The 288,358-nt window shown below is 28.8% G+C and overlaps 16 protein-coding genes and 1 non-coding gene across 23 annotated transcripts; 8 read left to right on the top strand and 9 right to left on the bottom strand.

Moving 5' to 3' along the window:
* Positions 1-4,081: 4,081 nt before the first annotated feature.
* On the top strand, positions 4,082-7,190 carry LOC134828119 (phosphoenolpyruvate carboxykinase [GTP]). Its single transcript, XM_063841089.1, has 2 exons — positions 4,082-4,426; positions 4,555-7,190. Exons 1-2 carry the CDS (start codon positions 4,392-4,394, stop codon positions 6,464-6,466), a joined length of 1,947 nt encoding a protein of 648 aa, XP_063697159.1. The 5' UTR covers positions 4,082-4,391; the 3' UTR covers positions 6,467-7,190.
* Positions 7,191-9,238: 2,048 nt separating this feature from the next.
* Positions 9,239-50,056, bottom strand: LOC134838112 (uncharacterized). Of its 2 annotated transcripts, XM_063853573.1 has the most exons (11): positions 50,011-50,056; positions 40,795-41,090; positions 40,084-40,732; positions 39,098-39,247; positions 38,874-39,036; positions 31,358-31,541; positions 18,106-18,213; positions 15,060-15,160; positions 11,143-11,234; positions 9,542-9,835; positions 9,239-9,482 (listed from the first exon to the last, which is right to left on the bottom strand). In XM_063853573.1, the coding sequence occupies exons 2-11, from the start codon at positions 40,968-40,970 to the stop codon at positions 9,324-9,326; spliced, it is 2,076 nt and encodes a 691-aa protein (XP_063709643.1). In that variant the 5' UTR covers positions 40,971-41,090; positions 50,011-50,056; the 3' UTR covers positions 9,239-9,323. The 2 variants fall into 2 exon arrangements, with proteins under 2 accessions (XP_063709643.1, XP_063709642.1); XM_063853572.1 differs by lacking the exons at positions 9,239-9,482; positions 9,542-9,835; positions 11,143-11,234 and adding an exon at positions 14,744-14,804.
* Positions 50,057-62,563: 12,507 nt separating this feature from the next.
* LOC134827303 (A-kinase anchor protein 9) lies at positions 62,564-90,086 on the top strand. Of its 3 annotated transcripts, XM_063839891.1 has the most exons (13): positions 62,564-63,362; positions 69,690-71,522; positions 72,242-72,439; positions 72,503-73,306; positions 73,503-73,706; positions 79,254-80,552; positions 80,650-80,766; positions 80,986-81,153; positions 81,668-81,715; positions 81,874-82,539; positions 84,082-84,771; positions 85,650-88,180; positions 88,810-90,086. In XM_063839891.1, the coding sequence occupies exons 2-13, from the start codon at positions 69,930-69,932 to the stop codon at positions 89,054-89,056; spliced, it is 8,565 nt and encodes a 2,854-aa protein (XP_063695961.1). In that variant the 5' UTR covers positions 62,564-63,362; positions 69,690-69,929; the 3' UTR covers positions 89,057-90,086. The 3 variants fall into 3 exon arrangements, with proteins under 3 accessions (XP_063695961.1, XP_063695963.1, XP_063695962.1); XM_063839893.1 differs by lacking the exon at positions 73,503-73,706; XM_063839892.1 differs by lacking the exon at positions 80,650-80,766.
* A 1,769-nt stretch (positions 90,087-91,855) lies between these two features.
* Positions 91,856-132,574, top strand: LOC134826893 (synaptotagmin-6). 2 transcript variants are annotated; one of them, XM_063839396.1, is made up of 9 exons: positions 91,856-91,980; positions 103,516-103,760; positions 103,836-103,966; positions 125,422-125,643; positions 130,441-130,533; positions 131,144-131,531; positions 131,590-132,020; positions 132,085-132,225; positions 132,350-132,574. In XM_063839396.1, the coding sequence occupies exons 2-9, from the start codon at positions 103,715-103,717 to the stop codon at positions 132,494-132,496; spliced, it is 1,599 nt and encodes a 532-aa protein (XP_063695466.1). In that variant the 5' UTR covers positions 91,856-91,980; positions 103,516-103,714; the 3' UTR covers positions 132,497-132,574. The 2 variants fall into 2 exon arrangements, with proteins under 2 accessions (XP_063695466.1, XP_063695465.1); XM_063839395.1 differs by lacking the exon at positions 91,856-91,980 and adding an exon at positions 92,186-92,344.
* A 1,081-nt stretch (positions 132,575-133,655) lies between these two features.
* LOC134837382 (adapter molecule Crk-like) lies at positions 133,656-134,285 on the bottom strand. The gene is made up of 2 exons (XM_063852753.1): positions 133,929-134,285; positions 133,656-133,865 (listed from the first exon to the last, which is right to left on the bottom strand). The coding sequence occupies exons 1-2, from the start codon at positions 134,283-134,285 to the stop codon at positions 133,656-133,658; spliced, it is 567 nt and encodes a 188-aa protein (XP_063708823.1).
* A 1,968-nt stretch (positions 134,286-136,253) lies between these two features.
* LOC134837161 (uncharacterized) lies at positions 136,254-138,822 on the top strand. The gene is made up of 6 exons (XM_063852505.1): positions 136,254-136,406; positions 136,471-136,561; positions 136,618-137,069; positions 137,125-137,271; positions 137,323-137,962; positions 138,024-138,822. Exons 3-5 carry the CDS (start codon positions 136,689-136,691, stop codon positions 137,581-137,583), a joined length of 789 nt encoding a protein of 262 aa, XP_063708575.1. The 5' UTR covers positions 136,254-136,406; positions 136,471-136,561; positions 136,618-136,688; the 3' UTR covers positions 137,584-137,962; positions 138,024-138,822.
* On the bottom strand, positions 138,734-140,890 carry LOC134837160 (uncharacterized). Its single transcript, XM_063852504.1, has 3 exons — positions 140,697-140,890; positions 140,395-140,637; positions 138,734-139,361 (listed from the first exon to the last, which is right to left on the bottom strand). Exons 1-3 carry the CDS (start codon positions 140,858-140,860, stop codon positions 138,809-138,811), a joined length of 960 nt encoding a protein of 319 aa, XP_063708574.1. The 5' UTR covers positions 140,861-140,890; the 3' UTR covers positions 138,734-138,808.
* A 1,568-nt stretch (positions 140,891-142,458) lies between these two features.
* On the bottom strand, positions 142,459-145,410 carry LOC134829302 (ADP-ribosylation factor 1). Its single transcript, XM_063842370.1, has 4 exons — positions 145,337-145,410; positions 144,331-144,531; positions 144,010-144,119; positions 142,459-143,950 (listed from the first exon to the last, which is right to left on the bottom strand). Exons 2-4 carry the CDS (start codon positions 144,476-144,478, stop codon positions 143,660-143,662), a joined length of 549 nt encoding a protein of 182 aa, XP_063698440.1. The 5' UTR covers positions 144,479-144,531; positions 145,337-145,410; the 3' UTR covers positions 142,459-143,659.
* Positions 145,411-146,657: 1,247 nt separating this feature from the next.
* LOC134826959 (uncharacterized) lies at positions 146,658-151,025 on the top strand. The gene is made up of 6 exons (XM_063839476.1): positions 146,658-146,731; positions 147,143-147,221; positions 147,299-148,405; positions 149,368-150,230; positions 150,285-150,405; positions 150,467-151,025. Exons 2-6 carry the CDS (start codon positions 147,170-147,172, stop codon positions 150,562-150,564), a joined length of 2,241 nt encoding a protein of 746 aa, XP_063695546.1. The 5' UTR covers positions 146,658-146,731; positions 147,143-147,169; the 3' UTR covers positions 150,565-151,025.
* A 2,524-nt stretch (positions 151,026-153,549) lies between these two features.
* Positions 153,550-162,110, top strand: LOC134838035 (putative ATP-dependent RNA helicase TDRD12). Its single transcript, XM_063853479.1, has 6 exons — positions 153,550-153,697; positions 153,784-153,968; positions 154,023-155,170; positions 156,989-157,247; positions 157,324-159,283; positions 160,295-162,110. Exons 2-6 carry the CDS (start codon positions 153,798-153,800, stop codon positions 161,878-161,880), a joined length of 5,124 nt encoding a protein of 1,707 aa, XP_063709549.1. The 5' UTR covers positions 153,550-153,697; positions 153,784-153,797; the 3' UTR covers positions 161,881-162,110.
* A 1,286-nt stretch (positions 162,111-163,396) lies between these two features.
* Positions 163,397-238,699, bottom strand: LOC134838116 (protein folded gastrulation). 2 transcript variants are annotated; one of them, XM_063853577.1, is made up of 3 exons: positions 238,215-238,699; positions 222,279-224,012; positions 163,397-166,138 (listed from the first exon to the last, which is right to left on the bottom strand). In XM_063853577.1, exon 3 carries the CDS (start codon positions 166,095-166,097, stop codon positions 163,947-163,949), a length of 2,151 nt encoding a protein of 716 aa, XP_063709647.1. In that variant the 5' UTR covers positions 166,098-166,138; positions 222,279-224,012; positions 238,215-238,699; the 3' UTR covers positions 163,397-163,946. The 2 variants fall into 2 exon arrangements, with proteins under 2 accessions (XP_063709647.1, XP_063709648.1); XM_063853578.1 differs by lacking the exons at positions 222,279-224,012; positions 238,215-238,699 and adding an exon at positions 176,473-176,642.
* A 2,999-nt stretch (positions 238,700-241,698) lies between these two features.
* On the bottom strand, positions 241,699-243,185 carry LOC134836910 (actin, indirect flight muscle-like). Its single transcript, XM_063852193.1, has 2 exons — positions 242,246-243,185; positions 241,699-242,190 (listed from the first exon to the last, which is right to left on the bottom strand). Exons 1-2 carry the CDS (start codon positions 243,168-243,170, stop codon positions 241,985-241,987), a joined length of 1,131 nt encoding a protein of 376 aa, XP_063708263.1. The 5' UTR covers positions 243,171-243,185; the 3' UTR covers positions 241,699-241,984.
* Positions 243,186-247,181: 3,996 nt separating this feature from the next.
* LOC134828256 (U1 spliceosomal RNA) lies at positions 247,182-247,346 on the bottom strand. The gene has a single exon (XR_010161886.1). It is a non-coding gene; the product is annotated as a U1 spliceosomal RNA (small nuclear RNA).
* Positions 247,347-248,460: 1,114 nt separating this feature from the next.
* On the top strand, positions 248,461-250,857 carry LOC134834819 (uncharacterized). Its single transcript, XM_063849608.1, has one exon. The coding sequence runs from the start codon at positions 248,815-248,817 to the stop codon at positions 250,528-250,530; it is 1,716 nt and encodes a 571-aa protein (XP_063705678.1). The 5' UTR covers positions 248,461-248,814; the 3' UTR covers positions 250,531-250,857.
* A 5,704-nt stretch (positions 250,858-256,561) lies between these two features.
* Positions 256,562-269,369, top strand: LOC134838118 (phospholipase B1, membrane-associated-like). Of its 2 annotated transcripts, none has more exons than XM_063853580.1 (4): positions 256,562-256,592; positions 267,316-267,552; positions 267,607-268,221; positions 268,898-269,369. In XM_063853580.1, the coding sequence occupies exons 2-4, from the start codon at positions 267,338-267,340 to the stop codon at positions 269,367-269,369; spliced, it is 1,302 nt and encodes a 433-aa protein (XP_063709650.1). In that variant the 5' UTR covers positions 256,562-256,592; positions 267,316-267,337. The 2 variants fall into 2 exon arrangements, with proteins under 2 accessions (XP_063709650.1, XP_063709649.1); XM_063853579.1 differs by lacking the exon at positions 256,562-256,592 and adding an exon at positions 263,553-263,595.
* Positions 260,072-261,744, bottom strand: LOC134837695 (actin, indirect flight muscle-like). The gene is made up of 2 exons (XM_063853085.1): positions 260,805-261,744; positions 260,072-260,747 (listed from the first exon to the last, which is right to left on the bottom strand). The coding sequence occupies exons 1-2, from the start codon at positions 261,727-261,729 to the stop codon at positions 260,542-260,544; spliced, it is 1,131 nt and encodes a 376-aa protein (XP_063709155.1). The 5' UTR covers positions 261,730-261,744; the 3' UTR covers positions 260,072-260,541.
* Positions 269,370-269,465: 96 nt separating the features above from the next.
* LOC134826989 (pro-resilin-like) lies at positions 269,466-273,024 on the bottom strand. The gene is made up of 3 exons (XM_063839509.1): positions 272,910-273,024; positions 270,161-270,551; positions 269,466-270,051 (listed from the first exon to the last, which is right to left on the bottom strand). The coding sequence occupies exons 1-3, from the start codon at positions 272,925-272,927 to the stop codon at positions 269,720-269,722; spliced, it is 741 nt and encodes a 246-aa protein (XP_063695579.1). The 5' UTR covers positions 272,928-273,024; the 3' UTR covers positions 269,466-269,719.
* Positions 273,025-288,358: the final 15,334 nt, after the last annotated feature.

Raw genomic sequence — 288,358 nt, 5'->3', positions numbered from 1 at the left:
CAAGACGTGGACACTCAATTTCAAATATATATGCAAAAATCAACATCATGCAAGTGAATAGAGTATTAGACTGACTTCCACACATGTATGCAAAAAAAAAAAAAATAAAAACAACGAACAAGTCTGATAAAAATTTAGGTGTAACTCGTATTCAGCATTGATTTTTCGAATGAAAAAAAAAATCAAATAAAATGCAAACACGTTGGTCAGTCACACAAACTCTCATATTTCAACGTTGCAGCAATTTTTTTGTAGTTTTGTTTGTTTTTGTTATGGTCAAGTACAGAGTGAGACACCAAAGCATTTCAGCTTGTAAATGAAAATTGCGTGAAATAAGCGCGATTTCTGATTTAGCGTCAGCTAAAATTTGGCAGCTACTCGACATGCTTTGTCGCAAAAAAAAAAGAAAGAAATATTTTTTTTACCTGTCACACTGTAAGTTTGTAAAGTCGAAAATTAAGGTAATGAACAATGCATAAGAGTTGTTTGAATGACTTTTGATTGAATAGATACTTCACCATGAGATGGAGCTCTTCGGTTTCTATGGGATAATGTCAGACAATGGACAACTTGTTGGGTAATTTATAGATCCTTTAAACAAAAGGAGGTAACAGGTAACAAGAGAAATTTTATCGAAACCGAGTCTCGAGTGGACTTGAGTGTATTTCACGAGTTTTTTGGTATCTCGAAACTATGAGAGGTTTAATGACACTTCAATTGCCTAAAATGTGTATGAAAAATTCATATGAGGCTAAAATGATAACCAAAAATGATTTAGATTACCTCTTACCTTTTTTCACAAATTTGGAGGGTTTTTTAACCAGAATAGGATCAAAGAGGTCCTCGGTGATGTCGTGTCATATCTATCTATTTTCGGGTATCTATAATTTAAGAAAATATTCGTGTGTTTTTTATCAAATTTTGACGTAACTTTTGTTTCCTTAAGGTGCAAACCAAATACTTTTTCATATCAATTTCATATCAATTTTATATGAATAAAAATTTTAAAATTTTGATTTTTCATATCAAAATAAAAATGTCAAAACTCACAAGTTTGAAAATTGTCACGAAATCATCAACATGGCTCCACATAAGAAAAAAAATAGAAAAAACGAAGATAAAGAAAACAATGTGGAGCTCTCAATTGATGAGCAAATCGAATTTATCAATGAAATTCGCTCGCATCAGGTTTTGTGGGATAAAAACGAGAAGGACTTCAAAAACACAAATAAAAAATCCAAAATTTGTGACGCTATTTATGCTTTTCTAATATTTTTTCGATGTTTTTGTCTGAAAATCTGAAAAATATTTTTTTAACAATATTTTCATAGAAGAAAATGCGTGTTAAATTTTGTTTTTCAATAAAAAAAATTCTTAAAAATTTGAAAATATTATAAAAATATTTTAAATTCCATTTTCTTCATATTTTTTTTTATTTTTTAATGAAAAGTAATCAATTTGATTTAATTTTTTGATTTCTCTAAATTTTTAAAACTCTAAATTAAAAATTTTTTATAAAAAATGATAGAAAATGATGCTTTTTCATATTTTTCCTTACTTGATAATATTCCGAAGGTCTAAAGAACAGTAAATATTTTTAATTTTTGTATCGACCTTCTCTGAACTTTGTTCATAATCTTCTCGGACGAACTTTATACCGGTATGGAGCAAAATGATTCATCAAAAGATGAAAGTTCTAGAAATGAATTTTGTTCTTATACGATAATTGATGGACCTTTTTTGTTGCTTTTAATTCCATTATATTCTTTCAATTCTTTAATCTCTTTCCTCTTCCCTCATTTTTTTTAAAGATACAATTACCAAAAAATCATCAATTACCAAAAAAATATTTTCAATTTATTTCATTGGCTTTTTTGAAAAATTTTGATTACCTTCGAGATTTGACTCGAACATAAATATTCTAGATTAAAACTAGAAAACTCCTGTAAAAAAGTAAAGATGACCTATATGAATCGACAGAGTAGACATTGATAAGACGCAACGCATGTCGTTTTCAAAAAGAGTCTCTCTGTCTCTGGAAAGTTCATTGAAACTTCTAAAACGTTAAATATCATAAAACTTTGATAATTTGGTGTCCTTGTCTTACACACAAATAAAAATAAAAGCGAGTACAGTTTTACCTGAAAAACATCTGTAGAATGAAATGTCGAAATGGAAAAGTACCGAGAAAAAAACCTACAAATACAAAGAAGGCCATTGTTTAAGATTTCTAAATGACTTGTAGGGTAGGTTTTTGTGCAACCAACGACCCTGTATACCTGAAACGTACTGTACGCCAATATTTTTTTGCTCGTTATCGCAGTTGTTCCATTAAGAGTATTAAATTTTTTTTTTGGTAATTTTTCTGGTAGTGCAGTCACTGGACCAGATACGATGAGATTATGTACCTTTTTTGTGTCGTTGTACGGTCTAGTAAATTTAATTAACTAAAATTTGGAAAAAAATCAAAATTAATGTTGTGATAAATGTTGAAGAGAAAAATAAAGTTGTGGGCCGAAAAGTTTACCTTTTATGCCATAATTAGACGGATGACTGACAAAAACAAACGAAAAGAATTAAACTTAACTCTACTCGTGATGATTTTTCGACATTGTATATTGCATCGAGAGGAACGGAAAACTTGTCAACTTCTTATCAGCCAGACAATTTTAAATCCCCTTGTTCGTCTTGATACCCTAGTCGTGAACTTTTCTTGACTTACTGTGTTTATTAAGAAAAAAAACCAGAGATTTATTAAGCATTACTTCTCTCAGTGTAAAATTCCTTTGTTTTGATGATTTTTTAACCTCTTTAGTGGTTTGAGTTTTTTTTTTTGTTTATTTAGGATGCGAAACTCATTTCTTGGCCATATATTGTGAATTGTTGTAAAAAGCATTAAGAGCAGGTGCGTATCGTCTTTGGTGGTCAAGTTTTTGCGCTTTCAGAGAAATTTTGATTTTTTTCCGAAAAAATCTTCTATAATGAGGTGTTGTCGAGGAAACATTAATTATCGCGGAATGTCGTTCTAATTAGATCATTGGAGGCTTGGCATCAAAACAAACTTATTGACAAATATTTTCGTCTGAAGTGCAGTAAATAAGTGGCAACTGACATACTTTTGATTAATGATTAAAAATTCCTGCACAAATCCTTCTTATCAAAATTCACAATAACAACAAATAGCTGCAATAATATTGTTATTATTCTCATTAAAATAAGTTTTTAATACGAAGAAACATAAAAAAGACGCGTGGCCGGCATAAAAATCGAGCGTATGTGACGCAGATAAAAACCTACGTGCAACATAATTGAATCAATGTACTCTCATACGACATCAATTTAAATTTGACGTATATTCATATATACGCATAATAGAAATTAACGACGTTGAATAGTCTAGATTATGCTAGGCGATCGTAAAATACGAGTGACGTCGTGCCATTTGAAACGCACACATGATAAATATTTTCATCTTTTGAATTGCGTCTTTTTGCGGAAAGAGATGTTTACTTTTTTGCGTGAATTTATTTTATGGCAGATTAGAGGCTTGACCCACACTTTTTAATTATTTTGTTGACGAAATATTTTTATAGACATTTTATTGCTATTTTTTTTGCTATCAGTGAGGCACGTCTCCAATAAAATGTTCTAAAGTCTAAAACAACGGTCAGCTTCAGTGGAAAGGTTGTTGAATTTTATTTTGGCCGCGTTATCAACAACGAAAAAAATATTTTATAGACATAAAAAACGAGATCCGCAATAAAAAATCAAAATAATAACAAAACGCCACCAAAACATTTTGTGTATGAGAAGCAAAGTTTATATTTTTTTAATACTTTTTGAAATGAACGTGCATCGATAGACGATCGTATAGCGAGTTACATTGAACCTCGTACGAGATCAGTTGATCATACACGTCGATCGTCGATACAGCTTATCATTGTTTGTGTTTGCCAAGCCCCCAGTATTCTCGTATGCAGCCAATCATCTGTCGTAGTGTGACATCGCATACAGCGTGCGATCCGGTTTTCGAATATAAAGCGAAGCACACCACAAAATAATTCATCAGTTCTTATTCAGCTCTTGGAAACAGAGAATGAAAAGTGACAAAGGAAGACAAATTTTAAAAACAGAAAACGATTATTATCACAATACATTTGATTTTAACGAAGAATTTAGTGAAAAGTGTTCAATTCAATTTTTTTAATTAATTTGTTTAAATGAGTTATTGTTTTTTCGAAAAATTAATTCGTTAAAATTTTGTGATTATCGTACCTGACTAAATAAAAGTAAAAAATTTGTCTAGTTTAATTCCTTTGAAACTTATTACGCTTATAAAAAAAATAAATATTAAATTTTTGTGAAGAAGAGACATACTTCAAACAATAAAAATGCCTGAAATCATCGAACAATCATACAATGCACCGTAAGTGTTTTCAATGCAATTTGATGATGCAACTTTCGTCGTTTGTTTGAACATGCATTTTTTAACGTTCGCTTTGTTATTATTCCATTTAGTAACGATTTTTTTTTGCATTTTTTGTTTCATTACAGAACATTGTCTAACGTTGGACATTTCGCTAAGACGAACCTCCTTAACCACATCCGTGGCTATTCCATCAGCCAAGGGGATATTAGCAAGTTGTCGCCCAAGGTCCGCGCATTTGTCGAGGAATCTGCTCTTTTGTGCCAACCCGAGAAAATCCAAATTTGCGATGGAAGCGATCGCGAAAATTCCTTGCTCACGAAAATCATGCTCGAGCAAAAGACCGTCATCCCATTGCCCAAGTACGAAAACTGCTGGTTAGCTCGCACCGATCCACGCGATGTTGCTCGTGTCGAGTCGCGTACCTTCATTTGCACTGACAAGCGCGAAGATACAATTCCATTGCCTAAAAATGGTGCTACTGGTGCTCTTGGTAACTGGATTTCTCCAAGTGACTACAACAAGGAGATCAAGGCTCGTTTCCCTGGCTGCATGAAAGGTCGCACAATGTACGTTGTTCCCTTCTCCATGGGTCCCGTTGGATCTCCCTTGGCCAAATACGGTATTGAAATCACCGATTCGCCATACGTGGTTTGCAGCATGAGAATTATGACGCGCATGGGACAACACGTGATGGACAAAATTGCCGAAACTGATGACTTTATCAAGTGTTTGCATTCCGTTGGTATGCCAGCTGATGGTAAAATTGTTGTTCCTTCATGGCCTTGCGATCCTGAACGTGTCATCATTTTGCACAAACCAGAACTCAATGAAATTGTGTCTTATGGCTCTGGTTATGGTGGCAACTCAATTTTGGGTAAAAAATGCTTCGCTTTGCGTATTGGCAGCGTTATTGGTCAACGCGAAGGCTGGTTGGCAGAACATATGTTAATCTTGGGTATCACCAATCCCGATGGCGTTAAAAAATACTTGACTGCTGCATTCCCATCTGCTTGCGGAAAGACAAATCTTGCCATGTTGACACCATCGTTGCCCGGTTACAAAGTCGAATGTGTCGGAGATGATATTGCTTGGATGCGTTTTGACGAGAAAGGTCAACTTCGTGCGATCAACCCAGAAAATGGCTTCTTCGGTGTCGCTCCCGGAACTTCGATGGCAACAAATCCAAATGCCATGAAAACTGTCTACAAAAACACAATTTTCACAAATGTTGCTTACACATCCGATGGCGGCGTTTTCTGGGAAGGTTTGGAAAAGGAAATTCCCAAGGATGTCAAAATCACCGATTGGCTTGGCAACCCATGGGAATTGGGAAAATCAAAAACTCCAGCTGCTCATCCCAACTCGCGTTTCTGCACACCAGCTTCTCAATGCCCCATCATCGATTCCGCATGGGAAGATCCAAAAGGTGTTCCAATCAGCGCCATCTTGTTCGGAGGTCGTCGTCCCCAAGGCGTGCCACTCATTTATGAGGCAAACAACTGGACTCACGGTGTATTTATTGGTGCTGCTCTCCGTTCGGAAGCAACTGCTGCTGCCGAACACAAAGCAAAGGTTATCATGCACGATCCGTTTGCTATGCGTCCCTTCTTCGGTTACAACTTTGGTCATTATCTCTCCCACTGGCTTAGCATGGAAAAACGCGCTAAAGAATTGGGAGCTGAGCCACCAAAGGTCTTCCATGTCAACTGGTTCCGCAAGGATAAGAACGGTAACTTTATGTGGCCCGGATATGGCGATAATTTGCGTGTTCTTGACTGGATTATGGCTCGTGTAACGGGTCACGATGAAGCTTTCAAAGAATGCGCAATTGGCCGAATTCCCACAGACGGGTCTTTGCGTCTCGATGGTCTGGAAACACAAGTCAATATGGAGGAGTTGTTCTCCTTGCCAAAGGACTTCTGGATCGAAGAGACAAAAGCTATTGAGAAATACTTTGAAGATCAAATTAACACAGATTTACCCACAGAAATCGCCGAAGAGTTGAAAAAGTTGAAGACTCGCGTACAAAAGCTTTAATTAGTTCATAAATCACACGCAATAGACTATAAAGTATTTCCCTCATGTGTACACACTCCTAATATTATTGATGTCAAAAAGTTTTAATTTTTGTTCATAAAGCTCTATTAACTCTCATTACCTATATTCTCACAAACAAGTTTAAAGTTCACTGGCCATGTACTCCAGACTTGTTTATTACTTTTGCAACTAATCCCCCTCTATATCATCAAGTAGTATACAATAATTAGTAGATTGTAGATTAGTATTTCCTTTAGTGAATAGTTAGAAACTATGTTAAGTCCCCTTTTTATACCGATAGATATTCTTTAAGAGAAAATAAAAACAATGCTATAATAATTTTTATAAATCAAATCTTTTATTATTATTACAATTGTTGCAAAGCACTCGAAAACAATTACCAAATCAGCAAACAACAACTGAGAAAACAACTTGTTGTCAAGTTTACATTGTCCCATACAACTGACGACATCTATGTACTGAGATTGCAATGAAAGAAATTTACAAACGCAATACACAAGTCGATGACGATCATTGAGGTTATCAACGATCGACTTGCACACGACATTTGGAGAAACGAAGGACAGAAAGTAGACTTTACACCTCATAATATTTATTTTCAAGGTGTGTGCATTCATTCAATTACCTAACGTCTTACCGTATTGCCGTCATCATGAACTGATTATGAAATGAAACTCGAATCTTGTAGCTTTTGAAAAAAAGTATTTTTTAAGTTCATTTTATTAATATAATCATAATATTATAACATTCCTCTTCTTTTTTCCAATATCCTATTTTTTTTAAGTAACCAACTCACTTCCGTAAAAGGTTTCCGCTATTCTGATTTTCTTCTTTCACGCAATTTCTCCCATTTTAATTGGATTTTTTTTCTTGATCCATATCAGGTTAATTTATTGTTATTAGAAAAATCAAGTATGAATGAGCAAGCAAAGTCTATCTATTATCTTTTTGTATTATATTAATTACAATTTTGCTTTATTAAAAATTTTAAAAAGCATTGTGCGGGAATTTCGAAAGAGAATCAATAATTTCGTATAACTTTTTGATTATTATTTATTATTATTTTTTCATAGGAGGCGAAAGAAGTATCAGTTCCATTCAAAATATTCCATATAATATAATTTTACAATTGTAAATAGTACAAGTAGAAAAATAGACTAGACTTATATTTTTTTTCTTAACACGATTTAAATTCCTTAAAATGTATAATATTTTTAATACCTCTTTTTTTTAAATATTTCCATCGATTAACTACACAAGTCTTATATATCTCATTTAGATTTTTCTTTTAATATTTTATAATTAATACTTTGTCAACAGATGACAATTATTATTATTACATCAATTTTATTTTTTTTAAATCGTAATATTAGCTTTTATTTTTTTATTTAATACTACTTAATTACCTTAATTTCTTTTTTTTTGTTTCTGTAGTTTGAAATTAAATTGAAAAACAGAAAGGAAATAAATTAACTAAAAAAATATTTCTCCGTAAGCAAAAGATAACGTACACGAGCTTAATTTTTCACCGTCAAATAATTACATTTTAATTTTCCTGCACATGATAAATTTCTGTTTCAATTTAATTTTCACCACAACAAATTTTTAAATGAATTTTCTGATGTGTTGTTGTTATACTTTTGTTCATTTTCTGAGCGCGTGGTTTGTTTTATGACATCCGAGTTTTTTTTCCTACAAAGTAATTGCTTTTGAATGTTAATAAAACTCAATGAAAAAAAAAATTATTTTACGCTACATATTTTTACGGTTTTGTCAGAACGCCCTGTAATTTTCTCATATATAGGAAACTTTTCATGCAGAGATTTATTTTATTGTATATCCATATATTTATGTATTTTAAGTACTTTAACAACAAATAATAACACAAAATTTAATTAAACTACATTTGCAGTGGTTTAACAGTATAAATGTTGTTTGTTAGTTTTGAGGAATTTGTTTTAATGGAAAACCGGGTGGTTTTATAAAAAAATCTACATCATTACCATATTTTTCATTATATTTAACGTCAGCTCAAATTTTTCAGGAATGTAATCAGTTTGAGTATGTGGAAAAGAATGTTCGGAAAAATTTTATATAGCGTAATCAAGTGTGAGACTTACCTGTTAACATCACTTAAAAATAACAAATTCTTTACTCCTGAGAGCAAATAAATGCCATATATATATTGAGTGTGGATTTGGCTGTCTGATGCCAGCATCGGACCAAAAAATGTCAAAAAATCATTGGATTTGCGTTTTCTGTGAACTGTAAATGGGGATATATTTGTTCATCCACACCGATCAACATCTGTGTTAAATATTAGGCCGGTAGTCTACTTTATATTATTATATAGTTTGGTTTTTCATTTTTTTTTTATGTAAGGACAGAACGGCTGTCACTATTATTTGACGTCTACTACACACGATTTATTTTTTTTTACATCTAGGTGAACTCTACGAGGACAAGAGTTACGACTTATTATTTAATTTTAATGACATTGATAACGAACGAGGGAAGATGATAAATTCTTCAAGAAATTTTTTTTTTATAAAAAGTGATGCTTTAAAGATTCTTACCAAGTAAAGTAAGTAATTGACAATTGATCAATTTTCGCAAAGCAATTTTAAAATTGCGTTGTTTGAATTGTGGGACATGTTTGGAGTCGCACGACCTTGTTTTGTTTCTTTTTGTCTTTTGGATTTTTGATTTTAACGGAGGACGATTTTTGTTGGCGGCCCTTTTCATTGAGATTTGACGGCGTCGAGCCATGGTCTTTGTTCTTGTTTTTGTTTTTATTTTGCTTCATTAGGAAAAATGAGCAAAATTTCCCCTTATCTTATAAAACATGCAGATTCTCACAGGATTTCGACTTGGAGATGTCGGTAAGTCCAATTTTTTGCAAAATTTCCTTTGCCAGATGCAACGAGAGATGTGTTTTTGAGCTTCTCATTTTACTGGCACTCGCTTTTTTCTCACGTGTTTCTTTCAAACGTATCTGAAATGAGGAAAACAAATGTAAGAAATTGAAATTTTTTTCAATTCTCATTTTTTTACCTGTTTAAGTACGCCCACAAGCAATTCATCCACATTGTGTTGGATGCCGGATGATGTTTCAATGAATTTTGCGTCACGTGACTGTGCCAAGTTCTTGCCTTCGGATGTCGATATGACACGAGACCGTGCGAGATCTGCCTTATTTCCTACCAAAATCACAGCTTTTTCTTTAGAAATGTTCTCGCGCCAGAGATAATTCAATATTTCTTCGGCAACGTGAAACGAGCTCCGTTGTACGACACTGTAAACAATTACGCACGCATGTGGCTCGTACGTGGAAAGGGAGTTTTCCACCTGTAAAAGATACAAATTTATTAGTATGTTGCTCTAGCATGTGCCGTTTTATTTATTCTCTCTCGTATTTTTTTTTTGTAGTGCCAAGAACACAATTCAGAAGAGGCTGCTTTGACTGACATGTGAATAAATTGCTTTTTGCCTGTTGAGTTCCAGTTTTGTGGAAAACGGTAAATTATACTTTTTCCTGACACAACACGCATTTTGCTGCCCAAGAGGACCAGACGTCTCCATTTATCATTTAAAAAAAATCAAAGGTAAGGTGAACAGGTGACCGTAAAAACTTGATTAATATTCCATGCGAACATCGGGAAAACGAACAAAAAAAAAAATTCTGAGGAACGAAAGACATGCAATCACTTTTTTTCCTGTACTGTCAACAAATTTGCCAGACTCATGTCGTCAATAGGAGGTATATGACATACTATTAGCGACACACAGAAGTGATTGATTAATCTTTCTCTCTTGTCTTCCGTTTTTAGATTTTTCTTCGCCCTTTTTTTTTACTTGGAGGCAGACTGCCGTAATCTAACGGAATTTAAATTTAACATTTGATTGAAGCAGATATTCTGCGCGACGACGTTATCAATATTTCAACGACGGAACGTCTCGTTGCGTTTGGAGTTGAATGAACGATATTAGACGACCTCTTTAATAAATAATGAGAAGTAGCGCGATAATGCACAAAGTTCTTTCCATTATTTATTAACTATGAATTTATTTTATTGAAGATTTTTTTTTGTCACAAGTCGAATTTTTTGTTTGAAAGATCATGAAAAAAAATCGAAACCATTGAGAAGATATGGATCTTCAAATATTGTAGATTTTAGGGCATTTTCAAGGTTATAGAGTTTCGTATTGTTTAAAAAAAATGCAAATTTTTATTTTTTTTTTTATAAAAAGGACACAATTTTCGATAAAATAAGATAATTTTCATCAAATATGAGTACTTATTGAGTCCTAAAAATTCAAAGTCTTGACCAAAATATGTTGAAAGTGATCTTATTTTATCAAAAATTAAATCCTTTTTCCATCCATATACAATATTTTGCATTTAAATTGAGTTTTTTTATACAATTTAAAATAAAAATATCTCAAAAATGTCGTAAAATCTCCAAATTTTTGTTCTCAAATCTTTAAATCTCTAAACTTTTATATCTACTCAACGGTTTCGATTTTTCCATAATCATAAAAAAAACCATTTCCAAAAAAATATTTTTGTGACAGAAAAAAAATCTTAAAAAAATTGGAAAATCGAGCTGAAAACGTAATGCGCTTTATATTTGATGTTATGAAGTGATACTTACACTCATTTCGACAGTTGGATGATCAATAAAAATCATTTCAGATTCCTCTCCATCCAATAATATACTGACAGTCTTTTCGCCGAATTCGTCATCTGTGTGTGTTGATAAAAAAAATAGAAGAAAAAACGAAAGGTGTGTGATTTTTCCATGTTTTTTCCCAAAAGAAATTTATTTTATTAGACATATACATCTACGAAAAATAAAATGAAATAATATCGAACAAAAAAATCTACAGAACGAGACACAAAAAGACACAAAAAAAGAAATAAAAGGCAACAACTTATTTCCTACGATTTGTGACAACAACGAAACGAAAAAAAAAATCAATCTATAAAATGAAAATAAATAAAATATTTGGTAACAAAAAAAAAATTATATGAAATATAAAGGAAAAAATGAAATAAAGCTCATACTTGTCTTCTTTGGACGTCGAGAAGTTTCCTCTTCATCCAGCTTTTTATTAAAATCATCATCTGAATCTATGCAACAACATGCGACAACATATTGTGTGATTGTGTTTTATTTTTGTTTTACAACAGTCATGCAAAGTAGAAGACAATTTTTTGTTTGGTTTGTTTGAAAATATTGAAGAGTAGTTACGAGGCACGGACCAACAACCAAGTTTTATTTTTTATTTGACATTATGGAAAAAAAGAAGAGAAAAAAGATAAATAAAGTTGGTATCGATAGATGGTGAAAGAAACTTATAAATCTTAAAGTATAGTTTTTTTTACTTAAATTTTAATAAAATAATGACTAAAAGAGAGAAAATGCGCTTATTTATTTTTGATAGTATGAGAGACTCGACTCATCATTTTAAATCATTTTTGAATTTTTGGCGCCAAAATTTAAAATCATTGTAGATGTCGAAGAACCTTTGAAGTTTGTATAATTGAGGGCATTTTTGAAGTATACTATGGTCAATTATCATCATATATTTGAGTTTGCTTCAAAAATCCAAACTTTGAAGGTACATATCTCTCAATTATTTTTTTTTTCAAATTTTGGCGCCAAAAGTAGAAAAGATGATCAAACAATACGAAAAATATGCTTTCAGCAAAATAAATAAAAAAATATGGGGTATTCAATCGAGTTTCTCGTACTTTAAGAGAAAAAAGCAAATTTTTTGTGTCACAAATCCATCAGCTCAATCCTTTAACGAGAATATTCACGTCGCCCACAGCAATTTCACATAATGCAACGAGCTTGTGCGGGAAAAAAATTTCTGTGAAAAAGGATATTCATCAAAACCGTTATTACCGCTTAATTTCACGCACATGAACATGCGGGCGAAACGCGTGATATCCGCCTTCCAAACACACGCACGCACACGAGCTAAAATCGGAAATTCATTCATAAAACTCACATTTTCCGATATGAATTATTTTATTTTATTTTATTTATAAAACAATGCTCATACAGATGAACACCCACAGAAATATTGTGGCAAAAAACAGCTGCCGGGTGACTTTTGATACGCGAGTGTAAAAAAAGTGTGGGAAGAGATTGCACAGCTCTTGGCTAATTATTTTCGTGCTTCTATATCGGAAAATAAAATTGAACCCAAATAAATTCCGCTTTTTTTGTTGGAGTACCTCAGACTTACACAGCCACTCACCTTTCACTAATTCAATTGAAATAAAATTTAAGCTAGCGATAAATTGGCTGTGATGATCAATTTTACTTCTTTATAAATTTTTTTCTCCTTTTTATTTATTTTTTTCGTTTTGTTTCTCTTACAAAGTACGACAAAAACACACAAAACTACTCGGGAGAAAAATAAAAGTAAATAAACGTCTAAGTAAGTAATCATCCACAATAAAATAATATAAAAACATAAATTTTTATTATAATATTGCAGATTTAGCGGGATTCACTCTCGTTACTGTTTTAGCTAGCAATTTTTTTTTTGATATTGAAATTTGTATGCGAGAGAGCTCCCGTATGAAAAATCCTGTTTATTTTTGAATTTTTCTTTGGAGTTGAAAGCAGGAGACAAAATTTTGTTGTTTTTTTTTTCTCAGAAACATCTCAAAGGTAAAATTTATTTTCTTGCGTATAGTTAGAATGTCTAGGACCTGCTGCTGTGACAACAAGAACGAAAGATCAGAAAAAAAGATAAATGAGGATTTATTTTTAGAAGCAATTTGAGACGATGTAAAATTGAATGTGAACTTACAAGAAAAGCATAATAATAAAAAAAGAGACGTTAAAAGGTGCAATTTATGGAGAAAATAAAGCATTTTTTTATAAAATTTTTATTTGATGTCCTTAGAAGAAACCACTCAAGTGGCGTTTTATTTATTTTTATAAATAGAATTTAATGCAACTTCTATGTGCTAAACTGGACTTTAAATGATGGCAATTTATCTGAACATTCTGATGGATAATAGGTACTTATGGAAAATTTTCTGAGGTAAATTTATTTTTTTTAACGATAGAATAAAATTTTAAAAATTTATTTAAAAAAATTTAAAAATTTATTTAAAAAAATTGAAAATTTATTTAAAAAATATTAATTTATTTAAATTTTTTTACAAATTTATTTTTAAAATTAAAAAAAATAATTAAATTTATTTTTTTTTAAGTTTTGACAAGAACGTTTTTTTTTTTATTATTTTTAATATTAATTATTTTTAGTAAAAATATTTAATAAAAATTATTATTTCTAGGAAAACATTTCAAAAATATTTTATGAACCTACCCGACAAAAGGCATGTTAACTCGCTTCCACGAATTCAAAAATATTTCAATAACGAAAAAAAGGGAAAAAATTCCCATCATGAAAAACAACATATTTGAATATTCAGACGAGAAACGCAAAAAATCAATCAAAATCGTATTATAAATATTTAAGGACGTTAAGCTTTTATGCAAAAAAAAAAAAAGTGAAAGGAAAAACTTTTTTAATTTAATACGCTTATATACAACTTATGTATTAAATTTTTTTACATCAGGCACGATGCTTATCTTTTCCAAACAAAAGCACGGAGGAACAAAAACTTATATACTGACAATTAAATTGTAATGCAACTCCTCCGTTAGTAGGGATATCAATTAAATCGGTCATGGTTTTTCCATTTTTTTTTTATAAACTTTTTTCTTTACTCGAAGCAAACTCGAAGTAAGAATAAAACAACAGCAAAAAAAAAGGAAAAACTCGTTCATTCATTTAATGATAAAATCTTTTGAACAAACATTTTTTTGTGTTCTTCGTTTTCATTCACTTTTATGTGATTTTTTACGCCTATTCATTCTGGCGATGGATGCCGCTATTGAGGTGTCCTTTGTTTGTTTTTGTAATTTTTTTTTGTGTGAATTCGCACTTTTTTTTTCGCAAAAAAGCCGTGACTTAATTAACTGATTGCATAAATAAACAAGGCACTAATATAATGAAAGTCACGTAAATTTGTGGATGCGTTGGTTGGAAAAAATCGAGAATCGATCGAAGCTTAACAAAAAATTGGGTGAAAAATATCAAAGTTCATTAGTGGAATTTTTTTGACATCTTTTTTTTGTGATGAAAAGTTTTTTCTCGTCCATCAATTATAATTTTTTTTCATAAAATCGGATGGTGACCCCCAACAAGGATTCAAATTTCATGGCAAAAATATAAAATTAAATTAAACGCTGCTCCAAACTGAATTTACAGTAACAATAATCTATATTGAAAAAGAAAAAAAAATTAATAAAATTTCCGGTGTTTTGTTTCTATTTTTTTTTCATCGTTGTGTAAAGAAAAATTGAAAATAACGAACAAAACATAATAAACGATGAGATAACATTAAAAAATAGTTCAAGTATAATAAATTCCAATCAAGTGCTTCCTATTATTAGATATTCATTAAGAGCATATAAAAGGTGCAAACATTTACATCGCATGTAAACATTGTTAAAAGTGACTGGCGCGGACTTACCTAAGCTAGCGTCATACGTGTGCATGTACTCGGAGGTCATAAATTGCGATACGAGGGCAGTCTTTCCACAACCTGAATCGCCGAGCATTACGACGCGGTATCTGTTGAACGAAAAAAAAATATTATTAAAAAAAGAGAGAAAAAATGGTCCACAATGACAGATTTGTGTGTCCATTGAATGCTTAGTCAATTGGAAAAATGGATTCCCAAATCACATTCACATTATAAATTATTTATTTGAACGTGAAACAGATTGAACTGATAAACAAAGTTTAATTTCTGCAAATATGTCTCTATTGGGTGTTGCCACATGTGTAATGGGTTTAATTTAGTGAAATGATTAGATTAACACACAAATGTGACACACTTGATAATTAAAATCTGATCGAGGTGTAATTGAACAGAAAAGGCAATGGAAGTGTTGTGCTTTGTCATTGAATCTTGGTAAAAATTTCAATGTCATCTCTTTAAAAAGTTTATTTTTAAAAATATGAAAAATTAATAATTTAAAGAAAAAACATTTTTAGAAAAAAAAAATGTTTAGAAAAATGAAAAATAAAATTTATTAAAATAAAATTTAATTTTTTTTAAAATGAAAATATTTTTTTAAAAATTTAAAATAATTAATTTGTTTCAAACTTTTTTTAATTCAAAAAAAAATAAATTAAGAAAAAAAAAAAAATATGTTATATAAGAAGTTTTCAACTTCAAAAATAGATCATTTATATTCGTCAAGTTAAAAATAGTAAAAAAAAAGCAAAAAAAAAAAATATAGCAAAAAAGCGAACTAAAAAGGAATAAACAAGAGCCTTGTGGTAACAAAGTCGAAGAAATTGCCAAGTAAATAAAGTTATATTTGAATATAAAGGATTTATTTCAGTGTACGTCAGTATTAATAATTATTCTGAAATAAATCCTTTATATTAAAATTTTTGTTGTCAAAAATTTTGTATTTTTATTTAAAAATAAATTTGTTTAAAAATTAAAAAAATTTTTTACTATTTTTAACTTAACTAAAATATAACATATTTTTTATATATATTTTCTAATATATTTTTTTAATATATTTTTTTTAATAATTTTTTTAAAAATTAATTATTTTTAAGATAAATATTTTTTTTAAAAATATTTTTTTAATAAAATATTTAATTTTTAATTTTCCAAAAGGACAAAAGTGATGTATGGCAATGTTGTGCGTCTCGAAAAAACATTTCTGCATCATTTTTTTGAAATTTGCAAAAATTTGAATTTTCCGTTTATTTTTCGTTATAATTTCGAACTCTTATATGGGGAAAATTTTTTCTGCATTGGGATCATGCCTCGATTCCACAAATGGGACCTAAATGAAGCAAAATAAGCACGACCTGTAGAAGGAATGAACCTTCTATCTATTAAGGGAAAGGCGTGAGAGAGGTAGACTAAATTAATTATAATAAAAGGTGTCATTTGTATGGGAGGTCCATTTTGGAGAGCCCCAGGACAAAAGTGATGTATGGAAATGTTGTGCGTCTCGACGAGACAAACATTTCTGCATCATTAGATTTTTGAAATTTGCACTGGGATTCGGTTTGAATTTTCCGTTTATTTTTCGTTATAATTTCGAACCCTTATATGGGGAAAATTTTTTTGCATTTTTAATATTTTGGGACCTTAAGCAAAATAAAAATTTTTGAACCTTCGCGTGAGAGAGGTACGAAACGACTGACAAACCCCTCATTGACTAAATATAAAGGATCTATAATAAGAGGTGTCATTTGTATGGGAGGTCCATTTTAGAGAACCCCAGGACAAAAGTGATGTATGGCAATGTTGTGCGTCTCGACGAGACAAACATTTCTGCATCATTAGATTTTTGAAATTTGCACTGGGATTCGGTTTAAATTTGAATTTTCCGTTTATTTTTCGTTATAATTTCGAACTCTTATATGGGGAAAATTTTTTTGCATTGGGATCATGCCTCGATTCCACAAATGGGACCTAAATGAAGCAAAATAAGCACGACCTGTAGAAGGAATGAACCTTCTATCTATTAAGGGAAAGGCGTGAGAGAGGTACGAAAATGACAAACCCCTCATTGAAAAAATAAAATCTATAATAAGAGGTGTCATTTGTATGGGAGGTCCATTTTGGAGAGCCCCAGGACAAAAGTGATGTATGGCAATGTTGTGCGTCTCGACGAGACAAACATTTCTGCATCATTAGATTTTTGAAATTTGCACTGGGATTCGGTTTAAATTTGAATTTTCCGTTTATTTTTCGTTATAATTTCGAACTCTTATATGGGGAAAATTTTTTTTGCATTGGGATCATGCCTCGATTCCACAAATGGGACCTAAATGAAGCAAAATAAGACCTGTAGAAAATGAACCTTCTAAAAGGGAAAGGCGTGAGAGAGGTACTGACAAACCCCTCATTGACTAAAATCTATAATAAGATGTCATTTGTAAGGTCCATTTTGGAAGCCCCAGGACAAAAGTGATGTATGGCAATGTTGTGCGTCTCGACGAGACAAACATTTCTGCATCATTAGATTTTTGAAATTTGCACTGGGATTCGGTTTAAATTTGAATTTTCCGTTTATTTTTCGTTATAATTTCGAACTCTTATATGGGGAAATTTTTTTTGCATTGGGATCATGCCTCGATTTCACAAATGGGACCTAAATGAAGCAAAATATCTATTAAGAAAGGCGTGAGAGAGGTACGAAAAGGAATGACTGAAAACCCCTCAAAAATAAAGGATTATTAAAAAATTTTGGAGAGCCCCAGGACAAAAGTGATGTATGGCAATGTTGTGCGTCTCGACGAGATTAATTAGATTTTTGAAATTTGCACTGGGATTCGGTTTAAATTTGAATTTTCCGTTTAAAAAATTATAAAAAAAATAATCATTGAAAAAAGCACGACCTTCAAAGGAATAAAAAAAAAAAGGATCTATAAAAAATATGTAAATATAAATTTTGAGAAAATAAAATCAAAAATTTATAACTGTAAAAATTATAAAAAGTAAAAAGTTTTCTTAAAATTGAACAAATTAATCATCTTACCTCGGCGGTGGTGGCGGATCACTGTCAGTCGGCGAATTTGGCATACTGTCAACTGTTGCATAACCGCCTCCGCAACACGAGCCATCAAAGGGAGATCTTTCACTCGCGCTAAAACGAGAAAAAAAGGAGAAAATGTAATTAAATTACCTGCTGATGTATGTAAAAAAAAATGCCAAACACTTTGAATGACAAATTTCTGCGACTTCATTTCTTCATTGCGACACACAAACAACTTCAACATCTCCGCCACACTTTTTGACATTTATTAACCTTTATTTATGACTTGGCAATATTTATTTATCAATATGCGAAGAAAAACTTCTGAAAAGGGAATTCAATGAACATCTTGCCTGTCGTGTGATCTTCGGGGAAAATGTTCTCGGCATCGTAAAGTACAAAATATTATTGAAAGTAAGCAAAAATGGTTCTGCATGTATGAAAATAGACAGAAGAAAGATGTTTAATGAATTTATGCAAACTATTCCCAATTGTGAAGTAAATTTATTTCGAAGCAAAGCACAAAACTTGTTGTCGTTGTTTTGAACATTGAATCTAATGAAAAAAAAGGGAGCAATGAAGATAAATGTTTCTCCGAAAATCACAGACAAATTTTAATATCAATTCACAAGTAAGTCGTAGATTATATTTCTTCCGTTTCTACAGGAAATTGGGTGTCTCTGAGTTTCCTTTCGACTTTTTTTTTCGCGTTGTCGTCAAATTCATTTGAATTTTTCATTCAATCATCATTATGAAAATTCTTGTAAAACGCCTTAAAAATACATTTTTAATACTTTGAAAGTGCAACCACAATGAAATTCGCTCGAAAATATTTTTTTCTCGTTTCCGCCTTTCTTTTTCTTACAACGATTGCATTAAATTCCCATGCATATTTGATGCGTCTTTCTTCTGTTCATATTCAATTCATTCATTTTTTTTCTTTACCTTGCATGAAGATTACATTTTACACAAACTAAAACATTGTTAACAGCCGATCCATTCAGTTCAATACACCTGAGTCGGGGCGTTTTATGAATAGACAGAAACCACACCATTGAATAAAATTTATCTGAGAAAACCTTTTAATCAACTTTGAATACAAAATAAACTGGGGAGTTGAGGCTTACAATGCACAACCGCACAAAAGCAAGCAAGTCAGGGAAAATCAAAAGAGAACGAAAGAAAAGGTATCATGAATCATGTGCTTTGATTGAATCATATCTCCGCATATATTATCATACACTTTTCACATCGTCTCTCGGATTAAATTGTGGCGAATGCGGTATTTTATTACTTTATAGTTTATGAATAATATGAAAAGGAAACTATTGTAAAAGTTGAAAAGGTAAAAATTTTTTTTCATATGATTTTATTTCTTACTTTTTTTTTATTATTTAGAAATTTGATCCCACACACTTTTTATTGTACCGAGAAGATTCTGGAACGGACAATCCCAAAAGGGAATTCAAATTACAACAAATGAGAAGACAGGAAAAGGTCGTTCGTGGTTGAGTGAGGTCAAAAATTTTATTTCGTTTTTATTGAAAACGATTGGCATTGAATCTGAAAGCTGAAACAGGGATCTCGATAAAAAAATATGACGGCAATAATTTATTTTGATGTTAAAGGAGGAAAAATCCAATTGAAAAAAATGGGGTTACTATCAAATTTATGGAGGTTCCCATTCAAAAATAATAAATTTAAGTCGGATTTTATGTTGAAACAAATTGAAATTTAAATATTTGACTGCCCTTTTTACTCTAATTTTATCATGTCAGTCATATGCTATAAAAAATTGGTACCTCGCTTATTGATATAAAAAAATTTTTAAAAGTTAAGTGAAAATTTAAAATCTCATGAAATTTATCAGAACGAAAGCTGCTTTTTCGATATTTGACATCAAACTGACTTTCAAATAATAAAATTTTTTGAACAAAATTAAATTAAATGAAATTTTATGGTTCCGTTTGAACATAAAAGGCTTGAAAAATGAAAATATTTTGATTAAAAATAATGATTTTTCTTAATAATTTGATCTAAATGTTCTTTAAAAGTTAACTAAGTTACTGGGTTAAAATTAGTAAAAAAATAAAAATTAATAAAAAAATTTTAATAATTTCGTTTCATTAAAACTGTTTTTTTTATTTGAAAAATTTTCCCGATTTTTCAATATTTTTTACTGAACATTGGAAAAATTTTAAAAAATTATAAATTTAATCAAGTTTTATTTTTTTTTATAATTTCGTTTTTTCAAGAATATATTTAAACGTTTTTTTAAAAAACATTGGAAAAATTTTCAAAAATTTTAAATTTTGATCAATTTTTTAATTAGGTAGTTTTATTTTTTTTAAATTTATTTATTTATTTTTTCAATTTATTAAATTTAATTATTTTATTTTTTTTTAATTAAATTTATTTTTAAAAAATTATTTAAGCATAATTTTTTTTATTTAAAAATTAGGTATAAAATTATTTAAATTTTATTTTTTAAAGAAAAATCTAATAATTTAGAGAGTTATATATTTTTAAAAAAATATTTTATGAGTTTTTTTTTTAGCAATTTGTAATAAATAATCAAAAATACGTGATAAAAATTTTTAAACTTGAAAATTGTTTTTAAATTTAAATAGTATTGAAAACAAAAAATTATTTGAAAAATATTGCACGAGACACCAATTTTTTATACTACTGAGTAAAACATTCAAAAAACTCAACATGAACCATCGATTTTGTTTACCCATAATTTCCACATCGTAAATAGTAAGTAGTCTGCAAATGGATTAGCATCAGTAAATAAAAGCATGTTTCAACGTCCGAAAATGGATATTAAGTGACAAGACAGCTCGTCACTTCTTGGTAAATAGAAAACATTTTTTTTCGCGAATAAACACGAACATCAAATGCCTGAAAGAAGAAGCAGCTACTTGCACGCACATTGCCGATTATCCTCATTAAATATAATATCTTCAACCTATCTTCTAATTTCGTATGAAATTATTATTATCCGTCTCACACCCGCAGCATTGCTCTTTAACGCGCTATGTGTGTTTGTGTGTGCTTTCATCATGAAAGTTTAGACGCGTACACAATCATTCATGCATAAAATATTACTTTTCATGGTTACCAAGTTGATTTGTTTCATACAAAATTCATGGCGTATTTATACAGAAAGAGGATTACATTCGAACAAGTGCCTTCTGCCGAAATAAATTTTCTTGCTACGCGCCGCCTACGAACGGAAATGAGATAAAAACAAGATTTTTACGTTTCTTTGAAGAAATGTCATCCGAGACAAGACTTCCAGGAGCGATTTTTTTCCTTTTCCCCAGTAATGCGATATCGATCAGCGGTCCAAAAAAAAAATAATCTCATTATTTTCGTTCGACTCGAGAAAAATTTAATAGACGCAAACTCATTTATCTCATTAAATCCCGAAGCGAAAAAAAAACGAACATGAAAGGTCTTTATTAATATAATTAAATGTACTAACGACGAGTGTTAATAGACGTCTTAATGAGGCATCGTCTCGCTTTTCTCGGAAGCATGAACTCGTGAACTCGTAGGGCACGTAGGAGGAGGAGGTGGGGCAACATTAAAGATCGTTTCTGATAAAGTGGCGTCCTGTGACTTTTAACTTTTGCGAATAAATTTTGATCAAAAGTGATATTTATAATTAATTAGCGTCGTAAATTTATGGTCATTGTCCGTTCTACTTTCAAGTTTCTACGAAGCAACAGGTGCTACTGCATGACATCGTATCATAATAATTATTAACTGCCCTTAAAACGGAAATTGTTCCCCGAAGCATCGTTTTTAGCATGTTGCTAGCAATATTTTGTCTTTTTTTGTGTGTCACTGGTATTCCAAGGTTTTCTTTTTTTTTTTTTTTAATCCGAGCGCGTGGGTTTCACAACTTTTTTCCTCATTTAAACATTTTATTTTACAAAAAATTACTACAAAGCACATAGAAACCTCCCAAAAATTTTATGAAATTATTTTAAACGTAAAAAACTCATATCATGAATATTTAAGCATGCTACTGATGATGATGATAGGACAAAAGATGGGATATGTTGCTTCGCACCTGTTGCATGCACAATAAAATCTCTACTTTCAGTGCTTGAAACGAGAGTAAATAATGAAGTTTTAAATTAATTTTATTATTTGAGTGAAATAAGGTTTTCCCTTTTAAAAAGGACTCACATTTGTCATGAAGATAGAGATAAAGTTGAGTTCTGGTAATTAAAAGGCATCAATTGTTTTAACTTGGGTTGGAAAAAAAAAGTTTTCCTATTTGCAGTTTATTATTAAATTCCTTTCAGATAAATTTACCGGGAAACGTAATTTTGCGCCATTAGTCATTGGTTGAGTGTTTTTGAATGCTTTACCTTTCATGGACTTTTGTTTTGGAATTTTCAATGAAAAATCTTCGTATATGGTGAGTTGAATTACCGGTAAACCACTGCTCATTTGTCTCTCTTTATCGTTTTCTATTTTTTATACAATTTTTTCTCTCTAATGAAAACATTCATTTTGTTTATTTTTTCTTTTTCTTGTCCCTAAATGAAAAAAAAAATTAAACCTGCTTTTTGTTTTTATTTTCATTAGAGCTTTAATTAAAAAAAATAAAATGAATTAAATGTTATTCATGCCATTCTTGGGAAATCTGGGGAATTATCTAGAGATACTTTTGATGATTTGTTCAAATAATAAAGTTTTGGTTTAACTTCGTTTGCCGAACTTTTTTTTCTGAAACGAGGCTAAATTATTGTCGCCTTAAAAAAATCACAAAAAATATAAAATTCTAAATATTTTATTCACTCATAGCGAGAGAGAGCATGAATTCGAATAAGTGTGCAGTAGGTGTAAATTTTATTTCATACATAATTTATTTAAACGGAGCACATGTAAAATTTTGTAAATGTACATAACAAAAAGGACCTGATTGCGATGCTTTTTGTACGAATTTTTTTTATTTGTATTTCTGTGAATTTAAAGGGAGATTTTTTAGGAAAATTTAATAAAAATCGCTTTAGGTTGTTGTTTTCTGTCTTTTTACTGATTTATCAAAATTTAGAAAATTTTTAATTTATTATTTTAAAAATTTAAAATTTTTTTATTGAATAAAAAACTTATTTATTTTCAAAAAAAAATTTAGATTTATTTTAAAAATGAGTAAAAATATATTTATTTTTTTTTAAATTTAAATAATTTAATTTAAATTTATTTTTAATTTAATTTTAAAATAATTTAAGTTTTAATTTCAAAAGAAAAAACGAATTTAATTTTTTCGAAACTAAATAAATTTATGTTTTGTGAAATATTTTTTTTTCTTAAAAAATAAAAAAAAAACTTTAAAAAATAAATAAATTTAAAAATGAAAAAAAAAATATAAATTAATTAATTAATTACAACAAATACCGTAATCTACATAATGCTAAGAGAAAAAAAAACCGTTAAAATTCAAATGAAACAAAAAAATGTAGATAAATTAAGAGAAGGCTAATTTTGAAGTTAAGAGAAAACAATTTCTCTTAAATTTTTAACATTTTTAAATATTTTTTTAAACAAATTTTAGTTGTATTTTTAAATGTTTTTGACACAAAAATGATAATTTTAAAATAAATAAAAGTACAAAATTAGTTGAAAATTCAAATATTTTAGTTAAAAATTTTCAAAAATTAGAATTTGAAACAAAAAAATGTTAAGAGAACGAATTTTGACTTCCATTTTCGTTAAGAGAACAGATTTTTAAATTCTCTTAGCATTATGTAGATTACGGTAATAATTAAAAATAAAATGATTTTTGTAAAATTAAATAAATTAAATTTTCTTTTAAAATCCAGCCAAAAATACGCTTTTACTTCAAAACTTGTAATTTTTTTTTTAAATTTTAATATTTTATAACATTCACATGAGTGACGGTAAACCACAAAACCGTGAAGCGGAATCCTTCTGACTGAATGATATTTCAAATATTATTTCCATTTAAAATGGAGACGCCTTGTCACTTAATATTCCGTCAAAAAAAATCTAGAACGCGTTCAAAAAACGCTGACTCAAAGGAAATTTAATACCATAAGTGGGTTCTTTGTTCAGAATTTTATTCTGACATTTTTTTCTATTGTTTACTTGCGATGCGCACGAATACTGTCTAGACAAACATTAATCATCCAACGCAAATAGCACTAATTGTGTCATGCTGGCCGAAAATTTCCTTCGTGATTTATTTTTAAGAGTATTTTAATCGTCCCACATTCGAAATTTTTCACTTCATAAAATAAAATATTAATTAACATTATTCAATTATTTGTGATTCGTTCGCCGATATAATTTCATTATTTCATGAATTTCGTAATTACATGCAACGCTCCCACAATAATTTGTGAATTGGTGATAAATGCAAAATTTTTGTTTGCTATTCAAGCGTTTACTGTATATTTGTTTCACTCATTTATTGCAATAAATTACGATTATTGTTGGGTAAATTGCTGTTTATTATTGAGTGCGCAAATATAAATAAACTTGTGTAAACAATCATTTTTATAACGTCGTCGATTGACGAGAAATTGTTTTTCTTGCGAGAAAAGTCGTAAAGCTTTCACAAACAATAACACGGAAAAAACAATAAAAAAATTTTTGTGCCCTTAAGTTGAACCCTTAGGAACGCCTTTTTACTTAATAAAGTATAACACCTTATCCGAACTGTGACCAAATTGAAAAAAAAAGTATTTTAAAAGCACTTTGCTCCAAGTTGTTAACGAAAATAATTTACCTTGACTTTTTTCCAGTTTGTTGTTGTTTCGAAATATTTCGCGCACATAAATTATGAGAACACATTTTACAACAACGAAAGAAGCTTAAAAAGATATAAAAATAATATAAAAACAAACTACCTGTTCAACGCACAGGAGCGACAACACAAGGCACGGGCAACCTCATAAAAGTTTGTCATTGTTTTGAAATGAACTTTCGCCAAAAAAAAAAGCGGCACGAATTAAATTTTTATCGAGAAGTTTGCTCGCATGCCTTCAAGCGTTTTTTTTTCGGGGACCCACATAACTTTTTACTTTTTCACTCATTTTATACACAAAAAATGTGTGTCAATTTTTTTTTTCTTGGTTCGGGTCTAAATAAATACATAATTCACTTTTAACACAAAAACTCTACTTTTCAAAAATTATTCCATTAATGTAAGAAGTCCCGATTTTTTGCTGTTGCTTTTTCTCCGCTGAATGGCAAGATTTGCGGATTTAAGAGATTATGTTTTTATTTTTTTGCTGAGGCTTTCTTGCTGAATTTAACATGACAGGCAACACCGTTGTCTTACTTTTTGATATTTGAACAAAAGCTAAAAAATACCGAAAACAGCCAAATAAATCATTTTGCAGGGAAAAGGGAACAAATTCTATTTTTGAAGTAAAATACCAGGCGTCTTCACATCCAAAATTAGAGGGATTTGCTGCGATATCGAAAAAAACGAAAAAAACAATGTTCGATCGATACAGGATACAAGGCGAAATAAGGAGCATCGTAATCTGTATCTAAATGGATATTTTATCCGGAATGACACTTTTATACGTTATCATAATGTACCTTATTGCAGTACATAAAATAATATGATGATGACGATGATAAGTAATCAAAATATATATTTTTATAGATTTTGCCGTAGCTTGGGAATTTTCTTGTTCGTCCTTGATTTTTATCCCGTGTTGTTCCTGTTTTTTCTCGATTTTTTTTTAAATTTCTGTTTTGTCTCAACTTTAAGGTGAAGGAAGAGAAAAGTAAATTGCGTTACAAATTTTTAGATTATTTTTTTTTTGCTTTCAGGCTTAGAAACGAAATTTTATTTTATTTTTTTATTTGTTCAAGATTCATTTTTCTAGAAAAACCAAAGCATTTTTATGTACAAATTACGTTTCATCCAATATTTTACGATATCTCTTTATTTATCTTTTTTATTTAATATCATTCAAGATTTGTGTCTTCTTGACCAATATTACGTTAAAAAAATGAAAGAAATAAAAAAAAAAGATTAAAGGAAAAAATTTCAATGACTCTTGAACGTGAATCTTGATTTATTTTTTGTTTGTGAAAAAAATTATAAACAATTTTATTTCATTCTGACAATTTGGGATCAAATATTTTCGCAAGAGATTAATTTTAGTTTACCCTCGTACGAAATATTTCATAAAATTAACCACGAAGTAACATCTGTCGATCCTTGTCATTACGTAAAAATGCCAAAAAATATGAGAGCAATATTCTTTCACATCGAAATTTGGGGCTTGTCGATTCCTTCAAATGATATAATCGCATAAAAAATCGTTTTTTATCTCCATATTTATCCAAAAGGCAAAAAGAAAGAAAAAAAAATTGGGTGATGATGGAATGAAGACAAGCCGCTAATATTGATGTTTTATTTATTTTTTTTTTAAAGTTGCACGAGCGAGTTTAACTTCACTTCGTGGAAAAAAGGTTTTTTTTCTAAGAAAGAAAAAAAAATCACAAAGTAAAAATAAGTTTCCATAGTAATTTTTTATCAAAGAGTTTGCATCTGTGTTCAAAAAGAGTCATTACGCGTTCATCAAACCCGCTCTAGAAATGACAACTTTTCTTATCTCAATGAGCTATTCGTCACCAAAAATTACTTTTTAATGAGCAATTTTTTTTTCGAATGTTAATCTTCGTGTTCGTCTGCCTTTTCCTTTATTCTAGATTATGATATTCTAAATCATCTCTTATGTAATTTTTCCTCCTTGCTTCGCAAGAGAGTGAATATTTCATGGCAAGCCAGATTGCCAGTAAGAGCATGCAAACATTCCTTTTTTTGTGATTAAAGTAGGACAAGTAACGAGTGTTTCATACCTGACAGTGTAAAATGTTGTACCGTGTTGAAAAAATAAATCGCTTAATTTAAAGTTTTTCCTTTTGTATATTACCTCATTTTATCACGAGATTTTTTTTTCGTTGGATAAAAATTTAAATAGGGGAGGCAAAAAACGTGCGATAAGGAATGATTGCATGTAGCAATTCTAACTTTTTTTTTTATTTTAAAAGTACCTAAGTTGTTTGCTGTAATTATTGCTTATCAGTGTCTTTTGATGCGTTTTTAACGGCCATTAAAAGTGCAATTATGAGAAAAGTGTGATTTAAAGTGTAAGAAGATATTTGCTGACTTAATTCTTGAAGTTTTCATAATAATTTTTATTATTTAAAAATAAAACATTTTAAAAAATATTTTTTTAATTAAATTAAAAAAAATAAAATATTATTTTATATAAGATTTTAATCGATTTTTTATGATGATGATTTAAAAAAAATAAAAAAATTATAAATTCATCAGAAAATACAAAATTTAATAAATTAAAATTCAATTAAACCAGAATTATTTTTTTTTAATTTTTCATGATTTGATTAAAGTTCCTTTTTCAAAGGATTAAAAAATTATTTAATTAATCTAATTAAATATTATTTTATAAAAAATTTTAATGATAGTTGAAAAATATTTGAAAAAAAAACTTTGTAACTTTAATTAGAATAAAAAAGAAAAAAAGAGTAAAGTAAGGAGGAAGACAAGGATTAAGTAAAGAGGTGCTAGATTTCTTGGTTTTCGTGTTCCCGTGCTCTGTCGGTTTATTATAATCGTATGTATTAATCATTAAAATTATAACGCAATATCGAGATTTTCTAGCCAATTTACTGCTTGATCGTCGGCTTCATGGAGGCCCTTCAAAACACCGGAAACTTTCTTTGGGGGCAATCATCAAGAATGTGAGCCGTTGTTTGTTCGTTATTTCCGCAAGAGCACGAGGGGTCGTCAAAGAATCGCCATTTGTTCATAAGATAATTACAACGTCCATGGCTGGTACGGAACCAATTCCAGGTCGTCCAGAGGCTCCGAGGGAGATCTAAACCAGGAACGCGTCCCGTTGGGTCTTCTATTAAGTCATCATTGCATGGAAGGTTGTCCAGCCGCCATTTTCACCATTATTACTCTGTCAGTAAAATATTCGTAGAGTTTTTTTTATGTGTTCGTGCCACGGCTTATTGAGTATCATTTTCAAAAACTTGTTCTGTGTTAGTTGAAAAATATGGTTTCTCAAAGATAATCCTTTAAAAAAAATTAAACTGCGAAATAAAAAAAAATTATAAATTTAAATAAAGTGACTTTAAAATTTATACAAAAAAATAAAAGCTTTTAATAATAAAAACAGAATATCAGATCAAAGAAAGAAATTTAATAAAATCAAAGAAACATTAAAACAGCGAATAATAAATTATGCAAAGTTGTATTGGACTTCAGCAGTTGCTTATCAATTTTCTTGTACTTTCATTGATATAAAATGACAGAGAAAAAAAAATATAATGGAAAAATCCAATATTCACTTAAAAATTCTCTCTATTTTCCTATTTCCATTTAAATCCACTACTGCAATAAATGCATAGAAAAAAAAAGATTTTACACTCACTTGCCTACGTCTCTAAGGGAACAAAGGAAAAAATCAGAAGAATCATCGTAAATGCAATTAATTTGCATAAGTGCCGTTTTCCCTCCTGTTTTTTGTTAAATTCAGCTGCCTTTAAAACAAGAAGTTTTCGAGATCACTCTGGGAAAATTCAAGAGATCGCTTTTTTGTGTTGATGTGATAATGAGATGTGCATGCCAAGTCAAATGCAAATATTTTAATTATTTTCCATGATAAGGACTTCATCGACATTACAAAATGGCAGTGAAAATTTCATTTTAATTCTGTGTTAACTGCATATTTTTGCTAATTGATGAACTTTAGCGCGAAACATTTAATTTAAAATGGATTTTCTTCGTGTTTCATCGTGTCTGTTTTAACCTCATTTATCATCATTAATTATTCACGCCCCGAAAAAGGCTCGATGAAAACGGCAAAAGTCATTGGAACCGTTAATCAACGTACGCTGCCAATTTTTCTCATTCGCTTTAACCCTTGCAACGGACAAATTACCGTTCGTAATTTACAACTTTTTCATTGTTGTACGTCGTGAACTCGATCCGGACACATTGTAACAGATATAAAATGTATTAAATTTCATTTATATTCCGTATCGACCATATAACGGCGGTGGTAATGAAACAGTAGCTAAGTGCGGAGGAGAGAAAATCAACCAGATGATATAGAACGGACATTAAATTTTCCTTCAATGCGCTTGCATTACCGCAACCAGCAGCTAGCAGAATAAAAAATAACAATAAAAAGATACACGTGTTATTGAAAGATTTGTGTGTGGTCGATGTACAACGATGACTGCAGACTTGATTAATGTAAGGATCGTCATGTGAGAGGTACAGCGAACGTTACCGGAAGGAAACTACTTAGACATGACATGTGAGTATGTGGCACGTATATGCGCATCTGATTGCAAATGGGTTTTATTTATGACATAGTTTTAACATGAATACGTACGAGAATGCCAGAAGATGTGAAACAATGTGTTGTTTCTGCATCACGACGAAGACTATCCACTTTATTGATTAGATGAGGGTGATATAAATGAGATGCTGTCCAATGTTGGAGAAATTGAATTTTTTTAAAGCAAAATTTTACGATATTATTTATTTTAGAATTTGATTATATACAATGAAATGGTAATGAAAAGTTTAATGATAGTTCTATTTTCTCTAAATTTTAAAATATACTAAATGGAATGGAAATATATAAAATTTGGTGATAAATAATTTTATTTTTTTGTTTTTAAATAAAATTGACTCATGTGAAATAAATATCCCTTTCCGGGGCCAAAATTTTTTCGATTTTTTCCGCGTTTTGAAATTTCTCTTAAATTTCAAAGACAAAAATTCAAAAATATTTTTTTGTTGAAAAGCTTGAACCCTTGGCTTTCAAGTACAACTTGAATTATTTTAATAGCTGAACTTAAAGTTATTGAAAAATTAGTTTTTCCAAATTTTGAAATGTCCTCCTCTGTGGACAAAACCGGGAAAGGGATAAAGTTTTAAAAATTTCATCTTTCAACAATTTTTTTAAAATATTTACAATTTGTCAAAAAAAAATATTGATTTTCATTAATTTTTCTAAATTTTTTAAAAATACAATTAAATTATTTAAAGTTGACGAGAAAAATAAAATTATTATGTGATAAAAATATTCCTCGAAAGATCTAAAAATTTTAATTTATTAAAATAAAAAAATGTGATATTTAAATGAAATTTTGAAATATTACCGTAATAAAGATAATGCTCTTATCTCTTAAAGAAAATTAAATTAAAATAATTTAATAAAATAAATAACTTAATAATAATTTTAATAATAAATAAAATAAATAATTTGATTAAATTAATTAATTAAATTAAATATTTATTTAATAATTAAATTAAATTAAATTAAAATATTTTTTGTTTCAAATTCTTATTTTTAAAAAATTTTGACTGAAAATTAATTTTGTATTTTTATTTTAAAATACCTAATAATTTTGGGGTCAAAAAATTAAAAATTGTTAAAAAAATCATCAAAAATTGTAAAAAAAATTTTAACTTAAAATTTAGCCTTCTTTTAATTTATCTACATTTTTCTACATTGCTATATTTAGTAACAATTTTTTTTATTCGAACAAAGTTTTCGGTGAGAAATATAAAATGATTTTAATGGCTTTTTAAAAATTTTAATCCTTATAGCTATTCATGTAAACATGCAGCAATCAAACCAAAAAAATTCCATTTAGTAATGCATCCATTTTAATATTTCCCACAATATTGCGTCTAAATTTCTTATCGGAAATGTTTGAAAATCACAAAGTTTGCAAAAGCAATCAGAATAACCATAAAATGCATGCCTTTTATAAAGCACGTACTTAAAATATTAATAAAGAGGATTATCTCGCTCTTAAATGGTTTCAAACATGAGGATTAAAATGAAATTATAGTAAAACGTTATAACAATTGGCTATCCGAGCATAGAACGCTTTTAAAACTTTATAACTTTGTGCATGTGTTGACGCAAATTTTTCCGGCTACTGCTGCCCTTGTAAAGCAAACAATAAAAGAGGATCGAAAATGTTCAATAAAAAATATTTCTTTGTTTCAAAATTTTGCGGATAATGTTATGCAGAGGATATTGAGTTTACTAAAACACCCACTCATTCACTCGCGTTTTTGAGTTATTTTCATCACATGCAGATTTATTGTTCAGTCTGCTCGTGGAATGCGATTAATTAAACCACGAACAGTTTATAGAAGCCGAAAATATGTGTAGGTACTTACCGACTCGTGGTCGAGTTGACGCTCGTGTTGCTCCGCGAACGACGCGAAATAATGCTGTCGCCACAATTCACAACGGTGCCTTTGCTGATGCTGAACGTTCGGAGTCTGTACAAGTCGTCACTTTGGCGCGGATTGTAGGGACGTTCGGGCAACGAACAAACCCGAGGACGAGCATGGTCTGGAACTGAAAAAGGGGAAAAAATATTAATAAAACAATATTTTTTGATAAGATTATTTTTTTTTCGGGAGGTTATTAACTGCCTTTGACAAGCCACACTCGTGCTCATTATTATTAAAAATGGCAGATAAGTAGATAAAAAAAGCGTAATTTATGATATTTATGAGAATTTTTTCATGACCCTTTTTTAATAAAACGTGAGTGGATGTAATTTTGACATATTTTAGCCCATCATGTTCCCATTTATTAGACAAATAAACCGTTGATGACGCACATTAATTCGCTACGATGAATATGACAAATCAATATGTCATGAGCAGGAAATATCTTTTGTCGAAGCGGAATAGGTGACGAAGTAGAAAAGCAAAAAAAAAAAAAAATGAAAAATTGTTCTTTGTGCCGTGATTAGTGTGTCAAAGTTCAAATGAAGTCAGGGGCTTCCTACACAAACACGAAAAAAAAATGTAACATTATCCAATTAGTTAAAACAGAGAGCAATTATAAATGAGCTCGTTTGCAGAAACAAACTACAGAAATCACTTGCTCATGTACATAATTACGACTAACAGACATTTTCTAAAGATTTTAATTAGTTTTCCTCGAGTTAGTTAGAGCCCCATGGATTGAAAAGTGAGGAAATTAACCCATTAAAAAGTTTTTAGTTTGGTATTGTAGTTGACTTGGGCCTAAAAATTTTAATCTTTTTCGAATCTTTTTGAAGGTTTGATTTTTGGAGCCTAAATTTTGGAACATCTTTATTGGAAAACTTACAGAATTTAGTGACTTTCCTAATTTATAACGATTTTGAACAAAAATCAAAAGGAAAACTTGTAGATTTTTTTCTTATTTCAATTACTATTTTTTTATTATTCCGCTTCAAATGAAAATCAAAAATAAAGTCCGATGCCCCATTTTAAAAGTCGAAAATCCAATAAGGCAAAAAAAAAGTTAAAAATTTCATCAAAAAAGGCCGTATTTTCATAATTTTTCAAGATGTTTTTAGAAATTATTTTAAAAAGTTTAAAATTTTTAATAATTTTTGTTTAAAAAATCGTAATTTAACATAAATTTTCTATTTAAAATTTTTTTTTGCAAAATTACTGAATTTATTTTTCAAATTTTTTTGACAGTTAGGTATTTTTTATGAATTTTTTTCTTTAATTTTTTTTTTAATATGTAGGTAATATTCTGAAATCTATTTTAAATTAAATAAATCTCAAAAAGATAATTAAAAAAAATAAATAAAAAATATTTAACACTCAAAAATAGTTAAAAAATTTTTCATTTTGTATGAAAATATTATTTCAAATTTTTTTTTTATTTTGCCCCCTTTCATTTTATTTTTAAAAATTTTGAACTTTATTTTTGATTTTCATTTGGAGCGGCCTTAATTTAATTTAATTAATAAATATCAAAAAAATATTTTAGGGCAAAAATTAAAAATACTTAAAAGTTTATTAAAAAACTGTTCAAAATTAATTTAAAAAAAATGTTTAATGAAAAATTTCTAATCACACGAAATCACGAAATAGGATGATATGAAGGACCTCTAAATTTTCGTAGTTATTTTTTTCCAAAGTTTTATATTTTTTAAATTTTTTCTTGATATAAATTTTGAAAAATTTAATAAATAAAAATTTTGAGATCCTTCTTTTTATACCTCCAGAACCTTAAAAAAGGTCACATCATCCCACTGAGTAGGAAATTGTATAGTTTTTGTATGTACGTTTCAACATATATATGATGACTATTGTTCATTCCATAAATTGAAAGCGATATTCTAATTAAAGTTATGCCAAAGTAATGCTTGAATGCTTTCGTTTTAGATACAATTTTATTTTGTTAACCGGAATTTCACAAGTTTTTCTTCAACTCAAATTACAAGAACCCATCACCAGCCACTTGTGTGGCCAAGTAACTTTTCTCGAGCATTGCCAGCAAAAAAAGCAAAAACAAATCATGAATTAATGATATTGAAATTTATTCATGCGAAAAGGGGTTTCTTTTTGTCAGAAAAGACCGTTCTCTTTCTCTTGTTGTTTGCGCGTTTTTTCTGTAGATACCTCATGACTAACAAAGCAAATAGTACTCAAGAGCCTGGAAAACAATTATCATTAATAATGAAGACAGAAAAGAAACAAGAACTTGTACTTAAAGAAAAAAAAATTATAAAAAAAAGAGCGGATAAAAAGTTTGTTGTGACATTATACGGCTCATTGTCGTAAATCGCAACAAGTGCGACGCTGTGAAAATGACCGATAAAATCACCCACCGGGACTTGAGATTGAATTCAAGGATGTTTCTCGTATTTATTCGCCTACAGCTTGAAACAATTTAATTTTCGCCGCAAAATCATTCAACTGGCAAAAACCGAACGAAAACGGACTTTGTTGGCATTTGTGTGGCGAAACATGATTTATGCATCAATTTACTACATTTAATTGCATGTATTCCCTTTTCATTGATGGAATTCGGTTTTTGTTCCATTCTGCTGCAAAATACTTCAGAAGCAATTAAAATACAAGCCGATTATGTTTGACGAGTCAATATTGGGCTTTTGTTCGTTTCATGACTTTTACATTTTGCTAATGGGGACGCCTGGCAACATGACTGGCAGAATTAAAGAAAAGTGCTACAAGAATGAACAAAGAGGTTAAAAGCTCGCCTGCAGGCACGACACATAAACATTACATGCATTAAGCACTTCATTCATCATTTAAACGACATGACTACACGACGAGGCAGCGCAGGTAGTAATCGCCGCCAGCTACAACAATATAACGTCATTATCTATATTTATTATTGTTTTATGTGCTTTATATGTTTGTTCTTGCTCCTTGCTGCCGACTCGCAACTCGCATGTTGATACAGAAAACAGATTAAGGCACAGGTAGAAGATGTTACTGACATGTCAAATGTACGGCGAGAAACGTGGCCTACTTTGACTTTACGTTACGTACTTGGTGCATTGTGAAAAATTTATGTTTTTTAAAAAGTTTGAAAAAAATCATATTTACTTTTACAAACTTTTCTAGAAGTTCAGAGCTCAGGTTAAAGTAGTGTTATGACAAAAAAAAAGTTGTTGAAAAAATTGTTTTTAATGATTTTTAGTTGATTGTTATTTGAAGCTCAGAATAGCTTTTTTAAAAATGAAAACTTTAACGAACTAAATTTTAATGAGATTTTAATATGTGAATTTTTTCGTGTATAATTTAAATATTTTGAGTTTTTTAGAAATAGTTATTTTAATAAAATTTTTTTGAAAATTAAAAATTGTTGTTCTTAATTTCGAACTAAGAATTTATTAAAAATTTAAAAAAATATAAAATATTTTTTCTATTATTAGGCACTATTCAAAAAAAATATTTTTTTTACAAAAAGAAAAAAAAATACAAAATTAAATATTTTAAACAAATTTTGAAGAAAAATATTTAGGACTGTAGGTAAAATTTAAATTTGCTTTTTTAAATATTAAACAAAAATATTGAAAGATAAAAAAAGTATTAGGTATCCTTAAAAAGAGTTACAAAAACTAAATTTTATTTAAATTTTATAACTTTGAAATTTTAATATAAATTTGTTAAAGAGATTTTTTTAATAAGGCAAGTTCAATTTCAAAAAATGTTTCACATTATTTTGGACCTCAAAAAGTAAGGCGGTGGGAGTAATGAATAATGATAATGGAAAACAATGATTTTAATGATTTTTCTATCTTTTCACTAGTTTTAAAGAGTTATAATATTCAATTGTGTGCTTTATAGACATTTTAGATCTTTTATTTTAACAATTGATTCATTTTCGAAACAAAAAAAAAATTAAATTTTTAAATTTTAATTTTAATTTTTTTCCGTGAAAATTAGTCTAATCCTTTGAAAAATTGCAAAATATAACAAAATTTGTAGATTTCAACCAATTTTTGATGATTTTTAGTCATTTTTCGTATGTTTTGAAGGTTAAAATATTTCAAAACCATTATCATTATTCTATTATTCCCTCCTTGGATTTTCGGAAAAAGTTAGGTGGGAGGACATGTGAAACATTTTTTGAAATTGCACTTGCCTAAAATAAAATTTATGTTAAAATAAAAAAAAATATTTTCTCTCATTTCATGAAAAAATAATTTTAAAAAAGTTTAAATTCTTTTATAATTTCGAAGAATTTTATACATTTTTGATCATCAATTTTAAAAATTAAAAGAGAAAATGTTATTCCTTACAAACTTGATTTTTTTTAATATATTGCTAAAAATGTTAAAATTAAAAAATAATAATTTCGGAACTTTTTTAACCGAGAAAAAAAATTAAATTAATTATTTTTTTTTTGTTTAATTATAACTTTATAATTTTAATTAAATTTATTTAAATTAGCTTAATTAAAATTAAAATTTATTTCAATATATTTTTTCTAAACATTTTCTCAATTTTTTCAGAAAATATTTCAAATATTTGGTTGAGGTTGGGCCAAATCAGAAATAATTTTTGACTATGGTTTAATAATAAAATCATTATTAATAACCGACGGGAACATTTTTTGAATTATTCATCATTTTTACGTTTGCCATCCTCTCCTCTTTTTTCTCATTTTCTTTCGCTGTCTTCTACTCACTACTTGAATCTATAAATTCATCTTATGAATGAAATTTCCTTTATCGTAATCTTTTTGTTATAACTTCCAATCTGGCAAAATACAACAAAAAACTTTCAATAGAGGCGGAATATTAATAAAGCGTTGATGAAAGTGAAATGGAGCGGGTATCAATAGACTTGCAAAAAAGGAGTCTCAGTTTGTATTGAAATTAATCTTTTTTCCTTTCATAAATTATAACCCCTATCATCATAGTTGATATGATGTATTGTGAAGAAAAAAATGCAAAAAAAAACCTGATTCAAGCTGTTTTTGTGATACCCATCGACGAAAAGAAAAAAAATAACGATAATGAAGCAAACTTTATGTGCAAGTCCCACGCAAAAAAGCATAAAATTTTCCACGACATGATACGATCACTAAAATTTGAAACGATATAATCTCATTTTAATATTTATCAATCAAGAGTGTGTGCACGGTTTCTCATTAAATTATTATTACATCCATTGTCTGTGCGATAAATCATCGTGTGCGAGATAATAATGTTATCATTATAATAATAAATAATGAAATAATCCACGTTAAATCCACGGTATCAATCAATTTTCCATCAGCGAAGTAAGGCGAGTTGTAAATTGTGAGTAACTGCTCTTGCTGCTGCCGTGTAACGCGATACAATTAACGAATTCACTTGGGAAAAGGTGCACTAATTATTTTCTAGTTGGGATCGAAAAATGTTTTATTTGTATGTTGAAAGCGAGTTTTTACCTTGGCCTGAATATCATCAAACTATCATCATTCGTGTTTGAAAATATTTTCGAAATAAATACTTTTTCATTTATTTAAAATGAGAATTTATTGCAGTAAACACAAAAACTCTATTTTTCAAAAAAGTATTTTACCAATGAATATTTTTGCACAGTAAATAAAATATGTGTAAGTATCAATATTTTAAATAAACATTTATTGATGAATAGTTTGATATTTGAAATTGAATGGGAGCAAAAGGTTACATTTGATGTTACGTGTTAAATGAACCAAATTTGAAATGTTTCTTGTATTACATGAGCGGATTTCATGTAAATTCTCAGTTTAAAATTTAATATTTTAAAAATAAATATTTTAACTGGATTTATGTTCAAATCGAGCTTTTTTTATTTTAGGCTGAAATGTATCGAGTTTTTAATTTATCGAAATTTTTAATTTAAAACGAAAAACTTTATTGCTATGCAAATTTCTTTAACGAATTTAAGATTTTATATATTTTTCAGTAGTAAATAAATATTTTTTATTATTAATTTTTAAATATTGGAATTCAATTTCTTAACGATCTAAATTAATATATTTTTGGAAAATTTTTTTTTTAAAAAAATGTCTCAAAATTCGGATGAAAATTCAAAAATTAATTTTAAAAATTAAAAATTTATTTATTTAAATTTATTTTATTATTTAAAATTTATTTAAAAGTTTCTATAAAAATTTTAATTTTTTTAAATTTAAGCTTATGTCAAAATTTTTCGACTTTTTTAATAAGAAGTTTTTAAGTCACAATTTTTAAGTGACTTAAAAATAAACACTTTAAATAAACAATTAATTTTTTTTTAAAAAAAAATAAAATAAAAAAGAGTCACTTAGCTTTATACCTTTTTAAGACCTTCAGGGTTCTAAAATATGGTCCTCAAAATTTTTCTTGTAGTTTTTGAATTTTTTATTTCTTTTTTCAAAAAAAAAATATTTTTAAATATATTTATTTATTTAGTGGACAATATTATTTTGAACGAACTGAAAAATCTTAAGTTAAAAATAAAATTTGTTCACAATTTACTACTCCTCACTGTAGATTTTACAGACAGACGTCATAAGGAGCAAAAAATCATGTTGAAAAATATATTTTTTTTATGAAAAACTGTAAAATCAAACTAAAACCATTTCAATGAATGGTTTTGAATTTATCCAACAGCGTGAACTTCAATTGAAAACATTTTTTTTTCACAAAATTTATAGAAGAAATTTCTAGTCCATTTCACCACGTTTAAATTGAAATTTTGATTGAGTGTCAACTTTTCATCATTTTCAAACATTTTCAACAAACAAGTATTTTGCCATGCAAATTTATCTCTATTGCAGCATTTTCGGCAGAATGGCACAATGTTCTATTCAACAATAAAGTGGAACAAAAACGTGCCAAACATTTCCTAAGAAAATAATCATCATATAATGATTCTTTGATTACGAAGATTATGAGGAGATTAACTTCTTTTTGTGTGCGTTTGTAATGTGTGCGTTTCAGCAAACAAAAGAAAAAGAAAAGAAGAACAAAAAAAAAAAACAGAAATGAGGAAATAGACCGGAACTGACCTGAAGGCATTTCATTTTTATGCTCTATCCCATTATATCGCAAGTATTGTCGACAAAAGTTTTTTTGTACGGAATCGTAGAGAGTTTTTGACAGAATTTGTTTGTTTTTGAAATTATATGGGTTTCGTAGCATGGCATTGGCTTTGTTTGCCACGCAACGTATCATTTTGATGAAGATTCGAAGCACGAGAGAGAGAACGAGCAAAAGAGGAAAATTCAATCACAAATATTGGTTTATGTGTCGGGTTAAAAACTTTTGTAAACAAGCAAATGGAATGAATGAAAGCAATCGTGTGTCGTAATGTATCTGACTTTGATGGCAGTTGCCTTGGGTGCCAACACACGTAAAATTATCGAAAAATAGACATTTTTACAAAGAAAAAAATTTTTTCTTACTTGGTAGCTCGAGGAAATTTGAAGTGCGCCGTTGTTGGCCACGAGCTGATGCCTGGAATGCCAGCGGCCCGATGTCATCATTGGAGAAAATCGAAGCGTTTGATGCCGCACTTTTGATGGATTCACGCGAATTACGACGACTAGCCAGATAGGCGAGACCACCCTATTTAATGAAATTTGCGCGGAAATTAGATTTGTTCGTATCAGTTCTTTGCTAAAATTACCTTGGAGCTTCCCCTTCTTCGGTGCGGCGGTTGAATGGGTGATTGAACGTCGGACGCTTGTGTTAGGTCACTTGTTGATTTGCGGATTCGCGACGAGACAACGCTGTCGGAACACGTACGGTCCAATGTTGAATGCGAGTTGTGAATGGCCTAAAAGTTGAAAAAAATATTCATAAAGTTGTTGTTAGAGAACATTTTTTTAATTGATAAAAACTTGTATAAAAAAAAATATTTTTATCAAACCACATGACTTAAATTTTTTTTTAAACCACGTGACTTAAGAATAGACTCGAGAAATTATCGAACCACGTGACTTGAGAAATTTTTCAAACCATCTGTCTTTAAAATATTTCAAACCACGTGACTAAATTTTTTTTTCAAACCACGTGACATGAAGAATTTTCAAAACAAGTGACTTTCAAAATTTTTAAACCACGTGACTTTAAAAACTTTTCAAGCCATGCTTGAAAAATATTTAAAACACGTGATCTAAATTATTTTCAAAACCACGTGTCTTGAAATTGTTTCTAACCACGTGACATGAACAACTTTATAAACCACGTAACTTGAGAAATTTTTCAAACCACGTGACTTAAGAAAGTTTTTAAACCACGTGACATAAGAAATTTTTCAAACCACGTGACTTAAGAAATTTTTCAAACCACAAGCCTTTAAAAATTTTTTAAACCACGTGACTTTAAAAATTTTTCAAATCAAGTGACAAGAGAAATTTTCGAACCACGTGACTTTAAAAACTTTTTAAACCACGTTGCTTGAAAAATTTTTAAAACACGTGATCTAAATTATTTTTAAAACCACGTGCATTGAAATTGTTTCAAACAACGTGAATTGAACATTTTTCAAACCACTAGACTTGAGTAATTATCAAACCACGTGCCTTGAGAATTTTTTAAACCACGTGACTTAAAGAAATATTTTTATCCACGTGACTTTAAAAAATATATTTCAAATGTAAGATTTCTTACTTGATATCCCGGATTAGTCGTGATATTGATAGCATGTCGTCTCCGATGCTGCTGCTGCGATTGCGTTTTTTGTTGCGTCTGTTGTTGCTGTTGCTGCTGCAATTGTTGCTGTTCCGGGTCTGTTCCGCTGCTACAACGTGCCGTCGTCGCTGTACTGAAATCCGACGCACCTGATCCCGTACTTTCCGTCACTAATGAGCCTCGTTTATCACAATTTGAGTGGTATTCATCAAGGGAGAACACGCCATTCGGTGATTTATTGTAATGCTTCTTCTTCTTTTTCTTGTACTGAATCGAGGAATGACGGTACTCGATAAATGAATTGTCATCCTCGTCATCGTGGTGCTCCTCATCCGGCGAACACGGCTCATAATACTCGAATTTCTTGTGTTTATGTTCGTATTTCGGACTAATTGCGCCATATTCGAGGCTTTGCGAACCCCGTGGACTCGTAACAATGGACTGCGGATTCTTTTTACGGTCGTAATAGCTTCCCGTGGGCGACTTTTGGTACGTTATTGTGGGCGGTGCCTTTGGAGGCGTTCCGTATTGCTGCTGCTGCTCATTTCGCATTTCGGGAAAATCGAAACGCCTCGGCGAACTGGGTGACTTGCAAATTTGTTGCTTATCACGTGGCTTTTCGTATTTCCTAAAGAAAAAAAATAAATTGAGTTGGAAATGATAATTAATCACCGAAAAAAAATATTTTACCTCGTATTTGGACTATTCAAAGGATGATCGTAGTATGAGACCCGTCCAGGGGATCTCGGAGGACTGTGATTATTTGGGTCGTACAAGTCAATTGGCGGCGTGTCAGAATCGTCCCACGATTGTTGCTGAATTTTCGGAGCACGGGGACTCGCTGGAGGACTTCGTGAGCATGCCATGTCAGTTTTTTGTTCAGAAAAAGTTTTTTTTTGTTTCAATCTTTATTGATTGTAGCAACCTTTTGTGACATTTGTTTTTTACGGTCTGCTGCCTTTTTGTGTTTGTTTGTTTGACTAGTCCTGCGAAATGACATACGAGAAACAAATTGTTAGAAATTTGTCATAATCAACGTTTGTCCCATTATACACATGTGAGTTTTTCTACCTTTTTACCCAACTTTTGAGTAAAATAAACGAAACAGAATAAAAAATTCCCATTCAGATTTATGAGTTTTCACTCGACTCCTACCATTTTTCATACATGACAAAAAAAAACTGTAGGTTGAGAAAATCGTTATCTTGTATGCTATTTGTTATATTTTGTCCTTTCTGACATGTTTTAAATTTTTTTTGTTGCTGCAAGAATTTTGATGTAAAAAATCATAAAAATCCGCTTTTGTCAATGAATAATTTTTAAAGGACTTTTAAAGGGTTTTCGTCTTATTTTTCAACCAAATCTAACAATATGTCTTTGTTAAAGAAAAAAAATTACTTAAGCCTCAATTCACTTCATAAAACCCATTCGAAGGAGTAGACAAAAGGAGAGAGAAATATTGAAAGTCTTCGTCAAACCAAACGCCTGCAAGCGGCAGACGCATTTCTCTCACTTTTTTGTTTACAAAATATTTCTGTACACTCTTTTTATATTTATTTTTTTATGCTTTTCACTTTTCTTTCGCTCAATTCTTTTCAAAAAAAAAAGAGAGAAAAGTAAGGCTACGGTAATTGTGTGGAAGTTATTATAACGATCTGCATACTGGTGAAATTATTATTTATTTATCTTCATTGAGTGTCGAGCGCATAATAGAGCTGGCAGTAAAATTGGCACATAAAAAGGAGAAAAGGGATAATAATGATGCTGGTTGCTACTTAGCTACAAAGGGTTATTGACACGGTGTGCTATATTTTGTAAAATGAGAAGAAGCGATGATTGAGTAGCAAAAGATGACGAAGAAAGTTGCGGCGTTTCGAGGACCGCAAATTCATTTTATAATTTATAAAATATTCATCGTGATTTGGAATTTTCTTTTATATTTTAATGAATTCTTCTTTCAATTTTAAATTTAATGATGAAATTGAATGAAGGTGAAGCGATTTACTTTCCATTAATTTTTTCTTCACAGAATATTTGCGTTACCCACGGACTTCGATCTACCCGTCGATTCTTTTCTTTGAAAAATAAACGTTTTTTTATAAATAAAAAAAATATTTTTTAAAGTTTAAAAATAAATTTTATTTTTTATAAAAAACTTTAAACTTTAAAACAATTTTTTAATAAAAAATAAAATTTATTAAAATAAAAAAAATTTAAATAAATATTTTTTTTAATAATTATAATAATTTATTAAATAAATTTTATTTTTTATAAAAAACATTAAACTTTAAAAAAAGTTTTTTATAAAAAATAAAATTTATTTTTTAAAACTTAACAAAAAGATTTTTGTAAAAAAAATATTTTAGAATTTTTACCCATATGTGAATGCAAAAAATCTGTAACAAAAAAAATTTGTAAAAAATCGTTCTAATGTTTCTGATCTAAAACCTTGGCATAACTAAGCCTAACCCATAACAGAAAACCCCAAAGATATTCACAAAGTAGAATTTGAGTTATAGCATTTCAAAGTCACAGAATAATTTTAATCTAAACTTTGTAACGCCATCAATTAAAATCTGCTTCTTGAATCTACATGAGATTTTTTGTTCTGTATCAGGCTTAAATGCGAGAAGGTTTTGCAGCCAAAATCTTTGATAGTATATGAAAAATCTTTGAAAATGTTACAAAATTAAAGAAATAGGAGTTAATATTTTTGTCGAATAGAACAAATTGGAAAAAGTGTGGAAAAATAGAAAAAAAATTTAGAGAAAAAATAAATATTAAAATCGAATTTGCAATATCGATTTAAAAACGAGACAAATTTTTGAAATTTTTCCAATATTTCAAGATAAAAAAATTGAAAGTTCGACTTTGATGGGAAATTATTTTAATCCCTGAAAACCTACTTTTTTAATCCTCGGGTAGAACGAAATCTACAGGTCCACTAATCTCCCCATAAAATCAAACCTTGAAGAAAAATGCATCAAACAAGCTATCTAGATAAACACCCACGTTAAAAGCAACATCAGACATTTTCAGTGAAAACCAGATTAAAACATGATATTGCCATCCCACACAGAAAAATCAACGCCACTTTAATTCCACACGTGATCACGCTTTAAATCTTTTGTTATATGTATCGAGATGATACTTTTTCATTTTATTACACGTCAAATAAAGCATGAAAGTAACCTAATATGTCACTGTCGTAACGAATTTATTTACTCGAAGATGCAACAAGTGTCACAGCCATATATATCAACATCATTGTCATGTTTTTGCCATTCTTACCTACATAAATCGCATGCATGCACACGGAAAGAAATGAATCATTTTTGGGACAGGTGAGAAATTTTCCCGTACTTGTCGAGCCGGATCGTGTTTGTGACAGCTGGATTGATTCCATGTTGTGCTTTGATTGAATGGAATTGGACAATGATCAATTTTTTGGTAGACATATGATCAGATTTTTCACTTTGCCACGTGTCGAAGGAATTTGACTTCCGAGAAGTCTACACTTTCACCTGTAAATAATTTTCTCAACTTTTTAAAAGTTCATTGCAAAAACTTTTTGCTACTTTTTAACCCTTGTGAAGCACACAGAGAATTCAACAGTTTGGTATTTAGGTCAACGAGGTACTACACAGACATCCCTTTGCTGCGTACGGGAAAATACATGAAATGAATTCCAAGTAAGTGAGTATTATTAATATATATTATTACATTACAGCCACTTTAATTACGTTAGGCTCGTGGCAATATTTTTTTTCTTTGCCTCTTGTAACAGAAACTTGTAATATTGGAAAATTTTCCGATAAATGATGAAGTTGCTCGCTTTCGCTTTCTGCTTTGATAAATCATAATTTTTCGTGCCGCATACCAAAAGTTTGTCTTTAACGAAGCGAATAATGGGTCGCCACTAACTACCACTGTTTGTCGCAGTGCGAGACATAATATAAAGTATGCATTTAATGGGTTCTCTAACAACGTTACCATGTAACTGTGTGATGATAAAAATGTAGTTTAAAAGTGAGTGTTTTATATACGTTTTTCCTCCTACACACTCTTCGATATTTTTTTTTTCCTTTTTTTAATGGGTTCTCTAACAACGTTACCATGTAACTGTGTGATGATAAAAATGTAGTTTAAAAGTGAGTGTTTTATATACGTCATGACATTCGTATTATTTGCTCATTTCAGAGAGCCATATGGTCTTCTTCGTTGTCTTTATTGGTTGCTAGCATGCGTTATCAATGACAACGACACATTGACTGATAAACAAAATGATGGAATAAAAATGAAAATTATTGCTATTACATCTTTGTTCTGGTAGTGTAACGATTACCTTGGATAGGCTTCGTTTTGTATTTGTGGCGAAAGAGAGGAGAAGGAACTAATGCGCAATTTGTAACAGATGGCAATTTTATTTTGCTATTTGAAATGTTTGTATGACCATTGTCGTCGGTGATGATTAAATTAAAAGCGAGCTGGAAATTGTCACGCTGGATAATTTAACGAGATTTAATTTAATTGATTTTTGGTTGTGGATTTTTCTCGGAATGCTGGAAAAAAAATATAATTTAATTTTTTTCATCTGATCCGCTCATAATAAAATTAACTGCAGAAGGGAAAAAGTAACAGACGAAGGGATAAAATTGTGTGTCGTGGGACATGCAATGAAAAATTATGTTAATAAAAATGTATTTTGAGTTGTGTTTGTGGGTTGTCGACACATTTGTCAGAGAAAGTTGCTCATTTTTCTTCGGGATTAAATTAAATTATACAAGTCGAGAAGAAATTAAAATAAAGTACCAGGCGATTCCATCATCTTTAAATGGGGATTTTTGAATTTAAGCTTTTGTTTAAAATGGATTAGTTTGTGTTTCCTCATTATCTTACACTTTAGTGTGTTAATGCAGAATTAGGGTAAGTTTTTAATTTTGATGAATTAATAATTTTTGTATTTTTTATTTTAGATGAATTAGATGGATTTGCAAAAATTATTTTACTGTCAAAATCATTACCAAAGTGATAAAACTATCGAGATTAATTGATTCTTGTTACTTGATCTTATAGTGACAACCTGATACCTAACGAGCAAGTCATTAATGAAACAAATAATTTTACATGGATAATATGTATTAATAGGACCAAATAGCTGTATTCAATTAAATCTATTGAACTGTGAAATTGTATCCAATTAAATGCAGAACATTTCATCGAAATATTTTGCTGGAATCATCATGATCTGCAATAATTTTCATGTTTGTTTGAAACAAAAACAAATGTACTCTAGTGAGCAATTATTACAAGGAAAATGCTCTGCCCAAGTATTTTTTAAATTCTCGTAAATTCAATTATCGGATATTGACAATTTTATTGAAAAGTTTTCTAGGAAATGAAGGCGTATTAAAATTGATTCAAACAATAACAAAATGAAAGTAAAATTTCGACCAAAAATATCAGATTTTATTGCATTTTATTAAAAAAAAAATTTTACAAACCCTCAAGTAAAATTTTTGTTTTACATATTCTGTAAAGATTTTTGTAAAAAAAAAGTAAAGTTTGGACTAATTTTGACTTTTCAGTAATTCGAGTGAGATATTTTTCTTTTTTTTTTCGAAAAAATTTTAAAAAACGTAAAAATTTCTAAACTCAAAATGAACAAAACCCCGAATAAGAATTAATTATGATTCTTATTCCAGCTCTATTTATGTATCTCTAATGGCAATGTTCAAAATTTCTTCAATTGTAAAGAAAATATTTAATTTCAACCATAATTGGTGAATTACCCTATATTATTTTGATGTTAAATTTCTAAGCTTTCTATTGTTCAAAATTATTGCTAATTAAATTCTACACTGATGATTATAATAACAATAAATTACGCGACATAGTGATCTATGTTATGTACAACCCCAAATACCACCCCATTCAAGCAAGTTAATGTTATTTTTTGTCTAAAAATAAACGTTGTAGAAAGAATAAGATTAAAAAACATCCGCTCTATAGTCCCATCCTTTTTCTTTATCCTGTTAAATAAATACTCTGACATCTAACAAGAACGAAAATGAAAACAAAAAAAACCAAACAAAGGTATTTTAAGCTTATATTGAATGACACAAAAAAATAACAACACACAAGAGGGAAAGAGGCAGTATTTTTCTTTCGTTGCTTTTAAAATTAATATAATTTTTCAGTGCAAATATTTCACGTCCTTGATGACCATTTTGTTTATTATTATTATTATGGTTGTAGCTGCTTTTAATGTATTTTTTCTCTTCTTTTCTCATATTGTGAATATCTTCTTAAGCATAAGATACTTTCAAGAAGGAGTTAGCCTTTTTGTCCCTTTTTCTACTGTTTATTTCTAAGAAAGGATGCTCCAGTCAAGTAGAGAAAAAATGTGCGATGAAAATAAATAATAAGTCGACACTACCAAGAAACACTCGGTCAAAAGTTCTTTCCAGTCCAGCTCGTAGTTTATTTTTGATAGATTTTTTTGTGTATTTTTTTATGAGAAACAATTTGTCATGTCAGTAGTCAAGAGGGAATCACAAATAAAGTTCATTGACCGTTCACTATATTTTCATTGTAGAGATATGAGATATACGGATGATTAGTTTTAGTTTATTGTGCACCAAAAACGATCGATAGCGAGATAAAAAAATAACCCCAATTCAATTGTCATGACAAAAGTAGTTCAATTGCTTTTATTTTATGCATAGGGACTTTTTTTTATCCTTTTTTCGTAATGAAAAATTGCTCCTAGAATTTATGAGAAACAAAAAAAAAACAATTTTTGGCACGAATTCAAGTTCTGCCTGTCTAGTTTAAAGTTCTTCTTTTTGTTGCAATTTTTTTCTGTTTGCAAAGTGACTCAATTCTCAGCAGTGTTTACGATAAAATGTTCTGCAAGGATATTTACTTTTGTTGTACTTTTTTTCTTCATTTAAAAAAAATTTAAAAAAATATATTTAAAAAAATATATTAAAAAAATATACATATTTAAAAAAATATATAAAAAAAAAAAATATTAAAAATTAATTATTAAAAAAATACTCAAGGTTATACAAGCTTGTTATTAGATGAAGAGATGTCTAGCAAGTTTCGACACAAAGAAACAAAAAAAAAAAAGAATTGCGGTAGATGGGTTTTCCTCATTTAACTTTTGACCTTAAATGACAAACTTTTTAGTGAATTAACCTTAAGCTGTGCGAAAAGATGAAAGGTAGCCGTTTGTTTCGTTAAGACGACAACAAATATTTAGATTATTAATTTATTATGTCTTATAGGAGAGTAGAAGAGATGTCATTTAGAAGCTAATTTGTAACCATCTCCATAGCTACTACCTTAAGGATATAAAACGGGTCAGATTGGTCCCTTAAGAGATCAGATTAATACATCAAGTGATTTTTCTAATCCGAAGGAAAGATAAGGAATCAATCTGATCCCTTAAGATGTCAATTTGATTTCTTCAAGAGGTTACTAGACTTAGTCAACTAACCTCTTGAAATGATCAAATTGACATCTTAAAGGATCAGATTGATTCCTTAAGATTTAGAAATTGAATTAAGGGATCAGAAAATTCACTTGAAGGATCAATTTCATTCCTTCAAGAGGTTAATTTGATCCTTTAAGACTTAAGGGTACGACTTATGACTTAAGGGATCAAATTAACCTCTTGAAGGAATGAAATTGATATCTTAAGGGATACCTTTGACTTTTTAAGGGATCGCTTAGATTGAGTGATGAAAGATTCTCTTAAGGGATCAATCTAACCCGTTTTTCGTCCGTAAGATGTGCTGTTGCCAGTAGCGCGCTACCTTTGTTTAGAAACGGGTTTTCCCGGAAATTTTCTGTCGTTGTTGCGGATTAAGTCCATCGTGCTGTTCATCAGTTGGAAAATTTCCTAAGCAAATATTGATAATGGAATTATATGTTTCCGTCATCATTTTTGTATCTGTCTCGTTCTCTATACATTGTCTGCTTGTGCAAACACAATTTCGCTAGACGAAGGTATCACTGGTAGGTAAATAAAGAGCAAAAAACGAGAGATACGTGATCGTCACTCGCATATCAACTCGATGTTCATTTATCATCTTCACGAACGCTCCAACACTTAATACCACAATGTTTATTTACTTTTTACTCAAGTCGCTCGAGCAACAACCATAAACAAGCAAACTGGCATGCCAAATAAATAAACATCTAGTAGTTTTGCCACTTTAATAAAGATCTCACATGTTGGTACTACTGCGCGCCGCAAATCACACAATGCCGCAAATCTTATTTACTAATACATTTTGAAATTTGTCTCTGTCGTTGTGATAAATGTTCAACGGCATATTTTCTCGTCATCTTTTTGCCATCATCATCATTATCAACATCATATTTTCTCCATATCATTCCTGGTGGATGTGCACATTCCACATTCAGATACGAATTCCCCGCAATCTCTTAAAACATCGGTATAAGTAGTATGTTTAGCATTATTACTTCTATCATTATTATTATTATTTTTGTCGTGCAGGAATGAATACATTACAAAAACTGAACTCCGTCATGCGATACGTTTCATTATTTCCGAGCCTTTTTACATGGGAAAATTACAAATTCTTATCATTTAATGTGTTATGTTTGTGGTTTCACTTGTATGCACGAATGTTTGTAAAATTTAAATTTTTGCATTTTCACATGAATAATTCAGTTTTTTCGGTACTTTCGTGTTTGCAATTGAAATGTAAGGTCCCGTGATAATGGGTTCGGGTCGAATGAAAATAAAAGTTTGGTTCATCAATCACCGCACGAATCATAAACTTTTATTTATAAATATAAATTTAAATGGGTCTGGAAATTCATAGAAGAAAATATAAGAAAATCGAACAAAAGATTCTTTTCGGTATTTCGGAGAAAGGCATTATCGGGAGTTGAATGTTCAATCAACCAAGGAAATTTTTTTCTTAACAATTTTTTGTACTTGAAAACATTATTGTTCATTTAATGACCTTTGCGTTTTATTATTATTTTGGTGATGTACAAAAAAGGAAAAAACTACAATGTAATTTTTTTTTGCGATAAAAAAAATATTTTTAAATTTAAAAAATGTTATTCAAAATTTATTTTTTTTTTAAATTTATTGTTTTTAATTTTCATGAATTATTCTTAAATTTTTTGAATAAAATTTTGTTTTATTAAATTGAAAAAAAAATGTATACGAAATTTTTATTGGTCAAAATAATTTTAATTAAATTTAAAAAGTTTAAATAAAATTAAATTAAGTTCATGAATTTCAATAATTTTTTTTTCTCTCCAAATGCATTAAAAATAAAAAAAGGCAAGGAGAGAAAAAGATTTATTTAAATTCATGAACTTAATTTGACTTTATTTAATTTAATTAAATTTATTTTGATTAATATGATTTTTGGTCAATTTAATAAAAAAAAATATTATAAAAATTATTATATATTTTTTTTTATTTTAATATTTTTTTTTTAAATGAATGTGCGTTTTAATTAATTTTAAAAAAAATTTATCCTACTTAAAATTTTTAATTTTTTAATTAATTAAATTAATTTAAAATTTTTAATTTTAAGTAATTAAAATTTATTTCAGTTAAAAAATTTTAACTTCTTTTTAATTATTTGTTTAATTCATATTTTTTTTTTAAATTTGTCAATATCTTAATTTTACTTCTTTTGCTAAAACATCAAAACTACTTGCAATAAATCTCCTCATTATAAATTAATACACGGAAAGAAAATCAAATTTCTTCACACTTGCTGACACATGTGTTTAATGGGCACGTCGTCACTACTGCACTTTTATGTCCTCTTCAAATCTTTGACACATTTTCTTCTTCTACTTTCTGTGCAATTTTTGCTACATAGACATAAAATAAATTACCTTAGCAGCAAATTAGCATTTAAATCCTCGTTCGCAGTGATTTCTTTTTCTTTTATCGATTTGTTTATTTTATTTTTTTTTTGTGTTTCAATTTCTTGTCAATGATTTGAAACGTGACAGACTCATTAATTATTTATTTATGCAAGACACATGCGTCTGTTTTGCTTTTATTTTAGTGTTGCATTTCTTGAATATTCACAATAAATTTTTATCTTTTGGTGTAAACATGAATTTTTATTATTTATTAATTTATTTTTCTTCGACACTTTTATTTTTCAATCGTTCAGCAAAAATTTTTAATATTTTTTATTGCATCTTGTAAATATTATTTTATTTATTTGAACATCACAAGAGGAACATTTAAACATTTTTTTCCATTATTTATTTTTTCTTATTTAATATTTTATCTGCACTTGACCTAGAAATGGAATTTCATCTCATTTGATTTTCTTTTTTTTTTTCAATAATAATAATTTTTATTATTTTGCTGATTGAAACACCAACAGCACCAACTTTTCACATTATTTTATAATATAAACAATTTTTTGATATATTTATTAATTTCTTTTATTTTTATCATGTACACACAGTTTGAACATTGCGAGAGCAGACGGGAGATGCGATAAGATAAACAACAATTTTTGATCGTCTCACACAAAATATCATCTATGGGGGATAAAATATTGGAAAAATAGTGACAGCACCACAAAATGTATCTAATCAATAACTTTTGCACAACAATTTTTATCGGTCTTTATTTTTTTTTTTTTGACAACCCGTCCCTCGAGGGAGTTGCTTTCGGTAGTTTTTTTTTCGGGTTATTTTTTTTTTGTATATTGAACTTTTTTTTATTTCCTCTTTTAAATTTTATTTTTATTATATTTTAGGTTTTTTTTTGTTTTCGAAAGCACGTTTAACTTCTTTCAAGGCCCGAACGAGACTGAATCTTTTTTGCACAACACAACGATTGATAAGTGGATAAGTGGTGTGAGAGAGAAAACTGCGAGAGAGAGAAAATTCTAGTGAGAGCGACTTTTCCCTATGAAAATGTAAGCTAATGGAAAACATTCAACATGTGATTGCATATTCCACTATACTGGATTTCATGGAAAATCGCGCGGAACTGAACAATTGCAGGTAGGAGGACAGCTGAAACCAAAGACATAAATCATGTTGATGGAGAAAAAAGCAGAAAAAAATAGTGGAAAAAGCATTAACCTCATTATTATTTTTATCATAAAATATTTGTAGTGCGCCTCTTAATGACTGCAAACGTGTGGAGCGAGAGGAAACAGTTGGCATGCACCTGCATTTAACAGCCCGCATGTCATTCTGCAATGCAAAAGTTGCTCTTGATGTGGAATTGTGTGATGCATGCATGTTGGAAAAGTGCACTGACATATCATTAATCTGCATATTGTGCGCTTTCGTGCATCTACGTGCCTGCGTATGTGGCAGAGAGATGGTAAACATTATCTGTGTCAATATGCACACTCGAAATTACTAATAACTGAAGTGTGAATTTAATGCGAATACCACAAAAATTGACATGAAATATCATGAACGCGCGGGATGTGGCTAACTTTCGATAGGTGAGAAAAACACGCGTGAAACCTACATTTTAATGCACGAGAGTCCCTAATAATTCAATAAATGGCAAATTTTATTGATTTAGTCGAATAAATGCCGCAAGATACATTTCTGCGTTGGAAATTCAAACATGTTACAGTTTCGGAAATTTCTTGTATTTATTTGGCATTTTGGTCACGTTTTTAAGCGCAATTGTTTTAAATTTAGAAGTATTTTTCATTGTTTTCTCTTCTTAACAAGAAAAAAATGTATAAAAATAAATATAATGAAAAACTTGTCTCTATTTCGTTTATTTTTAGGTGAATCATGTTAGCAGCACATGCACAATATTTAATGATGTCTGGAAGGAAAATGGGAAATCAATAGAATGATGATGCTGATTATGGCCTGAAGGAGTGGAAAATTTCTCAATGTGTTTGAATAAAATGATGTGATGAATTAAATTTATGCAATTTTGACATATTTTGCATATATTTTATGCGTGCCTGAGGTTTTCTGAGAAAATGTAAAATGTTGTTTCCATTCATTATTTATATGTTTTTGACTTTTCTGAGAATATTTTGGGTTTATTAAGTAAAGTTCGACTTTAATATTTTTTAATTTTTAATATTAAAAAAAATAATAATTAAATAAATATAAATTATTTTTTTTATTTTTTAACAATTTAAAATTAAATAAAAAATAAATTAAAAAAAATAAATATTATTAAATAAAAATAATATTTTTTTATAATTTAATTAATTTTCTGAAAAATATAAAAAGCCTTCGAAAATTATTTTAAATAAAAATTAATTAATTTTTTATTTTTTTTGTAATTTTTAAGTTAAATTTAATTCTCAAGGTTTGATTTCGAAGAATATTAATAAAAAAAAAAATATTGTGAAAATTTTAAAACTTCTGAAAATTTTTGTAAATAAAGAAAATCCAAAGAAAATAAAGTTTTAATTTCGAATTTGTTCATGAAAACTTCAAGTATTTTGGTTACAAAATACACTTAATTATTGTAAAAAGTTTTAATTTTGTGTTATCAATTTACTTGTAACAAAATATTTTGTTATCGAATATTTTTTTCGCGCACTTCCTTCATTTTCATTCATTGATTATTTCATTTTGATAATCTTTTAAAAGGCGAAGGAAAGAATTTTCTAAAAATAGAAAAATCTATATTTAGATAAAAAGCGTAAATTCATCAAAGAAAATAATTTGTTGTTTTAACGACTCGTTATATCAATCATTAAATTGTCCTTTGTTTCGTTTTTTTTTGCTAAAATAATAAAAAAAAAAATCTCTTTCAAATCTTGAATAAATGTGATTAATTATTTCGTGCCCATAATCTTGTTAGTTCATCATTTATGGCTAGCTTTTTACGAAATGTTTTTTTTTTCGCATTAATTAATGAGATTTTTAAATTCAATTTAGCAGCTGCTCGTTCATCGCGCAAGAGCTTTTAATGAATATTTAAGCAAAAATTTTTCCTTTTTTCGTGGGGCGTGACGTATTTATTTATTTTACATCAAAAGAAAATGTTTCTTTCCCTTTTAGTATTTTTTTTTAGCAAGCTACACACGCATCGCGATCAATATCGTGGTGTTATTTACTCAATTTTTCACAACGACACTTGAGGTAATTTAATCAAAAAATATTCAAAGCGTTTTGTCTTCATCACGAAATATTTAATAATAATAAGCCTCTTGTGAAAATCTTCTCTGCATGGGAAACGAGATGTGTGTGTAAATAAATACAATTAATTTGAATGTCGTTCGAGTGTCTTGACTCACGTGAGAGGAAATTTAGTCGTGAGATTTTAAGGAAGAATTTTAAGCAAACGGAAGTTTTATTGAGTTTTCTTCCTGTTGTGGATAAAAAAGTACCTTGTAACACATCTTTTGTAATTTTTGCGAAGATAACATGTTGTTGCGACAGTATGTCGAGTGAAATAAGGAGATTGAGTGTACTTTGGTGCGCATATGTATCCTACGGATAAAAAGTGGATGAAATTTACTCCTTTGGAGTTATACTGACCCTTTATGGGTCAAATTAAATTCTCAGGAGTCACATTGATCACCTTGGAATCAAAATGACCCCTTTGGAGTCAAAATGACCCCTTTGGAGTCAAAATGACCCCTTTGGAGTCAAAATGACCCCTTGAACTATAAAGGGACTAAATTGACCTCTTAAAGACATAAATTTGTTGGGTCTCCGATTGACTAACTTCAAAGGGGGCTAAGTTGACCTCTAAGGGGTCATATTAATTCCTTAACTCCAATAAGAGATGAAAAATTCCCTCATGAAATTAATTTGACTCCAAATAAATCAACTTAACCCGTTTTTTGTCTGCAGGACATGAGAGTTGACACACTTTCCTCGTCTTCTTTTCAAAAGAGGAAAATAAATATAAATATCCTTTGTTCGTTTTCTTGTATCCGAAAATCAATTGGCTGTATGCAAAGAAATATCGTCGTGAGAGAGCGAAAGATTTTCTCGAAAATCTAGATCAAAGCAATCTGTTGCTTTTGAAATTCTTGTGTCAAGTACAAAAATTATTCAATAAAAAATATCAAAATTGACATGGAAGCTAAGAATGTTCGTGGTGCTCGTCCTCCTCTCCGAAATGGTCCTCCAATAAAACCCGTGACTCCTCGTGTCAAGAACCAATTTATCCGAACGCATTGCGGGACAGCTCCCATCCGGAAGGTTCACGACTGCATCGGACCTACTTTGAGTCGCGGCGACACTTGGCACACGAGCAAATTGCCCAAAAGCGCCGAAGCTGCACGCGAAGACGTTCATTATTCGGAGCAAAGTAGTCTCGTGTCGCTCTCGACCATGACAACGACAAATTACGGCACTCGACTTAACATGATGGCAACGTGCGATCCCATCCACGGCATCAAGTTCGTCGTCAAGGAGTTCAAGTTACGCCTGAAAGCCTTTTATCCGGATGACGACATTTTCTACCAATTAATTTCTGAAGTGGGTCATTTGGTGAAACGGATCGAGTACGGCGATGCCCCTCCGCTTCCCGAAGAAACGCGCATCAAGCGATATGTCGAGAAAATTGTGGAAAAATGCGGCGAATGCGAAACTTCCATGGCACTCGTTAAGCAACTCGAGGCAAGTCTCACGTGCGAAAAGGAACAAAATAAAATTCTAACCGCGAGAATCGCGGATTTGGAAACGCAAATCAGCGTGAAGCAATGCGATAATGAGCGACTGCAGGAAAATTTGCGTGACCAAAGCGATCAGGTGAAACAATTGCAGGCAGCGGTAACGGACAAAAAGTTGTATGACGAAGCAATGTTGCATAAATTTGAGGAATACAGCAAAAAATTGCACGAAATAACACAAGAACTGTTTTTCAGCAAGCTGGAAGTGGAAAAACTTGCGTCGCAGTTGAAAAAGAAGACAGAAGTCGTAGAAAATATGCGACGTGATCTGTTAGAGATTCAAGAAATAAATGACGAACTTTTGGAATTAGAAGCACCATCGACAGATTTACAACGTAAAAGTTCTACGGATTTAAGTTACAGATCTGACGAGAGTTTTATGAAATTTTTAACGATTGGAATTAGTAATGGAATTGTTGTCGATGCACCGCAGGAACAACCATTAAAAGAAAAATAAAAAATAATTTTAAATGATTTATTACTAAAAAAAAAAATTAAAACCGATCAAACAAAAACCGGTTATTTTTCCGAATAAGACTAAATCAAAAGACTAAAATTTGCAGGAAGATTTCTATTTTTTTTGTTGATTTTGGACAAAACAAAAAAAAATATTTATTTTTCATTATTTTATAATTTTTTTTTCATTTTTTTGCAAAATTAATTAATTTTCTCTAAAAATTTAAGAAATTATTAATTTTTAAATTCACCAAAAATTATTAATTATTTTATTTTTTAGATATTTGACATTCTTTTTTTTTCCTGAAAATTTCTCAAAAAATAGGAAGGAGGAAATCCATAACATTTTCGACTATTTTATAAGCCCTATTAAATCAAATTGAAGAAAATTTTGTTAAAAAAATCTTTCAACTGAATTTAACTATTTTCATTGTTTTACGGCTTTTTCTAGTATTTTTCTTTAATCAGAAAGCTTTTGATTTTAGTTGCAAATTTTTGAATAATAATTTTATTTAAATAGAATTAAAATAAAAAAATGAATTAAAATAATTCAATTTAAATAAAATTAAAATTAAAAAATAATTTTTGGATTAAATTATTTTTTTAAATTAAGTAAATTTATTTTTTTTATTTAAAAATTTTTTTTTTATTTTTTTTCAATTAAATCCAAGAACCGGATAGCAGGTATCCTCAAATTTTTCTTTATTATTCACTGCAATTTCTGTAATTATTGCATTTTTTCATGAAAAACTTCAATCGACTGCAATCCGAGTTCATCACGCACCCAAGTTGGCATGAATATCGGCCACAAGAAGCAGCAACAACAACAAACGCCGTATAATTTAATATTTTTCCACGCACATTTTTGTGTATATTTCTATATTTAGAAGCAAAGTTTCCCTTGCTGCTTGCACGCTTAACATCGAACCTTACGTTTGAAATTTTGCCGCATGCGAAACGACCGCTCAATACCTCTTTCTACACGACTTTTAGTTCTACTAAAGGTGAAATAATGTTAAACTTGTTGCTCGTTCGTTTAATAACAAATTTTAAAACACTTCACAACTGGTTCCGATTTTTTTTTGTCAAAAACACGAGTTACTCGAAAAGCAGTCAAGCTATCACTGCCGTTTCACAATCGGGCGATATTTCTGTCCTGAAGCAATTTTCTCCCAACTTCCCTTGTTCGGCTCGACGTGTACGCGAGATGAAGATGTTTCCATCATCTGCTTAAAAACTCACGATATAAAAAAAAAGTTGTACGACACACAGAATCTGAATAAAAAAAAACAACAACAGCAAAAAAATGTCTCTCACTCTCCGTGAATCTTCTCACTTTTTTCCGAACCAGCAAAATTTTGTGTGCTTACCTGTGTACGCAGGTGAGAGTTGATGGCAAACAAGGAGCAAAACTACGACAACCTGTAGATTCATTTGTGTGAAAATAATCGAAAATGACATTGATAATGAAAGCTTTTTCGTTTTCCATCAAACGTATTGTTGCGCTATATATTGATTTTGTATTACTATCATTCTGTGCTATTTTCGTGTCATCCCACATAAATAATGAGGACTCAGCTGTGGAAGACGACGACATTACACAACTTGCCTTGTTGTTAAAATATAATGATGTTTTTTTTTAGAATTTTCACCTGAAATCTGGGTGCGGATGCTTTTATTACAATAATCAAATTTTAGCATGTCCTGTAAAATGAGCGACAGCGGTCTAGACATGTCCCTCTTACGACAATGCGTCGCATCGTCAAACATCATATATTAAATTAAGGCGAATTAAATTCATAATTTTATTTTTTGTCTTCGTCCTTTTGATTTTTTCTGAAAAAAATAAGGGAAAAAGTTAAAAATAATTAATAAATATAAAAAATATTCTTATGAAAAAAATAAATAAATTTTATTTTAAATGTTGAAATTAACGAATTTCAAAAATTATTTACTAAATTAAAATTTTTAAAAAAATATTTTTATTTTTTTTTCTTTATTTTTAAACTTAAATAAATAATTTAAAATTTATTATTATTTTAATTAAAAAGAAATAATTAAATTATTATTAATTGAATAATTAATTGGATTAATTTAATTAATAATAATATTAAATATATTAAATAATTAAATTATTTTATTTTTTATTTAATTCAATTTATTCAATCAAATTATTTCAATTTATAAATTTTTATTAATTTTAATTATTCAAATCAATTCAAAATTTATTCATTAATTTTTTTTTTCTGTATCGTACCTATGTGATTTTGTTTAATTAATTATTTTATTATTTAAATAAAAAAATTATTTATTTTAATTTAAAAAAATTATTAATTTAATTCTAATTTAATTTTATTTTATTTTTTATGTAAAAAAAATATCGTTAATGCTCAAAAATTTAAAAAAAAGCTTAAAGTCAAATATTATTTATTTTTTGCCCCCCATTAGCGAAATCCTAATGCGACAAAAGGTAAAATAATTAGATTTAGTCGCCTAATGGACGTTCGGGCATCAGTTGCAACGTTGTCAAGCATTAAATTTTCCTTTGTTGTCGTTTTTGCGATGAACATGTTATTATTAGTGCATTCAAGCACTAAGGTACAAAAAACAAAAAAAAAAAACTTTTTCTCTTGAACATAACATTTAATAAAGATATTTTTAATTGAGTTAGTTTGTGTATGAAACCTCTTATATTTTATAACAAAACAGCAATTAAGGCTTCAACTGATATGATATTGTTGATGGAGAAAAGTGCAGACATTTTTTTTTAAATTTTAATAAAAAAATATCATAAAATAATAAACTTTCGAGAAAATATTTTAATGTTTTTCTTTGTTTGAGCTTGGCAAAATGGTGATGATGATGGATAGAAGATGGACGTAAAGCACATAGAAATATTAGACGAAGCCCCCAAGGAGATGCTTCTTTGTGTCAAAGTATTACTTTGTGTCAGTCAATGTCAGTGTGAGTGAAGAAAAAATAACAATTAACTCTCAAGACAGAAAAAAATTAATGTGAACGTCGCACTGTCTGAACAAAAAAAAAATAAAAATCTTTAATTTTGTGAACTTGACAACTCCTCAAGGACACTAATCTAGTTTAATCGGAAATTGAACGAATTTATCACGTACACACCTGATCCACTCTATTATTTATTTTTTTACCGCGTTTCCGAGAATTTTTTTTAAGAAAATAAGTAGGATGAGATATGTCGTTCGTCTGTTGTTTTTGGGGATTTTTTTTTGAAAACAACAAGACAGGAAAAATTAAATTAGGTAATTAAAATTAATTATTTTAATTAATTACTTATTATTTTTCCATCCAATTTTGTCAACAAAAAAATCAGAGGAAAAATTTTAAAAAAATTGAAATTTTTTTACGTTTAAAATTAAACAAAAAAAAAATAACGAAAAATGCATTCTCTATTGAAATTTAGATAAAAAAAAATTCAAAAATCAGGATTTATTTTTGTTCCAATTTTTGTCAAATTTAAAAAATGTACAAGATTTTTTTTTAAATAAAATAAGGCCGCTCCAAATTTTTTTTTGAACTTTTTGTCCCAAAAAAGTCGAAAATCCAATGGGGCAAAATAAAAAAGTTAAAAATTTCATCAAAATTGATAAAATTTTTTCAAAATTTCCCAAAATAAAAATAAATTTTTAAACAAAATATAAAAATATTTTAACATTTTTCTTCTTTAAAATTTAAAATTTTTTCAAAATTTTTTGAAGTTATTTTTAAAATTTTTTTGTTTAAATTTTTAAATTGAAATAAATTTTAAATTATCAACTCTCGATGGAGATACCATACAATCAACTCAAATATTGATTAATGACAAAAAACTTTTAAAATTTTGTCATTTTGTATTAAAAAGTATTTCAAAAATTTTTTTTTTTTATTTTTATTTTGAAAAAAAAAAAATAAATTTGGATTGAAATTTTGAAAATAAATTAATAAATTTTTTTTTTAAATTTTAAATAAATGTAAGTAATTGTCGTACTCAAAAAATTATTTAATAAGTAATTAAAATAAAAAAAAAAAAAAAAAAAATTTTATTAAAAAAACGGTAGTTAAGAAATTTCAAAAAAGCGCGCAAATTGTTCTCACTATTTCTCTATTTTAGTTTTTTTTTGTATTTTGCTTTCACCTGAAGAGATACTGAAAAAAATTGTTGAAACAACAAAAAAATATTCACTGAATTTTACGTGATTTTCATGATTTTTCATCGGCAAGCGAGTACGTTGACAGAAAAATAACAGTAATTGAACTTCTCTATAGAAACACATGGAGACGTCTGGTACTTGATTTCCTCCTATTTGTTTGACTGTCAATTTCGTTCCGACAAGAAAACGGAAGGAAATTGTAAAGAACAAATCATTCACAAAATTTCTAAATTTTCACGATAAGCATTTTATTTATAAGAGAGAGGAAGTAATCAATCGATATTCAATTTTCATTTATGACTTCTGGCTGTTTGTTCCGTGAATGGTGGCTAATTAAACTTTTGCAATGTGACATCTGGTAGTTTTTTTTTTATTTTGTCTCATATTCACGAAGAATGGGAAATAGATTTCGTTTTCGTGGAACATGTGGCGCTTTTAATTAGTTTCTAGCTCGTGTCACGTACAGTCTCCTAGAGAAAAAACGCAAATTAATGAGCAAAAAAAAATGAATTCCTTGGCGACTAAAAATATAATTTGCTAAAAAATTAGATTTAAAAATTAAAAGAACATCAAAGAGCGTCAAATTTAAATAAACCTTTGTGGAAATTTTGGTTAAATGGATTTCCTTTGTCATTAAAATGCTAAGATGATGACAAAATGTTACCAAGATAAAAGGAGTAATTAAGCTTATTTTTGAAGGTAAAACGAGGAAAACCAGCGTAAATGCAGGAAACAAAGGAAATTTTTAGACAAAAGTTTACTGAACGTTGGAAATTTTAATGATGTCTGTAAGAAGCATTTTTCGTTTCATTATTTTTGGATGTTGCAAAGAAACAATAATATTTCATTTTTAAGTTAAAAATGATGATGTGCAGTAGAAAATGTCAAAAGTTACATGTTAAAAAATTTTCCGCTCATAAAAGTCTGACTTAACTTCAACTTTTATTTTTTCCGGGTAAACAATTAAGCTACAGATGTTCATTTTTATAAGAAAAAGTTGTTTTTGGAGTAAAAACCATATAAAATTGCAAGTAAAAAATTTTAAACTCGTTAAACTGATAAGACTTTTTACTTAAAAAAAAAGTTTTTAACTAGAAGCAAACATAAAACTTTCGAAAAGTAAATCAAAAACTGTAATAATTGCGAGTGTTACACAATAAATGTCCAAGCAACGTGATTTTACACATGACATCGATTGCATCACACAAAAGAGACGTTTTTCGCTCCAATTGATCGATTCGAGCATCAATGCAGAAGAAAATGCAAGTCACAACAAAAAGATATCAGGGTTTGTTATTTATTTGCTTTTCAATAAATTTTCTTTTTTTTCTCTTCAATGAAAGAAATGCAAGAGATTTTGTCTTAAATAGTTGTGCATTACTCACAGTTTGACATACAGACACAGAAAAACTCAGTGAAAGACGAAGAAATATTTGAAATAATTTAAAAAATAAAGGGAGGTGGAGGTTCTTTTCAATAAAAGAAAACAATTTTTCAATCAATTGAACAATAGTTGCACAATCCGTAAGATGAATGACCATTGAAGCGAACTTTGAACCGTTCATTCACGTTTTTTTTATTTCAGTTATTTAATTTTATCTTTTTTTTTTGTTCGGTGAATGATGTTCGTGAGAAATTGGAAAAAAAAATTGACAAGTGTTGATGCACTTTTAAATTTATAAAAGAAAAGCAAAATAAGTAAAGAAAAGTAAAAGAAATTGTTTCACATCACCTGACTTAAAATAAATTATTAAAAAAAATAAAGGAATTTATTTATTTAAAAAAAAAATAATAATTTTTAATGCTATTTTATTACGTTTTTAAATGAATTTTAAAATAATTTTATAAAAAAAAATTAAATTTATTAAATTAAAAAAAAAAGTTTTAATTAAATTTTCAAGAATCGTTTTTTTTTACAAAATTAAAATCATTTAAAATTTATTTTAAATTTTTTATCTAATTTTTTTAGTAGATGTGTCAAAAAATAAATAAATTTTTTTTAATTATTTAATTTAAGTGAACTTTTTTAAAAAAAATTATAAATTTTTGAAATTAAAATTTATTTTGAATTTTTTTAAAATTAATTAATTTCTTTTTAAATTTTAGGTACTATTTAAAACTATTTTTTTATTAATTAATTATTATTATTTTTTAAATTAAATTAAATTAATAAAATATATTTTTTTTTATAATTTATTAAATTATTATTTAAATTTAATTTAATTAATACGCATAAATACATTTTTTCATTAAATATATTTTTTTTCTTACTTTTTCTTCAAAAATTTCTTGTTGCGTTTTATTTAAAATAATTAATCTTGTTTATTAATTTTTTGGAAAATTTAATTTTTATGAAAATTTTGTACGATAAATAGAGGATTTATCAAAAAAATTAAAACTTAAATGTGAACGAAATAAAAAAAACAAAAAATTATAAAAAAAAAGAAATTCAAACGTAATAGGTGCAAAATATGGTGCAATTGTCTCTACAATTGACCCCTTCAAATTCCCTACGCCTTTGATTCAAAATTACATGAGGAGTACAAAATTGTAAATAACCGCCAAAATCAAAAACTCCGACCTACCGTCTTCCACTGAAAACATTCGAGGCGTACAAAAATGTGAAAAACAACCAGGCACCTCCATCACGAACTGTCAGTTGCCTCGTAATTGCGTACCGGGCGAAAACAGTACCAATAACAGTCAAAACAGGACGCTCAGACTCCACGAAAAATGCAAAAAATCAACAAAAATTGTTAGTTTTAATTTAAATTAAACATCGTGGAACACATTAGACAGTAGAAGCAACATTAATTATGGATAAATTGCCGCCAATCCTGAAGGTAAGCACCACAAATCGCCAAAAATAACAAACGCGTCATTCGTGCCACAGAAGAAGGAACAGCTGTCGTAAATTTCGCTTTAGTCGCGGTTGTTATGGGTTTCCATTTGTTGTGAACGGCAAACATCAAGGGCACGGAAGCGACTTTCGCTGTTATTACAACTCCTTGTAAATCCTTTGTTTTGACGCTGTGACGTGAAGTTTTTTTTTGTGGGTCTCATCGAAATGTCCCATAAAAGACGAATTCTGTGTGATTTTTGCGCAAACTCGCTCTCGTTAGACAGACGTACGTTGTTCGAGATAAACACATGGCCCGTGCATACAAAATATTTTCGGTGCACACTTTATTATTTTTTTTTTGCCACAACTATTCTGGTACCACTACTGCTTAGATGGTGTGCATACACATAGACACGGAACGCAGTAGCATAATAATAATAGTTCGCTCGCAAGTCGCTCAGTATTCAAGAGATATTCGGATGTTCAAGACGTTCACCGGGACATTTTGCGTGAAAAGCGATTAAATAATCCAAATTTTTGATCGTATTTCGTCGAAAGTGATTAAAAAAAATAAAAATCGGTACGTTTTGACCAAGGTCTTCCCAACTGGATTACCTTTGAGTGTCTCTTAAACGCCAAACGTGCCTCTTTTCGTGATCGCGTTTCGGGAAAAGATCAAATCGACCCTTTTCAATGTCTCTTTTTTTGTCGTTCGTCGTGGTGTCGAGATAAAAATAATACAAAACAGCACATTTTATGTGACAAAGTGTGTGTTTGTGTGTCCGTGTCTAACGCACACTTGCAGTTAATTGTTGTAAAAGTGAATATTCGTACATTTAATTGATCAAATTGATCGGGAAAAAAGTAATTCTCGTTTAAGCCAATAAAAAAGTTGTGTACAAAGAAAGTACTAAAAAGAAATTGTGGCGCCTTGTGTTGACATCATCATCTCGAGTCTCGTTGGCAGTAGATCTGCCGTAATTCTGCAGTAAATTGCGATAAATTTGGACCTTGGACGTTGCAAACAAGAAATAATTTGTCATTTTATTTGACGCGAGAATGCCTAAGCCGAAAATATTCAAAGGAAGTCTCAAAATAGAACATTCGATACGAATTATTGTCGAGTGCAGTTGAGTAAGTATCGATGTTCGCCGAATTTTTGAACGATTTTAGGAAAAAAAAACTTCAATTAAGCTATAATTCCGTCATCGGCTCGTGAGTTGCCCGATAAGAATTTTAAAGAAGACATAATGATCGGTAAATCAATCAACAGTTCCCAACATGGATCGTCATAAAAAAATTAAATGCGCGCGTTAACGACAATTTAAGGAAACGTTTAACCAGTCGGGGTTTGGAAACACGAGATTTTCCGGGAAAACTTTCGAAAAATTTTAAAAAATTATAAAAAAAATTGATTTTTGGTGAAAAAAATGAGAATTTTTTTTTTTTAATTTTTCATAAAATAAAAAATTAAAAAATCTTTAAAAATTTAATTTTGGTAAAAAATAAAATTAAAAATAAAATTTATTTTGTGAAATAAAAAAATTTTCTTATGAAAAGGTAAATAAAACATTTCTAAAAAAAATTTAATTTTTAATTTTTTTTTTTAAATATTTTTTTAGAGAAAAAAATTTAAAAAAAATCATTTTTTTTTACTAAAACCTTAATTATTTCTTTAAATTTTCAAAATTTGTGAACATTTTCTAGAAAATTCTTAATTTTTTTTTAAATTTTTCTCGAAAAAAAAGTTTAAAACCTTTAAAAATTTAATTTTTGATAAAAATATTCTTAATTTTGTCAAATAACAGTTTTTTTTCTCATGAAAAGCAAAACATTTTTCAAGAAAAAATTTTATTTCTAAAAACATGGTAAAAATTTAATTTTAAAAAATTTTTGACAATTTTTTTAGAGAAAAAATTATAAAAAATCCCAAATTTTGAAATGTTTCACCTTAAAATCAATTTATTTTTTTAAATTTTATAAAATTTTGGAAATTTCCCGGAAATTCAAATCCCGTGTGTTTTCCAAGGCCGTTTAATGAGCCTCCCTACCGTTTCCACTTCACTTCACAAATGAAACGATAACACCGCTTGCAGTGCGCCAATGTCTTTATTTTTTTAAAATGCATAGAAAAAAGAGAAGAAGAGTCTCCCAGTGAAAAAAAGAAAAACAAAAAATAATTAATTAAATAAGTTTTATTACGCCGCGTCGTCGTCGTCGACAGTGTCGTGGTTGTACGGATCTCGCGTAAAAAAAGGTACACTCACATGTGTTTTTAATGAGTTATTTATGTTTATGTCATGAGATTTGTATATAAATATTACAAAGTGACGGCTGGCTGGTGCGGTGCAGCGGCGTGTCTGGCAAAACGATCAACGGAACGCATTAAATGTAATAATTTGGAAGTGCATTGACGATTGATTTACCTGTGACGGCTTCTTTTTTTGTTTATTTTTCATTTAAAACACTGACGAAGGCAGGAAATTTTTTTTTAAAAAATATCATTAAGTGTGCCGAACGTCAAAAAATGACGAAAATGTTTTTTTTTTGTTTAAAAAAATTCTGTTTTTTGACATTTTTGTTCTTAAAAGCCGAACATATGGATCATGTTTGCCCGTTTTTCAGTGGAAAAATATCGAAGAGGCAGTAAATTGAATCTAGAATTGGCAAAAATTGATGACGAACTGTGAGACGAGATGCAGGTGGCAAAGAAATTTGATATTTTTCTTTGAATTCTATTCTTGTGAACGAAATTTAAAATGACAAATGGGGGCGGAAATGATCAAAAACAGTGAATAACAGCAAAAAAGGAGCAAAACAAGTTCATTAATCGCAAAACACTTCCGTATAATGATAACTCATCCCAAAAAATAACATCAAAGACGAAATTTTATTACAATTTATGAGTTTCATTTTATGAAGCCACGAGATATTAAAAGTGAAAAATAATAATTAAACCATGAACCTACACAATTAAAAATTCGTTTGATGCTTTATTGCCTAATTTCACATAAAATCTCTTCGCTCTTTCAAAACTACTAAAGATAACCGCAAAATCTTCTTCTTTTTTTCCTCTCAAAAGTCTTACATGCAAGATGAAGTGTGAAAATTGGCAGTATTATAATTGAAAATCTGATCTACTTACAATTCGAGTGAAAAAAAGAAGAAAAAACAGACACACACTAATAAAAATTATATAATTCCCCATGAATTTCATCACATACACACAGACATTCCATGAGCAGAGCAACATGTTGTTTTGGCGAATATATATTTGGATATCAATTTTTTGCTCAGTTAAAACAATAATAAACAGACCATACAGCAGATATATTTGTGAGATAGACCGACAATGTGTTTTTTGTTTTGTGTAGCATTGCGATAAATTGGCGTTCAAGTATGATTGGATGAGTGTATGGGAAATGCGAAGAAAGAGGAAAATGAGACGAAAAAGTTGTGATAGTGAGTCATGTTTATAATAAAATCACAGCAATAAAGATGATTGTAGTAATGTTTCGCACGAGTCATTGGAATTATTGAAGATTGTTGCGGAATGTCGGTCAAGTATGACAAAAATGTTTGAAAGAATTTTTCTTAATAAAAATATTGAGCAGACGGCGAACGATTTTTGGTTAAGAAAAAATATTTAAAAATTGTGGGAATTGTTTAAGATTGAAAAATTTATTTTAATCATAACATTGATTTTTAACTTTTTTGAATTTTAAAGGAATTAGATTTTAAAATTTTAATTTTGATAAAAATGTGTTAAAAATCGAAAAATTATCAGAAAAAAAATTTTTTTCAATAGTAATAAAATGTGTTCAGAATGGATAAATTATGAAAAAAATTATTTTTTTTAAATATTAAAAAAAAAAATCACTTGTTGTCCGTTCAGGATTTAAATTTAAATAAAGATTTACAAAATAATTTTTAATTAATAAAATTTAATATTTTATAAAAATATTTTAATTAATAAATTAAATTAATTATCATTAAATTAAATAAATATTAAATTAAATAACAATTATTAATTAAATAATTTAAGTTTACGTTTTTTTCAAATTTTAACTTTAATTTAAAGAAAATAATTTAAAATTATTAAATAAAAAATTTATTATTATTTTCTTTAAAAAAATAATTTAATATAACTCAATTATGAAATTTTTGAAGCAATTTTTTCAATTTAATTGTAAATTTAAATATATTTTTCGTAGTTAAAAAATCATTTTTCCTTTAAAATTTTTCAACAAAATCAAAACATTAAAACAAAAAAAAAACTGAAAAAAAAAGTTTTTTTCACTTAAAAAAAATATAAAAAAAATACTTTGAATATATTTAATTCTTTAATAAATATATCATTCCCCATATAGTTTGTTTATTCAACTGCTCCATCCATAAAATTAGCAAGAAACTCTGTTTATTTGCTTTTAACTAAAGTTTTATTAAAATTCATATTTTTGCATAAATCGTCTGTAACGAAACCCACCCAGACATTGTGGACTTGTGAGTACCAAACACACGCATCGTCCAACGGAAGACATTTGACAGAATTTGATTTATTTGTGTGCACAAGCAATGCACTAGAATCGGATTGGTGCAGCTGTAATGAAGCTTTAAATGCTAAAATAAACATAGACATCAGTCAACCGCCTTTGTTAAAGTTGAGAAATGGATGATAATTGCCCACTAATTGATCGTCAGTGTCCGTTATTGTTTGCGGATTCGTTAATTCATTAACACTAATTTATAAATTGAGCTTCATGGAAGACAAAAATTTAAATAAAAATTAATTTTAGATGAAAATTCGACATAAAATGGGTTGACAACTGGTTGAGATCTAAAAAAATATGAAATCTGGGTTACGCAATCAAAAATTTCTTATCAGTATATAATTTTTTGTGAAAAAATGTTCACTTACCTAACTGACTGCCTCTTTATTATTTACTCATACACTCCGCTCCAGTTGTGTTAATTGTTTTTAAAGATAATTTTGCCCGCTAAACATACTCCCATGTTAATTGTTGTTATTACGATATATTTATTACGCTTTTTTATGGCAGTTTGTAATAATTGCTTTACTTTGTGTAACGCGATAGATCGTTGAAAGCGATATTTTCAACAACAACATATCGTTAGCATCTCATAAAGTCACAAAGTTATGCATAATTTGTCCCCGTTTCATCCCAGATCGGAACAAAAGGCCGTAAAATCGTTAACCATATGTTCGAGTCGCCTCTTAGAAATCTTTTGTTTTTCTTCGCATAAATAAAATCTAATTGAAATTTTTGTTTGCTTGATGAACTGTCATCGTTGCACAACGGCATATTCATTCCAGATGTGATTCGAGCTGTGATTTGTTCGCAAGTCAATCTGGGAACACGCGACATTTTATCGTCGAAAGATATTTGCTTGTGATGTGAAGCGAGAACCGTTCTGATTCATTTAACATTATCGTTGTCATATTTCGCTCAATATTTGATCTAGAACGTAAATCATCGGCGACGACAACGACAATTTCTTATGAATATTTAATGTTCTCATGTAGCGAAATTTCTAGGAAACCATAAAACACTTGGAACAAAAGCAAAAGAAAAAATTTGACATGACCTGACCCAACAATGGGCCGATTTAGAGTTAACACATGTGTGTGACAAACCGATTGTTTTGAAGAAAAAGACAAAAAGGAAGACAAAATTTTTCAATTTTTATTTATTTTTATTATTTTTTTTGTAACGGAACTACAAGGCGACTCATTAATGAATGGCTGGCATGCAAATTCAGTGAGAAAAGAAACAATTCCATCAATTTTTATTTGGAATGTTTTTTAGTAGCACGCCATTAACTTTGTTTAGCAAGGCCGTTCCAAATGAAGCTCAAAAATTTTTTTCTTAAATTTTTAAAAACAAAAAAAAATTTTGCAAAAAAATAGTTTTTAAATATGAAAAAAATGACTAATTTTCTAAAGATTAACTCAATTTTTTTTAATTGTTTTTTTTTAAAATTAAATATTATGAAAAATTTTTTTTTTTAATAAAATAAAAATTTATGATTTTTTAAAAAAGTTTAAATCCAACAAAAATGGTTTAATTTTTTTTGAAAATAAATAATAATTCGTGAGGAAAAAAATAGATCAGAAAATAATTAACTTTTTAATTTTTTTTCCCAAAAATTTAAAAAACAAAATTTAATAAAAAAAATAATAAAATTTTTTTAACAGCGAGAAAATTATTAACTTTAATTTTGGAGTTGCCTTACCCTCCCAAAATAGTTCAAACAACAAAAGTTTCGTTTTTACTGGTTACTGGATGGTACCGTGACCTTCGCTGAATTTTCTTTCAACATTATTGCTGAAAGTAATTTTTGCCTGTTTCCTGCCAGGATGAAAAATTTTGTATAAAATTTCAATAAATTGTTGCAATTTTCAGCGACAAAGTTTCAAATCAGGTCAAAAATCCGCATCTCTCTCACTTTCATTTGAACGCGCAACCTTTTTGCTTTAAAAATATCGATTAAACTTTGCCTTTACCTCTATTTACGAACAACTAATAAATTTCCATTTCATTTTGACGCGCGCGTGAATTATTTTTATCATGCCTGATATTTTCGATGAAAACTGTGGCATTAAATTATTAACAAATAACAGACATTTTTGGCATTTTCTTGTGATTTTACGATTTTCTTTGTTTTCGTGCCTGTTTGTGTGTGTGGGAAAAATATGCGCGGAACGATGACTCATGGTGGAAATGTGTTGAAAGGAGCACGTGTGTTTGTGTTGTTGCAAGAAACTTCAAGAATGACCTTGACGAAATGGTGCGTTACGGATTTAGTAAGAAAGTAGTTGCATTCGCGATTTTTTTTGTTGCATTGAAGATATTAATCTGTCGTAAAGTTTAATGTTATTGCTTTTGTATTGATTTTCTGTCGTTTTGTTATATTTTGATGGTTCCTTCTTTCTTGTTGTTTGTTACACAAAATATTAGTTTAGGCAGTTCCAATTTTTTAAAATTTTTTTTGTCCTTTGTAAAAGTAAAAAAATTATTTTGGTAAAAAAAATTAAAAGTTTTCATGAAAAATTATTTTAATTTTAATTTTTTTTAATTTTTAAAAAAAATTATTTTGTATTTTGACAAGAATTTTTTGTCGAAAATATTTTTTCAAAAATATTCTGAATACTTTTTTTTATAAATTTTTGCAATTTTACTTTCTTTGAATTTTTTTAATAAAAATTTTTTTTTGAAATGTTTAAAATTCAACCAAAATTTATGAATTTACAAGGTTTATAGTTAAACAAAATTAATTTTTAGTAAAAAATTGCATAAATTTCGTCATTTTTAATGAAAAACGAATTTAAAAACTTTTTTTATTCTGAAAAACATTTTGAGACAAAAAATTTAAAATAAATTTGTATCATCCTTATTCAAAAATATCTAATTTTTCCGTTATTTCTTCTTTTTCTTTTAGTTACATGACCACAGTCGTACCACGAAGGACGACAAGTCAGCCACTGACACAACAGGAGGCGCCGCTGGTCCCAGCAGAAAGAACGAATCTGAAGCCGAGGAGAATAAATTTTCCCTAGGGTCCGTATCGTCCGACAGTCTCTCGATATCGCACAACAAACCCGACGAGGACGACGACGACGAAGACAGCGAGGTGCTAAGCAACTCCCTGCAGTCAGACCACAAAAAAAGCTCAAGTACCATGTCACGCGAAGATAGTCTCGAAGCTCGCGGCAATTTACATCAGTCCATCGAAGAGGATATCGTCGAGGAAATTATCGAAGATCTCGTCGAAGGATCCACGACGGAAAATAATGCAGCGACAAAAGATCGCAAACGGACCCTCTTCAACCTGGACGACGACGAAGCGAGTCTCGCACGTGGTCTCGCTCAGCGATTCGGCATCGACGAAAACGCCGACATCAGTATTGGAAATATTGCTCAAGAAAAACGCGCGGCAGTATTAAAAACGCAAAGCTCAAAGGAAGACAATAAGCGAAGTAGCATTGATTCGCTCGAGGAGGCACCAAATAGTCTCGAATCCTCGAGCAGTTCGAAGGAAAATGTCGAACCGGGACACAAAAGTAACAACAAATCCAAGACAGAAGACAAAAAAGACGTCAAAGAACTTTCGCCGTTGCAAGAGGACGTCATTTTAATCAACAACAACAAAGTTAGTCTGAATATTCTGAAGCAGCGACAAGAAGCGAGTCAGGATAACAGTCTGAACAACACGACAAATGACATAAGTGACCTCGCGAAAGACACATTTACGCAATACTCGGCTGCCGAGACGTCAAAATCGCAACAAATGCCGAAAGAGACGCAGAGTTTGCGAGAAGATGCCACTACGCCCGATGCGTCGGTGCGTGGATTCAATAGTCTCGGAACAGCAGTGCCATATAAACTCCCAGCCAAGGCAAGATCCGACGATGAGGCATCCGGAAGTCCCTCGCTGAGCTGCGGCGAGGAAGATAAATCGATAGAAGAAATGATAATCGAGAACAGTATCGAAATTTCGAGTAAATCCTGCGTTTTGGATGATGACGTCGTTGAACACACAGACATCGTCAAGCAAAATATCGATTTCGAGTTCAAAGAAGACGACGAAAAGTCAGAAAGTCCCGCAAATTTAAAGGAAAAAATTCTGCAAAATAGCGCCACGTTCGCGGAACTTCAACTCCAGCGACAAGCCGATGGCAGTTCAAACGTGATCGACGAAAATTCGCCCGCAAAAGCGAAAGATGACGAATCTGCACCGGTTATCAAGAAGATGCAACGAGCGGATACCTTCACAAAAGAAATTCTCGATGACATTTCCGAAGAATCGGATCGACATGCACATTCGTTGCCGGAAGACCCGTCAAAACTCATCGAGAAAGGCTCCGTTATGCGACGCATTCTCGAACAAAATATCACGAAACGCGGCGAAATCACAAATGAAACGCTCAATTCGGACATTTTGGATATCACGACAACCACAATTAATGATTCATCCGTCCAGCGAACGCCGATGAATAGCAGAGTCGGATCCATTGACCAACAACAAGAGGCTGTGAACTCAGAAACTGTAATGCGTGCCATGGAAGCGCGCATCAAAGACTTGCAAAGTATTGTGAGCAGCAAAGATATTTGCATATCAGCATTAAATTCAAGACTGGAAAATTTATCGAGACGCGGTTCGTGGAAGGAAGGACGTGATTCGCTGCAAAATACGAATTTGAATTCGGGGAAGGAGTCCAGCAGCTTCACGTCTACCATTTATAAGGATCTGAATGAGGATGCCATGGTTGATGTAAGTGATTTTATGCTACTTTATAAAAAAAATAAAAATTAGATTAAAAATTAAAAAAAAAAATAATTGAAATCGAAAAAAAAATAAATTTCTTTTAAAATAATTTTTTTTTAAAAATTAATGTATTTTTGTCATTATAAAAATTATTAAATATTTTCAAAAAAATAATTTCAATGAAATTTTTTAAAAATTATTTGGCTAAAAAATCCAAAAATCGAGTTGGTCAATTAAAGAAAAATTTCAAAATTCGTCCAAATTATGCCAAAAAATTATGTATTTTTATTTTAAAAAAATAAGTCAAGCTTAAATGAAAAAAAAAATTAAAAATTAAATTATTTTTTTTAAATTTCATATTTTGTTATTTTACTTTGATTTTTAAAATGAAAATTAGGTTAAAAAAATATTTTTTTTTTTAATTTAATTTTTTATTTAATTTTTAATTTAATTTAGTTTTTTAACTGTCATTAAAAATAATTAACTAATGAATAATCTTTTATATTGACAAAAGTATATTAATTTTTTATTTAAATCTAGGTACCTAATTTTTATCGATTTAATTTTTTCTTAATAATTAAAAAACGATGATTTTGGTCATAATTTGCCATTTTATTGAAATTTTTTGTCCTACTAGTTTTTGGATTCTTTAATAAAAATTCAAATTTTGAACGAAAAAACTTTCTACACTCTTATCTTACTAAAATTATTTTTTTTTCGAACAGATCATGGACGTCCAAGCAGAACTTATGGAACGCGACACACTCATCGACCAACTTACCGAACGACTTCAACAATCAATCGTTGATCGTGAGGAATTACAAAAACAAGGCGAGTTACTTACGCACGAAGTGGAGATGCTAAAACGTCAATTAGCCGACACTTTGGAATTAATGAAGAAACCGCAGCAGTTCAGAGAAAACGTGAGTTTTAATTTTTTTCATAAATCTTCTATATTTATTTTTAACTTTTTTTTGTATTTTTAGCGTTTATCTCAAGTTTCCATCGATCTCGTGAGCGATTTCGACGAAGACGAGGCCGACACAGGCATAAATCCCTTCAGCGGACTCGATCTCGAGCTAGACATGTACAACCAAAGCACGACAGAATTCTCTCAGGAAATCGAAAACTTCAGACAGATCCTCAAACCAGAAGAACTAAAAATTTTCTCCCTCATCCAGAAGAAATTTGACGAATTTTTACGTCAAGAAATCGAAAAAGTTCACATATCACACGATTCCGAGATGAAAATCCTCCGCGATGAACTTGAATCGGAAAAATCGCGAGGCGAAAAGGTCCTTGCTGACTTGCGATCGGAACTCGAGGCCAAACACACGCAAGAAATGGAGAAACTTCGAACGTATTTCGAGCAAAAGTGCTCGGACATGGAGAAGCAGTATTCCGAAGATGTGTTTTCGCAACAAAGTCGCCGACATTCGACGGCAGATACGGGTTCCGACATCTCGGACCAGGAAAATTTGCCGGAAGAGAAAGCGGCGTCGAAACCAAGTACACCGAGCAAGCACAAGGCATCGCTTTACATGAGTCCAACGCACCGGAAACTGACTCCGACTACTTTGGAAGCAAAAAGCCCCGTGAAAAAATTAAAAGCGACGAAATTGGATTTATCGAAGGACGACGCAGTGGATTTGGCAGAAATTGAGGACTTAAAAGCGCATTATCTCAACAAAATTGACGAGATGCGAGAATTCTACGAAGATAAAATCGAAAAATTAGAAAATCAACTAAAGACTTTTGAAGCACGACCAGATGAGGAAGACGAATTTAGGGTAAGTTGACGTCAAAATATTAAAATTTCCTGTTTTTATGGCAGGAATGTGTTTTGTAACATAGATTTTTGTTCTCTAACATAACTGACAACGCATGTTTTCTCGTTTTTTTCTTTTTTTCCTTCATCAAACACTTCCATTCCTAACAAAAATCCTCGAAACACTGTCCACTAACACCCCACAAACACACAAACAGACATCAAAAGTGGTCGAAATCCCACCAAAGACACAAAAACAGGACGAAACACCTGAAAACAAGCCTAGCACAAGTACTAACATTGCTCAAATGCATCAAGAAGAGGAATTCCACACAATTGTCGCCGACTTTGAACGTCGTTTGCAAGAACAAGTACGCTTGGCAAAGGAAGATGTCATCTCGGACATGGAAAAAATGATTCAGGTACCATTTTTTTGCTAACAACAATCAATTAATTTAACTGTTAGACACGCTTCTCAATCATGTCACTCACGAATTTCATCGTTTTTTGTGTGTTTGATGTCTCAATTAACGACTAATCGATTTTAATTGACTTGAAAATTGCTTCAAGACTTGAATTAACACAAAAAATCTCGCATCCAGAACAATTTTATAGCAAATTAATTTAAAATATTATGCTGAGGACCCCATCACTACACCGTTGGGTTGCGTTATTCCAACGACAACTAACAATGCGACATTTAATTTTAGAAATTAAAAATTATTTTTAGATTGGAGTTGCATCCAAATGCATATGCACACCAAACACTTGCATTCCTGCGCTGCCTACTCGCGTCTCGAGCTGAAAAATTCGGTTTTTCAAGCGGGAACATGCGACTTTTGTCCCTTTAAATCCATGCAGATTGTTTCCAAAACAAATTTTCGGAGTGTTTCCTGATAGTGATAACAATTTTGCGTCCAAAGTATCGAAACGAGAGTGAATGAGAGAGAGAAAGGTGACTCAACCTTGTGTTAGAATCCAACTTTATCAATAATTGACGTTGATTTATTCCAATTGTGAGCACAAAAGTAAACAATTGATAAGAAATTTGTGTTCTGGATGAATGAAAATGGAATTCATGAGACGAAAAGAGATCGTCGTTCATTATTTTTTATGTAAATTTAATGGATCATTGCTCTGAATGAGTTCTCGTGGAGGGGAAATACTCTTTTTTTGAGTTCTAAATTTAGAACGTCACGATTTCTCTGTTTTGGTTCGTCTCGTTTTTGATGATCAATGATTTTTTTATAAGAGAAATCAAGATTTTTAATGATTTTTTATAAAATTTTTCATTAAAAATCTCGAAAAAATATTAAATCTAAATTAAAAATTAATTTTTTAGGATTTTGGTCCCTTATGTTCAATTCCCGCATCAAAACAACTCACAACACATGTGATGCATTCATTTTTTCATCATCTCCCTCATAATCTCTCTTCTTCCTCACGTTCTTTTATGTGAAACATTTCATCTGTTGCGCTCACGTATTTCCCGAGAAATGAATCAGTTGATTCTTGAGTTTCATTAAAGCCGGCAGCATTTGTTTTCGGTCGGATTATAAAAAAAAATACAAGAGAACGCATGTAAAAAGAACAAAAATACAAGAAAAAAACTAAAAAAAATCAAGAAGACATTGTTGTGACGGAAATTTAAAAACTACAAACAGATTGGAAAAACGTGTTTTTACTGTTTAGAAAAGTAATGTTTATAGTTTTCCCTTCATAATAACATAAATAAATGATTAATTCCGCACAAGCCCTTTGTGAAAAGCGAAAAATTTTCCATTAAAAAAATAAAAATAATAATCTTGTGTGATGAAAAAAGTAATAAAGCATCAAAAATATCCGAAACGTGGGTGGCAGAGGAATAATTGGCGAGAAAAATAACCATTCGCACCTTGAAATACACGCAATATTTGTATTTTTTTAAGGTTTAAACAATACAAAAATAGTTTTTTTTGTTTGGTGAGTGTGCGAAAGACGAGTCTGTAAGTCTCTGAAATGTTGTAAAGTCGCATAAAAAATTATTTTTATTTATTTTTGTTTTGCGCACAGACACGTTTTTCGCAGAAACGCATAGTATTTTGACATATATTGGACGCGAAAATTTATGCTTTTTTAAAAGATTATTGCAAAAGTGATTTGTTTGCCAAAACAAAAAATGTAAGTCGTTGAAAAGTACAAGTCATTACGGGTAATGAGGAAGTGAAATTTGCGAGTTTGTTGACTTAGAAAATCTTTTTAAGTGGCTTAAGATGTTATTTTTGCCGAAGTTGTTTAAGATTTTTTGTCTCTTTTTGTGGAAATTTTTTAATAAGGCGACTAAGTTTTAATTATTTGAAGTTTTTGCATCAGAATTTTGATGAACAATAAATATGATTTGATTTTTTATACTACTTTTTAATGTTTTCGAAAATAAAAAATCGATTAATTTTCGATTAATCGATTTATTTTAATTCACTCTTCTTATTAAAAATTTTAAATTAAAGTTGGAGAAAATGTGAGATTTTTTAAAAATTTCAAATTAATTTAATTATTTTTTTTAAATTGAATTTTAATAGAAGTTTTGATGACAAGAAATTTATCCATCAAAATCTGCAAAAAAATTTCAAAAATTGTATATTTGTAAAGTCATACTAAAATAATACAAAAAAATAAAGTTTGAGTTTTTGTTCCAAAATATTTTTTTTTAAATTGATCTAAAATCGAATTTAAAATAAATTTTAAAAATTTTTAAAATAATTTAATAAATATTTAAAAAAATTAAAAAAATTTAAATTTTTAATTTAAATTTAAATTTTAAACAAATTTAAAAAAAAAAATAAATTTTTAAATAATTAATTTTTTTAAAAAATATAAATTTATTTAAAATTAAATTAAATTAACTATTTTTTTTTTGAATTTATATTTAATTATATTAAAAAAGTAAACCGAATTAAACATAATGTATTTATTTTTTAAATTTAACTTTTTGACTTTTAAAAGTTAATAAAAGCGATATTAAAGATTTTTTGTTCTCAATCTATTTGAGAGATCTATTTTTTTTTTACAAAAAAATCGTATTTTTTAAATTTAACGATATTGGCTTATTAAATAATAAAAAAAAAACTTGTAGCAGTCTTAAGTACTTCCTCTACTCCAACATCTCTCTCAAGAATTAAAATTAATTTCTATGTCAAAAATGACAACAACTAAACCTCTTGAACACATGAAGGCCACCGCAGTTCAAGTAACTCTCCAACGGACTCTCATTGAAAGAAATTTCACTTAATTTTTATTAAAGTCGATTAAAAACACTTATTTTCCTGCCAAAAAAAAAATCTGGAAGTTCATAAATCAGTAACGGACAATTTTTGACCGTTGAAATTAAATTGAATCGTTTATCGTATCAACCGAAATTGAATTGCTGAATTTTTCAACAAAACACAAAGAAAGACGTTAAATCAATTTCATGTTCCATTTCTAGTTTATTGGGTTTGACGCAATCCAATGTAACATGCACAAACAAAAAAATGAACATTTCCCGCATAAATTTCAATTTTTGTTTTGGATACGAAATAGTAAATTTTTTTTAATCTGATGGAATGAGAAAGATGTAGTAATCGAGGGTCATGTAAATGATCTCTCGTGCATTTCTCACTCAAAAATTGTTGATTTTTTAAGAGATTTTTGTAGTTTTTATGTTTTTTTTTAATGGCACATTGAAGGAATTTAGCCGGATTACGAAGAAATTCACGTTGTGTCAGAGTGGCGTCGTAAAAAATATTAGAAAAAAATCATTTGCGACCCCCGACATTGAGTAATTCGCTCGTTTTCATAAATTAATCGAATGAATTATTCACTCTTTTGTGTTGCAAGTTGACTACGGAACCGCACATGACACACGAAATGCCGGAAGTTGATAATTTCTGTAGAGGCGATTGTGTTTTCGAGTCCAGTTTTTAGTTCTCCAGACATTTTACAGACGCATCCACCCTCGAATAAACATAAATTGCACTCAAAAATGAACTTTTCAGACATCAACATGTCATGGCGAACGTTTTTTTTATGTTATTTTTGTGCCGAGAACGCAACATCGAGTGTTCAACACATGCCATTTTTTTAATGGGATCAAATTCAGAACAACGCTGATAACATTTGGATATAATTTTTAATGATGACGGCGCGTTCCCATAAAAAATGAGGCAATCTGGTTTTAATTTTATCAAATTTTGACCGAAAACAAAAAGATTTCTTTCAGCGAGTGAAATTTTCCTCTTGAACAACAGGTCGGGCATTAAGTGAGGTAATGGCAGAATCACGTCTGGTCTGGATTTCCGGAGTTTCTTCAATGTTTACGTTAAATAATGCAGAAAAACAAGACGAAAAAGTGAATTTCTTTGTTGCGACGATTGATCAAAGAGCGAAAACTGTCTTTGTTATTGAAAGATGGAGTAAAAATGTCATAACAACTCACGTTATTTCACGATGGAACAAGGATTCCGTGAAGTTTTCTTTGTCTGTAATTTATTATGTCACGTGGCATGCGTATGATGATTGAAAAAACGATCCAATGGATGAAAGACAATAAAATGTCAGCAGGAATCGCTCGTCAATTTCATTAGAAAACAACAAAAAATGACGGGAAATAATTTTTTTTCGTTATGAGAAAATTAATTTTCTATTTTTGTGGTTTGTTATTGTTAGTTTATGATTCCAGAGGGACTCAGAGAATGATTAAATGCCTTTTAAAGGAAATAATTAGTCATTTTAACATCCGTTGATCAAGTTCAACAAACAAATAAGCAACTTGAGACTCCAAAAAAGTAACGTAAGCTTCAAATTTCTCAAACAAATTCATTTTTACCGAAGAATTTTCGGATAGAATCCATAAAACAATCACCAACTCCCTCTTTTTCGATGTTTTTAATGTTAAAAGTTAAATAAATCACCGAAAAATCATCAAATTGATGGGCGGCAACACGAAATATAATGATTTTCTTTCAACACGTTGCCGATAATGCATTCAAATCAACATTTCATGGATGTTTATCTAACATCAATTCTTTCTTACAATAACAAAAACAAATGAATTCCCCCAAAAATGTTGATTAGAATGAATTTTTCAACAATTCTCAGTAATTTTTTGTTTAAAAAAAATTAATTAGTCCCGAATTTTGTCAAATTTCTTTAAAAAATGTGTTAATTTGACAAATTTATTTAAAAAATTCTTTAATTTGTCAAATTTCTATATAAAAAATTCATTAATTTGGAGAATTTCTTTAAAAAAATGCGTTAATTTAGCAAATTTCGGTAAAATAAAATTCCAGACCACGAAAAAATTTCTTTTTGAGTCATAATTCAACAATTCTTAAGCAAAGTCTACCATTTTTCTATATTTAAATCTAATCCAAAGTCTATTTTTAACCACTCAAAATAATAACATTAAATCTTATTTCCTTTTAAAGTATCTCTTTTCATTCATTTGTGCCGTCGACATTCATATTTTAACGAAAAATTTATTTTTCCAACAAAAAATTTTCATCTTGAACGGAAAATCTGTAATTCTAGAAATAATAAATTTTGCTTCTTTCACAAATCATTAAGTTACAACGAATGTTGCGTCACTAATTAGACGTGACTTGAGACACACACGTCTTTAATTCTTTGTTTTTGTTGATTTTTTCGACTTTTTGGATGAAAAGTAACAATTTTTATTGCAAATGTTGCGATAAAACAGCTGGAAATGCATTTTTTTCGTTAATTAATATTTCCAAAGTTGTCTAAAGTGAAATTTTCCATGCAAAGTTCTGCAAGTAATCGCATTATTTATTGGTTTTGTGCGAGTTTATTATCTTTTGCGGTCGATTATTACTTTAAAAATGTTGTAAACAAATAATTCTACTTTATTTTATTATTTGCTTATTTACTCTTTTTCTGATAATCGTTCAAATAAATAATAAATTAATCTTAATTTCCTTATTTCCAAACAGGCATTCGCCTCAGATAACGCACCAGACGAGAGTACGTGGCCACGTGAGTTCCTTTTGCTGCGCGAAAAGTTCACCGCGAAGAGTCAACTTGAAATTACGCAACTCAAGATCCAACATGCCGAGGAAATGGCTCGCATAAAGCAGGATTACGAGTACAAGTTGCAGCAAAAATTGAAGCGCCAGACAAAATTCGATTCGGCACGTGACTTGGACAAAATTATCAATGAACGGGACACGTTACGGGAGTTGTCGTCGACTCTACGATGGGTCTTGGGAGAGTTGGCCAAGTATTTCAGCGTGTATGAAAATGACTTGAACGCCACTTTGTTCGAGGAATTGCAAAAATACGCCGATCAAGCGTTGCTGGAGACTTCAAATGCGTTACGGGGTGACGATGAGCCGCAAGAAGTCGCCGCCATGGAATTAAATGAGACTGATAACGACATTGATAAGGGCACGATGAACGAATCTGTGATAGTGACGGCCTCGAATACGTCGAAAAAGTTCGTGAAATATGCCGCCGACATGTCAGGCATCCTGGCGCTGATCGAGGAACCGTCCATCATTGGTTTGCTGTCGAAAAAGGGGCAGGATCAGGAATATGACGTCAATGTCGAGGACTGCGTTGAACGATTGAAGAAGGAAGCATGTCGTTTACTCGGTCTCAGTCAACAGCTGTGCAAATATAAAGACGACGAGAAAATGTCCGACAAAAGTGACAGTTGCGAGGAAGAAGATGGACTCCGGAGCAGCAAACGTCGTTCTGTAGCAGCAACCAAATCACTCGACGACAACGCCATTAACGCCAACCAACAGCGATATGCCAAAATTGACGTGCCCCCAACGAACAGTTTGCCGATTTTCACGTCGGAAGACATCGCCAGCATCAGTTTCGAGCCCAAAAGTGAACTAAATGTCAAATTACACGAACTCAAAAATCGTCTTTTAAAGTCAGAGGACGAAAAACGCAGTCTCGAAACGGAATTAGCTGAAACAATTTCACGTCACGACAGTTTAGCGCAAGAACTGAAGGACGTAAAACAACAATTAGTCAGTTTGGAGTCCGCGAAGGAGATGATAAGTGAGGGATATGGCGTCAATCCAATGGGACAACCCATCAAATCGCATGCCACAAGTCTCCTGGAGCTGCAGGAACGAGCAAAAACGTTGCTGGGACCCGCAGAGAACAACAGTACAAAAGACCAAAGTCAATTATTGCAATTAATCGAAGACTTTTGCCGCGAAAGTGATCGTTATTTCGACGAAGGCAAACAAGGAGAAGATGATTTGAAGCAACAGGTGAGATTTTTCATCAATTTTTTGCATGAAATTGCTTTTTTTACTAGACATTGAACTTAAATTTACAAATTTTCAATGAAAAAAATCCACAATACAGACAAAAACTAACACAAAAACACAATCAGACGTAGTAGTTACCTCTAGTTGTAGTAAAAAATGTAAAATTCACAAGTCGCACACCATTTGTTGCGCCTGTATTGAAAGTTGCGATCAGGTAAAGTTCACAAATTTTTATTTTTTTTACCGAAAATGGTGGCTGGCAATACTTGTGATGTCCTAGAATCTCTTTAGTTGCTTAAAAATTTGTAAATATTTGTGCATAACCGGCGAATTTTCCCTTATTAATCATTAATTTTGCTTTTTTTCGTGCCCCCTGCGCTGCGTTGTCATCATTTTCCGAAATCATTGCATCCAAAAAATAATCAAAAAATAGATCGAAGCCGCCGACAAACAGCTTAGAGCAACCCGCAAGTTCCTAGAAGAACAGGCGGCGGAACGCGAGCATGAACGTGACGAGTTCACGAAAGAAATTGAACGCTTAAAGACAGTCATCCAGAATCGGGACAAGGAACGCGGAGTGCATGAACGAACCGAAAAGGAGGTAAGAAGTTTTTTTTTTTATTAAAAAATGCTTTTATCACGAAACATTTCACATGCAAATCACTCGTAACACACTTTTTTTTAGTTTTGCACAAAAAAATATTGATTTAATAATTTTTTTTATTTGAAAAAAAATTAAAAATTGAGGAAAAACGGTACTAAACTAACAATTTTTAGCGTAATTTATCAAAATTATTTAATAATTTGGGTTAATTTGGAGTAATTTTGGTAAAAAAGTTGGTAATGGTAATTTTTCCTCTACTATTAGAAGACAAAAAATTATTTTTCACTCACACAACTAACACTTTCGCTTGAAAGCCACTCAAAACAAAATAACAAACATGCATCAAAATTCATTTCACCTCATTTTTCACCGATAATTGCCATTAAAATGCATTTTTGTTTATTGTTTGATTCTATTTCATGTACTTTTCCTTCTATACCTACACATTTCATCACATCACACGCTTTTATAATGCCACAAAATAACTCACTTGAAATATCCTCAAACCTAGGAGTTGTATGGAGAGTTGTGCATTAGTCATGAGCAAGTATTAGCACAAGTAAGTGTTGATCCACGAAGCTTTTTTTTTAGAAATCTTCTTTTTTTCTGTAGAAATTTAGTTTAGAGTAGAGTAAAATAGTTTTTTTTAGATTTTTTTGTGAATTTTCTTTTAAATTTTTCAATTTTTAACACTTTTCTCTTTCATTTTCGTGTCAGGTGGAGCAAATGAAACAGCAGATCGATGCATTGCAGCAAGAAATCAAGGACCAAGAGTCTCGTAAATCCAAAATGGAAAGCGATCTCAAAGACTCTCTCAACAAAATTTACGATCTCCGTGAAATTATCGCCGAACTCGAGACCCAAATCGACGCCAAGACCAAACAAGAAGCCATTTACACGGATCGCATCAAGGAACTCGAATCGTATCTCGAGGATCAAGCCAACGCTAATGACACTTTAACCCAAGAAGTGGAAAACTTGAAACTTAACATGGACGAACAAGCGTTCCTCGATCGCATCACGTACTTGGAGGGAGAACTCAAGAAATTACGTCCGACTGGGGAGCAAAGTATCGTTCTCGAGACAATTTCGGATAATTTGCGACAAATTGAGACAACGTTAGATCGAAAAACGAAATTCCTCGAGTCGTTACATGCTGATGTTTGTTCCGCTTCGTGCAGTAGCCCGTCGGAGGATGTGTCGCATCAGGATTCGCCGATACGGAAATTGGAATCGTTGCCGCAGGAACCAGCTTCGTTGCCAGTGGATGAGGTACAACGCATAATGGAGAAACTGGCGAAACACTCGAGAGCTGAAGAAGCTGCCGTGAAACGGATTAAAGACTTGGAAATGCAGATCGTTAGTTCGAGAGTTAATATTGCGGTGAGTTTTTTTTTCTATTTTTCGTTTTTTCAGTATGAAAGTGATACAAGTATAATGGAAATGAATTTTATTAAAAAAAAAAAGTGAAAATGATCGATTAACGGTATTTTGAACACTTTTTTCCTCTAAATTTTCAAAAAAAAAAAAAAAATAATCAAGGCAAAAATTTTTACCCAACCAATTATTATGATAATAAATTTTCAAAAAACTATTAATTTCAAAAGATTAGAAAAAAAAATTAATTTAAATTCATTATTTTACGAAAAAAATCTAAAGTTTTTATAAAATTATTGGAAAATCAAAAAATAATTCTAATACAAATAATCAACAAATTTGAATCAAAAATAAATTTTCGAAATCGAAAACAAATTTTCGAAAATTCGAAAATAATGAAATTTTCTACAAACTTTTCAATTTTCGAAAAATTAATTTGGATCCTGAAAAAAATAATTTTTAAGGCTACTTGTTCAAAAATTTTAAATTTAAAAGTTTAACTTTTGTATTTTTGTAATTTTTTGCTACTTAGCTTTAATTTTATAAAACCAAAAAAAAAAAAATTTAATGAAAATTTTAGTAATTTTTTGCAAAAAAAAATTTTTGAACGATATTTTAATAATTTTTACCAAAGTTTCAAAATTTTAAGACAAATCTATTGAGTTTTTATATAAATGACCTTATTGAATGCCAAAAAGCCGTGTTCACATCCGGTGCGTAGTGGCCTCTCTCGATCACATCTCTCATCAATGAAGATCCAAATTCATCATTGAACGCTTGCCAACAAAGATTTTTTTTCTCATTTATGACCCAAAACAACCTTTAAATCAATTCAACTTCCAAAACTTAGAAAAAATTCTTTTAAAAAAATCCACGCTTTACCGAATTTTGTAATATTTATTTACATTTCTATCATAATTTTGTTTACTCACGCACATAATTTATTCTGATAAATGTGACAAAGTGCAACGACACCGAAAATTTATTAGAATTCTTAGTCGGAAGAGACATTTTGTTTATCTTATAAAATGCGACATAAATATAATTTTAATTGGCAACGCAATAATTGGTTTTGGTGTAAAATTAAGCCAGAAATGAAATTTAAATGTCTCAAAGTGAGAGTCTATGACACAATCTCACGAGTAACTCACATGTGTTAATTTTTTCGTTGTTTTATTCACGAAATCTTATCGGCGTTGATGTGTATTGGTGAATCGTCATTCATTGATTCTCATGTTAATTTTAAATTCGTGGTAGTATTGAGAGAGATCCACACGGTTCGGTACTGTTTGTAACTTTTTTTTGTAAAAAAATTTGAAAGACAGCTGTTTACAATATAAAACATTAAAAGAAATCGTAGTAAAATACAAAAGGGAAACATTTGTTTATGTTTCGAGTGATTTCTAATTAAAAGCGACTACAATGTTTGTAAATATTTAGAATGGAATCGAGTTTGAGTGTGAGTTTTCTACTTTAGTGTGAACGTGAATGGCAGCGAAATCATTAAATTATTATCAGAAATAATTATTTTCTATTTTTTTCTCGTAGGAACTGCAAAACGAGCGTGATATTTTGCAAGAACGCATGTCCGAACAACTCGCTCGCATCTCGTCACTCCAATCCCGCTTAGATGAGCAACGATTACGTGCCGAGGAACTGCATCGTCAAGGCACATCTGACCTCAACATTCGCGTGCACGATCTCCAAAACGAAGTTTCAAATCTCAAGGAAACTCTTCTTGCTCGCGACAACCAAATCAAGACATTAAACACCGCACTCGAGAACAGCAAAAATGCCATCGATCGTCTCGAAGTGGAACTCGCCATTCGTCCCCTGAACGAGACAGCAGAACAAATCGTCAAGCTCGAGACAAATTTACGACAACAAAAGGAGGAAAATCAAGCCTTGCAGAATAAAATCAAAAACGAAATGATCAACAAACTCGCGATACCGGATCTCATTGAAACCATGTTGTCGGACAAGAACGAGGAAATTGATCATTTGAAGGAAAAATTAGCGGCAAAGGAGCGAGAACTTCAAACGTACGTGCAACTTTTCGATAAACAACATTCGAAACAGGGACACGATACGGGACTGGATGAGAAAAATAGTGCGAGAACGTTGAGTGATATAATTTCGTTGTCGGATTACGATGAGCCGGATGTCATGCGGAAACAAGCGCAAAAAACGCAGAATGAATTTGTCATTCCAGGTGCTAGTTTGCATGGATTCCCAATGGTAAGTAACGTGTTTTGATGTAAAAATGCTCTTTGAGACGTCAAATGTCCTGGTTTCTTGTCAATTTTATAGCCGTTCATGGGAGACATTATCTTTGTGACTTTCAAGGTTAATGAAGAAATGTTTTATGTACTTTGTAATTTTGTACTTAGACACTTGACTTGAGGCTTTTCAGTATAAAAAGCACAAAAATATGAATTTTTCGTCAGTTGGGCGATTTAATTTAATTTTTTTAAATTAATTTTTTCGATTTTCTTGAAATAAAATTTAAAAAAAAAATAATAAAAAAATTTTTTTAGCGATTTTATTCAATTTTTTCTATTTTTATTGAAGATTTTTTCGAGTTTCTTGAATAAAAATTAATAAAATTTTTTTTTTTAGCCATTTTAGCGATTCAATTTAATTTTTCAATTTTTTTTTTAAATTTATTTTTTGAAATTTTTGAAAAAAGTTAGAAGAAAAAATTAAAAAATAATAGTAAAAAATTTTTTTATTAAAAAAAAAAGCATGAAAATTGCAATTTTGTCTTGAAAAGATACAAAAAATTAATAAAATTAAGTTTTAAAAAAATAATTATTTGACCAAAATTGAAATTTTGAAAAAATTTAAACTCGTTTTATTTTAATTTTGATTTGAAATTAAAGCACACTAAAATTTATTTAATTAAAAATAATCTCAAAAACAATAAAAAACATAAAAAATTAAAAAAGATATTTTTTTTCTCCTCATGAAAATATTTTTGCAATAAAAAAATTGAAAAAAAAAATAAATTTAATCACCTATGTAGTTAAAATTTGATCTCACATCGCAGTAGTCGAGCACTTTTTACATTTCCCTTATTTTTGACACCTTTCTAACACTTTTTATCTATTTTTTAGGATTCCTCATCGAAACACTTCAATTCCACACAAAAGCCGGGCATATCCACAGACACCTTATTCGGCGCCCGTCCTTCAACTTCCACATCTCGCAAGGACCAATCCACCTTTAATCGTCCGGAATTCTTCCCCAACCTTTCCGACTTCACAAAAGACCCGAATTCCGTGACACCTGAAATCCAACCGCGCCAAATCAACTTCAGCAACTTCGAGGAAACAGCATCCAGTGGTCGTATCACGCGCGAAAACCTCCTTGGCACCCCCGCAATTGTCGAAGAAATCACCGATGACGAACATTTGTCCAACATCATGGAAGAAAATGAAGACATCGAAGAATTACGCAAACAGGCATCTCGTGTGCCCGCCTTGGAACAAGAAGTCGAAAGTCTAAAACTGGAATTGGACAAACACGGCATCGAATCCAAGGGAAAAGTTGGCGAAATTGTGAATGAACGCAAAGATTTGCAAGCCGAAGTCAACGAATTACGCGTCAAAATATCAGAAATGCAAAAACTTGAAGTCGAACTGAAATACAAGACACGCGAAATTGAGGAAGTAAATGCCAAACTGCATAAAATCCAACAAGAAATGGACCTAAGAAACGAGGAAATCGGAATTTTACAAGACAAGAGTGACGCCAAAGCAGCCGAATGCGAAACTTTACAACTGGAAATCGAACGCATGCGAAAATCTGACATGACGAAGAGACTTTTATTCCAAATTGACACGCTCACGCAACAAGTGGAGTCGTTAAACAAAATTATCGCCCACAAAGACGAGTTGCTGACGAAACTCGAAAAGGAAGCAACGAATCACGCAAAAGCTGAACGTGACACCAGCAGCTTAGAATTGGAACTGCAACGCATGCGAGACGAATCGAACGAAGTCAAAAAGACGCTCGCCATGAAATTGTACGAATATGAAAAAATGAAGATTGATGTCGCCGAAGCGACGCGAGAAATTGAAATTCTCAAAGCTACGCTCCTGCAAAAGGATGAACTCATCAAAAACACGTCGGGCGGCGAAATGCTCGAAATTACGGCGCAACTGCAAGACGCCCAAAACGAAAACTTGGAGCTAAAGACTGAATTGGAGCGATTACGGTCGGAATCGGATTCGCAAGACTTGGAAAAGCAAAGTGCGAGTTTAGATGCGAGACTTACGGAACTGAAATCGCTGCTGGAAAAGGAGGTTCAAAAATACAACAATCTCATGAAAGTCCGCGATGAATTGCAAGCCGACTTTGACGAGTTGAAACGGATGTACGACAAAGAAAAAGACAATGGCATGAAGTTGCAGATGATTCTCGACTCGGAACGGAAACAAACGAATTCCATGGCGAACCAAGATGCGAATCTAATTCAAGCTTTGCGAATTCGACTTGAGGCTGCCTTGGATAATGAGGTGGCGCTGCAAGAAGCTCTTGAAAAGGAGCGTGTCAAGAACGACAATTTGGCCGGAGTGCAACGTACAAAATCCTTCGATAACTACATCATGATGCGATCACCCCTGGAGTCACCAAAGAAATTCCATCGTTCAAGCGATTTTGACGCGGATGCCATTGCCCGTCTTGAAACGGAGATCAAAATGTTGACGGCGCAACGTGAACGAGAACGCGAACGTGTCTTCGACATGCAAAATATCCTGGAACGCGAACGGAAACGCTTCGAATCAGACATCGCTGAACGCAACGATTACATTGAAAACATCAAACGTGAAGTAAATCGTCTTAGCAAGGACAAGGAATCGCTTGAAGACGAACTGGAACACACCCAAGAGAAACTGATGATGTCACAGCGCGAAATTGAAGCACTCGAAATGCGTTTGGCGCAAATGACGGAGATTGACAGTCGTCGATCCGTTCGTCGGGGCAAAGAAATTGTCGAATCCAGTCGAACGGCGAACGATTTGCAAGGTGTCAAGGAAAAATTGAAAGAAGTTGAGAAGGAACGCGACTCCCTGTGTGACACAATTGCTCGTTTGAAGCAAGATATCGAACGTGGGGCCCAGAGAGAAGCCAAATACGCGGAGGCCTTGTCACAGGCGAACCTCGAGACAGTTGTTCCCGAACAATTTATGGAAAAATTGCGTGAAATGACGCGTTTGTTAACGGAAAATGCCAAAGAAAACCGCCAACTGGTCGATACGATGCAAATTTTGTCGGAAGAAAGGCGCGAATTACAAAAACGTATTATGGAGCTTGAAAGTGACGGAAACTTTTATCCACGAACGGATTTGGAGGAACGTGCTAATCATTTATTCGGAAAATATTTACGTACTGAGAGTTATCGCAAAGCTCTCGTTCATCAGAAACGCTATTTGCTCACGATACTCGCTGTCTACGAAGAAAATGAGGCAAAGGCGATGATGTTGCTTGGTAATGAGAAGAAACAAGCGGCGAAAAAGCCATCTTTCAGAGGTGCTGTCTACGTTGTGATTGCCATTGAACGCATGAAGTATATCGTGAGGAGGTGGCACAGCGGAAAACGTGTCGCTACCAAAGCTGTTTTTTCACAGCAATATGCTCCAAGGTAATTTTTTGTACAAATATGGTTTTTTTATTTATTTTGATTTTTTTTTTTTTTTTAAAAATCAAAAAAACCAGATTTATCCGTACAGCGTACGTTCAATTTTTGGTGTAAATTTGTTAAAAATTTTAAATTTAATTATTTACCCGGAATGTTCGGAATGCAAAATTTTGTTAAAATTCCGGCTGCTTTTTTTTTTTTAATATTTTTTTTTTTTTTTTTTGCATTCCGGCTGCATAATTTTTAGAGAAATTTAAAAAAAAATCAATTTAAATTTTTTTTTGTAATTTTTATGATTTTTCTTCTCTAAAAATTAATATTTTTCAAAAAAAAATTTTTTTTTAAATTTTTTCTTTTTTTTTTAATTTTTAATTTTTCAAACTTAATTTTTATGAAATTTTAATTTTCATCTTAAAAAATTTTCTGAAATCAATCAAATAACAATCTTTATGTAAAAAAAATAAAAAAAAACCAAAATTTTATAGAACGGTTAAAGAATTTTTAAATTTAAATATTTTATAAAAAAAAAAGTATTTCAAATTTTTTTTTACCAAATTTTCCATTCCGAAAAAACTAAATTTTAATGAAAAAATTTATTAAAATATTTAAATATTTTTCTTTTTTCATCACAGACGTTCCCAATCGGCAAGCAACAACGTATGGACCGTGACACATGGCGATCACATCCACTACGGAGTCAATGCAACATCTCCGCCGTGTCGCGATCGTCCAACATGCGCCACAACAACCACCAATGCCAACAACGTTCCAAGCCCACGCGACAAACGAACATGGCACCAAATTCTTTCGGAAAACATGAGAACTGCCTCGCCATGCACAGAATTCACAGAAAATGCTGTTAATATTTCATCAAATTGATGACACGCCATTACCCTAGAAATTGATATTCGAATGAAAAAATCCTAAATAATTTTATGTTAACATTTTATTTTTAAATTTCCTTGAAATGCCATATACGAAAATTACATGACCTGAAAAAAATTTATTTAAAAATTTTTCTTTTTTGAACTAAAGCACTTTTGCCATAAAAACGCACTTCTCAGATTCAAAAAAAAAAACAAAATTTAGTGCCTTACACAGAAAAGAAAAAAAAATATATCTTGCAGTAGAAAAAAGATGTTGAAAGCAAAAAAAAATATTTTTAGGGTCGCACAATGAATGCCATTTAAAAAAAAAGATAAATCCTTGCCATTGATTCCTTCATGTTCATTTCGTATCTTATTTTTATATTAATTAATTAATTTATTTTCACGACATTTTTTACTTAAAAACTATTTTTAATTGTTTGACTTATTTTTCACCCCTTTGTTTGTTTGTTAATTTCTAAGTTAACGTCATTTTGTTTGATTTATGTTTGAACGTCCACTTGTAAGATTTGTATAGAAAATTCTTATTTATTCTGAAACGAACGAGAAGAATGCAAAAGCAAACAAAAGTAATAAAATTATGCTAACGAAAAGGTACAAACACTAAAATAATAACGATAACAATACGATTAGAATAGAAAACCACAAGTCAAGTTATTTCTATAGAAAAAGCTGTAAGTGTGTAAAAAATAATTTTTAAGAAAACAAAAAATATATATAGAGATAAAAAAATAAATAAGTTGCTCATTCATATCCTATTAACCCTATTTTAATATAAAAATACATACAACTTTAAATTTTAAAGTTTTATCCTCTCCTGAAACAATTTTTAAAAAAATGATGAACGAGAGAGTTGTAGATACATTCTCTAGCAAATGCCACAAAGTTGCGAGTTATTTAAGTTAATTTTTATTATGTTAAAATCTTGAAATTTATTTAGATTTATTATACCTGTAACAGAGAGTTTGAAAGGAAATTTTCGTTTTTGAAATAAATTTTAAGATTTTTTTTTGAAAAATATTTAAAAATTTGTGTTTTAATTAATTTAATATTTTAAGAGTTGTGAATTTTGAAGGTAAGTTTGTACTTCCAAACGCTGATTTTTTTGTTATATCAAATATCGACCCAATATGAACAGAAATCAACTTTAGAATGAATATTTATTCAATTTTAGGCTTAAAACTGGTCAAAAAATGACTTGTTAAATTTATCAGCGTTTTTACTTCCAAACGCTGATTTTTTTGTTGTATCAAATATCGACCCAATATGAACAGAAATCAACTTTAGAATGAATATTTATTCAATTTTAGGCTTAAAACTGGTCAAAAAATGACTTGTTAAATTTATCAGCGTTTGCACTTCCAAACGCTGATTTTTTTGTTATGGAAATCAACTTTAGAATGAATATTTATTCAATTTTAGGCTTAAAACTGGTCAAAAAATGACTTGTTAAATTTATCAGCGTTTGCACTTCCAAACGCTGATTTTTTTGTTATGTCAAATATTGACCAAATTTGAATGGAAATCAACTCTAGAATGAATATTTATTCAATTTTAGGCTTAAAACTGGTCAAAAAATGACTTGTTAAATTTATCAGCGTTTGCACTTCCAAACGCTGATTTTTTTGTTTGTTCAAATATCGAATGAATATTTATTCAATTTTAGGCTTAAAACTGGTCAAAAAATGACTTGTTAAATTTATCAGCGTTTGCACTTCCAAACGCTGATTTTTTTGTTATATCAAATATCGACCCAATATGAACAGAAATCAACTTTAGAATGAACATTTATTCAATTTTAGGCTTAAAACTGGTCAAAAAATGACTTGTTAAATTTATCAGCGTTTGAACTTCCAATTTATTTATTTTTTTTTCAATTTTTTCATTAAAATTTTTATTATTTTTAACAAGTTGTCTTTTAAATAAAAATATTAAGTTATTTTACTCAATAGTTTGACGTAAAAAATATTTCAAAGATTAAAGAAGGAAACACATTTAAATATTTTTTTCTTCTTTTCTTTATCGAATAAATATTTAAATGTATGCTAAGTATAATTCTAGAAATCTCTTAAATTTTCTCTTTTATTTTATCCACTTCAAGTGAGTTTTCAGTCCAAACGGAGTCCAAACCATTTTATTTACAAAACGATGTAATTTCTTTTGAATGTAAAAAAAAATCTTATGAAAGAAGTACATTGTTCTACTTTAAAAGCCTTTGTAGCCATTGTTATCAGGAATGTTGCAACGATTTCATGCACGAATTGTTTTATTTTACTCATTTCAAAGAAAAAAAGGTCACGTGTTTTGCCTCGTTCTTCAAACAATACCTTTCTAAATCCGTTTTTTGCTGCTTTTATAATTGAAAATAATTCTTGGAAACTAGAAAAATTAAACATGGCTAACGTTTCATTCAAAATTTAATTTCCCGCCACATTCGAGAGAGAGAAAATTTTCCTGAAAATGAGAGAGAAAATCGTTCTCACCCTCATAAACATTCCTTAATTCAATCATTCCTTTTGTACATCATTTGTAACAATAATATTTATTTTTCTTATCACTTGCACTTATCAAAACACATCGCATGAACATATAGCCACAGACCCATACAGCGACACGATTTTGCCGTAGTACGCGTGTGCACCACCTCCCGCCTCGTCGCCAGCCACCAAACGATCACATCGTAAAAAGCTGTTAAATACAATTTCCTTTCATTCATGTCTTTTCAGTCTGTTTACAGCATTCCGCAGAATCAGATGTTGCTTCACGTTGGCTCCATCGCCGAGAGATAAGAAGATATTCAAATAAAAAAAAATATTCCAAATAACCGTGTGTGCGCTTATATTCGAAAAGTTTATCTATCCCACACACGTAATAGATTGCCGATAAAATTTTGTTAGGCGACATTCTTGCCATATGGTCAGTCCTACATTCATTCACCGTTTGACCGTTTTGTGAAACCATCCAGTTTTGATACAATTTTTAGTGCTTTTTTCTATGAAATAGCAAAAATTTATAATTCATTAAAATAAAAAAAAGTGCAAAAAAATATAAAAATAAAAAAAAACTAACCTCAGAGAATTGCAACAAAAAAAAAAGAGGAAGAGAAACTGTAATCGTATTAACCTCATTCGCGCTGCAACGTTGATGAGCTCCTTTGATAACTGAGGCAGTAAAAGTGAAAATTAACGTTATTTATGATGATGGCTCGAGAATATTAATTCAAAGACATTTTGAAAGAAAAAAAAACTAGCAGAAAAATATGAACAATTGAAGAGTTCAAGTAAGTGGACGTTTGACACGAAACTTTGTGCGAGTGAAATAATAATAAGATCCAACTCATAAAGTTTTGAATAGTTTAACATCTGGTTCAATTCTCACTGTACAAACATTTCCTTCCTTCCTTGACACCGCCTTTGCAACAATTTCTTTTTATTTTTTTATTTCTTAGTATTGCGTTTTGTTATTTTTCACTTGATCTAGCTATCTGGACGAACTATCATTGTAATTTGTCAGAGAAAAATAAATAAAAGGATGGTGCAAGTTTCTAAGAAATTACGAGCGTCTTTGAAGTTGTTGCCATATTTGAAAGAAAATTTAAAAAAAAATAAATTTTTGATAGTTTTCTTCCGTTTTTAGTTCTTCTTAGCTGAAAGCTTTTTCAGAGAGATTTAATACAGAATTAATTTTTCAAACCTTGAGTATTTATTTTAATAAAATATTAACAATAGCTACTAGGTAATTAATCTTTTCATGTCTTTTCTCCTACACTTGATTTTTAATTAAACAATAAATTAGGAAACTACAATTTGAACAATTGTTTCATATTATTTTGAACCTCATAATATTCAGAGGTAAAAATTAAAATAAATCATTTTTTTTTTTTTTATAAATTAATTTGTGTAATAAAATTTTTTAATTAATTTAAAAAATTCCGATTATTATTTTATTTTTTTCATATTTTAGAATTTTAATCTTAAATTAAAATATTTATTTGCTAATTTTAAAAATAAGCAGAAATTTAAAACTTTTTATTTCAGAAATTAATTTTACAAAAAAAAGTTAAATTTTTAATTTTACAATTATTTTAAACTTTTTAATACAAAAATATAATTATTTTGGTCCAAAAATTTTTAAATAATTATCGGAAAATTATTTTTTTTTTGTTAAATTAATTTCTGAAATAATTTAATTTTTTAAATTAAAAAATAATAGAACAATTTAATTAATTAATGCCAAAAAAATTTATTTAATTTTAAATATTTTTAAGACATTTTTCAAATTTTTTTTGGCCTTAAAAAGTCACCAAATAATAATATTTTTATTCATTATTTCTTCTTGTGATTTTCGGAAAAAATAATGAAATAATGTGAAAATGCCCTTGCCTTAGAGTAAAAAAAAATAGTAAAAGATTGTTTTTATATTACTAATTAAATTTAAAAAAAATGAGAAAATTATTAAAAATTTCTTAATATTTTTTTTCCAAAATTGATAAAAAATTGTCTCAATATTGAGGCTTTTAATTTTTCCCTTTCTACTTCAATAACTAAGTTCAAAAAATAGCAAAAAAAACTCTCGTTATTGGAACATCAAATTGATTGATGGGCACTACGCGCCACACAACACAAACCGGCATCAATTCCCATAAACAACCATTTGACGAAAAAAAAATCCTTGTAAATCAAATTACGATTCGTGACACGTAAATATTGTTGTTTCGACGACAAATCGTCTCCATTACCTGTCTTAACACATAAAATATCGAACATACATCATTTCGCGCATTTGAAAATCCACCACGATTCTGGTCGCTTTCAAAACGGAGCAACGAAGAAAAATTGCATTGCAACGACATTATCGTCGCTCCATCTTAATCGAGATTTATATTTTGTCAGAACATGACCTCACGTCTTCTTTATTTTGTGTGTGTTTGTGTAGGAGGAGATGTCTCAATTTTCGCATCCGAAGAGAAAAAATAAGAAAATTCGACAACAACAACAACAGAGATAATTTTGATTTGTCTGCCATTTTAGCGACACGTGTAACCAAAAACTCAATTATTCCGATGATTGAAGTCACAAAAAAAAGCGATCCTGAATAGAAAAAATATCGTCTCAAGTTAATTATTAACAATTTTCATGCTGCATTCATTTCATGTTATTATTATCGTCATCCCGTGCGAGTGGCTTTGTTGTTGTTGTTGTCGTCGTTAGATTTCATTATTATTATATTATGTGTATAATTTGCCTCCTCGTATGTCGCTTTTTTTTTGAGTCACTGACTCTGTGTGATGAATGGACAATGTTGTTGTTGTCGTGAAACGGAGAAGCAACGGAGAGAAGCAACAGACACATTAGTGCTAAATTACTGTATTTTCTTCCTCATTGGATATTGGTTGACACTGTGACATTCTCTTGTTTTATTGGAAGGCAAGGCGACGGAGCGAAAGATCATAACATTATATTATGATGACATTATTACTTCTGGCTTGACTATGATTACAATTATGTGATAAATGGGTGTCCTGCTACTGCTGTCTCCGATAATATTTGCATTAAATGTTATTGTTTAGTTTACGTTCAACAAGTTTTAAAAACAGCTTCTGACAATGTTTGACTAATGCAAGGACTTGTTATTATTAATTGTTGTCACTTGGAAAGTTAAAGGGTTTTGTGTGGATTTCATGCAACCTTAATTTGATTGCAATTAGTGTATGAAAAAGTTTTTTTTTATTTTTAGAAAACCAAAAAACATTGGTTTTGTCAGTTTTTTAACGACAATTTTAATTAGAATGTGACTGCGGGAAATGTAAAATAATTTAAATATTTTTTTTTTTTAATTTATATTTTTTAATTTTCATAAAAAAATAAGATTAAATAAAAAACGTAATGATGAAAAAAAGAAATTAAAAAAACGTAAAACTTTTATAAATTTTTTTGTTTGGATTACCTTGGACAAGAAAGTTTTTTGTCCTTATCACGTTACAAAAATTAATTAAATTAATTAAAAATAATTCAAAAATTTAATTTTTTATGTTTGACTAAATTTCTTCAAGGATTAAATAAATAATTTAATCCAACGTATAAAAATTGAACATTTTTGTTAAAAAATTAATTTATAACGAATATTTGTCGGCTCATTTATATCTAGCCTAATAAATTAAATTAAATTGATTAAATAAATTTTTAATTAATTTAATAAATAAATTAATTAAATAAATATATTAATTAAATAAATAATAAATTAATTAAATTTTGAATGAGATATAAGTGCTTTAAAAATATTAAAATTTAAAAAAAAACTTGGTAAAATCATACTTATTTCAAAATTGAAAAAAAAAATAATATCTAATAAAATTAAAATTAATCAATGAATATTTTTAAAATTATTTTAATTTTTTTTATTTAATAATTATAAAAAATTATGGTTTTTTAATTTTTGTAAATTTTTCAAAAATAAAATAAAGTCTTTTTTAGAAATTTAGTTAATTTCTAGTTAGTTTTTTTTAATATTAATTTTATTTTTTTATAATAATAAAAATTCAGTATAATTTTAATTTAATTCAATCCACTTCTTTTTCATAAATTTAACTTTATTTTTAATTAATTACATTTTTGAGCTTGCTGACCAAACTGTACGTTTGGGAGCATAAGTTTCATGGTAAAAATTGATGTACTCGAGACGACAAACAATCCTGGTGAACAAAAATTTTAAAATTCAAAACTTGAAATTTTGACCTTTTTTTCGCTACGTGAATTTTTCCCAAATTTTGCGATAAAAATTTTTTAAAACTATCATAAAATTTTTAAAAATAAGGAGAAAAAAATTTCGCCTAAGCAAAAGTTTTTTCTTTTTTGATGGACATCACGATAAAATATTCAGTTTTTTATTTCTACTACTGTTTTATGAGAAAAGTGAATCCGGGATTTTGGTATTTTTTAGAATGGAATGCACCTTTTATATTTTTTTTCACTTTAAAAGACTGGTTTTCACAGAATTAAAATATTATTTTTCAATTTAAAAAAATATCTTGACTTTCCATTAAATTTTATTACTATTCCTGGATTTATTTTCCTTTTTTATCATCCAGGGTCTCCATAACAACAACACAATTTGTTGTTTAAATAGGCAGAGAAAACACATCTCCTAGCTCATTTTTTCTGCGAAAAAGAACCCAAGAAAACTAATAATAATTTCCTAGGTATCTCAAACTCCCACGCAGCCACAAACAAAACTTTTTTTTCAGATTCCATTTAAGTACTAACTTTTCTTCTTGTTGCTAATATTATCTCGTTGACGAGTTCCAATATGCTACAAATGCATTAGGTACATTGCTTACTTCTTTTTTTCTCGATGGATTCAATAAAAAAAATCATAAACCTCCATCGAACTTCATATTTTATTTATTTTGATTTAAAGGCATCAACAAGTTGCGAGACAAAAGAAAACTTTTAACGAGGAAAGTCGTTGTGAGAAACCAATTACCCGAGATTTGCATTAGGAACTGCGTATTACAGGAAAAATATAGATCTTAATACATGGAATATAAATATAAATGAATGGAGGCGCCTTATATCCTGTGTAAACAAAATGCTGTGTGTGTTGTTTGCTCTGTGCATGTTTGTCGCGCATACACACAAAAAATATAATTGAAATAGGCAAAAATCCTTAATTTGACGAGAAAAAAATTATTTGGGAGTTGTTTGGCAGTGAATCTGGGTTAATTTTAATTATTGTGATTATGTTCAACTTGTTTACAAAACAAACTTTCGAATGGAATTCGTTATCTATTGATGCTCTTAATTGGAAGCATTGTAAAAATTCGTGAATAGGGAAGTGGAAATGTTTTTTTGGGATGAGTCAAGAGCGACATTTGCATTAATCAACTTGAAAAAGGTTTGAAATTTCGACAGGACTAACGTGTTTCCGCGTAAAATTATTTAAAATATTTTGAAATATTTCAACTTAAGCTAAAGCTTGAGTAATATTATTCAAAAATATTTTAGCTTAAGTTTGAGTAAAATTTTTAAAAATATTTCAACTTAAGCTTAAGCTTGAGTAAAATTATTCAAAAATATTTCAACTTAAGCTTAAGTTTGAGTAAAATTATCTATAAATTTTGACTTAAGCCTTAAGTTTGAGTAAAATTAATCAAAATATTTTAACTTAAGCTTAAGTTTGAGTAAAATTATTCAAAATATTTCAACTTAAGCTTAAGTTTGAGTAAAATTATTCAAAAATATTTCAACTTAAGCTTAAGTTTGAGAAAATTTTTAAAAATATTTCAACTTAAGCTTAAGTTTGAGTAAAATTATTCAAAATTTTTTGACTTAAGCCTTAAGTTTGAGTAAAATTAAAATATTTCAACTTAAGCTTAAGTTTGAGAAAATTTTTAAAAATATTTCAACTTAAGCTTAAGTTTGAGTAAAATTATTCAAAAATATTTTAACTTAAGCTTAAGTTTGAGTAAAATTTTTAAAAATATTTCAACTTAAGCTTAAGCTTGAGTAAAATTATTCAAAAATATTTCAACTTAAGCTTAAGTTTGAGTAAAATTTTTAAAAATATTTCAACTTAAGCTTAAGTTTGAGTAAAATTATTCAAAAATATTTTGACTTAAGCTTAAGTTTGAGTAAAATTATCTAAAATATTTTGACTTAAGCTTAAGTTTGAGTAAAATTATTAAAAATATTTTAACTTAAGCTTAAGTTTGAGTAAAATTATTCAAAAATATTTTGACTTAAGCTTAAGTTTGAGTAAACGCATCAAAAATCAGGCCAAAAATTCAAGCAACGAGAATTAATTTCGAAAATTTTTTCATCATAAATAATTAATTCGACAAAAATAATAAAATTTAAAGTACAAAGCTACACGTCTAGACTCCAAATCTCTTCCAAAAAAGAATAAAATTAATGTCAAAAAGGTAAAACATCACTCTCTAATCCCTAATTAATCAAGATATTATTTCACTTTTTTGTTAATTTTTTTCCACCTTTTCCGAAAATAAATCAAACTTGATTCCGTCCATTTTATTGTCACAAAAGTCAACTTTTGAGTCACGTCAGTTAATTTGTGGTCTCCTAATCCAATATTTAATTACTAATGAAAACGGGCTGTCTCACAATCAAAATAAACATGTAAACTTGTTCCGCAGTGCTTGGCGCTGAATGGAAGAAGAACAACATTTACACGTTACTTAAAATGTTTACTCAGAAGTTTAGACAAACGTGACGTGACATGACGTTACAGCAATTATTGCCTATGCAGGATGATGTTGTTGTGTTATTTAATGCCTGCTGCTCGAGAAAGTCAAGAAACGTTTACATAAATTATTACGTTAGCAACGCGATGGATGTTAAGCAACAACCTTGAAAATGCTTGGCTCGAATTTCTGTCATTTAATGCCGTTAAATGGACAGATATTGTGGCGAAAATGGAACATGATCTCATTTTTTTTCACAAATTTAAACCAAGAATGATGCATTTTTGCTTCTTTATTGTGGGATCTGTAAAAATAAAAAAATAAAAGAGAAAAAATGGGCGATGACTAGACGGCTTTGAAAAAAACTCTTTTAAACACAGACTTTTGAAAAAAAAATAAATAAAAGAAAATTGGATAAGATTTATGATTGTCCGTATCTCATGCACTAAATTGAGCGTGTAAAAGCATTTTTCACTCGTCGTGATGCTTTGACGTTGATACACTTGGACACGATAGCCATTTATAATATTATTTCACTCGTATAAATCGTAATAAATGACGAGAAATTGAAAATAAGACAATATTGCGCGCTGCCAAGTTCGCGTGACTTTTCGTAATAAAATTAAGGAGATTACATTTTCTCATTTTTTTTTTGTAAATGAAAAAAAAAAATAAAAGCGAGATAGTTTTTTATTCTACTTTTTGTAACTAGGTCTTGGTTTTGTTCTTGCATTTTCTGTGATAAAAGTAAAATAATGTGAAAGAGTTCAATGTTCAAGAAAGCTTTTATTGAGGATGAATTTTATTGCATAAATTTTAATGAAAGTGCCAATTTTATTTCATTCATTGGATTATTTTGTCCGATGAACTCAAATAAAATTTCTGAATACAAAGCGATAACAATAAAATGATAAATGCAACGAATTTTATTGTTCAAATCTGTACTTAGCAACCACAAATTCACAGAATCTCATAATAATGAGTTTGGTTTTCATTCATTCCACGAAAATTTGTGTGTTATTCATGATGATAAAATTTTGTTTCCAAGAGAAAATAAATCAAATTCACTCTAATTTGATAAGTTTTTATTGTTTTTTTTAAGTAAATTTAATTTTTGTTAATTATCAGATCTGTTTTTAATTAATTAAGTAATTCAAATTTTATAAATCTAATTTAATTAAATTTTAAAAAAATATCTTTAACTATTTTACAACTATTTCTTACCACAAAGGTCAAAAAATATATTTTTAAGATTTTTAAATTAATTAATTGAATTTTAAAATTAATTTAATTTAAATTTAATTATTAAAAAATTTATTATTAAGAAATTTATAATAAATTTTTAAAGAAATTACACAAAATTCTTGATATAAATTAAACGATTTTCAACATTTTTTTAAAGTTAAAAATTTTTTAATTTAAATATTCTAAAATAATACTTTGATAAATTTTTCAATTTCTTAATTTAATTAATTTTAATTAAATAATTTAATTTCTTATTAAGTTTTCATTAGGTATATAATTTAGGTATATAATTTAACAGTAAATAATTTTAATTTTAATAAAAACCTAAATAATAAAAAATAATTTAAATTAAAAAAAAAATATAAATTTAAATTAATTTAATTTTAATAAATTAATTGAAATTAATTAATAAATTGTGATGAATAAATTTAAATAAAATTAATTTAATAAATTAATTTAAATATTAATTAATTTATAATTTTTTTAATTTTAATTAATTAAATTTTTATATAATATTCATTTTATTTTTTTATATTTTTTTTTTTAATTTAAAATAATAATAAATATTTTTAAATCACAGTTTCCTTTAATAGCCACTCAATCTATCAAAACTGCAACATCTAACATTTTACAAACTTTGTGGTATAAAAATATCGCATACGTGTCTAATTCTACCCATGTTGTTGTCAATTTGTCTTGTGATTCTGTTAACTTGAATACCTAATCAAATCTGCTCCGCACACCACATTGAGTGCACTGCTTTTACTCACTTCACTAACTTTCGTCGTAAGTGTGTCTCGTTCTCTCTCCCACTCTCTCTTGTAATTTACACAAGAAGAAATTTATTCTTCGAGTTCGTGCAAATATGATGATGGTTTTATTCATTTTTACACGTCTCGAGTGTCAACCTCTCATGTATGGAGAAAAGTTGTTAGGAAATGTCCCCATTACATTCACTTCTCGGAAACCACGAGTTTTATTAAATAATAAAAAAAAATCCCGAACGTTATAAGAAAAGGTTTTATGAATTTAAATATCTCGAGTGTTGACAACGTGTTTGTGCAAATAAAATATTCAGCTGAGATTCATTCAACTTTGCCACCTGCCTGCCGCCACCGATACCGGCGTTCTTATTAAACTTTTCCAATTACTTTGTGCTAAAGTAAATTTTGAATTGAAGAATCTTCCCGGAATTTTAAAATGGGATGTTTTTGAATAATATCAATGTTGACTTTTTTTTCGCCAGCAATAAATTGTGATTGACAGTCGAGTCAACAAGCATGACAAAAAAAATATGTTTTTGCCACAATTTAATGCGTCTTTTATGTAAAAGACTACCAGGAAAGAATTTCTTTTGGAATTTTTCAAATAAGGCGAATAAATATTTTTATTTTTTTTCGACTCCTTCGATTTTCTAGAAAAATTTTAGGGGAAAAAATCGAATATAAAGTAGGAACATTTTTAAGTATTTTCGATAAAAATTCTTAAATAATTACAAAAAAAAAAAAACAAAAAAAAAATTTTGTTTCCACAAAAATCAACAAAAAGCGGGCTAAACTTTTTTTGAAGGACATTTTTCATTAAAATTTACATGAAAAAAATTAATTAAAAATAAGTGATCAAATTATTTTTTATTATTTTAAAAAATTTTAATTCTAAGTTTTTTTCTTCATTAACGACTTTCAAATTTGAAGATAATATAATTCAAAATAAATTAAATATAAATAATCACTTTAAAATTAAAAATATTTTTTTTAATAAGTAATATTTTAAAAAATTTAAAAAATATTTTTTTCCCTCATTAAAAGCCTCATGGGACAAAAAACAAGAATATTAAATAAATTCGCTTATACAAAAAAAAAATATAAATAAAAAAAAAACGGAAACTAAATTCTTGAAAAAAAATTTCCAGACAGATGTGCGTGTGCAATTTAATCCGCTCAAATGTCAGCAAAAATTTTTCCGAGTAATTAAAGTCACTAACAGGTTATTGTGTAATAATTTTTTTAAAAATTTGATTGAAATTTACTTTCAGTCACACACGAACTTTCTCAACTTTTCCAATTATTTTTGCAACTGAATTTTGTTTGAAACGCCTCGAAACAATGCCTCATAACAAAATGCAAAATATTTCACGAAATATTAAAGTTTATTAATTTTATTAGTTATTTTATACCGACAAGCACGACGCACTTTCTGCAAAACCAAAATTCGATTATTTACCTTTCCAGAATAAATATTTTATGCTTATCAATGGAAGTAGGATGCAAAATAAAGTGGAAAAATATAAAAGTGTCTCCGCCAGATATTTTATTCAAAAAAAGAAAAAAAAAATATTACCTGCGTCATTTGTGTCAATTGCACAATGCAAGAGATTTTTTTATGTATGTAATAATATTTTTTTTTAGTTTCCAGACGATACATGGAAAAACTTTTATCATTTTAGATAAATACACAAAACATTGACAAATGACATTTTGATATACAATGTATGAAAAATGTTTGAAAAATTTCTAAAGTTCTAATGAAGAGTCATAATCTCAATTTTGCACCACAAAAAGTTCAAGTGACTTAAATTCTCGTATGTCGATTAAAAAGTTTATCGTTGTGAAATTTTCTGTCCTTGAACACATTTAACATACAAATAGACGACATTTTATTTGATTATCCGATAAATGTTGCAGAAAAATGTTCATGGCCAATAAAATGGAATTTTCCCGAGTTTATCTCAAGATTATTTATGATAAACAGAAGGAAAAAAAATCAATTGAATCCACAATTTTATTATTACCTAATGCAAAGATAATCTCTTGCTCAGTAGATTTGCATTGAAGGATGACGTTGTTGTCATTTTCGCATGAAATTGTGTTTGTTTTTTTCTCTTATCGAGAGAAACGTGGCCAGTGGCAGATTGCGTCGTCAAGTAACCTCGGTCTCCTTGAACTTTTGCTTTGATACTTTTGGTATTTTTAAGTATTCCACAGCTTAGTCCGTCTCACCAGGAATCCTCTTAACGGCAAAGTATTTACATTTATTGACAAATTTGCTCGCTTTCAACTACTTTGTTCTCTCTCACTCTCCCGGTCTCAGTTATTGCCTTATTGTACCTACAATTTAATTTATTCAAGCTGTTTTTGCTAATTGACTTTTGCCATCATGCGTGTGTTGATTCAACAACGAAATATAGCCTCAAGAAATTGCAGTGTGAAAATTTTTTGTATCGCGATTGTAATTTTTTTGCAGTTTTTGAAAAAAAAAAATAATTTTGACGAATAATAAAACGTAAAAATTATGGGCAAAAAAATCTTTGACTTAAACTTAAAAAATAAAATTTTCAAAAAATATTATGACTCACCAAAAAAATTAAAGCAGGGCTGAAAAATTTTTAAATAATTTAATGTGAAAAATTGGCTTGGTAAATTGAGAATTAATCAAAAGTTGATAAAAATTAAAACAAATTATTATTTTTTTTTTAATTTTTAAATTTTTTTGATTTTTTGTTTATTTTAGAATGAAAAGAAAATTAAAAAACCACATTAAAAATATAAAATTTGGGAAAAGTTTCAAATTTTTTAAATTAAAATTTTAAATCTTAAATAAAACGGCATAATTTTTTGAAAAAAAAAAATGTTCTCAAAAAAATCGAAAATTTTATTTACCTAATAAAAAAAAAATAAATTAAATAAATTAGATTAAATTAATTAATTTTTTTGAGAAAAATTGTTTTTTTTTACAAAAAATTATGCCCTTAATTTTGATTTAAAATTTTAAATTTAAGTGAAATTTTAAAATTAAGTGATTTTTTTTTGAGATCAATGCTTTTTTAAAGTTTAAATCATTTTTTAAGTATTTGCAGTTCATATTTTTTAGTTCCAAAATAAAAAAATTACTTAAAATTTCAAGAAAAAATCATTTTTCTCTCAAACCAACTTTTTTGCAACACACAAACTCTCTACAAAACCGTATAATATAAATTTATTTATATCTTTGTACCATATCCTTTACAGGAAACGATCGAAAATAATTGATTGAAAAAGTAAATTGACTCATCACAGCGAACTATCAACATCAACGCAGCATCACGTATCACGCAGAAATTACATCAAGAAGTGGTGGCAAGGGAAAATCACAGAAAAAAACTTGTATTGACGATTATTACATGAAGTGAAGCAACTTTTTTAATTGAAAAAAAAAACAAAAAAAAACATGGTTTTCATTAGCTCAGCGATATTGGGAGCCGCAACAGGCACCGGTAAAAAATAATTAAATTGATTTTTATTAAAATTTAATTCAACTTTTTTATTAATAAAATAAATTTAACCTGAAGGACTTGCACTCATGGTTGCCATGATGATTGTCGTGTACCGGTATTACGTTTATCGTCGCAAAGGCGCCGAATGGGAGGAACTGGACCGGCTCGAAGAGAAACGAAATGCGAGAAAAGTTCAACTGTTACAGGTAAGCTCTTTTTCAATTTATTCGAATAAAACGCATCTAGTGGCGGGTTTTGAAAGCAACTTTTTATGGCAAATGGAAAACATGCGCGCAACAAGTGGTTGATTCGCTATAAAAAATCATTTCAGAAGCTTTGAGGAACAAGCGAGTAGTTGACATATAATTGTTTACTCCGCTTTTCACGTAATTCGTTGTCAGTTGTTTTGTCACTCAATTATGGCGCAATAACAAGCCGAAAAATAATATTTACAAAATTTTAGACACCAACGCAATGCCACGTTGTCAAAAAAATTAGATTTAATTTTTTTCATTATTTTTTCTTCTTTTTTTTCGTGAAATTGACCTTGTCGTGGGTTTTATAGCATTCGTAAACAATTCCATAGAAAAATATTGAAAATTGCTGCGGAACCGGAAAATACAAAGAATGTTTGTTCAGTCAACCGTTCAACTGGGTCAAGCACCGTCTTCGTCAAAAAAATGATAATTTTCATATTTTATTACATTGTATAGTAAAATGTTTGCCTTTCAAACCACATTTGACAAGAGACCATGCGAAAGAGGGAAACTTGATACTTGTGTTTTTACCCTTTTTTGTGTACGTAAGGTACCAAAAGTAAACAGAGGGGCGATGAGTTTTGCACAAAACTTGATCTAACATTCGGGCTAAAGTAATAAAATATCTCGTAATTATCTTCTTTATTACTTTTCTTCGGGTTTTTTTTTCGCATGTAAAAAGGGAACGTTCGCATCAATCAAATATCATTTCTCACGTGAATTCGTTGTGAACATGGAATTATCCACCTGAGAGGTAAATAATAATTCGGTTCCATGTAAAACACACGAGAAAAATTCGATGAATTACTGCGAAACAGGGAAAAAAACGAAAGTTCATCGATCGCCAATGCGGTTTCATGAGATAAATAAATGAATGTTTTTGTATTAAGGCGAATATATTTTTCTTCCATTTTTTGAGAGGATGATTTTCACAAAAAAAAAAAAATAAGGACAAAATAAAAAAAAATGTAATTTGGAAATTTTTGACATATTTTAGAATTTTTTGAAATAAAACTCATTTTTTTAAAGAAAAAAAAAATTAAATGAAAAGAAAAAATAAATTTATTTCAAACAATTTTTTGTTAAATTTTGTTGACTATCTTATAAAAAAAAGAAGAAAAACTTTTAATTTTAAATAAAAAAATTTAATTTCGCAAAAATCGATAATTTTGGTTACATTTTTTTATTTCAAAAAAATTAAAGCAACTTTTACAGAAAAATTCGTTTAAACTCACCATTTTTTGCATTTTTTATCAGATCATAAGCACTGCTGAATGCCATGATTGCAACAATCGTTACCAATACCATTATTGCATTTTTTTTTCAAATATTCAAACCGTAACGATGTATCATGACATTTTTCCATATTCCGTATTTTCGTATCCAATCTCGTTCAGCAATGAATTCATTAATTTTTGAGTTTGCTTTGGCTTACAGGAGTCAGGCACACAAATTCTATCCAAAAATTGATTTTCATCGGAAATACTGATGGGCAGTAGACAATATTTTGGACCAATTCTCGAAAATGTATTCAAACATTCGTCAAAATTGACGTAGTCAAAGTTGTTTTCGAGTGTTTTTTGTGGAAAAAGTGCATTGGAGTCAAGCATTACAAAGAAATTTTTTAACACAAGAGTTTTTAACAAGTTGAGGGATAATTTTTACTCAAATTTGTCAATACTCGGTCAAAAACTCGAGCTGTTTGTGTCAATTCTGTCGCAAACTATCATGTCATTCCTCGATAAAAGTATCTATTACAGAAAAAATTGTACCATTGATACTTTTGATCTTCTGTTTTGATGACGTTCGTAACTGTTAAGCCTTTAAAAAAACTCCTTTATATCAAATGGTGAAAAATTCTCGTCTTTGTCAACAAACTGAAACAATTTCAAACATTTTTATCATTTTTTTTACTAAAAGTCGCTTTAATAATTCCATAAAATGTTTTAAATAACAAATAGATTATTATTGTCATTCTAACAAGAGCTTCCAGTCCATGTGGTTTTCAAATATTGATTAAAATGTTTATTTTCATTATAAAATTTTAATAATTTAAAATTAACTGTCACATAATCCTATTGTGCAGATATATTTCATAAAAATTTTAAGTAATATCATTTTTTGATTATAGAGCTGTTCAACAACTAATTAATTATTTATTTTTGTAAAATATTTTGAACAATTAATTTTAAATGAAAAAAAAATCAAAATTTTAAAAATAATTGGAAATTTTTAATTTTATTTTACTCATTTTTCTTTTAACTAATTAAAGTTGATTAAAATTTTTATTTTAAAATATTTCTTATAATTTTAAAGAAAATAAATATGTTAATAAATAAAGAATATTATATAAATAATTTAAAATGTTTACCAAATATAAAGATTTTTTTCTTAAACATCATTTTTACTTTCTATTCTCTTTTATAAAAAATTCCTGAAATATAATACTTCACACAAAAAATAAAAAAAAAACAAACAAACACATATTATGAACCTTAACACTCATCTTTTGTTGTGATTCAGGTGAATACACTGGTTCACATTAAAGTTCTTTTGCTTCGTTTGCTACTTTAAATTATATTTACTCGAAAAAATATAAAAATAAATATATTCGCATTATCATAAAATCAAAATTTATACGACTTTGTCTCTAAAACAACTCGTAAAACAAAAAAAGGAGAAATGTGATGATAACAAGCTATATTGTTAAAATAATATACATAAATACATACCATAGAAACGAGCGATGTTGAAAAAATATGACAATGTTGTGATACGAGACGCTTTTGCTTTTCAATACTTACGGAAAAAAACAGCTTTTATGAAGTAAAGTGCCAAGTCGAATAACTAGCGACTGTAAAATTAAAACAATTAATTAAAATTATATAATAGTAACTTACCCGTAAACTTCGTTTTACTCGACGATTTTTTTTTTCAAATAACTTTAAATTATGAAATTAACTCGATTTTCAATAAAAATACATAGAATAAAATTTGATGAGGTATGCAATGAATTTTACATGCAATATTTGAAAATATTTCTAATTTTTAACGAGATTTTTTGTAAATCATCTACTCTAAAACCTTCTTATTTATAAACCTGACACACTGCAAAAACCTTCAAAGAGATTCAAATAGTAGAATTTGAGTTATTTCGTTACAAAATTTGTATGGAATTTTAAATCTAATTCGAAACTGAAGGTTCATACAAATTTTGAAACGAAATAACTCAAATTCTGCTTCACGAATCTCTTTAAGAGTTTTTGTAGTGTATCATAATTGGCTATTAAAAGGTTTTTAAGCATTAAAATTAAAACTGTGCATGCAAAAATTCGTGGAAAATCAAGAAAATAGCATGTAGAATTCATTGCATACCTCATCGTATTTTATTCTATTAATTAAAAAAAAATGCGCAGATTGCATAGTTGTAGGATTTTTTTCTATTTGAACTTTAATTTTATGAATAGTGCAGTGTAAATTGTACGTTCATCATTATTTTTTTTCAACACAAACCCAACTCATTATTCTATCCGTTTTTTCTAATCATATCCGAATTAACAGAGTCCCGAGATTCCTGGAATTAATTTGCAAAAAAAACGGGATAAAATTCTCATGCATTAATTACTCGAGTAGAAAAATTGTTTTGAACAAAGTTTCCAACAGCATTAAATCATTTTATAGGAGTTTCTCAACATAATTAGCCGATTTCCCGGAAAAAACTTCCATAGCATAAAGTGAAAAGTATAAAAAAAATATTTTTAGTGACTTTGAAATGTTTGTACGCAATCTTCAGACACCTTGACTTCTTCTTCTTCTTCGTTTTTTTCTTCTTCTTCTTTATATAAGTGCTAGACCGAAGTAGTTATGAACATTCTTTTGTTCAGTGTTCATAAACTGTGATGATGAAGACGAAGTGAAGAAGAGAAAGAGAGAAGGAGAGAGTGAAATATTTACATTCCGTTCCTTCCAGGGACCTGTTGCAGCCGAAAAACTTTTATTTATTTCAAAAAATGTGGTTCAGTCATGTCGTTATTTAAAAGAGAATTTCTTGCCAATTATTTAAAAATGTTCTTTGCGTTCTTGTTTTATTGTAAAAGAGAGCAAAGAAAAAAGAAACGAGGGAGATAAATGAGCCTGTTGCTTTTCCTTTTTTTTCAACATTTTACATAAACATCTCGAATACAATTTTTCGTACTACTTACTATGTAATGTTTTGCTTGCCTGCCGTCTGTATAGACAACGTGCGACTAATAAATGGCTCAAAAACACAAGCATATGGCATCCGATGTTATTCTTGATTCTCGCTTTCCTTTCTGCCATTACTTTACGTACTACGTTTACCCATGCAATAACATAATAATATTTTCATGGTGATTCGTTAAAAATAATGATACGCAAGCGCATGCAACAGGCTGTGTTACCTACGGAGGAGCACAAGGTTAGATGAGATAAAGCACATTTTAATATACCTGAAAATACCAGGCGTCTCCATTTTTACCCGAATAAACGTGTTTTTTGTACGGGATTCGACCTTTTTCGCTCCTGTTACGCATCTCAATTCCTCGTGAACTGCCGCTTACGTTCAACAATTGGAAATGGGGACGCCTGGCACGCAACCAGTCTCTCAACTTTCTCTCGTGGCACGCTCTCCCCCCGTCTTGTATATAATGTACCACAACATTTGAAAAAGAAAAACAACGTCCATCGAGCAGTTCATTCGTCTCGCAGAATCGGTAGTGAAAGGATCACAAAAATAATCAAACGTAAAAAATTAATAAATATTCGCACATTTTTTTTTTCTAAAATAAAATTAAATAAAATCGAATGTAATTTAGTGTTAGTAATCGTGTGTTATTTAAAAAAAAAATAATAATAAAAAAAAAATATTGAGTGCCCATTTTTTGATCACCGAACTTAGAAAACTTCAGTATTATAAATGAGTGTGAACGGACAACAGTTAATCATCGAAGAACGAAGAAAAAAAAGTGAAAAAAGTTAAAATACAATTATTATACATAATAATAGTATATATACTAATATTAAAGTAGAGATAAACAAGCAAAAAAAAAATATTATAAAAAAGTGTGTAAAGTAATGGAAAAACTTTTCAATGTCGTTCAATGAAAATTAAATTTGTGTTTATAGACATTTTTGCAAGAAGAGCAACAACAGGAGGTGACGACAAAGATTCTTCGATATTATTTATTACGATCGTAATTCAACTTTAATCAAGTTTAACGTATGTTGTAAGCTCGTACGACGTCGCTTGTTTGGTTTGCTGATGATGTGCATCAAAAAGTTAAATGGGGGAAACATAAAAAAATATCCGCAAACCATTAAAAGCGAAAAAAAAATAATTTTTCTCTCTCTCTTCGACGACAATGGCGATGATGATGGTGCCGTACAATAAATTAAATAACAAAAATCTAATTAATATAATCAACGCTTGTCTAATAATAAGATATATGTCTTTCTGCGATTTTAAATATACATATATACCCAGAGAGGAGAGATAGTGTACAAAAGTATCAGTTTACGCACGTAATGTACATATAATTAAATTTTCATCTGAAAATTTCGTCTTATTTTGCGTGCTTGGGTGTGTTTGTAAAGATTTCTCTTTTTTTCGGCGTTCCATCCTTGGTGTTGAAGGAATATACTTAAGTAGATGTATCGTAATAAATGAGCTAATTTAATTGAAATTTAACGGCAACAATAGTCGTCTTTATTATTATTTTGTATGCGCGAAGGAAATTTCGGGTACATTTAAGATAAAAATTATTACCTTCGATGGTATGAAAAAAAAAGGTAAAAACCGTTATTCATGAAAAAAAATTAATCTCTGGATGATTCGATCCTTGACGTAAGGCAAAAAAAAAACTAATTTTTAATGATGTTCTTGAGACTGAACAGGCGCGAAGGGTCAAAAGGGCATTGTCTTTTTTTTTTGGAAAATTTTCCAAGGTTCTTGGAACAATATGGCTTTTTTAGGCCCTTTGAGTTCAAAACTAAATTCCTCGAAGAAAAAGGAAATCTTGAATTTTTTATTTTAGAAAATTTAGGAAAAAAGTCAATTTAAATTTCTATTAAGAAAAAAATAATTTAAAAAATTTAATTCTATTTTTTTATTAATTTTTTAAAAAATTATTATTTATTAATTAATTAAATTAAATTAGTTAACCAATTATTATTTAAAATTAAAAAAAATATTTTTTAAAAAATAAAAAAAAATCTTTTCAAAAAAAATAATTTCTCAAAATTTTGACAGGCATTTTTTTATTTCATTTTTATTTTTTTATTATTATTATTTTTTTTTTTTGAAAATGAAAAATAAAAAAGGCAATATAAAATATTTAATTATTTTTATTTAATTATCAAATTTATATTGAATTTATTTTATAATTTATTTAATTCGAATTTAATTTAATTTAATTTAGTTTGATTTACTTAAAAAAAATAAATAAATAAAAAATAAATTATTTGAAAAAAATAAAGGCCTTTATTTTTAATCTCTATGTGCCTTATAAAAAAAATTATTTCGTCCCACTGGGATCCCTCGAGATATTTCTGTTTAAAGTTTTTTTTATTTGCCTTCAATGTCTGCTAATTTTTTTTTTTGTTGAAATGAAAATTTATACTATGAAAAAGGTTTTTTTTTGCATTAAATCAAGATAAATTTCTCACATTAAAGCCTTTGAAATATTTTCATCAATCACTTCGCACCGTCAATGTAACATTGACTGTAAAAGTCTCCCTGAAAATCAACACACTTTCAATAGAATTGCACTGATTGAAAATTTACATGAGTTTCTCCAACACAATTCAAACTGACTCGCAAGCAGGGCAACAAAAGTGCTGTCATCATCAACATCATGAATAAAAGAAAAATTCAAATTTTCTGACGATGATGCACACTGGCAAGTCTTTTGTAAACATGAATAACTCAGATTTTATTATATTATATTACTTGTGCAAATACAAATATTGCACACAGAGAAAAATCTATTGGAATTAGGAGAAAAGAGTGTTAGTTGCACGTATTTCAACTTAATGTCAAGCCGATTGCAATCCTCTTCCCGCAATTTGTCAATGGGGAGAAATTTCGGTTCAAAAAACTCGCTGCGAGAAGAAAAAGTTGTGTGAAAGTCATTAGAGGTAAATGCCGCCGCTGCACAAAGCCCCCAATTTCACATTAATTTTTCTTAATGACGTTCTTTATTGTTCCCCTCACCACAATATCACTAAATATTGTGTATTAAATGCTTAATCTGGGTATTTGATCTTTCTTCGTTCCTTTGTCGCTCTCGCCTTTGTGTGCGCACAACGAGAAACCAACAGGTGTGAATACGTTCTTTGTTCTTTTCTCTCTCTCATAATTTTGCATGTTTCGGGCGTCTCAGAGGGATTTACTCATGCAAAATAAGCTTTGGTGTGTATTGACTAACCAACCACCGTTAACAGATAAAAACTGTGAAAATTTCGATTTCTCAGATTAAAAAAATAAAAAGTTGGCAAAAAATAAATTTCTTATAAAAATTAAATTCAAAATAATTCATTGAATTAAAATTTTTATTTTTTAATTAATTTTATTTTTTTTTTCTAAAAAGTATAATTTTTTGGAAAAAAAATATATAATTTTTGTTAACTTTAAAAAGTAATTATATGAAAACACAGCAAAAAAAATTAAGTCAAAAAATCTTTAAATCAAAAATACAAAAACTTAAATTGCAATTTTTCTATATATTTTCAAAAAAAAAAAAATAAATAAATAAAAACTAATAATAGATTATAGGAAACCAAAAATTAAATAAAAAAAAATAAATAAATTAATTAATAAAATATTAATATAATTAATTAAATTAAAAAATTTAAAACTTAATTTAATTTTAAGTCAAAATAATTTCAGCATTTTATTTAAATAAAAAAAAATTGAAAATCTAATTTAAAAATTGATTTTTTCATTATAAAAAAATCTAAATATAAAATTAAAAATAAAAATATATTCTGAAATATTAATTTTGTACTGAAATTTGTTAAAAAAATACTACCAAATTATTTTTTAAGGTAACTGAAAATTCATAAAATTAACAAAATATAATTAAATTAACAAAAAAATTATAATATCCATGAAATATTTTTTAAAAAAATTCTAAATTAATTTTTTAATATTTTTTCTAAGAAATTTTAAAATTATTGCAAAAAAAAATCGCGATAAATAATTTTCCATAGTATAGATTTTGCCGAAGTTGCGTATTACCGTTTCCACGAAACCTCTAAATATTAGCACGAAATCTTCAATTCCTGGAAACGTTTTAGCAGCAAAAAGGGATTAAATCACATGATGTGGTTTTTCACCCGCTACTTAACGAACAATGGAAATATTTCGATTGAAAATATCTTTTTTTTTCATAACGCCGTTCATTGTTGCAGCATAATTTCTACTGAATAAAAAGGTAGCAGCTACAACGATATAATAATTGGTTCAAAAACCCATGGCGCTACATGGCAAACAATTTATTTTCATTTCACCGACACTATTATTGCGGTCTCATTCCACGTCGATGTTATCTCCGCGCCATACACCGAGCACAAAAAAAACATCTGGCATGGCGCCTAAGGAAATAAAATGTCACCCATTAAAATGTATGTGAAATATTTACACGCTGCCGTTTTTACGATGTTTTGCATGAGAAATAAAACGAAAACAAAAGGGAAATTATACGTTTGCAATAAATCGCATTTAATACTATTATTATTGTCATTATGACGATGTTATCAGTGGACAAAGCAATTACTGTTTAAGGAGATTTTGCGAAGCTCCATCGATACACTTCAATTTAAATGTAATGTGACACGACAAAAAAGACTCCTGCTGCGTAAATAGATCATAATAGGCATCTAAGGCAGTTGCGAGTGTGGGTAATTTATGAGTAGCAACAGGTCCTTTTTCTCGCACAAACATGAATAAAACATTCTTTTCTGTAAATAATTTATTGGGACGACACACGCTAGCGAGCAACTCATATTTCATTATGAAAATTTGCCTTTTTTTCGCGTATGCCCACACATGAGAACGACGCCGACGACGGCGGTCTGACATTTTTATGGCTTATTCTTCGTCGTTTTGTAAAGTCAAAATTTGATTAACTCTCGAGACTGGTAATCTTTTAATATTTTAATTCAGGGACATGTGTTTTGCGTTCTTTCTTTGGCTTTTTTGGACGAATCAAGTCTATTCAAGAGACACAAAAAAAATGTCAGCTGCAGTCGCTCGATTCACGAGAAACAAGTAGATTAAATTACTTTTTCGCAAAGCTCTTCAAAGCAAATAACAGTGAAAAAAATTGTCTGGACTGCATAAAGTAGTAAAGAGACATACCTACGTTTTTATTTACGATGAAAAAAGTACAGTTTTCGTATTTTTCTTGCAACGTAGTTTTTGTAAGCCGGCATTCAGATTGAAGAAATTTTACATTTGTCTGGATTGATTGTCATTTTAGAAAAAAAAGGAATTTTATTGAATTTATTGTTCTTTTGAGAAATATCAAGCCTTTCAATTCAACTTTATTAGTTTTTGACCGTTGTCAATATTTCAATTTTTTTATCATAATTTATTTTTTTTAGAAATAAAAATTTTGTAAAAATATGAAAAAAATTAAAAAAAAAAAAAATTAAAAAAAAATAAATTTAAAAAATAACAAAAAATAAAATTAAAAAAATTAAAGTTAAAAACTTGATGTAGCTGAATATTTTTTATTTATTTTAAAGAAAATAAATATGATAATAATTAATTTTAAATAATTTTTTTAAATTTTTTGTTTAATTAAAAGGAAATATCAAGGGTAAGAAAGTATGATGTCCTTTCGATCATCAAAAAAAAATAAAAATTATCTAAAAATTTTTTGAGGAAAAAATGATTTATCATATAAAAAAAGAGATTTTAATTTGATTTTATTATGAAAATTTCATAAAAATTAATTAAATGAAATTCTTTAAAAAATAAAATTTAAATAAAAAATTATTATTTTTTAATTTTTTATTTAAAAATTAAATTTTTTAATTAAATTCTTTTTTTTTATTAATTTCGTGTTTTTTATATTTTATTTGCATTTATAAAAATTTTATAAAAAAATAAATTCTTACAATTTTTGTAAAATATGCAATTTCTTTTTATTTTTTACCTAAATTAATTGATTGATTTTTGGATAAAAAATTATAACATTTTTATTTTTTTTCATAAAATTTTATAAAAAAAATTAAAAGAAAAATAATATAAAATATTTATTTACCTCACAAAAAAGGTCCTTAAAGCCCTTAACACGATGAGTTTCACATTTTTTCCTCATACGATACAAATCTAGATCATCCCCTTCTCAAATACACGCAAAAATCCGAACAATTCCTCTTTTTCTCGGAAAAAAAGACAAAATTACATTTGAAAAGCAACAAATATGACGAAGACGACGATGAAAAAAAAATATAATCAAGTTTCAATATGTTATAAATGTTAGATAAGAGTTTGATTGCCGCGCCGTCGCCCTCTCAAAATTGATCTATCCTTGTCCCAATGAATAAAAGTTTAATCAAGCATGCATTGCGCGCGTATTTTTTGATTTATGTTTTTATCGCAACTTTTTTTTTCAACACACATAACGTCACGAAGAACGAAGTGAATTGATGGAAGAGATTTTCTCTGTCGCAAAAGATTAAAAAGGGAACAAATTATCGGACTTGAATACACTTTGATTGACTGACACACACCCGTCATTTATTGCGAAAAAAACAATTTTGAATCGATTTCACTTGATAAATTGTAATTTGAGGTCATTGATTGTTCAAAAAATGAAAAAAAGAAAAAAACTTGAAGCATTATTAAAAAAAGGCAATTTGAAACCCGGTCGTTATAGAAACAGACATTGTTTTTATTGATACATTGTTATTTGCAAGCATCATTGGTCAAGGTTGGTCAGATGCAACAATGTAGAAATAATTGTTATTTTATTTTTTTGATGAAAATATTTTCACCGCAGATTTTTTTTTAAATTAAAATAAAAAATAATAATTAGATTAATTACATAACTGTAATGAAAATGGCTCAAATTCCAACAAAACTAATTAAAACTTTTGATAATCTCACAAAAAATAGTTGAATTTGATGGAATTTGTCGTAGCAAAACTTCCGTTTCGGTTAAATAAAATATCAAGAAATTTGCGTGATTTCCATTAAAATTTGATTAAAGTGCGCAAGTTTGTGTGTTATTGCATTAAATGCACCTGTTGTGCCAACGACGTCATGGCATCTATCTATGTACAATGTACATTGGCAAAAGTAGAGACGATATGTATCAGACCTTGATAAGGAGTTCAAGGACGCCCTAGATCGGATTTGTGTTGTCGTCATATGTCGGACAATTGTTGTTTGGAACATTTTTTCTTTCTTTCTTTCTTTCATTAAATGAAAAGCATCCTTGCTAATGAATTCCCTCCGGCGCGTTATGTACTTACATCGCATGCTAGCATTTTTTTTTACGTATTCATGAGTTAGGCGAGGAACTTTATTGCAAAAGTTTTATATGGAGCGCCGTTAATATTGTCATGAATTTTAATATCATATCGAAAAACATACAAAAATTTTCCAAGGAAAAATATTTCCGGGCATTTTTTGCACAAATACATATAATAATGAAATATTGAGTTAACCTGAAAAATTTTGTTATCATGAAATAAAAAAAAAATTATGCGCTTTTTTATTTTCTTTCTTGGAATAAAAATATGAATTTTTCACGATTTTTCATATATTTTTTATAGTTTTTTTTTATTTTTTAAAAAAATTATAAAATTTTTCTAGAAGTTTAGCTTCAATAATTTTTCAGAATTTTTTTCACTATGTAAGGTTAAGCTTAAAATGGTTTAAAAAAGAAAACTTAGATCGATGCACATCGCCCGATTTCATCGAAAAAAATATGGCATGAGATTTTTTGATGGTTTTGAGTTAATTAGGCCTAAACTAATCAAAAAAGTTAAAATTTTGGAATGAGCTTTTGAGATTTTAGACATTTTTAGTGGATTTGATGGTTTTTTAGTACCTCTTTGGTATACCCAACCGAGCTAAAAGTCCCTAAAAAATCTGAAGCTCATTCCAGAATTTTTAATTTAGGTTTTTTTGATTGCACCTAACTAACATGAAACTATCTAAAAATTTCATGCCATATTTATTTTTTGCGATGAAATGATGAAATCGGGTGATGTGCATGTATTTAAGGGTTTCGAAAAATGTTTCAAAATATGGACAAGGGTCAAAATTTCTTTCATTTCATGGTTTTAAGAGATAATTTTTGTTTTAAAAAACAAAACAAGTCGAACATAATACCGCATTTTTTCTTCGAAATGCGGTAAAAAATATGGCGGGTAGAACGAAATTTACGGGTCCGCTAGTTTTCACTAATTACTCGTCCAATCCAAATTAATTTGATGTCATTTAGGAAATAAATCAATTTTTTCTATCTCTTGACTTTAACAAGAGAATTACTTAACTGAAAAAGTAAAAAAAAAAGATTTTTTCTTATCTAACAAAGACAGATTTTTTTGGAATCATTTCCGAGCTTTGTCCTTTCTCAAATTAGATAATTTTCCCTTAGCGATTGGTTTATTAGTCCGTTTTTATCTCATTCTGTTTCATAGAGATTGACGTTGAAACAATCTCTCTTTGAAAGAAAAAAAAATTGTTGACCTTCCAAGAATTGTTAGAAACCAGTGTCTTTTTTCGTGAGTACATTGACATCAATTTTTACTGATTTTTTTGGATTTATTGGAATGAAAATTAATTTGAACTTTAATTTCATTTAATTTGATAATAAGGGTCAATTTTTTACTTTAAATTAATTTATAAAATCATATTTTAACGGACAGACTCCAAAAAATATTTTTGACTCAAAATCTCTTAAACATAATCCGCACCAAAACTCCTCGATGCCTGTTGATTCCATAAAAAATAATCCAAAACTTTCTCGAATATTTTATGAGACAAGTTTTTTGTTGCCTCCACTTGTACATAAAAGCATCGCAAGAACGATAAAGACCGTTAGAACCGTTTTCGATTAAAAAAGTTTTTTTATGCAAAACTATGAAAGTATCCTCTGGCGTATCGGGACATTGCCGTTCATCGCAGCGTCAGTCGAGCGAAAACAAACGCATGTCATAGCTAGACAATATTTGCTCATTTCCGATTTATTTGCTGTTTATTTGGGACGAGCGACACCAGATAACAGCGTTTTGAGCAAAAATAAATTGTCTGTCAAACGAAAATTGACGAAATCGACGCGGGGATCGTCATTAAAAGTCATGTGTGAAATTATCGCATGAATTGAGTTTCTGTTCCGTTCAAGAACATTAAGTCCAATTTATGTGACGAAGATTACGTCTACGAAAGATAGCATCAGAGGCATTTACATGCGCGTCATCGTCAGTAACTTACAACAATAAAGAAAAAAAAATAGTTCATGGCCTATTGAGTGAAAATAGTGAGTTAGTGAATGCAAAGAAAACAGTCACGAAGAAAAAATATATCAAGGTCTCTTTATTATTATGATTGCCTTTTCTTCTTGTACCACCACTACTGCCACCAGTTGATTGTTAATTTCATTGTGCGACGACGACGACGTACGACGACATGGTTTCCTGGCAATTGTTCATCCTCTTAAAAAATATTTTCTGTCTCTGTCGTTCCTTTTATTCACTAATTAAATGAGGGATAGAGAATTTCTTACAAATGCTGCATGACATTAGGTTGCCAGCACGTTGCCATCACCGGATCGGACGCAAGCCATTTATTGTGTGTCTTAAGTTGTTATTACCAACTTGCTTGCCCGCTGGAAAAATATTGTACCAAATTTGCCATTGTAAAAAAAAAAATAAAATATCAAAAATAAAAAAAATAGTTATTAATAGAAAATCACTTGCATTGATTGACTGTAGAAAATTTTAAAATTGGAAAAATTCTTAATGTGAAAATATAAAATGCCAAAAATCTGTCAAAAATTTAGATATTTTTGTAAAAATTCAAAAATATGCTTAAATTATAAATTTATCAAAAAATATGAAAATTATGCAATGTGAAGTTGGACTCAAAAGACTCAAAATTGCATTGACGACTGGAAAAAATATGTATATAAATTTTTTTGCCAAGCTTAATGATTGGTTTCACGATTTTCATTCAAAAATTGATGTTTTTATGCTTAGACAGGCCATTTTTCAACAAATCTCTTTTGAAAAACAAAAAATTACTGCACTAAAATTTTGTAAAATAATTTCTCTTTGTTGTCACAAATATTTATTTATACTCGTTTTGTTAAAATATCGCAATTTTTGACCGTTGATCAACATTTACGTTGTTTAATAAATAGAAATAACTGACAAAAATTTTTTGAAAAATAATTTTAGTATATTTTTAAAAACATATTTTTAGAGAAGAAAATTCATATTTAACATTTTGTTTTAATTCTATTTTTTTAAAAACAAAAATTTATCGATTTCAAAAGTTTTTTAAAAAATTTCCTGAAAAATAATGGAAAAGGCCAAAAACCCACTAAAACGATTTTTTTCGATGAAATTTTTATAATATTTTGCCCTACTCACTTTTGGATTCTAAAATGGGGCATCGGACAAAATTTATTTTGAGCAAATAAGAGAAATTTTCTACTAATATAAGATTTTTGTTTAAAAACTTTTAATTTATTTGAAAATGTTAAAAAAATTACATTTTTGAGCGAAATTTGCTTAAAAACTGGAAATGTTTTGAAGATAAATATATTTTTTAAGTAGATATAGTTTGAAAATTCCATTAAAAAATATATTTTTTTCAAAGCATTTTCAATGTTCAAGCAAATTTCGCTCAAGCTGTGTTGATTTGAACAAAAAATGTTAATTTAACACAAAAAAATAGTTAGCTACATATTTTTTTTTGTTAATTTAACTCATTTTCTGTGTTATTTCAACACATTTGATAATCTTAAATTGCTACAAAATTTCACCATTGAGTTCTGACTGCTAAAAAAAGCAATGCAAACACACAGAGACACACAAAATTAATCCAATCTACATCGAAATTTATGTTTCCTTCCTTCATCCAGTTGTCTCCCACACATAATAATGATAAAGTCTCTCAGCAACTCGACCTTGCATGACCATCAAAAGGAGAGAAAAAAGGGTTACCTGGCAATACAATCATCATATCATCTTCTCAGTAGGAAACGTTTATTGCTCGACCCTCTCCCTTAATTTATATGCTAACATTTATTTTGTGTCGAGGCACGTTCGTGTGCATCGCACTAATGCCATAAACAAAGTACGAGCACTTCAAACCAGATTTATGCGTTGTAATTGTTTACGGATCAATTGTGTGCTTTACTACAAGTCCAATATTTATGAAAGACATTGATTTGATTTACAATGCATTATTTGTACTTTGCTACTTAGTTACTCGGAAACTGATTAAATTTGCTTTAATTTAATAATAAAGCAAACAAAGAGCTCCTAACCACTTTGAAATTCCGATCAAAAGTCACGAGTTCCGAAAATTCGCAGAAAACTTTGGCGCACAAAACCGCCCAATTATTTAGTGTTGTCAACCACAGAATTGCCGCCGTACCCTTGTCGTCGTCATCGTCGACGGTAACATGTCGCCTTTGATGTTGATGAACGCATTTTTGCGTAAAAAGCCACGTGTCGAAGCACCGTGATGTTGTCGATGCCAACGGTATCAAAGTAATATCGATGAAATTATGTTTTGCTAGAAAAAAAATATGATAATATCGAGATGACACGTTTGTTTACAAGCTATATAGACTTTTCTTGAGAAGTGAGAAGCTCCAAAGTGACGCACGTGTAGCAATTGTCATGTTTGGATACTTTACATAAGAAGAAAAAAATATACATTTCTTATAATAGAAAAAAAAAATTACAAAAGTCAACATTGTCGTTTGTGGTAAGAGAACATCGAAAGTTCATCGTTTTACGATTACGACTGAGAAATAGAAGCAGAATTGGAGGGATAAAAATTAAATATTTAGATACATCCTCTTTAATTGCGTGGGTGGTTTTTAGTGAAAATTGTGGTGTCTCGTAGTTAAAAAGAAACAAATTTATTTAAAAAAAAACAATTTCTTGTGAATTTTTATCAAAAAAAATTTTTTTTAATTTTTTAATATAAATTTTTGAGTCAAAAAAATTAAAAAAAAAATTATTTTAATTTTTTTAAAATAAACTTTTTATTTTCGTTCACATTTAATTTTAATAGAAATATGTTTTTCTATTAAAATAAAGAACGCCGAGAATTCCAATTTTAACAACCTAAATTCTTAGGTATAATCTAAGGTACAATACCGAAATTATTTTGTTTAATTGGGAATCATCGGCATTCTTCATTTAATATCATTCATTTAAATTTTAGTATCTGTCGTAAAATATTTTATTTATTTTTTTTTTGTAAATTTAAAATATGTAAGATATATATAAGAATATATAAGATTTTTTTTGGGATAAATTATTTTTTATTATTTTTTTAAATCAAAGGTTTTTTTATTTAAAAAAAAATTTAAAAAAAATAAAATTTATAAAAATTTCAATTTTAACTTATAATTTTTTTAAAATTTAATTAAAAAAATTAAATATTTTTTTTTCAAATAAAATAAATTCATTATTTTATTATTTTTTATAAAAATTATTTTTTTAATAAATAAATAAATTTTTTTTTATTAATTAAATTAAAATAATTTTTTCATATTATTATATTAAAAATCTTTTTTTGGTCAAAAAATCAAAAAAATTGTCCAAAATGTGCTTATCAGATTTTTCATACTTCTTGTTGCTTTTTGTACATAATTTTGCGAAAGATTAATTTTTCACACTGCAAAAAAGGGAAAACCTCTTCGTTGATAAATACAGGTGATAAAGTCTCTTATTACCACAATTACTTTTCGAGTGTCATTGTATTCGAGTCGGTCTCCAACATTGTATGTTGTGCAAAGAGAAAAGAAAATAATGACACCCTCTTGCTTACTTATTGCTATCGAGGCAGGTACTTACGGTACCTTCGTAATGGAAACGCATGAAAAAAGAAGAATTTGAGAAATTATTTTTTTAGAGAGAGAAACGAAGTCAAGTGAACGAACAGAAGCCAGAGTGATATCTTTCTTATATCGATAAAATAATACTTTGTTGCTCGAAACCGATTATGTTCGAGACATCCCACACAAATATGAACATTTTTTTTCTCGTACCTGTAGGTACTTTTTCTCTTATTTGCCGAGAGAAAAAAAAGTTTCAATTACTTATTCGTCTTGCGTTTTGTTATTTTTTATTATAATTTTTTGCAAAGTTTTCATATTTTTTCTCTTTTTTATCGCATTTTCTTGCTTCATCTTGAAGAATGGAATTTTCAGGTGAATGAATGCGACGTGCCTTAACTTACTCAGTCACACTCAATCACTTTTAATCGATTTATTTTGTAAGTTTATTTAACAGAATTTGCTTTGCACATTTTTTTCTTAAACAAAAATTAGTTTTTTACGATTAAAAGTTTGTTTGTTGATTAAAAAATCAAAAAATTGAATTAAATTGTCTAGAAGTCTGAAAAATGTGAATTTTCAATTTATTTTTTGTCACGTTTTCCCATTACACGCATAAATTTCCCCAAAAATAACGTCATGTGTTGATTATTTCACTGACGACGTGTTTGTTGGCACCCAAAAAGTTAATTATTTCAAGCAATTAACCACAAAACACAAACACATCACAAGCACTTTTGACACTTTTATCAACGCGTCGATGCCATAAACTCAACTCAATCATCGCGCAACATGAGATTCAAATGAGCCCAATATTTGCCCAAACAGACATGCAGCTGAGTAAGCACAACGCAAAACAACAAAAAAAAGGCACAAAGTTTACATTATTCTGCCGCCTCACACCGCTGCCGCCGCATCACTGCCAACAATATTTTACACATGATCGAAGTGGGTTCATGCTGGAAAATTGTTTGCTTATCACTTGTCTGACGGAACGGAACGAAACGGAAACAATTTCGTAATAAAAAAAAAATATGAATTCCAAAAAGTCAAGAGTCGAAAGTTGTCCATAAATAAAATGAAAAGTAAACATCCCTTTTTTCGAGTATTTTTTGCTCATTTTTTTCATTGCCACATTTTTTGTTGCAAATGTGGACAATGTTTTTGTTATGGATGAACGATTTTTTAAAAACTTTTTTATTATAAAAAGGCGAAAGTAATTATCGGAAGTATTTTGCCTTAAATCTAAGTTTGATTAATAAGATAAATAAAAGTTTTTTAATTAAAAAAATAATAAATTTATTGGAAAATTGATAAAATTGGTTCTTCTAAAATTTTTATTTTTTTAATCAATTAAAAATTAATTAAAACTAAATTTTATTTTTAATTTAATTTTTATTTTTATTTAAAATATTATTTATTTATTTGTTTAAATTTTATTTTTTTTTTTAAATATATATTATTCAATTTTTGGTTTATTTTAATTATTTAATTTTAATAATTCCGTTAAATAATAATTATTTAAATTTTAATTTTTTGCGATTTTTTTGTTTATGGGCTCAAAATCATTTTTTTCATTAAAAATTAAAAAAATGAAAATATACCAAAATAAAAGTTTTTTAATTAAAAAAATTAATAAATTAATAATAGCTTTTCCTTCAAATTTCAAAATTTTAATCGGTTAACAAAATTTAATTTAGTTTTATTAAAAATAAAATTAATTAATAAAAATTAAAAAATAAATTAATTCTAAATTTAAAATATTTTCAATTAAATATTAATTTAAAAAATTATATTTAATTAATAATTTTAATTAATTAATTTATTTTTTATTAATTATTTAAATTTAATTAATTTATTTATTTCAGAAACTATTAAAAATTTTTCTCAATTTAAAAAAATAATTAATTAAAAAAAAATTAATTATTTCAATTTTAATTTTTTAAAAATTTTTTTAATTAAAATTTATAAATAAAAAATTAATTAAAAACATTTTTAAATTTATTTTTGGAAATTTAAAAAAATTTAAATAAAATTAAAATTATATTAAAATTAATTAATAAGTAGTTAAAATTTAAATTAAAAAAAATTTAAAGTTATTTCAATCAAAAAATTTAATTCAATTTTTAAAACTTTTTTTATTTTTTTGAAATTTATAAAAAAATTTTTAAATTAAAAATTTCTTAAAAAAAAAAGTTTCTAAAAAAATATCAATGCGAACAGAAAAAATATGTTCAATATGAGGATTTAGAATCCAGGAAGCCAAAAAAACAAAAAAATGTCAAAGTACCATACATCACTTGATATTATTTGCACAAAGTCTGGATTATTTAGCCACGCAAATAGAACTTTTTAACAGACTATGCGACTCACAAAAGAATCCCAGGCATTGTTACAAAGATGTTTGTCTTGCTTTGTGATTGAATGTCGGAAAATGTGTCCTTTGAAGAAGCAACAATTCGTGCATTTGACATGCTTTTGATACATAATTCGCTCTTTGAAAAGCCATCAAGACAACGACGTCACTTGCAATGTGTAAGTCCCATATATTTATTTTAATGGACTTTTTTGTCTCTCTGTGGTAAAAAGGTCATTATTGTCGTATAAAATTACCATCATCATCATCATCATCGTCGTCGTCGTTGACTTCCATAAGCCCAAGCCAATTATCTCTTGTTTTTATTTCATCCCTGCGCAGATCGAAAATGAATAAAATTTAAATTAAACCATAACAATAAATAATAAAAAAAGACAATCAGCAACTGTTAACATCATTAAAGTAAAAAAAAAAATAAATCGTCAAAATTAACATCAACATGAGTGGCTTAGGAGCAGCTGCCTGCTTGTTAACACACAAAAAAATCGAGTCATGGAGTCGAATAGCGAAGGAACGTGTAAACGCTGTTCGGCGAATCAGCGAAGATCGGGACAAGTCACGCGATTCGGTGTCGTCGTCGCCACCAACTTCAGCCTCGACATCGCTTACGAACGATTCGCAGGACTTAACGTCATCCATGGAGGTAAGGAGGAGACGCCTGGTTATTTATTTTAAAAAATCATTATTGCAACAGGTCATGCAATTAATTTTTTTTTTGTGTAAAGTATGTCACTCTGCTCGAGTAATTTCGAAAAATTTCGTTCGTCGGAATAAATTTCCACAGAAACTTTTGATTTTTCCTTTTTTGTGTCCTCATTTACGGCTGTATTACGCAGGTAGGTATTGTTTGCCATTGTTTTACGGTTTCCAGGAAGGATATTTCGTATTTTGATCAAAACAAAAGGATCAAAGTGGAGATAATTATGTGGCCCTTGTAAATACGTTTTGTTGACACTCCCTTTCGGAATGTTCCGGTGTCCCTTTCGACATGAAGACAGACGAAAAGTTTTCAGCTGAAATTAAATTCCTGCGAAATTGCAATCAATTTACCAAGTTGGACGTTCTTGCGAAAAGAAAACATAAAAAAAACTGCGCTGGAATGAGGAACGCAAACAAAAAAGAAGCTGTCAGCACCGAGAAGAAGAAAAAATTATTTATATAACCCAAAGTCAAAAAGGAGAAAAAAATAAATAAATATAGTTTTTAGCGGTTTTTTGACATCTAAGTCTACTTTTCTCAAAATTTTTTAATTGGAAATAGTATTTCTTGAAAAAACAAACAAAATTTAATTAATATTCTCGTTATTTTGAGACGGCGACGACGATAAAATTACGCGAACATTACTTAATAAAATTTTGCTAATTAAGTAATTGAGCCGCATGACTAAAAATAGAACAGGTTTCAAGTGGTAACGTGTTGTTCCAAACCACACCAGCATCCTTGTCAAAGTTCAAGTGTCTTTTCGGAGGTTATTCACAGATTTAAAAAAAATAAAAAAAAATTGAAAACCTTTAAAAAATTGAAAAAAGGGGAATATTTTGACACTAAATGTGTCCCTTGTCTCACAAATAGCTAACGGGAGGGTAAAAGATTGACAAAATCGGAAAATTAAAATAATTTTTTTTTCATTCGAGTATTTTTGACCTTGTTCCATTTTTCAAGTACACTGAATCCATTTTGATTGACGTAATAATTGTATTCAGAAGGATGCCTGAAGGATGGTCCACCTGGATTTTTATATTTTTTTAATACAAATATTTTTCTTTGTTTACATCGTTACAACAGGCAGGCATTTTTATATGTAAAATATAATTCTTTAACCCATTTATCTTCGTTTCTGTCAGACCATTTGTGAGTTGCTTTCAGAAACAGAGAAAAAAATAGATGCTGGCTGTTTAAATGAATTTATTGTTTAATTTTTATCTCATTCCCCGTTTTTTTTTGTTGTTGCTTTGTTGTTGCAGGAATGTAGTGTGCCGAAGGACTCGCCGATACCAATTCAACCGCCTACATCTGTGCCCTCACACTCGATCAACACGGAATTGCTGCGTGGCCCCTTGGAAATTAGTCCGAGTCCGTTGCACCAGCAGCTACAGCACCAAAGTCGTTCATTTCCACCGAGATTACAACGCACACCATCCATCTCTAGTCAAAGTAGCTTAGATAGTGCACCGTCACGGCATTCGGTGAGTGTGAACAAACATTTTTTTTATCTAGTGAGTTGTGAGGAGTTTTTGTTTCGAAAGATGAAAAAAATATTAATGAAAAAAAAATTAATTTTAATTATTTTTGAAAATGTCATTTTGAAAAGAAAAATATTTTTGTTTTCGGTAAAAATAATTTTTTTAACAAACAGTTTTTTTTACAAAAATTAAATTTATTTTTTAAAAATATGAATATAACATATTTTTTAATCAAAAAATAATGTTTGGCTTTATTTAAAAATTTAATATCGTTATTTTTTTTACTTTTATTTTTAAATAAAAATTAATTAAATTTTTAAGAAAATTAAATTTTAACAAAATTTTTTTAATTAAAAAAAATTAATTTAATTAAATTTAATTAAAACTTTTTATTTTTAAATTTATTGATTTTTTATCTTTAAAAATTCAATGATGAAGTAAAAAAAAATAAAAAAAAATATTTTTAATTTTTTTATTCAATTAAATAATTAATTAATTTCATTAAATTTAATTTTAAAATTATCTTTTTATTTTTTTATAACAATTTTTTAATTTCTTATTTTTTAATTTAATTATTTGAATTATTTTATTAAAAAAAGTTTTCGATTGTTTATCAGTGAGTTTTAAATTATTATTTTTTAAAAATTAAATTTTTATTTATTTTTATTTAATTTTTTTTTATTTAAATAAAAAATGAATTAATTTAATTTTAAAATAATCTTTTTAAGTTTTTATTAAATTTTTTTTTAATTTAATTCAAAATTTAATTTATTTTATAAATAAATGAACTGAAAACATTTCACATTGCAACATTTTTATCTCTAAGATAAAATTTTACAAAAAAAAAATTCTCGATGTTTCTTAGAACATCTACATTCCGAGACATGTTCAACATTACAACCTGATGACAACAAACTAACATTATATGGCGACCGATTGTCGGATGCCTTTTTCCTACATCTCTCTTCCTCTAATACAAACAAACATGCAATATTCATGCTTCATTTATTCTTATTTCGTTTGACATTTCTTCTTAATTAATTTTGTGTCACATCGTTGTCGCATGATAAAAGCCGACAAGAACACAGGCAGCAAATTGATTTTACATTTTTTGTGCTTCATCACACGAGAGACTATCAATACTTTTCACTCCTTTCATGTCACGAAAACTTTTCCTTGGAAAAATTTTGTAATTCATTTAGCACAAAGTTTCCATTTAAATAATAAGAAAGATAATTAGGGAGAAAATTTACTCACACACTCACCGTCTCATTAAACAAAGAGGATTCTAAGTGCTTCATTTACGCTTGGGAAATGTATTTTTGTCGTTTCATATTCATTCGTTTATTTTGGTGAACAAACAGAATTATCGTGATTTACATGTTTCAAAAGTTTTTTGCATGACACAAGGATAATGATGACGCCGATGAAAACGTGCAAAAAAGTCACATGTAGTTGTTTCAAAATCAACATTTACTTCTCGTTAGTGTTGCATTTTTAATACATTCGTCAAGCAAATGTATGTGTGTTTGTCTGGTTTGAAAAGATTTCAGTCATCCAGAAGAATCGTTACTTTAACCACGTTTCAAACGTGCCTCATTAAAAATTGTACCGATGACGACGTTACCTTGGAAATGTCTTTCATCTGTGTGCGAAATAAAACTTGAGATGTTTGTTGTTTATTTATGTATGCAAAAACAAAGTCATTTCCCGAAAAGTTTCGAAGCTGTTTGGCTTCCATTCATTCTTTCGAGTTATTTGATCATTATTATACTGGAAACATCGTTTATGGGTTTTGATCATAATATTGATACAAGTTTGTTGTGTGAACAGGAAAAAAAAAGTTTTTTAAGAGACTTTTATTTAATATGGGAAACAACAAGTAGGAAAACATGCGTCACAACTTTTATAAAATGTTTATTTATATTTACTTTTTAAAGAACTTAAATTAAATGTAAATATTGTCTCTTCGAAGGACGTTACAATTTTTATACCTACTTACTACTGCCATAGTGATGAAGAGTCATGGCAAAAAAATAAATAAATAAAATATGCTTTTTATGAAAAAATAAACTAAAATATAGAAAATATAAAATTTAAATTATTTACCCAAAACACATTCTTAAATATTACAAAAATTCTAAAGGCCCAATGAAAATTCAAATAATTTCCCTATGTTAGAAATATGGCCCAAGTACATTCAGAAAATTTGACCCAATCGAATTTTTTCAATTTATGACCCAGTGAACATTTTAAAATTTTCCCAATGCAAATTTTTAAAATTTGTTCCAATTTCCAAACTATAATTTTGCCCCGAGGCATATTCTATTTTTTTTTATCCAAAACACTTTTGAAAAATTTGGCCCAGTTAACATTTTAAATTTTTCCCAGTGCACATTCGGAAAATTTGACCCAATTTTCAAACTTAATTTTTGCCCCAAGGCACATTCTAAATATTTTACTTGAAACACTTTCGGAAAATTTGACCCAAATCACATTTTAAATTATTAACCCAATGTACATTCAGAAAATTTAACCCAATTAAACATTTTCAAATTTTGACCCAGTGAACATTTTAAAATTTTTCCCAATGCATATTCTGAAAATTTGACCCAAATTGCAAACTTAAATTTTGCCCTTAGACACATTCTAATTTTTTTTACCTACAACATCGTTGGAAAATTTAACCCGAATCACATTTTGAAAGTTTAACCCAATGCACATTTACAAAATTTGACCTAATGCGTATTTTAAGCTTCTCACGGAAGTAATTTAGAAAACTAAAATTCTGAAACCAAAATATGTAATTAAATGAACATTAAAACTTCAATAAAAAACCATACACGAAAGATTTTTCTTGTTTCAATTTTTTGTAGAAAATTCGTTGTTCTTGTTAAATCATGAATTTGCCCAGAAACGAAAAAGTACAAATTTAAATTTCAATCTTGTCGAAAGCCTCATGAATTTCAAATAACATGGAAAAACATACCGAACTTTCCACGACCTCGTCGAACGTTTCGCCAAAACGAAAAAGTTTTATTTAGCTTTGCTGTATACGATATGAAAAAGTTTGCTTTATTTTCCGTTTATTCTTCGGAAATATATCACAATGCGACACTTTAGCATTATATTGACTCAAGTTGTCGTCCGTAATGTTTGTTTGTGTTCGCACGCCGAACAAAAGTTTTGGTTCACTTCACATTTTCCACGAAAATAATGCTTTATTAATTATTTTGAAAAAAAAAATTGTTTTGTCATTTTCTTGTCGTCAAACAATTTTTTCTGCGGTGCAAGAAGGATTTTTCGAAATTTTTCTCGAAGATGCCACTTTTCTTATTCAATTTTGTCGCAGCCATTGAGAGGATTCAATTAAAAGAATCTTTAAGTGTGATTAAGTAGAATTGAACGGAAAAATAAAATACATTTGTGGAAGTAATTGCATGTAATAGGAAACGCTCATTCTGTATCTGTCGGAAACTTTAAGGGGATTTGTATGAAAAATAAAATGCATTGAAAGGTTTGTCGTTTTGTGTCCGGTTTAAAATGTTTATCCACGGAAGCTATAAATAATTCCAGGAAATTCAGCTCCATTAAATCCTTTTTGCAGTAACAAATGGCACTTTGTTCTTTTAAATTATTTAAAATAATTAAATTTATTTCCATTTAAAAAAATAAATATTTTTTTTATAATTTTGAACACAGTAAAAAAAATCCAAATCACGTACATTTTAATTTTATTTTTTTTTTTGTAACACGGACAGACAAAAAAAAATAAAATTTTCTTCTAACAACAAAATACGTCGGAAAAATATCAAAAAGTGTAAATCGTAGCTTACGGGCTTGTAACGTGATTGAAAAATTTTCTCATAAATATTTGTAAAAATAATATTTTTATATCTTCTTCTTTGGAAGAGACAACAGAATACCAATGAGTCTTCTTTTAAATATAAAATTTTTTATACGTCGATGATTGTTTGAAGCAGTTGAACCACAGAACCTTACTTACGGCAAAATCAATTAATTTTAATTTATTTATAGAACGAAAAAGTAAATAATTCTGTAATGGACTTTCACAAATTGAAGAGAGAAAAAAAGTTTCATGTAAATTTTTATTCATTATAATTTAAATGAAAGCTTTTTAGCAAAAATGTCTCATATATTTTAATTAAATTATTGAAAGTTTTATGGCAAAATATTTTGTGAACTTTAATTTATGAACCATGGCGTGGGAAAAAAATGATTTTTGTTTTTTTTTTACTTTAAATGTTGCTGCAAATAATATTTTAATAATAATATTAATCGCATTAAAGTTGATTGGTTGGAAAATTACGGAACAATACTGATTAATTACGTGATGAAAAACGGAATTATTTCGCGCTCGAATTATTTTCGCGGGAAAACTTTTTTGGCTAATTATTGTCAAAAGTGTTTTTTGTCAACAATCACAATAATTTTTGTTGAAAATTTGATTTTTCTTTTCACGTTGTAGGACTTCAATTAGATTTCTTCATCACGCTTTCATTGTGTACCTTTAATTTTTTTTTTTATTTAATTTGTACAAAAACCTTTTTTTACTTTCGTTGCGAAATGAATAAATCTGTTCTTCGACTTATTTCCTTTTTTATCATTATTTTTATTTATCTTTTCATCCATCTTCGTCGCGTGCTCAACACTCAATGGCGCACTTTGTGTGTCGTAATTGCTTTTGACAAACAGACAGCAAATTAAATGTACTTATGGAGTGGTTGCGAACGATGATGGTGGTGCTAATTTTACTTTTCGTCTTGTTTTTTTTTCCAGAGTCATCGCGGATCGTCACCTCAAATTCGTACGTATGCGCCAGATGGGAGATCTACAACGCTTCCACATCCACCGGATCATCCACTTTTGCATGTAAGTTTTTGTTTATTAGGCGAATTAATTTAATTTTTTAAGTTTTTTGTCACCTGAGTGTAATTTTATCGAAAAAATTAAAAAAAATATGAAAATAAATTAAATTAAAAAAAATAATTTATTGAAAAAAAAAATAAATTAATTAAAATAATAAAAATTTACAAATAAATATTTTAAAAAATTTTAAAAAATTTATTTTTTAATAAAATAAAAAAATAAATAAATAAATTTGATAAATTTAATATTGATAAATATTAGGAATTTTTTGATAAATATTTTTAAATAAATTTAATTAATTTTTTTTGTATTTTTTATTTTAAATTGTCTTTTTATTTTAAATTCAGATGACCAAAATCTTAACTTAACTGTTCATTTTGGTAAATTTGGAGTTTACATTTTCAAATTTAAATTAAAATAAAAAAAAATTAACTTAAAATAATTAATTAAAAAATTTTTAATTAAAATTAATTTTTAAAAAATACCTTTTCGTTGCTTAACATTCCAAAAAATTAAAATCAAAGAGAGAAAAAAATAATTCTTTATTTATGAAATTAAATTATTTCAAATTTACCTAAAAAAAATTAAATTAAGTGAAATTTTTTTCTCGTAGACACGTTCCCCGAGTCCCATGCGAGCGATAAGCCTTGACGCAAGATGCTGCTCCCCGGCATCCACTGACATGAGTGACTTACGTACCCCGAGTCCCAGTCAAAATAGCTTGGTTTCGTTGATCAGTAGCGGTACCGGCACATCTTGCGTCTCCCCGAAGCTCAATCGATGTTTGTCGCCTCTCCTGATTCCGCCACGAACTCCCGTCGGCGTCGATCCCTCTATCGGTCCCGCAAGTCCTTTGGGCGCATTACAACTGGATTTATACACGCGACAAGAGGATCCCATGTACATCACGGCACCGAAGAACGCCACTCCGCTCGGTCGTTTACATTTGCGTATCAAATATGACTCACAAGTTTCCGATTTGGCTGTTCACTTGATAGAAGGTATCCGGTTTTATTTTTTATTTTTTCAATTTTTTGTGAAAAAAATTATTTTTTACAGCTCGCGACTTGTGCCAGTTCGTCGATGGAGGTTTCCGTGATCCGTATGTTCGCGTGTCTCTCCTTCCCGAAGTGGACCAGCGACAACGTCAAACGGCCATTCACCGGAACGAGGTAGATCCGCACTTTGACACGCACTTTAAATTCCCGATTTCACGCGATCAGTTGCACGAAAAGGAACTTTTGTTGCAAGTACTTGACTACGATAGATATTCGCATAACGACATCATTGGCGAGCTCCGAATCAAAATGAGCAAGTTGGAGTTGGCGAAATCAACGGAAATTTGGGGAGATTTGATTCGTATCAAAAAACCGCAAGAAAATCGTCCCGAATTGCTTTTGTCGCTGAATTATTTGCCGCAAGCGGAACGTCTGACAGTCGTTGTCATGAAAGCGAAAAATATTCAAACACTTCAGGATCCATATGTAAAGGTAATTTATCATAAAAATCATGAAAAAAATTTTTTTTTGTATGAAAATCCATTTTTTTACGCAGATGTACTTAATCATTAATGGAAAACGTCAAAAGAAAAAGAAGACACCGCTAGCCACATCCAATGATCCGACTAATTTCGTTTGGAATGAGGCGTTTGTGTTTAATCTCCACTCGAACGTCGTGCCTAATGCAGGCTTAGAGGTATGTGTAACGTCGGCTATTGTCGTTTTCTTTAATTAAAATCAAGTAAAAGAGGGAAATTTCATTTATTTTAAAACTCTTCTCTTTTTCTCCCATGTACCTGCAAACCATAATTTTTGCACAGATTTACGTAATTGGAGAAGGCGGTGAGGCAAATGCCATTGGAAGTTGTTATATTGGCTTACAGGAACCTGGTTTGGGGAGACAACATTGGCAGGAAATGCAACACAATGCACGCAAATCCACCGCTATGTGGCACTGTCTCAGATAAGTTTGTTTTTAAAGTAATTTTTCTTAGATAGAATACACAAAATATTCAAATGGAAAATGACTATAACTTTTAAATATAATATATATGTTAATGTCACACTTTATCACTATCATACATAATATTCATCATATTATATTTAAATATAAACTAAAAAATAACGATAAGTGTAAAATAAAATTATGAAAAAAAAATTAAATTTAATTAAATAATATTAAAAAAAAAACCAAAATGTAAACATATGAAAAATGAAGACAGTCTCTTTTTTAACAAAAAATATAGGATTTAATGAAATAAATATTTATAAACAATAAATATTATTAATATATTTAAATAATACATAAAATATTATATAATAAGACCGCTCCAATTTTTTTCTTCGAATTTGGTCTTTTTTCATAATGAATTAATAATTCCATTTTTATTTTTAAAGAATTTATTTTATTTTATTTAAATTATATATTTTTATTATAATTAATTAATTAAATTATTTTTTGATAATTTCTCAATAATTTTTAAAAAAATCTGCAATTAAATAATATTTGTACAAGAATTTTCTGCTTTTAAGATTCTTATTATGGTTAAATAAATATTTAAAAAAAATTTAATATTTTATTATATTTTATTAAAAAAAAGATTTAAATTATCAAATACTACAAATAAAAAAATATAAATTAAATTTTTAATATTTTATTTTTTTTTGTTTTAAATTACCAAATACTAAAAATAAAAAAATAATAAATTAATTTTTATTTATTTATTTTTTATCAATTATTAAAATCATTATTATAATTCTTTAATTATATATTTTTTTTATTTATTTATGTATTTTAATTTAATTTTTATTTATTTTATTAATATTTAAATGAATATTATTTTTCTTTTGAAAATTTATTTATATGTACATATTTAAAAAAAAAATATTTAAAAATTTTTTTGTTTCCTTTTTCGTAAAAAAAATATAAAAAAATTTGGAGAGGCCTAAACGTAAAAAATTAATAATTTAAAATTAAATTTTAGTAAAATAAAAATAATTTTTGTTCATTAAAGAAGAAATATTGAAAACTCTCTAACGAATCGAATTTCTAATTACTACATAAAAATTAATTAATTAAATTATTATAAAATACGACTGAATGTAGTTAACTTTATATACAAAAAATTAGATTTCATCTATAAATTTGACATGATTGAATGGAAACATTCCAATTGATCCGTTACTTAAGCGTTTTCCCTCCCAATATCCGTTCACGTTTGTCTTTGTTACTTCAATAATTTCATCCTTCACCAGATCTAATTGCTTTTCGTCATAAGCACTCGCAACCCGAGGAATCACAACTTTTGCCAGTCTTGGTGATGGCAAATCTTGCGACTATATAAAATAAAAAAAAAATATTGAATAAAATCAAAACAATAACAATTTTTCATCCTTCACCTGATTTCCTGTCTCATCGTTGTTATTATTATTCACAAAGTCGTCCTTGCTTTTTATCGGTCGAATGAGTGGTGCTTCACCTACATAATGCAACTTGTAGAACGTCAAGAGCTCCGCCATGCCAGGAAACGAGTGATGTCCGATCGTGTATTGAGCCGTGTTTGCCGAAACTCTCTGTTGAATCAGATAATGACCGATTTTTGTGGGTTCTTTTATAGAAAGCGCCAAATCTCCTTGATTCGCGGAAGGCCGCACGAGAAATGTCCCAATTTCATTTTCATTCAACAAATTTTCCGCCTCTGTGCGATCGATATTCTCAATGAAATAACTTTCGGTGTTGTGAACGTCGAAACTCATTTTATTTTTATTTTTTTTAGCGATGACAGATTTTTCTTCGTTTCTTTGTGAAACTAACGTCTTTCTTATAAAAGTACTTGGGAATAACTAAATTTCTTTAAAATGTTTACTCATGCATCCTGTAGTCCCGGCGGAAATGTAAAAGGATGTAGATTGTAGATAAGTGAAAAAAAAACATCTTTTGTGAACAAATAGTAAGAATAATTTATTATAAATACATATTAATCTACCTTTTCGAGCTTTGTTTTTGAAATTTTGCAAAATTCTTGCAAAAAATGTGTTTTCTTTAAATATTTATAGGATTTAATGAACACACTAACACGAAAAAGTCTTTTAAATGTGCACTTGTCAGACTAAAAGTTCATAAAATATACATAAACTGTAACTTTATACACTCACTTATACATATATAATATTAAAACTTGTAACAAACTTAAATGAATTCATGTACTAAGAAATCTTCGGAATACAAAATAAATGTAAAATTAAAGAAAAAACAGTGATGTATCATAACAGTATCGTGTTTTAAAAGACAATCATAGTGAATTTAATCAAAAAATATAACATAATAATTAATGATAAATAAATGTATAATAAAAACGAAATCCCATAATTTATTTTTCAATAATTTTATCAACAACTTTATTATAATTTTTAATAAAAAAAATATTTTTTTATGGAAAAATAAAATAAACCGATATAAAAAAACATTATTAAACTTATTTATAAACTTTTATGGTTTATTTATTTTTTTTACACTCACCAATAAAATATAATAACACTTAAACCTATTTAAATGTACATAAAATAAGGTATATCCGTTTTCTGAAGGCCTAAACAAGGAATTTTAAATAAAAAAAATATATTGCATGGCATTGAAAGTTGATCTATTGTAAAAAAAAAAATATTACACGCATTAATATTTATTTTAAAAAATTGCTGTTTTAAAATATATCCTCACATTTTAAATGCTGCTCAAGAATTTACAATAACACTAATTAATTAACTCAAAATATTTAAAAAAAACTTAATTTAAATAAAATGTATAAAAAAATATTAATATTCGCTTGTATTTGTTTTTAATGTTTAATTGTATATAAAAATTTATAATTACTATTTAAAAGAAAATTATAAAAAAAAATAATTTTATTAAATAAAATTTCTATAAAAAAACCAGCCTACTAAAAATTATTAATTAATTGACATAATTTTAAATTATAAATAAAAAAATTATAAAAAAAATTGAAAAAAAATACTGTTTTAAAATATTCAAATAAGTGTACCTCACATTTTAAATGCTGCTCAAGAATTTACAATAACACTAATTAATTAACTAAAATATTTAAAAAAAATTGAATTTAAATAAAATTGTATAAAAAAATATTAATATTCGCTTGTATTTGTTTTTAATGTTTAATTGTATATAAAAATTTATAATAACTATTTAAAAGAAAATTATAAAAAAAAAATTATTATTATTATTAAATAAAATTTCTATAAAAAAAAACCAGCCTACTAAAAATTATTAATTAATTGAAATAATTTTAAATTATGAATAAAAAAATCTATATGAAAAAAAATACAACTATAATAAATATATATTATCGAAAAAATTAAAACTTATTAAAAAATCTAAATATTAATATAAAAAATGATGAATGTTGGTACAAGATTAATATTAAAAAAAAAATAAATAAAAAAGACTAAAAATTATACACAAAAAAGGAAAACTTAAAAATTATACAAGATATATGATATAAAAGTTATATTAATAAAAATAAATAAAGTGAATCATATATAATAATATATAAAGAATTTCTTGTTTGTTTTATTTATTTCTCAAATTCCATTAGGAATTCTTAAAAAATTGTCAAATCACATGTTCCAGTTGGCACTAATGAAAAAATCAATTCCAATAAAACTGCATGTTCTCGAGTAATCTAATACAGTTCAACAAATAAATTTAACTAAAACACATACTATATTCAATTATTAGAGAAAAGCATGCAATGTTGTTGCATCACACACAAAAATACGTGATTTTTGTCTTAATTTCGGCAACTCTGGGCTACGTTAGTCACACAAACGAGTACAATGACCAGTTAAAAGCTGGCTTTATGGGTAATTGAAAATCAATTCAAACTCAAGGGACACCAGTTAGTTAAGTTGTAAAAATATTTCGCAGTATCCATTAGGAACAAATTTAATCAGCACAGGTGCGGCGGAGCACTTATTTCGGCACGTTCTGTCGTTACAAATGCGGATTGTGTTTTCAAGTGAGTTTTTACGATGAAAAATGTAAAAATTAGCGTTAAAATTGGGATTTTTTAAGTGAAACATTGTCCGAGTTATTGGTTGTCGTTGGTACTAATGTCTTGAATCAAGGAGTTGAGTACTTACCGGATGTATTTGAGGATTCTGTGTGTAAGGATGATGAGCATCGGATCAAAAAACGACATATTCATGCGTATAATGATCTTGAATTCTATTGAAAACAACGAAATTGGGGATGAAATTCGGGTTTCAAAGGAAGAAAATATTGATAGAACCTCAGAAAGACCGGAAATTCAACCGAAAACGTTGAGAATAAGTCCTTCATTGATATTTTCCGTTAAAAATATTTACTTTCACAAAGATTATGATGGACAATTTTTCAACAATATTGCTGTTATGGAGCTAGATCGTCGAGTTTCTCTCTTGAATGGTGTTAATGTCATCGGAATCGTCAATAATTACTCTTATATTTACTCGGGAGACACTCTTTCTTTGTACGGATGGGACAATGTAAGTAAAAAATTTAATATTTATCATAATTTATCTCAAAAAATTAAATTTTCAGCAACTAATCCTACAAAATCCTGCTCATGTAATATCAAAAGTGTCTCTAAACTTAATAAATTCCGATAATTGTCTCGCTTTTTTTGGCTCAAACTTCAAAAATGACAGTGAATTGTGTCTCAAAGCGATCAGTCACGTGCCTTCAAACGTAAGAAATTCCAAAATTTTCCGACAAAATGTTTTTAAACCAATTTTTTAGGGCTTCGGTGGCAGTCCAGTGACTAAAAATGGACTTCTTGTCGGAATTCTTTCCTATGGCGCTCCTCCTGGCACCCCTAAAAACTCCCCTGATCAACTAACGGTGGCTGTAAATCTCACACATTACACGGAATTCATCGAACAAGTGCACGACGATATTGAACGTGCAGACGGAAGCTTCATACTGCGATTTGTTTATTTGATGCGTAGCACTTGGCAAGGGTTGATAAGCTCATTTACGTTCATATTCGAAAATATGTGAGATTTTTTTTTCCGTGTATCATGTTTTTGTGCTTTTTTAATGTAAATTGATAAAAAATCAAAACTTCTTGTTGATATTAATTTTTTGTTATTTAAATTAAAAGTCACGTTTCACAGAAAATGATACAATTCCGCTCATTCAGTAGTACTATATATTACGCGGAGAGTACAACATTCACTTTTAGTCGTCAATATTAATTAAAGATGAAAAATTATAATTATATTCTGTCATTTTTCTTGATTTTTGCTGTCAAAACAGTTTTTGGCGCGAAAACTCCCGGTTATTTAGTGGAAATTCGGAGTAACACGAACGATCACAAATGTTACGGAACAATAATTTCATCGAAAATGGTCTTGGCGCCAGCTTCGTGTTTAGAAAAGTAAATATTTTCTGAAAATAAATTAAATTTAACTTAAAATTAATTTCAAAATATCAAATAGGATGAATGAAAGCGATCTACTGATACTGACAGGTGATCAACATAACCTCACTTCTTTGGAAAATCTTCCGGATTTGCAATACGAACGCGTCATTCGCTGGTATGAGGATCAATGCAACCGAGTTGATCTTGAATTCACCACACTTGTGTTTTATATGGAGATTTTGGAAGGTTTAAAGGCAAATGACAGATCAGAAATCCCAAAAATACCGGAAAAAGAAGTTCATTCCGCGTCAAAAATCGTAATGCATCCATTTTATTCGACCGACGACCAAATTTTCAACATTGCGGCGATTATATTGAATGATACTGTCTCTATCGAAGATCATCTCAATTTGAATTTGGCTTTTAAAATCCCGAAACATGTTGATTTTCATCTAAATACCGAAGAGTCCTACGAATTTGTGAATGAAAAAGTTTGTGGCGCCATTTTTCCTGATGTTTTTTCCAATAAAACCCATTTTTGTGTGACTTCCAATCAAAAATCCGAAGATCAGGTGATTGGAAAAGCAGTTTTGAACTCACAGGAAATGTTTGGCTTGGTTCTAGCAAAGAAGGAAAGTACTTTGTTAGTACTGAATACCGCCAAATTTGTGTCTTTCGTTCAAGCGGTGGAAGCAAATAAGGATTTTGCAGAGTCTAAAAGTAAAATTGACGAGCTAACGAGAATTTTTGTCGGTAAAATCATGAAAGAAATGGCTTTTATGTGAATATTTTTAGTTATTTATTCTTTGAGCTACGTAATTACTACAAAATTCGCGGTTTAAAATAAAGAAAAATCGAAATTTAATTCTCGACAACGACATTTTTTACTAAATCTTCTGGCACGTCTCCCAATTCGACGCCATTTTTAACCGCTTGTATAAATGGCAGCAATTTCGCTTTGGTGATCGCCATTATCATGTTATTTTTTGCTAATTTTTTGTGACCAGCTGTTACCATGGCGACCAGTTTGTCGTCGATCACGAGAGGACATCCAGCGAGACATGGATTTCCCAAGGCACCCGCAATGGGTTGTCCCGGATTTTTCACGCACAAGAAATCGTCGCTGGAGTAATTTTTTCGCGTCATTCCGTTGCATTCGGACATGTTGACAATTGTGACGTTTTTCTCGTAAGCGTGATAACGGGTCCAGCCAAGTAGCATCGAGTGATTTGATTGAAGCGATTCAGAGGGATCAATCTCGATGGGCTTCAGGTTTTGTAGTTTTATGGAATGTTCAAAGTGTAAAATTGCGATATTTGAGTCGAATTTTCCGGTTGCCTTGAAATCTGGATGAATGTTGATCTTTTCGACGGCTCGAATGTGTGACGTGGGGATTTTGTTGACACTTGAGGTGCTGAAAAATTTAAGAAAACTTTAATTAAAATTTCATTTAATTCAAATCAAGCGGTTAAAATCGAGGTTAAAATTATTATAGGGCGATCAAAAATACCGATTTTTTTCTTCAAATGCTAAAAACGCTACAAATGGATGTCAAAACTAAGGTTTTAAAATACTTTTTTATGCAAAATTACAAAATGTAAGCAATTTTCGATCGCTTATCAATATTTTTACTAAATTTTGAGTTTTTTTTCGAATTCAGCAATTTAAAGGTAATTTGAGAACATTTTTAAGTAAAAAATGAAATAAAAAAAAACATAAAAATATCGAACCGCCTAAAGACTTTTTTAAAATAAATTTCAAAAAAGTCAAAATCGTCGAAAATGTTGAAAAGTTGCAAACTTCATCAAAATTTACCGTGTTTGGTCTTTTTTCATATTTTTCAAAAAATTTTTAAAATATTTTCGATTTTTAAGAATTTTTGTATTGAAAAACGAGGTATAATATGCATTTTCTTTTCTAAAAATCTTATTTTTTTTCACCATGCAGAAAAAACAATTAAATTTTTTTTTAAATTTTGTTTCTCGTTTTTTTTTTTTTGAAAATTTCTTTAAAAAGAATATGGAAAAAGACCAAAAATCGGTCAATTTTGATGAAATTAAAAAAAAAATTGAAAATATTTTTAGAGAATTTTCTTCTCTACAAATATTTTTAAAAAAATATATTTTTCAAAATTCTTTGAGCTATTTTTATGAAATTTTTTTTGTCTAAATTTTTAACTTGAAATATACTGAGATCAATTTTAAATAATCAAATTTTAATATTTTTGCCATAAAAACAACTTAAATATTCATTAATGATCAAAAATTGTTAAAATTTTGTATGAAAAAGTATTTCAAAACATTTTTGGAACGACCTTATTAAAAATTTTTAAATTTTGAGTTTTTTTTTCGATAAAATTGTTAAATTAATAATATTTGCTCTATTCTAATATTTTTGAATTTCACTTGAAGCTACATTAAATTTTTAAGTTTAAAACTTTTTCTCACCCCAAAATTTTCCTCATCGCCGTGACCTTGAAATCCGCTTCCGCAATATCAATTGCATTGGTCGCCGTTTGATTCTGTTGTTGACTCGTTTCCGTTTCATTACCTCCACAATCCGTCTTATTTTTAATTTCATTCAAATAAATATCCATGACGCGATTGAAATACATCTCGGGCAGATGCAAATATCCCACATTCGAGTCGTTATGATTGCCGAGCGTCACAAAGAGCTCTTGTGGTTGTTTCCTATCAAAAAACAAAAATTACATCAAAAAAAAACTTTAATTTAGTGCAAATTTTCTCACCCTTTTACGAGATTCGCAGCTGTAATCGCCAAATTGGGCGAAATAACAGTCGCACATCCCACAAATTCATTGAAGCGATTTCGCACGGACGCCAAATAAAGTTTATCTTCAACGTCGGCGAATGTGGCAGAAATTGCAAAAAGTACGAAAATTACTGCTTTCATCACGAACCGAAATTTATTTGGGCTGCAATTCAATCAAACGACGAACAAAGACTGACTGACTAGATCTCGGATCTGTGTCGTCGTCTTTTTTGTCAATAACGGACGTTAAGTGATTGTGAAAAGAATCGTTAAAAGGTAATTTATGTTCTAAACCATTGTTATGCCTCTACTTACGGAGAGAATCATAAATATTTTAAATTTTTCGTATTTAGATTATTTGCCTAGGAGAGATTTACGGGAGGAGAACGAATGTTTTTGAAACGTAAATAAATACAGCAAAAAAGGTAAACATTAAAATTCGAAGAAAACCTTGCTCTGCCTAAAATATATCATGTCCTCAGGGACATAGACAGATTTTTTTTTGGTATCTTTTTTGTTCCCTGAAAATAAATACGACGCATTAACGTAAGTATTATTCCTTTTGATTATCACAATTATATCATTCGATTAAATATATTGAACAATCAAAAAATACCAGACGGCTCCATATCATTAATGACATCATACGCGTGCGAATCGCGTCGTTTAGTGGGCACCATGGGAATTACAGTGTAGGAAAAAAAGCGACTATAATAATTGAATAGACCGACTGTAATACGATATTTTTCAAATAATATGATGCGTGGACTTGTTGCAATTAATTAAGTAAATGAAAATTAGATATTTTATTTTTAAAAAAATACACTCATTTCACGTTTTTCCTTTGAACGGACATCATTTCAGTCGTAAATTAAAAAATGAATTATTTTCTTTCAATTATTTTCCTGGTATTTTTCACATTGATTGGTAAAAAAATCCTAAAATTAAAAAAAAAATTAATTAAAAATTAATTTTTTCAGTTGTGGCTCAAATTCCGTCGCGACATTTGTGCAAAAAAACGGGAAATGTCTGGGTGCCGTTTACCGAATGCGGCGAACGTTGCAAGCAGAATCCGCCAGAGAAGAAAACCGTGGCATTTTGTTCTAATGAAAAGTGTTTTTGTCATAAGCAATATGTCATTCCTGGTAAAAACTACGATGCAAATTTTAATTTTACCGCGTCGAACAATGAAACAGGAAAGAATTACGTGACAAAAGTGAAAGGGAATTCTCGTGTGATTAATGGAATAATTATTTTTGTTGTTTTTAAATTTTTCATCGAGAATGTGATATGAATAGAAAAATAATTTTAAATTATTACCATAAAGATTTATTTTGAATCTTTTTTTATGTGAACGAGAAACTTGCAAAAAAAATATTTCTGAGTCATCAACTTTGACAGACAACGAAAAAAAAGTAATAAATTGTGAAAGATGTGAAAGTGAATATCTAGGCTTTATTATAATACATTCTCTTTGCTCATATATAGTTTGGACCAATATCATATAGATTTTGTTTATAAAATTTCTATATACTAAAGAAGTGTTTAATTGTGTTTTTTTTTATTATTTCTTTATTTTTTTAAAATTTATTTGAATGTTTGTTTGTAAAAAAAATCGGGAAGTTTTCGTTTCTTTATTATTTAAAATTATTTTTTCAAAAAAAATTATTTAAAAATTTTAAGTTATTTTTTTGTGGGAAGGAAATAATTTGAAAAAAAAATAATTAAAATAAAACAAATTTTTATTATTTTTTTATGTTTAATTTATTTACCATAATCGTAATATTATTGAATGAATATTTTATTAATATTAATTTTTTTAAAAATAAAAATTAAAAAAATATACATAAACATTAAATGTATGCAATAATAACATAATTTCAATACGAAAGTGCTCAAATATTTATCATCATTCATTTTTTTACGTAAATAGCGAAAAAAATACAAAAACCAAAAAAAAAGTGTATGGAACGGGATTCAGCTATAATATAAGTATATAGTTTAGTGTTGTAGTACATCTTGTTGTTGTTGTTTTTTTTTGTATAGTTTAATGTAACTTAACTCTCATTGTTTAATTTAGTTCTATTACAAACAAATACATGTTTCTATCGTAAATGTTACCTTAAACTTTAAATCTTTCATTATTGTTACATAAGAAAAGATCCTTAGCTCTTAATGTTTTTTTTTTGTAATTTTCCTTCAGTATTTTTTTTTCTATTTTTTAGCAATTTTTATCATTATCATTATAATAGTAATCATTAATTTTAATATACATTACTTTAAATCGTGTTTTGCATTAAAATTAACTTTAACTAAGCATGCGTATGTTCTGTCCGGTTACTTTCGATTAAAAATTTTTTACACCTTTTGAAAAAGAAAAATATGAAAAAAAAGAAAATATTATTTTATCTCTGAAATTTTATTGATAAATTGTATTACAATAATAATTAATTGATATTTTTCTTGTTTTTTTTTAATATTAATGATAATCTTATGGAAATTTTCATTTACGGGACAAAATATATAGTATTGGAATCGGAACAGACACACAGAATCATCAGTTTATAATTATTTTAAATGTTTATAGCGTTTTATTTTTTTTTTTTTTCAATATTGATGATGAAATGATGATGTACAGGTTGACATATACATACACAAGGGGGAATCATGTTGTTGTTCTTTTAAAATTATCTTAATAGTTTTTTTTTATAAATATTGTTTTTTTCAGTTGTTGGAGCAGTTTTTCTAATTTTTATATTTTTTTTGAAAGGGTTTTCAGTAAAAAAAAGGATTTCTCTCTTTTCTTCCTTAACTCACAAATAATGTTATCTTGTTTTTATTATGATTATTATCTTTTGTTTCATCTTTTCATTTAATTTTTTTTTCTCTGTACTTCCATCTATTCATTTAAATTTGCATTTTTGTTGTTGTTGTCTCTCATTAACGATTTGCGTTCTTCAATTGGTTAGACAGCCAGTCCAAGCCTTCGTACAAGCCGTCACCGCTGGTGGCACACGTTGCCTGGATGTACCAGTTGCGATTCCGTAGCGAGTGTAATCCTAATTTGTCAGTAATTTCAGCTGCATTCATTGCATTTGGTAGATCTTGTTTGTTGGCAAATATCAGTAAAACGGCATCTCGTAACTCGTCTTCCGCCAACATACGCATTAATTCTTCACGTGCCTCGCCAATACGCTCTCTGTCGTTGCTGTCAACAACGAAAATAAGTCCCTGCGACGAAAAAGATGATTAATTGTCACGTCATTGTCATTTTTTTTGCGTGTACTTACTTGTGTGTTTTGGAAGTAATGCCTCCACAATGGTCGGATTTTGTCTTGACCGCCTACGTCCCATACTGTAAAGCTAATGTTTTTGTATTCTACAGTCTCAACGTTGAAACCTGCGGGAAAAATGCACTTTGATCAGTAAATTGACGCGAGACGAGATGAGGTCAAGAGATTATCGTTTGTGAAATTTTGACGTTTAAAAACGAATGACAAACAAAAATCTCACAAAATTAGAAATCTTTCTTTGTCTTTGTGCCAAAACATAAACAAACGAAAAAAATCTCGACAAAATTTAATTGAAATCAATTAGTGACGATGACTTACCAATCGTCGGGATCGTTGTTACAATTTCGCCTAATTTAAGTTTATACAAAATTGTGGTTTTACCAGCTGCATCCAAGCCGACCATCAATATTCTCATTTCCTTCTTGCCGAACAGTCCCTTAAACAGATTCGCAAAAACGTTTCCCATGATTGATTTTTGTTGTAACGCTCACGTTCTTCCCGAAAAATGAAATTAGTGTGCTGCAAAAAAATGGAGATTTAGTGAATTTTTTTAAAAATTTCGTGCTGATAAGTGCCACAAACACAACAAAAGAGGCCGTTTATCATTGCCGAATGGATTATTGGCAGTCGCGATACACACTCACACACACAAAAGTCACACATATGCTACGTCATTGTCGTCGTCGAGCAACATAAGCCCGAGTTTCACAATTTTTTGCATGAATCATCCCGCAATCGACGTGCCATTCGAAATTGCACGGAACGCTAATTTTGATTTTCTCTCCGCTAAATGTTCGCATTGCAATTCTTTGACCATATTGTTCAGTCATCGTTTGATTTTTCCGACATTTTCTTCGTACACTGCCACACAAACACTCGCACACACTCTCACACTCGTACGTAGGTGCCAAGCAAGCAGCAACGATCCAGTCAGCAAGTGTATCCATAGGCGTTCGTACACATCGCGCGAACGAATGAGCTCACAATGGCATTCATTTTAAATGCTCCGCGAAGGAAAAAACGGGCAAATTGCCTTTTGGAAAATGCATTTTTCCCACCGAAAATACGGAATTTCGCACGATTGCGAGTTGCTTGGGACTTTTAGCGCTTTGCAATGCTGACTTTTCGTCCCCTTTCGTGGCTTTTGGCTGCGAATTTCTCGTGAAATTCTCGTTAAAACGCTGGCATAAAATTTCTCGGTCGGACACCACACCTTTTCGTTTTTTCGCGGAAAATACACAATTTTCACGGCACTTTTTTGTGGCACTCGGTGCGGCAGCGTCTTCCGCACACTTTTTCACAACTTTCGACGGACAAAACTTACTTTTATTAATTAAATAAGTGTCTGAAATGAACTTTTAGTGTGACGTGTCTGTCGTTTCTGTAGCTCTGCGGAATGTGGCGAGGGCCGAGGGAGTTTTGCATGACGAATTGATACTGGGATGGTACATGTGCGATATCCCATTGTAAATTTATCGTTAAATTATTTTAAAAATTTAAAGTTAAAAATTATTAAAATTAACTAAAATCTTTAATTTTTATTATTTAAAATTTTTAATTATTTTTGAACAAACTTTTAATTATTTTTTCTAATTTTTTTTTTAATTTTTGACCATTTTTAATTTAATTTATTTTTTAAATTTTTTTTTTTAATTTTTGTAATTGAAAATTAAAATTATCATTAAAAATTTAATCTTAAGAGATTTTTAAGCAAATTATTTCTAAAATTTTAAAATATGTATTTTAAATTTTTTGGCTTTTAAATATTCCAAGATAAATATTTTTATGCGAATAATTTTTTGTGAAAATTTTGTACCAAGCAAAGTTAAAATTATTAAATTTCAGAACTTTTTAATTTTTTTCTTCGACTTTTTTCTTTGAAAAAAATTTAAATCTTAAATTCTTTTAACATTTTTAAATTAAATTAAAATTTTTCTAAAAATTATATTAAAAATTTTAAATTTTAATGGTTCTTTATATTCAATGAAAAATTTACCAAGCGAAATATTTAAATAAAATTATTAAATAAATTCAACTAAAAATTTTAATTTATTTCATTTAAAATTTAAATTATTTTTAAAAATTAATTCTTTAATTATTTTCTTTCGAAAATTTAAAAAGATTTTAAATTTCTTACTATTTAAAAAAATTTTAAAGTTCCATTAAATAAATTTTTAGTGAAATATTTTAATTTTTATCATTTTGACTTGAAATTGATTTTAAAATAAATTATTTTTGAACATTTAAAAGCATTTTCTTTAAAAAAATTATGAAACTTTGAAATTTTGGAAAATTATTGATCTTTTAAAATTTATAAATGAGCTTTCACTAATTTAAAATCTTAATTTGATCCTTAAAATCATAAAATCTTTAAAAAATTATTTGAAATAAAACATTTACATGAGCCCTTTGACGCTCCATTTTAATTACCGGCCCTGCATTTTAATAAAAATTCCATTGCCCAGCTCAAAATTTGCTCATAACGACGCCATTTTGACACCCAATCAGATCAAAGTTCATCGTTTTCTCGTGTTCCCATTGGCGGAATCTCATATCGCCCCGTGATTGGCTGTACGTTTGTATTTTCGACCAATCACCATGCAGAAGTAACACAAAATTACGCACTGGGCCGATGCCATCCTCCAATTTGCCAAGCCGAGTTGTATTTGTGATTTTGTGCTGAAGAAACAAAATAAATCGAATTTTTATCTAAAATTAGGTAAGAAATAGTGAAAAAATTGCGGAAAAACGTGCAGCGAGTGTTCCGGAGCCCGCCACGCATGTTAGTTTTGCGCGATACGAGGAAAAATAATCCGAGTAGCGATAAAATAAGAACGCGGGAAAATGTAATTATCAACAATTGTGTCAGTATTTTCGCGTAATTTTCCTGAAAATTATCGGGCATTCGCGTGTCAAATGTGTCGCGAAAACGTCCGTGCGATAATTTATACTGAAATGCGGGGAAAAATGGGTCAATTGCGAGGCAGATCGTTGTTTTGGAAAAGTCGACAACTGTCAAATAAATTGATGCGCCTGGTGGCGTCACTTCTTCGGCTCAAAATTTTATGTTAAATTGTCTGTTGACCAAGTGGACTAATTTTGGGCAAATGTTTTTCTCGTTTATTTGCAGTAATCCAGCGAGCAGATCCGAGAGAGGATGACAAAAGTTGAAGCAAGTGACATCGGGAAACATCCAAATCTAATAAAAAGTAAGAAATTGGTGCCAAATAACTGTACGCGAGGCAATTTCACAACGTAATGCATTTTTTTTCGCTCTTTTTTGCAGAAGCGCAGAACGAGATGACCGAAGTGGATGTCTTGGTATGCGGCAAATGCCATAACGTGTATCACCATGTCGAGCCATTCAGCGAACACAAGACAAAACCCTGCAAAGTGGACTCGACGTTGCGCGATTGTCGCGAAACAAAACCGAAAGTGTGGGCATTTCTGTTGTGGAAGGCCTCGCAAATCACCACGATGCAAACCAACACGATCAATTCGTGGAGCCTGTATCAGAAATGGATCGATTTGGAGGACGAAATTCGTGAAACGTGGATTGTAGCGGGCGAAACTATCCAATCTTTCGCCAAAATGGGACAAGGACAGTTGCAGGAGACACCGGTAAAGGTGACAAAGCATGTGCTGCAGGACGACGAAGCCGACGCCGATACGCCAAAGACGCGTAAACTCGAGACACAACGCGTACAGCAACAAGTTCAGATGAGACCCGTGCCCAAAACACTCCCGAAAACGGTGACGCCGACACAACAACGCACGGCGCCGACCCCATTGTCGCCCGTTCGCACATTACAACGCCCGGGAATCACGATCCGCAAGACAGAAGTTCCCGTCGTGTCACCCATTAAACACAACGTGAGTGTGCAAAAAACGTTGGGCTCACAAATTTTCTACGCGAAACACTTTGACACGGACATCAACATGCTGAAGGAGTATCGCGTCGAAAAAATTCTCGCGAAACGGTTCAATCCGCGCAAAAAGTTGCACGAATATTTGGTCAAGTGGAACAGCGAGGAGCAATTGGAAGCAAATACGTGGGAGCCGCAAACACATTTGGACACTTGTCTCCCCTTGTTGGAGATTTTCGAGACGCAGTTGGCGAAACAGAAGGAGGCACGCGCTAAATTGCAACAAGCAGCATTCGATCAAATCAAGGGCAATCCGAATGCGCAGTCGACGCCGAGACCGCCGTTGCGACCCACCCAAAGTAACATCAGTGATGCCATGCTGAAGCGCAAAGCACTCGAGAGTGACTATGACACGACAACGGAGGACGAGAGTCACGATTCGCCCGGCATTAAGCGCATTCGCAGTGATGGCGGTCGTGTTTTGGTTCGTCGTACCGTCAATGGAGCCACAAAATCTCCAGCTGCTGGTGAGTTTTTCGAACTTTTTGTTGGAAAAAAAATTTTCTTTTAATGTCTTTCATATAAAAATGGCAAAAATTTAAAAAATTTTAAACGTTAAAATTGAGATTTTAATTGATTTTAAATTATTTATTCTGAGATTTTAGAGTTTTTCAAGATAGAAATTGAAAGAAAAATCATAAAAAATATAAATGACTTTCAAAAATATTAAAAATTAAATTCAGAAATGTCTCCATGGATTTTTTTTTGTCTTAAAATATTTTTTAAAAAATACTTTAAAATGTTACATTTTTTTCAAAGTTTTTGTCCCATGCGAAAATCAAATGGAACAAAATAAAAATCCAAAAATTAAAAGTTTTATAAAAAACTAAGTTAGAAATTTTAAAATTTAATTCGTGTTTTAAGAATTTCAGCAAAAAAAAAAATATTTTTCTCTGTAGATTTTCGATTATTTTTTTTTTGTTTATTTTTTCAAAATTTTCACAAAAAAAGGCAAAAAATAAATAAAATTGATTTAAAAATTGCAAATTTATATAAAAAAAAATTATTTTTTAAAATTTGGGACAAAAACTTTCTGAATCATTTTTAAAAAAATATTTTTAGAAAAATATCTTCAAAAAATTTTTTTTTTTGTTTATTTTTTCAAAATTTTCACAAAAAAAGGCAAAAAATAAATAAAATTGATTTAAAAATTGCAAATTTATATGAAAAATAATTTATTTTTTAAAATTTGGGACAAAAACTTTCTAAATCATTTTTTAAAAAATATTTTTAGAAAAAATAATCTATGGAAAAAAAAATTATTTTTTCAAAAAATTTAAAAAATTAAATAAAAAATTATGAAAAATAATCAAAAACGATAATTTTTCATGAATTTTGTTTTAACCACGTTAGACTTTAAACTTTTTGTCAAGGAACAAAAATAAAAATTAATTTATTAATTTCAAAATTATTTCCTTTCTTCACACAGCTGATGTCGTTCTTACAAGTCCCAATGATAAAAAGCAAAGTGGCGTCGTTAAAAAGCCCGGTGCCAATATCGTGTCGCCCCGTTCCGAGCCCGCGCAAGTTCGCATGTTGCGCAAGGGAGAAACTGCCGAAAGTGGCGTTGTTCGCATCGTTTCGCAAAAATCTGGCGCCACACAAGTAATTCGTCAAAGCACCGGCTCAACCATTGTGCAACGCAACAACAGTCCCGCTGTGCAACGTGTCCTGCAAAAAGCCGCCTCTCAATCAACTGTCTCGAAGAAAGTCGTAGCGTCGCCGCAAACACGCGCCCCAACCACCGTAGGTCGTACAACGGTGACCCGCATCACGCGCAGCGACGGTCCCAAAGTAATCGAACAGAAAGTAATGACCAAAACGGGCCAGCGAACGCAGGTAACTCGTGTCCCGGCACGCAAACCCAGCAGCGATGACGAAGACGACGGTTTGCCGGATCTTTTCCCGAGCGAAGTAAAAGTTCCCGCTCCCGATAGTCCCGAAAGACCCTTGACGTTGTGTCCGTTGACGGGTAAAGTGCTTGGACGTGCCGAAGGAGAGAAGACTCCACCGCCAGAGGAGGAAAAGGAAGTGAAGGAAGAGATGAAACAAGAGATGCAGGAAGGCGAACAAATGACAGCCGACACGACAATTCAACAAGTGATGACGAACGAAGATGGCAGCCCATTGCTTGTAACGGGCGAAGATGGCACAATTTATCAAGTTGCCGGCAAAAATGCCGAGGGACAGACCATTTTGATTGCACAAGGCGCCGACGGGGAACAACAATGCATGTTTTTGGCAGCGGATGAGAGTTTAAATTTGCTCGGAGGAGAAGTAACAGAAGGACAGGTAATGAATTTTACTAATTTTTGTCAAGAATTTCGCTAAAAAATCAAATTTTAGGCTGTTGTTGAAGAACAAGCACAGGAAGGAGCACCCGTGACACAACAATTGACCATCCAAACGGAAGGCGAAGAGGGTCAAATCACTGCGGAAGTTGTGCAAGCTGAGCTCCCATCACCTGGTAAGTCATTCTGACCCTGAAAAAATCTTAATTTTACTAAAATTGTTCATTTCTTCTATAGGTGGCACCCGACGCGTTGTCCTACTTTTACCTGACGGAACTTTCATGATGACTGAAGTCAATGACGAGCAATACCAGAGTCTTAATCTGGTGCAGTAAAGCAAAAAAAAAAAAAATCAGAGAGAATCAGATATTTATCAATAATATTTTATCTAGCAGAAAAAAAATAATAATTAAAAAAATTAAGGATTAAGTGTACAGAGAAAGAATTTCCCTGCTTAACTAGAAAACTCAAGAACTTAGACGGTTGCTTTAAAAAAAATAATTTCTTAACCATTTAAAAAAAAAATCTATCTAGTTTTTAAGGCACTCTTTTTTATTAAGAAATATTAGAAATTTAAAACTTACACAATTAAATTTAGCGATGTGTATAGATGATTCTTAAAATTTAATTTCAATTTTTTCTTTCTTTCGTTTAATTTCTTTTTTTATGTGAATGAGGAACAATTATCAAAAAATATTATATCGTACAGAAATCATGTTTTCTCATTTCTTTTCTCAAAACAAAATTTATCACTTAGGACAAATATTTACATATTTAAGAGGAAATAACAGAAGATTACAACATATATGAATAATATTAATAAAAAACTATATTTGACTACAATTTTTTTCTTAGTATGTAAGAGATGATGCAAGCAAATTCATTAGAATTTAAATAAAAAGTGCGTTAAAATATACAAAAATTGTCTTTTTTTTCTCTAAAAATTGTTTTGAATTTATATTGAGGATGATTTAAACCAAATAAAACTCTAAAATTAAGCGGATTATATTCATTCTTCCTTTTTTAAAACTTGAGATTTTATTCCTTTTGCGGAAGTCCCATATTAGGAAACAAAAAAAAAATAAAAAATCTTAAATTATTACACATTTTTATCACATTTTACAAATTTTAAAAAAATCTTAAAATTTTCCCTTAAAATGAAAATTTACAATTTTTTTACTTAATTTTTTTTATATAAAATATTAAAATATTCAACAAAATTAAAAAAAAATCTTTGAATTTAATTATTTTTTTTTTCTTTCTAAAAATTTTGAAAGTTTTGTTCAAATTATTTTTATGGAAATTCTGTATTTTTGAACATCATAACTTTTAATAAATTTCAAATAAAATTTACCTTCAGTCAATATTTTTGCTGGCTTAAGTGTTTTTGCATTGATATTTGTTTATTTAAAATTGATTTAAGACCCAGGCGGGATTACAAAAAATTCATAACCATTATGAATCATTCGTAGAACAAAAGTACGAATTCATATTCAAAAATACGTTCATAAACGTTCATAATATTCATAAACGTTCATAATGTTCATAAACGGTAATAATTGCATTCATAATTGCGTTCATAATTTTTAGAACAAATTATGAATATACTTTTTTTTAAATTTTGTTTAAAATGCATCAATTTTTAGAAACAAAAAAGTCAAAAAAATATGTTTACGTGTATTAAAAAAAATCTCTCAAAATTTAGGTAGATTTTGGGTGAATTTCTGTGATTCAAATCTTCGATTGTGGAAATTATTAGTCGTTTTCTGAAAAGCTAATTGCTATACCTACGATTTAGAGTTTTTTGAGACATTTTTTGAATTATTTTTAGAAAGTTTTTTAAAGGTAATCTCAGAAAAATAGCTGGAAGACAAACCCTCACATATTTAAAATTTATTTTACAAAACTTTGAAATTGTAAAAACTCACATTTTTAAATTTTATACTAAATGTGATTTTATATTAAAATTTTTTAAAATAGATTTTGAAATTAGTTGCTTAATTAGTTGCTTGAGTAATTATTTAAAAATTTTAAAAAAATAATAATTTATAATTTATTAAAATTTTGAACTATTTTTTCCGTATCTTACTTTTTTTTATAGAAAGTAATATTAAGATTTTACAAAAGTCGATCAGAAAATTTTAAACTTTACTGAATCATTGTTAGCACTATTGATGAATCACACGAAAATTATGAATTATGAAAATTATGAACGTTCATAATTCTCTCATACACGTACAAATTTTGTACACGCTTTTCATAATTTCATAATCAAATTTCGGGTATGAACGTTATTACCGAGGTAATATGAATTCATGAGTAATTTTCCTGATTCATAACTGAAACGATCTCGCCTGGTTTAAGACCATTTTAGTTAAAACTGAAAAAATTAATATCAAAAAAAAACTTTAAAAAAATTTTTTGACAAAAAAATAACAGCAATTTTTATGAAAAATATTTTTTCATACAAATTATTTGAAAAATTAAAAAAAAAATAAAATCAAAAAAAAAAAAAATTTAAAATAAGACCAAAAAACAATAATACAGTCAATGCCCCCATATTGGGATAGCACTCAATTCGGACAGGTCCCCATATTCGGACACCAAATACAAGGGAAATTTTAAGTCAAAAAATGAATTTACCACTAAATTCAACATTTTTCACCTGATTTCATAAAAATATTAAGAAAAACAGAAATTAAACATTATTTTTCTTTATTTGCTTAGTGCCCGGCTTTGGTAACACACGGTTCTCAATTCGGCCGATTTGGTTTTTTCAGCTGCCGAAAATGGGGGCATTGACTGTATTTGATGAAATTTTTAACTTTTTTTTTGCCCCACGCGTTTTTGGAATTTACCTAAATATTGAGTATCATTTTAAGCGGCCTAAACAAAAATTTTAAATTTTAGAGGATAATTTCTTTAAAAATAGCCCTTTTTAGTAATTTTTTACTAAGAATGTCTATACTACATGAAATATTTTTTTATCAATGAATATAATTTCAAATAATTCAAATAATTTAAAATTAATTTAATGAAATTTTGTTCTTATTTAAAATTTTATTTATTTTTATATGAAAAATTTAATAATTAATTTCGAATTTTACATTTAAAAATTTTATTTTGTAAAGTTGCATAGAAAATTTTTAAATATTGGAAATATTTTGTTTAAATTTGAATAAAATTTAAATTAAAACTGATTAAATTCTGATAAAATTTCATCAACATACATTTAAAACGGTCATTTTTCGAATAATTAACTTTAATTTGCCGCTTGCTTATTCAAAAATTCCCTTCCAACATTCAATTTCAGACGACAACAAAAAGATGATAAAAACCAAGACAGCATTTCATTAAAAAACTTTAAATTTTAAGCTTAATATACTCAATTTAATTGACTAAATTCATTTTGAACTCCTGTTTTATCACATTCAACTGAAGACCACACGAATTATATCGCAAAATCAGGTAAATTTCACGTTAAAATATTCGCCGGATACAATTGCGCGGAATCAGCATTTTTATCACATGCAAATATTTTGCTTATTTTTCAGATTTTGTCCGCAAAATGGACGATGAGCCAGAATTTGTGCTCACGCGGTTCATTAATCCGCATCTCATGTGGATCAGATCCTTGAAACCTTCGGATGAATTCACAAATTTCGAGGAGCAGTTCAACAGACAGTACAAAAACAACAAAAATCTGGACAACGATGTTTGTAAGCCAAAAATTGGTGATGTGAGTAACAGTTTTTTTTTATTTTTCCCAAAATTTTCTTAATTTTCCTTGTAGATGGTGGCTTATTTCGATCGTGCCATCAAAAAATGGTATCGAGCAGTGGTGGATCTCATTATTGAAGTACCGAATGTTTATTATTTGTGGCTCGTGGATTATGGATACAGCATCAAAGTATCTGCGAACAGCGTGAATACGTTAGAAAGGAAATTTCGCACACCCGAAACATTTGGAAATGTCTTGCAAGTTGGCGTAGCGAATATTTTGCCAGCAACGGAAGATTATGACTTTCTGAATGAGCAGCCAGTGATCGAAATGGCGAATTGCTGGAAAGAATCCACAATTATGCAGCTGCAGAAAATCTTTGATATGTCATATGCGGTCGAATTTCAGGAAAAACTTCGAATTGGCGAGAAAATTTTCGGAGATTTGACAATTCACACGAATACGGGGAAAGTTTTGAACTTACGGAAGGTGTTGACAAAATCTCCGAACGCTGTTGAAGTGAAGCCAGATGAATTTACGGAAAATATGGAACGCATCAACACCGTAAATATTGATCGGTACTTGGATAATAATCGACAATGCATCAAAACTCCCGAAAGAAAAGGAAAATTACCGAAAAAAGTCTCTCCTGTACCGCTTGTAGCAAAACCAAAAATCGTTTCAGACAAAGAAATTGATGAAATGCCACCTCTTGTTGCCTTTGAAGAGTCTCATGTAGCTGTAAAAAGTGACGCTGAGAGTCAAATGGACGAATATGAGTCAAGTTTAACAAATTCCGACAAAATGACTCCAAATTCAAAGAAAAATGCTATGGACCGTTTGCGACAAATGCGAGCTAAGAAGTTGAATGATGATGAACAAAGTAATCATTCAAGTTCGAGTTCATCTTCGACTATTATGCCGTCGTGCTACGATCAAATTCTGGCACAAGAAGATAGAATTAAGAAATTGAAACCTCGTAAGCCGGGATTGAGTCGTCTTGATAAAATGCTGGCTAAAAGAAATGCCTTAACGAACAAATTAGAAGAAAAAAAAGTTAATAAAGAACAAAAAACTCCAGATAATTCGGCAAAAAGCTCACCTGATGATAAGATATCGAGAATGCATAAAAGTTTGTCACCAACAACGGATCTGGGACTTAATGATCAACTGAAATCACGACAATATCTTAAATATCGTACTACTGATGATGATGATTTGTAAGTAAAACTTTAGAATTTTTTTTTTCAATTCCTTCTTCGATCAAATATGAACAGAAATCATCTTCAGAATGACTTTTTATTCAGTTTAAAGCTTAAAATTGCTCAAAAATTGACTTGCAAAATTTATCACGATTTTAAGTCAGCATGAGGAAAAATCGTGAAAAATTTTATTTGTTCGAAAATTGAAAAAATATGAATGGAAATCATCTTCAGAATGACTTTTTATTCAGTTTCAAGCTTAAAATTGCTCAAAAATTGACTTGCAAAATTTATCACGATTTTAAGTCAGCATGAGGAAAAATCGTGAAAAATTTTATTTGTTCGAAAATTGAGAAAATATGAATGGAAATCATCTTCAGAATGATTTTTTATTCAGTTTCAAGCTTAAAATTGCTCAAAAATTGACTTGCAAAATTTATCACGATTTTATGTCAACATGAGGAAAAATCGTGAAAAATTTTATTTGTTCGAAAATTGAGAAAATATGAATGGAAATCATCTTCAGAATGACTTTTTATTCAGTTTCAAGCTTAAAATTGCTCAAAAATTGACTTGCAAAATTTATCACGATTTTAAGTCAGCATGAGGAAAAATCGTGAAAAATTTTATTTGTTCGAAAATTGAGAAAATATGAATGGAAATCATCTTCAGAATGACTTTTTATTCAGTTTCAAGCTTAAAATTGCTCAAAAATTGACTTGCAAAATTTATCACGATTTTAAGTCAGCATGAGGAAAAATCGTGAAAAATTTTATTTGTTCGAAAATTGAGAAAATATGAATGGAAATCATCTTCAGAATGACTTTTTATTCAGTTTCAAGCTTAAAATTGCTCAAAAATTGACTTGCAAAATTTATCACGATTTTAAGTCAGCATGAGGAAAAATCGTGAAAAATTTTATTTGTTCGAAAATTGAGAAAATATGAATGGAAATCATCTTCAGAATGACTTTTTATTCAGAATGACTTTTTCACGATTTTAAGTTCAGTTTCAAGACTTTTTAAGTTTCAATTGCTCAAAAATTGACTTGCAAAATTTATCACGATTTTAAGTCAGCATGAGGAAAAATCGTGAAAAATTTTATTTGTTCGAAAATTGAGAAAATATGAATGGAAATCATCTTCAGAATGACTTTTTATTCAGTTTCAAGCTTAAAATTGCTCAAAAATTGACTTGCAAAAGAATCGTGAAAAATTTTATTTGTTCGAAAATTGAGAAAATATGAATGGAAATCATCTTCAGAATGACTTTTTATTCAGTTTCAAGCTTAAAATTGCTCAAAAATTGACTTGCAAAATTTATCCCGATTTTAATTCAACATGAGAAAGAATCGTGAAAAATTTTATTTGTTCGAAAATTGAGAAAATATGAATGGAAATCATCTTCAGAATGACTTTTTATTCAGTTTCAAGCTTAAAATTGCTCAAAAATTGACTTGCAAATTTTATCACGATTTTTAGTCAGCATGAGGAAAAATCGTGAAAAATTTTATTTGTTCGAAAATTGAGAAAATATGAATGGAAATCATCTTCAGAATGACTTTTTATTCAGTTTCAAGCTTAAAATTGCTCAAAAATTGACTTGCAAAATTTATCACGATTTTAAGTCAGCATGAGGAAAAATCGTGAAAAATTTTATTTGCTCGAAAATTGAGAAAATATGAATGAAAATCATCTTCAGAAATTGAGTCAAAATGAACAGAAATCAAGTATTTCAAAACTTTTTTTTTTGCCCCCTCCCCATTTTAAAAAAAATTCTTTTGGGACAAAAACATTAAAAACGGCCTTAATCAATTTTTTAAAATTTCTTTTACAGTTACCGCTCCATTGTGGACTTTCCGCTAGTCATGGTGCACGGCAAGCATCCCGCACGTGCTGTTTACAACTACAATGAAGTGCCATTTACTCCAGAAGTCTTTGAAGCGATAAAAAAACGCACACCGCGCAACGAAATCCGCCGACTTCAGGCTCATGTATGGCCTCACATCATGCACGAAGACTCTGCTGTCCTCATCGGGAAACCTGGATCCGGAAAAACTTCCACTTTAATTCCTGCAATTTGTTCCTTAGTCATTGTAAGTCTTAAATTTACTCAAATTTTTCAATTTTAACCATAATTTTAACCCAAATTTTTGCTTTTTTTTTCATCAGCGTCTCCATGAAGACGAACAAATCCCAGAAAGTTCTGGTCCAGCAGTCATTATTGTTGCTGCATTTGCCGATAATGTCTCCGAAATTTGTTGCAACATCAGATTTCACTTGAGAAAATGGAACGAGCGACAGGAAGAGGACAAGAAAATTCTCGTTGAAGAAGCGTACGGCATGCACAGAAAAGAGGAAGTTGAGGCTTCGTTACTTAATGGCGTCGGAGTGTTGGTTGTGACGCCTCCGTGTCTCCAACGAATGATCGAGCGATCCAAAGAAGTTCCGTTATTCCGAAAATCTCGCGTCAAAATTATGGTAGTTGAAGATTTCGATGTCGTTCATAACAATTTCGGTCAAATTTTGTGCGATCAAATCCAATATTTCTCCGTTAAGCACAAAGACGGGAATCCGACTCAACTGATGATCACTTCGTCGCAGTGGGAGCCGCAACTCATGAAATACTGCACTTTTGGCAAAAATCCCGCTTTGTACATCGCGCATTACATTGAAGCTGCTGTTTACGGCAGAGTCCATTTTCGCTTGAATTTCGCGAAAAAAGACACGAAAAAGGTGTTGCTTCAACATTTCCTGGCTGACGACATTTACAAAGCGAAACGCACTATGGTCATTTGTTCCGACGACGAAGAAGTCGATGAAGTTTGTAATTTTTTGCGAAATTTGCATATCACGTTCACTTCGTACACGCACGACACCGAAGAAGCGGGACGTGAACAGGCTTTGTCGTGGCACGAGGACTCGACGCGACATTTATCCGTACTTGTGTGTTCCGACAACGTTTTGGGAGATCTTACCAAAGTAAAAAATGTTCAACGGCTCTTCCATTTTTCACTTCCTGACTTGTGGAGCACATTTTCCTTCCGTTTTTCCGTGTTTTTCAACAGTTACTGTGATTTTGTGAGTAAAAAGGGCGAAATGCCCCAAGGATATGAACCGCCATTCGCTCAAATTGTGATAGATGAGAATGCTCGCAACACCTTGCCACGCCTAACGGAGTTCCTGGAACGCGTAAATGCGAAAATTCCGAAGGAAGTCTTGGAAATTAGTCGTCAAATCTTGATTGCCAGAGATGCGTCGCGAAAATCCCTCGATTTGTGTCCTTATTTCTTGGAATATGGACTAGAAACGGGCAAATGTGCTCGTATCAACTGCCGTGATCGTCATAATTTGCTGCCTTGTGACAAGCCAACGAGTCGAATGCCACCGCACGGAGCCTTTTTAAAGGTAAACGTCACTTGCATCCACAGTCCGATACATTTTTCGGCGCAAGTCTTGGCATATCGCTTCCGAAACGAACGAGAATGGTCCCATTTTGACAACAAAGATCAAAATGCAGCCGACGTCGAGTTAAATTTGCAACTGAATCTCTATTTTAACAACTACGAGAACCAGCGGCAACAATCAAACGTCAAAAAAGGCGATCTCTGTGGATGGTTTGAAGCAGGTTCCACTTATCGACGTGTCCTTATCACAGAAAACCCGAAAAAACATCCGTCTATCGATAAGCCGCAAAAAGTCAACATTCGTTTAATCGACACGGGAGACGTGTATTACGATCAAGCAGTGACCAGTCTCTTTGAATTGCCAGATGCGCTTAAGAAAATCCCGCCACGAGCGATTGACATTCATCATACGGGTTTTGTGCCGTACGACGGAGACAAATATTGGGGAAATCGAGCGAAGAAATGTATCGACTACACTTTCAACAATTTCGAAAAAAAGATGAAAGCAGATAAAAATAACGCGAAAAATTATTATGTTCGGGTTTCGGTGAATTTTCGCTTGGAAAATCATATTTTTACGCCAAAAGTGACGCTGTGCGAGCCGTTGGAGGGTGAAAATTATGTTGAATATCCGTTGCACAAAATTTTGATGCGAAGTAATTTTGCACAAAAGGACAAGGAAGCGAAAAATATCAAAATTTTGAGCGAAATGGCAGAGAATTTAGGTAATTTTTATTAAAAGCGCTCCAAATGAAATCTAATAATTTTAAAAACGAGTAAGAAAAAATTTTTTTTTAATGTTAAAAAGTAATTAAATTTTTCTATTAAAAATTAAAGGCAAAAATTAAAATTAAATTTAAAAATTAAAATTTTCAAAATTTTGTTTTTTTTTAACAATTAAATTTTGTTAAATCTAAATTTTATTTGAAGAAAATTTTTTTTTTTCTCAAAAATTTTTACAAATTTTTTAAATTAATTAAAAAAAAATTTAAATTTTCTTTTTTGTTGAGGATTTTCTGGAAAAAATTATTTTTTGAATTTTTTTTTTTTTTATAACAATTTTTTATTAAAAATTTAATTTTTGCAAATTTGAATTTTAAAAAAAAAATCAATTTTTTTTTTAGATTTTTAAAAATTTTCTTAAAAAAATATTTTTTTTAAAAAAATTTTTCAACATTTTGTGTTTAAAAAAATTTTTTTTAATTTTGTAATTTTTTTGAAATTAATTATTTAAATTTCTTTTTATCTTTTTAAATTTTATTTTTTTAATTTTTTTTAAATTTTTTTTAATTGATTAATTTTACTATTTTTTAAACAAAATTATTGATTTCATTTAAAGCGACTTAATTTTTTTTTTATTTTTCGATGTTAAGGGAAAAATATTTACAGGACTCTTCGAAATAACAAATGACAAAACAGGAAAATTATGAAAATAATGAACTGAGATCGAAATAACATAGCTTTAAGACGACAAATTTCAAATAAATCAAGGAAGAAGGAAAAATCATAGGAAAATTAGAATTATTTGCACAAGAATCTCAATCACTGAGCAAACAATTAATTGTTAGAAAACCAAAAAGTCAAATTTTTCAATTTTTTTGATAAATTTGAATCAAGCCTTATAAAAAAATTCAAAAATTATCTCATAAAAATTGTATCAAAGACTAAAAAAAGAACAAATAAATATTTTTTTATGTCAAATCTAACAATTTTTGTTTTCTTTTCATTTTTTATAGGTTTCCGAAATGACGAAGATCTCGGTTACAGCTCTGCAAACACCTCAACGCCTTTCAGTGACACTTGTGATAACTCTAAAAACGACTTTGACATTTCAAAAGCATCACCTAGAAGTACTTGGGACTACTTGGATCGATCTACTTTGCATCAAATCGTAGTTTATCACATGGAAAATTCATCACAATTCTCTATTGTTCGCATTGATCGTCTCAAAAAGATTGACGAACTACACGATTTCATCAACAAATGCATGTCAGACCCGAAAAACGTTCGAAAAATAAAAAATCCTGAGCCAGGAAGCAATTGTTTGGTTCCCATGGACGAGGATTACGTTCGTGGTCGCATAATTGATGTCAAAAATGATGTAGCTTCAATTTTTATTTGTGACTTTGGTCGGTTAGAAAATTATGACTTGAATGAAATTTTTGAAACAACAAAAGAAATTGTTGAATTCATGTCTTATACGGCTATAATGGGATCATTTTCGGGAATTACGATATTAGAAAATGATAAAATCGATGAAATTTCCGAATTTATTCAAAATTCAATGAAAACTGGAGAACTTTTAGCTAAAGTTGTGTCGTTGAAAGAAAATCTTGAATGGCTTCCGGGACTTTATTACTACGATTTAGTCCTCGTTTTGCGTGACCAAGATGAAAATATTCAAATATTGAATCATGAATTGGTGAAAAAAGGTCTCGCTAAATGGATTTCAGGCTCAGAAGTTCAAAAAATGTCTCCGAAATCGATTATGAAAGAGCTTAACAAGGACCAAGAAGAAGATGAAAATTGGGAATCGTTCGTTGGAACATATAAAAAGACTGAAGTCACTCCTTTACCTTCAGAAGAAAGTATCGAGAGTGACTTAGAATCCTTAGCAAAAGTTTCTAACGAACTTTTCGGCGATGTTGAGCGACAAATCGACTTCGACGGTGAAGAAATGGTTCAAATGATGAAAATGTTCAAGTTGGATGCGTACATTCCGATGTTGGAAAAATCGAAACAGCAAAAATTGAAAGCAATTAAACCCAAAACCGACAAAAATTCAGAAAAATCTTGCAAGGAAGAAGTAATTAACAATCCACAACGAGCTTTAATTCACTCCACTCGTCAACCGGAAGTGCTTTGGCAACAAAACTCTTTTATGGTTATCATTTCCATCCATTTGGGAGACCATCACGACTATCATTTAGAAGTTTCAAAGTCTAGAATGATTTTTGCTCATTTTCCTGAAACTTCATCTCAACAAGAACCATCATTGATGGTCATAAACTTTTTTGGAATGGTCGTTCCCAAACTTGTGTCACACCAAATTCGTGGCTTAAATCTCGTAATTCGTCTTCCAAAACAATTTGTTGGTAATTTATGGCCTAATTTGACAAAAGAAGAGGACAAAAATCCGTTTATCAAGTATAAATTGGAGACTATGGAACCAATTGAAGAGGATTTTGAACCGATTCGAGAGGAAATTCGAAAAAACGAAAGTTTTGAGCAAGAAATTTCTTCAGAGGATGACGATGAATTAGTTGAAGAAGACGAGGAACATGATGATTTGGAAGATCCATTATTTGATGGAATTATTTAAATCAAAAATAGCTTTAAAAAACATCACATTTAGGAGATATTGACGAAAAAGTCATCCTATTTATAAAACTTTTTTTTTATGTGTATCACAAAAATATTTTTTTATGTTAAAAAATTAAATGTTTAGATTTTAAGATAATATTATGAGATAACTGAACAAGGAATAAACAGTTAAGTATTTATTTATTATTTAAAAAAATAAAATAAACAATAAAAAAATAAAGTCGCTTCGAATAAATTTCAAAAAATTTTTATTTCAAATCCAAAAAAAAAAAAAAAATAAAAAAAAAAAAAAAAAAAATTAAAAAAAAAAAAAAAAAATTAAAACAATTAAAAATTTTTATTCTAAAATTTAAATGAAAATTATTTATTAAAAATCAAAATAAAAAAATAGATAATGAATTTTACAAAAAAAAAAATTTCTATTTTAAAGGAAAATTTTTTACGAAAAAAAAATATTTTCAATATCTAAAAGTTTCTGATAAAAAATTTTAAAATTTATTTCAAGAAAAAAAAACAATTCTGGGAAAATTAACCTGAAAAAAAAATTTTAAAGTGAATTTTTTTTAAATAAAAAAATTAATTTACGCTAATTTTTGATGAAATTTTCTAATTTTTTTTTTTTAATAAATTTAAAGTATTAAATTCTTCTTGAAAACTAATCACTAAACGAACAATAAACAAACTTTCAAATATTTATTACCAAATAAAAAAAATCCTTTTGATCTAAACTTATTTAAAATTCCTTTCTTTAGCCATTGTTCCAACATTAAACGATTTTATGGTCAGTAATTCCATTAATCACCATTACTTCCTCCTTCCACTCTTTTCCTTATCTCACTTTTTTTCGTAACAAAAAAATTAAATTCTAATCTAAGATTTTTAACATTTTAATTAATTTTCTTCAACAAATTTATTTTAGCAGAAACTAATTAAAGGGTGCGAGCTCCTGGTTATTTGTAAGAAAGAACATAGGTACAACAGAAAAACGTGCCGATACTTACCTTTTTTCCCCGTTTTTTTTAATTAAACTTGAGCTTTCATCATTAAAAAAATATCAGTGAAAGAATATTTGTTTTTCTAACTTCGTCATTGATTTTATTTTTCCTTTCTTTTTTATTTTATTCAATTTTAATTATAATATTTTTGTTTTTATTAAATTAAAAGACTGTTGATAGTATTTTTTTTTACAAACCTTAAATAAAAAGAAAACTTAATGAAAACTAAAATTTGTACATGAAACAAATTTACATTCAATTTGACACTTTTCAGCTTTTTTTTGTGGGTTTTCAACACTTTTGAAGACACAAAAAAGATTTTACACAAGAAAATTCTATTTCTACAGTTTTTTTTATAATAATAATTATTATTTTTTATAGGATTAATCTAAATTCTATAATTTAATTTTTTTCTTATTTTAAACTTAAAAAATAATTTTTATTTTATTATTAGTTTTAAAATAAATTTACTATACAAAAGTTAGTAAATAATATTCATATAATTCAATTTTTCGCAATTTCCATACATTTCCATGCATTTAAATTTTATGAGGATTTTTTTTTCGCTTGATGTTTCGTTGTGTTTTTCTTCGTTTAAAAATTAAGCAGGAAAAAATTTTTTAAGTAGCGGATTTGCTTTATAATCTCTTTGAGGAATTAAACTTGGGTTTTTTCTTGAACATCTACAGAATTTTGACGACTAAATCTCTCGTTCGCTCATTTTTTTTTCAACATTTTGACTGACTGTGATTTACATTCCGTTTATAATTAAGATTAAAATACACTTATTATGCTTTTTATGTTTATACGTGAGTTATAGTTAAATAAATTAAAGCCATATTTATGCTTTTGTTTGTGGGTTTCCATTCGAAAACTCGCACAGAATACAAATTTTTGTGTGTGTGTGGGGCGGGAATTTAAAACCATTGCTGGCGTTTTTCTCTCTTTGTTTCTGGGAAATTAAATAGTGTTTAAGGACGCTAAGCAACAAAGACTCTCCTATAAATTAAATATCATTTGTTAGTTAGTGTGCCGTAAAATACATTTTTTGGAGGGGAGGGGGATGAATTTAACTGTTTGTGTGTTTCCAGTCTCGATTGGAGTTCTGCAGAACTTTGTAGATATCTTGTGCGGAAATTTCCTGATAGAGATTCTCACTGGGCGACCTCGAGTTTTCGCGGCGCTGTGAACGCGACGACGATCGCTGCATCATCGAGGGATCTCTGACTAATGGCATGCGTTCCCAGAAACGCAAAAGTGTGGGTTTTTGTCCCGTTTGATCCACCTGCCAACCGGGAGGCAGCCACCAAAATGGCGGTTTTGTGGTTGGAGACGCTGCGCTGGTTGTAGGCGGGGGCGGGGGCGTCGTTGTCGGCCCGAAATGCATCACGGAATATTGGTTTTCGTAGTGATTGTAACTGGGAGGCGCGAAACGAGTGCCCGACGCGACAGCAAAACTTTGCGCATTTTGCGCGGGAAAAGAAACGTCCGAACTGTAATCCGTGGGAAAACGAATTCTCGAGGATTCCTTCGGTTTTGTCGGATAATTCGGATGACGCAAGCGATTTTCCGTCACAATGCGATTAATTTCCTTAATTTGATTCAAAATGTGATCGTTATCGTGATCAACGGCAACCACCGATGGCTTCGGAGTCGTACTCGAGGTCAAGTGATGATACACAAACCGATTTGTCGAATCAAGATTTTCTAAATACGCTTCATTGTTTTCGTGTTTTATTACGTGTTCACGGTCTTTTGTTTCCGCGAAACGCTCGTTTGCGGGTCCTAACAATATTTTTTCCACATCTTCGATACCTGCAAGTGTGGTGGATTTTTTTTCTTCCTCCGGTTTCGCTGAACTCTGGGGCGTCACGATAAAAACGGGCGTCGATTCCGTCATTTCTTTACTAGTTTCATCGTCTGGCTGCGACGAAGGGAGCGGATAATCGATATCGGCTCCTCCGCTACTTTCCTCATTGGCATCCAGGGTGGTGTCGGGCTTCTGTGTTGTCGTGTCTTTCGCATCTGTCACGATAAACGATTCATTTTCCAGGAAGGAATCGTCCGAAATGTCATCCGTTTCGTTGCCGTAGTTGATCCATTCCATTTCGCCCGTCACTACTTCGCTAAATGGATCAAAGATGTCGCTCGTGTTGACTTTAACTTGGTTCATTGCCTCATAGGTGGCGTTTATGCTGGAATTATCGTCATTTGTGGCATTAAGCAGGGGAATTTCCGTCGAAAATTCGGAACTTGTGTCAATATCTGTCGCTAGGGTAGTGATGGCTGTAGAACTTTCGGATAAACCATCGACAGAAGATACTCCATCATCGTCTGTAGTGCTGCCCTGAGCTTCTGTGCTATCTGAACCCACGGATAAGGGGTTGTCTGTGGTACTACTTCTGTCGCCAGAGACGGTGCTACTTCCAGAGTCGTGGTTTCCAGGCGTTGTACTGGACTGTCTGTCGTCGTCGTTGTTGGCATCATCGCTGGTGTTGTCGGTCGCGGTTGTTGTTGGTTCGACAGTTGTTGTGGCATTTCCGGTTGATGCTTGAGCACTTTCACTCTCTTCAGTGGAATTCGTAATTTTCTCGACTGAAATGAAGCTAATAGTTCCTGCATCTGATTGCGAGTCATCATCATGAGGCGGCCGGTGGGGAGCCGGAAAGGGCAAGAGAGTTTCGTCGCCCGCCTTTAACGGGAGTGCTTCTTCCGGGTAGACAGCTTCGAACGTCAGCGGCAAATTAAGTTGGAACGGACCATCGCCCTCTTCTTCCTCGTAGTCGTAATCGTACAAATCGCCGCCATCTTCTTCGTTTGTGGGCGCGTTCGTTTGACTCGTAGTTTGACCAAGAAGCGCTTCGATTTTCTGTTTGATCGCTTCGTGTTCGTCGATTTTGACGATGGGGATGCAGCGCTTATGCGAGTCCAACTTGTGATCGGGCGGACAGGAAATTGAGGAACTCGACTGGAAATTGGGCGTTATGAATATTGACTTTGGTGTGATTTTCTTGGCTTTGTGATCCGGATGCGGGCCACTGTTGGCGGGCATTTGCCAGGCATCCCACGTGAGATGCTCGGGATTGCTCGCGAGCGGCTGTGACGTGATCGGAAGTGCAAGCAGAGACGACGTGAGATGGCACACAATGACGAAGAGGATCGGAATAACGTAATACAGTCGCATGTTGTTTGATTTCTTTTGTCGCACTTTCATTTTCATGATTTTTTTTTCGTCTTTAGAGCATCTTTTGATGAAGAGATCTGAAAAGAAAAGAAAAAAAACGTCTTATTAGAAGGAAATTTCTTCACGGAAGGCACAAAAAAGAGACATTGTTCTCGCAGCAGCATACCTGGACCCGACAAGAATCAATAAACGATTGCGCAAATGACGGTTACCAAACAAATAGAATGACAATAACAATAAAACAGGAGATTATAAAGGTAAAAAAAAATATCAATGAACGTTTTCACATCATAAATGGCCCATAAAATGTCAGGTATTATGTCAACTTTTCATTATACCGTAATGCTTCTTTATGAAAGGGTCAGGTATGTGGCAAAAAATATTTTTTATTATTATCATTTTCGCACAAAAGCCGGATTAAGGGCCACCTATATTATCACAATTTACGAAAATTGTAACAAAAATCACACAAAAAACGAGAAAAATTGCAATTAAACGACTCATTTATTATTAAATTTAAAGTGTGAAGGTAAACGAGCTCTCTCGGTAATGACCCATTCATAATCGAGCTGACCTCACCTCGTCACACAAAAAAATATAATTTTTCGTGAAAATTAGCGTCTTAATTTTTTTTTTTTGGCAAACCTCAAAGTGCCATGATATTATTACATTATTTTTTGTTTTATTTTTCTCAAGTGGGTGTGAAAAGTCAAAAATAGAAATAAATGTCTTATTTCATTCATTCATAAATTTTCAATGAGATGTAGCAAGTGTTCGCGTTTGATATATTAAATAATTTTAACACAACAAAAAAAAAAAAAATAAAATAAGAATTTAATCTTATGCTAAGTCTCGGTGAGTAGTAGATGAGATCCAATTAATTACGATATGATAAATTTAGGTATGAAAAAGGGAAAAAACACTTTATTTAACGCACTTTATTTGCTTTTTCCTTGTTTTTACATCAAATGAAATTCAATTTGGAACCGACAACAGATCTCACGTAGCAGCAAAGTAAATTTATACAGTAAAATAATGTAAAATAAAGTAAAGTATAAAGACGAGAAAGTGTCTCTCTGATGTTTTAAAATTGATCAAAGAACATATTATTGCCAGTGAACGACTGTCTATCGTGTCTGATATGCTGCGTATTAGGGATCATAGAAATTTTTAATTTTTATTTGATCGTCTTCAGATCGTTTTGTATTTATCTTTGTTTAATTTTGCCAAAAATAAAAAGTTTTGGCGAAAAAATTTTATATTTTCACAAAATTAATTTTCAAAAAAAAAAAAAAAAATAAAATAAAATAAAATAAAAAAATAAATAAAATAAAAAAATAATTAAATAAAATAAAATAAATAAAAAAATTAAATTTAATATCTAAATTTTTTTCTTCAAAAATTAAAAATAAATCCTTTAATAAATTAAAACAATTTAATTTTTTTTATAATACCTAATTTTTATATTAGGATTATTTCATCAAGGTGCAAAAAAAAAAATAAAATTTTAAAAATGCGAATCAAGGTCCTTTAACAAGCCTTGAGAACCTTTATCAATAAAAAAATAGAGAGACTCAGCTCCGTTATTTTTTTTTAACAGTCTTTCAGCCTTTTTACCAAAATTTCGAACCGTTAAGGCTTTGGAATTTTTAAGATTTAAGCGAATTTTTGAGATATTTAGTCACTTTAAAAATTATTTCAAATGCAAAATGTTAAAAATCTTTGGAACGAATGCAAAATTTCTGATGAAATTAGACCATTTTTCACATTTAACTCTTGAAAATTAATCTCAACGGCCTCATTTCAACAGAAAATTTGCCTTCTTTTTAAAATTTTTCATGTAGAATAATTTTTGAAGTTTTTAAAATTTCAAAAAATCCCCCAAATTTTTAACATTTGAACCTTTACATCTTCAAAAATTCGAAATTTTTCTAAATTTTAGTACCATAATTAGGTAGAAAATATGAACAAATATCATAAAAAATATTTTTAACAAAATAATTTGATTTTTGGATTTAAATTGAGACTCTCAAAATTAATTAAAATTACTTATTTTTACCTCATTTTCAACTAAATATTAAATTTTTTTTTTCAGAATCCCTACTACGTACGATAAATACTGTCAGATATATAATGAAGCAAATGCAAATAAAAGATACTTCTACGTCTACCAGCGAGTTAAGAAGAAGAAGTTAGAAATAGAAAAGAAAGTTTTTTTTTCTCTTACATCAACGTTGACTTTTTTTTTGTCTTGTCAAGCACGTCGGTTGTTGTTGTATAAATATTTAAGCCGCACATAGGAAGTCTGTTGAGAAGAAATGCAAGTCGTTTATTTACTTTTTAATCACACATCACTGACTGATTGACTGACTTTCTGAAAAATTCACTTGTTTATTTTAATCGTATGTGCTACCTACGACGAAAGACGACACATCAAGTGCAGCAGTCTACTTTAAATTTTTCGAGTTGTTTTTAGAAATCAATCAATTATGTGCTAGACAAAACTTTTGCTCTTTTCTTCTTTTTTTTACATTCAAAGAAGAGACAAAAACACGGAAAACTCAAGTTTTTTTTTGCATTAGTTGATTAAATTGATCGATATTCCAGTTCTCGGTGCCTTTCATGATGATTCGCACACACACACAAAAAATGCCCTTGAAACGTTCTTTCGAAAGTTTTTTCTGCCCCGTGGCCATTTTTAGAACACATTAGAACGTTCTTATTCATCCAACCGGTTGCGGTTACTCGAACATTTGCATGCTACCTGACTTTTCAATCGTTTTGTGTTACAGAACGGCTTTTAGTGCCAACCTGTTTGCGGCTCGTGGTGAAGGTGATTGAATAAAATACATTACTTTTCGCATACCTGCTACCCATTTTCACCTCTGACACCAATTAAAAATTCCAATTAAATGCCATTTTATTTGCGCCGAAGAATTCCCGATGTCAAGGCCTCAATTCAATTTGGAAATTAATTAAGCCGACACTAACGAGCGAATCATTAGAAATATAAGACAGACGTCGCTCGTTATGAACTTTCAATTTCATTTGCTTGGAATTTCTTTCGATTAACATAAAAAAAAAAATTTTTTTTTGGTCTGGACCAAAACGAATTCTTTCGATTTGATTGCCATAATTAAAAAAAAATTAAGAGGAAAGGTTATTGATCGATCGATCGCTATCTCTCTTCACATGAGATATCTGTCTGCCAAGTCATACTTTCCATACATTTCGTGTCTAATTGATGAATTAATGAATAGAAATTATAATTATTCCAGTGTATTTAAATGCCTTGGCATTGCTACCACTTTTATTTTCTACTCAAGTATTTAGGCCACGTGCAATTTTGATGATTGATTTGGACAATCCGCTAGAGAGGAATATTTTTTTCCGTGGATTTTTATCGTTTTTTGGTTGAAAATCGAAAAATTTCGTGGCATGAACGGCTCTAGTGAACTACGTCAATGATCTGCTTAACATTTTTAAGCAATTTAAAACCGATTAATGCATTGTCTGTTTAATTTTAATGCATGCGAGCCTACAAAAACATGAGAAATCACCAAAAACACTCTCCATTTCTTTTTTTGTTGTATTTAAATTTCTTTCGTATCAAAATGCATGCTTAACAATTTGTTTTTGCTTTCATGTCTTTATGTCGTGTGGAATATTTTTACATTTGCTCGTGCATAAGTAATTCAATACTACTAGCGTGGCTGCCCTGCTACTAATATTAATATTGACAACATTTTAAACGAATAATTAATTTATGTTGCCGTTGGGTAGGCGATGTTTCATTTTGTGGCGCCAGAATTTTTAAACATTTATTTCGCTTGTTGTGAGAAATTTTTTCTTATTTTATTTAAAAAAAATTAAAAAATAGGAAAATAATTTTTTTTCTAATTTTCTATGCGTTCTCAGGAAGAATTTTTAATATCACAAAAAAATTTAAAAAATTTTGTAAAATTTTTTGAATATTTTTAATTTAATTTTATTAATAAATTTTTATTTTATTTAATTTTTTTTATATAAATTTGTTTTTTTTTTTTACTTTTTTCATTTTTTTTAATTAAAAATGGTCAAATCAGTAAAATTGATCTTCAAAAATATTTAAATTTTCAATAAAAAAATAAATTGTGCGTCGGTTTAAAATAAAGCCTTCAAAATTTTCATAAGAATTTTTTCTTTAATTAATTTAATTAAAAAATTAAATTATTTTTCTTTAATTATTTATTATTTTTTGAAAATAAATTAATTTTTTTTATTTAAATAAAAAAAAATTATTTAATTTACTTAAATTTAATGAATATATTTTCAAATTTTCTTTTTAAAAAAACCAATTTGTCTAAAATTAAAGAATATTAATATAAAATGAAAATTTCGATTTGTTTCGATGTTCAAAGCTTAGAAAATAAAAAAAAAATAAAAATAAATTAAAAATAAATAAAATTATTTTTTTGTTGACTTAACAGGAAGAAAAGAAATTCAGAGGATGTTCATTGAACTTTTCTCCGTATTTTTTTATTATTAGAAAAAAATTGAGACCACCTCATTTCCGATCTTCCTAGAAAGTTGTCGGTCCATTTTATTTCTTTTTCACCGAAACATCTCACTAAGACATGTTGTTGCAACAATAGTCTATTATTTTTCTCGTGCCACCTGTATCGAACACACAAAAAGGAAAAAACCTGAGAATGAGTGTGGCATTGTAATCTAAAAGTAATTGTATCCCGACAAAGTACATTAATTAAATCTAAAGACACTTGAATGCACTTAACACCTTGTTTGCCAATTTTATTACCCATAGAGAGAGAGAGAAAGAGAGTATGTGGTTGTTTATTGCAATGTACACATGTCTCCGTGTGCGTACCTTTTGTAAAGTAATTCAATATCTTCATTATGTCGTTCGGGTTGTCAATGGTGATGCCTTAACTAAAGTTATATTATTATTATTATTATGTTGTTATTGTCGTCGTCGACGATGTCGTTGTTATAAAATTGTTATAAATTGCTAGTTCAAAACAATTGGCAACGACGTTTATGGGTAAACACGAACGTTTTATTACACACGTTATTATTTGCATGTATGAAAAAGGAAATCCTTCTGATTGAAATTGAAAGTGTAAAATACTTGAAGAAAGAGACGAGAGGCAACGACAACACATTGACGCCTCTTTGTCAGACGTAGCACTAGACAGGTGTGGTAGATGCGTCATTTTATAAGATAAAAAATTATTTCGAGAGTGTGAGATAAATAGACAGATCTAGTGGATCGATTATGTATTTTTTTTTTCAATTCAATTGTCTCAGAAGATAAGTTGTTGATTGTCAATCAAAATAATGAATATAATATTGAAAAGTGATGAGATTTGCTCGATTTTGAAGAATTTCATTTGTTTAAAAAAAAAATAAATTAAATTAAAGAGATATTGCTATGAGAATAAAATTTTATGAGAAGTTAAAAGAAAATAAATTAAAATTAAATAAAAAAATAAAACAAATAAATAAATAAATTAAAGTGGTAATAATTTTATTTTTATAAATTTTTGATTTTTAAATAAAAATATAGAAATTATTTAAAAATAAAAATTTAATTTAATTTAAGATGAATTAAAAAATTTTATATTTTATTAAAAAAAAAATAAATAAAAATTATTTAAAAAAAAAAATTTTTTTTAAAATCTTTTATGTATTTTTAAATTAAATAATTAAAAATTTAATTTAATTAGGTGCTTAAGCCTTAAGGTATTTTCTAAACTTTTATTTTTTTTTAAATAAATATAAATTGAAAAAAAAATAAATAAACGAATAAAAAATTAAAATTAGTAATAAAAAATCAAATTAAATAAAAATTGAAAAATAAGTTTTTAATCTTTCATTTTTTTAGAATTTAAAATATTTTTAAATCCTTTATTTTTAAATATTTTTTCCGTTTATTTTTATATTTATTTTTTTTACATAAAATTAGTAAATTTTATATTTATTTAATATCATTTTACGTCAACTTCTTAAGTTTCCAGCAAAACTACGAGAAACACACAGAAGCATCATCTCCGACAGGGGAATTACAACAATAAAAGTTATTATTATTATCTATTAAAATAAAATCACAGTTAAAAAAGTCGTAAAATCGAAGAGAAAAAAAAAACTTTACACACAAACATTTTTACGACAAACTAATTTTGTAACAAGACATAAAAATAGTCGTATAAATAAACAATTCAATTGATTTTCTACACATGTGTCACGCTTCATCACAACTATTATTTTACGACACACCAGGAGGAGATAGTAAAAATATACAATATTCGACCTTGAACTCTGTCTCTTTTTCTCTCGCTTGTCAAACAGCTCATCTCGAACAAATAAAAATGTAAAAAAAATAACAATTTTTCATATTTTATTACAATACAATGGCACAGCATCACCAGCAGCAGCACTTTATGCCCATATTTATGATAATGATAAATTCCTCACAAATCATCACAAACACCCGTGGAACAAAAGGCTTCAATCGTCCGTCATCGTCGTCGTCGTCGCATGTCAGAGTGCTTCGCCGAAGAGTCCGATTGATTGTTTTGTTTAAACAACAACGAAAAGAAAGAAAAATTCATGATGCTGCATTTTTCATACACATAAAAAAATCTATTTATCTGTCTATCGCTCACTGGCGATGATGTTGTCATGACGCAGCAAGTTTCTAAGCCTCTAATGAAGTTGCTTTATACATTTTTTTTAAAATTTTTTTGGTAGATTGAAACGAAATTGTGAGATGACTATTATTGTGATGAAGTTTCACCGAAAAATGTTTTTTGAACGAAAAAAAAGTAAAAATCCCACATAAAAATGTAAGTCTATTATTAGAGCATGCGATAACAATTTCTTAGCTTTGGTATCGTATGACAATGAAAGAAATTAATTTAATGCTCAAGTGGTAATTGGAGCTGATTGTAATTAAATTAATTTTAGTTTGTAATGAATTTTTCAACGAAGAAAAAATTTCCAGTAAAGGTTAAAATACTTGAAAAAGCAAATAATTGCTAAAAAATTTATAAATGAAATTTAATTTATAATTAGGTACATGAAATTTTTTTATTGAATTACAATTTCTTAAAAAAATCAGAAAAATTAATTTAAGTAAAATTTTTTCATTAAAAATTAATTTTTAGAAAAATAATTTTAGTTAAAAAAAAAAATAAAAATAATTTTCTAAAATTTCTAAAATTTTTTTTTTCAACAAATTCACAAAAATATAAATTAAACAAGAAAATATTTGAATCTAATGCAAAATTTATTTAATTTCCAAAGATTATTTTTTAATTAAAAATTTTCAAAAATTTTAATTGAAAAAATTGTAAAACAAATTTTAATTAAAATTAAAAATTAATTTTAATTATTTTTTTAGTGAAAAATTAAAAAAAAATAGTAAATAATAAATTAAAATAATAAATTAAAAAAAATAATTTTATTTTTAACTCAAATATTAAAAAAAATTTTAAAATTTTTTATTAAAAAATAAATTTATTTAAAAAATTTAAATAAACGTAGTACTTTTTAAAAATTAAAATTTTCAAAATAATTTTTTAATCTTATATTATTTTTAAATTTAAAATATTTTTAAATCTTTGTGATTTTAAAATATTTTAAATGGAATATATTGAGCTTATTGAAGAAAAAAACAGAATAAAAAATTTTCAATTAAATATAAATTTTCCGAGAAATGGGAAAACAAGCTCAAAACGGGGTTTTCATAACTTCCGTTATTTTTAAAAAAAGTTATTTTGGAAATTTTTTATTTTTAAATATTTTTTTTTTTTTCTTTTTTTACATAAAATTAGTTGATTTTATATTTATTTAATATCATTTTACGTCAACTTCTTAAGTTTCCAGCAAAACTACGAGAAACACACAGAAGCATCATCTCCGACAGGGGAATTACAACAATAAAAGTTATTATTATTATCTATTAAAATAAAATCACAGTTAAAAAAGTCGTAAAATCGAAGAGAAAAAAAAAAAACTTTACACACAAACATTTTTACGACAAACTAATTTTGTAACAAGACATAAAAATAGTCGTATAAATAAACAATTCAATTGATTTTCTACACATGTGTCACGCTTCATCACAACTATTATTTTACGACACACCAGGAGGAGATAGTAAAAATATACAATATTCGACCTTGAACTCTGTCTCTTTTTCTCTCGCTTGTCAAACAGCTCATCTCGAACAAATAAAAATGTAAAAAAATAACAATTTTTCATATTTTATTACAATACAATGGCACAGCATCACCAGCAGCAGCACTTTATGCCCATATTTATGATAATGATAAATTCCTCACAAATCATCACAAACACCCGTGGAACAAAAGGCTTCAATCGTCCGTCATCGTCGTCGTCGTCGCATGTCAGAGTGCTTCGCCGAAGAGTCCGATTGATTGTTTTGTTTAAACAACAACGAAAAGAAAGAAAAATTCATGATGCTGCATTTTTCATACACACATAAAAAAATCTATTTATCTGTCTATCGCTCACTGGCGATGATGTTGTCATGACGCAGCAAGTTTCTAAGCCTCTAATGAAGTTGTTTTATACATTTTTTTTTTATTTTTTTGGTAGATTGAAACGAAATTGAGAGATGACTATTATTGTGATGAAGTTTCACCGAAAATGTTTTTTTGGACGAAAAAAAAAGTAAAAATCCCACATAAAAATGTAAGTCTATTATTAGAGCATGCGATAACAATTTCTTAGCTTTGGTATCGTATGACAATGGAAGAAATTAATTTAATGCTCAAGTGGTAATTGGAGCTGATTGTAATTAAATTAATTTTAGTTTGTAATGAATTTTTCAACGAAGAGAGAAAATTTCCAGTAAAGGTTATAAATAAAATTTGAAAAAAATTTATAAATGAAATTTAATTTATAATTAGGTACATGAAATTTTTTTATTGAATTACAATTTCTTAAAAAAATCAGAAAAATTAATTTAAGTAAAATTCAGAAAAAAAAAATTCATTAAAAATTAAAAATTTGAAAAAAATAGATATTTAATTAAAAAAAAAAATAAAAATAATTTAATTTCTAAAATTTTTTTTTCAACAAATTCACAAAAATATAAATTAAACAAGAAAATAAATAAAATAAAAATATTAAATAAAATTTTTTTTTCGTTTTTTTGTGAATCTATGCAAAATTTATTTAATTTCCAAAAATTATTTTTTAATTAAAAATTTACAAAATTGTTAATTAAAAAAATTGTAAAACAAATTTTAATTTAAATTGAAAATTAATTTTAATTATTTTTTTTAGTGAAAAAATTAAAAAAATAATAAAAATAAATTAAAAATAATAAATTAAAAAAAAAATAATTTTATTTTTAACTCAAATATTAAAAAAATTCCATTAAAATTATTATAAAAAAAATTAATTAAAAAAAAATATTTGTCAATAATTAATTTTTCAACCTGATATCAATGAAAAAAATTCCAGAAGTGAAATACATCACGTTGCGATTAATAAAGACATTAACCTGCCGATCTCTGTCGAACAAAAAAAAAATACATTGTTGTCAACTTGTAAACTTCCATTGTATTCAAATTTCTTCCATGCATTTTGTCAACCAATTACCTCCAAAATGGAAGTCGCATTTATTTATTTAGTAACACAGGCAATAAAACGCTTCTTTTGAACGTTCCTACCGCAAAAAGAAATCAATCATGTGAAAGAACGAAAACACAAACAATTTCTCGTATTAATCGTTCAATCGATTGATTTACGCAAAAAATCACGTTCGGCATTGCTGTTAAATTTGTATTTGAACATTCTTTGCGTGAAGTTATTCGACTTTTTTTTTCATCTTGACTTTTAACGCGTTTGTTTTTCTCTTTTTTGCTTTGATAAGCAAAATAAACGAGATTCACGCAATTATCACGAAGGTCGCAAGTTAGCTTAATCTGCCCACATCCAGAAGTGAGTGCCATTATTTTCACATCAGTCAGCCAAAAAGGCCAATGAGCGGCAATTAATCACAGATCATCGTTAGAGAACGAGAAATAAACAAAAAAAAAAACAATAAATTTATTGCTAGAGTCGGTCTATCTCTCTTATCACGTTGAAAATATTTTTGTTCGTTCCGGTCAGTCTCGTTGACAAACTCGCACTGCACGAGAAACGAGCATGAGAATAGTAATAAATATTATGATTGATGATGATTCGATCAGTGGTTACGATTTCTGTTTTCTATTTGATTAAACTTGCATTTGTAAACGGAATCGATGAGAAAAAACGAGAGAATTGTAATTTAATGAGGCATCCGAATGCAAATTATTATTTTTTTTCATGCCCACACTTGTTTGTTCGGTGATGTAATAAAAATAATAAATAATTATTTGCGGGATGTTATTACCTTTTTTCCTGTGATCTCGATGCCGGTGGGAATTTTCCGTAATTTTTTTTTGGAACACAAAAAACACTCGAATTTTCGTAAGTAATTATTTTTAGCGAAAATTATTTTTTTTTCTTTAATTATGATTAAAATTCGAACAAATAAACACTAACAAATTAAATAAATTATAACAAAACACACATTTTCTAGATTGTTTCTGATTGACAGCTAAAGTGTTACTGAACACACACGAGAGGAAGAGACCAGAAATGAATTAGTGTCTGTATTAATAACCGTTTTGTAGGTGTTTGTGTCTCCTCCATACACAGACACACAAAAACACCCATACTGACATAAACAAAGGACAATTGAGGTAGGCAGGCAGGTAGAAAAAAAAATCTGTCCCTTGTAAGAAGAACTGCAACAATTGTCACGTGTAGTCGCTCTTTCTCTCTCGTTCTTTCTCTCCAGTCTGTTTCTGTCATATTTTTTCGTGTGTGTCGTGTTGGTTTGTGATTTATTTACTGAAGTACATAATAATAACTGGACCATTGTTCGGTAGTATTGGTAATTGATTACTTTCGGAGGAGCATGATGTATTTGTTATGAGAGGATTTTTTCTTTCTTCTTTTTTTTTTATTTTGTGTCAATGGACATTTTTGAACCGGGAAAAACGAACAATGGACCACACAATGGAATTTGTCACAGGTGGTAATGGATATAAAATATAGAGTGACAGACGTTTTGATTAATTACTCGGAAAAGTTGTTAAATGGTGTTTTGATCGTGCGTCACATTGGCTTTGAATGGGCTTGAAGGATTTTTAATTTAGCTTAAAATTTAATTTTGTACGCTGGGGGAGAGAGTGGATCAATCATGTGGGCAGAATTTTACCAAAAAGGTGCCTAATTAGTAAAGTTGCTGAGCATTATTTGATTTTTTTTGACAAATAATGACTTTTTTTTATCCAGTTTTTAGCTTTTTAGGGTAAATTAAATCTTTTAGAGTCCAATAATTTTTTTTAAATTTATTAAAATTCTAAATTCTCGATATATTTAAAAATTTATTATCGAACATTTGTTCGAAAAAATATTTTTAAAGTAGTTTTTAACCATAAATTAAATTTAAATTAATTAATTTTTTAATTAAATTAATTTTAAATTTTTGATTTTATTTAATATAATTTTAATGAATTAAATTATTTAAATTAATTATTTTATTAATTTTAATTGTTTTAATGAATTTAATAAATTAATTTAAAATTATTAATTTTTTTTGTTGATTTGATATTAATTTAATTGTTATTGAATTTAATTATTAAGCAATTAATTATTATTTAAATAATTAAATTAAATAAAAATTATGTAAATAATAATTTATAATTAATTTAAATAATTTTACTCATCTCTTTTTTACTAAAAAAGAAAAATCGTTTTATTAATAAATTAATTAATTAACTTTAATTAAAATTAAAATAAAAATTATTGATATTTAATTTAAAATTTATGATCTAAAATTCATTTTTTTACCACAAAATTTAAGAAAATAATATAAAAAAAAATATTTTTTTTTCTATTTTACAGAATTCATAACTTACATTTTTAATCTCCAATTAAAATTCAAAATTTCCCTTTTTTCACAAACACAAAAAAATCTCTTCTGTTACTCTTATCTGACCACTTTACCGCATCACTGTCACAACCAGACTAAACATAAAATCAAACCCACATATGTGAGACAATTTTCCCGTTCAGAAACACTCGCCATTCACACAAATCCACCACCGCACTTGCCTACATGTACCGAAAAAGAGACAAAACAACAACAAGTACCCTTGAATCATGAACAAGTCCCGCGCGCTTTTCCCTGCACGAGTGTGTGGTGTTTTTGTTGTGATTGTCGTCTAACTACAAAAGTGTCATCACTTATTCACAAAAAAAAAAAAATAATAGAAGAAGAAAACTTCTTGCCAATTCATTATTTTATTACAGAAAACTGGTCGCACGCTCGCAGGTACCTCACAGGTGGTGGCAAAAAAAAATACGTTTTTCGTCGTTGTGTTTGCATTACGCGTCGACGGTTGCTGCCGAGATGACGCGAAGTCAAACTAATTTGAAACACAAACAAAAACAAAAGAGCGTATTTTCCCGAGATGCGGTACGCAAGGCATGAGTCAGCAACGTGAGCATCGTAAACATCATTCAAAACCCAAAAAATAAAATAAAATAAAAAATTAGATGAAAGAAGATTTTTAGAAATAATATTTGTTTCTCACTCGAAAGCACGCATTTCTGCGCGCGCGAATTCGTTTATGAGCTAAAAACCCAAGGCTAGACCCGAACATTATGAGTATATGTGAAATTTATGGTCGTAACTCGGTCTATTTACTTTTCAATCATCAAATTTTACATAATATTTGGCACAAAATTACGGCAGCAGGCAAATAATCAAAAAGAGGCAAATCGCTGCCAAAATCACATTTTGTGTGTGCGTGCGTGTGTTCTGAGTTAGACAACATGGTGTTTCCTGTTTTTCAGCAGATGAATCATTTTTTTGGGTTCTTCAATGCAGGACCATGGGGAACTTTTATATTGAAAAGTTTTTTAATTTTCAGGTTTTTCAATTTTTAAATTCATTTTTTAATTAAAATAAAAATTATAAAATCTGCTCTAAATTAATTTCAAATTTCTTATCCCAATAATTTTTATTAAAAGTATTTTTTTTATTCGAAATAATTTTTTTCAGAAATTTTAATTATTCGAAAATTGAAATTTTTCGAAAATGAAATTTGTATCGAAATTGAAATTAATCGAAAATTGAAATTTTTTCGAAATTAAAATTATTCGAAAATTGAAATTTTTTGAAAATGAATTTTTTTTTCGAAATTGAAATTTTTGGAAAATGAAGTTTTTTCGAAATTGAAATTATTCGAAGTTGAAATTATTCGAAAATTGAAATTTTTTCGAAATTAAAATTTTTCGAAGTTAAAATTTTTTTATAAAATCAAATTTTTCGAAAAAATTATCGAAAATTTATTTTTTTTTTAAAAGTTTTTTTTTTAAACCAAAAATTTATATTAAATAAAAAAAACATTTAAAAAATCGGTTCTTTTTATTAAAATTTTCCACTCAAGTGTTTCATTCCCACAGTTCAGCTCGCGCGACATGCGGACAAAATCCAAAATTTTATGAATGAATATTTCCTTCACACTTTCTTACATTTTATTTACATTGCACACGTTCGTTTGGCAGCAGCGGTAATTACGAGTTCCGTTCGCACATCTGTGCAAAAAAAAATAGAAAAAAATACAAAGTTTGCCACAAAAATAGACGGAAAAATATTAAATTCACAAAGTCAAAGTTGTTTATTGTTATTATGATTGTTATATCATAAAGTGTTTATAGCAAAAAGTATTATTGAGATTTGCGTCAGTTGACGAGAGACACGAGATGAATGAACAAACTCTTTAACAACATGACAGTTTTCAGTTTATTTTTGTAAATAAAGTGCTGCCAGAAGTGTGTGTGTTTACTCAAAAAAATGAAAAAAAAAAAATAATTAAAATGAGAAGAAAAAAAAAACAGTAGACTGTCAGTCAGCCATCCGCAGAATAACAAGCATCAAACAAATCATTAGTCGAGTTATCTACGAACGACAGTCAAGTCGACAGATGGAAGAATTAAGCACTTTTGTGTGCATTTATCGAAAGAAAAACAAGATTTTCGAGTGTAAATTGAAGCTGACGTAAAATTTTTTGTTATTTTTTCATTTGCCGTTTCGCAGGCAGTCATTATTAATCAAATCCTGCTTGATCTAATCAATGACTGTTGAAGTTAGTTAACAGCGCGTGTAATGAATTTGCCGCTTGCCAAATGTTCGTCTCGCTCTCCTCATTCCTCATTTTTCTTGCTCGTTGATCCTTTTTTCGTGCTGCAAAAATTTTCGGGAGAAATTTGGTCCGTTACAAATATTTTGTGCTAAAAGTGTTCACATTGTTCGAGATTGGTTTTATGAATATTTTAGGCATTCTCGGTAACGTTAAATAATAAATTGGACAGAATTTCGGTGCGGTTTTGATTGAGTTTCAGTGTGTTTGCTTGTGCACCGGAGTTGAATAATGGAATGTACCTCCCAGTGGGAAGGAAATGATTTTTTAAGGCCATTTGATTTTTATAGGAATTATTTTTTAATTTTTTATTTAAAAAAAATATTTTTTAAAAATTTTCTCAAAAAAATTAATATTTGAAAAAATAATTCATTTTTTTAACAAAAAATAAATAAATAAGTTTTCATTAAAATATTTAAAAATTGAAAAAAAAAATTTTTTTTTTCTTTTAATTTTCTTAAAAAATACTTTATGATTTTTTTTAATAAAAAAATTAAAATTTGTTAAAAAATATTTTTTAATTTTCTTAAAAAAAATATAAAAAAAAATTAAAAAAATTCCTATTTGAAAATTAAATAGATATTTTTTGAATTATTTTTCTCAAAAAAAAAAAAAAAAAAATAAATAAATAAAAATACAAAAAAATTAAAAATTAAATAAAATAATAATTTAGGAAAAATTTCTTTTGAGAAACTAAAAATAAGTAAATAAATAAAATAAAAAAGAAAAAAATGACATATAAAAATTTTAATGGCCTTAAAAACGACCAAATTATCCCACTGGGCCCAATTTTGTATCGAATAATTTATAAATTCTCGGTAATAATGCCAAATAATTCACATCTCCTCATACCAAATACGTGTCGTATTGTTCATCATCCCAGCTAGATATCAAAAATTTTCACAAAATTTATTCTTTCAAAATATTGTTGTTTGTTTTTTTGTCTGATACATATTTGATTACGGCAAAAATAAACATTTTATTGGCTTCACAAGAGTAAATTACGAGCATTTGTTCTGATTCCTATTTGCAGGCGTGTTTCGAATCACAAAAAAGGATTTGAAAGAGGTGCTCCGCTATAAACACGAGATTATGATAAATGTGTTTATTACTTTGACAGGCTTCTTGCGCTACAATTTTATTTTTGCCTGTGGGAAAAACGGACAAAAAATTACCTAAACTCAGAAAAAGTCCCATTTATCCGAAAAATAAAACAATAATAATATTTTAGAACGACCTCACTCGTTGAATAATTTCCTTAAAAAACGTGCCTTTCCATAATTTTCTTTGAAATATGCTTCAAATTATTTCCAAAACATTCGAAAAATATTTTCCGCCGACACACAAGAGTTCATTAGAAGGCAAAATTGTGTGAAAATTGTTTCTTTCGTTTCTCCACTCATTTTATCCTGGCATCGTCGACGAAATTTGCTACAAAGTAAATATTTTCGGGCATTCCTGCATGAATGAAAGCAACTTTGTTGTACATAGTTGCATGAAAATTTCACCATGACATCAAACATTTTTCACTTAATTGATTTTGAATGCACGTTCACTTCATCGCTCAAAGCCACAACAACAAAATAAATACAATCCATTGTGTTCCATATTGCCTGGCATTATGGGAAAAATTGTACAGAATTTTTTTTTTTATTTATGATAATTAAAATAATTGAAACGATCTACTTTTTTTTACAGTGATAAAAATTAAATTGAACGAATTATCCGGAAAAACCACAAATTGCATTTTTTTGTGGGTTTTGTTCTGAAATGTAATGAATGACAGTGCGACGTAAATCACCATGAAACAACAATTATCACGTATATTTACATAAAATATCATCTGTGAGCAAGTTATTAAATTTCAGTTTTCCTCCTTTATTTTCTGTGCGTTGTTAAAAATCGTTTATAAGCCATCTTTTCAAGTATTAACGGAGCTCTGTCGTTCGCTCAAGTACAAAGTCAACAAGATGATAGTTTTGTACGATGAACAAATCCTTCAGTTTGTCATACAAAACTAGTCATGCATAATTACTGAAGTAAAGGATTATGGAAATGATGATATAAATATACATTAAAAGCACTTCTATCACTCAATTTATAAACATTTCTTCTTGTTAATGATATAAGAAAACATGGATCATGCCAAGGGACGGTTGAGACGTTTTTTTTTGTATGAAGCTATTAAAAAATAGTTTTTTACAGGTTCGCTTTAACTTTTAAATTTTATGGATATAAGTTTTCTTGTAAAAAGTATAATAATAAATAATTTTAAGATATTTTAAAATAATAAAAATAATAAATTAACTAAAATAAATTAATTAAATTAAAAAAAATAAAAATTTAAATCAAATTAATTTCTCAATATTTTTTTCGACAAGTTAAGAATTTTGGATTTATTGAATTTAATTAAATTTAATCAATTAAAATTATTTAATTTATTTAATATGTAATAATTTGCAATAAAAGTTCTCAATGAATCTTAATATCGAAAAAAAATCAGGAAAAAAATATTTTAAATAAAAAGAGATTTTTTCTAGCAACACAGCTAAAAAAAAAATAAATTTAAAAAATTTGTTTAATTTTTGTTTAAATTCTTATCTTTATTTTGAAAATTAGAATAATTAATTTATCTTTACTGAAAAATGATTAAATAATAAAAAAATATAAATAAAAATCTTTAATTTTGTAAATCATTCAACAATTTAAAATTTATCAATTAAAACGGTTCAATAAATTAGCAAAAATTATTTTTTCAATTTAAATACATAAAAAATCAATATTTGTGCATATTTTTCTATTTTTAGACAATTTTTCATTTTATAAAAAATCAACGGAATACTAAAATTAATTAACAATTTTCAGTAAATTAAACACCAAAGAGAAATATGATCTCTTAATTAAAATTTATATTAAATGTTTTTTTTTCCAAAATATATGTTCAATTAAATTTTAAAAAAATATATTGAACAAAAAATATTTTAAATTTAAAACGGTAGAATATTTTTTGAAGCTTTTAAACTAGACAAGCATGATTGAAACACCCCTTGGCAACTGCCATCACTACTCTTTCTCTTTTCTCTTGACATGACTCAAAATACAACAACAACAATAATAATAATAATATCAAGTGAATAATTAAAGAGCATGTTAAAGTTATTTTAATTAAAATTAAAATTCGAAATGCTTATCAAAATATTTATTGTTTGCACATCTATAATAAACACAAATATATTCCTGGATGTGTAAAATAATGCTATTATATTCAATGGCTGGCATTGTTTGGAATTGTTTTTGTTATCTGTCTATTATGTGTCTACTGCTTGTGATAATTATTGACATGATGATGTGCCATGACCTCTGTAACGTTCGTCGTCGTCCATGCTCTACAACCGGCTTGCGTGTGGTAAGTGCACTGATAATTGAAAATTAATACTGACACTGTGTCAACAACAGAACACCAACGCAATCAAATGCGAAATGCTGCGAAAAGAGGTGTAAGTGTGCGGCGATGCACCGATCTGCGGTTTAAAATTAGAGAAGTGCACATGTTTACATTTAAAAACAGGAAACATTTAATTTTGATATTTTCATTCATAATTTGCACACTAATGAGTAACATGCACATCATGTGAACCGTATCCGCAATTCGCAAATTTTTCGCTGAAAAACGTGAATTACATTTCTCACGGAAGATGCTTAAAAAGCAGGGTTGTAAAAACTTTTACGTTAAATTTAAGAAAAATAATAAGACTGAAGCTTAAGATTTAAAATCTTTGACTTTTTATCTTTAACTTGAAAGTAAAATTTAAAAAAATCTGTTAGACTTTAAAAAACTTAAACGGCTTAAACTTTAACTTAAAAGTAAAATTAAATAAAATGTTTTCACTAAAATAGCTTAAGTTGAGCTTAAGTTTTGATTAAGGGCTTAGGAAAAAATTTAATTTTTAAAAAAATATTTGAAAAATATTATGAATTTAGTCATATAATTTGACTTATGTTATATCGATAGTAGCTTTAACTTAAATTATTCAATAGTAGAATAACTTGAAGAGATTGGAAGAGATTTTTGGCCCTATATTTGATATTGCTTCATGATATGCAATACCTTTTACTTTTTGTACGCGTTACCTTGTTTTCGTTCCTCCTTGTTTTCTGGCCCAAATATCTCGATACTTTGCTGGACTTCGAAATTCATGCGATGATTATGTGTTTTATTTGTTCGTATGCATCCGATTTCCACTTTGTACTCCGCTTTCTCGTTGACGAGAGTAAATTACTGAGCTTTTTTGACCGACCAAAAAACATTTAAATTCTTCGACGGAATGCTCACCTTGGAACACTACCGTGGAATGTCCTTCACTTTGAGACTTGTGATGAGTTCCTGCGTTTGATCATATCCACAAAAAACCTTTATTAAACTTTTGTGCACGAAGATTTTCTTGATATTGATTTAAATCTTTGCCTTTTTTGCTTTTTGTGTCTCACTGGATTATGTGAGGGATAGCATCCTCGTTTGCGTCCGATAATGTTTATGCGAAAAATACACGGAGAGTGACTTACCATCAACCTCCATGCTTTCTTATTTTTCGGGGGCATTTTACTCTTCTCAATAAATTTATGACGCTGTTCTTTCGAGGCATTTTACTCTTTTTGTTGAATTTACTACGCTGTTGTTTAGAGAGACGAGTATTGATCCAAACAACTCTTTTCGTCCTCGGAATCTAGAGATATTTCTCTAGTCCATGCACGTTGACTCAATTTTGATTTACATTTATTTTTTATATAAAGTTAAATTAAATTTAAAATAGTTTTACAAACCCTGCTTTTGACTCAAAAGTTTTTCCAGCCCTGCCAAAATTTATAAATATCGTCATGTTTTTGCTAATGAAAAAATGCGCTCAGGTGACGTCAATTGAATTTCGTTACATCGCATAATAAAATTTAATTACAAGAGTTTTATTGGATGCAATCAATTTGGTTGTCGAATCGCTTCCCAATTTACTTGTAAAGTAGCTTGGTATTAAAAATGTTCGTTTTGAAAATTACATGAAACACAACATTGACATTATTATAACCTAATTAGTGTTGTCGTGCGGCAGAAAATATATTGAATTCAGGTGCAAAGTTTGCGGAAAATATATTTTGCACATAATAGTTTTAAACACAAATGATGCATTTTAATTAAAAATGAGACACTAATTATTATGTTCTATCATCATTATGCTCTCACTTGCCCGTACAACAGCTTTAGTGTCATTTTATTCGTAATTATGTGTCATCATGATGTAATTTTCAGACACTTTTTGTTATGAAATTAACATTATCAAGTATTTATGGTTGCAAATTACATTAAGTAGTGGAACAACAACATGGCTCTAATAGGGATTTAGTTAAATGCGGGTTGTGCCATCATCGTCAACTGGCTTAGGGAAGATAAAAATTATTTTTTGTATGCTTTATCGCTCATACACCTGCCTGGTTCTGTGGCAACTCTCTCTCAAAACTTTCCAGATGAGCGATTTTGAATGTTTCTTAAAGTATTGAATGACTCACTTCCTCTTTTGACGTTCCTTTCATCATATTCAACGTTTTTTTTTAATAATAATCATTTAACATCTCATCATCTATAACGAGCTGATGATCATTTCTTGGGTATTTACCTGACCGACCATCGAGAAAAAATGAAAAGAAAAAAAAGTCGTTCAGTGAACCCAATTTATATGTCATTTATAACATCATCAAGACAGAATATCAAGGGCCATTTGCGTGACTTCATCGTTGGCACAGTCAAAATATAAGCAAGCAAGCAAACAAGGAGGTTTACATAAAAAAAGATGTTAAATAACACCAATAATTAACTTGTCAAGGATGACACGGAGTAACTTCGTTAACGGAATTTAAATAAATTTCACTTTCAGTTCGTTGCATGCACGTTTTGCGCGCAAACAAGAGTAAAAGTTACACGATTTGTCCGAGTAAATGGAGGAAAATCAGCCGTCATTGCAGGTCAATAGATCAGAAAAATCAAATAAGAGCATTGCATAAGTTATTTATTTTATTTTTGATAAACAAATTTTTAGCATGACGCAAGTGCTCCAGTTTTTTCTGTTTATTTGTGACCAATAATGCAATTTATGAGTAATATATCGTAAAATCTCACATGAGAGTGTGACACAAGAGCCAATTCATAATTATATTAATGATATACATTAATTTACTTGACATTCCTCTCGATCGATCTACGTGCACTTTGCATGCCAAGCGTAGTGAATGCAATCAAATTTGGGCTTTATTTACACGACAACTAACAATGACACTGATACTCTATTATTATTTTGAGCTGCTTTGTATGTGGCAAGTAATTGTTGCCTTTGCTACGGTTTTAGATGCAGTTTGTTAGCTGCAATGAAAAACCACACACACAGACAATGCAAAAGTCAATTGAAATTGATTAGGCAATATATAACATCGTTATTAAAATGTCAGGCACACAAGACGACGACGAGAGAAAAAGTCAGAATTGAGACAGTGTTGCATTCAATTAACCTTTTGATATTTCTGAGAATGGAAGGCGTTCATTCGACAAATTTATGAGACGCGTTTTGCGATAACTGGCCCTGAAACAATTTTCACGAACTTATCAATCAATCTTTTTTTTTGTTGAAGTGAATTCGCAATCGTTGTGATGTTATGACGTGATCTTGAGTTCACGTGACTCAAAAAAAAAAATTTAATGAGATAATGAGCATATTTCGTTATTCAAAACTCTAAGCTTCTTTAAATTTATTTTTTTATGAAAATTAAATTTTATTTACTTATGATTCAAATTTCAGTTTCTAAATTCAAAGAAATTAAACTTTTAAAAATTTCTTAAAATTAAATAAAATATCTTTTTTTTTTAACTCTTTGAAATTAAAAAAAATTTGTTATTGCAAATTTCCGAATTTTTTTTAAACAAGCTTTATAAAATAAAATAAAATACTTTTTATATTTAAAATTGGACAGAATTAAAAATATTTTAAATTGATTTTTAAATTAAAATATTTTAAAAATTTAAAATTTTATTTTTGCATTTTAATATTTCGCTTAGAAAAATCCGCTTACCTTAAGAGCCAAATAAAAAATGTTTTGATTCTTTTGGATTTTTTTTCAAAATTAAAAATCAAAAGATTTAAGTATATTAACAAATTATCCCAAAAAAATTCAGTTAATCTAAAAAAAAAAACATATTTTTTTTTAAACCAACTTTTTGCCATCAATTTCTTTTTTTGCAATTTTCCGATTTTTTTTTGCAGAACAAAAATTTAAAATTTTAGAAAATTAAAATATTTTAAAAATTTAAATAAATTGTGCATAAAAAAATCAATTTGAGTAGGTACTAAATAAAAATGTCTTTTTGGCAAATTAAATAAAAATAATTAACAAATACAAAATCAGTTTATCGATTTTTCAAAATTTTCATGTCTCGAGGATATTTTGACTTAAAATATTGTAAAATACTTCAACTTTTAAAATGAATTATTAAAAATTCCTTGAAACCTGCTTTCTTTTAAAACAAATGACAGACAACGAGGACCTTCAAAATTCTTCAACTTGTCGGTTAAAAATTGATCAATTATTTCCCTCACCAAAAGTGACATCAGCATGAGGTTACATTTGCCATTCACTCACCTACATATGACACATGACTCATAATCTCTATGAAATTATTAATGGAAATAAAATGCAAGTATTATGCTGCAAGAACAAACAGGTTTCTGAATTTCGATGCACATGAGTCATCATCATCACCGCTTGATTTTATCATCTTTGTCTGAAGAAACTTACCTGAAAAGAAACAAAAAAAAAGAAAATTTTAGAGATAATTTATTAGTTTTGACGCACTCATACATGTAATATTTCTATAGATTTATGTGTGGCAGCATAAGCGATACGTTTACTCAAGAGATTAAGATTGCTGTTGGATTCTGTAACAATTTCTAACAGTTTACAAACAAACACTTGAGACGATTAGTGGATTATTTAATAGTTTTCTCTTCTGATTTTTTTTTTTGGGAAAAGAAATTTCTTCGTCGTCTATTTTCATAAAATAATGTCGCAGAGAGACACGAAGAAGAAGACACACTTGAAAGCGACTAAATGTTTGTCAAATAAATATTTATATTGTCTTAACTGGGAAAGATTATTTTCTCGCACCGAGTTTTCCGCCAACAACGACGACGCGATGAACGATGATAATGACGATAAATGGAGTCGTTAGGCACGAGACGAGCGAGATAAGGAAGTGTTTGATATTAATATTGAATGAGACGCTGAAATAAAGGAAAAGGAAACATTGTGCGGTGTGATTTTTTGATGGGATTTATGAATGAACGACATAGCATCAGAGCATTTTGCTGGAATTGAAATTAATGAATTTGTGGCTTTCAAACGAGATTAGATCTCTTGTAAGATACTGCTGTGATTCAAGGTATGCAAGTTCTTCCTGGTATTTTGCTGCAATTTGTATTCACTCCCACTCTGCTTTGTAAATACTCATCTATAATCCCTGTTTAATTGAAAATATTTAATTAGAAATATTAATTTTGCTCATGTGGATATCATGTTCTTCCTTTTATCCATTCATATCTTGGAGCGAGCACACAAAAGACTCGACAACATTAAATACTCTTGTGCTTCTCCTCTTGTGTCTTTACCAAACCAATTTCGCAGCAATGCTCACCCATAAAGAACATTCTATTTTTAGTTTCGCTTAACATCTATCGCAATAACATCGAAAACTACGCAAATATTCGCAGCCGAATGAAACAAGGAAGAACAACCACTAATTACTGTAACTTGCCGAACATGCCAGAGGAATAAATTGAAACAAGTATTTGGCTTACGCTCGAAATCAGTCATAAAAAGCCGATGTACGGCGAAAATCTCCACGCTAAATGGATGTTGTGTGTTGCGAATGATGTGTATACAAATAAGATACAAACGTATCTCATATTTTTTGATTGATTAGGATTAAATTATGTTCATCATCATCATCATTAGTAGACAAATATTTAACGATCAGTGGTGTGGAATATTTTTTTTGTCAAAAAAACTTAAATTTCGTTTTTTTCAAATTTTCATAAGGACCAGTAGATTTCGTTCTACCCATCAATAATTTTTTGAGAGGTATGCAATGAAACTTACACACTGATTTTTAGTTTTTCAAGAGGTTTCTTGAAGATTCTTCAATTTTTTGTTGCTTAACTTTCTTAACTACTAATTTTGAGAAAATTTAAAAACTTCATTTTTAAAAAATTAATAAAATTTTTCAAAAAAAAAAAAACGCGTAATGTTTATTGCATATCTCATTTTTTAAGTTTTGATGAAAGCTTCTGATTTAAAAAAATGAAATAATTTAAAATTCATGGGTGACATAAGCCTCATATAAAGTTAAATTGACAGGACAAGTTTTTGTTTTACTAAAATGATAAAAAATTTCAATCACTCTCTTATTTTTTTCTGATATCTGATATTTTAATTAAAATTGATTAAAAATTGAAGTTTGAAGAATTATTTTAAGTTTTTCTAAAAAAAATTATTTTACTATTATTTATTTTTTCGAATCATTAGAAAAATTTTCACATAAATTTGTTGTAAATTAGAATAAAATGATTTTTTTTTTAATTTTAAATAATTGAAAATTTTTTTCCAAAAATATAAATAAAAAAAATTACAAAAAAAAAAAAAAAAAAAAAATTTTTTAAGAAAAAAAAAATTGAAAAAAGAAACATATCAAAAAAATATTTAAAAAAATATTTCAAAAAAATAGAAAAAATATTTTTTTTTGGTGAAAATCATAAGCAGGCGCCAATTTTTGGTAAAAATAAAAATATTTCTTTAATAAATATTTAAATTAATTTAATTCTTATTTTCTACAATGAGCCTTTAACAAAAATTTTAGTTATCATCACTGAAACAAGCATTCCTGGCATGATGCCGAATATCAGCAACGAGCAATGGAACTGAAAATTTGATTTCTAGATTGGATGGATGTGCGTCGATGATGCTTTTTGTAATCAAATAAGTACAAGCATGTGCGGTGATGTTTGTAATTTATTTCGTGGCGCGAAGGATATTAAAATGTTATTATTATTTATTAGCACAAAGTGTCTTAATGAGTGAATTAAAGCTAAAGCTGGAAATCATGAGAAGAAAGAGAGAAAAAAGTCTGACGCGAGCACCTTTAATTAACTTTATGTTAGAATATTTAAGAAAAAAAATCTATTAGAATGGCTTCCAGCGTAACAACGTTCGACTACAACACGTGAAATGGATGGCGCCAAGTAACCATTTTGCAACAGACGACGCACGGCAAAATTTCTTAGATAAACGTTGATAAGGTACTACGAGCAAAAATGCCTACACAACAACTTAACAAAGTCTGTTTAAATACTTTTACATTTTCCTTCCTTGATGCTGGATGACGCCGTTTGATAATGGCGAAAGAAACACACCTGACTTCATCTGCTGCGAATATTATCATAATAGCGTTGATAAGATAAAAGTACATTGATTACATGTGGCTGGTTAGCTAGAAACAGGTTTCATATTTTTCTTGTCTAAAATTAAAGTTTTTTTTGTTTTTATCTTAATGTTTGCAGAGTTTTGTGCGCCAAAAATTATTTTGTTACGAATTTTCCGCCATATTTCCGTCTGGTTTTAATAAGTCTCGTGGTAAGCCTCTTTTAATCTTTTTGCGTACGTGCTCCCAAGATATTCTCGCAGACGCATAATTTTTAACTGTTCTTCGCATTAAAGCCAGCCTGGATAGAAATAAATCATTTATAAAGTATTTAGCATTACATAATTAAATGGAAATGTTATTTTATGTTTTTTTTTTATAATAAAAATGTACCGACTTTTATCTTGTGTATATGTGGCATGCGGTTATATTTACCGCTCTCTTGGGTTTTAAAACATAATCCGAAATTCTAAACCCAAACATTTCTCTTCTGAGAATCAATTTTGTGTGTTTTGTGTAATTTGAAACCTGTTTTGCTATTTTATTTTTATTTACTACTACATGTGATGGAGATCATCAATCTCTATCGCTAATGACTCTTACAACCGCTTTATTATTATGATGATGATATTGACATCTTGATCGTAGTTTAATTCTATATTAATGCATTTTTCATCGTTGTTCTGCTAAACGGATGGCTTTCGTTTTAGTTTGAGTTGATATGAGACTACAAGTTAACAAGTTCAATTTTTACTTAAAAATGGTTTTAATAGGAAAATAATTTAATTTAATTAATTTTTAAAACTAATTTTTTATTTAAAAAATTAAATTAATTAAATAAATAAAAAAATTATTAAATTAAATTAATAAATAAAAATTTAATTAAATTAAATTAATTTTAAAATTAATTAAAATTTTATTTTAAAATTAAAAATAAAATTTTTATAAATTAATTAAATTTAAATTAAATTTCAAATTATTTTTTAAAAAAATATTTAATTCAGCAGTTCATAATAAATAATTAGAATTAAGAATTAAATTGTGAATTGCAATAGCAACCCCAGTCTTTACAAGACAAACTTTGTAATGATAAAAAATTAATAAGAAAATAAAGCTAGAGGTAGAGAAAAAAATTATTTAATTAAAATAAATTTTAATTCGATTTTAATTTATATATTTCTCTTTTTTTTTAAATTTAATCTATTTATAAACATTTTTTTTCAAATTAATTCATTGAAAATTGAGTTTTAAAACAATTCAAAAGTAAAGTTAATTTTAAAAATATTTTTTTTATTATTAAACTTTAAGTCCATTGACGTAATGAGTATTTTTGTATATTTAATTTCAATTTTCGATCGAAATTCATCTCAAACATTTTCAAATGTGATCAAATTCTCTATTAGTATCGACAAATCCCTCCAGTCACATTACACAAATTGACATCTGTACCATTTTCCATTTGCCGCTGCAAGTGAAACTACTACTTAGCATGATTTTCGGTTTTTGTAAATTGATATTTAATCGGAACGATGATGTTATAATCCGAATGTTATCCCAACAAAATTAATCTCTCTGAATGTAAATGGGTCTCTTTTCAATTTCGAAGTGATGATACCATCCACTAATGCATTTTTTGATTGACTTTTCATTATCAGGCCACAACGCAGCTGCATCTGGTCGACATCTAACATTGTCCACCGCATCCAATAAAAGTTAAATTATTCATCATCCAACTATGTACTGCAAATAGCAGTAAATAATTGAAATGATATTGTGCAACTTTTCGCAAAAAAAAAACCGAATGCAATTCAATTCGATAAAAAATAAATATCACTTTTGTTTGCTGCCAGAAGCCAGTTTGTCGTATACGTGCCTCAATATTTGATGAACTTTAAAAAGTTTCGATGTAATGCAATATCGCCTTCGTTTATTACTTTGCAAAGAGGAATATCCTTGCACACAAAAAAAAGTGAACGAGAGAGAACGCACAAACTCAAAGCAGAGAAAATAATAAATAAATAACGAAAAATTTTCCGATAATTCCTCCTCTTGAACTGGATTTTGCTACTACTGGAAAATATGACGACGACGATAAATAAAACGTATGCTCAGAGTTCAATTACGGATCGTATGGCATGTCATGCCCCGAGTTAGGAAAATATCAATGACATATTTTTTTTAAAGAGACACTTGAGATTTAGGCTTATCCGATTAATATATGTGTGTGTCATGCGTATCAGGCAGGGAGTTATATTAGGAAGTGTCACGAAACGCCATTTTAATTTATTCTAGAACATTTTTTTTTTTGAAGTGTCTCCTCATCATCTCGAGGATACTTCATTTAGAATACAGCCATTTAAAATAATTTGAAAGTTTTCGTTCAGAAAAAACCAAAGATGGTATCGTTTTTCCATTTTGTTAAATAAGTGAACAGTTTAACCACGTGGTTTCATAAAATTTTTGATCACCTGATCCAAAAAAATCAGACCACGTGACATGAAAATTTTCAATCCCTAAGACTTGAAAAATTTTTTAATCACGTAATATGAAAAGTTTTTAAACCACGTGACTTAAAAAGTTTTTCCAAAAGCATTTCAAAAGTTAATTTTTTTATCCAAATAAAATTTTTAAACCACGTGACTTAAAATCACGTGGTTTATTTAATTTTTTTTAAGCCACGTGGTTTCTGAATTTGTAAACTAGATGATCTAAACCACGTGACATTAAATGTTTTGAATCCACGTGATCTAAAATTTTTAAACCACGTGATCTGAAATTTTTATAAACCACGTGATCTGAAAATTTTTTAAACCACGTGACTTAAAAATTTTTTGAACAGTATGATTCGAGAAATTTTTCAAACCACGTGACCATCCTCATCTAACTGACTGCCCAGGGCAATACTGTATTTTTTTTCGGAATGCGGTAAAAATGCTCTCCATGATTCGCATGTAAATCTGCTTTTTTTATTGCAAAATAATGGAGAACATTTTATTTTTTGCATAAGAATAAAAAACAACAACAACAAATTGAAAGAAGATGAATTAGCATACAAAAAAAGGAACAGAACTACCACACTTACGCGGCAAATGACAGGTCATGATACTCGCAGCGATATTCTTATATTATTTCCTGCTTCATCATTCATCTATTCATCAAATGAAGCGAAGGAGAAGTCTTGTTGTTGTTATTGTAATTATTGTTACGAGAGAAATTCATGGTGATGACACGACAACGACGACGACGACGACGTCGACTTCAACAACGATGAGCGATTTATATTTTCCGTCTTCTTTCATCAGTGTTCGTTATGGTAATTCTCAATTTTTTTTTTCATTTTTATTTTTCTCCCACAACTTTTCCTGCAGTACTTTTTATTTGCGCAGAGTGACGTTGACGCGTGATATGCTTAAATAGCAAAAATTTTGTGTGTTCTTCCTTTGAACGGCGATGAAAACAAAAATTGTATGCCCCAGAGATACAAAAGTGAAATGGAAAGCTACAAGAAATGCGTGTTTGTGACAGAAACCGGGTCTTTCACGAGATCACACGGACGAGAATCAGATGATTTTACGTTATTATTATTCAATTTTAGTCTCATTGTGATGATTTATTCCGTTCACACATCATCGAGCAAGAGGTATGTTTGTTTTTCTCTTTCTTTCACTTCCCAATGGAACAATTTTACCTGATTTTTAGGCTCTCTAAATTTTTATGGAAATTTTTTTTCAAAAATGTTTTTTTTCAAAATAATCTTTTTAAAAAAAAAAAAAAATAAATAAAAAAAATAAATAAATAAAAAAAAAATAATAAAAAAAATTGTGTGATAAAAAATAAATTCAAATTAATTTATTAATTAAAAATTAATTTAAAAAAATAAAATAAATAAATAAATTTTATTAAAATTTTCTATGAAAATTTGGAGGAACATATTTTAATAAAACAAAAAAGCCTGAAAAAATTCAATTTCGTTCCACTGGGTTTCCTTTAAATCACAAAAGCTTGCCGTAAAAATCGCATAAAATGATTTATTGAATGGGAAAGTGACCGTGAATCAAAGGAGTTTCCAATAATTTGAAAAATGTTTGTCGGATTGATCACTAGGATGACCGACTTTTCACTTAGCATTGATTAAATAGCCGATCATGATCACCCTGGAAGCAGAAAAAACTCGTAACATAATAATAAAAACATTTCCGCGATCAAATTGCTGCATTCAATGCGCAAACCAATAAACTACATTAGCAATCTTCACTTTTCACCGCAACAAAATCACTTTTTAAAATGCAATAAAACAACAATGTTCATGTTCTGCGACGATCGAAATGGGCAGTGATATTGAAAGTTAATTTATCTTTTTTTTCTCTCTTTCTTTCCTCACCACTCATGTTTTTAAACATTTCACACACAAAGAAAGTGAAGTTTAAAGTATCACTTGCGATTATTATTGTAGTTTATTGTATAAAATATGCACAAGTAATATACTTTTTTTTGCGGCTTTTATCGACTAACCCAATTTCTAAGATGTTTTCGTGTTCGGTATAATGTGCTATGCCAACTTGGACACGGAATAAAACATTGTCTGTGGCTTTCTGGACAAGCGGTCGTAAATCAAACTAAACACACCTTTTCGTTATAAATATTGTTCAATTTTCTATTATGTTACAACGGCGCGGCGGAGAAATGGCAAAATTTAATCAATTTTATATTTTTTTCTTCTTTCATTCCATTAAAGAGATAAAAAAAAAGATATTTTTATGATTTCGCCCATATTGATAAAAGGAAATTAATAAAAATCATTACCGGTAGCGATTGCGTTGGAGCAGACAGCCGCGGAGCATTATGTTAATGATATGTAGGTGAAATTGCATGTTCCAGCGCTATCAAAGACGTCAACGAGCTAAGGCGAGGCCCCAAGACGACGTCATTCGGCTAGATGGAAGAAAAAGTTCTGAACTTTTGATTTATGTGGCGTCAGAAGTTATTTTGCAACGCTCCACATGCAAATATTGCACTTATCATCATCTGTCTCCTCTTCTCAACAATAAGTCAAGGTGAATTAGTTTTTGCCAAGTTTTTTTTGTTGTTGTTCTGTTGTTGCTGTTCTTGCCATTTTAGTAGGACGACGTTTCGTTTGCCTTTGGTACGTATGTATGTGAGATATACAATAAAGTAATTATTATGATTGTAAATCCTTTATTTCTCTAGTTGTATGGAGTCGTGATTGGAGTGTGATCAACTACAGGTAAGTCTCGAAATATTAAATTTATCTTAATTTAAAACAAAAAAATTTCTTGAAGAAGTTAAAAAATTAAAAAAAAATTATTTAGGTTAACATTTATTTTATTTATTTTTTAATAAAAAATTTTGAACAAAATTTTAAGATTTTAATTTTAAATTTATCATAAAAAATTTTATTTATTTTTTTTAAATAAATTTAGTACAAAATTATCATTAAAAATTTTAAAGAATTTTGTTAAAGAAATATTAAATTAAATTTATTGTTTTCATATTTTTATAATAAGTGATTTTTTTGTCATTTTAAATGAAAATTAAGTAACAAGTTAAATAAAAAAAATTAAAATAAATTTTTAAATGATGATTTTACATGAAAATTGTAAAAAATTCAATTAATTAAACAAAAAATTTGACGAATTTTTTTTTAAATTTAATTTAAATAATGTGTAGAAATCGAAGTTAAAATATCATTAAACGATCATTTGGAATCGGAAAATTATTAAATTAAAATTTTAATAAAAAGATAAAAATAAATAATTAATTTAATTAGTTTTTTAATATTCAATAATTAATATTTAAGGCGAATAAATTTTTTTTTCGAAATAAATATAATTTTTTGTTTGTAAATAATTTATTTAATTTTAGTTTAAATTTTAAAATTTGAACTTAAAAGTTAAAATATCAAAATTAAACACGTAACTTTCATTTTTTCAACATTTCAATAGAAAATCGTAATTAATTTCTTAAATTACCGTAATTTTTTCAATAAATAAAATAAAAATAAAAATAATTAATTTAATTAGTTTTTTAATATTCAATAATTAATATTTAAATATTTTTTTAATATTTAATATTTTTCTTTGGTATTTATTTTCTCTGAAATTAAAAAAAAAATTAGATTTTTTTTATTAAAAAATATTAATGAAATATTTTTTTGATAAGAAATCACAAAATTTGTTAAAATCGAGATTCTCCTGTACCAATACTCCAACTTATCTGAATTTATTTACATCACAACCCATTAAATTAACAGAAGTTATACATACTATGGCAACGTCGTTTTTATGTTCAAGGGCGAATTTTTATGCATTTTTGTCTCAATTACTTGTATGTTACTCTACGTCATGCTATTCCCTCGCATTCTTGTCTGTCTCGACATTTGATTATGTTTATTTACGTTTTTTTTTGTTTACATATAAATAAAAATGTAAGACAAATAAAAATATACAGGAATGCGTGTGAGTTTACAAAAAAATAAAGTAAAAAAGGAATTCTGATTAATCCACTTTGAGAACACGCTGCTGACAAGACAGCGAAAAAAGAAACAATCCCTTCTCACTCTTAATTAAATATTTTGCGTGTGTTTTGTGCTTAAGACAACCCTCTCAGTGCTTTAAAAGAAAAAGTTTGTTTTATTTTCAAAAGATCACATGAAAATTATTATTATTTGTCTTACAAATCATCCCGCTAGCGCTAAATTTACACGCACAAACACACATGTAATAACAAAATAATAATAATAATAATGAGAAACAGATAATAAATGTCTTGCAGCAAAATGAAGAAGCAATAAAATGAAGTACAAAAAAAAAACGAAAAACAACAAGCCATATACACCGATTTTATTGTTGTTCCTTGTCTGTCTTCGCTCGTAATAATATAAATTTTTCTGGTGTCTCCGCACCAACCATTTATTTCTCACTACCTCACTACTCGCTCTTAAAAGGCAGTAAAAAGGTACGAACGACGAGGAGACGAGCGAAGTGAAATATTTATTTTAACACGCTTCAACAGCTATCATTGTCATAATACGCGCGTCGTCAGACTTGCTCTGCCTGTGTGAACAAGAATCAGAACAAGAACAAGAAAATAATTAAATTAAAATAAAGTAAAAAGGGAACGAAAGATAAATTGTAGTTCTGTGTGATTTCATATTGTTTTTTTTTTAATATTTTTTAATAATATCTTTCTATCCTTTGTTCATCTCGCAGGAACATTGATAAATGATGATTGAGTCAATTATCAGTTTTTCATGCTTTTTTATTAATTTTAATGATAGGTTAATGCTGCTTGCGCATTTACCTGTTTCTTCTCTCTTTTTTCTCATTTTTTAAGGCATTTTTTAATTTATTTTGAAAAAAAAATCGTATTTTGTCCGTATTGTCCATGTCTATCCGTCAGTCCGTGAGTGCTTACACTTTGCCATTTGCTAATTCAAAATTTTTATATTTTTGTATAAATTAGTAAAAAACTTTGTGAATATGTCAATATTTAATTCATGTGAAGAAAATTTATGAAAATTCGTGAAAATTTAAAGAAATTTTTTTAAAAATCTTGGAAAAGTCGGAAAAATTGTGGAAAATCGGAAAAACTTAAAAATTTTTAAGTTCGAGAATATTTGTAGAAGTCTCATAAGACAAAGAAAAAATTGAAAACATGTAGAAAACTTCGGAAAAACTCAGAAAATTCATGGAAATTCGTGAAAATTTTGAAGCAATTCAAAAAAAAAAAATTCTAGACAAGTCGGAAAATTTTTGGAAATTAAAATAAAAAAAACTGGAAAAATTTCTCAATCTTTAAATATTTATAGTAGACTCGAAAGCAAAGTGAAAAATAAAAACTCGTCGAAATTTTTAGAAAAACTTAGAAAATTCGAGAAAAATCGTTGAAAAAATTTCCAAATCACAGGATTTTCAATAAAAGAAGTTTTGTGAGCAAAATTTAGAGAAAATATTGATAAAAAGCTTCGGCAAGCTCGAACCATTTTGAAATGCAGCTAAGTCTATCGTAAAAAAAATACTTTTCAATCGTTTCTCTATTTTTTGCCGTGAGACTAGGGAAGACAACTCATTGTCTACTAAAATCAAAATTTCATCAGAGATTGCAATAACTTTGCTTTGATGCCTTACGTCACATATGCAAATAAACTTATGCAAATAACTTTCACTCATCACACTATACACGACAAAAACACACACGCGCGCGCCAAAATAAGCGACAACAACCATATTTGCTAAAAAAACAAAAATATCATAATACACAACAATTTCAAATATTAACTGAGAAAAGAGGTATTAATATACATTTTCTGCGTTGACAATAGCGACAAGTGATTTTACGTAAAGCCTCGCGCGTATTTTCTGCCATCCTGAGAACATGGCTCGCCACAATACAAACTCCGGGGTAATATTCGCATATAAATATATTATTCGGGTTTAATAATCAGAATTTATCTGCGTTCGTTTTCATTCCAAATTGCTCATTTATTTAAATGAGAAGACAAAACTCGGCACAATCGACTAATCCAATATAAAGCCATGCACGAAAAAAAGTGGAGAGCAAAATTGTGCCTAATAAAAAATTGAACATTCAAATGTGATTTCGTTCAACATTATTACATTTTTTATTCTTTTTTATACGATTTTATTTGATTGTAGTCGCTCTCTTGAATACGCTGGATGGAAGTTAAGAAGGCAGAAAACAATTGTCTTGTTTAAACATCGAGTTCCTAAGAATCGACTTTTATCTCCCTCGTCGTCGTCTGTTTCTTGTGCTGTAAGCCGTGTTCAAAGTCAAGTCAAGCAAAGCAGAAGATTAGAAAGGGAGAAGAACGTTGTTCGCTAAATTGGCAAGCAGCAAGCAAGCAAACATTGATGGCGATGACGATGTAAAAATGCTCGAAAATATCAATAAAACAAGGCATTTTGTGGTGCCCATTTACAAAATCTATTTCTGATTATTATGTAAATTTTTTAAATGGCAACGACGACAGTTCAATCGCTTTTCGAGTGACTTGACACGGTAATCATCATCAGCAGCACAGCACGAAGTTTGATTAGACGGAAAATTAGACGGGCTTACGACAAGAATTGTCAATTAGGGGGACATCACAGCAGAGAGAGAGAGAAAAAAAAGTATGTCAAAAACTGATAAATTATGTTTCCTTCGTCGGTTTTGGGTTTCTTGATGATGGTTGTTTGGTCAGGATGTTTATCGTCGTCATGTAACAAAACAAATATCATCTTCAAGGTATTCCGGGTTTTACTTTTTTATTTTTTATTTGTATCTTTAATGCATTTCTCAAGTTCATCCGTTTATCAACAAGACACACACAAATGGAAATAAATTGTTTCTCGTGCGTCGGAATCTAAACAAAAATTCAATCTTTCACAGGAATTTCTCGCATCTGATTTGAATAAAAACGACACACAGAGACAGAGAGAATAGAAAATAAAATAAAATAAAACAAAAAAAGTAAATATTTATGTTTACCAAATGTTTCAACAAAACACTCACTTTTTAGGATATTTTCTATTATTATTATTGTAATTTTTTGATTTAATTTCTAGCGTAGAGAGAAAAGCACAAACACTCCAAAAATTGAACATTTGATTGTTTGAATTTAGATATAACTGTTTGGTAGAGGTAGAAAAAAAATTTGTGAATTATTTATACGGAATAATTAACGCGTGATGTTGATGGATTTCTGTTGTTTTTGTCGAGAAACGGGTGTTTCACGTCAAATCTTCACTTGAGTGAATTTGTTACTACTTCATTAAGAAGTTTTGTTAGTTGGGAAAGTACAATTTTTAAAAAGGTTTCGTTTTATTTTTAAATTTTTTGAGTAATTTTTAATATTTTTTTTTTTGTAAATCTATGAAAAATATTTTAAGTAATTTTTGTAATTTTTTTTAATTAATTTTTATTTTTTTTATTATTTTTAGAATTTTATTATATTTTATAATTTTTTTTATTAATTGTTTGACAGAAATTTAATGTATTTTCAATTTAATTAACTTAATTGAATTTTTTAAAATTATTTTTTAATTTAAATAATGTTTTATAAATTTAATTAATTTTATTTTAATTTAATTTTATTTTAAATTTTATTTTATTAAATTTTTCCTAATTTGAATATAAAAAAATATTGCCGATAAAAAATAAGAAATTTTAATTTTAAATTGGCAATTTTTTTTAAATTAAAATTAGGATTCTTCGAGAAAAAAAATCGATTGGATGAAAAGTGAAACATTTATCAAAATTGCACTTGCTTAATTTACGAGATTTCACAACTTCGGCCAAAAATATCGTACCAAAAACCAACGACAAGAAGAGAAATGTGTCATCAAATTAGTTAAATAAATTAAGAGCACTTGTAACATAATCCATTTCCACTCTGCTGCAACAGACAAGCACGACCTGTACGACAATGATAATAATAATCAAACATTCTAACTGTCACATAATTTCTTATTTAATTATTTTAATCACACACTCACTCATTTGCCCGCTCAGGTCGCATATATATACAAAAAGCGAGAGATTAGTAAAATATGGGACAGTCATGATGTTCGCTTTACTTCATTGTCTATGGAGGTAACCGTGTCAGACAGAACCACAATAAGACAATAATGATTAGTGTCATAAGTTCAAATGGCTGTCACATATGTTCCGTACGTACCCAGTCGATTTCCATTTCACGTAACATCACAAGGGGGGATTAACCCGAGATTAACCTAAATTTTATATGGAATTATGTTCTCTTTGAACCGGGATTACTTATGTAATGCTATCGAGATGTTTCGAGCCGCACCTCGCGTGGTCATTGACACTCGTGGAGGACGCTTTGTTTCGAGGAACTTTGGCACGTAGCACCTTTGCGCGCAAGAAATATCCGCATCTACGTGACTGTAATTTTTTTTTGCACGCGGAATCACGCTGAACTTTTGGAACAAGTAGTGGCAGTGATAGATCGCAGCACGTGCATCAAGGTGAGAGTTTGTCTTATCATATCTGTATCAAGGAAAAAATGTTACGTCACATGACAATTGAGTAATAATACATAATATTTTTTTTAAGGCGAAAGGGAAATTCCAGCAAAAGTTGTCATTTGGAGAAGAGCCAACGATGACGTCGCATTTCATTTTGGTAAGTATTTCACTTTAATTTTAACGTTTTAACCACGTGGTTAAACATTTAATAGTTAAATAAAATATTTTGTTCAATTTTATCGTCAAAACGTACCCACGTGGTTAATGTTGAAAGAAAGTTTAAGGAACCTCTGAACATTACTATAACTATGATGATTACCATGGAAGAGTATAAAAGGAAGTTGAAACATTTAATAGTTATTCAGTTAATAAAATATATTTCATACAAAAACTAATTAAAATTTTTAACCACGTGACCTGACAACCACCAATCCCTGGATAATACCCCACATTTTTTTTTCGAAATGCGGTAAAACCGAGAAAAGTCGCAACACAATATTTGTGGTCATGTGTGCAAAATTTACGTGATATGACTCAGAAAACAGTCAACCAATAAAAAATATATCTGATTGTGAAATTCAGCATAAATGTGGAAGGATTTATGAATAAAAACCATATAAATATTCACGTCAAATTGCCAAGAAATAACTTATACAGGAAATGATCGTAGGGTGGTCCTTCGTTGCCGCGCGAAGATTCTCGCAATATTTAATTTATTACTTCAAGACAAAGCCGCATGTGTGCCGAGTGATTAATGAACGGGCATAAAATAATAAGGTGAATCGCCTACCAACAAGTGCAAAATTTGTGAAAAGATTTTTTTTTGTTTTCGTTTTGAATATTAAGCTAGGTCATGAACATATTTCTTAAACTTATGAAATTTTGTGTAAATTGCTTATGTCACTTGGCAGTGTGTTTTGTGCGTGTAAAAGCAGACAAAAGACGTGTGTTTTCTAGCAAGTGTTTGTGTGTGGACCGCCTCATGTTGAAGAAAATGTATACAAGACGCGTCGTCATGACTCAGACTCAGACTCATATGACAGTCATAAATTAACAAAAGTCGACGTACAAAGTGTCATGTTGCCGCACAAACATACGAATTACATGATTTAGTACTTGTAATACTTATGTAACATAATAATATTTTAATATTTTATTATATCACACACACTGAAATGCCATATTTTGTGGCTATTTTACAGAATGCGATAAGGATTTGACCTTTAACGAACAGGTAATTTTTCTTTCACCTACTTGAAATGAGAGACTTTAACATGAGATCCGGAATTGCTTCACTTGTACATGTTTTTCGGGGGATTTCTCACATGTTGGTTCTAATTATCGCCTTTCAAGGTAGTTTATGTGTCAGAGACGTAACTTCGTAATACGTCAAAAATCACGAAATTTTAATTTTTCTTTTTATCTATTTAATATTTTTTCTAGAAACTTGCAAAATATGCTTTAAAATAAATCATTTAGCTTAAAAGTAGCTAAAGAAGATCTCCCGGAACAATTTCATGCGTAAAATAATCCGATTCGAACGCATTTTATCGGATTATTTATAAAAAAGGCGATTATTGAGAGAATTTTTGATAAGTTTCCTCTGCCTCGAGTACTTTTGAGTAATGTTACGCCACTTTTAGTTCAAATATTTAAAGAAAAGATGAGATTGTTAATAGTTGAACAAATTAATTGCTCATTAAGTTGTTGTTGTGTGGATGTAAGTTAAAGACCCATAAAAATTTATTAGTAGCTTCTTGTGGTTTGTTAGTTAGTTAACCGAGAATTGCATAAATATGGAGAGGAAGAAGATGAAACTTGTGGTTTTGATGCACAAGAGCGCTTTTTTGCTTTGTCTCTTAATTTCCTTGACTCAAAAATTGCTTATTTTTTTTTCTTTTTTTGTTTCGCATTTTTTGTTTAAAATTTTTTAAAAACTGAAAATTGAATTAAAAAATTTTAGAAACTTTTGAAACAAAAAAATTTTTTTCTAAAAAATATTTCTTGCTTTCTTTAAAATTTTTAACATTAAAATTTTCTGATTTAAAATTAATATCAGATCAAGTTAAAAACAAAAAAAAATCAAAAATAAAAAGTGAATGCCAAATAATTTCTGAAAAATATTTAATAATATTAATAAAAATTCAAGAAAAAAAATATATTAAATTTAAATTTATTTATAAAAAGAAATTTTTTTTTCAATTTTTTAATAGACAAAAAAAATTTTTAGCAAAATTTTGTAAATTTATTTTAATTTGTTAAACAGACATTTTTGCCATAAAAACAATTTCCCATACAAAACGCTCAACCAGACCACAGCTGATGTGCGTCTCTAATTGCCTAATTTATTACCGCATGTAAATCTAAACATATCTTTATGTGCATAGATCTTAATCGTTCTCAGTTGGAAGTGAGGTACGAAAACTAGAAGGTCAATGTACTGCCATTTTTTTTTCGTCTCCATCCACGTCGTCAATCACCATCATTTAGTTAGAACAACTTTAAGTGGTGTTAAATTTTATTTTATTAATTTTTGCTTATTATTCAAACCATATATTCACGACAACACAATAAAAGAGACGAGCAATTTATGACCACGGTTGATAACGAGGACATTTACTTTGGTTACGAAAAATGTCCGGAAGTAAAATTCATCTGCATTTTTGTGGCTCCAGGGAAATTATTTACCGTTTTGTCGTTTAGTCACCCGTTTAACCCAGTTACCGTCTCTTTTACACTTTTAGCGTGGCAAGTAAGATGTTAACAGATTCAGCACTTTTTAACACACCGTTTTACGCATCAAGCAATGTTTTAAGTAGATTTACGTGTTTTTTACAGAAATTTATGTGTTAATTTTTTTTTTCGTTCGTTTTTGAAAAAAACATTTTTTTTAAATTTTATTGAGAAGCGCTGTAGAGTCAAGATGAAGACATAAAACATGATTATTATTACCGAGCGCGCATATTAAAAATTATTACACAGCGAAGGACTATAAATTGGTTTGGCAATAAAAGTGCGAGACTGATGTTACTGCCAAAAGAGAGGTTAAAGATCGCAAATTTTCAAATAGACATTTAATAAAAGTGTTTTTTCGTGCTCAGCGTTCTAGAAAAAGGCAAAAAAGTCTTTGGTCGTTGTGATGTTCTTGAACGTGTTTTGATTTCATTATTATAAATATTTTGTTGTTTGGCGATTAATTTGATTTGCTCACGTTTAAACACCGTTTTTTCATGTTCCATAATAATTTATAAATATAAAGAACATTAAGCAAAGTTAAATTGTACAATATAGGTCGCTGCTTTTTCGCTCGATCATCATAATAACATATACTTTGTTGTCTTCTATTTGCATTCTAGTTCTCGTCGGTCGCTTTTCTTGTTCTTTCTTGCTGCTGCTGCTGCTGATGACTATAAGAACGATTTGAATAAATAATGCTTAAATTGTGTGGCTTGTATATTAAGATGTTTAAAAAAGGTAAATTACTGTAATTTTGTGCCAATGAAAAAATAACAACAACAAAAAATGAGTCGTGCTCTAGTAATTTATTGTGGTTATTGGTATAGATGAAATTTATTGGATTTATGTGAGAATTGCTACCAGCTACAACCGTCACGCTATACATTCTGGGAAGATTTAAAGAAACAGGTCACAAAAAATAGAAAATACGCGGGGCATGGGCAAATTTCGCCTAGAGACCTTTAATTAATTTTAATGATACCGAAAAAAAAATCTGGCAAATTAATAAATTTTGCTTGAGACTTTGAACCGATAAGAAAAATGTACAAGGCCAAATAAATTACTTTCAATTTTTTTTTGTTTTTCTTTGGGGTAATAAAAAGTTGATCAATGACAAAAAACCATAAAAATAAGATTAAATTTACAACAGCGAGTCTGGGCTTGACTTGACAGTATTTTGGTTGAAATATATTTTTTTTAATGTTGGCTTAAGAGTGTAAAGCTCTATTTATGTGAATGATAAAAAAAGAGCCTCGAAGACAAATTTCACTAAGCATGCGGAACAATATTCAAATTCAATCAGAGTTCATGAGGAGTTGAAACAACAGAAAAGAGCAAAAACTTTACTCAATCAATGTTTTTGTTGGTATTTTTTTGTGTGTTTCTTTCCTTCCTCTTTTTTTTTTTGCTAAGGTTCAAAGTTAAGTAGAGTACGATAGTGGTGCTTCAATGAAAATTAAAACTTTTGTATTTATATTTTTTTTAGCTGTGTGTGAAATAGTAAGCTAGTAGGGCAAATCATTGCTGTTTCAAGCATAGTTCAAGCAGAAAGTTGTTAAGACAAAAGTTTTTTTGTAGGATATCATTGTAAGGCTTCCTTGCAATGTTGTGTTGTAAGTTGAACAGTGAGGTTATTTTCATAAAAAATAAAAAAAAAATTTTTTTTGCATTAAATTTTAATTAAAGGTGTGACACTTTTATTTTTATGTCATGATTTTTTTAAAACAATAAAAAAATTAATTTAATTTTTTATTTTGCATTGACACAATTTTTTTTTAAACCCTCTGTACTTAACTTGTATTTTTATATAAAAAAAAGTAAAGTAGAAAAAAATATTAAAAAAAAACAAGAGGAAAAAAAAATCATCTGATCAACATCTAAACGAAACAGTTCAATATTTGTTTAATAAAGTGGAACTTTTTTCTGTATAATCAGCTTTTCTGACGTCTTTAGCTGCAAAACCTTATATCTTTTAATAAAAATATTGAACAAGCTATCAAAATAAAAATATACACACAAAATACGTCACCAAAGTTTATATTTTTGTGGATCAGATCAGACGTTGAGACGATGTCACATGATGGAGAATCAGAAAAAAAATAAATAAACATATTGATATTACGGGATGTCAAAGAAACTTTTAGCATATTTTTTCCTCTAAGATTTTTTTTTGCCGCATCTCCGAGAAAAAAAATTGAGTGAGTCAAAGAAGACAATTTTCTTTTCAAAGTTGCATGCAAATTAGTCGGAAAAAGTTTCCTTAAGCCAATTTTTTGCTTGATATTATAATATTGAATAAATGGTAACGAGGTCTAATTATATCAACGACGACGACGACCGGGAAAGCACTCAACAAGTCTACATTCAATGGGTAATTATTTCATCAAGCACTTTTGTGTGCATTCCTGGTACAAAATTAACACTTTTTGCGGCTATTCAATCGAGAAATTCTTTCAAGAAAGATTTAAAAGTCGTTCTTTGTGTTGATTTAACAAAAAAAAAAAGTTTTTTGCTTGAGGTAGGTAATTGTCATTGTTTTATCATCATCATCGTCTTCCTCGTCGGAAGATAAATTTTTGACATAACAAGAACGGTGCGCGAAAAATCTCACAAAGAAATCTCACCTACTTTATCAAGCAAAAAAACAAAAAATCCCGAAAAGTTTTATCACTCTGTCAGTTACACAAAAGGAGAGAAATAAATTAATAATGATAATAAAAAGAGAAGCCACAACAATGTGAAAGACCATTAATTAAGTCTTTTAAATGAACGTTCTACAAATGCCAACCGCACACAATTACCAACTTGGGATTTTGTTTGTATTTTTTTTCGTTCGTCGTACATTTAATTTCATTCAAAAGTGTCTGTTCAGTAGCAAGAACGTTCGTAATACTTATTTATTTGCATTTCTTCATTGTTTCATTTTATTTCCTCTCTTTCTCTCTCGCAGTTACTTACTTCACTATCCATCGCTAGTATCCACTAAGTTGGCTAAGCCACTCGAATGAAAAATTTACAAATGAATAAAATTTTATTAGCTTAAATTAATTATTATTCTGTATAGGAAATTTTTGCATGTAGCCAGCTACCTGTATCTGATTTTACTTTTCTTTTGTAAATTGTGAGTTACGGACAATACAATAATGAAGTACAAAAAGTTTATGCATAAAAATACATTAGAGAGAGAAAAAAAAGAAGGAAGTTAAATAAAAGGCAGCAACAAGAGAAACCTCAAAAAAGTACAACTACGACAAGAAGAAGAAAAGAAATGGAAAAAAAGAAAGATAAAATAGAATTAGAATACATTTTGCATGGAAATTACGATGTCATTGTCTCTGTGTGTTGAATATCTTCCGTTGACTTCATTTTATCGTCATTAATGGTAACGGTAATTTTTTTTGCTTGCATATTATTCTCTTCATTAGGAAATTTATCAAGTACTGTCATCATAATCATCATCATTCTTTGTTCTCATCAAATTCGCGTCGACCTTAAAGTATGGAGACAACAAGGGAGGTAAATACGTTTTTTGTCATTTTTATGACATTTTTCGTTAATTATTAAAAAAAATATTAAAGTTGTCGTTCGAACAAAAACCAACGATACTATCGCATTTTGATTTGATTTGAACCACGTGACCTAAAATATGTTCAAGCCAGGTTGGATCAAAAGATTTTAAACCACGTGACCTGAAATTTTTTCTCATACTAAAATTTTCCGAACATAAGAAAATTTTCGAACTACTTGAGCTAAAGAATTTTAGACCACGTGACCTTTAAAATTTTTTAACCACATGCTTTAAAAAATTTCAAATCACGTGACTTGAGAAATACTCTAACATTTCGATCTAACTTTTCGAAAGTTTTTAAAATCTGTGAAAATTTTTAAACCACGTGACCTTCTACGTGATTTTCTAATCAGTCGACCTGAAAGTTGTTAAAGTCTAAAAAAAAATCAGACCACGTGACTTAAAAATTTCAAACTAAGTGATCTTAAAAATTTCAAACCACGTGACCAGATAAATTTTTAAACCAAGATCTGACAAATTCATAAGCCACGTGACCTGAAATGGAACTTCAAACCACGTGACTTCAAAGTTTTTCAAATCTGAGAAAATATTGAAACCACGTGAGCTAAAAAAATTTTTCATGACCCGAGAAATTTTCAAGTCATCTAAAATTTTCAAACCACGTGACTTGGTACATCTCATTTTTTCCTTCGAAATGCGGTAAAAATTGGTTATGATCATAAATTCAACTCTCGATGATAAAACCCCTTTGGTATGGCCGATGAAAGTTATTAATTGCCATATAATTTATTTTAATAATAATAATCCACCTGCTCAAAAATTTTATTTTTAACTCAAAAAAAAAAGTTGACGTGAATAAAAGTGACTGAATAATAATCAATCTGCACAATGGATGAAACGAACCGAATAAAAACACACTCAGCTTTTAATCTGAGTCATAAAATCGTTTCCTTAATCGCTATTATTTTCGGTCCAAATGACAAAAAGTGAGATCAAATATTCAAATCACGTGGCAAAAGTTTTGTGTGTTGTGTAGAAATCAATAATAAATAAGCATAAACTTAATTGACCCATAAAACGAGAGAAAAAAATACGTTCAGCATGTCATACAGCAGCCGCGCACGATACATTGTTTGTGTTTAATTATAAACATTTTATATCTTAACGAGAAAAGTTAGACTGCATAAGTGCATTTGCAGATACAAAGTGCAGCACGCTCACTTGATCCAAAGTGTATAAATGAATGTAATTAATTAAAGAAAAAAAAACTCTATTATTGCACAATCAATCGTCGTAGTTGTTTGCGTCGAAACAGATACAAAATTTAATTTTTTTTTGTGAAGTAATTTTATTCTGAGTAATTTGCTGTTCGTTCAAGAAAATAAAAAAAAGTTTTATTTTACAGAAAATCAATCAATAAATTGAGAAGAAATATAGTTTTAATGCACTTTTTTATTTTTCTTTAATTATCATCATCATTATTATTTCATTATTTTATTGCAGACGCTTTTATTGTGATAGTTTTCGGTGCATCATCGTGTTTTATTTTTATTTTTATTGCGCGTATTTTAATTTATTTCAAACTCAATTAACCTAAAAAATCTACTAAAAACTCTGCCGAGAGAATTTGTTCGCGTCGAGATTCACTGTCATGTCAATTTGCAACAAAAACAAGCATCAGGTTAATTTTAAAAATAAATCATGTTGCAATTAAGACCTCATTGCTCCCTTTCAACATCACGACACGGCGCACGTTGATTTTCAACGAATTTGTTATTTTTTTGCGACGATGCGAACTTTAAAATTAGAATAATTTTCGCATAAAATTGCAACAGTAGCTAAAAGTGACATAAATATTCAATCAAAGATAGTAGGCCACTGGTGCAATCGACCATACGATATTGCAATCATCATAGGAAAAAAAGAGAAAAATAAAATAAAAGCAAAGTAAACAAAAAACAGATTTGGCTTTAGTATTTATCAATGTTTGTGAACGTGCGAGAAATAATTAATTATTGCAGTAATTTTTCCGTATCGATTTTATATTATGAGTTTATTTTACGTACAAATGGGCGCAATTAAAGTTGTAATGATGATAAAATATACTAGAAGCACATCGTTCGTTATCTGCTTCGTCTTCTATTTAATTATTCTCGCATGCTTGATTGGATTCGGTAGATTAAACGAGTTTATTGTTTCAAGACATGTCCCCTTTGAGTCAGAAGTTCTTGGAAGCAGCAAAGTTTTGTCGAAGAAATTTTATCGAGTATTTATTGCTAAGTTAGAGTGGAGCAATTAAATTTTTGTCGCACTTAAATTCATTTTTTTTTATTAAAATATTCAAAAAAAAAATATATAAAATTCAAGATTTTACTTTCAAATTTTTTTTTCATTGATTTGTAATTAATGATTGTAAAAAAATATATTAAAAAAATAAATAATTAAAAAAAATTAAATCGAATATTTTATTTTAAAATAATTTTTTCCATCGATTTCTATAATAATATTTTAATATTTTGAAAATTATATTTTTTAATAATTAATTTATGGTTTTAAAAACAAAATTTACTAATTCCTTAATTTTTATATTTTTTAAAAATAATTTTAATTAAAAATTAATTTAAATCAATTAGATATTTAATAAATTATTAAATTTAATTATTTTTAAATAAAAATAAAAACGAAATATTTTATATAAGAAAAAAAAATTAAATATGTTTAACTAAAAATTATTTTTTTTAAATTTAAATGATTTAGTAATCGTTTGAGCGCCATACTTTGTTCAGCTGTATGAAAGCACCACGCGCTTGGTATTTTTAAAATTTAAATGATTTTTTTTAAAAGAATTTTCATAATTAATTTTTTGTAGATATTAATTTTTTGCTTAACTTTAAAAGAAAATTTTTGGTCCTTTTATTTTTCTCATTTTTTTTTTTATAAAAAAATATTAGAATTTAAAAAAAATTTGCTTTTTGCTTTAAAAATAAAGTTAAAAAAAAATAAAATTAATGTTTCTTGAAAATTCTTCGTACCTAATGTGAAACATATTTGCTAATCGTTTCATCCTAATATCTCCATAGAATAGATTTAACGCAAAATTATTATTAAAAGTTTTAAGTGTGTGCTCCCTTACAACTATTTTAAAACCAACAAAATTTATCTTTTGTTCTATCTTTTTGTGTTGATTAGAGAACAGAGATGTACCTAATTGTTTTTCCTCATTTACTCTTTCAAACCAAAAATTTTTTAAATAAATTTTAAAAAATTCTTTTAAATAATAAAAATAAACTTTTTTAATTAATTTAATTTAATTTTAAATAATTTTTTAAAAATTTTAAATAATTTTCCAAAGCTTCATCCCTGCCCAAATAAAGTGGTTGGCTCGTTATAAACGATACAAAATTCCTTAATTTAAACTTTTTAATAGGTTTATAAAGGGAAAAGATAACTTTCATTCCACTTGAGATATTTATTGAGAGAAATCCATGTTGCAAGATCTCCTCTAAATGTACATATTGAGTGATTAGCCATTAAGCTGCATAAACAAAGCAAACGACTTCGATGAACAGCAATTTAAAGACGTTTAACTACAAAATTGCATGTCTCAGTAATAAATTTTCCCGAAGTCTTTTGTAATAATTTTTTTTTACAAGCATAAGAAGGTATATTAAATAAATCATTATTTTATCTCTCATACGGGGGAAGAAATGTGCCTCAAGTGACACTCGTCATGTGACAAAAGCGGAATTTTAATAACATGACATTTAGAGATCACTTTATTATTGCAGAAAATTTTTTATTATTGCGGCTTTATCACGTAATAATAGCACAAAGCACTGCAACAATGTTAGCAACGAGTGATTTAATAATAATTGCATTAATTTTTACTGCCTACAGCTGGAACGTATCCACAAGTGATACATGTTCCAGTGAACTTCCCGCATATTTTTAACTTTTTTATTTTATTTTTTTTTAAGTAAATTCCTTTTTTTCATTAACAACACGTGACCACAAAGTTCGCACAATGCAATTTAATGACATTGTAATGATGAAAAGTGCGTCTAAAAACATCACGTATGAGTTGAAATTAAACAACAACATCATCATTATTATTGTTATATAACGAAACGACACATACTCGATAAAAAGTTATGCAAATAATTCTAGCGAAAGATGCTGTTTGAGAATAATTATCATACGAGTTGATCATTGAGTTCTTGTTACAAGACTTTTGCCGCTTTCATTTCATTCATAAATCATGCATCACTGCGGAACATGAATGAAAATTGTTATGTTTTAATTTTTTTTTTTCAAATAAACGCATTTTAATTTCCAAGAACCTCGCGTCAAAACATCAAGCACAACATTCGCATGATTATTATTTATTGTTATTTGTTTTCTCATATTTTTTAATTTATTAACAAACATCGTAACTTTGGAATGTGCAACCTACTTTTAATAATTTTTTTTTCGTGTGTTTGCCTTGCTCGTGTCCGTATTACGATGACAATTATAATTTTTTTTCTAGAGACCGAGAACGAGACATAAAACACAAATTCAGCAATATGCACGAAAAAAATACCAAAACTCGTATGTGAGGTTATTTTGTTTTATTTTTTACGTTTATTGGACGTAACAAGAACATTTTATAAATAACCTAAATTATTATTCGTTAAAGCCGAAAATAAATCATGATAACGCAAAAAGTTACAACACACTTTTTTATTTAATTCTGGTTTATGTCATAAATCCATCTTGAATTAATCAGTTGGCTGCAGTGTACGTTTTGTATTGCAAATTTTCGATAAGCATCGAGCAGATCGGGCATTTGCATGTCAAAGAGATAGTAAGAGAGAGTGTTCTTGTTTATGTTCTTCGACGTTGTCATCATTTTCTTCTGGTTCGTGTTGTTGAATTGTGAAAAGTTTGCGTTTCTCGAGATAAAAAATTTTGTTTATTAAAAAAAAATTATTTTAAAAATAAAATAAAAAAAAATAATTAATTAATTAAATTTATTATTTTATTAAATACATTGAATTTTTATTCTTTAAAAACAAAAAAAATATTAAATTAATTTTAAATTTTATCGTTATTTTTTTTTTAATTCGATTAATAAATTGTTAATCTTATATTTTTTTTTATAATTTAATTAGAATAAATTATTTAAAATAATATAATTTCAACAAAATTAATAAAATTTATTAATTAGGTAACTAAAAAATTATTTTTTAAAAATTTTTATTATTTAAATTTATTTTAAATATTTTATTAAATTAATTTTGAATTTTATTAATAAAATATTTTTACCGCATTTCGAAGAAAAAATGCGGTATTAAACTCGACTTGTCGTCTGTGTGTGTGTGTGTGTGTGTGTGTGTGTGTGTGTCAGTGTGTGTGTGTGTTCCGGTGTGCCCCAAATTTTTTTTTTGTAATTCTTAGTTATTTGAGGACCCTGAAGGTCAGTGGGCAGTTCCTTGGGTTGTGAGGTGTATAGAATTGTGAAAGGGTCATGAGGAGTGCGAAAATGTGAAATGAGGAGTTCGAAAATGTGAAATAAGGGGTTCGAAAATGTGAAATGAGGGGTTTGAAAATGTGAAATGAGGAGTTCAAAAATGTGAAATGCGGAGTTCGAAAATGTGAAATGAGGAGTTCGAAAATGTAAAATGAGGGGTTCGAAAATGTGAAATGAGGAGTTCCAAAATGTGAAATGAGGGGTTCGAAAATGTGAAATGAGGAGTTCGAAAATGTGAAATGAGGGTTATGAAAATGTGAAATAAGGAGTACGAAAAGCAAAGATACATATGCAACATCGAAATGCGGTTTAGTATGTCGTTCTTTAGACGACTACTTTCTCTATTTTTTTTTTTTAATTTGACTAATTAATTTAATTCATATAATTTTTTTTTAAATTATTTAATTAGAATAAATAACAAATAAAAAAATTAAAATAATATAATTTTAATAATAATTGGTTTTTAAATTTTAATTAAAATTCAATAAATTAATTTAAAAAAATTTTATTATTTAAAATAATTTTTTATTAAATTGATTTTATAATTATTTTATTTAAATATTTTCTATAAATCTATAAAACAAAATTAATTTTTAGTAGAAAGTCTTTAAGTACTTTAATTTTTTTATTATAAAATTTTCACATTTTTTTTATAAGTAACAAATAAATTAATTTTTAAAATTTTTATTATGAAAGTTTATTTTATTTTAATTAATTTAAAATTTTTTTAAAATTTATTTAAAATATTTTATTAAATAAAATTTAATTTTAAGTAGAAAGGTACTTAAACCTACTTTAATGTTTTTTTAAATAAATTTTCATATTTCGAGACTCAAATTTTCCACAATTAATAAATGATGATTCTGCAGGAAACTTGTATAAATGCAAATATGGCATTGTTTCACAAGTCAAGTAGAGTTGTCATCATCATCGAGTGTCTCTTTCACTCTCGCACATTTTCTCCAGAATGACCTGGCAAACAGGCAAGCAATAATAATAACAGCTTAAAAAATAAAAACATATTTAATGTTGTTTATAATAATAACATCATCATCGTCAATAAAACGAGTTTTGTGTGTCTCGAATATTCAATGAGTTAATTTTTTATTCATTAATAATATATTTAACAGTATCACTCTCGGCAAACACACATCTAACATGTTTATAAAATACATTCACATAAAATTGTGTGTGCCGCTTGTTCTAATATTTATCATTTTAATGTTTATATTTTTGCATGTAGCCGCTTGTAAATCATTAAATTAATGTCTGTTGGTAATTTGTCAAATGATTACAATTTTTTTTTCTCGCTATCTTACCACAGAAGTGGATTGCAAAAGTTAAGATATAATATTATGAAATGCGAAAAAATATAAAAAAAAATAAAAAATGTCCAGACATGTTGAGTGTGCGAGTGCCAGTGAGCCAGTTTCTCAAGTTGTAATATGTAAATATTTGTATTTTTTTAATAATCAGGAGAGAGATTCCCGTTTTTTATGGGTTCGCATTTAAATAAAATACGAAATAAAGAAGAGTGTAAGTGCTGCACAAACGATTTTGCAAATAAAATAAATATAACTGCAATGCTTGACATCGTTTTTTACATAATATAACATTTTTTTTCTAGATACAATTTGTATTTTTTTGTGTGAACGGTGTATGTATGATGAAGTCATTTAACAGAACATTATTATTATTTAAATTCTAGTACAAATTTTCCAGTTTTTTTATTCGCCCGGAGAACAAGTCGCGTACGTTTGTAGTGCGATCGTGGAATTTAAAATGAGCATAGTGGCAGAGATGCAGTTTGTTTTTCAGAATTGGGACAATTTTTGTTCTATATTTATTTATTTTTTTATATTAAATAATAGTACTTGGTGGGAAAACGGTGCAAATTTATGGAATCCGTTAAAACGAGTTGTAAAAATATTTTTACACGGATAAATGTCATAATATTATACTATAAATAGAGTGAGAATTTATTTCTTTAGTGGAAGCTCAAGTCCTCTGGGATAATTGACATTTTTGATTGTGGATGTCGAAAAATTTATCCCGGGGATTATTTAAATAAATCATAAAAATATGAAATCCTTTTCAATTCAAAATGTGACAAAATGTTTGAAAAGGGTGATTTTTATATTTTGATAAAAAAAATTAATATGTAATTCAAAACACATTTTTTAAATAAAAAAAAAATAAATTTTTAAATAAAAAAATAAAATTATAAATAAAAAATATAAATCATAAATAAAATAATTATTGTTAAAATTTAATTAGCATTAGATTTTTTTAAATTACTTTTTATTAAATTTTCAAAACTAATTAAATATAATATAAATAATAAAAAATTATATAGATTTAATTAATAATAAATAATATTAATATTAATTAATTAAAAATATTTATTATTTTTTTATTTTATACTAAAATAATTTTTTCTCTCTTAAATATACGCTAAGAAACAAAAAAAATATTAATTTAATATGAAATTAAATAATTATAAATATTTTTAATTAATTAAATTCAGTTAACGTTGTTATTAAATTAATTTAATTAAAATTTTAATTTAATTAATTAATTAATTTGATGTTATTTTATTTATTAAATTTTTAACAACCAATGCATGAATCAAAAAATAATTTTAAGCTACCAAAATTTAATAAAATGATATAATTTGAGGTAAATTAAATAAAAATCCAATAAAAATGATTTTCAGAGTAAAAATGATAATTTTACAAAAAATATTTTTTTTTATAGAAGATGAATAGAATTTTTTCTTCTTTGAACTTTCAGCAAAAGGACAAGACAAAAAATAATTTAATTCAATTTTAATGCGTTTCAAGGCATTTTAAACAAATTTTACGTTAATTAGCTGTAATTACCATTATCCACAAGGCACTATTATTACATATTGTCTCGAATGAACAACCGAGGCAGCCCGATTCTGCAAATAGAAAGTGTGAACATAATTCTGCAATTATGTTATGTAAGATTATAATAATGGACAAATCCCTTATTTAATTAGCATCAAGAACAATTCTATTTTGCGCTGTACGAGTATGGTCCGTCTAATTATCACAGCTTACTTCTTGTTATAATAATTATTATTTAAACTGAATACTGAGTGCATTTCCACGCAAATTAAAATGAAGTTGTATAATTAAATTCTTGCGGAGCGCAATTTTAAATAATAAGAATTTAGTGTAATAGAAAAAAATGGTGATGATGATGACGAGATGGACCGCGCGCACGACACAATACACGTGTTAAACATGATTAATGTGGTAGTGCGAGAAAAAGAAGTCGAAAGAAAGCATATCTTGGCTCAATTAACGACACGCAATGACTAGAAGACGCAGCAGCAGCAGCTGAAGAAGCGTGTAATTGCATCTCTTGGCAGGTTGTGAGGAGAAGGTCGCGTGCAATGACCTCAACATACATTTCTCCGATGTGCGACGAGCTATAAATAAACAAATGTCGTCGTCGTCATCGTCTCTGGAGAGTGATAAATGATAGAGTTGTGTCAATTTAGAAATTGAATGTTTGTATAAAACTTTTTTTTTTTTTGGCCTAATTGATACAACAACAAAAACTTTGACAGTGACATGAAGGTATTCTCGTGAAATCATTGGAAAGTACGATGAACTCTGGGCTGGATTAAAATTTTATTCTGTCGTTGTGTGTGAGCAAAAGAGATGAGTAACGCACCTTAAATCGTTGATAAATGATGGAATATACATGTTGAATGGGATATGATATGGGGAAAAATACAAAATGATGGTTCTGACAAAAATCGTGTGTAAACTCTTAATGATCATTAAGAGCGGAGGCACATAAGAATATTTCGCATGAGCGGATTAAATTCAACATTTTTTTTCTCTCCTCATCTTTTGTTTGGGTGACAAATGAGTCTTTGATCTTTTTTTTTAGACACACAAGTCACGGATTCGATCGTTCGTTCGCTCGCTAAAAATAATACAATATAAATGTATTTCCTTTCTCGATAAAAATTGTAATTTACAGAAATTTTTTCACTGATAATCAATTTCACGTTTCATTCCCCTCCAATAAACTTTCTTCGCGAATTAAATCGACAAAAAGTATAAATAAAATTCTGCTGCAATCGAATTAAGCGGAAACGTGGAGAGACAAAAGGCATGGGATTTAGAATTTATTTCTACTAAAAAAAATTTAATTCAGTGAAAAAAAATTATATCGTAAAAATAATTATTAAAATTTCATAAAGTTTAATTTTCATTTAACAATTATTAACAAAAATAAAATTGTTTCTTTGAGAGTTAAATTTAATTAAAAATATAGAAATAATTTTAAAAAATTTTAATTTATAAAAATTTAAATTTATTTAATTTATTTAAAATTTAATTAAATTTTCAATTATTAATATATTTTTTTAAAACAAAAATGAAATAATTTATTCGGTTGTTAAATTTATTTAATTATAGAATTTATTTAAAATAATTTTTATTAAATTTGCAAAATTATTTAAATAAAAAAATATTTAAAAAATTACAATTAATTTAATTTAATTTTTTAAATTAAATAATTTATTTACACATTCATTGCCATAGTTCGGTGATAATTTTTTATTAACAAAAGAATTTTTTATTTCAATTTATTTTAAATAATTTTTAATTTAATTAAAATAAAAATTATTAAAATTTCCAAAGAAAAAAAATATAACAAATTTTTCTAAACTGTTTAAAAAATCATTAAATTTTATTTATGAATAAAAAAAAATATTAAATTAAATTTATAAATTATAATTAATTAGTAAAAATTAATAAGTATTTAAAAAATTATTAATTAATTAGTAAAAAATATTTTTTTTAAAAATAAAATTTAATTAATTTATTTCAATTAAAAATTTAAAAAAAATCCCGCCTTTTTTCATAAATACGCCTATGCCTCTGACAAATAAGGAAAGAAAGTAATAATTAACGACTACCAGCGTATTTAACTTAAAAATTTATGAAAACCATCGAAACTGTATCATAAATCACCAAAGTATGGCAAATTTCCGCCTATAACTTTATTTCTTCTCGCAAAGAAAAGTGCGCTTAAATTCCTTCCTTTAAATATTCAAGAAAGAAAAAAAAACGAAGAAAAATGTACAAAATAAAATAAAATGCACTAGAAAACTATAATAATAATAAATATCTTCTTACACACAACTTACATAACAATATAAATACAGATTATATCAAGAAGACATTTACATAACTGTTTCCCTTGGCAGCCGTAGTAGCAGCAGCAGCAGCAGAAGCAGCCACTAGTAACATTTTTAAAATTTCTTGCTTCACGTAAATACATCGCTCGTTCTGATGCTCTCCCAAAGAAACTTTTGCACAAGTCGTTGTCATCATCAACATCGTGCGTCGACAACGACGTGTTCTCATTCAATGACATAATTTTAAGTATGCATGAGTTGACTTGCAAAGATCGTCGTACCGAACATATTTATGATTATCATCATCATAATAATAAAAAGATAGAATTCGGAATTTTATTCACTTCACTGCCACAATTTTTTTTTCGTCGTGATGCGAAATCAGCTTTAATGTGCTGCACTCGGTTTAACTGCTATTTTTGCCATAAATATGATTAAATAAAGTGAGTTTGATAAAATTTAAAAAAATTAAATTAAATCTATGGTGGAAAAAAGTCTATTATAAATGTAAATAAAATTGCTGGAATTATGCAAAAATAGGCAAGTTAAAAAAAAATGTAAATTACGCATATAGAAAAATGAGGATAATAATGGGTCGGCAAACAACATTAATGACAACTCTCTGTTCAAATCGCAAACCTACCGGCACAATGATGTCTGTGTTATTTCACCGGAATGACAAAGTTTGAGAACAAGCACTGATGTAAATTCTCCGAAAACTTCATTCCCGTAAAACTTTCTGTATGATAATTAATTAAAAATTAAATTTGTGTCATCGGTGTCATCAAAACTCGAAATGAGAAAAGTAATATGAGCTTCAAGTGTTTCCAAACTTTATCGTATCATGATTTTTTTTCCTTGTGCCGACAAGGAACTGGATTAAATTAACTCCATTTGAGAAAGACAAACAATTTATTATATCACAAATGATTACCTTAATTGTCGCAAAAATGTGTAAAGTTCTGGTGGTGTCGGATTTCAAACGATTTGCCACCACTTGCCTTGAAATTACAACTTTTTGCTAGTAATCCGATATGACAATCACGAAATTTGCATTGTTTACTTGAACAAGGAAGGTTTTTGATAGATTTTGTTAAGGCCGCTCCAATTAATAGTTTTGTTTAAATTTTTTGAAACAAAAATGGGGGGGGGGGTGGTTATAAAAAAAATAAAAAATTTTAAAATAATTTTTTTTTAAAAAATTCCAAATCTTAAAAAATTTTGGACCGTATTTAATTTTTTTTTTGTTTTGAATTTTTTAAAATTAATATTTATATGTATTTATATATGTATTTAAAATTGATTTTAGAACAATTCAATTAAAATCGAAAAAAAATAGCAAAATTTTTTTCAAAAATAATTTCAATAATTTTTATAAAAAACTGTTTTGGAGAAAAAAATCCATAGCTAAAATAGATTTTTTAATAAAAAAATTTTGAAAAATAAAAAAATTCCAATTTTTTAAAAATTACATGAAATTAGACCAAAAACGATAATTTTTGATGAAATTTTTAATTTTTTTATTTTTTTACCCCACTCACTATTTTGATTTTAAAACTATTGAGTTTCATTTGCATCGGCCTAAACAACAAAAAAATCATTGTTTTGACATTTTTTTAAATAAAAATGCAAGAATGACCAATCCTAAATGTTTTTCCGGAACGTCAATGCCAATAAAATACAAGTAAATAAAATTAGATTTATTTAAAAAAAAAAAAATGTAAAAAATTGCATAGAGAACAAAAAAAATATTTTGACATGAAACACAAATTTTTCGTTTAAAAAAATTTGTACGATAAAAAAATTGATGATTGAATTATTTTATTTTTATATCAAATTCGTTCATTTAGCAGTACAGTAGTAGTCTAGTTAGTTTGAGAACAGAAAACATTTTTAAATTGACCATGAAATTGTTTTTGTTTTCTTTTGAAGTATTTTTTTTTTGCGGGAAACAACCATGATAAAAAAATATGCATGAAATATGAATAAAAAAAATCTTTGTTCGAGTAGAAAGGTAGTGCCCGGTAATAAATTTGATTTAGAAGCAATAAATTTAGCGGTGTGTGTGGTGTTGTTATACATTTTTTGTGTTTTGTTGTATTTTGTAGTTCTTAGAATATTTTTTTTTATTTTTGCCGCCCAAGTTGCTATCCAGACGGCAACTGGTCTTATTTACAAATAAAACGTGGCGTGGGAAAAATCAAAAATTATGATTTCTACCGATTTCTACAAAGGTTATTTTTAGTCCGGATATCAAAAAAATGTGCTTTGAACACTTTCGCTGTTTTTACATTTTTTTTTTAATATTTTATTAATGAGTCATGTGGGCGTTTTTTTCGAGGTCAAGGTCCGATAAAATAGCAAGTGCAACAATGTGCAAGATCAAAGTATTTTTTTTTTTCGAAAAGTAATTAATTTTAATCATCATTTCTTTTCATCGCATTTTTTTCAAAAAAAAAAGCAATAAAATATCCCACAAATTAATAAATTGAGCAACACCAACTGACTCAATAAATTTCGAAACGATTAGTGGTACAACATTGTACATTAAGCAGCGAAAAAATATTGCAAACGATTAAAAAATAACGCTGAATTATCGCGTACGCATGCATAAACAAGTCAAGAAACGACATCGAAGAACGGAAAAAAATATTAAATGAGTCGACGTCTGCATACGCAACTTGAAAAATATTAATATTTGGACAGATTTTTATTATAACAAAAAATAAATAATAATTTTTTTTTACTGATAAAATTTATGACAACACAACTTATTGGCAAAACAGCCATTTGATAAAATCCAGACCAGACACCGCGATAATAAATTTTTATATTTTTTTTTCAATGTTTCTTATAACAATACAGAGGAGAGGAGAAGAGATTAAAAAAAAATCCAAAAAATCGACAAATTGAAAGTTTTATGAAAGTGCATTGCGAATTCCGTTCCGTTGTGTAAACAAATTGTTTTTGGCATTTTTTTTATGTGAATGTGGAACTAAATGGATTTGTTTATTTTGTGTGTATGTGATTTCTCCCACGCTTTCCGGTTGAACGATATTAATATTTGTACAATGTTTGAATAAATAAATATTATTTATGAAAAAAAAAAAATAAAATAAAATGAGAGGCTAGATCAAAGTGACCTTTTTTCCGCTGATGTCCTCTGGATGTCCTTTTAATAACCAGACGCCTCCACCGGATTTTTGTTTTTCATGCGAATCAAACCAACAAGTGTGAAATAAATCACGGTAGATGTGTTTTTATTCAAAATGACATGCGGAACGACATGACAATTTATTATTTAAAAAATATTTATTTTTTTTTTAAATATTTATTTAAAAAAAAATATCTGTGCCACACACAAAAAAAGAATAAATCCTTTCATCGGTGTTAAAGCCGCTTAAAACCACAGGACGCATTCAAAATTAATTAAAAAAAATAAAAAAAAAATATTACTCACATTTCCAATTTATTATCTCTTGTATGACAGCTCCTTTTCGCAGTAATCTCTTATCCTGTGCGCGAATGTATTTTCAATTCAGGTTTCCAATAGAAGAGATTTATAACTTTTTAACGACACTACCGGATTTTATGTTACACTTTTCAGAATAGTTTATTTATTATGAATTTTTATTTGTGGTGCTGATGATAAAATTTTTAATGGATTTTATTCGAGAATTTTTTTTTAAATATTTTTTTTTTATTTTTTGTCTGTTAAATTTAATTTAATAAAATTGTTCAAAAAATTTTCCTTTAAAATTTATCGCTTTTCACGTTCAAAGTAAAATTTCTGCAAACAACGGTGAATCCGTAATTGTTGATTGTTGTTGTAATTAATGGACAGTGGGTGTTCTTGACGTAGTTCGAGTCGCTGTCGATCACACATGCAATCTTTTAATCCTGTTGGTTTAATTTTTGCTGCAACAACGACGACGTCATTCAATATCATATTCAAGGTTTATCACTGTTGTCGTTGTACTTGCTGCGATGCGGCACAACAAGTCTGGAGATTAATAATGAAGAATAAAAGTTTATAACAATGCAAAAATGGATGAATATGACGAAGTTAAGAACGTACAAGTTTTTTTTTGTTTGTTTAAAATTTTAATACTTTAATAAGGGAAAATGCATAATAATGTAAAATGTGAATAGTTTGTTGTTGTTGTTGTTATTATTTTGATTAAATTAAGAAGAGAGTTGATTCTTGATTTCTTGCAGTTTTTGCTCGATGCCTTGACTGAATTTCGTCGAGAAAAGCATCAGATAAAGTTTTGTTCCCTTTGTTCGGTCTTGTACACGAGTTAATGACTTTTTTGTTGTCCTTCTTGAGAATGACACACCAAAAACTCTTACTTTTTCATTGGCTGTCTTGAGGAGATGACTGTTGTTGTTTGTACAACACACTGACGAAGATGATGAAATGAGATTTTGTCATCTAATTAAAAGTTTAGCACTTTGTTTGACTGCTGCTTGTGATGCTGTCAGTTCAATTCATTCATTTTTTTATTATCTCCACTTTTTTTTATTTATTTTCTCTCTCCTTTTTCTTCTTCTTACACAAATTTTTTTCACAATTTTCTTTTTTTTTGCTTTTTTTCTTAATTGAGTTAATTCTTCAAGTGGGCGCGATGTGTACACAAGACACCTTTTAATGGTTCCCCGAGCGTCGCTAACAATACGATCCAGATAAAAGTATCAAAGATCTTTAATTGCTGGACTGGACACTTTCTATTTCTTGTTCGTCGTTAATTTCTTTTCTTCTTGTGAATTTCGTACAAGACAAGAAATTATATCGTGTTGCGATGTTTTTTTTTCTATTCGTCTTCACTTTATTTTTTTTTATTGTTTTATGATTTTAATTTCCAAGACTTTCATCAAGAAAGGTGTTGAGTTGATATAATATACCGGTGTATGTAATAGTTGAAGTAGTCAATAATTTAATAATAACGATGATGATGATGAAAAAAAATGTTATAAAGTAGGACACCAGCTAACTTGACTCGATTTAACGTACATAAATGATAAATTTATATCCAAACAAGAAATCAAGCGAAAAAAAATTTTTTTTTCTTCTTAGTAATTAATCCAAAGTATCAATTCACATATGCATTCACGACAAGTTCTCTCTCTCTACCTGTAGAGTGCTAATGAAGTGTGAATGTCGGCTTCGTGCGGTGTTTTGTTGTCGATTGATCTGAAAGTGAAAAATACTGTTTTTATTTATTATTCTTTAATGAAATTAAATATTTTTTTTTTATTTCTGTTTCTTCTTAAAAAGGGAATCTCTTTTTTTCTGAGGATTTTTTTTTTGTTTCTAATATCAACGACGATGTAATTAATTAATGAGCATTTGCCTTTCTCCTCGTGTTCTTCAATATTAATGAATCACTTTGTTTATTATGAAGAATTGTTTTTTTTTTGCAACACGACCTTGCCCTTGCTTACATTTAATTAAGACTAGAGAAAAATAAATAACAAAATCGGTCGAGGAGTGTTTATCAAACAATGGAGAGAGAAATTTCTAAACAAATGATTCATAATAATAATAAAAATAAATGATTTTATTCATTGAGTTTTATGGTACTACTGTGAATTTGTTTATTTTGTCTGAAATATTTTTACTCGATTTGTTCAATATTTTGAAATTTTAACAGATTTTTTTAAAATTTTTTAAGCTTTAAACAAATGAGTTATTAAATTTAATTAATTTAACTAAATTTTTTAATAATTATGTAAATTTATTTATTTAATTTAAATTTTTTAATTAAAATTAAAAAAAAATCAAATCAAATTAAATTCATTTAAATAATTTTTTCCAATGAAATTGATTAATTAAGTGTTACATAATAAATTTAATTAAATTTATTTTAATTTAATTTTTTAATTAATTTAATTTAAAATAAAATTTATCAAATTAAATTAAATGAATTATTAATTAAATTAAATTCATCGAAATTAAATTTTTCAATAAATTAATTTAATTAATTATAATTCGGTTTTAATTTAATTTTTTTAAAAATCAAAAAAAAAAAAAATAAAATAAATAAATAAAATTGTTCAAAAATATTTTAAATAAATTTAAAATTTTCCTTTTTCAATAATGTGTTCTATAGCAAATAAGCAATATCAGACATCAATGAATTTAATACGCAAGTCTTTAAATAAATAATTTTCCAAGAATCATCTCGAATTTCATGCCTTAAGGCTTGTTCAATGAAAAGTAGAACAAATTTTTTATCACTGCTAAATAAAATTTAAACCTTTTAGCAAACTAACAGATATTTTTGTATGAAAAAAATTAAATAAAATGGAAAATTTTAACAAAATTAAAGAGAAAAAAAATCGATAAAAATAAAATGAAATTTTTGTCTTAAAAATTTAATTTTCCATCTTAATAAAAATTTAATTTAATATTTTAAAAAGTTTAATTTTTATCTTTTAATTTTTTTATTGACTTTAAATTTTTATTGCATAAAAAATAGTTATTTATGAAAAGTAAAAAATTACACTTTAAAATTCAAACAAGAGTGTAAAACTGCAAACATTATTAAACAACAAAACCTTTCAACTCACGATACGTTGAGCAGATTTATCACAAAGCACCACTTTTACTTGAAAAATTGTTTTAAATAACACTCAAAAACTTCTAATACACTCAATGCCACTAAAACTTTTTTTATTCGCTTTAAATAACGTCAACAACAACGCAAGCATCATTGATAATGACAAGTTTTGAACAACGCTAAACAATAGGATTATAAATGCAACGGAGTTAGAGATTTTGTCTGGTCGTTCATGTTTATTCAATCGTTTAATAAGCTTAAAAACTTTATTTGTTTTCAATCGTTCTCAAAAAATACACAAAAAAATACTAGAGGAAATAATATCAGCAACAAAAACGAAAAAAAAATCCTAACAAGACAAACAAACAAATAAATTGCTGTCACAAACATTTATCCGAAAAGAACTCTCGTTCACACCATAATCCTTTTGTCACACAGACAGACACTCCGTACACATATATTGTTAATTAAATTGATTTATCTTGTGATATTTTTTTCCTCGTCGCTTTGAATCGTCTCTCTCTCTATTTTTATCTCCCTTTTTTTTCGGTGAATCACACTGTGTTATTAGTATCACAATCTCAATCACATATAAATTCATATTTTTGCGACAAGAGAGAAAAAAAATTGCCGCAGCAAAAAAAAAAACAGTGAATCCATATGATGATAAATGTTTAATATTCGCGCATTGTAAAAAAAATCACAGCGGAAAAAAAAGTTCCTTGCTGGTGCGTAGAAACTTTTAATTAATTACAAACCGGCTTTTTGCTAATATTTTTTGTTGAACGTTCGTCATGTGAGGAGCAAAATAGGACCAACAAAAAAACGTAACAACGCAACATCATGACACAATTGTCGGCATAGAACAATGGAGGAGAAAAAAGGCATTTTTTTGTGATTAATTTCGAGACCTTCCTACAATCAACGTGATTAAATCCTTTTAATTTTTTTTGTTGAGATTTTTTCCGGGGAAATTCTCGGATCCTTTTAGATGGATGAAAAATTGCGGGGCTGGAAAATAATTTTGACTGAAGCTTTTAGGCGATAAGGTCAAAATTAGGTCAAGTTGAAAAAAAAAAAATTTACAAGATTTTTGAAAAATTTTTCAATAAAAAAATGTATGAATCCAACTTAATAAATTAAAAAAAAAATTATTTAATAATTTTTTTAAAATTTTTCCAAAATTTAATAATTTTAAATTAAATTATTTAGAATAATTTAAAGACAATAAAATCGATTTTAGTGAATTTCAAGCTTTAAGATATAATTCTGTAAATTAATTTTTCTGATCAATTTTGATGAAGAAATCGATTTAGAATTTTATTTAGAATTAGATTTAGTCGAATATTTTTTTTAAAGTTTAATTTAAATCAAAAATTTTGCAACCCTGAAAAATTGAAGATTTTTTTTCACGGAATTGAAACTTTTGGTAATCATTTTTTTGTTTCGTGAGAAATTTCATCTCAATTAATGTGACAAGAAAATCTTTTCCTTTTTTTTCGTAACGCGTTGATTCCCAAGAAATTTTTGTCTCATACATGTGAGAACAAAAAATTATCAGATATAATTTATTGCTTTAAACACATAAGCAAAAATTTAAAAAGGGAAACGACGCGAAATTCAAACGCGAAGAATAACGAGCAACAATGTTTGTGGTTCCATTTAACAAGGCAAACACACGTGCAAATAAGTTATGGGCCAGCTTTTGTTTCTTCTCGCCACTAATTTAATATTGGTACACAAAGAAGCATAAACAGCAAGAAATTAAAGGCATTAAAGGGAATCGACGTTGCCTCACCCGTCTTCTCTTCTCTTTTCGTTTCATTTCGTTTTCCTCTTTTTTTTTCTTCAGCATAAGCAAAGCCTTGGCATACACACGCAGAAACCCGAAAAAATTGGCAAAAACATAATATCCAGTTTTACGTGTTCTTGCGTTCTTATTGTTGTTATTTTTGTGCCATGCCATTGTTCCGTTCACGATATTATTAGTAGCTGATGCTGTGTGTTATAACGAAAAGTGAAAGAAGAATATCGTATCATTGCACGATCAAAAAAGTCAATTATTTCCCACAATATGAGCCACACACACAAAAAGTTGTTGTGTGATTATTTGCTTGAAATATATGGAAACTAATGGTTTTTTTTCTCTCGCTCGTATGCTGCGGCGATTTTGTAGGAGATTGAAAAGTGCGAGTTTAAGGAAGGAATGTCAGAGAAATTCAACTCGAGATACCTTAAAGTTTTTTTTTATAAATTTCGATATTTTAAATGTCTTTTTAAAGGTTTTTAGATTTTTTGTTAAATTATGTTTAATTTAAAAAAAAAAATTAATTTAAATTTAAAAAAAAATCTATTTACTAACTATTCAAAATATTAAAATTAATTTTTTTATTCAAATTTCTAAGGAAATTATTTAAGACTTAATTTTTATGATTTTTTTTCAAATTTAATTTATTTTTTTTTTTTAATTTATATTTTTAATTTAATTTTTATTTATTCAATTTTTTTTTTAATTTGACTTTTCATGGCAAAATTTTGTTTTTTTTTTTTCTAAAAAAAAATAATAATAATATAATAAAATAGGTAAAATAAATTTTTTAAGACTCCTTTTTAAGAATCTTCATAATTTTTTTTTCAAATTTTATTTTTTTTTAAATAAAATCAACATAATTTTTATTAAAATTATAAAAAAATAATTTATATTAAAAAATTTTCTTCAAAAAAAAATATTTTTTTCCATTATATTTTTTTAATTTTAAATATAAATTAATTAATTAAATTTTAATTAACTTAATTATTTTTTTTTTCATTATATTTTTAATTTAGTCAAAAAATTAAAATTTTCATCAGAAATGTTAAAAAGCTTTTATTTAAAAAAGTCATTTCATCCCACTGTATGAGTATCTCCTTCACCTTATTTAACCAATTTATTAAAAAAAGAGTAATAGAGGTTGATGATTATCATCATTTTTGTTTTACTTTTTTTTTTGGTCGTACTAAATTTTGGCCTTGATAATCTGCCATTTATTCACTTTTACACAAAGATAAAAAAAAAGAGAAGAAAAAAATTAACTTTCCGTCTGACAAGTTCGCGCACATGATAAACGACGACGACGCGGACGACCGAGGGAAAAAAAGAACAAGAAGATTTTTGAACGTCAACATTTAGAAAGTAAAATTAATTTCAATTCTTTTAGTTTTTTTTTTTTGATAATAAGATATGCGACACAACAACGCATCCATCCACAGGGGGACCAATTAATCTTATCTCGATGATGCTGGTTACATTTTTTTTTCACTTTTACCAAAAAAAAAAAAAAAAAATTCAACGGAACTCCTTTACACTTTCATACGACCTAATTACTGGCTGGTAATGACCTATAAGCGATAATGAGACACACACATTTTTTTTAAGGAAGGTTCCGTGCAATAATGTGAAGAGAGGGAAATAATCGAAGAAATTAATGATCAAAGTTTTTTTTTCGGTAGTTTTATCGCAGAAATTGCGTGTGTTCCGACAAGAAAAAAAAAATAAGAGAAAAATCGAGAAGAATGGAGTGTTAATTACTACTTTTTGGGTGTAGATTGTTCGATTTTTGTTCGGATTTTTTTTTATTATTTTATTATTGAAATCCACGTATAATTAAGCAATTAATTGTTTGTTTATTTGTGAATTTTTGGTTTAATTAGTTCTGGATAATTAGCTAAAGATTCTCTTTTGTGGACGAGTGATTTATCGGTAACATATTGCTTTTCGCCTCAAACCGTGAGAAATTACTCGAAAGAAGCGCACGAGACCGTGTGACGTCAGCCCGGCAATAAAGATAAATTTATGATGCAATTTCCGTACATTAGCAAGTGTAAACAACATCTTCGCGAATTTCGAAAAAACAGCACATTTCTTCGCACATTCGTGCTATACATCAAAATTATTGCCATTTCATGTGCCTTTTGTTTCCCAATTCGTGTCATTTTTCACTTTATTTATTTTCCCGAAAAATTATTTTTTATTATTAAAAAAGAGCGACAATTCAGTGGCATTGCATTACTTATTAATAATGTCGAAAACAAAAAAAAAATTAAATTTTTCTCGTTTTTTCATTTCATTTCTTTTGTCGCACAACGAATATTATTTATAAAATTAAAAAAAAATATTCACAGAAAATTTCAACAGAACAACGCACATGATTATAATTTATTTAAGGCTTAACAAGCGTTCTGTTACTCGATCTGTGTTTAAATTGCTTTACGGCTTTTACTGTCTCTTTTTATGTTATGCTTTTTTCGTTTTTGTTAGAATTTGAAAAAAAAGTATAAAAATGGGAAATGACTTATCGTCTTTCATGGTCTCGTGAACACAATAAAAAATAGAGATGATCGTGTTTCGTTTGCTGCTCTTGCAACTCACTCTCACATGTGTGCTTTCATTATTTTTTTACATTGCACACGATACACAAGGAAGGAATAGCAACAAAAAATTTATATTTTTTTCCTCCATTGTAGAAGGTAAGTCAAGTTATAAAATTTTTAACAAACACGAAGCTATTTTAAAAAGTAAAATTAAAAGAAGTCATCGAATCTGGTTCTGCTCGTTCTGAATTTATTGTAAAAAGTATTTTTTATTGCTTTCCGGCTTGCTTGGTTGCGCATTTTTGCCGTTTTTATTGTAGACGAGCATTCAAAAGTAAATAAAAGTCGGTCCTCAAAAATCTTATCAATTTTTACCAAATCTATATATAATTTTTGAAGAGGGTTTGTGGCTTCGGGGTAAATAAAAAAATAGTGATACCTGCCCTTTTTATTATTATTGCGACGACCATCGACGACGAAAACGACTGAGAAATATGTACTGACACTTTATTTATTGCTCTTTTATTTCCCGTGTCTATTTCAAAGTTAATGTTCATTTCCTTGTTGTTGTTGTTGCTCCATGCTGCTGCTGCTGCCGAACGCAATAAAGTTTCTTTTTTCTCATTTTTTTGTATTTTTTATGAGAAGAAATAAAAAATTGTTGCTCGTTTATATGAAATTGACAGAATTGATGAGGTGCTGGGGTTTTATGGGGACCTGAGTGACTTATGATAATGGCGAAAGATGTCCTCAAAGGAGCAATAGACCTTGAATAATTTCGTTTGACGTCAACATCTTCATTTTTTTCAAGCGATGAGCTTAGAAGAAGAAAGCAAAATGTCAAAAGAGTAAAGAAAAGAAATGACCGACAACACCTGACACTTGTAATCATTCCGCTTTGATGCCTTTGTAAAAAACATTAACTAAAAACCACAACAATTAAAATGTTTTTTTTCTTTTGCTTTTTTTTCAAGTGCAAAGGAATTGTATAACAACAAGTTCATAATTGCATTGTTTAAGGTATTTTTTTTTAGACATTCAAATAGGGTTAAAATTGTTTATAAGGCCGAAGTAAGTGAGAATATTGTCCGAATTTTTTTTTTAAATCCTTTGAATTTGAACGAAATAAAAATAAAAAAAAAATTAATAAAAAATATAAAATAAAAAAAATCAAAAATTAAAAAAAAAATCATCTCAATATTTTTCACAATTTTTTTTATTTATTTATTAATTTTTGTTGTTGTTTATTTTTTTATTAAATAAAAATTTTAACAAAAAATATTAAAATAAAAAAAAATATTTTATTTTAATTTTATTTTATTTAATTTTTTATTTCTAAATTTGTAATTTTTCTTCATGAAATATTTTTTGCTTTTTTAAACATAAATAAATAAATAAAATTTTTTAACAAAAAATTTAGAAATTTAAAAAAAATATTTATTAATATTAATATAAATTGATATAAAATAAAAAAATAATTAAAAATCGAATTAAATTATAATATTTTGAAAAATATTCAATTTTTATTAAATTTCTATAAAAAAATATTTTAAATATATCACATTTAAAAAATTTAACGGTGAAAAATTTAATATTTTTTTTACTCAAATTCCAATGTTTAAAAATTTTACCGCACTTGAACTTCCGAAAAATACGAAATTTAAATTATTATTAAATTTCCTTTGGAGTGGCCTAAGCAAAAAATACGAAAAAAGCGTGTACACACTTCTTTGCTGTGGTTTCTGCGGTCACTACCATTTGATGTTCACTTAAACATTAAAATTTTTCATCAAAAAAACAAAAATAAAATTTTTGAGCGAAAAAAACATATTTTTCACATTACTTCAAAAGGTCATTCAGGTGAAACAATAAATTATTATTTTTTTATATAGGTCATTCGCCGTTACATTGTTTGAGATACAGAAAAAGGCATTTGATCCCTGTTTGTTGATTGCAAAAAAATAAAATAAATAACAAACAAGTAGCAGAAAAAAAAATAAAAAAAAATCGTTCACGTCGTAAACAACTTTTCATCTACAATTTAATGATATTTCAATTTTTGCACAACTTTATTATATTGTCAAGTCATTTATATTGATTATTTGATTGAAACTTTATTAATATCATTTATACGTGAAGTTCGACAGTAAAACACATTTTATGTTATCTACGGCAGCAGCAGCGGAATAACGTTAAATGCGCGAGTTAGAGAATGAAAAATAAATTTCCTGGAATAATCAATTATAACGGTTGCATCAACAATAATAATGGAATTAGAGAAATTTTTTTTTTATTTCATAAATGATTCGCGATGCAATTTAATATCTCGAGTTTGTGATATCGCGTGGTGTGACAGAAGTTGTCATAAAACTTCTTTCTTAAGTTTTTCAATTATGACAGATGAATTGTCTCACGTTCACGAGCGATACGAAAGCAAAATAAATCAGGATCTTGGCATTGTTGTCAAGCCAGGCAAGGCAGTTCGAGTGGCAAATGAATAAAATATTATAAGGAAATTTCTCCTTTTACGTCACACGCGTGTTTGTAGTGTTGACGAATAATTAAAGAAACCGTATTAAGGTACATGGGAACGATCCATTGTCGAGTGTAAGTTTGTAAAATGAAAGAAAACAGGTTCCTTGTAAAGTTTTCAAGTGCCCTTGATTTATTTTAGGTGACATTTAAACTTTTGTATGTGTATTTATTATTTTATTTTAAAATTTTCGTTCAGTGGCTGCTTCGAGCAAAACTTTTGAATGTAAATGGAAAAGGTTAATACTTTCATAACAATAACAATAATTTCTATTCTTTTATTGTTTGCAATCCACAAAGTTTAATGTGGCTCACGACGACAAAGACGATACAGAAAAAGTACAGAGTTCTGCATAAAAAACGGTTCTATCGCGTACACCACGACAATTACGGTACAATTGACTAATCCAAATATGAAACAAGTTGTACAAGATTCAGCACTTTATTTTTATTCGTTTTCATGCAACAACCAGCAGCAGCAGCAGCAACAACAACAACAAACTTGCACACAACTATATTAATAGCCAGCCAGTTTACATCATTAATGGACTTGAATCACTTGCAATGCCTGTTTTAATTATTATTTTTATTACCTTTTATTTTTTACTATTATCATTATTACCTAGGAGAACTAACTGTCTGTCTCGCTAGTCGTCTTGTCTTGTGTGTTTATCAGATAAAAATAAGCATCCACACACAAAAAAAGAGTAAATATGCTTATCAGATGCATTCACTTGAACCTTTTTTCTTCCAAGATGTAAGTCTTTATGTTTGACAAACAGACGAATAAAGGTTCCTTATGCTCACACACTTCTTCTTATCGACAACGACAAGGACTTCGGAGAACTTTCTTATTACATTTTATTTCAATATCAAGATATTTTTTTCTGCTTCCCTTTTTTCATACGAGAAATTTAATTTAAATTTTTCCTTTTGATAAGATCAGGGATAAAGTTTCGATACCGTTCACTACTCTTCACTATTATTATTATTTTTTTCTGTCCGTATCGCGCATTGACCATTCGATTCTTATGACAGTTATCTTATTGGACGTTGTTGAAGAATGACATTTCGAGGAAATGCTTTGAGGGAGAAAATAATAATGGGGATTTGTCTGTCTAAAAATGTGATTTTTTCTAAATAAAAAAATATTAATTATGAAAAAAAAAATAAAAAGTTATAATAATATCAGTAATATTTTGATTTAAAAATAAATATTATTTAATTATTTTTTATAAATTTATTAATACCTAAATATTTATTTTTCAAGATTAAAATATTACTGAAATAAATTTATATTTTTAATAATTAATATATTTTTTAATTAAATTAATTTTCAATTAAATTTAGGTATATTGGTAAAAATGTTTGAAAAGTTAAGAAAATAATTATTAAAAAAAAGTTAAAAATTAAATAATAACTGAAATTTTTAAAAAATCGTAATAATTAAAAATCTTGTAAAATAAATTAATTGATTAAAAAATAATCTTGCAATAATTAATTAAAATTATTTTTTTAAATGAAAAATTAAAATTAAACTTTTATTTAAGTTAATTTTAAAAATTTAAGAAAATACAAATATTTAAAAATTAATTTAAATTCAATAAAAGTAAAGTTATTAATTACCTAATTAATTATTTTTTTTATTTTTAAATGAAAAATTTGGATAAAACTGGAGTTAATTTCAACAATAACTTGTAAAATTTAAAAAAAAATTAAATTAAAAAAAATAAATTTAAATTTAAATTAAATTTATTTAAGCTATTAATTAAACAATTATTTTTTTAATTTTACAATCATTTAAAAATTTAGTTATTCATCTTATTTGATTTTATTAAAAAAAAAAATATTTACTTTAAATTTTTCACTAAAAGTCAAGCTTTTGAATTAAAATAATTTTAATAAAAAAATAATTATTGAAATAAATTTAATAATAATTAAATTTTATTAATAAAATATAAATTTTAGTTGATAAAAAAATTATTTCTTAAAAAAATTTATAAAAAAAAAACATTAAAAAATCACAAAAATTCAAGTAAAGTTGAAAAAGTTATTTTTTTAAATCAAAGTCATTAAAGTTGGTTAAAATGTTGCAAAAAGCGATTCAGTTGTAAATTTTACGACAATTTTTACATCTCATCTTGTTTCGTTGTTGTTAAATATCACCCGAAAGAGCGAAACAACGAGACGCTGTAGCATCATCTGACCTCCGGTTGTGTCATCACCACAGTTATAAAGTACTTATTTAATGACAAATAAATGACATTTAATGTTCATATATTGTGTCTCTTTCGATGTAAGTATTGCGTTAAGGTCAGTGAGGTGAACGTTGATAGCGAAGAACCGTTTGATCGGTTTGTTAACTTTTCTTCCCCGTTCACATATCAAAAGATGACTCAATTAAAGATCTCTCTAAAACCGCATTTTTCGCATGCATGCTCCAACTGCAACACTAATTGTGTCGTGAAGGGAAACCATATTGTCGCTCTTTTGACAAATAATAATAAAAATAATCTTTTATTAGGTACATTTATGGAAAAAGTTTTATTAATTGCACACATGGAACTAACAAACTATTTAGCTGACAGCATGTCTACGCGAGGACACGACTATTATGTCAATGTAGCGTTTGGTGTTGTTGGTACAGCTGTTCGTTGGTAGACAATAATATAAAAATTGTACCTACAAGTAAAAGTTGTTCCATAAATATTTTAGCACTCACACACACACAAAACTAGCACTGAAAATGTTTATTTATTTATTTTTTTTGTATACTTCTTGATGATGCTCACGACGATAAAAGTGCAAGATACAAGTGCGCTGCAACTACTAGAGGTAAGTAACTGAAGAAGTGACAACAACACATTTCTTCGCATTTCACGTTATTTTTTTCTGCACATCTGTGTCCATTTAAAAAAATGATAAATTCAACGACTAAAAGCAAACCCAAAGTGAGTACACACGAGACTGAAGTACACTTTGGATGACAGAACTCTATTTTTAGGTGAGAGTGTTGTCGCAACGAACGATGGTTTTAGTTTTAATTTTTATGTCACTCTTTTGCACACACACGGGATATCCATTTTTTGCGTTAGTTGTTTTTCATGAAAAAAAAAATGTTTTTGACAGACAAAATGAAAAATTTATGTTTACTCGTTTTTTGCTCGGATCATCGTCATCATCACGGGTCCTGAGCAATTAGTGTAATGGTTACACAACTTTTCGGAACAAAAGAGCGTTTTTTATGTTGATTACACCTGATCCCTATCTAACATCCATTGAGAATTTATTTTGTAAATATTTTAAAATGGAACGTATGCTTTTTCTCGTAATTGGAAACGAGACCTTTTACCTCCCTTTTTATTCGGGACAACAACTTCATTTTCGCAAACTACAAAATAATTTTATAAACTTCATTTAACATTCATATTGTTTACTTTTTCGGAGCAAAGAGACAAAATAACAATTGAAATATACAGAAACAACATCATACATTAATAATAACGAACTGCCAAGTTCTTGTGGGCAAACACTACTAACTTGACCGGTACAGTTTGAGAAGCTCTTGCATATTTTATAGAATGTGCCATCAAAAAATAAACATCATTTATTTTACACAATAACAATAACAAGAGAGGCCGACATATATGGAAATTTTGATGATGAAGACAACAAGAATATTGGTTTTTGAAATTTTGATACATAATTTTGATTTGCATCGTTGTGTCGGCTTAATTTTGCTGTCTGTCATAATCAGGGACGCGAAAATATGTGATTAAAATTTTGAAATAAATTTATTGGGGAATATTTAAAAAAAAGTTTTAATAATTAACAAAAACTTATGTAGGAACGCCAAAAAATTGTTTTAAAAAACAAAATATTTAGTTTTTTAACTAGGTAAATAATAAAAAAAATAATTAATAAAAAAAATTATTCAAAAAAAATTGAAAACAAAATTTAAAAAAAAAATAATTGAAGCAGTTGAACAGAAAATATTTTTTTATATAAAGAAAAGATAAATTTTTTTAAATAAGAAAAAAAATTTTTTAAACCTCAAATAGCTTATGCAAAAATATAAATTAAAAAATTATTTTGTTTTGTAAAATCAAGTAAAATTTAACTTTTAAGATAAAAAAAAAAATTTTTTTTGAATTAAAAATTTGAACTAATAGATTTATTAAATATTTTATTAATTTTTTAACTAAAAGATTTATTCAATTTTTTATTAATTTATCATTTCCGAAATTTTTAATTCTGGTAATGTTATTAATTTAAAAAAAAAATTATATAATTTTATGAAAAAATAAAGTTCGAGAATTTTTAATAATAATTAATTTTTTATCAGAGATATTATAGAAATATTTTTCAATGATTTTTTTTGTCAAATTTTTAAAATCTGAGAAAAAATTTAAAATAAATTTAGGGCTGAACTTCATATATTTAACTTAGAAAAATAAAAATTTGATACAAAATCAATTTTTTTCTCGTCCCTGCACCGCCTGACATGTAAACTTTTGAGCACTATGACATGTCGGCCGGAAAAGATCAAAAACAGAAGAATGTTCGACCAGCAGACGCAAAAAAAAAACATGTGAAGGAAGAAAATTGGTCATGCAAAATTAATTGCAAGTCAAAATCAGTGAAGAATTTAATTTTTTTTTTGTTTTTGCTAAACCGCGATCAACAAAACTTTTTTTTTATAAATAAAAAATTTACAAATAATTCATGAAGAACAAAAATATGGCTAAAAATAAATAAATAAAGCAACAATAACAACAACAATATAATATAATAAATGTAGTTGAATTCAATTCTGAAATCATGCATAAATAAATGATTTATAATTCATTATTTATTGTTAGAAATACAAATCAAGCATAACCGGAGTTGTGGGAACGAAGATGCTTTCTGCTCGTATAAAAGTAATGCATATTTTGTTAGGTCGTTACAACTCGACAAACTTTTTCTTTGTGAACATTTTTGTCCTCATTAAAAGTTTTTATTTTTTTTTTAATAAAAATTTTTTTTTCACAAAAATTCCTGAAAAAAATGAATTTATATGAAAAAAAGGGAAAAAACTTTCATGGACCTCAGAATTACAAATAAGAGGCAGATACAATTTCATTTATTTGGTTTACCTTTTAAATAGTCTTCTTTCGTACTATTTTAATAGTAAACGCAGTAAATCGTCGTGAAGTTGTGGTTTACCATCTTTATTCACTAGAAAAACGGGGTTGATTGATCTTTTCTTTTGTTTTTCTCCATCTTCGCGATGATAACACAACAGAAAAAAAGTCATGAGCAATTAACAGTCGCTTTTCATTTACGTGTTTTGCCTCTTTTTCCGTGTAATTTATTCATTCAAAACATGCAAAATAACAACTTTTGTGTAAATAAAAATAAAAAAGCGTATTTTTTATTTTTGCAACAAACTTGAAATGAAAAATAAGTTAATCCTGATGTTTGTTGTGTTGCACATGAAATTTTTTTAAAGTACAAAAAAAATTGTACACTAAAAGATTTACAATGAGTTTAAAAAAAAATACAATAAAAAAGGAGTAGAACAAAACAAACAACTGAGATTTTTATTGTTTGTTCGTGATTTGTTGAAAATTCGAGTAAAAATTTTTCCTATTTCTCATCTACTAAATGGCATACTCAAAGTAACGTAAAAATAGGAGAATCTTCTTTTCTGCTTATTCATAAAAATGAGCATTTTTCACACATTTTTATGTGACTGTGATCTTAATTTTACGATATTGTTTCCCTATTTGCTCCTTCACACGATTTTCGTACGACAAACAGACACGCCAGGCACATAATATGTGCTGACAAACCTTTTTCTCATAAAACGACATCAAAGCACAACATTTTTTTTTCGTCTTTTCATTATTTTACGTATATGCATATCGGCAAAATATGTTAAAATACAAAAAGATTCTCACACCTACCTCGGAGTTGTTCCTTTTTTGCTCCTTCTTGTGCGGATGATGAAATTACATTCGTGCGGTACTTTCTTTTCCAAGAACTACCATCATCATCAGGATTACAAGGGAACAGTTTTTTATTATTTTTTTTTGTTTTTGTGAATATTTATGAGTTTTTGATGTGAGTTTTTTTTTCAAATATTTTTAAAATATTTTTATTATTTTTTTCTTCTGGTTTTAATTGCAATTTTTTAATATTTTTCTTTTTTATTTATTTTTCAAAAAAAAATTATGATTTATTTCCGTTTTAAATAATTTTTTTCTACACTCATTTATTGCTCAATCGTCCATGAGCATACGAGATTTCTTATCACTTTCGCGGGTTAAATTTTTGTTTTGAATTTTTTTTCCGTATTTCATAAATATAATTATTATTTTATTATTATTAAAATATTCACTTGCTTCACACTTGCTTTGATGTCGATAAGGGAAAGCGAATTTCTCACATCCAAACGCTTTGAATGTTCAACGTAAACTGAAAATAAACATTTTGTGAGTTGTGTGTGAAAGTGTGTGCTCTGCTCACACATTTACATAGAATGGCCATACAGAATATCAGCTGAGACAAGTAAATGTATGTGTAGGTATGCGAGGGAACGTACGTGGCCGCTATGGTAACAGCTGCTGTATCAAAGTTCGCTATCAATGAATGAATTATGGGCAACGTACGACGTCGTGTGTGCGGTGAAAAGCAAAACAAACCGTTCGTCAATGGAGCTCTGTGATGGTACAGCTCTGTTTAAAGTAGCATTTAATGTGTAGCTGTACGAGACAGTAACAACTTTACTAGGGACCATCGAAAAAAAAATGTTGCTTGTAGAAATGGGAAAATTATTTTTTTTTGTGTACAAAAGGTATTAGTAATTATTGCGATGCCCTATGGATGAAAAACGGGATGAGGTTGATACATTAGGGAATTAGATTTATCTCTTAAAAGCTATATGGACCTCTTAGAAGTCAAATGGACCTCTAGAGAATTGAATAGACCCTTGAAGAGTCAAAAGGAATCAAATGGACCCCAGAAAAGTCTAATGAACCCCTGAAGAGTTAAATGGACCCCTGAAGAGTGAATTTCACCCTCGACTTGACTAACTAGAATAAATCCAATCATATGTTTATGCCTTTGGAAAAACTAAAGGGTCACTTTGGTCCCTTAAAAGATCAAATTGATCTCTAAGGACCCCTAAAGTCAATTTTATAATTCCTTAAAAGAATAATTAAATCTTTGGGGAATTAATCTGAAGCAAAGAAATAATTTAGGGGCAACCCAGGGGTCAAATTAATCCCTTTTAGAGTAAGTCATCGACAGACCCAAAAAACATCCCCTTTAAGAGGTCAAGTTGATCCCTTAAAAAGTCATTTGATTCATTCGTGATCCAAATGACTCTTAAGGGATCGAAGTGACCTCTTAAGGAATAAAATTGACCTCTGAAGTATTTTGTTGGGTCTGCCGATTAGACTTAAAGGGGATTAATTTGACCCCTGAGTTGCCCTTATTTCATCTCTTTGGATCAGATTGATTCCTTAAAAAGTTAATTATTCTTTTAGGATTCATAAAATTGACTTTGGGAGTTAACTAAACACTGAGAGATCAATCTGATCTTTTTCGGATTGATTTCTGAAGAAGTTGAATTGATACTTTTAGGAATCAATTTGACTCCTTAAGAAATAAATCTGATAGCTTTAGCGACCAATCTATCCCATTTTCTATCCGTAGGAATAAACATCTGATTGGATTTATTCTAGTTATTCAAGTCGGGGGTGAATTGCATCGGGGTTAATTGATAATTGCAAAAATCAACAAGCATCTTTGTTTAAATTTTTGCTTAAATCCACCCTATTGTGGTTTTGTTAATTTTTTCGCAAATATTTCTGAGAAACAAGTTTTTTTTTGCGAAACGGAAATTCCAACTCAAAATGGAGTCAAAAGGTTAATTTTATTGCGATCCACTGTGCTCTATTTCATTTCGCAAGTCAAAGTCATCAACCGGAATTATTTTTTGTTTGATGTTTCAAACCACATCTACACTGGATGATTCTAATTAAAACCAGTAGTACGAGGTCTTTCGTTATGAAAAGTCTAGATTTAATTTAAATATAATTTTTCTGTAATAAAAAAACAAGAAAAACGAAAAAAATAATCAAGTGAGATATGAGAAACGATTATGAGTGATATAAGCATCCGTTTGTAGTGTTTACAAAAGTCTTTGTGCAAAAATTCCAGTACATGGCTTTGAAATGATAAATATCTGAAAATGACATGAATGCAAGTCTTTGTTGGGAGTCCCTTAAAAATTTTTATTTTTTTTCTGTATCAAATGACGTTCTATCTAGATTGTCATTTAACGTAGTAAGCAGACGTTTTTGAGTCATAATAAGAAAAGAATGATGACAAGGTAAAAGGTTTATCTCGCTCTCGTTCTGGATGATAGTTAAAATTTTTAAAGTGCTTGTCGTGACAAGCGTGTTGCTGACACTTTTTACGTTGTTGGATGTGGTCGTGGAAGTTGTGAGAATTATTTTCTTTAAGTCATGAGGTAATATTTTTTTTTTTTTGCAATATAATTGATGGTTAAATGCATTTTTTCAATAGAAACTTAGAAAAAAGAAAAATGAAACGTATTAAGAAATTTTTAAATAAAGAAGTAAAGCGACGCCTTACTTTTTTTAAAAACACAAAACAGAATTTTGTTCAATTTCTCATCGGGTCTCTCATAGGATGTACGATTATTCGCTGTACGACTACTTTGGAACTACAATCCGTTAGCTCAAGAGCATTATTGCAAGTTCTTACATGAAAAATTGCAAACTACGTATTTTGTTTGAATAAATTTTTGTAAATTTCCTTTTTTCTCGTTCAATTATTGTAATTTAGTAATTTAAGTGTTAAATAATCATATTTATAATATAATCTAGATTAATGTTGAGTAGCTTTAAGCTAGATAACATACATGTCTTCATGTACTGTGATACTACCCTTAAGCAAGAATAAAATATTTTGTTATGTCATGTTATGTAAATTTCCTTTACAATTTTTTTTTAAATTTTTTCGAACTTTTATTTATTTAGATAAAAAAATCCTTTGTAACGAAATAACTCAAAATCTGTTTCACAAATCTCTTTGAAATTTTTTGTAGTATGTCAGGCTTAGCTTAATGAAGGTCTATGAAAAGAAAAATTCAAAATATATTAGAGATTTCGTGAGAAAATTAAGAAAATTCAATGTAAAATTGATTGCATACCTTATCATTTTTTTTAATTTGAAAATTGCGTAGATTGCATAGTTTTTGACTTTTCAAAATAATTAAAATTTTCTGAATTCAAGTAAAAATCTTGTTCTGTATCTTAATCGATTGATATTGACTTTTTTTATTTCATGTTCTAACAGCGCGCCTTTTATGGTTGATCATCGTTTTGGTTGTCTTTTTGTTTCTTAAACATTACATTACTAACAAAAAACAGCTTAACATTAGATAAAAAAGCAGCAACATTGCATAACGATTACATGTCCTCTATATGTATAAATATATATATAAATATTGAATATAAAGCAGCATATATACTTATAAATATCAAAATAATAATTCTATAATAAAATATTTTTCTTTATGAATTTGTTCAAATATCTTGTTGTATAAGTAAGTAGTTGCGGTCGTTGGTACGAAAGTTGTTTGATTTCTATTAAAAAATAAAAATAGGCATTTATGATGAGTTTGCGTCCCCTTTTTGATGGTTTAGAAGCATTTGCGATGGACAATAGCTGGGCCAGATTCGTCATATTCTTGCTTGGAGATCCACATTTGTTGGAAAGTGGACAACGAGGCGAGAATTGATCCACCGATCCAGACGGAATATTTACGTTCTGGAGGAGCGATGATCTTAATCTTGATCGTGGATGGTGCCAAGGCAGTAATTTCCTTTTGCATACGATCAGCAATACCTAAGATTTTCAGGATTAATAAAAATTTTCATTATTAATAATTTTAAGAAGTTACCTGGATACATAGTGGTTCCGCCAGAAAGGACAGAGTTGGCATACAAGTCTTTCCTGATGTCAACATCGCACTTCATGATGGAGTTGTAGACAGTTTCGTGGATGCCACATGACTCCATGCCCAAGAATGAGGGTTGGAACAAGGCTTCGGGGCAACGGAAACGTTCATTGCCAATCGTGATAACTTGTCCATCAGGCAATTCATACGACTTTTCGAGAGAAGTCGAAGCAGCTGCTGTTGCCATTTCTTGCTCAAAGTCCAAGGCAACATAGCACAACTTTTCCTTGATGTCACGAACAATTTCACGCTCAGCGGTGGTGGTGAAGCTGTAACCGCGCTCCGTGAGGATCTTCATGAGATAATCGGTCAAATCGCGACCAGCCAAGTCCAAACGGAGAATGGCATGAGGCAAGGCATAACCTTCGTAGATGGGGACTGTGTGGGAAACACCATCTCCAGAGTCAAGTACGATACCAGTAGTACGACCGGAGGCGTACAAGGAAAGTACAGCTTGGATAGCGACATACATGGCGGGCGAGTTGAAAGTCTCAAACATAATTTGAGTCATTTTCTCGCGATTAGCCTTTGGATTCAATGGAGCTTCAGTCAACAAAACTGGATGTTCCTCGGGAGCAACACGCAATTCATTGTAGAAGGTGTGATGCCAGATTTTCTCCATGTCGTCCCAGTTGGTGATAATTCCGTGCTCAATGGGGTATTTGAGTGTCAAGATACCACGTTTGCTTTGTGCCTCATCGCCCACATAGCAATCCTTTTGACCCATACCGACCATGACACCTTGATGACGTGGACGGCCTACGATCGAGGGAAAGACAGCGCGTGGCGCATCATCACCAGCAAATCCGGCTTTGCACATGCCTGAACCATTATCACAGACTAGAGCAGCAGCATCGTCGTCACACATCTTTGCTTAGTTTTTAATACTGGTCTACGAAAAAAATTAAAAAAAAAAACTAATTAATCAAAAAGATCCACGAGACACGCTTCTTATTATGTAATTTATGGTGTCTCGCACAATTATTTTATAATGTTCATTTTAATGCGGCGTCACATAAAATTTTGCCAAAAATTACTTTTCATGGATTAAACCGAATTATTTTCAACTTCAACTCTAATTTTGACTTTTTTTACACTTACACAGAGCACAAAAAACACTTTAGAATTAATTTAGACACAAAAAAAGATCTGCAGCGAAGACAATAATGCACAAAGCACAACGGTCTTTATTTTAATGAAATTGACTTCAAAATGAATGCATAAATGCGAAATGCAGTGGTTTTTATACACAATCGTTAGCAGTATTCAGGATTTATTAATAGCCAAAAAATTGCAAAAAGAGTCTCTGTGTCCCCATAGATGGTGTGGGTTGTGGATCGCTTAATAATGACAATTAATTCTTCTTTCTCTCTATTGTTGAATATTTGCTGTGTTTTATTAATATAAATGTATGCTTAGGTTTTTGAGTGCATTTCCTTTGATTTTATGAAAAATTTTGTCTGTCTGAAAGGAAAATTCATGATTTTCATTAAAATATGCAAATTAATTCATGATGACTTTTTTGATTAGAACTAGTAGAAAATATTTATTGAGAGAGATTTTGGTCGTTGAGTCGAGCCATTTTCAGAGATAGAGAATTTTTGTATGTGTTGCCTATTATGGAAGCCAAATGTGTTTAACGAAAGCCAACGGAATGCTCAAAAGTGCAATGAAACTGAAAATAAATCAAAAATTATTAAAATTATGATTTGTTTTTCGATTTTTATATTAAAATATCAAAAATTTGGAAAAAATTAATAATTTTATTTTATTAAATTGTATTTATATTAATTTATTTCATTAATTTATATTTAATACTTATATTTTAAATTTAATTTTTTTAATATTTTTTAATTTAAAAAAATTAAATTGTTTTTTTTAATTTTTTTTATTTTCTTTTTTTTAATTTAAAAAAAAAATTTTACGTTTAATTTTTTATTTTATTTTTTTTTAACTTTGATTCAAAACAAAAGAAAATTCAAGTAAATAAGATTGATATTTGTCAAAATTTTTTTAAAATTTATTTTTTTAATATTTTTTATTTCAAATTATTTAAATTTTATTTTAACATTTTCCAAAAAAAATTATCTTTTTATAATTAATAAAATTTTTTATCAACTTTATTTTTTTCCAAAAAAAAAAGAATCGAAAGGGGGTTGATAAAATTCAAAATAATTAAATTTAATGGCCTAAGTCATATTCAATAAAAAAAAAATAAATATTGACTCACCTGCCTTTAAAAAAATTCTATGACGCGCCCTTTTCGCCATGCCATATTTGGTAAGATTTTCCGTGACGTGTAAAACTATTTAAAACATTTTTCTCTTTGCAACTTGTTTCATTTTCATCATGAGCAAAAATTTCGTTCCGCAAATAACAACGAAAAGACAAAACTCAACAATTCTATTTTTCATCAAATATTCTCTGCACAACAAACAAAAAATAAACAGAGCAAAAAAGACACACAGAGACCAAATGCCCTCCTTTCTAATTAAATTAATGCAGAAATAATAAACAGAATTAACGTCGTTGTTAATTATCGTCAACAACGGACGCAAGCAAAAAGACGCAAATATTAATTATAATCATGTTAAACATATCAATTATTAAAATAAAATAAATTAAATGACACGCGGCGTTGGAAAAGATGAAAATTCTGACAAAAAATATGGAGACACATCAATTTCAGTGTGAGAAATTACGTGAATTTTTCATAAATTTTTCACGTAAAAACAAAAAAAAAGTGAAAAAATAATTTTTCCCAAGCGAATTGTGGTTTTCTCACCTCACCCACAGCAATAAAGTTCTCACTTAATTCATCATCAAAAATTAATTGTTTAATAACGAGCCACGTTACGAACAACTTTCATAATTACCCCGCACAATAATTTTTCACGCATAAAGTATTTTGTTAAATGATGCCTTTTTGCACGTCAAACAATTTAATTCTGTGTTTATGAGAGACATGACAAGATTATGAATAATAAAATGCAAGATTTACACGAAAAAAATGTTAGCGTGGGAGTTTAAATTCACACAAGTGCCTCCAAAAAATTTGATCGCGTGGCAGAATTAATTTTTTCGTCTCGTTAGACAGTGCGACGCGCTTCGTGTGAGTCATTTGCGTGGATGCATTCCAGCTTTTTGAATCACTTAAAGCCATTCAACACGGCTATAAATATTATTTTTTATATGAAAATGTAAAAAGATGAACTTTATGAATGAATGAAGAGGTAAAGAATGGAATGTGAAATATTCTGAAAATTCTCATGCATTTCGACGCGTTCTGTGCATGTTACAGAAGTTATGGGCAATTATCGTTGCAATATCGGATGACTACTCGTAGCCGCGGGATATAAACAAAGAAGATTTTTTTGACTGGGCTCAGGGAACTCCCATTTCCGTTATGGATTAAATGTTTTCCGAGAACATGTAAAAAAATATCTTTTAAATTACTTTTGCTTTTTATTTATTTTTTGATGGTGTTTTTTGATTAAATATAAATGGTTTCAAACGTCTATAAAAGGATTCTAACTTTTTTTTACGAGAGATAATAAAAAAAAGTAATTTTTGCTACATTGTTGTTCGCCCATTAATCAATTTTTGGAATAATTCCAGATTGATTTTACATTTTTTTTAATCAGGGGCGTTTTAAGAAAAGGTTTAATTTTATTATTTCTACAAAGTTGCGCCAAATTACAGATTTTTTTTGAGATTTTTTTTCGAAAGTTTTTAAAAAAATTATTTAAAGCAATTCCTTTTACATTTGTTTGGAAATTTTTCCACAAAAACTTTTTAAAAGCAATTCAATTTTATTTTTTTTATTTAGGCCATTAAATTTAATTATTTCACTTTATGTCGCCCCCCCCTCCGATTTTGCCGAAAAAATTCAGGGGAAAAAATAAAAATAATTAAAAAAAAAGGAAATTTTTTGACATTTTTTGGTACTTTTTGATTAAAAAACGATAATAATGTCCATTAAAAATTAAAATTACATTAGATATGAACTTAACTTGCTTTAAAAACGCATTATCTATCGAAAATTTGATGAAAAAATTTTTAAGTCACGTGACCAAATTTTTTATTTTTTCTTAAATTTTTTTTTTGTGAAATTTTATTAAAGTTTTGACTTAAAAACTTAAAACAATAAAAGTAAAAATTATTTAAATGTGTTCAATCAAAGATTAACGTTCTAAAACGTCAAAAAAGTAGTAAAAAAAATTAAATTTTTTTTATTTTTTTTCTCCCCCCCCCCCTTCATAAAAATCTACATGCGACATAAATTAAAATAATTAAATTTAATGGCCTTAACTAATTATTATTTTATTTATTTAATTAAAAAAATATGGAAGATGAGAAAAAAATTAATTAAATTTTTAGTTTTCATACAGGTTGAAATAATTTGAAAATTAAAAAAAATTAATAAAAAAAAATAATTTTTTTATATATTTTAGTCAAATAAGGAAATCTTTAAAATAGATATTTTTAATCGTTCCAAGCGAAAGTTCTTTTTGTCAATTTATGTTCTTAAATTTATTGTTTATTGAAAACGAATAAATTTCAAGCAAAAAAGAATTACGAAAAAACAACAAAAATTTAAATAAATATTTATTTGGCAGAACAACTTGTTCAGTAATCAAATTTAGATTTTGTTTGTTTTTGTCTGACTGTCTTTAATTTTTTTTTTAATTTTTCGTATTGAAGTCTAGACACTTTCTAATTATTTTTCTTTCATATTTTCTATTTATTTACAAAAATTCACAGAAAAAAACTTTCGCTTAAAAAGAACAAAATACATTCATTCAATGTGTCACATACATAAAAGAACAGAATTTTCCCAGTTTAGTTTAGGAAATTTATTTTGAGTTTTAGTTTATGGTCGGGATAAGCGCGAACGCAAATCCCGGCTACCAAAAATTACGCACACCAGTTATCCACATTAGGGATAATGGCGAGAGTCAGCTAATCCGAAGTGCAATGGAAAAGCCTCATCCCGAGAGAGCTACCTTCATGATCATAGCAAACTCTTGTGCCAGGTAAGTATGCTTTTTCGTCGCCACAACGAACCTTATGAACATCTCGAGTCGTCGCGTGTTGACGAAATATTCGACATTTTTCCACACACTCTGACATACGTTTAAAAATAGTCACGTACAAAAGTATCGATTTTGTGTTGTCCCTATATTGTACGTACGTGTATATATAGTACAGAACCTTACAAATTCCCTTCTACACTGAACTTTGTTGTTCTTTTATTTTATTGCCGTTTTGTTGAATGAAAACAAGATGTGAAATACACGAGATATAACATTGACATGTATTGTGCATGGCGTTGTGTGGACATGTACTTGTACAAACAACTACCAATGCAATTATCGTAGATGTCAAAATACGAAAGTAAACACGCAGCACTGTAATGCATGGAACACAGCGCTCACATCATTCACATCATGAATGGAATTTCCGGAATCAATGGAATTAAAGGGACTCTTCTTCGAATTAAATAAAATAGCTGAATTAATTTCGTGATGAGCGTGACCTTCGTCAAACCTTATTTTTCATTTATTTATAGAAAAATTCAAACAAAATAATTTTTCTTGAAAAAAGAATGAAAAAAATTCCTTCTAGAAATAATTTTTTGAAAATTTTGCAATCGCACGACAAATGAAAAAAAAATATCAATTAGAAACTACATGTTTGCATGTGTATTGGTCTCGTAAGTGCTTAAAATATCACACATGTGCTGTTTTGTTATCTATTTTTTGTCTCCATTCCATAAATGGAATATCTGTACATTTTTGTTTTTGTTTATTTATTATAGGGTTCTTAATTGTAGCTATTTATATGTACGAAAACACACGAGCATAAACGAGTAGAGCTGCACGGAGGTCAGGTGAAACGTCGGAACGACAGAAGAAAACAAACAAAATCCAATTCCAACCTAATTCTCTCAGAACTCCACATGCCAAACGACTAACGATCGTACAAAATTTTAAGTCAACTCTTCGATATCTGCTTAAATATAGCTTTCGATGTGGTAGTGAAACTTGTCGCACACTATCAAAGAGCATTCGAGTTTTCGAGTGTGAGTGTATTGGGTCTGGAGTGTGTGACTGAAGCTAAATGTGTATTGAATTCAGTCGCAAATCGCCATCTCATCTAACATTCTTAAGTCGTCGTCAGGTTCGCGAGACAAATTTTATTAAATAATTTTTTTTATTTTAAATTTACATTAAAATACAAGAACTTTTTAGTTAGAAATTATAAAAAAATAATTTTAATAAAAAATTAAAATAAAAGAGAAAGACAATATGTGATAAAAGTCAAAAGAGATAAAATGAAGTGAATTAAGGACTATGCAAAAAGTTAACAAAGAAAGCCACCTCAGCTAAATACACAAATGAAAAAATAAAAGTCGCGTGTGACTGTATGCACCTTTGTGACAAATTGAGAAAAGTTTTTCGGTCGTTGAATGAAATAGATGAGGAAAATCAATAAAATATTGCGACGCAATGGATTGTGATCGTGAGATACCAGTTTTATCTGGTTACTTAACCATTGTACAAAATGTTAATTTTACCAATGGTGGCATATCATTAAACGCAACAACGACGTCTAGCAAAATATCGAAAAAGAAGTCTGCTAGCTCGCGGTACTGCATGCTATTCAAAGCCAGTCAATATGGCATTGAGCGACTGGAGTTGTGCGACAGCGAGCACGACAACAAAAATGCAACAATTGTAACGCTAGAAAATTGTGTTAAAATTACGAATGAACCAGCGCCCGCTAATTTAATTACGATCGTAACGAAAACGGGTCAGCTGGTGCTGAATGTGCTCGACGAAGAGGAGCTAAAAAAGTGGACGCGTGCCTTGCAAAAAGTCGCCTTCAAGGAGAAAATCCAATCAACCAAACGTGCCTCGGTAATTGAGACCGACAACGAGCTCTATTACTCGTCATACGACGAAGGCGTCTTCGATGTAAAACTAATTGCCGACGAAACCTTAAAAAAATGCAAAATCGAGCCGAAAAAATACATGTTGGAACTAACGCAAACCGAAATGCAATTGCGCGACTACAAAAATCGAGACTACGTCGTTTGCAAGTGGCCATATCGTTTCATTCGCAAGTACGGATATCGCGACGGCAAATTTACCTTTGAAGCGGGACGCAAATGCGAAACGGGCGAAGGCATGTTCAAGTTTGATCACGGAAATCCGCAGGAAATTTTCCGCTGTATGTCGGCCCGCATGAAAACCATGAAGAAACTCATTAAAGGTGATAGTAGTGTGAGTCTCGATTGCGGCGAAACGCAATTAAGTGCCGCATTGTCGATGGAAGCGGGTTCACGAAGTCCCTTGCCGCCGTCGCCGAACCAAAAATCACCGGAATTCGAAACTGCCATAACACAAAGTCAAATGTCGATGACCCGAATTGGTTTTAGCTCGGATTCGATAGACTTTTCGACAGCTAGTACTATGCCAATCGGCATGAAAGTCGTCATGCCGCCCAAGCCGCCGCGTCGTTCATTGACGCCACTTGCTTTGAATATCAACCACGACGACAACGGCGTGCGAAAAAGTCCGCCTTATGAAGTTGTATCGAATTCCATGGTGGGTAAAATTGGGAAACGCAACAATTATGACTGCATAAAGACCATTTCCGATGCCTGGCGAACTTTAGGAATTGCCGAGCCACGTCACACGGAACACAGTTCGTCGCCGGAAAGGGATTTGATTGAGTTTTCCTTTCAGCGGAGCAATTCGTCGCGACAGAAGCAGGACAGTGATAACAATAACGTTGTAGAAGAATTTACTAACAAAATTTTCGTGTCAAATGGCGATGATGATGCCCAAGAGGAACACTACGATAAACTTGACTTTCTTCGATCGAACAGCAAGATCTCCAATGGTTATGAAAAAATTTCCAAAATGAAACTCGCTTTGAGTCCATCGAGTGCCAATGCTAATAAAACTTTTACGGACGATTACGAGCTCATTGGAAGTCCCACGTTGGAAATTCCCGATACGCAAGCATGTCGCTTGGCAGATGACTCGTATTTGGGCTACGGTAAGATCCAAATTAGACCACAACCAATGCTAACGGGAGATCCGCCCATGGGACTTCCGCCACCGCCGCCAACTAACACAACAAATCTCTGCTGTCTCGATCACACGACCTACAATGGGCTGAACTACGCACAAGTGAGTAAACCGAAGCATGTCTAATCAATTATATCGCCCTCCGTTAGACGATTAACGACGACGAGAAAGACCCAAGTTGCCATAAACCATGCTTTTAGTAGATTTAGAAACTTTTTACTTTTTCGTCCAATTTATGTGCTTAATTAGGATTAAATTTTATTAATTTTTAGTCAAATACATGTTCATAGAAAGAATCTAGAACTTTGTACAGATTTTAGTAAAAGAGAAAAAAAAAGTTAAATTTATGTTACGTTAAATTTGATGCGTCTTTAAAAGACAAACGTTTTTAGAATTTAGTTCTTAAGAGACTGTTATGATTCTTATATATTGTAAAAAAAGAATAGTAATAAAGAGCATACATATCGTTTTTATCTATTGAAAAAATGTAAGGAATGTCTATTTTTTTTCTACACGCACACCGTAAAAAGAACCTTCCTAAACGATTGCATTCTTAACAAAAAAAAAAAGAACTTTATTGATGAACGGCAAAATAGACACAAATACTTAAGTAAATATGAGACAGGTAATTTATTTTTTGTTCTCTCTTCTTAACAAAGTTTCTAATTCCTTTTAAAAATTTATAAGTAAGTGCATTATGTATTTTATGGCGATAAAGAGAGTGTTTGTTGAACATTGACTGATATGACGGAGTTTAATTTCAAAGGCATTTTAATAAATGGAAAATTTGGATATTTATGGTTTTTTGACTGTCTGATATTTTTATTAAAGAAATTTTTATTTATTCAATTTTATTATTTTAATTTATAAAAAAATAATTAATTTCAAAAATTATTAAATTTAATTAATTTTACATAAGAGTTTATTAATTTTAAAAATTTTACCGATATTTATTTTTTTTAAATATTTAATTAAAATTTTTAATTTAATTTTTTTGTAAAAAGTTGTAAAAGTTTTGTAAATATTTAATAATATTTTTATAATTTTTTTTTTTTAAATTTTTTTTTTAATAATAGATTAAAAAAATAAATAATTTAAAAAATTCAATTTTTTTTTGTCCATTTAAAAAAAGGTTTTAAAAATTATTTTTAAAAAAAAATAATTTAATTTAATTATTTAAAATTATTTTTGGCTCTAAAAATATCAGAAAAAAATTTCAAATATTTTATTTAAATACACTCATGTCAAACAAAATAAGCAATTTTTTTATTTACAATTTAAAACCTTTACGTCACAATTTTTGTTATCATTCACCTTGAAAAAATCGATGATGTTTGAATTTTTTTTTTCATATCACTTATCGACCACGAATATTTTTTTCAAAATTATTAAATAATAATCCATAAATTCACGAATGATTTGTGTGAAATTAAAAGACATGCGTGTGCCATGCATTTCAGGTATCGTTTCGACAGATTTTTAACAGAAACTGGTAAAACACGATCTATTGTTTCTTTATTCATTTTTGTGTGTTTTTGTGTAAATTTTAATCAAAGTTTCTACCGTTAATCTAACAAATATTTTATTATTGGAGTAAACTGGATACGAAAAGGGCTTTCGAACGAGTTTCTAGTTTTGTTATGTGCTAGACGTTTTTTTTTCTTGTGATAAGATTAATTTGCTTTATTGCTATTTAATGTTTTTTTTTCTCTTGTGTATAACAATTATTTGTACGGTTTTTATTGCGAATTTATTGCTGTGCAACATGAAATAATGTGATTGTTTTGCACCTAAAGGCGTTGTTGGTTTTGGTTTGTCTCGGTCGCTTGCCTGCACTTATCGGAAGGAATATCTCCACATTGTTGTACAAAGTTATTAAAACCGAAAAATTTTAAAACTTATTGAAAGGTTTAAAATAAAAAAAACGAGGTAAGGCCAGCCCTTAAACTGTTATCAACAACAATCATAAGTTTCTCAGGTGTTTTAAAGTTAATTTAATTTTCTAAAATGTTTCATTTTTAACAGTGTATCGTACAATCATTGAACTCGACGAGGTTTTTACTACACAATAAATATTATTAGGTTGTTTCGAGATTCGTTTTAATTTTATGCAAAACACACACATTTGTCTTCACATCACGTGCTTCATGGGTTTTTTCTGTCGTCTTGTGTGTGGAGATATGTGAGAAAAGATTCCATATTAGAAATTACGGAGTTATTCAAGCGGTGGTTTATCGAAAATTTATTTAAAAATTTTATTTGTGATTTTTTGGTAATTGAACAGCTATGAGAGTAATTGTAAATGTTTAACATTTAAAAATATATTTATTTATTTGAACATCGTGATGTTAATGTGCTAATCACTCGAGAGAAAAAATGAAACTTTTTGAATAAATATTTGGAATCAATTCGGCAGGTTTGATTCAAAAGACTAATTAATGTGGAACAAATTGAAAAAAATGATTTTTTTTTATTATTTTGCAAGAAAATGACATTATTTGAACTTAATTTTAGGCCCTTCTTATTTGCTGTATAAAAAATTCTATATTTTAAATTTCTTTGATTTTTAAAAATTTTAAAACTTCCTCAATTTTTTTCTTTATAAGTTAATGAAAAATTTCAAACTCTTGTATTGAAATATATTTACATAGTCCATAAAAATTAAAAGTTTTAGCTCATCAATTTTATTTAATTTATTTTTAAATGCTCAAAATTATTTTTTTTTATTTTTATTTCATTGAAGTAGCAAAAATCCTTAGGCAATTGGAGCTACTTTTCTCAGTCTTCTCCGTTCAGCGACCCAACTACATATGAATAATGTGATCCATAAAGCCCCAACAGATATTAAAATTATCATTAATCGTTTGAAAATTATTTTATGAATCATCTCAATTCTCTTCATTTCGATAAATTTTAGACATTTTTCTCGTTGCATTTTTTCCAAATCTTCTACTTCGACATTCGAACATTGCATCGGCTCCACTTTCACTAAACTTTTTATATTAATGTCCGTTTTTTCTTCAATTAATTTCATTCGTTGTTCAAAAGTCAAATTCGAGCTATTTGCTCTTAAAACCATCAAATGTTCTCCAGATCGTTCGTCGCCTCCTTTGAGAACAACAAAATTTTTATAATCCGTATAGTAAAAATTGATTTTCTTTTCCTTTGAACATTCGTTTTTGTCATTAGAATCATCACTTGTGTCAACTAAAAATGTTCCATTCGTTGGTCCACTAAAAACCATCAACTGCGAGTAATTTTTCCAAATTAATATTTTGAGATGAATCTTATTTTCTGGAGGGCTGTAATGTCTCTTAAGTTTCAACTCAAGGTTCAAGCAATAAGCGATAGGTTTGTACCAAAAAATACTTTGAAAACAATGATTTTCGTTTGTGTTGATGGCATCAATGTACCAATTTTCATCTATAGGAAAATTAGGGGCATATAAATTTTGATATGTTGAAGCATCAGTAGCACCAACTTTAGTTAACTTAAAAAAACTAAAAATAAGGAGAACTTTTATACTTGTTCTGAAGGTTTTCATGATAAATCAACGAATGTCTAGACAAGCTATGATTTAAGTATTTTATCCAAAAATATTTCATTTTCATGGAAAATCAAGTCTGATATACGAACAAAAGAGAATAATTTTAAGGGAAAATCGATTAACATCCAGACAAAGGAAATTTCGTCATCGTCGCAGACGCTTTTATCGCTTGTTATTGTTGTAGAAATTTCTTATCTAATTTTAGTTTTATATTCGATAATATCAATTGTATGATTTAATCGATAATTTTATTTTTATAATATTTTTTATTGACATAAAAATCACAAAATTTTGTTTAGCTCATAAAAGTTAACAAACATCAATAAAATATTTCTTTTTTTTTTGTTTGCTCTTTGCGATCCAAATAATTTTCCTGTTAAGTTTATTAGTAGATGAGCTTTCTGATATATTCAAAAATCCAAATATATTATTAACAGAAGATTTTTGATTGTTTCTTTGTAGAATTTTTATTAATAAATGATGCTAAAGATGAGTTCTAAAGTTTGACAGAAAATTCAGTTAGATTACCTCTAATTAATTTTTATGTTTAAATTTTCTTTTGACTGGACTTGTTATGCCTTCTACTGCTCGACAAGCAATGACGAGTTTTCCAGGAAATTAGTTAACGGTAACAATTGCAGCTCAAATTTTATATTAGGTAAATAGGTAAGATATCATATTTCACTGCCATACAGTTGCACAAAACAAAAAAATAGTTTACACTAAAAGTGTTAATTTTAAAAGTAATTTTCACAAATTAGCCAACATGAACCACATTTTTCTTCCTTTTGTCACAGATTTTTAAGGAAATATAAACACAAAACCAAAGCAACCCAGCAAATGTAACAATGCAACATAGACCTTTGTATCCTGTCTCCCATTTTTCTTCTCTTTTTTTCGCCTCGATATTCTTTTGACACTGAGAATAAACTTTTGAACTAAAGTCGAGTTGGTCATTTATCGAACTTAATTCATTGCATTTGGATTTATCTGTTCTCATTTTATCAAAATTTATCGGCAAATGATTCTTCACTAACTCCAATCTTTCGTTTAGCAACATTTTTGACTCTGAATTCCTCAAAAGCATGAATTGCTTTCCACTTTTAAATAAAACAACATTCGAGTAATCCGTGAAGGCAATTACAAAGTTCTGTTTTGTTGGACAGCTTTGGTGACTAGTGATGTACTTAACTTTTCCGTCGATTATATTAATTATGACATGAAATATTTGTCGAAATTCAAATAAAACTTCAAGGCCGTTTTGATGTGGTATTATTTTAACTTTGTAGCATGTGGAAATTTCGTTGAAAAGGAAAATACTATAACTTGTGTGATAAGTATCATCTTCCACTCCATCAACTAGCCAATTAATATTTTGATCAAATTTCTGTTCATCGATATCCATGAATCCTTTTTGCTGGAAAGCCTTTGATGTATTTGAAATATCGAAAATTATTAAAAATAGAAGAATTTTCATGTTTGATTGTTTCCTTTGGAAAATTCCAACTAAAAATGAAGCTCATGATATTACGGGCTTAGAATGAAAGCTCAATGATATTTGATACAAAAAATTTTCCATTTATATTGAGAAATAAGTTAATAGCCTTTGTCCAATAAATACAACAATTTTTGTTTGAGGCTCGCTTTTGTAAATTAACGAAGATAAAACACTTCCATAACCACAGGTTTCTTCTTATTTTCTCGAAATTTCCAAATGCCATAAATAAAAATCCATATCAGTCCAGTTGCGATGCAAATGATTCCAAAAATTGCTGGAATTTTTTTCAATTTTCTATTCTCTTGACATTTTTTGTACTGATCAGCTTTGAACTTATTATGGTCAAAAGTAAGACAATCCACTTGATCATATCTCATATTATCAAAATTCATCTTTACATTTTTCTCAACTAACGTAAGTCTCTCGTTGAATGACATTTCCGAATCGGGACTGCTCAGAAGCATATATTGCTCTCCACTTTTGAACAGTACAACATTCGAATAATCCGTGTAAGCAATAGCAATGTTTTTATCAGAAGGACAATTTGCGTCATTTGTATCATACTCTACCGAACCATTGGTCATATAAAAATGAAGCATTCTGAAACGACCATCTCTTCGAACAAGGTTGATTTCAAGACTATCATTTTGGGATCTGATTTCGATTTCCAAGCAAAGAGACATGGCGTTGTAAGTAAAGAGGCTGTAGGTTGTTTGAAAGTCTCCTGGGTCTGTTCCATCGATATTCCAACCAAGGTTGTTAAATTTTTCGGGATCGATATCCATGAAACCGTTTTGCTGGAAAGCTTGTAAGCAGTTGAAAAGTTCAAAAATTATCAGGAGGAAAATAATTTTCATTATTAAATGTTTTCTCATGGAGTTTTCAACAATGAATGAAGCTCGAGGATTTTTTAATATTAAACATTGTGAAACTGTGTCGTTTAATGACTTCTGATACCATTAATCTCCATCTCCTGTGGAATGAGAGTCATCAGCCTACGTGAAATGTCTAGACATCACATTGTTCAGTATTTAAAGGAGTTAATTTACCTCCTCTTTAAAATGAAAAAAATCCTTTTATTATGAGGGCTCACGTACCGATTTTTGAAAATTGAGTTAGAATCACCGTTCACCGGCTCAAATTGTAGGTTTTGGCATTAGAAACAACTTTTGTTTTGGACTTTTTCTTAATTCTGCGTTTCCGATGTACAGGCGCCATTTAAAGATGTTAGCAAAAAAATTGATAAAAAAAATTTCAGCCAAAATCTTCTTATATAAAAAATATGAGTTTTATTTCACAATTGCAAGGAAAAGGATAAATCGCACAAATGCATACAAATTGCTAACAAGTCAAATTTCAAAATCTCTCCAAATCATGTTTATGCTCTGTTATTGCATTTAAAGTCAATTTGAACCTAAAAATTTGGAAAAATCTTGAAATTGGAAGACTTAGAAAATCTCATTTTTATATGAAATTTTGTGTAATTGTGCGATTTATCCTTTTTCTCAATAAAAAATTTCCCAAAACTACCTCTTTAAAAGATTACAAAATTTCTGAGGAAATTTTTTTAGCACAAAAAATTCTTTTTTGAACTTTTATGGCCAATTTATTTTTTTTTGTGAGAAAATTAAAAAAAAATTATAATCAATTTTAACAGCTCAAATTTTTTTTTCTCAAAATTTTTATCCGTGAGGGGTTAATTTTTTTTCAAAGTGTAACGTTAAAAAAAAATATTTTTTTTTTTGACAAAAAAGCAAAAATTATTTTTATTCAATTATTTTTCTCAATTAACGAAGATGAAACACTTGCATAACCACAGGTTTCTCCTCTTTGTAACAAATTTTCAAAGTAACATAAGTAAAAATCCAAATTACAAATGTAATACCAAAGAAAATTTGAAAACAGATTTTAACCTTTTCATCTCTTTTCCTTGCCTCGTTATTCTGCTGACATTCTAAATATACTTCACTTTCAAATTCACGAATGTCAATGGTAGCGCAAATCAAGTGGTTGCCTCTAATATTATCGAAATCCATATCCACATTTTTCTTCACAAGTTCTAATTTGTCATTCATCAACATCTTTGACCGTTTATTACTCAGGAGCATATATTTTCCTCCACTTTTCAGTAAAACGACGTTTGAATAATCCGTGAATGCAATTACAAGGTTATTATCGGGTGGACAGTTTTTGACACCCGAAACGTATTCGAAGTTACCATTTTCTATTTGTAACATAAACACGCTGTATACACTGTCTCGAAAGGTGCCAATGATACTGAGAGTGTTTTCCAAAATTGGTGCAATTTTAAGGTCAAGGCACGAAGAAACTGCATTGAAAAGAAAAATACTGTAACTTGTAATAGTGTCGTCATAATCCGTTCCGTCGACTTCCCAGATAATGCTCAAGTTAAAATTTTCAGGAATGATTTCCATGAATCCTTTTTGCTGGTAAGCTTTGGATGAGTGAAAAATTCCAAAAATAATTATGAAGAGAAATAATTTCATGTTTTTCACGGGAGTTTTCAACGACGAATGAGCTGAAAAAAGGACAAAATCAGAAGATATATTATTCGTAGTATGTATGAAGGTCGAATATGTCTTTTTCAATTATTCTCCAACGTATTTGATGATCAATGAACCTACACAAAGTTTATGAAAAGGATATTTTTCATCAAAATACTTTGAAATTACTTTTGTTGGATTAAAAGAAATTACTTCATAAGAATTACTTATTATTTCTCTCAACTGTTTTTTTTTTCATTAGTACAATAAAATATAAAAGCTGCAATTAAAAAAGAAAGGATGAGAAAATTTTGTCATTATTTTAAGTTCCTTTTTTATTTTTTTTCTGAAAAATATTACTCCGTTTTTTTAAGTAAAAATAATTATCAAAAGTTTTTTTCAAAAAAAAAAAAAACTATTTGATTTGTTTGATCTTAGAAAACGAAATTTTTTTTTCAAAAAAAATTACCTAACTTACGAATATTAGGTAGTATTTAATCCATAAAAATCATTTTCTAGATTTAATTTAATTTAATTATTTTATATTTATTATTTTAATTAGGCGAATAAATTTAATATTCATTTTTGGTCCCATGAGGATTTTCATTTTAGACGTTAAACGTTGATTGTTAACATTTTGCTTTAAATTATTTGATTAAAAATCAAGCAAAATCTCCCAAAATAAAAATTTTTGAAAAAAAATTATTTTGGTCACGTGGCTTAAAAAAAAAATCATCTAAATAATTTTTGAAAAAAAATTATTTTGGTCACGTGGCTTAAAAAAAAAATCATCTAAATATAAAAAGGAATCTTCTTGTTTACGCAAATTTCTTGTGATTTTCGTATGATTTTATCGTAAACAGTTAATTTTAAACAGAAGAACATGCTTTTTACTAGATTAAAGCATATGACTCAGAAAAAAAGTTGCATTAAGTTTACAGCAAAAATAAGTTCGATTTTTTTAAGCTAAAACTCGCTTATCAGCAGACCATTGAAGGTCAAATTGAACGTAACTGACCTTTTTTTCTTATTAAATGACGTTAATTTCTTCCGAATAAAAAAATCCATTGTTATTTCAAACAATACAAATCGATTAACCCTTTATCAAAGAACATTTGATAACGTTGATGACTTCATTTTCAATGGAATTTAATTCCTGTAAAAATTTCTTATCACTTCCCGTCGTAATAAATCAACACGATAACCAACTTAGACTTAGTGTCACAAACAAGTTGTCATCGTGTTGCATCGCGCACCACTTCACATGACTCTCATCTATTAATTCCCGCAAACTATATAAATATTTACTCTAAACATGTGTAATTAACTACTTGAACACTCTCGTGCTACTACAAGCAAACATTTCATCGCATTACACCGAAACCGTTATGGTTCATGCACTTGTTTGATGAGTCATCGCCGAGAAATGTTTTTAAAAGAGGATTTTCCGTAATTATTTTTTTATTGAGCATATAAATGTGACGAGAATAGATAATGATGTGACGAAAGAAAGAAAGCAAAATTAAAAGAATAAAAAATAATTTTTAAATCCTGAAGGTAGGCAATGAATTTCTCAAAATTTCGATGAAATATTGTTTTTTTGTATAAAATTACAATAAAATGGGGCGAAAATACAAAATTAACAGATAGACAGAAAATCTTGAATTCCAATTAAAGACATCTTCATTAATTTGAAACGTAACACGATGTTGCCTATTTTTAGTCACGTCACACTAACAATTAATCGCACAATTGATAAAAAGAATTTCTATTGATAGTTTAGATCAGTGTAAAAAATGCACGAAGAATGCGTTTTTTTGTTTGAACGCATTTTTCGAGGTGCCTTGTTGTCGCGCAATGATAGTTTTCTAATTTTATCGAGAAAAGTTAATTTTTTGATTTTTTCATTGATTTTTTTTTATTTTGTTTGGTTTTAATAATACAGAAAAATATATTATAAATTGTAAGACGATACGAAATGTGTTAATTGACTCTAGAAAAAAGAAATTTTTGTTAAATATAATAAATTTATTTTAAATTTAAAAATTTGATTTATTCTTTAAATGTTTTATTTGTTAAGATTTTTTGTTTTTTATAAAAAGACGAATGTTGTCGCTGTTATTTAGACGCGTATGTGTGGTTGATCTTAGCTGTTATTTTGTCACTAATGTTTTTTTTTCTTTAAATATATATAATTTATTATTTTTCTAAGTAGTATATAATAAATAATAAAATATATGTAATAAAAAAGAGAGAGATACTTGTAGTTAAAATTTTTACAAAATAATCGAGATTGAGTTCCGATAATTTTTGTTGTTGTTGTTCTTGATGTTTTTTTATGCAATCATTTGTGTGCAATACAAAATAGTATATTAGTTTTTATGGATGGATATCAGCCTGGACATCCCAGATCTTGAATTGGTTGGCTGTCGTTGGTACTTAAGTTTGTTCAAAAGTTTCATATTAATTTTTTTTGTGTGTTTTTCTTGTTTAAATAAATAAATAAATAGTAAAAAGTCGCAAGATGAAGACGAAACCAGTGATGTTAAATGGCAGTAAGTATGTAAATTAACGTGATGTGTGTTAATTTAGAAGCATTTGCGGTGAACGATGCCTGGGCCAGATTCATCGTATTCTTGTTTGGAGATCCACATGGTTTGGAAAGTGGACAACGAGGCGAGAATTGATCCACCGATCCAGACGGAATATTTACGTTCTGGAGGAGCGATGATCTTGATCTTGATGGTCGATGGGGCCAATGAGGTGATTTCCTTTTGCATACGATCAGCAATACCTGCGAAAGGGGAAGTTTAAGATTTTTTGATATACAAAAAAAAAATATAAAAATTACCTGGATACATTGTGGTACCACCAGAAAGGACAGAGTTGGCATACAAGTCTTTCCTGATGTCAACATCGCACTTCATGATGGAGTTGTAGACGGTTTCGTGAACGCCGCTAGATTCCATTCCCAAGAATGAGGGTTGGAACAAAGCTTCGGGGCAACGGAAACGCTCATTACCGACTGTAATAACTTGACCGTCAGGCAATTCATAGGATTTCTCCAAGGTGGATGAGGCGGCGGCAGTTTGCATTTCTTGCTCAAAGTCCAAGGCAACATAGCACAACTTTTCCTTGATGTCACGAACAATTTCACGCTCAGCGGTGGTGGTGAAGCTGTAACCGCGCTCCGTGAGGATCTTCATGAGATAATCGGTCAAATCGCGACCAGCCAAGTCCAAACGGAGAATGGCATGAGGCAAGGCATAACCTTCGTAGATGGGGACTGTGTGGGAAACACCATCTCCAGAGTCAAGTACGATACCAGTAGTACGACCGGAGGCGTACAAGGAAAGTACGGCTTGGATAGCGACATACATGGCGGGCGAGTTGAAAGTCTCAAACATGATTTGAGTCATCTTTTCGCGATTTGATTTGGGGTTCAAGGGAGCCTCAGTCAACAAGACTGGATGTTCCTCGGGAGCAACACGCAATTCGTTGTAGAAGGTGTGATGCCAGATTTTCTCCATGTCGTCCCAGTTGGTGATGATACCATGTTCAATGGGGTATTTGAGTGTCAAGATACCACGTTTGCTCTGTGCTTCGTCACCAACATACGAATCTTTTTGACCCATACCGACCATGACACCTTGATGACGTGGACGTCCAACAATTGATGGGAAGACAGCACGTGGGGCATCGTCACCAGCAAAGCCGGCTTTGCACATGCCAGATCCATTGTCGATTACAAGACCACCCGCATCGTCATCACACATTTTTGTAGATTAGTGTTTTACTTTGCGTTCTGTGTGAAAAGTGAAAGGTAAAATTTTTAATATTTTCTATGGAAAGTTTTTTCTGAGATGATTTTAATTTTTTCCTACAAGTTTTTCCTTGAAGTTTTTTTGTTTTTTTATAAAAATCTTTCTTTGAGACATTCTTAATTTTTATCCAAAAATCTTTTTCTTGAAATAAAATTGTGAGCTTCTTTTCTTCTAAGCCTGATAAAAAGTATTTTAAAGAAATTTTGCCTATCGAAAAAAATTAATTTTTATTTTATTTAATTTTTTAGACAAATTTATTTTTAACTAAAATTATTAATTATTTTATTAATTTTAAAAATTTTTATATTTTTTTTAAATATGATTTCTTGTAATTTTGTTAAAATAATCCTTTTAGAACAATTAAATTTTTTTATTATTTTTTTTAAATTTATTACTTTGTTAAAAAAATTATTTGTCTGAAATGTAAAATAATTTGTTTTATTTTTTGAATCACTTTTTAATTAATTTTTTATTCATATTCTTTTATTTTATTTTATTTTGTAAATTTTCACTTTCAATTTCTTTCAAAATTTTTTCCTTCAATTCCAATTTCCTTTCCTTCACTTCAATGACAACTTTGAGTTGAAAAAAAAATCAGTGTAAAATACTAACCAATAAAATTAAATATACTATTCTGCCTTGCCGGCGCTAATTTATTACAGCGAGTGACCAAAAAGCAATTTGGACATTGCTTTTTATACTTTCGGCGGTGTGTACGCGTTCTACATGCCATTAGAAATAGATGATCAATCCTTAGAAGGATCGAATCATGGTTGAAAAATCTCTCTCGTGCGACTCTTTTCTCTCGCATACACACGACGGGCCCTTATACGGTGCCACACCACGGGAAATGTTTCTTTTTGTCTCGCGTGCATTGATTCGCATCGATTGATTGAGACGTTGACAAATTAATTGGTGGTGTGAGTGTGCGAGAGACATTCCTCAGAATGGAAATTGTGAAAAATTGTGTTCGTTTTTCAACAAGAAAATTTTTAATTAATGTCGAAAAAAAAAGTTTTTGAAGAAAAAAGAAAAATATTTGAAACTTTTAACACAAAAAGCTTTAAATCCTTTTAAAACGAATAAAATTGACACATTGTTCAATCACGCTAATTCAAATTTCCCGCGAAAAATCTTCGGATGTATATTTTTGGTAGACTCTCTTTTCAATCAAACACATCCACACACGCAATACAAAGGAAATTATTTAAAAACACAAATTTTTTGTTGCTTCCTTTGTCACATTGTCCGCTTTTTTTGCACATTAAAAGACATGCAATGTTGTTGTTGGTGCTTTTCTTTTGCCTCAACATCTAAAAAATTAAAAATAACCGTCGATTGTTGCATCTCGCTAAATTTATCGAGCAAGCCAGGCAGACATTTTTTCCTTCTCTTACAGCAAATCGTTTCGAAGGAATGCAAATCGAGTGCATACGCAAAATTTTCATTGTGACGCTATCATCGGTAGTAGAATCTCGTCGTCGTCGTTGTTCTCGTCGGTGACAAATATATCACAACATTCTAATTTAAGGAGGGAACAAAAACAAACAAATCAACTAAACTAATCGCCAAATATGGACAACTACAAGGCCCACAAAGAAATGACGCCAAGTTATCACGTCAAAAAATTTCATGCATTTGCTAATATCCTAAAAAAAGATCAATCAATCAAATCATGAATTACCGCATAATTGCAACGAAAATAGATGTGAGGTAGGCGGGTTCCTTAAAATTCATTGTTTAGTCAGTTTTCTTATATTTGTCAGATGAGTAAGATCGCGGTTGATAAAGATGACGACGACGACGCAAGTGACTTTTGTAAGTCTGATGGTAGAAATTTAATTAAAAACTGATGAATAATCCTTGTGATTTGGCGTTGTTTTGAATAGCGATGAAGGTTGTTTGTGTTAAAATTGATTTTTAGATGTTGGAAAGTGATTTAAAAAATATTTAGAGGCTTCTTGATAGAATATTATTCATTTTTATGAATTTAGTTCTATTTTAAATTAACATGAATAACATTAATTTGCTTATTGAATTATCCAAATAAGCAAAATTTTGGTTGTCATTATGTTATCTAATAATGCGACTTTATTAGAAACAAATACCTAATGGACCATTAAATGGCACAAACAATACATTTATTTGGACAATCCGCACATGCCATCAAATTGGTGTCATTATTGTAATAATATGTGTATTAAAGTTTAAGGCCGAGACAAGTTTGAAAACTGTTTTAAGTTGAAATATGCAAAATTTACATACATTAAAATTTTTCATTTAATTCAGATTCAAATCAAGCATATGTATAAATTTAACATTTTTGCTTGAAAAAATAATTATGAAAATTCGTTAAAAATGGAATAAATTCTCAAGAGCTGCTTAATCCATCAGGATCAGCTGGAAGCACAGGAAAAAAAATTAAATGTCTTCAATTTAAAAGTTTAACTCAAACTGTTTATCATTTGATTAAATTAGTTAGTGTCTCGGAAGGGATGCCAATGAAGCATTTTTAAACAAAATCCAAGTCTTCCTATTTAATATTAATTCATTAAATCGCAAGTAATTTATACAATACAAAACTTGGGAAAACGTACTCGACTCTTGCCTTCACACAACTAAGTGCCTCCTTTGATACGTATCCGATGACAGGTGATTGCGACATACCCGTTCACAAAATTTTCCAAATTTAATTGAACATAGTAAAACTAGAAAACTCTTTATCTAAAATCCTCAAAATTCAACATTGAGTTAAATTGCTTGCAATGTGTAGCATTTTTTCTGGAAGTGTACTGGGCCTATAACCTGTTGGGAATTTTTAAGAGTAAACGCAGGTTAGTTAAGTTTTAATAGAAGCAATAATTTTTACAGGGCACGTCATACAAACTTCAAGGGACTGTAGAAATTTTAAGCCTTTCCAAACTGTAAGGAGTCAAATTAATTTTAGGCAAAAAAAAAAGGATTTCATTATTGCAAAAAATTCAGTAATATTTTCAGCGTCAATCGTCGAAGCGTACTGATGCATAACCTGTTGGGAATTTTTAAGAGTAAACGCAGTTTAGTTAAGTTTAAATAAAGCAGTGGGACTCCAGGGCACGTACCTGTTGGGTATTTTTAAGAGTTTCCAAAGAAAAGAAAGTCATTTAATTTCAAAAAAAATTTTGATAAATTTTAAATTTTATTTGGAGTAATATTTTATACGTCTATAGTTTTTCTTATTAAAGTATTAACAAAATTATATTTTTCTCAAAATTTGGTCCAGAAGCCAAAAACTACCTAATTGACTTATAAAAAATCAGAGTCAGTAGCTTTAGATATTTAAATTATTAACTTCAAGGCTTATGATTTTTAATTTTACTATTTAATTCTAAAAATAATATCAAGTTTTCTTTAAAAAATATTTTGTTCACAAGAACAAATCAATTAAAAAGTTAATCATTAGCGAAAATTTGCATGGCCTTACAAATTGCATACAATACGTGATACAAGCCGGCAATCTGTACGATAATTTCTTGTTTACACGCAGAAATGGCAGAGGCCCATTTAAATATATTATTTTACAACCAGCCTTAACATGATACATTATTCAGCAGACAATATTATTTAATATCAATAACTTGAGTAGAATACTAATTGAATTAAAATCGAAATTGATGCTTTTGGAAATGAATTAACGGAAATTTATGAAATTGTCGAATTTCTTGCCAATTGTTCCTATACTTGCATATGTCTGTAAATATTGTAATACCTTACACATGTTGCCGTTTTTAAAAATTTTCCATTTAATTCTAACAAATTTATGGCTATAAATTTATGTAATGTAACGAGATAGAATCAAAACATAAAATATTTTGCAATAGAAGGACATCCAGTTATTCAAATGAGCAATCACCGGCATCAATTGGCGAACTTTATATTGTATAGTAAAATTTAAAGTGTGTCACGTATACTACAACAAAATAAGTGATTTGATTATTAATTATTATACGAAAAAAAACTACAATTGCATGGAGGGAGTCTCGAACGCTAGAATCAATGAATTGTTATTAAAAACTATGTTTCAGACTCAGTTTCATTCGTGACTTCTAATTGAACGCACTAACATCGGAATCGGTAGCTCTTAACACAGAGTTTTAATAACAGTTATTAAACGAGGTAAAAACAACAGGGCAGTAATTAACAGTTTCATATGTTAAAAGTGTGTGTTTAAATGGAGTAAATGAGATAATGTGTTTGCATTCGGTGACATGATTCTTTAATTAAAAATTGGTAGCAATTATACTAAGCCGATAACAACAATTGTGATAAATTGATTGAATTCACTGAATACAGTTTATCCCATTTAATTTGAATTTTGTGATGTGGATCAAATTAATTACAGTTGATGATTATTTTATGTCTGTTCAAATTTAATTCATTCAACGATTATGTTTCAATTAGATTAATAAAGTGATAAATTTAGAGTATACAAAGGAAATATGTAGGTTCAAATTATTTTTTCAAGAGCCACTGATAAAAAATCAGATGATAAAATTCAGAAGGAAGAAAAAAAAATTATAAATAAAAATAATAAATATTAACGAACTATTGGAGCCCTAAAAACTTAAAAAGAAAAGAGTGAAAAAAGTATTTTCTAAAATATAGAAAACTGTGAGGAACGATGGTTTTATAAATCACATCATACGATTTCAGCATTTCATCGAAAAATAAATGGCATGAGATTTTTTGATCGTTTTGTGTTAGTTAAGCCTACATTAGTCCAAAAAATCAAAATTTAAAGTTCTAGAAAGAACTCTAGTGATTTTTTAGTGCGTTTGGGTATATTTAAATACCTCTTAATCTCACTAAAAATGCATAGAAACACTGTAGTTCGTTCTAGAATTCAGGTTTTTTTGGACTTCTTTAGGCTTAACTAACACAAAACGATCAAAAAATCTCATACCAATTATTTTTTGATGAAAAGCTGATATCGGGTGATATGAAATTGGTTCTTCAAAATTAATATTTATTGATGTTGAAACCGATTTTTATTGATGTCATTAATTTCGCGACCTTGGAACTAGTGAAGAAATTATTTGTTTTTCGTGATGATAATTGTAACTAAAAAGTTTACTAAGATCAACCAACGAAGATGTTTGATACGTATTGATTAGCCGTGTTATAATTACTTCCATATAGTCTGGTGTTACATTGAAATAAATCTTTCAACAAATTATAGCTTCTACAATTAAAGTGAATAGCAATTATTGCACATTTAACATAAATAGCCCTTGCTAAGAACGAAATTGCTAATGAATTGTAAAGTATCATTAAAAAAAATTATAAACAGCATTCATAAACTCACCGATTTCTTTAAATCGTTTTCCCTCCATTTAAAATTTATGATGAATAATAATTTAACTTCATCATCATCTACGGAAGGACTGTTGAATATAATTTTAGTGAATGAAGTGAATAAATGAGTGAAAAGGGCAGTGTTGCATATAAATGATGATGATAAATTATTATTCATTTTTCTTTAATTCCTCTTTCTTTCAGCAGTCACAAATAATTTGCAAAAATGCTGCTGAGGACGAGATTTGCCCTTAAATTGATAATTATCGTCATTTCCATTGTTTGCACGTCACATGCTGAAAAAATCAGTCGTAAAGGCGGCATTCCACTGTGGAATCTCACAAGAACACACGAATATGAGGATAACATAGTGACATCGCCACTTGATGTCATGCAGCCTGTTATTTGGCTTTACAGAGGAATTCGAGAGGTTTATAATCGGTGAGAATTTTTCGGAATTTTTCAAAGTCATTTTCTAACTTTTTATATTTTTAGAATTCTCGGTCCAACAGGTACTCGCGACTCTGGTGAACGTTTCCAAAAGCGAGTTCCTGATAATGTTCCATTTCCGTGCAATACTCGCGGATTTCGTAGCCAAAAAGTTCCGAAAAGCGTTCATCAACTTCGTCCCGGGGACATTGACATCATCGCGGCAATGGGAGATTCCCTCACAAGTGCTACAGGTGCCAATTCTCGCAATATTTTGGAAGCATTGATCGAGAATCGGGGATTATCGTGGTCGATTGGAGGACAAGGAAATTGGAGACAAACGTTGACCTTGCCAAATATTATGAAGGAATTTAATCCGAAACTCTTTGGATATTCGTTATCGGATTCTTATGTCATTCATAAGCCGGCGCAGTTTAACGTGGCTGAAAATATCGCGACTGCCAGTGACATGCCATTCAATGCTCGAACTCTGCTGAATCGCATGAAGGAAGATCCGCGTGTCAGATGGAAGGAACATTGGAAGTTGGTGACACTCATGATTGGCGGGAATGACTTTTGTTCGGATGTGTGTTACCAAACAAATGCTACGCAATGGATTAATCAGGATCAGGAACGATATTTGATTAAGACGTTGCGGTACATGCGTGATAATTATCCAAGGTGAGAGAATTTTTTTGACGAATGTTCAAAACTAAAAATCTTAAATTCAGTCACTAAAGGGCTAATTAGTCTCTTAAGATCCACATCATCCGATTTCATCATTTCATCGAAAAAAATATGGCATTAGTTTTTTGATGGTTTTGGGTTAGTTAGGCCTAAAGTAATCGAAAAAACCTGAATTCAAAATTCTTGAATAAGCTTTTGAGATTTCAGACAATTTTTTAGTGGATTTGGGGCTCTTCAAGTACTTCTTTGACATTCTTAACAAAACTAAAAGTGTCTAAAAAAAGCATTGAATCTCATTGCAGAATTTTGAATTTAGGGTTTTTTTTTGATTACTTTAGACCTAAATGACACAAAACGATCAAAAATCTGAAGAAATTTTTTTTCGATGAAATAATGAGATCGAGTGTTTCATATCATTTTATTGAAATTTTTACATTAATCTAATTTTTTTTTTTAAACTTTTTAAAAAAATTTCTAAGTTGTCAAACTTTTTTCTGAAGTTTTTTCTTTAAATAGAATTATTATTTTTAACTTTTTATTTGTTTAAATATTTTTTATATTATTTTTTTGTCGATTTCTTGTTTACTACTTTTTAGTTTCTAAGAACTAATTTTAGAAACTTTTAATTTTATTTTGTATTCATTTCTTAATTTTTTCTTTTAATTTTTAGAACTCTGGTCAATCTCGTGCCATCACCCCTCGTGAATCTCTGCTTCTCCATGGACAACGTTGATGTTCCTCGTTCATGTTATCTCTCTCGTCCCGTGGAATGTTCTTGTCTCTTTGGCCCAGTGTATTCTGAGAAACGCAACCTTTACCGCCAGTTAGAAAGAACTTTTGTTGGCATCATGGAACGCATCAGCTTTAGAAAAGAATTCCATACAGACGATTTTACAGTCGTTTATCAACCATTCTTCAAAGACGCAAGTGTCACATATCCCAATGGCGTCACAGATATCAATATAATGGGCATCGATTGCATCCATTTGAGTCAAAAGGGACATGCAACTTCCGCAAATGGCATTTGGAACAACATGATGGAGCCCGTGAGATACAAATCAACAGGTCTTCGTCCAGTATTTTCAGAATTTCGTTGTCCGAGCGAACGGAATCCTTATATTTACACGAATTATAATAGTTAGGAGATTAGTAGATTTTAGGATTTAGGAATAAAAAATTTTAGAAATTTTTTTACTGAGAAGTTCCTTTATTTTTCATACAAAAAATAATTTCTCTTTTTCTCGTTTTGAAGATTTTTTTGTAGTATTTTCTGATTTTTGTAACATTTTTGTTTTTTTTTCTTATGAGATGTTTTTTGTTTTTTCAGAAAGACTTTGAAGAGATTTACAAACAAAGCGGAAATAAATTACAAAAGTGTTGCACAAGTGGATGATCTTCGTTGCACACAAGACTAGAGACTTAAATCTTATAAATAAGGTGTCCTTAAGAACTAAAATTCCGACGACAGGTGACAAATACGCGACTATGTGATTTACTTGCGGTGATGTGGGACTCCGTACGAGGATGAAGGAGCGGAGAATGATGGAGCGCCATAGCTGCTTGATGGGGCAGAGAATGATGGGACGCCATATGAGGATGATGGGGCAGAGATGGTGTAATGTTTGGCCAAATGTTTAACTTGATGTCCAGCAACGGGGTGACCTAATTCAATTCCGATAACGTTGGCAGATGGAGCGCCATAGACTGGGCGTGGGGGAGGTCCGTAACGTGGCTTGGGGGGAGCTCCATAACGGGATTTTGGTGGGCCATAAGTTTGACGTGGGGGTCCATATGAAGATGATGGAGCAGAGTGTCCGAAACCACCTATGAGAAAAAAATTTTTTATATTATATTATTTATGCATCATATATATTATGATATTATGTATATATGTATGTATTTTAAAATATTTATTTAAAAAACGAAAAATTACCTGAGAATCCTCCTGAGGAATATCCGCCGAAACTACCTCCATGGCTGGAGCTCAAAGATTCTTCGTGCAACAAAATTTCCTTGATTTTATGGAGGATTTCGGGTTCAATGTGTAATCCTTCGGATCCTTGATATCCGCCATCATGAACTTCATGATAACCGCCATCTCCGCCATGGCTTCCGCCAAAGCTGTGACCTCCACCAAAGCTGCCTCCGAAGCTAGATCCGCCGAAGCTGGATCCACCGAAGCTTGGAGCTCCATAAGAGCTCGATGGAACAGAATAACTGCTCGAGATAGATGGAGCGCTGTAGCTGCTGGAAATGGATGGAGCACCGTAGTGACTGCTTGGAGGCTCTGCACGAGCAACTGTGGCGAGCACCACTATGGCAAACTGCAAAAACAAAAAAACGAGAGAAACTTCAATCAAATGAAAGTAAAAGTGTTCTTCGCATGTCCGGTTATCCTCTCATGTATTTTTCATTATTATTATTTAAATTTTAATGCAAAATGCAATCAGAGTCATAAAATTTATGTTTCGCCAGATAATGTCATTGAATGCAGACTTTCAATTTTATTTTTGCTGCTTAAAAAAAACATTTTCGTGAATAAATTATGGGCTCGTGAGGAATTTTGATACAAAAGACCTATAAAAAAAAGTCAATTTTTGTCCCAAATTTAAAAAATTGCAACTTTCAAGTCAAGGAAAAGAAAAGTTAACTCGAGCATGAGTTTCGCGGTTTTCATAAATTAACCAAGACATTGAAAAAAATTACAAAGTTCAAAATCACAAAAACGTTGCATAAACGAATCATGCACATCCAAGTGCAGCAGCATAAAAAATCGTGTGGTTCATGAAAAATTTCTATCATTGATCACGAAGTAAGTAACTTAACCGGTAAATAAAAAAAATATTTTTTTAACAGGTTTTCTGTATAGTAGAGGTACGTGGTTCATTTATTTGAATAAGTTACATTGTTAGCGAAAAATTATTTTTCTCATAATCTCCTCAAGCTATTTTAGTGTACAATGTTGTTGTTGTTGTTTATTTTTAGTATAAACAAAGCAAAAATGCTCCTTTCCCCGAAAAAAGAGAGCAAAAACGTACATCACGAAGTAGATTACGTTATTATATTTTGTTGATTTTTAAATTTAAAAGCTTTAACAGCTCGAATCGGAAGGTAATTTGTTTGATGGCTGTCCACCCCTTTCATAAACATTGTTCGAAATTGAGTAATTTTGTGTCGTGTAATTGTTGTCATCTACCTTCCGCGAGAGATTCGCGTGAAATTTACTTTCAAAATTGTCTCGATGTTGAACAATTCATTTATTATTCAACAACATTTCTTTTATATAAAGAAAAAAAAATAAAATAATGAAAGGTGATAATGATCTTAATTCATTTGTCGAGCACTTTTCCTCACTCTCGGGCACAATCCATGCAAATATATGACAAGTTTCATTGGTTTCGTTGTGGAATGCCGGAAACTTATTATCAATATTATGCATGCGTGAGGTAATATGAGGTTACTTGACTTGTGGGTGGCTTCAAAACTCTACGGATTAGAAATTTCTTAAAAAAAAATAAATTTATTGTCATAAAAACGCGAAATATGATGAGGTAATTTTCTCTTCTTGCAACATATTTGACGTAGCTGCAGGGCATTTTATCGTTTTAGGAGTGGCTTATCTCCGCCTGAGCGTTAATAAACGACGATTCCGTGATCGGAACAAAAGAAATTTCATTTATTTTATTATTTCCGCGATTAAAAGTGATAATGGCAATAAATATAAAGTGAATCGATAAATGTTGCCCAAATTTGTCTAATCGCTTGTCTTACACAATCGATAATATGGCAAGTGAGAACCAAATATGGCACAAAAAGAAATTTTCGAAACAATGAAGAAACATAAATCATACGAAAAAATGTAATTTATCTGATCGTTTTTTGATCTCTTTTTTGTTTGTTTTTTTTTTCGTGAACTTGTAAACGAAATCGAAAGTACATAAAAAAATATTTCACGACTTTTCTCTATTTTTTTTTTAATTAAGCGGAATTTCATTTTTTAAATTTAAAATTATTTTCCAAAATACTGAAATTTAAAAAGAAATTTGAGCATTTGGATTTTTTTTAGTATTAAAAAAAATTATTAATTTTTGGGAAACGCCTGGTCAATTTCTCAACAAGCCCAAAACGTATCGAATTTCGTATAAAATTTATTATTTTTTTTTTAACTTTTACGTCGCATAAAATAAAGGCGTTTCTCCCGCTTCTGCACATCATCATCAAAAATTCGATGCGAAAAAAAATTAATTCAGATGTTGAACAAATCAATTATGACTTGCCACTTTTTGCAATAAATTTAAGCGCATCGTTGATTTTTTTTAAACAACAAAAGAAAATAAATCGTTTATGATAATTTTTTGAGCAGAGAGGCAATTTTCGGTGATAAAGGTGTCAAAAAATATATTAACATATTTTTTTCTTTGAGTAACTGGAGTGGCTTGTTTATCATGATTGTCACAAGATGATTTTTGTGATGAATTAATTTATATTTTATTTTATTTTTAATTCCACTGAGAATTAATTATTTTTCGTATTTTTTTTAAAAGATTTTTTTCTTTTAATTTTTTTCACATTTTTTAAGTCTTTTTAATTTTTTTAAATTTTTGTTTTAAATAATCCTTTGGTTTTTTGGTCAGTAATCCACAGTTTCACTTTTAATTTTTTTTTGTCACAATTAAACTTACCGCACAAAATTTATTCATTTTTCTAATTGTCCCTGTCACACGTATATCACAAGATAGAAAAAATTAAAATTTAATTTAAATTAACGAAAAAAGGAGAGAAGTTCACGGATCAACTGCTAAACAAATAATGTAACACTCTACAGACAAGTTCATCTTTTTATACGAAAAATTTCAGCTACTTGTACCTTCATTACCTTCTTGCATTTAATCGCGTATTGTGTACGGCAAAACGGGCGAATGAAAAATTTATCTTATTACAATCGAGCTCTTTCTGTTCATATGTCTTGCGATGCCTGTGGTACACACATAGCGCAAAAAAGTGGTAGTGGAAGGAGTGAAACCAACAAAAAAAAACATCAACAACAACAACCGACAACATCATGTTGCGACGAATGCTCGCTTTTGTATTGATCATCATGACCGCAGGTCGAAAGTTGTTCATGTGTACGCTACCGTAGGCGAATGGCAGATATTACGGCATCGCACAAAACTACAGAGGAAATGGTTTAAACATTGTATTGAGCGAAGGGGAAATGCAATTTGACTTTTTTTTTATTTTTTTATTATTAAATTTATTTTATTTTATTTTTTTTTAAAGACAATAAACGAAGTTTGAAGTTTTTCATTCAGAACGCGGGAGGAAATATTAATATTTATTAAAATAAAATGTAAAAGACAATGGTGTAATAATAATAATCGTTAAATAAGATACAGATAATTTTTGTGTATGGAACATAAAATAAGTAATGAGTGAACGTGTGACCTTGACGATCACTTGGCTGTACATTTACATGGAAAATTCATGAAAAGTTTCTAGAAATTTTTTATATTTTTTTAATTAAATTTTAAATTCAAAAATTAATCAGATTAAATTTAATTTCAAAAATAACAAGATTAATTACTCTTCACTAAATTTGATTGTAATCTAATGTTTTTTCGAAATTTTGTCAAAATCACCTCCGGAAAGTATCAGGAAGTGAATATTAATCCAAATATTTTGATATTAAAGTAACAAATTGAGTTATCTTTTAAATTGGAGCCATTTGAATCCGTGTCATTGCCGTGTTTTTGTCAAAAATTCTTCCTCATTTCACATTTCAAGCGCGTCATTTAATTACCAGATGACCATCTTTTGACCGTTTATGGAGATCTTTGACAATTTAACGTAAGAAGATTGTGTCGTACGTGATATCATTAACGAGGAAGCAGAACTTGACAAACAGAGAAATCACAAATTGTGTCTTGTTTACTTTTTATGAAGAGATTTAATGTTTTTTTTTTTTGAGAGATGATGATGATGATAATTCACTTTTTAATCATAAATCAAACAAGAATTAAAGCACTTGAGGCATTTTAGAATTTATTTTGGTAAAAACCCATATTTAGATCCTAGAGTTGGGAATTTATGACAAATTGCGATTAAAAGAAGAGATTTTTTCAAAGTTATTTCAAGGACAAATTTCCTACTCATGCTAGATTTGTATGCAAGAAATGCTTGAAAATAAAGCTTCCTTCTAGATAAAAGTGAATCATTTGCGGTTTTTGTGATGGAATTTTATCTTTAATGTTTTGAGATCACGCATGAAAAATTCGCAAAAGGTTGAGTTTCTTGTGAATAATAAGTAGTTTTGTCATGATTTGCAGAAAATATACCGGTAATAAAGATAATGTTGATGGACAATTTTTTCCGCTTTGTTCTATTTTATTTGAGATTTTTTTTTATTACTACAATTTTTTAGATAATCATCTCTTTGTTGAAAGCGCTAAATTGAAAAAAATGAATTTTTATCAGGAGTGGCATGCCATGACACTTATTTTTTAAAAAGTTATAAATATTTTAAAATAATTAAATTTTAATGCTTTAGAGAAATATTTTTAAATAATTAATAAATAATTCTAAAAATTCTAAATAATTAATTTTATTATAATTTTAAAAAAGTTTTATGAATAAACGTTTAATAAAAATAACAAAAAAATTAACAAAATTATTTAATAAAAATAATTAAAATTTTTGAAAAAAAATTAAAATTTTAAAGTTTAACATTTTTGATCAAAATTGATAGAAAACTTTAATTAATTTTATTTTTTTTTTAATTTTGAGATTTAAAGAGAATTTAAGATTAATTAATTAAAATTATTTTTTTTTAAATTTAAATTAATTTTAATTAAAATTAAATGTTAAAACAACAAAATTTTATTTTAAATATTTTTATTAATTTTTTTTTGTCATTTTTATTAGACGTTTTTTTATAAAACTTTTCAAAAATTATAACAAAATTAATTATTTAGAATTTTTTAAAATGTTGAATTTTTGATAATTTTTTTTTAAAATTGTAAAAAGAAAATTGTAATTTTTTTTTTCAAAATTATTAACCCGTTAAAATGCATTAAGTTCAACTCTTTTTTTGCTCATAAGAAAGAAAAATACTAAAATTTTGACGTAAATAATTTAAAAAAAAATTCTAAATTCAAAAGAGAAAAAAAAATATATTGAAACAAAGTAAAAATCGGGTCATAAAATTTCATATTCATTAGATGACCTAATACAATAATTGCAATATTATTACATTTTAATGAGTAATTTTTACGACAATTTTGACGAATCTGTGCAAAAAATTACACAAAAAATTTTCGCAGTTCTCACAGACTCACAAATGAAGCTTGTCCAACATTAAATACCTTTTTAAAAAAATAAGTTAATGATTTTTGTGCTTTTAAAAAAATGTATTTTATTGCAATTGTCTTAGCAAAAGTGCTACAAAAACGCCTACAGCTAAAACATCGACAACTGCTACAAATACAAAGTAAAGTCAAGTATTATGTAAATGTAATCTTGACTTGTGCAAGAGAAACAAGAGTGCGAGGTGTTAATGTAATAATAATAGTTCACGTATACATGTTTGAAAGTAAAAGGTGTCTTTTCTTCTTCTTCGTCATCATCTCGTTTTTTCTTTCACTCGTGTAATTATCGCCGCAGAGGCAAACAAAGTTGCATGACCTACGAAACTGATTTCGGATTTACCCCTTTTTTATTGGAGTGAACCAAAGCAGATGATGATCGTGACAACAATGACTCTTAAAATTGCCCCGAATGAGCATTAGATCCGCACTTGCAAAATATCAACAAAATTTAGTGCGATGTAATCCAGTCATGACCACTTAATTAATACATCTATACGAGAGAAAAATTTACATAATTTTTCGTTAGTTCACATTTGAATTTAAATATTCACTAATTCACAGCGAAAAAAAAACAATAAAAAGAAATGTTTGTTTATTATTTTATTTTTTATTTCAAAAAATTTTAATTTTTAATTCAAAAGAAGGCAATTTCATTAAAAGTTTATTTATTTTAATCAATTAGAGTTTGATTATTTCATTTACTTTTTTTTGTCTTAAATTACACAATCACGATTCAATTTCAATGGAAGCAAATATCGTAGAATGGCGCTATTACGCATCTGGCAAATTACAATGTTGCACCGTAAATTAGAGCATGAAATCGATTTTAAAGACTGTGAGATGTCAGATGATGATGATGATGACTTGGATCAACATTAGAGACAATGGGCCACGGAATTCGCGCATTACGATCAGCGGGAGATTGGAAGTTCGTGTCGAGGAATAATAAGAAACGTTTTAAAGCGTTTGAAAAAAAAATAGATAATAAAATTTTATGATTGCCCTTTATGTGTTGAGTGATTTATGGCATTGAATAGATGGGCATCTGTTATTGGCAAACAGGAGGAATGTCGCATTATTGTCACCTTTGCGAGTGAATTTATGGGTTTTAGAGTTCATAAAATTTGATTGACAATCAATTGAATGGAAATGAAAGTAATTTGAATAATAAGGTAAGTTAGTAGTGACATGATGTGCATCAAGTACTAAGTTATTTATTTGTCGATGGTGTTTAGATGGTCGTAAATTTAAGATCAATTGACAGTTAAAACTACTGAAGTTCGCTTTTTTTTATTTCAATTTTGAAAATTTTGTCAATGCTTGTTTTGTCATTTTTTTCACAAAATTTTGTCAAAAACTGAATCAAAATTTTTTTCATAGAACCTTCAAAAACCCATACATATTTTGAAATGCAATAACCTAAATTCTGCTTCAGGAATGTTTTTGGGTTTTTTACTTAAAAAAAGGTTTCGGAACAAAAAATTAGGACAATCAATCCCCAGTGGGAAATTCGGGCCTTTTAGACCCTCAGGGGCTAAAATAAAAGCCTTTTAAAGTTTTCTTAACAGTTTTTCAACTCTTTGTAGGTTTTACGAGAAATTTATTTTACAAAGATAAAAATTTGAGTAAATTGAATATTTTATGGCTCAATAAGTGGATTCGAACTCACTAATTATTAAGTAAATTCTATTTTTGAGCAAATTCGATTAATCTATTAAATTCTATTATATTCTGGAAAATAAAGAAATTTTTGACTGTAAATCATAAAATTTAATAAATTTTTCTTTTTTCTAAATTTTTTTTCGAAAAACCTACAAAAAGTTGAAAAACCGTTAAGAAAACTTTAAAAGGCTTTTATTTTAGATCCTAAGGGTCTAAAAAAGGTCCGAATTTCCCACTGGGTAGAAAAGTTCGTAGAAAAATGACAATATGGCATGTAAAATTAATTGCATAACTCACGAGATTCTATTCTTACTAATTTTTAATTTGCGTTGATTGCATACTCTTAGGGTCTATTTCTGCTTCAAAGAAACATTTAGACGGGTAAAACGAAGTTTACGCGTGACTTTTATATTAAAAAATGTTATTTTTGCAAAATTTTAAATTTTTTTCAAATTTTGGTTTAAAATTTGTCTAATTTCTAAAATTGTGAAGATGAATCAATTATATATCCTTAAAAAATATTTTTCAGTCGAAAATTCGAATTTCATTAGGTTAGGTATAGTAAATTATTTCACATTTTTGTGACTTAATATTTTTTAATAATTTTTTTTTCAGACTATCGATTTCTCCTCAATTAATCATCTTATCGATTACCTTGATGACTCTTACGAAACCATTTGTACTCTCGGGCACCCCCGCAAATGCATCTTTATTTTTTTTTGCATCAAAGATAAAAAACCACAAATGACCACATCAATAATAATTTTGCAAACAAAAGAAGATTGTCACCTATTGACCTCTTTCATTGTTGACATTTTACTTTTTCTTTCGCTAAATTGAACTTTTTTTTTCGAAAACAAATAACACAAACATTGACCTCCTTCTAATAAAATAAAATCTGCATAAAAATCAGCTTATCGATCAAAAATAGATTTTTATAAGCGATTGTCTAAAAATTAGGCGTTGTCTTGTTTTCTTCTTTTTTTCTTAATTTTTGTTTGTGCAAAAATGACGAAATGTCAACAAAGTTTTTTTTGTTTCAAATATTTTTTATTTTAATTATTCATTCATTCGCAGCTTCAAATTTTGTGTGGAATATAAATGGCAGATTAATGTTTTACGGACGATGAACTTTCGTTTTTTTTTATTACCAGGCCTCATTTGACTCTCATTACTACACACAATAAAACTCAATTGTTTGAGAGATGCAATTATCAAGATGGCTGATTTTATGGTGCGAAAATGCAAATTTTTTCTCGTAGTACCGAATTTTGTTGCAAACATTTAGCGCGAACAATGAAGCCATTTGAACAACTAGACCGAAATTTTCGTGTCATAAATTAATTAAAGTGATAAATCTACATGTTAATGCGGTGTCAGATGAGGTTGCAAAATTCATTTTTTTGTTGCTCTTGCTGCTGGAATGCAACTTTTGAAGATTCATCTCTCATCAATCATCGTCATAAAAATTCGTTTAAAGGCCTTGCATTGATCCAAAATGAATTGCAAGACTTTTACTTTTCATTAAAATCAACAACTCAAAAAAAAAAAATGAATAAAAAGTGTTACGTGAATGTCATGATATTTATCGTTATTGCTCCACTTCCACTAAAAGGGTTAAAGGTTGAGCAATCTAGATTCGAGACGGTCTGAAATCTTCTTGCAAGTCTGTAAAATAAATTGCGTTTAATAAGTTACCAGAGTTGCAAAATGAAACAAAAAGTGTTATAATTTATTACAATTCGTAAAAGTATTTGCGGATTATATAACGTTCGTCGTCCATATCGCATCGGAGCGGCGGCAACATGCAGACCATTTAATGCGAATTGTTATCAAGAAAATTGCTTTTTAACATCGTATTGCTTTATTTTTCAGTCTCTAACATTATGGTAAGACAGTAGTTAATCGACAAAGTACCACTCCCGTTGAACAAAAACAAAGATGTTACGACTGGCGTGAAAAAAAACAACTGAATCGCATTTCGTTTCGGTTTTATTACCTGCTGAGTATTATTTTAACATTTTTGTTAATAAAAAAAATAAACAAATAAAAAAAATTAAAAAGTAAAAATAAAAAAATTATTAAATTTTTTAATTATTAAAAAAATAAAATTAATTTTAAGTAATTGTTGTTTAATTGAAAAAATAAAATTTTACTAATTTTGCCTCAAATAAATATTAAATGATGAAAATTTAGAATTTTTATAAATATTTTCCAATTAAACTAATAATTTAAAAAAAAAAAATTAATTAAAAAAATAAAAAATAATTTTAAATTTATATATTTTTTTAATGAAACAATGAAAATAATAAAGATAATTTTCTTATTCTAAAAATGGAAAATACAACACTTACAGTATTTAATACAATTATTAATTTTTTTTTGAAAACATTTAAATTTTAAATAATTTCTTCAAAGTTTACAAATTCTAATTATAAAAAAATTTATTAAAAAAACTGAATTAAAAACTGAAAAAATGAATTAAAATAAAAAAATTAATTAAAATTAATCAAAATTAAAAAATTATTTAATTTGAAATTAATAATTTATTAAAAAAATTAAAATATTTATTTTGTGAATTTTGTAAAATTATATTTTTTTTAATTATTTTTTTTTCCAAAAAAAAGGGACAAAACGTCTGCAATAATTTTTTTATAATATAAAAATTATGAAGAATATTTTTAAAATTGTTAAAAAAAATATTTCTTTAAAAATCCTTTGAAATTTTATATTTTAACCCTTATTAAAAACTTATATTTTTAGATTTTAACAAATTTTTGTAATGAAGACTTATTTATTTTTATTTTTTCAGGTTAAAACAGACAGACAACAATAGAAAAACACTTAAAATTCCTCAAACTGCATTAAAAAGAAGACAAATTACCTTTCCCGCCTAATTGCTTTTCAAAAATGAAAGAAAGAGATTGTTGATGTTTGCAGAGTAACACCTCCCATCCCGCGTATCATGCGGAAAATGTATGTCAATAGTACATTTTCATGCCTCAGTAGAAAGCAAAAGAGAAAAAAACACAAAAGACATCATTTCACAACAAGTGAGGAACCTGCCACATTCGTACTAAAATTATATTGCATAAGAACCTGCATTTGATTGATTTAGCACCTAATTAATATTATGTCAGATACTGAAGACGCGATATAACGAACATCATTCAATGCAACATGAGATGCTTCTTAATTGATGGAATGGGAAAGATTACGAACAAAATTAATGATATTTCCATCAAGAAACATTAGTCAAGTCGGCGATAATCTACGAATATTATGCGAAAATGCAATTTAGAGTCATTATAACATAACAGCATCTCTCGTTGGCTTGTGGAAACACGAGAAAAACGCATCTTAAATGTACAATTTATTAGCATGATTCGCATCTAGATGAGAAATTACAAAACAAGTCTCACTGTCTGAGATGGAAAAACATTTTTTTGAATGAATTTTCACTCGATGGTCGCGAGAACAGTAGTCACGAGAAAAATTTATCAACGATTTGTCATGATAAAATCCATAAATTAACAAAAAAATTCAAATTCAGCTTCACTTATGAGTATTTCCGACCACATTTTACAGCCAGTAAGTTATGCTAAATGACTAAAATTACTGTTAATATTTATTGAAAAATACTCAAGAGACGAGTTTGAGAGACAAAAAGTGGCACCAAATCATAAAATTATGCAAACGCTTGAATTCTCGCTGTTTTTAAAAATATTAATGAAATAACGAGATGCACATGACATGACAAGCCGCGTAATCAGCACACAATCGAAATGTTATTTTGCCTTCAAGTCATCAGACGAAAAAAAAAATACGAAACCTGTAAGTCGGTCCAAAAATCAAGTATTTTTCTCACTCAGCACCAGTTTTTTATGGACGTGAGAATGTAAAGCAAAAATACGGGTTGCGTAACGACAACAATTTAATTCGATGAACAGCATTTGGCATTTTGCACTTCACTTTCGTTTTGCCATCTGCATCCAGGGACGAAAAATTTTTGAATTAAATTTAAACTTAAAAAAATTAAAGGACTTAAGCTTAAGCAAAACAGGGTCAAAAATTTTTTGATTTAAAAATTTGAATTTTTTTATATAAATTTTTTTGAATAATTGAGTTTTAGCTTAAAATAAAATTTAAATCAAATTCAGTTATTTAAAAAAAACTTAATTAATTTTTCTATGAATTAAAAAAAAATTAAAAAGTTTTCCCTAATTTTAGTTTTTTAAGTGTGACTTTTTTAAGTTTGAGAACCATTTTTGGAGAAATTTTTTTTTAAATTAGTGACTTTATTTAGAACTTAAGTCAAAATTAGTGAAAATTTTTAGTTGAACTGCAAAAATGTTTAAAAATTTAAAGAATTGTATAAAAAAAATTAAATGATAAATCAATTAATTTTATTTAATTTAATTTAATTTTACTTTAATTTAAAAAATTTAATTTAATAAAAATTAAGTATTTGAATTAATTTTAAAATTAACTTATTATCTTTTTTAACCATTTTTGAGAATTTTTTTTTAATTCATATTTTTTTTTTAAATTAAATTTTGTTTAACTTAATTTGACTTAATATGACTTACTTGGCTTAAAGTAAAGTCAAAATTCCTTGTTAATTAAAATTTTTTAAAATTATTTTTCGGCCCTGAAATCCACATTTACCTAAAAAAGGGGAAGTGCGTCTCATATAAAAAGGGACTTACCATATAATTTATCGCAAAATTTATTGACTGCACGTATGATGAACACCAATTCTGGTAGGTTGGTTTAAGCCAGCACGCCATCAGATTAAAACCAGTTCAAATTTGTTGCGTATTGTGGTCGCTTGTGGGTCTTGCGATGCTTTTTTCTCGTTATTTAACACATATTTTGCTCGTTTTTTCGTACTTGTCCGTATATTGCTGCAGAAGGTAATCGCAATTTATGTCTTTCAACTTTCACTCTCGATATCTGGGCTCGTCGTCTTTCGTCCTCTTATGTTTCATTTTATTACAACAACGGACAAAAAATTTTTTTTCTGTAAGATAAGAAAAAAAAATTGTTCGTCGTGCCACTAATGAACTCGAAAAAAGTGACAATCGTAATTTTTTCATCGTTTCAAGTCCAGTGTTAAGAGGTTAAATGTCGGAATTTTCTACGGAATTTAATTGAAAATATTTTTTTCTTACTTACGTTCGTAATGTGGTTCGTGAAAATGAATTGTCTGTCATCATCATCAAGTATTTACCGCTGTAACGAATTAGTATCAGTTAATTAAATCCAACAATTAAAGTTGTTGTTGTTGTTGTGCAATGTCGGTACAATCGAAATTTATTGCGATAAAAAAAATTTAATTAAAGATTTCCGTGCGAAAAGATGTCAATTTTGGGCTTTCAAGTGTCCGTCGCGGTAATCTTGACTTAAAAACCTTGCGAAATCTTTCCTCAGTGAGTAACATCGCAAAGTGTGAAGAAAGGCGCGATGAGAGAAGGTCAATCGCCAAAAATTGTTAATTTCTAATTTTTGAGGAAGTGCCAATCAATCATATTCGCGAGCAACGTTACAAACAAGTCTCATCAGGGGAGGTGGGTCACCTTACATGACCTGCGGACAACGACCAATCAATTTCATTATTATATTTGCTGCATATAACTTGTTGCGTAATTCATGTAATTCACGAAAAAAATAACAAAAAACATGTTTCTCATGTTTCAAAAAAATAAAATCAGCGGATATTTTTGTTTGTACCTTAAATAATAATAACGAGAGACAGCGAAGAAATTTTGTTTTTAATATTTTATAAGACATGAGTTATGCTTTTAACAACTGAAATGGAGAATGTTGCGGTCGAAAGGGAACAAAAGAGCAAATTTTGTCACATTAATTCACACAAAAACGCGTTATGGCTCTTTTTCAATGTTCATTTAATTTTAAGTGCGTCAGTAATTTGATAAATACCACGAGTTTTTTTTACTTTCAAAAACTATTTATTTTTATATTTTATTAAAAAAAATGATCAACTCGCCGAAACATCTTGGCACACTCGTACACCTTGTCTCACACATCTGCTTGATTCGTATTTTATTTTAATAAAATAATAATAATAATTCGCATATTCATCGTTAAATATTGAGGCAAGAGCAATTTTGAAAAATGTTTCACATTATATTCAAAATTTTAAGAAAAAAATATTTTTTAAATAAAAAATTAAAAAAAAAACTGGATTTGAAAAATTTTAAAGACTTTTGTATTAACTTTAGTATTTTTGAATTATTTATTTTAAAGAAAATTAATAATAATTTAAATAAACAATTTAAAAAATTTTAAGAATTTTTAAAAAATTTCTAACGTTTGTTTTGAAATTAAAAATTTTTGAAAAATTTACTTTTATGTAAAAAATTTTTCACAAAATGTTAAAAATCACGAAAAATCATGGAATAAAAGAAAAAATCTATTTTAAAAAAATAAAATTTTAGAAAATTTTTTTTTCTAGTTTTTTGTATAATTTTTATTCATAAAAATCTAATTTTATTTATTAGAAATTATTCCCTTTTTTGACTTTTTGAAAATTAGATATGAAAATTTTTAAAAATTGCAGCTGCCTAAATTAATATTTTACGAGTTAGGTGAATGTCACGCTTAAATTCTGCGAATTACAACCAAAACTGCGCAAAAAGGCACAGTTTCAACCTCTCGATGTGATGATGAGCGATACGAAAAAAAAAGTGCGGACAAGTAGGAGGTCATATCAGTAGTAAATTGATTATTACTGACTTCGTTCGTGTTACATAAACGCAACTTGTTCAATGAAGATAAGTATGTGAAATTCGACTTTCATTTCGATTCCGCTGTGATAAAAAAAAAGCGGAATGAAGCAAGATGATTGTCATTATGATGCTCAAGTAAAAAAAAGGATATTGGCATCATAATTAACGTTAAAAATTGCAGTGTGTTATATCATCATGTGAATTCGAAAGGCGTCTTTTTGGCGATTTTTGTTTTTTTTTTTTACAAAAGATCGATGCTGACCAAGAAAAATGAAGAAAATTTAACGTAGAAATGAAAAAAAATTATAAAAATAAAAGTTAGTGTTACGAAAAAAATTTGAAAAATTGACAAAAAAGTCTAGAAATTGGTAACAATATTTCAAAATAATTTTAGGACGGAGGCGTAATAGCCCTTTGGGTGTGTAAAATCCACTTTTATAGCTTGATAAAACATGGTTGCATAAGTTGTGACAAAATTTCATCCAAAAAAATAAAATAAAATTGTATTATTTAGATCAATTTGATCAAATTTTAATCAATATTGATAAATTTTTCGCCTCTGTTAATTTTTTTAAAATGAAATATTAAAGAAAAAAATTATAAATTTTAATAAGATTAAATTATTGATTAATTTTTTTTTAGTAATTTTAAAATTTAATAATTAAAAAAAATAATTATTTTATTAATTTTTAAATAATTTTTTATTAATTTTTAAATATTTTTAAAATAATTTTTTATTTATTTTTAATAATTAATAATTACGAAAAAAATATTTATTTTATAAAATAAAAATTTTTGAATTATTTTTAAAATTTTATTTAATATTTTAAAATTGTTTATTTTTTTATTTAAAAGTTATTTATTTACTAAAAAAAAATATTTTTCAATTTTTTTTCCTTATTGATACATTTTTTGAACAAATTCTTGTGTTTTTTTTGCCATGAATACCAAAAATCGACGTAAGAAAATAATATTAAGATGAGTTTCACTCAAAACGTTCAAGACAAAAACATCCAACTTTCCGTTCCAAATATTTCATGTAAACAATGAACGAATGTGGCATACCAAAATTATTTACCATTTACGTTTTTAAAGCGCTACAAAGGTCAATAATTGGAAATTTTCATGTAATATCTCTTCGCAAACATATTTATTTCACATTCACAACACAGACCGACGAGAACAATGACAGCGATGGAAGTTGTAATAAATTTCGTTGTTTCTCAGTCCGTAAATACTTGTCCGAATATTACTTTGCTTACATAAAAAAATGTAAAGAGAAAAACTTGATCAAAACATGAACTCTGAAAAATATTGATGGTCTTTAATTTTTTCTTTCTCTCAACATTTTTTTCTGCTTTTAAGCCGAAAAATGAAATAAAAATACAAAAATTATTATTACGTCTCTTCTGCATGCATGCTGTGGTCCTCGCATGCAATTTCGCATAAGAAAGCGTTTAATTGTTCACAAAAATTGAGCTGAAATTGAAAGTAAAAGTCATCAATGCCGAACAATCAAGAGTCATTAACGGAAGATCGGGCACTTAATATCGCCTGTTGTTGTTGTTGTGGCAAAATGTAAATGGCCATTGAATTATTTCAGTAAACAAGTGTATAAAACAAGAGAAACACGACGATGATCATTGTTATGACCAATAAAAGATAAATTTAGTTGGTAATGGTAATGAATTTTGACATTTGAAGTGATCTTACGGAAGAAAGTACATGTGTCACTAATTGGTGCTCAAATTATTTGTTTATTTTTCGTTTAATTATTTTAAGCCTTGAAGCAACTCCAAGCCTTAATGATTCACGAAACGAGTCTAGACCAAAGATTGCTTAATCGCCCATTAACGAAGAATGTGAAAAGGTCATTTACGAAGAAAAAGTAACGTAATCCGGAGAAAAAAAATTATCTTGGCCCACGATGTTGAAAGGAAAGTAATCGAGACAATAGAAATTGATTGTCACACATTTTATAAAAACAAACAATGAACTGTGATTTCATCATCTTCGGATCGAATATGTGAGACCATTAACCTTTTCTCTTCGTTCCATCTTTTTTTATATTTTTATTTTTTTTTGCTAGACGTCTAAATCAGTACGAAAGTTAATTTGATGACTTGATCGAGTAGCAGAAAAAATGATACCCAATTTTTGGCAATGTTTTTTTGTGATTATCTTAAAAGATAAAAAAACACGGAAAATTAAGACATTTTTTGTAAGTATTTGCATTTCGTAACTGAAATCGAAATTTTTTTGCGTAAATAAATGTTTGAAAATTACTCTGCATAAATTAGCTAATGTCAAGTAGCAGCTCAAGAGGTCTGTTTATTTGACTTTTTTTTACGCATCGCAGAAACAACCTTGTCCGATATTCATCCAAAAAAATTTAATGATAACAAGTTAATTTTTTATCTCTCATTATTATTTAATTTTTTTTTTTTAATTATTTAACTCAATTTAACATGAAAAAGTTATTATCTCATATAAATGTTTTGTAAAGGTCACTTTTTTGTTGTCGGAACTTTAATTGCGGTGAAATTTTTAATAATAAATTTATGAAACAAATTTTCGTGGATTATTTCATATGTACAGAAGTGATTTTTTCGTCGCTTTATAAATTTAATAAACAATAAATAAAAACACAAAAAAATAACTCATACTCTTACGCAAACATTTTGATGCTTCTGGCGGTTTTTTTTTCTTTATTTGCCTCTTTCTCTCGTGCTCGTAACAATTTGTAATAATATTTCAAGTTTATTTATTGAAATAATAATTTCTTCAACATATGGATTTATTTTTCATATATGGACAAAAAAAAATGCAAAGTCATATAATTTCTTCGTGTCAAAAAAAAGTTTGATTATAAATTGATAACTTTAACAAAATATTTTTTTTAAAGTATTTTTTGTCATCGAAATTACGTGATAATGCATAAAAAAATTATTACTATAAAAAAAATTGAAAAAAAATATTAAAAAATTACGTGATAATGCTTCGCAACTAATTTTAATTAATTTTAAAAAATTAAAAAATAATTTTAAAAATAAAAATTTAATTAAAATTACATGACAATGCCTATTAAAAAAATTAGAAAATACAAAAACTAATTTTAAAAGCAAATATTTAATTAGAAAAAATTATGTTATGACAAAATTTGTGTCATTGTCATGTAATTTTAGTTAAATTTTTATTTTTAAAATTATTAAAATTATTTTTTAATTAAAAACAAAAATTTAATTGAGATTACAAATTTTATTATAATATGTATTCAAAATTCTTAAAATAAATTTTTTAATTAAAATAAAAACAAATAAAAATTAAAGAAAAGCGGAAATGCCATGAAATTGCATAATACTGCTTGAACTCTGCTAAATAAGTAAAAGTAATGATTTTGAGTGAATTTTATTAATAAATATTTATTACAGACACGGACGAAGCATCATCGTAAGAAACAAGTCTGCAGTGAGATTAATATATAGCTGGATACAAAAAAAGAGGAGAAATGAGCTAAAATCAATGCGTTGCATGTCTCAAACTAGACGTACATTATGGACTTATAAATGCTTTCGCTCGCAGTTTTTTTTTTCGTGAATTGCTATTATTTGTTGCAAATGCTTATTAAATGCTATCCATTATTTTACGATAGTGTTGGGGATTGCGTAATAAGTATAAACTAGTTTCATATAGGCATAGGTAAGGTACATGAAGAAACTTTTAATATTTTTTTTTTGCCTCAAGAGAAAGGAGATGAACAAGATGTATTTGTGTGTCAGAAAATTATAAGTTATAATAAGTAATTATAAAATTGTGAGTTTATTTACATAATTTTGAGTAATTAACTTTTTTTCTCTCACTTTTTTTCATGGAAATTTTTCAATTACAACGCGTGCGTAAAAAATTACATCATTTTGTGTACAAATTGCACTAAAAGTGTTTCAACTACTTTTCAAACGACTTCCCTATTCCGTCCACTAACCTTGATCTTGTTTTCCAACCGTATCATTAAAATATGTAAATAACAGTCGTGGAATTAAAAATAATTTTACTTTCTTTCTACACAGCTTTATCTATGCATGCCGCAGTGGTGCACAGCAAAAGTTGTTCCGTTGTTGTGCCGGTGGTCTTATAAATTAAAAATTAATGCAAATCAAGTCGGTTTAGTTGATGGAGTGATAACTTGTGGACATTTACGTGTGAATTATGATAATTTTTATTGCGGATTAGATTAATTTGAATGAGAATAGCTTGCAAAAAATTATTTGCTCATTGGCTTTGTTCTAATCCTCAATTAAGGAAGACATTAAAAAGGTATAAATTTAAACAATGAACAGGTAAAAATTTATTAAG

The sequence above is a fragment of the Culicoides brevitarsis genome, chromosome 1 (genome assembly GCF_036172545.1).
Source record: "Culicoides brevitarsis isolate CSIRO-B50_1 chromosome 1, AGI_CSIRO_Cbre_v1, whole genome shotgun sequence".
Lineage (NCBI taxonomy): Eukaryota > Metazoa > Arthropoda > Insecta > Diptera > Ceratopogonidae > Culicoides > Culicoides brevitarsis.
Note: the sequence above shows the minus strand (reverse complement) of the source record. Positions and strands in the feature narration are given on the sequence as shown.

Bases quoted from the DNA above. Each gene is read 5' to 3' on its own strand.
- LOC134828119 (XM_063841089.1), top strand. From the start codon at position 4,392: ATGCCTGAAATCATCGAACAATCATACAATGCACC. The intron at 4,427-4,554 runs GTAAGTGTTTTC...GTTTCATTACAG, and splicing joins GAACAATCATACAATGCACC to AACATTGTCTAACGTTGGAC.
- LOC134838112 (XM_063853573.1), bottom strand. From the start codon at position 40,970: ATGGCATGCTCACGAAGTCCTCCAGCGAGTCCCCGTGCTCCGAAAATT. The intron at 31,542-38,873 runs GTAAGAAAAAAT...CCCCTTTTTCAG, and splicing joins AAATTTCCTCGAGCTACCAA to TTCCAGACCATGCTCGTCCT. The intron at 15,161-18,105 runs GTAAGATGATTA...TTCGTTCAACAG, and splicing joins GATCCGCCACCACCGCCGAG to ATACCGCGTCGTAATGCTCG.
- LOC134827303 (XM_063839891.1), top strand. From the start codon at position 69,930: ATGTCACGCGAAGATAGTCTCGAAGCTCGCGGCAATTTACATCAGTCC. The intron at 81,716-81,873 runs GTAAGTGTTGAT...TTTTCGTGTCAG, and splicing joins ATGAGCAAGTATTAGCACAA to GTGGAGCAAATGAAACAGCA. The intron at 82,540-84,081 runs GTGAGTTTTTTT...TTTTTCTCGTAG, and splicing joins GTTCGAGAGTTAATATTGCG to GAACTGCAAAACGAGCGTGA.
- LOC134826893 (XM_063839396.1), top strand. From the start codon at position 103,715: ATGGTTTTCATTAGCTCAGCGATATTGGGAGCCGCAACAGGCACCG. The intron at 130,534-131,143 runs GTAAGTTTTTGT...TTTTTCTCGTAG, and splicing joins CGGATCATCCACTTTTGCAT to ACACGTTCCCCGAGTCCCAT. The intron at 131,532-131,589 runs GTATCCGGTTTT...TATTTTTTACAG, and splicing joins GGCTGTTCACTTGATAGAAG to CTCGCGACTTGTGCCAGTTC.
- LOC134837382 (XM_063852753.1), bottom strand. From the start codon at position 134,285: ATGAGTTTCGACGTTCACAACACCGAAAGTTATTTCATTGAGAATATC. The intron at 133,866-133,928 runs GTGAAGGATGAA...TATTTTATATAG, and splicing joins ACGATGAGACAGGAAATCAG to TCGCAAGATTTGCCATCACC.
- LOC134837161 (XM_063852505.1), top strand. From the start codon at position 136,689: ATGTATTTGAGGATTCTGTGTGTAAGGATGATGAGCATCGGATCAAAA. The intron at 137,070-137,124 runs GTAAGTAAAAAA...TTAAATTTTCAG, and splicing joins CTTTGTACGGATGGGACAAT to CAACTAATCCTACAAAATCC. The intron at 137,272-137,322 runs GTAAGAAATTCC...CCAATTTTTTAG, and splicing joins TCAGTCACGTGCCTTCAAAC to GGCTTCGGTGGCAGTCCAGT.
- LOC134837160 (XM_063852504.1), bottom strand. From the start codon at position 140,860: ATGAAAGCAGTAATTTTCGTACTTTTTGCAATTTCTGCCACATTCGCC. The intron at 140,638-140,696 runs GTGAGAAAATTT...GTTTTTTGATAG, and splicing joins GCTGCGAATCTCGTAAAAGG to GAAACAACCACAAGAGCTCT. The intron at 139,362-140,394 runs GTGAGAAAAAGT...TAAATTTTTCAG, and splicing joins GCGATGAGGAAAATTTTGGG to CACCTCAAGTGTCAACAAAA.
- LOC134829302 (XM_063842370.1), bottom strand. From the start codon at position 144,478: ATGGGAAACGTTTTTGCGAATCTGTTTAAGGGACTGTTCGGCAAGAAG. The intron at 144,120-144,330 runs GTAAGTCATCGT...TTTTTCCCGCAG, and splicing joins AACAACGATCCCGACGATTG to GTTTCAACGTTGAGACTGTA. The intron at 143,951-144,009 runs GTAAGTACACGC...TTTTCGTCGCAG, and splicing joins ATTACTTCCAAAACACACAA to GGACTTATTTTCGTTGTTGA.
- LOC134826959 (XM_063839476.1), top strand. From the start codon at position 147,170: ATGACAAAAGTTGAAGCAAGTGACATCGGGAAACATCCAAATCTAATA. The intron at 150,231-150,284 runs GTAATGAATTTT...ATCAAATTTTAG, and splicing joins GAGAAGTAACAGAAGGACAG to GCTGTTGTTGAAGAACAAGC. The intron at 150,406-150,466 runs GTAAGTCATTCT...TTTCTTCTATAG, and splicing joins AGCTGAGCTCCCATCACCTG to GTGGCACCCGACGCGTTGTC.
- LOC134838035 (XM_063853479.1), top strand. From the start codon at position 153,798: ATGGACGATGAGCCAGAATTTGTGCTCACGCGGTTCATTAATCCGCAT. The intron at 157,248-157,323 runs GTAAGTCTTAAA...TTTTTTCATCAG, and splicing joins CAATTTGTTCCTTAGTCATT to CGTCTCCATGAAGACGAACA. The intron at 159,284-160,294 runs GTAATTTTTATT...CATTTTTTATAG, and splicing joins CGAAATGGCAGAGAATTTAG to GTTTCCGAAATGACGAAGAT.
- LOC134838116 (XM_063853577.1), bottom strand. From the start codon at position 166,097: ATGAAAATGAAAGTGCGACAAAAGAAATCAAACAACATGCGACTGTAT.
- LOC134836910 (XM_063852193.1), bottom strand. From the start codon at position 243,170: ATGTGTGACGACGATGCTGCTGCTCTAGTCTGTGATAATGGTTCAGGC. The intron at 242,191-242,245 runs GTAACTTCTTAA...TGAAAATCTTAG, and splicing joins CGGAACCACTATGTATCCAG to GTATTGCTGATCGTATGCAA.
- LOC134834819 (XM_063849608.1), top strand. From the start codon at position 248,815: ATGGATTGTGATCGTGAGATACCAGTTTTATCTGGTTACTTAACCATT.
- LOC134837695 (XM_063853085.1), bottom strand. From the start codon at position 261,729: ATGTGTGATGACGATGCGGGTGGTCTTGTAATCGACAATGGATCTGGC. The intron at 260,748-260,804 runs GTAATTTTTATA...CCCCTTTCGCAG, and splicing joins TGGTACCACAATGTATCCAG to GTATTGCTGATCGTATGCAA.
- LOC134838118 (XM_063853580.1), top strand. From the start codon at position 267,338: ATGCTGCTGAGGACGAGATTTGCCCTTAAATTGATAATTATCGTCATT. The intron at 267,553-267,606 runs GTGAGAATTTTT...TTATATTTTTAG, and splicing joins ATTCGAGAGGTTTATAATCG to AATTCTCGGTCCAACAGGTA. The intron at 268,222-268,897 runs GTGAGAGAATTT...TTTAATTTTTAG, and splicing joins ATGCGTGATAATTATCCAAG to AACTCTGGTCAATCTCGTGC.
- LOC134826989 (XM_063839509.1), bottom strand. The intron at 270,052-270,160 runs GTAATTTTTCGT...TTTTTCTCATAG, and splicing joins TTCCTCAGGAGGATTCTCAG to GTGGTTTCGGACACTCTGCT.